Source organism: Pongo abelii, chromosome 16 (assembly GCF_028885655.2).
Source record: "Pongo abelii isolate AG06213 chromosome 16, NHGRI_mPonAbe1-v2.0_pri, whole genome shotgun sequence".
NCBI classification, from domain to species: Eukaryota; Metazoa; Chordata; class Mammalia; order Primates; family Hominidae; genus Pongo; species Pongo abelii.
Window position 1 is genome coordinate 54690596 of NC_072001.2, and position 272539 is coordinate 54963134.

Here is a 272539-nt window from a genome sequence, read left to right on the forward strand (position 1 = left end):
TGAATTTCTGTGTATCTATAAGCTTTCTCTCCTTTTATTTTTCTTGCAATTTATTTATTGAAGAATCAGTTGTTTGTCATGTAGAGCTTCCCATATTTTGGATTTTGCTGATTGCATCACTGTGGTATCATTTAACATGATCATGATTACATAGTACTTAGCTTTTAGATGTTTGCTGTCAATTATACTACACATACGATTTAATTCATAATTCATCAACATAGTCGCTGCTCCTTTAGTCTTTATCATCCACCATATCCTTTGAAGCATCCTTAACACAAATTATCTCAGTTAGTCTTTCTAATAACCCCATGTATAAGTATTATTATCCTCAGTTTAAGAGATGAAGAAGGCCGGGCACGGTGGCTCACTCCTGTGATCCCAGCACTTTGGGAGGCTGAGGCAGGTGGATCACAAGGTCAGGAGATCGAGACCATCCTGGTCAACATGGTGAAACCCCGTCTCTACTAAAAGACAAAGAATTAGCCGGGTGTGGTGGCAGCACCTGTAGTCCCAGCTACTGAGGAGGCTGAGGCAGGGGAATCACTTGAACCCAGAGGTTGCAGTGAGCCAAGATCACACCACTGCACTCCAGCCTGGTGACAGAACAAGACTCCGTCTCAAAAAAAAAAAAAAAAAAAAAAAAAAGATGAAGAAAATGAGGCTTAAGGGAGGTTACAGAAACCTGGCCATAGTCAATGTGCCAGTAAATATCTGGGTTCAAACTCTCTGATATTAAAACCCATGTTGTTATCTGTTATATGATAATATCCCATCACATTGCCTGTGGTTTGTGGTGTTGTTTTTAATCAACTCTAGGAAGCAGTCTTTCAGTCCATCCAAAGAACGTACTTTCACATTTCATCTTTAACACTTAGGATGCTTTCAGCTTCAAGTAACAGAAAACTCCATCTCAAATTGACTCAACAATAAGGTTATTTATTATCTCATGTAACAAGAAATCCAGAAGAAGGCAGCTCTGGGGCTGGTTGATGACTGACTCAACAACAACATGACTGACCCAGATTCATTGTATCTCTTTACAATGGCCAGAACTGGGGTCACATGTCCACTCCTAAACTCTTAGAGGCCAGTTAAGAGGATTCTATTCCTCTTGTCTATGATAGATTTGAGAGTGTACCTCCCAGAGGCTAATAGGGTCACCTTTCCTAATGTGTAAACACCCATATAGGCCTCTATAAAGAAGAAGAGGGTCGACTGAATGTTGAATAGACAACCAACAGTATCTACTACCTGTTCCTAATGAGGTGTGCTACATATTCCACTGTGAATAATTAAAATACTTCATTATAACTGCCACGTTGAACTTTTTTCCTTTCTGCCATTTGACAATTACAGTCAATATATCAGCTTCCTCATTTACAGGAAGAAATGGCTACACAAGATGATATGTAAGGTCCCTTCCAGCTCCAGGAGTTCTGTTTCAATTTTACATTTTCATCTTCTAAAAAGCAAGTAGAAAAGTTAAACTTACAAGATATGGTCCAGAAATGATAATGGGTTTCAACTGATAAGTCATAGGCATATTGACATCCTTTCTCCCTTAAGATAAGACATAGGCATTAGATTTAAAGAGCTAAACAGACTGGAACTGGTAATATCTTTCCATTAAGTTTTAACATTAGGTTAAATGTTCTACTTCCCTCACTCATCCATTAACACCTTACAGCTTCCAACACTCATCATACAGACAGTGACTGATCAGAAGTTTCTTTACACAACTCACTTTATTTTGGTGTCAGCATCCTCCTGGAACATGGCTCTGGGGCTGTAGGATAGCTCTTGTATCTCTGCTTCGACTGCCAAACATGACTTTAACTTAAATCATTCCCGTCTGCTTCCTTTCATGGCTGGTTTCTGAAGGAATACTCTATTCGTTTTATCACATGCAGCCATTTTCCTTGTGAGGAACCACGGGAAACCAAAGAGAAATACTGTACACTACTGAGCACCTTTGCTACTCTTTCTTCCAATGTGAATGAAATTGCTTTATTATTTTCAGCATATGCCTACTATCAGCTTTCTCTGGGAAAACTGCTGGCTCGATCTGTAAGCAGCCCTGTTCTTATTTAACAGAAGGCTATGACTGTAACAAATGTACAACATAAAAAAGTCAAAGGCATCCTGTCCGTTACACAGGACATTCGGAATAACAAATGTACAGGAAAACTTGGGAACATGACTTAAAGTAATTTGGTCACACCCCCATTTCATTTAACTCTTTCTGGCTCAGATTTGTCATTCTGACAGGAGGCCCAGGATATAGTCCATTACCACAATTGATCATAGAAAAGACACTGGTCTCTCAGTCAGCAGCCACTGCGTGCCAGTGTTCACCATGCTAGTTCCCAGAGTTTTAGAGGATTAACTTTACTTTCTGGTTCAACCCATCTGCTGGGGAAGGTATGGCCCTATTTTGAAATGTGCAAAGGGGAGACAGTGCTGGGGGTGCCCACAGTGGAAGGAGAGAAGACAGGCTTACTGACCACCCCTATGACCTTGAATAAGTCACATCACCTTTCTGTGCCTCTTATTAACTATCATTGGGGAAAAATACCCTCACTCTGCCTGTCTCACAAGGGTTCTTGTAAAAATCAAATGAGAACACGAATAGGAAAGCATTTTCATAAATGCAAACCAGTGTTATCATTTTCAGATATGAAATTTCCTCTGCAGCACTTTTTTTTGGCCACATGATTACTGCACACCTTGCGCCAGACAGACTATAAAGCTGTTTCACCTCTTTTCACATTTTGCATAAAATTTCCTATAGAGATTACACCAGCCATGCTGCATCCATCCCTTTAGTTCATTTTCCTCCACCACATCTCTGAATGCAAATCCCACCATCATGTGAAACACTGCATAGCTGCAACTTGCAAAACTCAATGAACCTTAGACTGCCAAGATAAGTCCCATAAGCAAAGGTTATGCTCAAAATATGCTGCAAAAGTTCAAGAAGGAGAGAGAGATCACATCTAATTAGAAAAGGCCTCTGGAAGGTAAATCTAAATGCCATGTATTTTCATAATGTTGGTCTTTGTCCTATGTCACCCCACTCTACTGTCATGCTTCAGAAACTTGACTTTATTTTCTCTATCTTTGGAGCTCTCAAGAACCTGGCAGAGAGAACATCTCAGGGTATATTCAGGGATGAAGTGAACGGGCTCAACGACTAACAAACCCAGTGGATTTTAACATTTACCCAGCCCAACGAGGTCCAACTATCTTTAGGTTACCACGACATATAGGACTTTCCCGGCCCAAGAACTCCCTCGGAACCCCCAAGGGAGGAACTTTCACTGAGTATGCACTAAGTGCCAGACCCTAAGTGCCATGGGTCGCTTAATCCTCACAACACTTTTTCAAGCTTGAAGCCTGTTTTACAGATGAGGACACGAAGGCTCAGACAGGCTAAGTTGTCCGGTCTCACCTCAGTGAAGCCACCACTGTGCTTGGGCTTTCCAGCCCCTCACGCCATCACCCTAGAGCCTTGCTAACCTCCACCTCGCTTACCTCCCTCCCTCCCTAGGCTGCCAACCCAACTACTCTCTCCTCCCACGCCCCCGCCCAGCCAGGAAAACCTGGGGCGGGCGGGGTCTGTACCTGAGACCGCTCTCAACGCGGCTTCCGTGTCAGGATGCTCGCTCACAGGAACGCTCATCACAAGCTTGAAAGCCTTTGCCACCCACGCTCTCCGGAGCCCCGAGCGTCTCCAAAGAGCCTGCCCAGGCTTCCCCCCGACCCAGGTGCTTCCTCCCCTGCAGAGCTGTGGCGGGGCTCAAACCCCGATTCCGGGAGGGGACACCTGTCGGGGAAGGGCGGGGCTGGGGGACTGCGGGGCCGCGGCGAGGCGCAGCCGGGAACTACGCTTCCCAGCCTGCTCCGCTGCAGCCGCGCGCCCCGGCGCCGCGCCCGGCCGGGAGCCGCCTGTTGATCGCCGCGCTCGCCCCGGCCACGGCGCCGCCCCTGTTCTCCCGGCCCCGCTCCACCGGGGCTGACGGACTGACGGCCAGCACAGCCGGCTCCGGGATGAGCGCACGGACGGGTGAGCGCCCCGGGGGGCGAGTGGGGCCTGTTCTGGCCAGCCAGTGTCTGCAGCCCCCGGGCCCGCAGCGCGGTGGCCACTGTGCCCTCCCTGCCCGCGGGAGGATGCTCCGCGACATGGGCGCTCGGCCGGGCGGACGCGCAGAGCCGGGCCGCCTCTCGCCTCTCGCCTCCCGGCCCGGTCGGCTGCGCGGGGAGACCAGGCGCTGCGCCGGGGCGGGAGGCGCCCGCCGGGGTGTGGGTCCCGCGCCCAGCCCGCTGGGCCGCAGCGGGGAGGGCGCGGTCTCCTGTCCTCCCGGGCTGCGGGGCTGTGTTCTTCCACTCCGGGCTTTGTTCCCCCACTTTTCCCCTTCCTGTGCATGTTTGGTGAGCTCCTGGAGCGGTATGCATCTCCCTGCCTCGTTCAGCAGGCGATGGGGAGGGTGGACTGGCCGGCGTCTTTCCTGAGATCGCTGGAGCTGTCACTCGCAGGGCGTTTCAGCCTCCCAGAAAGCGGCCTCGTGCGGATCCTCGAGAACCTTATTATTATTGTTATTACTTTTCTGGTTAAAGTAATGTTAGTATGTGCTCCCTTGAGGCTTCCTAAATTTTCCCTGTTGACCTGCGGAAATGAAGGTGGATTTTTAAAACAGTAATAAAAGGCTCCTAATGGGAATTTTTAGAGTATTCAGAGGTAGGAAGGTGATGCCGTCACAATGCAAATTAGCAGTGAAGGAAGCCGTGCTTGCTGCAGCCTCGTCTGTGCCCATTACATATCTGAATCACGAGGCATTTAGGACGGGAATGAAAAGAAGATCGGGGGAGGTGTTTTAAAAACCAGGTTCTCCTCTTAGCTTGACCATTCAGGAGCTGAGGGACCTAGGCAAGTCCCTCCACCTCTCTGGGCCTCTGCAAATAAAGGGGCGTTTGGGCTAAATGATTTGTAAACCTCTGTTCTTCCAAGATTCTCTCCTCTCAGGGAACTGAAAAGATGAGAGTGTTTCTGTTTAACAGCACTACAAAAAGCCTAATTGTGACAACAGGCGCCTCTGCCCTAGTGAGGAGGAATGATTTTTCAGAGCTTCAGCAATCTGATTTTTTTTTAAAGATAAAACTGATGTTCTCGATCTACTCTCTTCAGCCTAACCCAATAGATACGCATTGCAATCATTTTAATTTTTGTAAGGTACTGTACGTTGGTGGGCAACAAAATGATGGGGTTTGTTTTTGTCTTTAATTTGCTGAAGGTGAAGTGATGGAATCAGCAGATAAAGGATTAGTGGCTCCCTAGGGCTGGGCATGAGTGGTCAAATGTGGTCAGCATGGAGGTCGGAGAGGAAGCCCCAGCAAGAAGTACCCAGAATGTATATACACAGAAAAGAGAAGATGCGTACTGATGGATCATTGTTTGAAAAAGAAATACACAATAGAAGGAATGAGAGAATCAGGAACTGGGCGCTCTGCAAACCTAACATAACAGTTGAATAAGGCAAGGACTTACCAACTGGTCCAAAACCTTTGAGTGAAAGGTGGTTGGGGATAGGGTTTTCATATTATTTCAAAGTATCTCACCACAAGTTACTCTGGGAAAATTTGTCCTTACAATGGAGAAATTAGGTCACCACTGGAACCAAATGACCAAGTTTAGCGGCATCTACTGTGAGTTTCCCGTTGTGAAGCAATAAGGAGGCATAATTTTACCTCTGTAGTGTTCCTACAAAAAGACTTGGGGATGGGGCAGAGCAAATGGGAGCAACTATTGTAGGTTAAAATACTCAAGTGATACAACAGTGAATTGGGATGTGTGAACTTTGAATCCTAGCTGAGAAAAAAAAAAGCTATAAAAGACAATTTGGAGATAGTTGGGGATGTTTGAATATGGATTGCATGTTAGATGATATTATGGAATTGGTGTTAATTTTCTTAGGTGCAATAATGGTTCATTCTTGTGGTTACGTAAACCAGACAATCGTTATTCTTTGGAGATGTGGATATTGGAGGTGAAGTGTCATGATAATCTGCAACTTTCAGCTGTGTCAGAAAAAAAAAAAAAGTATAGGGGTAGCAGAACAAGTTCAGGAACGTAGCAAACGTGGCAGAATGATGACGGTTGGTGAATCAAGAAGAAAACAAATGTTTATTGTACTATTCTTTTAACTTTTCTATAGATTTGAACTTTAAGAAATGGGGGAAGTCAAATAAATAAGTAAATAAAGAGAAAGTGTTGTAGAAGACGGGGTGGTTTGTGACAAACAGCTGCAGTGAGTCTGTGGGGAATTTCTTGGCTTCACCTTCCCAAAATTGAAATCACCTATTGGAGGTGTGAGTGGGGGGAGGGTGGTGTTCCCATTTTTGGTTTATCTTGGCTACTCTCAATCATTTATGCTTAAGATACCCCATCCTCTAGCTTCAACTTCAAAGTATTAGTAATTCCCCATACCTAAGAAATTCTAGCCCTACCCAAGAACCATCCCGAAAGTGCTGTCCCTTTCCTCTCTATGTCCGAGATCTGTGTCAGTGAGTAACGAAGTTTGAGAACATAGGCAGTGGTTCATTTTATTTTGGGTTAGGGAAGTGTTGGGGGGAAAATGATTTAGCTTTGTGATAGGACAGAAGTTTTGGGGTTTCCTCTCATTCCCTTGTGTGTAAATCATATACAACCAAATGTTTTCCTTATAGACTTTAAGTGGTTCAAAGAGGTTCATAGAAGGCATGTGCAGAAGAGACTTCCTGTTACCAGACTACGAAAACAGAATCAACTCTTACGATACAACACTTAATCTCTTTCACGGAATCCCTTGCTGCAAAGATATTTTTGCTTTACCTGGATTGTGTATGTATATGTAGACATGAAAATACTAATTTAAAGTACACATATTTACTTGCATGAATGTCTGTGTGTACCTGTGAATCTCTCAGTCAGTATTCCCCAAAATACATAGAATGTTAATGGGTTACAAGAAAAAGAAATTGCCTAGCCAGATGTGGAAAACACTCAACAAAGCTGGACAAGTTGGTTTATTCTTGACTTTCCAGAGCCTTTCATGGGTTAATGATCATTGTATATGGGGATGTAAATGGGGTGGGAATATCCATAGGATGTGATATGTAATGTTTCCCAAACTGTGTGCAAAAATAAAAAATGAAAAATATCTTGAGGGGCTATCATTACATGGAACCACCTTTGAGAAACTGCCTTTAATGCATTTTTGAGTGAAAGGTCAGGACATATGATTAAATGTGTAAGTTGTAAGTATCTGTGCTTCACATTACCTACAGATTAGAATTCAAATTTCAGTTTCTGGTTTTAATGGATCATAACAGTTTGACCCCAGTCTACTTTTTCATCCTAAATTTCCCAACTTTCTTCCTATAAATTATCCTGCTTAGTCCTTTGTTCTATACTATGAACCATTTTTATTTTCAGCACACCAAAAAGTCAATTCTACATAACTTTAAGGCTTCGTGGTTGTGTAAAATGAGATGTGCTCTTCTGCTATGGCTCTTCCATGGACTGAGATAGCCACCTTTCCTCCCAAAGCCATTTTGAGCTCCTTGGCCTTGGTCCCATGTTTCAGCACAACCTTCCTTAAAGCTGTGATTTCTTGCTATTTCTGCTTTTATGATTTGCCATCCTGTTTTGGCATCAAGGCTGCCCCACTAATTACCTCTTTCACATGTGTCATCAGTATTCCTGGGTTCCCCTGGTGACAGCTAGGTAGGATGGGGATGAGAAGGTCAGCTCCAGGACTGTGAGGGGCAGTTGCTCACGAAACAGGGCCCAAGGCCAGCCATGCCAAGCCTGGACATGAGGAGAAAGGAGACAAGCTGGGGCACAAGCCCTAAGAAAGGACCAGGAGGTCCCTCATCAGAGTGGTTAGAGGAGTATGGAGTCCAGTGAGCTGGGCTGCTATTCAAGCAGTGTGCATGGGGACAACTGTCCTTATTGTTGATAAACAACCATTCTGACTGGGCAGTATCCATTCTATACCAGTTGCTAAATGTTTTGCACATCATCTAGGTAAGCACTCACAAGTCAGGGTGCACACAGCATCCATAAATCGTTACAAAGCCTGGATCAAAACCTAGCTGGTATAAAATGCCAAAGAAAGAGACAAGATGAGTGAGTCAAAGACCACATAAGCAAGCAGAAGAAAGGAGGGCACATGAATCAAAGGACAAAAAGCAGGAAACCCGGGGCCAATCAGGAAGTTAGAAGAAGCCCATAAGTTCCCAAAGGCAAGAGGAAGGACATGGTTAAAAGCAACAGGCAGTTAAAAACCAGAAAGGCACAGATCTCCAAGTGGAAGGCAAGGAGATAAATAGAGGTCAAGCAACAGGAACCCCTCTAAAAACAGAAAAGAAGGCCAAACACAGGGACAAGGCAACAGCAGGAAATAGGACACACCATGAGAATTAGAAACCAAGAGGCAGGCTGGTCAGACAGCAAGACTTTTTGGCTTTTTGACTACTTCCTGCCCAGGTGGAAATCTATCTAATAGCTTGGCCAGCTTACACTATGGTGGCTTTCTGCACCTGGCAACACTGACCCGCAGCTCTTACAGGTTCTGCCTCTTTATATTCCGCAGATCTTGATGGGGAAAACAGAGGAAAAGAACACCCAAAAAACGAGATTATTCCACAACCAAGGACGAAGGAAAAATAGCCTTGACTGAGGGCTTGCGCTTGCTAGACACTGTGCCTAATATGTACATGGTCACCTTAAGTGTCACCTCAGCCTTCTGAGATAAGCACTGTTCTTTGCTTGTTTTACTGAGGAAGGAACAGAGGTTTGGAGAGGTTGTCACTGCACGCATATCTGCACCATCAGACCTTGGGTTGGTTAACTCCAAGGCCCGTGCTTTTAGTCTTCTCTGTTCTTCTAACCTTGGACAGGAGCAGTCACTAGTGGGCACCTTGTTTTTCAAGTATGATTTAAGCTTTGGCAAGCTTGTGTTGTAAGATTGGGAAATACGAGCTCTGCATTCTAGTAAGATCTGTTCCTCTTTCCTCTTTCAGCTTGTTCATTCCCATTGCCATACCATATTTCTGACTGAGACTTCTCCTTATCCCGCCTCATTCTGTCCTTCATCCTCTGCAAGTATTTCCCAGAATATGTAGAAGCCTTTTAGTTGTTTTAAAATAAAGCAAACTTAACTGGCCCATCTTCAAATGGCTACATTACAAAACAGGCCATTGCTGTGTTATATTGCCCAGCAGCCAGAAATGAATTAAATATCTAGGATCAATTCATGTTTTGTTGGAGGATACATTGATATGCAGATTCTGTTCTAATTTACTAGTTTTAGAAAATGTGGATTTGGATCTGGTGAAAATCGGTGTACTAATTGTTTAAAATTATGAAATATTGAAGATATATTAAAAAGAATAAAGAGGGCTGAGTGTGGTGGCTCATGCCTGTAATCCCAGCACTTTGGGAGGCCGAGGCAGGTGGATCACCTGTGATCAGGAGCTCGAGACCAGCCTGGCCAACATGGTGAAACCCCATCTCTACTAAAAATACAAAAATTAGCCGGGCATGGTGGCGGGCGCCTGTAGTCCCAGCTAGTCTACTCGGGAGGCTGAGGCAGGAGAATGGAGTGGACCCGGGAGGCGGAGCTTGCAGTGAGCGAAGATCACACCACTGCACTCCAGCCTGGGCGACAGAGCGAGACTCCGTCTCAAAAAAAAAAAAAAAAAATCCATACTCCTTATTTTCCTTCCCAAGGCTTGTATATTTGGATAATAGGAAGAGTTATTTAAGGGCCCAAGTCATGCTTCCATCAGCTCAAGTCTTTAATCCTATTTTCCGTTTTCCTAACTGGCTCCTGTACTTGCCCACCAGGACTCCTGGAAGCCTTGTTAGGCATTTGCTTCACTCCAGCGTGTACATTAGCATCGTATTGCATGTTAAATGCTTGCCATGGGACAAACACACTGCTGGAGGGGAGGCTGTAGCAGTGCTTTTCTAACTTCCCACTGCAGCATTGCTAACAGGAAGGGAAGGCAAATGGGAGCCCTTGGGCAGCCTTGGTGGGGGCAAAAGCAGAACAGCCATGAGCTGGAAAAGCTTTGATTTGACTTTAAAAGCTATGAGAATGCTGCATTCTTCTCCACAGTATTTCTGTATTTGTTTTTTAAAAATACAGCCTGGGCAACGTAGCGAGACCCTATCTCTACAAAAAATTTAAAAACTAGCTGAGTATAGTGGCACACACCTGTAGTCTCAGCTGGGGTCAAGGGAGGTGGGGGGAGTATTGAGGCAAGAGGTTCACTTAAGCTCAGGAGTACAAGGCTGCAGTGAGCTATGATCACACCATTGCACTCCAGCCTGGGGAACAGAATGAGACCCTATTTCTAATAATAATAATAATAATAATAATAATAATAATAATAACAACTAGCTTTTCCCCAAATCTTCAAATCAAAGTTGTGCTCCAGGAGGCTGCAAGTTTTTTTTTTTTCTCCTCTGACTTTGGGACCCCCTGGTACATTGATACAACATAGGCAATTTGTTTTAACAGCTATGTTACATAGTATTAACATGTTATTTAAATTAATTAATGTATTTTCCCACTGAAGTATGACATGGCACTTGTCTTCTGGGAGTTCGTAGTGTAGCTGGAGAGAGAATCATACATGCAACATACATGAAAAGATAGCAAGATCCATCAAATTGGTGATGTAGGCATACAAATTTAAAGGAAGGAGCAACTTCTGTGGGCTTAGATGATCTCAGAAAGCTCCATCACAGGGAGAGGAAGCAGTGGATAGAGTGGAATGAGCTCTGGACCTGCGGGTTCATTTGAACTCATTTCTTTCACATGACATTTGTTACACAATATTTATTGGATACCTACTTCAGATCAAGAACTGTGCTGGGAGTCAGGATTTTATTGGTGAATAAAACTCATACAGTCCCCCTCCCTCACAGAGATTAGCGAGGAAAATAGAGATAAAGCAAGTAGTTGTAATAAAGCCAAGAACAGATGTGATTAAAGGGGTAGCATGGAGATGGGGAGTGACCCAGACCTTGTCTCGAGATCCAAACAAGGCTTCCCTGAAGAAGTGAAGCTTGCATGAGACCAGGGGATGAGTAGGATAGCAGTCAGCCAGAGGGGAGTGGTGTGAGAGTGTTCTGAGCAGAGAGAACAACATAAGGCATGATCCAGGCATTGGAAGTGAGCCAGGAGGCTGGAGCCAGGAGGAGATGGGGAGTGCAGCACAGGATGAGGCTGATGAGGATGACAGAAGACAGACTGAATTTGAACCTTATCCTCAAGGCAGCAGAAGCCACTGGAGGATTTTAAGTAACTAGAGAAGAGTTGTTTAACTCTGTGCTCACTTTGGCCATTTGTATGGCGAATGGATCAGAAGGGGATAGGCCTGAATGTGGGCAATGCAGATGAGTGAAGTAGGTGGATTCTCAACACGTTTAGGTAAGGACAAGATTTAGTGATTGATGGCTGGAAAAGAGACGAGGGAGAGAAGACGTCAAGGATGGCTCCCTGGTTTTTTGGCCAATTTCCTGAAATGGGGGATTCTGGAGGAGGAAAGATGATGAGAGCACTTCTGACATATTTGAGGTGTCTGAGGCAGTCAAGGAGAGATGTGGATTAGGCAGATGGAAATATAGGGGCCTAACCCTCAGGAACAAGGTCTAGGATGAAGATACAGATTTTGGAGTCTCCTGGATATGTATTATAATTAAAATTTTGGAGGCAGATGAGTTCCTCCAGAGAGAATATGTAGTATGGAAATAGAAGAATTTATAAGATGAGACCTTGAAGAATGCCAGTATTTAAGGTGGAGGAAGAAGAATTGCTAAAAGAGACCAAAAAGAAATGGTCAGAGAAATAGGAGAAAAACCATCTATGTTGCTGGATTGGGCAATCTTTAAGGCCTGTCTCAGCTCTGACATTCTGTGGTCGGGCAGAACTGGGATCTGAGCCAGGTCTCAAGAGCAGAGCGCATAGATAGGCCATGAGAATAAAGAACAGCATTCCAAGTAATATCATTATATCAGCCAGCATCCCGACAAGAAACAGGGGATACACTCAAACTGAGTAACTTGAGAAAAATTTAATAAAGAGGCTATTTACAAAGATGGGGGGAGGATTTAGGGAATCCATCAAGGCAGAACTCTGGCACCAGTTGCACAAGGACCCCTTACCACCCAAGGCCTGAGGCCAGCCAGGGGCAGGCAGCTGTATGGAGAGGGCTGCCTGTTGGGAGATGTGACCTTCTGGACCCAACCTCCCCCTCCCCTGCTCTCCAGTTTCCTGCTAGTGCCCCCTATGGGCCAAACAGAAGCCAGATAGGAAGGGAACCCATTGATACAGTCTAAATAGATCATCTTCCTGGAGCACAGAGCAGCAGGGGATTGGATGTGGAGGGGCAAACAGAAGACAGCCAGAACAATCATCCTGGAAAATGGAAGTATTTTGGTAAGAGGGTGTGTTCATTCCCTATTGCTGCTGTAACAAATTAGCATAAATCCAGTGGCTTAAAACAATACAAATTTATTCTTATTGTTGTGGAAGTTAGAAGTCTGAAACACATGTCACTGGGCTAAAATCAAGGTGTCACAAGACTGTATTCCTTTCTAAAGGCCCTAGGGGAGAATCCATGTCCTTTCCCTTCCCACCCTCCAGAGGCTGCCTACATCCCTTGGCTCATGGCCCCTTCCACCATCTTCAAAGCAAAAAAATTGCATGACACTGACTCTTCTGCCTTCCTCTTCCATCTTTTAAGAGTCCTTTGGATTACATTGGCACACCCAGATCTTCCAAAATGTCTTTCTATTTTTAAATCCTTAATCTGGGCTGGGCGTGGTGGCTCACGCCTGTAATCCCAGCACTTTGGGAGGCCGAGGTGGGTGGATCACTTGAGATCAGGTGCTCAAGATGAGCCTGGGCAACATGGTGAAACCCCATCTCTACTAAAAATACAAAAAATTAGCCAAGTGTGGTGGTGCATGCCTGTAATCACAGCTACTCTGGAGGCTGAGGCAGGAGAATTGCTTGAACCTGGGAGGCGGAGGTTGCAGTGAGCTGAGGTCGTGCCATTGCACTCCAGCCTGGGCAACAAGAACAAAACTCTGTCTCAAAAAAAGAAAAAAATCCTTAATCCTTAATCTAATCACAACTCATTTGTTTTGCCATGTAAAGTAGTAACATATAGATGTGAGGAATAGGAGGAGGACATATTTAGGTGGCCACGATTCTGCCTACCACAGAGAGCAAATAAGCCATTTTAGCTGAAGTGGGCTCCCCAGGAAAGTAATGAGAGAGAAAACAGGAAGTGCAGGTTAAAGCCAAATCATGGGAGCTTTGGAGCTAGATTGTCTGGATTTCATTCTGTAGACAAGAGGGAGCCATTGTAAGTTCTTAACCAGGGAAGTGGCTTGTTAGCAGTGTTGAGAAAAATGATCCAATTATAGTGTTCTGGATAGCTTACAGGGAAAAACAGAAATCTTTCAAAGATGCAATCAGAGTAGTCCAGGCATGAAGGAACAAAAGGCTGAAACAAGAGTGAAAAGAAGGGGTGGTGTGAAAAATGTTGTGCAATAAGGACCTGCAGGAGGTGCTGACCGGCTGGACTCAGAAAAAAGTGGGAGAATCTGAAGTTGGTCTGAGTGTTGGGAGTGTCTGACTGGTAGATTAATCTAGACAACAACTCTGTTTTAGAGAAAAATTAGGAGTTTAGGTTTAGTTACAGAATCCAGCAATAGAAATCCAAATAAGAGGCTGGGCACTGTGGCTCATGCCTGTAATTCCAGCACTTTGGGAGGCTGAGGCAGGAGGAGTGCTTGAGCCCAGGAATTCAAGACCAGCCTGGGCAATATAGCAAGACCTCATCTCTGCAGAAAAGAAAAAAAAATTTAATTAGCTGGGCATGGTGACATGCACCTGTAGACCCAGCTACTCGAGGGACTGAGGTAGGAAGATCATTTGAGCCCAGGAATTGGAGGCTGCAGTTAGCTATGATCAAGCCAGCCTGGGCAACAGAGTTGAGACCCTGTCTTTAAAAAAAAAAAAAATTCAAATAGAATCTTATAAACTCTAAGATACCATTGATTGTAAAACTCTCCAGTATTTTATGTATCACTAAGAAAAAAAGGCTGGCAATCAAAATATAACATGTTTTCTTAAAAATACAAATTTTTGGTCGGGCATGGTGGCTCATGCCTGTAATCCCAGCACTTTGGGAGGCCAAGACGGGCAGATCACGAGGTCAGGAGATCGAGACCATCCTGGCTAACACGGTGAAACCCTGTCTCCACTAAAAATACAAAAAAAAATTATCCGGGCGTGGTGGCAGGCACCTGTATTCCCAGCTACTCGAGAGGCTGAGGCAGGAGAATGGCATGAACCCGGGAGGCAGAGCTTGCAGTGAGCCGAGATTGCGCCACTGCACTCCAGCCTGGGTGAGAGTATGAGACTCCGTCTCAAAAAAAAAAAAAAAATACAAATTTTTGGCTGGGCACAGTGGCTCATACCTGTAATTCCAGCACTTCAGTAGGCCAAGCTGGGAGGATCGTTTGAACACAGGAGTTGGAGACCAGCCTGGACAACATAGTGAGATCCTGTATCTTCAAAAAATAAAAAAATAAAAATAGCCGGGCATGGTGGTGCACACCTGTAGTCCTAGCTACTCAGGAGACTGATGTGGGAGAATCGCTTAAGCCCAAGAGGTCAAGGCTGCAATGAGTTGTAATGACACACAACTGAACTCAAGCCTGGGCAACAGAGTGAGACCGTGTCTCAAAAAATAATAATAATTTTTCCTTTATTGAAAGAGCTGTTTTCGACTTCCACATAGGTTTTTTGAAATCTTTTTTACTGAAGTGTAAATGACATACAATAAAGTGCACATATTTCAAGTGTACAGTTTGATAAGGTTTGACGTACGCATGTATGTGTGAAAGCATCACCACAATCAAGGCAGTAAACATATGCAACATCCCCAAAAGGTTCCCCATGCCCCTATGTCATTCCTCTCATCAGCCCCTCCCACCTCTCTCCCATGCCTAAGCAACTCTGATTTCTTTCTGTCATATAAATTAGTTTACATGTTCTAAAATTTTAGATAAATGGAATCCTGCAGTATACATTCTTTTTGGTCTTCTTTCTCTCATTATAATTATTTTGAGGTTCATCCATGTTTTTGTGTACATCAGTAGTTCATTCCCTTTTATTGCTGAAAAGTATTCCATTATGTGGCTATATGACAATTTGTTTATTTTTATTTATTTATTTAGGGACAGGGTCTTACTCTGTTGCCCAGGCTGGAGTGCAGTGGTGCAATCATAGCTCACTGCAGCCTCGACCTCCTGGCTCAAGCAATTCTCCCACCCCAACCTCCCGAATAACTGGGACTACAGGCATGTGCCACCATGCCCAGCTAATTAAAAAAAAAAAATTTTAGAAATGGGATCTCACTGTGTTGCCCAGGCTGGTCTCAAATTCCTGGGCTCAAGAAATCCTCCTGCCTCAGCCTCCCAAAGCATTGGGACTACAGGCATGAGCCACTGCACCTGGTCACAATTTGTTTTTTATTCATTTACTATCATTCAGATTGTTTTCAATTTTTGGCAATTACAAATAAATGTGCTATGAATATACATGGATTTTTAAAATCATATATCTCTCCTGTGCATACATAAAAAGGGGAAATGTAAGTGAAATGCATTCATTAGTTGATATTCTTAAAACTTCTTCACACTCAGAGTCCAACATATTAGATCACTATTTTACTTATCCATATCTGGTTCTTTTCCACATAATAATTTCCTCTGTGTCATCGAGTGGTAATTTTAAAAATCTGTAAAAAAACAAAACTAAAACTGAAAGCCATTGAACTGGGCACTTAAACTCACTCTGTAATTATGTGGAACTATCCTAATCTGGACCTCTCTTTGGGAGTGCTGCTAAACATACCTGCATTGTCACCACCCCGCGATTGTCTGCTTTCTAAATTTTAGAAGAGTATTCCACAGTTGTCCCTGGGATTTCCTTCCAAGTCCTTTACATCCACTCTGCTAGTTTTGAAGCTGGTGCTTTTGATATTTAGGTATATACAAGCAATGACAAGTACATTTTTACTACTGCTGGGACAACAGTAATTGTAGGACACCATCAATTCTAAGACACATCTCAATTTCAGAATGTTAAATGTGGCAAAGTGTGCATTTTAGAATCCATTAAGTAGGGTGGTTCAACCACTTCATTTTATGGATAAGGGCCTGGAAGATGCCATCCTTGTCCTTTGTGATGCAGTAAGTTAGTGGTAGCTGGCACCAGAACAAAGTGTATAGGATCCAATTCGTTTCTCTGACTTTAGTAGGATTTTTGTTTGTTTGTTTACTAGAATATAGTCATTAAAGCTTTAAAAAAAAAAAAAAAAAAGGAGGGCTGGGAGACCTCATCTCTACCAAAAAAAAAAATTTAAAAATTAGCTAGGCTTCATGGCACATGCCTGTAGTCCCGGGTGTGGTGGTGCACACTTGTAATCCCAGCTACTCCAGAGGTTGAGGTGGGAGGATCACTTGAGCCCAGGAGGTGGAGGTTGCAGTGAGCCGAGATGGTACCAATGCATTCCAGCCTGGGCAACAGAGGGAGACCCTATCTCTAAATTAATAAATGAGAAGGTGAGCTAATGGAAAAGAGCGTTGCATTGCATGTGAAAGGGGTATCGACACAGAAACCACAAACCTGAACATTGTGAGCAGTTGAATTCACAAAGGAAAGGGAACACTATTCTAATAGCCCTTAAGAGGCCCACCTGCAGCCAGTCTCATTCCATGCCAACTCATTCTTCATTCTTATGATTTGAACTCATAAAAAAAGATTGGCATGCTCAGATCACTCCCCTACTTTAAGAAGCTGCGGTGGCTTGCCATTCCCAACAGAATAAAGTTCAGGTCCCTTAGCAAGGCGCAGAAGGAAGGCCCTTCACAGATGTCCCATCCTCGTCTTTAGTTCTTTCCTCTCCCTTCCTGCATGAATCCCCCTCTCTAGCCACGCCGCCTGCTCTACCAGCATATCATTTACTGTCTTATCCTGTACACCTTTGTGCTGTTCCCTTTTCCTAGAATGACACTTGCCCATTCATGTCCACCTTATGACCTCTTCCTTCAATACTCAAACCACAGCCTCTTTTTCACAGTTTCCCCTCAAACTTCCCCCACTTACTCAGTGATTATTTTCCCATGTGTTTTCAAACCTACTTTTTACATTATGTCTAATACTTATGGCATTATTGCTGTTTGTGTGAGAGTCTCACCAAGCTGTGATCTTGGGGAGAGGGGGCACTTTGATAAATATATATATATTTTTTGAGACAGAGTCTCACTCTGTCACCCAGGCTGGAGTGCAGTGATGCCATCTCAGCACTGCAACCTCTGCCTCCCGGGTTCAAGCAATTCTCCTGCCTCAGCCTCCAGAGTAGCTGGGACTACAGGCACATGCCACCACACCCAGCTAATTTTTGTATTTTTAGTAGAGATGGGGTTTCACCATATTGGTCAGGCTGGTCTCAAACTCCTGACCTCAGGTGATCCACCTGCCTCGGCCTCCCGAAGTGCTGGGATTACAGGCATGAGCCAACGTGCCCGGCCTCCTCATGTGTTTTTAAACCTACTTTATACATTATGTCTAATACTTAGGCCATTATTGCTATTTGTGTGCCTGTCTCACTAAGCTGTGATCCTCTTGGGGAAAGGGAGCATATCTTGTTTATCTTTGTATTTCTGTTTGCTGGAACTATGCCTGGCAAATAGTAGGTATATAACAAATATTTATTGGCCTGAAAGATGTGATTGGTGGTAATACCTCCTAAGGAGAAACACAGTCAGTGAAGTACATTACTGTTTCCTGAATGAGTGTTATCTTTCTAAGGAAGATCTGTAGAATCCTCTGCAAGGAGAAAGGGATTGAGTAAAAATCGCATTTTGGGTGAAAATTTAGAAGTGAGATGGTATAAAAAATAAAGGTTGAGAGAAGAATGGTCTGGGGGTATAAAGAATGAATAGGTAGAACAAAAGGGAAATGGGACTAGAAATAGAATGGAAAACAAAGCAAGGAGAAAAATAGAGAGAGTGATCATGTGGCCAGGATTTTAGAATCGCACTTAGTTTAATTGCAGGGGAGTTACTGGATAACGCTTTCTCACATAGATGTTCCAAACTCTCGTTCCTGAATGAATCCCATTTTGTATTCTTCACATCACTCTCTCCCTGAAAAGACACAAGTATGCGTCTTACAACTGCCTTACAATTAGTGCATTGTTCTCCCCTGTTTTTCTATGGAGAGCCAGGGAAGGCCGAGTAGTAGAATGGAAAAGCACCCACTACGCTGGGAATCAGAAGGCGGGGCTCACCCATCCCAGCTCTGTGACCTCGAGCAAGGCACTAGGCCACTTTCACCTCAGAACTGTCATCTATAAAATGGGAATGATAATATCGGCACGGGCTTCCTCACAGGATTGTTGTAAAGATCAAAATAAGTGAAATATGTGAAAACACTTTGTAAGCTGTCAGGTTGCTCTGCAAATGACGGGACTATTACCTTTTTGTTGAATTATTCGTTCAATACAGTAGGCTCCATTGGAGGCATACTTCTGTCTCCTGTTAATAAGTCCTGTTTACAGAATGGAGATTCTTTTTTATTGTGTTTCTTTTTTATTAACAGTATTCTGAAGTCTCAGGAAACTGGACCATTTAAATGTGCATGGCCCATGAGAAAGGCATATAAGAAGCCATGGCACTCCCCTTTCAAAAAGAGCTGGAGAAATACAAGAACATTGATGAAGATGAGCTTCTTGGCAAACTCTCAGAAGAGGAACTGAAACAGTTGGAAAATGTTCTAGATGACCTAGATCCCGAGGTTAGTGACATGGAACTGAAGCAGAGTGGTTAATGATAGTATGGATAAATGGCATGGCCTGGTCCTTAAACAGTGGTAGAAATCCCTTAGCTCTTAATGCACATTTTCTTTTCTTCTCTGATTGGTTCTGGGTCACCTGTGTTTACAAATTCATAGAGAACCTCATAGCCAAATACAGTGTGATACAGCAAATGTATTTCTCAAAAACCAGCCCAACGTAAATGGGGGGAAATATTTTCTGTTGGTTGAGAAAGGACTAGTCTAGTTTAAGGGAAAAAGAAGGAAAGAGGAAAAGAAAGCAAATCTTACTGAGTTTTTTCTGAGTCATATATTTCTCTGGGCACAGAAGCCCTTGAGGTAAAACTTTATTAACCCCTAGACATGGAGAGGTAATTTATATAAGATTCCACACTGGTAAGTGTCAGAGATGGTATTTAAACCAGGTTTTTAGCCCCAAATGCAGAATTTTTTTTTTTTTTTTTTTTTTTTTTTTTTGAGACAGTCTCACCTCTGTCACCCAGGCTGGAGTGCAGTGGCAAGATCTTGGCTCACTGCAACCTCTGCCTCCCAGATTCAAGCGATTCTCCTGCCTCAGCCTCCCAAGTAGCTGGGATTATAGACACACGCCACCATGCCTGGCTGATTTTTGTATTTTTAGTAGAGACGGTGTTTCACCAGGGTGGCCATGTTGGTCTCGAATTCCTGACCTCAGGTGATCGGCCCACCTCAGCCTCCCAAAGTACTGGGATTATAGGCCTAAGCCACCACACCCGGCCCCAAATGCAGATTTTTAAAAATATCTCATTTCTTTCAAATGCACAAATAATGTGAACTCTTTGATGAACTTATAACAATGAATAGATTAGACTGACTATAATCATAATACCAAGTTCATTTCAATGGAGTTTCTAATGTTTTTATGAGTTCTTGAAAAGCTAAGTTGCTTGTTATATTGTTTGATTAGCAAGCACTTTCTTCAGACCTGCTGGTATGACCTTAAACTTAGAATTAGCAGTACTTTTATAAAAAAAGATATGCTGGAAATTGCTCCGTGTAATTTTTTAAATAAAAAGTCAATTATGGTTAAAAAAAAAAAAAAAGAATTGGAGACATTCAAAATAGTGATTTTACCATAAATAAAAATATAACTAAAACGAAATTATGTACATGGTATTCTGATATGTCAGATACTTTGGATATGGTATTTACTTTTAAAAATACAGATATTCTGTTTTTTTTTTTTAACTTAAGGAAGGAATCTCAAAGTTTTATCAAGCAGACATTAACATCGTCATAGTATTTACTTATCAGCTTGGCCGCTTCTGCAGGAGAGGGGTTCCACATATCGGCTCCTTGTTAGAGTCTCATGTTTCTGCTTGGGAGCACCTTGGGTGCAGCCCTAGCCAAACCTAAGCATGATCTACAAGGAAAGAGGTCTTTTGCCTCCATGTTTTAGGAGGCAGCTTCAGAAGACTCAGAGGCTGCTCTAGCCATCTATGCGCTGCTTGAGCTCATTGGGAGCCCCCTTTCAGCACTGAACATTGTAACAAGTAGGGCCTCAGAGGCGTCCCAGAGCCCCCAGTCCTCAGCTCACACGCACATTCTGCGTAGGTATCCTTCCTGCTTCCCCAGCACATAGTGAGTGGGGGTGGAAGAGGAAGTAGCAAAGTACAGGTCGGCAGACATCTTCCTTCCTGCTCACACCTCTGTCTTGTCAGAGTGCCATGCTACCGGCTGGATTTCGACAGAAAGACCAGACACAGAAGGCAGCCACAGGCCCCTTTGACCGCGAGCACCTCCTCATGTACCTGGAGAAGGAGGCTTTGGAACAGAAAGACAGAGAGGACTTTGTGCCCTTCACTGGAGAAAAGAAAGGTAAGGACCACAGGCAGAGCATCTTGGAACAGAGGCACTCTTTTTTTTTTTTTTTGGAACGGAGGCACTCTTAATTAAGATTACGTCTTTTTATTTTATTGTCATGGAGGGTCAAGCAAGGGAACTGTCCCAGAAATGGGAAATAAGCCCATGAACTGGATTCAGTATTTATTTTATTGTCGTGGAGGATCAGGCAAGGGAACTGTCCCGGAAATGGGAAATAAGCCCATGAACTGGATTCAGTGTTAAAAAGAATCATGGCGGCTAGACACACGTCATTCTACATTGGGCCAAACCCATAGGATATGTAACACCAAGAGTGAACCCTAATGGAAACTGTGGACATTGGGTGATGATGATGTGTCCATGACAGTTCATCAGTTGTAATATATGTATCGCTATGGTATAGGATGCCATTAGTCGGGGGAGGATGAGTTGGGGAGAGTACATTGAAAGAAAAAAGAAACATGATCAAATATGTAGGCTAACTACTTATGGTGTGATGGTTCTCAAATTAGTGAAAAAATCTCGAACCCCAAAGAAAGTTTTGAAAATGTGAGGCGGTGTCATGCCTGAGAGTTTCCTAGGCACTGGTGTGTTTCTCTTAGCCTGGTGCTTTATCAACTTCAGAAGTCCCTCAAGGCCTTCTGCTCCATGTCCAGGATGGCTCTAGCACTGCACTCCTAACCTTAGAGGCTACCATTAAAGTCTAGTGCAGTCATTCATGCATCCATCATCTACTGAGTGCCTCCTCTGTGTAGAGCCTTGTGGCCAGATGCTAGAACCTCAGGCAAATAAGACCCTGCCCTGCCCTCAAGGAGCTTGTAGTCTAGTGAGAGAAACAGGATGACAGAGCTAGGAAGGCTGTGAGGAGCAAGGAGTTGTTTTTCCATGACAGGATTGAGCTCTGAGCCAAGAATAGGAAACCTTCCTCCTTAGCTCCCGACCCTGTGCTCCCCTTGGGAGGAAGAGTGACTATCAATAGCCTGTCCAGCTTCCTCAGCTATAGACAGTGACTTGAGCCCAAAGATTCTAATGGAATTATTGATAACCTCACAGCAACTACAATCTTTTTATAATACAAATCAGATCATGTCAGCTGGGTGCAGTGGCTCACACCTGTAATTTCTGCACTTTGGGAGGCTGAGGCAGGAGGATCACTTGAGCCCAGGAGTTCAAGACCAGCCTGGGAAACATGGCAAAACCCCATCTCTACAAAAAATACAAAAATTAGCCAAGCATGATGGCGCACCGGTGTTCCCAGTTACTTAGGAGCTGATATGGGAGGATCGCTTGAACCCAGGAGGTCAAAGCTGCAGTGAGCCGTGATCATGCCACTGTACTACAGCTTGGGCAACAGAGTAGAACCCTGTCTCAAAATAAACAAACAAACAAACCAAATCTTGGCATTTCCCTTCTTAAAGTCTCAAATCCTTACTGTGGTCTTTAAAGTAGACATAGCCTCCATCCAGCTCTCTACCTGCATCTGGCCTTCCCTTGCTAATCCTCAGCCCCCACTGTCTTCATTCCCTTCCCTGAAACTGCTGAGTTATTTTCCTCTCTCAGGCTGATCTTCTCATGGACTCTTCCTTCTGACTCATGTCCCCATTTTTCACATCCTAAGGGTCTCAGCTTAAATTTCAGGGCCTCGGGCTTTCTCTGACCTCTCTTCTTTCTATCATGACAGCTGCTTATGGCTTTCACAGCACTGTAACAATGTTCATCACTTTACTTACTTTTGTTTTTTGCATGTTTTCATGTGATAGGGTCTTTTTTTTTATCCTGGCACAGAAACTGGCATGGGAGGCACTTGATAAACATGGTTTCAAGTGAATGGCATCTCAGAAATCTGTACTGCAGCAGTGGGAGCAGGATCATCCAGCTCCTAGTTGGCATGAGGCAGAGTGCTACTGCCTTGTCTCACATAATGCCGAGGCTGCCCTTTGTATTGTGCACATTCAGTGGATCACGCACCATTGAGAATGTCATTAAGAAAGTAAAATTGGGCCACATGCAGTGGCTCACACCTGCAATCCCAGCACTTTGGGAGGCTGAGGTGGAAGGATCCCATGAACCCAGGAGTTCAGGATTGCCATGAGCTATGATCCTGCCACTGCACTCCAGCCTGGCTGATAAAGTGGATCCTGTCTCCAAAAAAATAATAAATAAATAAAGTAATAGTGAACAGTGACAAACCGGGCAAATAATCAAGGATTGCTGTGAAAATATGGATCTGTTTCTATAGCAGCATAGTTGCTATTGGACTAATTTAATTGTGAAAAAAATTATAATGTCGAATCTTCAATAAAGTCCCAATTAACATCAAGTAGTGACAGCATAACAAGAGGAAAGCTGTTATCTTTTGTTCTTAGTGTAGAGGTCTGAGGAGTGGCTATGGTAAATTATCTCATGATCAAGATTAATTTCCAGATGGTTGGTGGGGGAGTTAGGAACGTAGGAGCTGTCTGAGTAATAGAGATATAAAAGGGGTATACGGTTGCATAGTGTAGCTTAGGAGAAGGTTGAGAAGTAGCACAACTGAATAAAGTGAGCAGAGAGCAAGCTTTCTAATCAGAGCAGCAGAGCAGAGTGAAGAGTATGCAGGGGCCCCAGAAGGACCAGTGAGCCATCCAGGAGCAGCGGGAGGCTGCTATGAGGTCCTCAAGAGAGGCTGCACAACCACAGTTCTGAATACTATGTGCTGGCGCACCTCAGGTTCCTGGGCTACATTTTACTCTGGTGCAGAGTTTTGCTTAGAACTTGTTATTTGGTTGGACCTCCAGGAATGGATCTGCATCAGCGGTTCTCCTGAATACCAATAGCTGTGTACCTCGTGTTTAGTACCAGGAAAGAGGAACTTAGAAAATCCCATATTAGGTTGGGCATGCCTGTAATCCCAGCACTTTGGGAGGCCAAGGCAGAAGGATTGCTTGAGCCCAGAAGGTCAAGGTTACAGTGAGTTATGATTGCACCACTGCACTCCAGCCTGGGTGACGGAGTGAGACCCTGTCTTTAGAAAGAAAGAAAGAAAGAGAGAGAGAGAGAGAGAAATCTTATTTTGACTCTAGACCTAAGATCATCTTGGCCAGAAAGAAAATGTTTCAGGCCATAGACGCTAGGAATGTTAAATCTGAGATGAGCCCCAGTATTTGAGATGTTATTGATTAGTTGATTTCTTTTTCCATTTTCTATCTTCTGGCCATCCTCCTAATTTGTTTCCCAGTGTATTTTCCTTCTTTCTGAGAAATGCGGCAGCTAAAGTGATTCCAAGGCAGGAAGTAGGATGCATGTCAGTGATAACGACCTTGTTGCCAGGATGCCCCAGACTGACCACAAGCAGTGCCTTTCTTTCCTGTCTTTGGAGTGCCCAGCTCTGACACACTCCTGTTTGCTTATCCAGCCATTTAAAAATATGGTAAAACAGGAAATACACAGCCCTTGTAATCAGGGAAGTCTCCTGGAGAGTTCTCATGCAGGAGGGTTATTGATTTTGGGTTGGACCCTTTCCTTTCCCATAGGAGTGGGATAAACCAGGCTAGCCAAGGAGACCTGGAGAGAACTTGGGTCCCAATGGGCTGAAACTGGAGCGAGATGAGCCTTTAGGGAACTCTATAAATCAAAATGGAAGAGAACAATTTCAAAGATTATGCCCCAAAAGTCAGAGCAGCTTCAAAAAAGAGAGAAACCAAGAGTCAAAAGCTGGGAAGAATTAGAAAGGAATATGAATGCTCTGGGGTGTTTTGATCATGGCTCTAGAATGTCCCTGGTGCACGTGTGGGATGTGGATGTGTTGGCCTGGCTCGAAGTTAGGAGCAGGAACTGTGCCATCCTCCTGGGTATAGCGATGTTATTTCATCAGTCCAGAAGTTTGAGCTGGGAGTTAGGGAATAGATATCGGCATTTTCAGAAGTGAGTGCAGGACAAAATAAATGGAATCTGGCTGACAGGATGAAGTGGGAGATGGCAGCAGAGGATGCATCTGTGGGAAGCACAGAATGCCTTGCTGCTCACAGACCGCCACCATCTCCAAGTATAGTGACCCTGATTTTTCCTTACAATCATGCCTGCTTTGGAGACTCTAGAGAGGTGGCTATGTCCCCAGGTCACTACACTAGCCCACCTGACCCCAGATATGGCATGCTAGTTGTCTGCATTCCCAATTTAGAGGGAGCACTCCAGGGTATCGCCAGTTTGTTACTCAGGAACCCCTGGTGCTGTTTAGATGAACCTGCTCCTAATATTTGCAGGGTCCAAGGCAAGTATACAAATAGAAGCCCACATGCCACATTTTCCAAATATTTAAAAGCTAACAAACCATTAAAATATGTTGTATCCTCCTTTAGATATACCTAGAAGGCCAGTATTCTTGGACTTCCAAGAGTTCCATGCAGGGATATTGATCTGTCCCACACTGCCAGGGCCTCAAACACACATGTTGGACACCCAAGCCCACGTATCCAAGCTTCATCCAGGCTCCCCCACAAATAGCCTCCCCTTGACCTGGGGGTACACACCCCGCAGTGTGACCTGCCTTCTGGAGGATAGACATGGGAAGGGGCTTATGGAGGCCCTAGAGGTAGGCTCAGGGCTCTTTGGGCAAGGCATTCCAGGGTCCTAGGTACCTGAAGTGTGGTCTAGAAAGTGGCCTATATGCTGGATGGGAATATCCCTTTGGCCTCATGGTTCCTCCCCTGGAGGGGAGAGGTACAGCCACATGAAGACTAGTATGGGGTCCTCTAAAGTGCACGACTCAGGGCAGGGCCTCTCCTGCCCAGACCCAAGGGCAGTACTGCCAATAGGAGAGGGGTAGAAGCCACCATTTCCCTCTGTGTTTAAGGACTGTAGTCTCAGATCTCTGTGTGGCAGAATGCAGGATTCCTCCTCCAGTGTTCCTTCCCTCTGACAGTGACTTATTGATGTTGGTACCATCCTGACAATCCAGGCATCTCAGTTGGTTATGAACTGGCTTAATCATATGGGTCTCAATGGCCAGAACTGCATTCTCTGCTCAGTCTACTTACCCTACCAATAAGGCAGTAGTACTCAATATTTTTGTTTTTCTTCTTATTTAAAGGGAGAGTCTTTATCCCTAAAGAAAAGCCTATAGAAACTCGTAAAGAAGAAAAAGTGACCCTTGACCCAGAACTGGAAGAAGCTTTGGCCAGTGCCTCTGACACCGAACTCTATGATCTTGCAGGTTAGTCCTGAACTCTGGGAACTTTCCTGTCCGGCTCTATGACCTCCGAGCATGCACTGGCACCCATGGCAGCAGGCTTTGAGCTTCTCTTAGGTAGGAGAATGGCAGGTTGACACCAGGTATTATGGAGCTGTAAGTCTTGACGCAGGTGACTTAACCTCTCTGAGCAAATGTTATTTTGCTCTATTTCAGCTGCAAATAATACCCATCTCACAAAACTCAAGAGTTACTGTAAGAAATTAAAGCAAACAAGTATGAAGGAGTGTTGAGAATTTAAAGAATAAAACAACAGCTCTTTTGCTTTCTAAGGAGCTTTCACATTTGGCATTTTATTATCACAACATTTCTGTAAAGTTCTTGTTCTTCCCACAGTCATTGTTCCATTTTGATTCAGAAAACACTAAGAAGTCTGTTAGCCTTCTAGTCTTAACAATAGCAACATGATAATAATCATTATTATTTAAAATGCAGATAGAAAAAGGTCAGAGTACAAAAGAATGTGTAATGAAAAGTAAGTCTCTCGACCTTAATTACCTAGGCCCACTCCCATGTCTTGTACAGCCTTCAAGAAAGATTTTCTGCATCTACCAGTAGATTTATACATTAGATCTTCCTTCCACATACACAGGGTTATTAGATCACCACAGGATAGAGGTGCTTTAAAAACCAGTCCATAGCTTTAGCAAGAATTTTTATTCCATTGGAAGACATAGAATAATCACCTCTTTCCTCCCAGGAGAACCAGCCTTATTCTAATATGTACCAGCCACCCCAATTGCATTTTCATTCCTTCTATGATGACGTCAGGAAGTTCCCATGTTTGTGAACTTAATATTGACCATATTGACCACTGCAGGAGTTGAGGCGCTGGCGTCACCTGATAAAGAAGGTGTTTTGCACCCACTGGTCTTAGCCCTGGGGTTGCTGTGGAGGGATCCTGTTATGGCTACTGCTCCTCCCAGGGGTTGCCTCATGGTCTCTACCAGAATTGCCCAGAGGGAGAATGTGGGGCTGAACTTGAATTCCCAGGAAATGCCTTGAGAAAGGAAAAAGAGAAAAACACCAATTATTTGGAAGATACTAGATCCTGAAATTCATACAGTAAAACCAGAGAGAGAATCCAAATAGAAAACTGTCCTGGTTCATCCTTACTCAGCTTCCCTCCCTCGTCCTGTGTTCCCTAGGAATTCAGAAGGAAGCCTGGCTGGGGCTGTTGGCAGCATCTTCTCTAAGGTGGGCCCTTCTGGAAGATTGAAGGCAGCCCCATGGGCAGATGGGCTGGCAGCCATTGAGTTTTAGATAAGAAAGAGTGTCGGCATATTGCCCATGTTATTGAGGCAGATAGAGAGCAGACAGAAAGTTCTTCAAGGGAGTGGTAGTTGACCTGTAAAACAGCGCCTCTTAGACTGTCTGGGTGTCAGTGTGGTCACCATGCAGAGTCTAGTTCCCAGCCCTAAACTGTGGGAGCTCTGGACTGGAAATTGGATCTTATCAGTATATATAGAAGCAGTCAGATTGGAGCAAAGTGGTGGGAACTGATCCATTAGCCCAATTCACAGATAACAGATAAAAATGAAAACCTGGCAATGGGAGCCAAATTATAATTAGAAGTTACTTGGTGAGCATAGGGCCAGAGCAAGAACATATGTTTGTTGTACGGCCTCAGTGTTTATCAAATGGGACACCTTCTCCTTCTCCTGTCCCCTTCACAGAGACACAGTGACAAATTCTTTTTTTTTCTTTTTTTTTTTTGAGACAGAGTCTCACTCTGTCACCCAGGCTGGAGTACAGTGGCACAATCTCGGCTCACTGCAACCTCCGCCTCCCGAGTTCAAGCGATTCTCTTGCCTCAGCCTCCCAAGTAGCTGGAATTACAGGTGCCTGCCACCACGCCCAGCTAATTTTTGTATTTTTTGTAGAGACAGGGCTTCGCCATGTTGGCCAGGATGGTCTCGATTTCTTGACCTCGTGATCCGCCCACCTCTGCCTCCCAAAGTGCTGAGATTACAGGCATGAGCCATCGCGCCTGGCCCACAGTGACAAGTTCTTATTTATTTAACAAGAATTTGTAAAGCACTTAGAACAGTGCCTGAAACATAGAAAGTCATTTAGTCTTGGTAATAAAGTCTAATTATTATCCCTGTTTTACAGATGAGGAAACGGAGACCCGGGCATTTAACAATTTCCCAAGTCACACAGTTTAACGTGGTCAGAGTCAGGACTCTTGACTGCTCCCAAGTCCCCCTCTTCACCGGGTCCTCGCTAGCTCTGACCATTTGCCCTTCCTTGTGCTGTGCCAGCTGCCTCCCTCCTTCAATATGTAGCTTACAGTAGAGCTGATAAGCATCTCAGAGGCACTCCTCTGCCACCTGTCAACAGATTATTATCCCTTCTGGGATCCTTCTTCAGGTGGCCAGTATCACCTGGAATTTCATTAGCAAAGGGAAATCTGCGTAGCAGATGCAGGTTCAGTCAGCCCCGCATTCATTCTTCCCCAGTGTTGTTTGCTGCATTCTATGCTGCCTCCTGGTGCAAGTTCTGTGTAATACAGGAAGCTGAAAATCTCAGTACGCTTAGCTGACCTTTTCTTTGCTGATGTTGCTTTTTTTTCCCCACGCTGGAATGCTCTAGAGACAATTATATTTGGTACTAAGAGATGAGGAGGCTGACACTGAAAGAGGCCTCTGGAAAAATATATGCAGCAATCTATGTAATGTTAAATCTTAAAAACCCTTAGTCTCAGTTCTACCTTCTCATTTTACAGATGAGAAAACTGAAAGGTTGAGTCTATTTAACTAGGAGGTCTAGGCAGATTTTCAGTAAATTTGTGGCCATAACTAGGCCACCTCAGATCCTAAATGATTCTACATGTGGAGACGTAGAAAGACAGGAAGATTACTGGTGGTCTTGAAAGGAGGGTTTTTGTAAGTGTATTTAACACTATACATGTACCACACACTGTGCAAGGAAAGAGGACTCAGGGACTTATCTTTATGATGTAAAGAATTGTTCTTCAAGGGGCAAATTAACGATGTGGACATCCTAATGTGCTTCTCCAAACTTAATGCTCATTTGTTGACTATTTTTAGCTGTCCTTGGAGTACACAATTTGCTCAACAATCCAAAGTTCGATGAAGAAACAGCCAACAATAAAGGTGGCAAAGGACCTGTCAGAAGTAAGTTGATGTGCAATCTGTGGTTTTGTAAAGCTTTGGAGCCTCCAGGGTTGCTGGTTGGAGAGAGGCCTGTTGACTCTTGCAGGCTTTACACTCTGTCATTTCACTAGGATCACTGGGCTTTAAGCAATCAAACCAGAACAGAGCAGCTGACAATGAGAGCTCCATCTGGCGGTGAAACTAGTACAAATCAGTGTGTGTTGCCCAGAACACTTTCTTGGTAGGTCTGTTTAGTCAGAAGATGAAATTGTTGATATATGGGTCTGCATTAAATAGTATAATCCATATTCATGAAAAAAAAATTGCTGATATAAGACCGCTTGGTCATCACAAAATGCAGCGTTTCATGTTCCTAAAGATGTTTTAATCAACTATGGTAGCTTAAATAAGTTCCCTTCTCTATTTGAGTGTCTTTTTGTCTCAATAATAGATGCTTGTCATTAGAATTTGAATGCTCACTTCCCTCAGAGGGCATGAAAGACACGCTGGCATGGACTTACGTGCACGGGACATTCCACACCACCATCTTCAATGTCAACATTTCCTGTAGACGTGTACAATTAATTAGACTTTTTTATTCATTCATTCATCAGTCATCCACTAAATACCTACTATGTGTCAGGAATGTTCTAGGCTTAGGTACAAAGATGAAAATGGTCCCTGCCTGAGGGAATTTATCTGTCCGGGGTAAGGAAGGACAATAACCAGATCGTTTCAGTACAGTGTGATCCATGTGCTTTGAAAACTCATAGAAAATTACAGCTTTTTTTTTTTTTTTTTTCTTGAGATGGAGTCTTGCTCTGTCACCCAGGCTGGAGTGCAGTGGCACAATCTCGGCTCACTGCAACCTCCACCTCCTGGGTTCAAGCGATTCTCCTGCCTCAGCCTCCTGAGTCACTGGGACTATAGGCATATGCCACCACACCCAACTAATTTTTAGGATTACAGCTTTTCTTAGGTTAATTTTATTTTATTCACTTTAATAGAGACTTGGGAGATGCTTTCTAATATCAGTAGCATATATATGAAATATTATTTATAGTGGTAATTTAGACACACAATGAGCAATATTCCTTTTATTTTTTTGAGATAGAGGCTTGCTCTGTTGCCCAGGCTGGAGTGCAATGGTACAATCATAGCTTATTGCGGCCTCCAGCTCCTGGACTCAAGCAATCCTTCCACTCAGCCTTCTGAGTAGCTGGGACTACAGGTGCACGCCACCACACTCAGTTAATTATTTTTATTTTTATTTTGTAGAGACAGGATCTTGCTATGTTGCTTAGTCTGGCCTTTCTTGTTTCTTATGCATATGGATAAAAAATGCTCATCCTTTTTAGCTTCAGCATCAAAGGGTAACTTTCTGACAATGTTTGCTATTAACAATCTGGTGCATAACCTTCTGGAAGTTTATATGTACACATACAAATATTAACTTGTCTTCTAATTGTGGCCTCTTATCAGTACTTACAGGTTTCCTTCATTCTTTTAATGAGTAGATAACTTTTTTTTTTTTTTGAGATGGAGTCTCGCTCTGTTGCCCAGGCTGGAGTGCAGTGGCACCATCACAGCTCACTGCAAGCTCCACCTCCCGGGTTCATGCCACTCTTCTGCCTCAGCCTCCCCAGCAGCTGGGACTACAGGCACCTGCCACCACGCCCGGCTAATTTTTTTTTTGTATTTTTAGTAGAGACGGGATTTCATCGTGTTAGCCAGGATGGTCTCGATCTCCTGACCTTGTAATCCACCCGCCTCGGCCTCCCAAAATGAGTGGATAACTTTTTTAATGGATAGATAATGAAGATACTTTTTTTTTTTTGAGACAGGGTCTCATTCTGTTGCCCAGGCTGAAGTCCAATGTCACTACCAAGGCTCACTGCAGCCTCAAACTCCTGGGGTCAAGGGATTCTCCCACCTCAGTCCCCTGAGCAGCTAGGACTACAGGCATGCACCATTACACCTGGCTAATTTTTAAAATTTCTTGTAGAGGCAGGGTCTCACTATGTTGCCCAGCCCGGTCTCAAACTCCTGGCCTCAAGAAACTCTCCTGCTTTAGTCCCCCAAAGTGTTGGGATTATAGGTGTGAGCCACCATGCCTGGTTCCTGAATAGATTCTTTTAATGAATAGACAATGAGTTGTTACGTGATGATGCTATACTTTATTTACCCATTTTCATATTGATGGACATTTTGTTTATCATGTTTTGCTGTCACAAGTAATATATCAGGGAACAGGGAACACCCTTGAATATATATCTTTATGTATCTGTGTTATTTTTGTAGGTAAGACTTCTAGATATAGAATTGCTGGGTCATAGAACATGCATATCTTAAATTGTGATAGATAATGCCAAATTACTCTCCCAAAACATTTGCATCAGATCACATTCCCACTTATAGAGAAGTACGAAGATGCTTTTTTCTCTACATTTTTGCCAACTCCAAATGTTACCTCGTTTCACACTTGTTTGCTGATGAAATGGTATCTTATTTCTTTATTTTGGAGCTTAGTTACTTTTTATATTTTTTGGTTGAGTGACAGATTCTTCTGAGCGTATTATTGGTTCATTTTTAATTGGGTCACCTTATTGATTTGTAGGAGCTCTGTGTATATTGGGATATTAATCCTTTGTATCTCTGTTAACTATTTTTGAGAATTCTTCCATTCTTCTTTTTTATCCCTTTCTCTCCCCACACCTTCCTTAAAACTAAAGCTCCAGAATAGAACTCAGAGGAGGGTAAGGTATAATCAAGATGCCAAAGGGGTACTAAAGTTTGGGAAATGAAGACTTATTGTGGTGTCTGATTTGTATCTCAGATTCTGTAGTCTAGTTAGTATAGTCTGACAGATGTCCATATGGAGCAGCAATAACTGCCCATGGATATTTTGAAAGTTGGAGTTTGCTGCAGGGTCTCCTGAACTTTTGGGTCCATGCAGTGTTAGCCCCAGGGAATTCTCATTGCAGTTGAGAAACACCAGCCTTCCAAACTGTGACTCAGAGCTATACCACTCCAATGCTTGCTTAGCTGAGAATAAACCTACTGTCATTGCTATTAAAGTGTTATTGGAATCAGAGCATATGAAAGAAATGTCATTTTTTGGGAAGTAGCCACTGATTTTGATAGGAGAGACTTTGCATTTTTTAAAATGAAAACTTGTGTTTTAGATGTTGTCAAAGGTGAAAAAGTAAAGCCAATATTTGAGGAACCACCAAATCCGACAAATGTGGAAATAAGCCTGCAGCAGATGAAAGCCAATGATCCTAGCCTGCAAGAAGTCAACCTCAACAACATTAAGGTATTTCATTGTGATTATCATCAGTCGCTTAATTTATCATGAGGTCAGAAAACTTACCAGAGATGACTGATTGCTTGTTTTCACACCTGTTTGCAGTTCTTTGTAGTCACTGAGTTGGAGTCAAGGTATCCTATTCAAAAGAAGTGGGTTTTGGAAAGCAGTGATTTCTATAATTATTTGAAAAGAATCACCATACCTGAGTTAAGCATAGTACATTAGTTATATCTATTGCTGAGTAACAAATTACTCCAAAACTTAGAGGCTTCAAACAACAGACATTTATTATTTCACACACAATTTTTCAATGTCAGGAATCTGGTAGTGGCTAGCTGGATAGTGTGGCTCAGGGTCTCAAATGAGGTGGTAGTGAAGTTGTCATCCAGGGCTGCAGTACCAGACTTGCCTGGGACAGGAGGATCCAATTCCAAGATGGCAGATTCATGCGGCTGTTGGCAAGAGGCCTCCATTTCTCACCATGCGGCTCCCCAGAGCGAGTGATCCAAGACAGAAAGATGAAAAAGCAGGAAGCCACAATACCTGTTATGACCTGGTTTCTGAAGTCTCATGTTGTCACTTCCACTTTATTCAATTTGATAATAAGTCATGCCACTCTCAAAGGGAAAGAGTAGAAGAGAGAGAGAGTGAGAGAGAGAGAGAGAGTGTGTGTGTGTGTGTGTGTGTGTAAACATTACCTGAAGTCTCTTTTGTTTATTCTTTTTGGGCCAATTCTTAGCATTTAATAATAATCAACTTTTATTGAGTACTTACTATGTGCCATGTCCTTTACTAAATACTTGGAATTTATTATCTCATTTAATTATTAGTTGGACTTAAAGAGTTGTTAAGGTCATAGAGTTAGCCTATAGTGCAGCCAGGACTCTTCTCCACTTCTAACTGCACCCCATATTGTCTCCTTCCCCAGTGGTCATTACTGTGCTAAATGATCTAGAAAAAGGACTACAAAGATGAATAAGATTTATTCAGTCTTTACTCTGAAAACAATTATACTAGGAGAAAAACACTAAACAGATAATTATAACATGATGTGGTGAGCCACCAAATGTCACTGAATTGCAAGAAAGAAAAATTTTAATGCTACCTAGGAGATCCAGTAAACAAAGGAGATGATATTACATCTGAGTCTTGAAAGAGAAAAGGACAAAAGGAATTTCCAGGCTAAGGGGAAAGCATATATAAAGGTCTGAAAAAGAGAAAGACTGTGGTATATTAAAACAGTGGAAAATACGTCAGTCTGGCTAGAATACAGAGTGAAAAATAAAAAGAGGGAAGTATAGTATGTGCATACTTTCTTGGTTAGGGAAAACAGAAAGACAACACTCAGAGGTACCATAGCGGTAGATTAGATTCCCCTATTGGACACTAAGTGGTGCTATTGGATCAGGATAGCTTGGTTGCTGAAGGCTAGGTAATGACCCTCATTTAGAAGGGATATCATGTATTTATCTACACATATATGGTATTTAAAGGTTCTGGGTTCTTACATTGGCAAGAGTGTGCCATACAATGGTTCATCAACTAGCCATGTCTTCTCTGTCTTAGAACATTCCAATTCCAACCCTGAGGGAATTTGCAAAGGCTCTGGAGACCAACACTCACGTGAAGAAGTTCAGCCTGGCCGCAACTCGCAGCAATGACCCTGTGGCCATTGTGAGTAAAATTCTTAGAAATATAATATGAAGTTATTTAATTCACTGGAGGCTCTATTTACTTTGTTTCATTAGCTAACAATTTTTTAGATCTGGTAAACTTACATTCTACACAGTTAATGAGCAAAATTATAGTTACAATGCAATAGTTAAACTTCAGAACTGAACTGTCAGATGCTTTAAGTTATCTGGAATTTTGTCAGCATTACAATTTTCAGAGAAAGAAACAAGATAAGTTTGGCATTTAACTAACTGAACATTTACAGTTTGTTCTGTGCTTAGGATACATTTTCTAAAACTTTTGCATCTACAGTCATTGGATATTATGACTCTAAAGCCCTTCAGGAACTAGGCATCTATAGAAATATTGAAGTAGCTGGGCGTGGTGGCTCATGCCTGTAATCCCAGCACTTTGAGAGGCCCAGGTGGGTGGATCATGAGGTCAGGAGTTCGAGACCAGCCTGGCCAATATGGTGAAACCCCATCTCTACTAAAAATACAAGAACTAGCTGGGCATGGTGGCACGTGCCTGTAGTCCCAGCTACTCAGGAGACTGAGGCAGAAGAATCACTTGAACCCGGGAGGCGAAGGTTGCAGTGAGCCGAGATCACGCCACTGCACTCTAGCCTGGGCGACAGAGGGAGAATCTGTCTCAAAAAAAAAAAAAAAAAAAGAAATATTAAAGTATATTTTAACCTTTGAAATGGATTAATATGTGTCTAAAATATCTTAGACAACCAAATCATGAAACATTTTGTGTTTGACACCAGAATGTGAAAAAAATAGCCAGCCAGGTGTGGTAACATATACCTCTGGTCCCAGCTACTTAGGAGGCTGAGGTGAGACAATTGCTGGAGCCCAGGAGTTCTAGGCTGCAGTAAGCTATGTTTGCACCTCTGCACTCCAGTCTGGGCAATACAACGAGATGATAGATAGAGAGAGAGATAGAGAGAGAGAGAGAGAGAGAGAGATAAAAGAAAAATAGCCAACTAAAAGTTCTATTCTTCCTATGCATTTTAGATAATTTAGCCAAATAAGGAAGCCCCTTGACCCAGGTAAATACTTATACCATCACTATCATGATTTTTATTCTTCCTATCAATAGCCAATTAGTAACTCCTCCTATTAATAGCTACTTTATTGAGGAATTAGTAAATGCCAGCACTGATCTTTGTGCTTTCCATGCAGCATCTCATCCATTTGTCACTGTAATACTATGAGGTGTATACTATTATTAGTTCCAACTTTAACAAATGAGAAAACAGACTCAGAGAGGTTAAGTAAGCTATCCAAGGTAATACAACCAGTAAATGGCAAAGCCAGAATTCACTACCAAGTCTTTCTGGTTCTACAACCAGGAAGCTTAACCATCAAGCTATGCTAGATTTACACACAATGCCTGGCTGTCATACATTTGCTAAAATATGTCACTTATCAAAAGCCTGGGCATCAGCCTGTTGTTCTATGGCATTTAATGCTCAGCCCTTGAATCAAGTTAGAAAAACGAAAGTTGTCTGGACTTGATGGTTTGATTTAAAGTAACGTGTCTTTTGGAAGATCTAAAATAGCATTTAAAACAGATGACATGAAAGTAATGACTACCTATCATGGTCCTGGCACAGAATAGATGTTTGAAAAGTACTTGTTAAATAAACGAATGATCATAACCTCCAACCTCTAGCAATAGAGAATATTTCTATGGTGATCACAGCAAACTTGAAATAAGCACTCATGTAAAAGAGGAACCAGGCTACAAAAATCAGTGTTTTTACCAGCAGTTATTACATATCTAAATTTGTAGATTTAAAGCAGTTTTGAATTTGAAACCTATCGTTAAAATAGAAAGATGGCAGAACTAGATAATTGGTAAGGTGAAATGAGCAGTTTAAGGATTCTTATCTCTGTATGATTTTGTACTATTTCTGCCTTTTAGTAGATTTTTTTCAGTAAAGCAAAAATATTCACAATATACTTTGTATGTAAATGAATAAAGGGATAAAGAAATGATTTGTCACTTCTGTTTAATATATTATTTTGAGTAAAATTGCAGGGGTGGGGTTAGTTCACAATCAACTCTCAACACTACTGGTAAATAATCTAACTCCTATTCTAGACCAAATAGATAACTTACTAAGTGGATTAAATAAATTCCAAATAATAATCACTTTGATGCTGTTTTTAATGCAACAACTATGTGTTGAATGCCTATCATGTGAAAAGCAGTATGCTAGGAGCTGAATTTTTTTGGTAACACCTTTCAGGCAAATTTGACCTTTTGTAACTTGCTTTTTAAAGAATACTTTATTTGGTAACTAATGTTGGCAAAGGTGTGGAGAAAGGGGAACACTTGTATACTGGTGGTGGGAATGTAGAGTAGTACAGCCATTATGGGAAACAGTATGGAGGTTCCTCAAAAAACTGAAATTAGAACTACATATGATCCAGCAATCCCACTGCTGGGTATATATCCAAGAGAAAGGAAACCAGTATGTTGAAGAGATATCTGCCCTCCCGTGTTTACTGCAGCACTGTTGACAACAGTCAAGATATGGAATCGACCTAAATGTTCATCAACAGATAAATGGATGCTGGGTGTGGTGGCTCACGCCTGTAATCCCAGCACTTTGGGAGGCCGAGGTGGGTGGATCACAAGGTCAGGAGATCGAGACCATCCTGGCTAACACAGTGAAACCCCGTCTCTACTAAAAATACAAAAAATTAGCCGGGTGTGGTGGCAGGCACCTGTAGTCCCAGCTACTCGGGAGACTGAGGCAGGAGAATGGCGTGAACCCAGGAGGTGGAGCTTGCAGTGAGTGGAGATCGCGCCACTGCACTCCAGCCTGGGCAACAGTGAGACTCTGTCTCAAAAAAAACAAACAAAAAAAAGGATGAATGGATGAAGAAAATGTGGTGTATATATACACACTGAAATATTATTCAGCCATAAAAAATAATGAAATCCTGTCATTTTCAGCACCATGGATGGGTCTGGAGGTCATTGTGTTAAGTAAAACAAGCCAAGCACAAAAAAATAAATATAGCATGTTCTCACTTACATGTAGGAGCTAAAAAAAAAAGTGGTTCTCATGGAGGTAAAGAGTAGAATGATGGTTACTAAAGCCTGGGAAGGGAAGGAAGTAGGGACAAAGAGAAGTTGGTTAAGAGGTACAAAAATACAGTTAGTTAGAAGGAATAAGTTCTTGTATTCAATAATCTATTATAAATTTCAAAATAGCTAGAAGAGAAGAATTGTAATGTTCCCAACACAAAGATAAACCTTTGGGGTGATGGTTATTCCAATTACTCCAACTCGATCACTGCAAACACATTGTATAAAGGTATCAAAATATTACATATACCCCCAAAAATATGTACAACTATTATTTATAAATAAAACATTTTTAATTTAACATTTAATTTAAACATTTTTAATTTATTTGGTATAGTCATAGTACAGTCTATAAAAAATAGAGGGACCACAGGAAGATATACATATATATATATTCATTTATATGGATAAAGTTTTCAAAATATGATTTTGCTACTGTTTTCTGAAGAGCATCACTCCTAATAGAAATTTTTCTCTTGTCCTTCATTCCAATTCTAAGATGTGGTACACCGCCCTCCTCCCCTCCTCACTCCCCGAATCCTCCCTCCTCAAGGGTAAGCAGAGAAGAGAGAGGCAGAACAAAGGGAAAGAAGTGATGATTTTAGGAAAGGTTTTCTTCGTTGTCACTGTGCCTGGGTGACTGTTTTATTGGGAGTCCTGGCAGAAAGTCTCCATTTTTAGCATGCAAACATGAGGTGAAAAGGCGTTTCTTGGTGGATGACATTTGTGGACCTCAAACCTTATTCTGCTTTCATATTATAAATTATTATTCTGATATATTGTTAGAATCAGTGAAGCCCTGTGTGATTGGCATCCGTTTAGACATGTCCCCATTTAAGGCTGTTTTGCATTCAATCAGAAAACATATTTTGGGGTTTGTGGTGAACACAAGCCATTTTACAGATGAGGCAACTGAGACTCAAAGAAGTTGAATGCTGAACTAAGATTACACCACATGTGGCCAAGCCAGGATGCAAATGTAAGTCACCTGTGATTGAGTTTAGTTTACCATGCCCCAAGCACTTCCATATAACCACATCTATAGCAACTGAGCATTCAAATGGAATTTGTCCCCACTGAATGCCAATGAGAAGGCCCAAATGTATTTAAAATGCTACTGTTATTTACAATGAGGCCACATAAAAATCAAGAGTTTAGGACAGCACTGTTTATTGGAAATAAAACGTGAGAGGTCACTTCCAAGATGGCCGAATAGGAACAGCTCCGGTCTACAGCTCCCAGTGAGATCGACGCAGAAGATGGGTGATTTCTGCATTTCCAACTGAGGTACCTGGTTCATCTCACTGGGACTGGTTGGACAGTGGGTGCAGCCCATGGAGGGTGAGCTGAAGCAGGGCAGGGCATTATCTCACCCGGGAAGGGGGTGGGGTTGGGGGATTTCCCTTTCCTAGCCAAGAGAAGCCATGAGTGACTGTATCTGGAGGAGCAGTAAACTCCTGCCCAAATACCGCGCTTTTCCCACAGTCTTCGCAACCAGCGGACCAGGAGATTCCCTCCTGTGCCTGGCTTGGCATGTCCCACGCCCACAGAGCCTTGCTCACTGTTAGCACAGCAGTCTGAGATCCACCTGGGATGCTAGAGCTTGGTGGGGGGAGGGGCATCTGCCATTGCTGAGGCTTGAGTAGGCGGTTCTATGCTCACAGTGTAAACAAAGCGGCAGGGAAGCTCGAACTGGGCGGAGCCCACCACAGTTCAGGAAGGCCTACTGCCTCTCTAGATTCCACCTCTGGGGGCAGGGCATATCTGAACAAAAGGCAGCAGACAGCTTCTCCAGACTTAAACGTCCCTGCCTGACAGCCTGAAGAGAGCAGTGCTTCTCCCAGCATGGCGTTTGAGCTCCGATAATGGACAGACTGCCTCATCAAGTGGGTCCCTGACCCCCGTGTAGCCTGACTGGGAGACACCTCCCAGTAGGGGCCGACAGACACCTCATACAGGTGGGTGTCCCTCTGGGACAAAGCTTCCAGAGGAAGGATCAGACAGCAATATTTGCTCTTCTGCAGCCTCTGCTGGTGATACCCAGGAAAACAGGGTCTGGAGTGGACCTCCAGCAAACTCCAACAGACCTGCAGCTGAGGGGCCTGTCTGTTAGAAGGAAAACTAACAGAACAGAATAGCATCAACATCAACAATAAGCACATCCACACCAAAACCCCATCCATAGGTCACCAACATCAAAGACCAAAGGTAGCTAAAACCACAAAGATGGGAAGAAACCAGAGCAGAAAGGTGGAAAATTCCCAAAACCAGAATGCCGCTTCTCCAAAGGAACACAACTGCTCACCAGCAAGGGAACAAAACTGGACAGAGAATGAGTTTGACGAGTTGACAGAAGTAGGCTTCAGAAGGTCGGTAATAACAAACTTCTCCGAGCTAAAGGAGCATGTTCTAACCTGTTGCAAGGAAGCTAAAAACATTGAAAAAACGTTAGATGAATGGCTAAATAGAATAACCAGTGTAGAGAAGAGCTTAAATAACCTGATGGAGCTGAAAACCACAGTACAAGAACTTCGTAACTGAAAACCACAGTATAAGAACTTCGTAAAGCATACACAAGCTTCAGTAGCCGTTTGATCAAGTGGAAGAAAGGATATCAGTGATTGAAGTTCAAGTTAATGGAGTAAAGCAAGAAGACAAGATTAGAGAAAGAAAAGTGAAAAGAAACGAACAAAGCCTCCAAGAAATATGGTACTATGTGAAAAGACCAAATCTACATTTGATTGGTGTACCTGAAAGTGACAGGGAGAATGGAACCAAGTTAGAAAATACTCTTCAGGATATTATCCAAGAGAACTTCCATAACCTAGCAAGGCAGGCCAATTTTCAAATTCAGGAAATACAGAGAGCACCACAAAGATACTCCTCGAGAAGAGCAACCCCAAGACACATAATTGTCAGATTCACCAAGCTTGAAATGAAGGAAAAAATGTTAAGGGCAGCCAGAGAGAAAGGTTGGGTTAACCACAAAGGGAAGTCCATCAGACTAACAGCGGATCTCTCAAGCCAGAAGAGAGTGGGGGCCAATATTCAACATTCTTAAAGAAAAGAATTTTCAACCCAGAATTTCATATCCAGCCAAACTAAGCTTCATAAGTGGAGGAGAAATAAAATCCTTTACAGACAGGCAAATGCTGAGAGATTTTGTCACCACCAGGCCTGCCTTACAAGAGCTCCTGAAGGAAGCACTAAACATGGATAGGAACAACCAGTACCAGCCACTGCAAAAACATGCCAAATTGTAAATACCATCAACGCTATAAAGAAACTACATCAATTAATGGGCAAAATAGCCAGCTAGCATCATAATGACAGGATCGAATTCACATATAACAATATTAGCCTTAAATGTAAATGGGCTAAATGCCCCAATTAAAAGACACAGACTGGCAAATTGGATAAAGAGTCAAGACCCATCAGTGTGCTGTATCCAGGAGACCCATCTCACGTACAAAGACACACATAGGCTCAAAATAAAGGGATGGAGGAAGATCTACCAAGCAAATGGAAAGTAAAAAAAAGCAGGGGTTGCAATCCTGGTCTCTGATAAAACAGACTTTAAATCAACAAAGATCAAAAAGAGACAAAGAAGGGCATTACATAATGGTAAAGGGATCAATTCAACAAGAAGAGCTAACTATCCTAATTATATATGCACCCAATACAGGAGCACCCAGATTCATAAAGCAAGTTCTTAGAGACCTACAAAGAGACTTAGACTCCCACACGATAATAATGGGAGACTTTAACACCCCACTGTCAATATTAGACAGATCAATGAGACAGAAAATTAACAAGGATATCCAGGACTTGAACTCAGCTCTGGACCAAGTGGACCTTATATAGACATCTGCAGAACTCTCCACCCGAAATCAACAGAATATACATTCTTCTCAGCACCACATCACCCTTATTCTAAAATTGACCACATAATTGGAAGTAAAACACTCCTCAGCAAATGTAAAAGAACAGAAATCACAACAAACTGTCTCTCAGACCATAGTGCAACCAAATTAGAACTCAGGATTAAGAATTCACTCAAAACTGCACAACTATGTGGAAACTGAACAACCTGCTCCTGAATGACTACTGGGTAAATAACGAAATGAAGGCAGAAATAAAGATGTTCTTTGAAACCAATGAGAACAAAGACACAATGTACCAGAATCTCTGGGACACATTTAAAGCAGTGTGTAGAGGGAAATTTATAGCACTAAATGCCCACAAGAGAAAGCAAGAGAAATCTAAAATCGACACCCTAACATCACAATTAAAAGAACTAGAGAAGCAAGAGCAAACATATTCAAAAGCTAGCAGAAAACAAGAAATAACTAAGATCAGAGAAGAACTGAAGGAGATAGAGACACAAAAAACTCTTCAAAAAATCAATGAATCCCAGAGCTGGTTTTTTGAAAAGATCAACAAAATAGATAGACCACTAGCAAGACTAACAAAGAAGAAAAGAGAGAAAAATCAAATAGACACAATAAAAAATGATAAAGGGGATATCACCACTGATCCCACAGAAATACAAACTATCATCAGAGAATACTATAAACACCTCTACGCAAATAAACTAGAAAATCTAGATGAAATGGATAAATTCCTGGACACATACACCCTCCCAAGACTAAACCAGGAAGAAGTTGAATCTCTGAATAGACCAATAACAGGTCCTGAAATTGAGGTAATAATTAATAGCCTACCAACAAAAAAGAGTCCAGGACCAGACCGATTTACAGCCGAATTCTACCAGAGGTACAAAAAGGAGCTGGTATCATTCCTTCTGAAACTATTCCAATCAATAGAAAAAGATGGAATTCTCCCTAACTCATTTTATGAGGCCAGCATCATCCTGATACCAAAACCTGGCAGAGACACAACAGAAAAAGAGAATGTTTAAGCCAGTAATAATGAACATTGATGTCAAAATCCTCAATAAAATACTGGCAAACCGAATCCAGCAGCACATCAAAAAGCTTATCCACTATGATCAAGTCGCCTTCATCCCTGGGTTGCAAGGCTGGTTCAACATACGCAAATCAATAAACATAATCCATCACATAAACAGAACCAACTACAAAAACCACATGATTATCTCAATAGATGCAGAAAAGGCTTTCAACAAAATTCAACTGCCTTTCATGCTGAAAACTCTCAATCAATTAGGTATTGATGGAACGTATCTCAACATAATAAGAGCTATTTATGACAAACCCACAGCCAATATTATACTGAATGGGCAAAAACTGGAAGCATTCCCTTCGAAAACCGGCACAAGACAAGGATGCCCTCTCTCACCACTCCTATTCAACATACTATTGGAAGTTCTGGCCAGGACAATCAGGCAAGAGAAAGCAATAAAGGGTATTCAAATAGGAATAGAGGAAGTCAAATTGTCTCTGTTTGCAGATAACATGATTGTATATTTAGAAAACCCAATAGTCTCAGCCCAAAATCTCCTTAAGCTGATAAGCAACTTCAGCAAAGTCTCAGGATACAAAATCAATGTGCAAAAATCACAAACATTCCTATACACCAAGAACAAACAGACGGTCAAATCATGAGTGAACTCTCATTCACAATTGCTACAAAGAGAATAAAATACCTAGGAATAGAACTTACAAGGGATGTGAAGGACCTCTTCAAGGAGAGCTACAAACCACTGCTCAAGGAAATAAGAGAGAGCATACACAAACAAATGAAAAAACATTCCATGCTCATGGATAGGAAGAATCAATATCATGAAAATGGCCATACTGCCCAAAGTAATTTGTAGATTCAACACTATCCCCATCCAGCTACCGCTGACTTTCTTCACAGAATTGGAAAAAACTACTTTAAACTTCATATGGAACCAAAAAAGAGCCCACATAGCCAAGACAATCCTGGGCAAGAAGAACAAAGCTGGAGGCATCACGCTACCTGACTTCAAACTTTACTGTAAGGCTACAGTAACCAAAACAGCATGGTACTGGTACCAAAACAGATACATAGACCAACAGAACAGAACGGATGCCTCAGAAATAACACCACACATCTACAACCATCTGATCTTTGACAAACCTGACACACACAAGCAATGGGGAAAAGATTCCCTATTTAATAAATGCTGTTGGGAAAACTGGCTAGCCATATGCAGAAAACTGAAACTGGACCCCTTCCTTACAGCTTATACAAAAATAAACTCAAGATGGATCAAAGACTTAAACGTAAGACCTAGGACCACAAAAATCCTAGAGGAAAACCTGGGCAATACCATTCAGGACATAGGCATGGGCAAAGACTTCATGTCTAAAACACCAAAAGCAATGGCAACGCAACAAAAGCCAAAATTGATAAGTGGGATCTAATTAAACTGAAGCGGTTCTGCACAGCAAAAGAAATTATCATCAGCGTGAACAGGCACCCTACAGAATGGGAGAAAAAAATTTGCAATCTATCCATCTGACAAAGGGCTAATATCCAGAATCGACAAGGAACTTAAACAAATTTACAAGAAAAAAGCAAACAACCCCATCAAAAAATGGGCAAAGGATATGAACAGACACTTCTCAAAAGAAGACATTTAAGCAGCCAACAGACATATGAAAAAATGCTCATCATCACTGGTCATCAGAGAAATGCAAATCAAAACCACAATGAGATACCATCTCACACCAGTTAGAATGGCAATCATTAAAAAGTCAGGAAACAACAGATGCTGGAGAGGTTGTGGAAAAATAGGAACGCTTTTACACTGTTGGTGGGAGTGTAAATTAGTTCAACCATTGTGGAAGACAGTGTGGTGATTCCTCAAGGATCTAGAACTAGAAATACCATTTGACCTAGCAATCTAATTACTGGACATATACCCAAAGGATTATAAATCATTCTGCTATAAAGACACATGCACATATATGTTTATCGCAGCACTATTCACAATAGTAAAGACTTGGAACCAACCCAAATGCCCATCAATGATAGACTGGATAAAGAAAATGTAGCACATATACACCATGGAATACTATGCAGCCATAAAAAAGGATTAGTTCATATCCTTTGCAGGGACATGAATGAAGCTGGAAACCATCATTCTCAGCAAACTGTCACAAGATCAGAAAACCAAACACTGCATGTTCTCACTCATAAGTGGGAGTTGAACAATGAGAACACTTGGACACAGGGTGGGGAACATCACACACCGGGGCCTGTGGAGGGTGGGGGACTAGGGGAGGGATAACATCAGGAGAAATACCTAATGTAGGTGACGGGTTGATGGGTGCAGCAAACCACCATGGCACGTATATACCTATGTAACAAAACTGCACATTCTGCACATGTAACCCAGAACTTAAAAGTATAAAAAATAAATAAATAAATAAAACATGAGCCACAAATGGAAGCCCCATGTATACATTTAAATTTTTTAGTAGCCACATTTAAAAAAAATAAAAAGTAGACAAAATTAATTTTAGTAGTAAATAGATGCTCCTTGACTTACGATGGGGTTATGTCCAGATAAAGCTATTGTAAATTGAAAATCTTTATCTGAACATAGCCTCATCATAAGTCAAGGAGCATACTGAATGAGTATCACTTTCACATCATGGTAAATTCCAAAAATGGAAAGTGGAACCATCGTAAGTCAGGGACTCTCTGTATTGTATTTAAACCAGTATATCCAAAATGTAATTTGAAAATATAATGAGGTATTTTGCATTCTTTTTTTCATACTACATCTTTGAAATCCAGTGTGTTTTATGTTTGCAGCACATTTCAAATCAGACTAGCCAGTTTTCAAGGGCTCAATAGCCACATTTCTCATGGCTACCATTTGGCCAGTGCAGAAATTTACATTTCCATACAATCCTATAAAGTACAGACAGCAAACCCTTCTCTTTAAAGATATATTTCTACTCTACTTCAATGACATTTAAAACATCTAGTCTTTGTTTTACTAATGTTATTATTCCCAGCACATGTAATATGCTCAAATATTTGCTGAACTGAAGTGAACCTGGGCCTACAGCCCAGTATTGTGTTTGGCTGGCTCGCCCCTGTTTTGTTCAGCACAAGAAAGTGTTTTCTCAAGTTTAAAAGAAATTGGCAAGATCCTGGCAACTCGCCAGGAGGTCCTGCAACTTTCTGTAAAGGCCTAATTGCTCTGACATTTTGTTATTCTAATAATGAGAGTAAATCCCAAAGCTTGGAGAGTCCAAAAGGAAAGTCCTGATGTATCCCTCTCTGGTGATCAGATTAAAATGTATAGATTTAATTTTAATTAAGGACCTAGCACAGAATAAATGCACTTTAATTTACATGGTATGCGATAGTGTAAATCCAAATTCTTGAGCTTTCTTTGCAGTACAAGCAACTGCCTGACCAAGATACAGGATTATTCTTCTAGTCCAGTGGTTCTCAACCCAGGGCAATTTTGCCCTCCAGGGGACAATAGGCAGCATCTGGAGATATTTCTGGTTGTCATGATGGGGAGGAGTGCTATTGACATCTAGTGAGCCTCAGAGGCCAGAGATACTGCTAAATATCCTTTAATACACAGGACAGCCTCCCACAACAAAGATTTGGCCCCAAGCGTCAGTCATGCTGAGGTTAAATAACCCTGTTCTCATCCAATGTTGGGACTTCTCGTCTTCCTTCTTCCTGTCTTTTCCACTGTAAAAACAATTAAAATAGTTCAGAACTTTTTTGTTCTGCTCCCCAGAAGCAATCACTATTAGCAGTTTGTTTTTCATTCTTCTAGTTGTTGTCTTTATGACTTTAATTAAAGTGGTTACTGGCTCATGTGTGTAATCCCAGCACTTTGGGAGGCCGAGGCAAGAGGATCACTTAAAGCCAGGAGTTGGAGACCAGCCTGGGCAACATAGAGAGACCCTGTTTCTATACCAAAAAAGAAAAAAAAAAAGTGGTTGTCAATCCTAACTGCACATTATTCACCTGGAGAGCTCTTCAGAAATGCAGATGGCCATTCCACAGCCTCAGAGATTCCGATTTAATTCATCTGGGGTAAATTTTTTAAAGCTCCCAGGCCATTCTAATGTGTGGTCAATGTAGAAAACCACTAATATACAGAAATTTATATTTTTCATTTATCATCTTAGAAAATTTTTTATTCTCTATTATAAAAGATGAGGGTAGTTCTATACTTAATTTTCCATTCCTCCTTTCTCTTCCACTTCCAAACTGTAGATATTCCATTATTTTCACACATTTGAGCTTTATACATTTTATGTAATTATATTCTGTGTTTGTATATAGATTGATTCCAAAAATTAACCTATTAGCAGCATTTACAATTATATGACTTATATAAATATAAATCTCCATTCTCATGGGCCTTACAATCTAGTGACTAGTGCTGACCTGATTTTTGATCCTTTGCAGGTAACTTATTTTTCCTTGCTAGAAATTTTTAGTACTCTCTTTACCTTTGGAATTCTGAAATTTCACTTGTCTGTTCACTTAAGAGTCATTTTGGGCCGGGCGCAGTGGCTCACGCCTGTAATCCCAGCACTTTGGGAGGCCAGGGCAAGTGGATCACCTAAGGTCAGGAGTTCGAGACCAGCCTGGCTAACATGGTGAAACCCCGTCTCTGCTACAAGTATATAAAAAAAAATTAGCCAGGCATGGTGGCCCATGCCTGTAGTCCCAGCAGCTGGAGGCGGGGCAGGAGAATTGCTTGAACCAGGAGATGGAGGTTACAGTGAGCCGACACAGTGTCACTGCACTCCAGCCTGGGTGACATGTCAAGTGAGACTTTGTCTCAAAAAAAAAAAAGTTTTTTTTATTCATTCTGCTGAGTGTCTAGTGATTTCTTTCAGATAAAGATCCATAACTTTCTTCATCTCTGGGAAATTTATTTTTCCTCCTTAATTATTTGATAACTTCTTCCCTTCTGTTTTCTTTCTTTCTTTCTTTCTTTCTTTCTTTCTTTCTTTCTTATCCTTCTGGAACTCTTCTTAGATGAATGTTGAATCTCTACATCTTTCATCCACGTCTCTTAAGGTTTTCTCATAGTTTCTATTTTCATCTTTTTGCTGTATATCCTTGGAAATATCCTCAGTGTTATCTTCTAGGTCACCAACTTGGTCTTCAGCCATGCTTATTTTGTAATTCTAGATGTCTATTATTTTCTTTTATTTCAATGTAGTTTTTTTAAATGTTCAAAATGTTTTCTTTTCTCTGTCTCTCTCCCCCGCACCCCCCCCCCACTTATTCTCTCTTTCTTTCCTTTTCTTTTTCTTGTGGGGCAGGGAGGAAAATAATACATAATTCGAATTTTTAAATTTGTGTCTGTTTCTTCTATGGCATATTGACTTGCTTGGTCAACTTTATTCTTTCATGATGTTGGTTTTCCTAAAAACTCTGGCAATTATTGGCTCCCTGTTTATATTTTTGAGTGGAGAGCAAGGTTGGTTTGTATAAACCAGGATCATTTCTCCTGCAGTTGTATCTATCTGTTTTACCAACAGACCTCTCCCTTAAAAAGGAGGCCCCTTTATTTTTCTCCATTTGTCACCATCTGATAAGCTATATATTTTATTTATTAATTTATTGACTCTGCCCTCTTGCTCAAATATAAGCCTCTCTGAGGACAAGGATTTTTGTTTTCTCTTACTGCTAGAGCACAATAGAAGCCTGACAAATAGTCTTTTTTGAATGTATGAGTGAGAGCTTTTTTCAGCAGCAGGTGTGCTGACCTGCCACCTTCTCTGCAGTGTGTGTATAAGGAGCTCACAGGCAGCCTGAGAGTCCCCTGCAATCACTACAGTTAGGAGGACTTCATTCTGGGAGGGGCACCTTTCAATGTATAGTAGTCCCCTTATCTGCAGAGGTTTCCCTGGATACCTGAAACCACAGATAGTACCAAACCCGACACGTGCTATGTCTTTTCCTATACTACACACCTATAATAATGTTTAATTTTTAAACTAGGCACAGTAAGAGATTAACAACAATAACTAATAATAGAACAATTATAATAACAATATGCTGTTATAGAAGTTGTGTGAATATGGTCTCTCTCAAATATCTTACTGTACTATCCTCCTCCCTCTTGTGATGACATGAGATGGTAAAATGCCTGTGTGATGAGATGAAGTGAGGTGAATGACATAGGCAAGGGGACTGCGTTAGGCTACTGTTGCCCTTCTGACCATTTGTCAGAAGAAGGATCATCTGCCTCCGGTGATCCTGGCTCATCCAGCCAATGACGATGTCAATGGTTGGATGTCAAAAGCAGACAGTGTCATTGGTTCATAGGCAGGGACAGCACAGAGATGCTGGACAAAGAGATGTTTCATTTCCTGGGTGACATAGACCACAAGATTTCATCACACCACTCAGAACAGCATGCAATTTAAAACTTATGAATTGTTTATTTCTGGGGTTGTCCATTTAACATTTTCCCACTGCGGTTGACAGCAGGTAACTGAAACCGCAGATTGTGGGGAATACTGTACTTCATTCCTGGGAGAGCTGCCTTTCCCATTTTCCCCCCACACTGTACTGGTGTGAAGGTCTGGAGGCACCTCCATTTCCACACTGCTTCTCTCACAGGTCGCAGCACCTTCACCAGAGGCTCTTCCTGGGAGACTTCATTGATAGCTGTGCTGGCAGCTGCTCTTTTTCCTGGAAGGTGCTGGGAGGGATAGTATACTCTCCATCTGCCGTAGCTGTTCCATCTGTTCCTAAGGCGGTTCTTTAAGGAATTGCCCCAAATGGGACCTATCTCTAGCAGCTCAGGCAACAACTTGCTTGTGCTAATTTATCTGTCAATCTTTCTATTTTCTGTATTTCAGCAATTTCTCAAGATAATGGCCTTTTGTTTTGTTTTGTTTTCTTGCACTGTGAGAATTCCAGTCTCTTAAAAATTATATTATTTCTTCCTGGTGGTGGGAAACTTTGGGAGTAAAGAGAGCCGGCAGGTGCACATGCGCAGTCCGCTGTCTCAAACTGGAGTCTCCCACGGGTTTGCCACCCTCAGTGGTGATTTTGTTCCAAAAGTTATCTTTTAAAAATTCTGATTTATAGATGATCTGAAATAATATAACTAAATCACTAGTGTCCAAGTACTAGTCAATGGTAAAGTTTTTTTTTAAATCAATTCATAGTAAAAGGAAAAAAACTGGATTTTCTGGGGTTATGTCCTTTCTACCTTTTTTCTAATGTTAAAATGTGTTTTCTTAAAAAAAAAAACAGATAGTAGTGGTTTTTTTTTTTAATGTCTCTACTTAACAAAAAAATATCAGTAATCCTATGTCAGCATCTTTTTTAAAAAGAGTTTTTGCAAGTATGTGAAATTTATGTCTAGACTGCTGGACTGAAATATTTTCATTGTGGTTTTAAATTGTATCTTTGTTACTTGGAGGTGAAAGTATGATTTGATGAAGGTTTTCTTTAAGTGCTAGAAAACATCTGTATTTAATTTGGGAGTGAGGGGTTTAGTAAATTAATCTTTAGAAATTCTAACTTAATTCTAAGTTTTTTTCTTTTTGCATCATAAGGCTTTTGCAGACATGCTGAAAGTAAACAAGACCTTGACAAGTCTAAACATAGAATCCAATTTTATCACTGGAACTGGGATCCTGGCCCTGGTAGAGGCACTGAAAGAAAATGACACCTTGACAGAGATCAAGATTGACAACCAGGTAAGGAAGGCCAGAGAACAGGCAAAGCCAACTCACAGGGTGTGCAGTGAGTGGGGGAAATGCCACAAGGAATGAGTTAAAAGACACAGTTCTGTATGTGACTCAATTTGATGTACCGGATTTCCTGTAAGTTTTAGAACCATTTCTGGCCCATGGAGGATGTACAGAAGAGCATGTTACTAATCAAACAATGTACAGTGGGGCAGCCTGGGACATAAAGAGCCATCTACCCCACAACCCTAGGCTAGTTAGGCTCCAGAAGAGAAAGCGAGGAGGTGGTGGCAGAGGTGTTGACAGCTGCTTTATTCAGTCTCATCATTGTTGACTTTTGGCATGTATCTCTGCCCTGTCCTATCCCAGCCTTACTTTTGTTTCTCACTGGGACTGTTGCTAACAGAGAAAGCAGGGTGGCCGTGGCCAAAGATTCAGATTTCTTTTCCTTGGCTGAAGACTTCTAGAACCAAAAGAGCAGATGCAGGCTCCTGCAGTCTGATGCTGGCTTCAGAGAGCCTATTTAAAGGAATCAGGGTTCTAGAAGATGGTCTGGCTTAGAGTAGCAGGCCACACCCATGAGATTGTGGTCTGATCACAATCTCATTGATCATGACCGCAGCATTTCTCAGGTTCCCATCTGCAGCCAAAGCAAGGTGCTTTTCCCTAGAGCCACCTCTTCTTGCCTGGCGACCTCTTTTTCCCAGCATCAGCCTGCAGTGCCTTCCGAGTTGCTTTGCTGCCTTCAGCTGACTCCTGCCCACAGACAGCAACTCTCAGTGATCAGCCATGATGCAGAGCCCTGTTCCTCTGGCCACAGGGAAGGGTCTGTGATGGGGTTCCAGACACTATATCTTGAAAAGAACGGGTCTTGGAAAGGAGAGACCAAGGAGACTTGTGGTATGAGCGTTCGTTCCCCTGTAGGGTGGTGGGAGAGACAGTTGGGGAAGTGACTGCTCAGAGCATCCTTTGCATGTCTGGGGGCCATCTCTGGGAAATTTCCTGGTCCAGACCCTCCAAGATCTGATAAAGCTGCAGAGTGCCGTCCAGGACTGTTGCCTAACCCTGGAAACCCCCAACAGTTCCCATGGAGGCTCTGTTCTCTGTCTTTGCTAACGAGGACAAGCAGACTGTTTTCAGTGCAGGCCCTCTGGCCCTGGACTTCTGATGTTTGTTGCCAGGGGAACACAGAAAGCCCACTAGGAGAGAGGAGCTTTTACATTCTCATCCTGCCAGAAGGAATGTGCCACCAAAACAGCTTTCCCAGACACAGAGATGTGGAGGCAGCACCCCAGGGGATGTGCCACACAGGGCCCCACACACTCAGGAAGTTCGATGCTATGTATCCTAGCATATGTCCAGCTGCTAGTAAATTAGAAAGTGGCATCAGGGTGTGGGGGAGTAAGGAAACAAGCCAGAGAGAAATATGAAGGGAGAGAACAGAAGTGATCACTCAGGGATATTTGTTGAATAGACTCATATCAGGAAGAAGCTAAGTGGGCACTTAGTAAATATTTCCAGGGAAACTAACACAGAAGTGGATACCCTGTTCCAAAGTATATTTAACTTTTTTTACAGATTTAGGCCATTGTGAAACCCCATATCTGAAATGATATCACACACTCTGTCCCTAGTTCCTTACAAGATAACCACCTAGCTAAGGTTGCCACATAAAATACAGTTAAATTTGGCTTTCAGATAAATGATGTATAAATTTTAGCATGTGTCATCAAATATATGGGATACCTTGTACTATACTAAAAAAATTATTTGTTGTTTATCAGAAAGTCAAACTTAACTGGGTGTCCTGTATTTTTATTTGCTAAACCTGGCAACTCTATGCCTAGTATTGAGTTAGAATTAGCCTAGAATGAGCTAGAATTGTGAAAATTTAGAATAGAGCAGCTTTTGGCAATGCATGTAAAGAAGACCCTGAAGTACAGCCTGTAATCCCAGCACTTTGGGAGGCCGAGGCGGGCAGATCACCTGAGGTCAGGAATTTGAGACCAGCCTGGCCAACATGATGAAACCCCATTTCTGCCAAAAAATGCAAAAATTACCCAGTCCTGGTGGCACACGCCTATAATCCCAGCTACTGGGGAGGCTGAGGCATGAGAATCACTTGAACCCAGGAGGCAGAGATTGCAGTCAGCCAAGATCATGCCACTGCACTCCAGCCTGGGTGACAGAGCAAGACCGTGTCTCAAAAAAAAAAAACCCTGAAGTACAAAGAACTTGCTCCCTAAAATCCCCTCTAAATCAACCTCATCACCCCTCCTCAGCCATCTAGGAATGGATTTGTGTAGTTTTTCAACTTTAGTCTTTCATTTTGCTTCTAAAATGGCTTCTCTTTATTTCCTTTTTTGTTTTTTGTTTGTTTGTTTGTTTGTTTGTTTGTTTTGAGACAAAGTCTCACTCTATGGCCCAGGCTAGAGTACAATGACGCAATCTGGCCTCACTGCAATCTCCACCTCTCTGGCTCAAGTGATCCTCCCACTTCAGCCTTCTGAGTAACTGGGACTACAGGCACACACTACCATGCCCAGCTAATTTTTAAATTTTTTGTAGAGACAGGGTCTCACTATATTTCCCAGGTTGGTCTCAAACTCCTGGACTCAAGCCATCCTCCTGCCTCAGCCTCCCCAAGTGCTGGGATTACAGGCATGAGCCCCACCACGCCCAGCCTGGCTTGTCTTTATTTGTATATGACAAGGAGGATTAAGATTTTCTAGAGAGGCTGGGTGTGTTGGCTCACACCTGTAATCCCAATGCATTGTGAGAATGAGACAGGAGGATCACCTGAGCCCAGGAGTTCCAGGTTGCAGTCAGTTATGGATGTGTCATTGCATTCCACCTTGGACAACAGAGCTAGACCCTGTCTATTCATTCTCTCTCTCTCTGTCTCACACACACACACACACACACCCTGTCTGTCTCTTTAAGAAAAGATTTTCTAGAGGAATTGGAAAAAATTATTTGCTTTACTTGAGAAATCAGGAAATTCGGGGTCAAAACTTGTCTTATGTCCAAATTGTGTTCTTTGACTCACAGACTGTTAGAAGTAACCTCAGTTTCCTTATCTATCTAATGAGGGGTTTGAAATAAAATAATCTGTAAGACAGTTTCCTCAGGCAGAACCAGAAGCCAAGACCAATTTAACAGCACAGCAATGGGCAGCTGCACCAAAATGAAGGCCTGCTGAGAATCCACCACTGGGGGCAGGCTGCTGTGGCTAGGCTCCAGGTCAATATGCAGTGATTTAATCAGGTGCCCCCATGGGAAGAACAATCAGTGATGCATATTAGAGAAACAGATGGGGAACTGCTAAATAAATTTAAGCAGATAAAGGAGGTCACTTAGAAAAACACAGAAGGCAATTTGAAGATATGCTTAAACATTTGTTTCTATTTTTCCCCCTTTGTGTTTGGTGACTTAAAATATAAAAAGAGCCTGGGCCTCTAGTCCCAGCTACTTAGGAGGCTAAGGTAGGAGAATCTCTTGAGCCCAGGAGTTCGAGTCCAGCCTGGGCAACATAGCAAGACCTCATCTTTAAAATATATATATATAATATAATATAACATAACATAATAAAAGTTATATAATTTAATATACTACATACTTAGATAGTTTAAGTATATATAAAGACTGTATATCCAAATTATAAGAAATTTTGATACCCATCTATTGTCCTGGGTTTATGTAAGACCTCAAATCCAAAAAAAGATGCAGGCTGAGGAAGAAACATAGTGTATGTTACATTAATTCCTCCCCTTTTTTATATGCCCCCAATATAATTTTCTTCAGCTTCTAAGTCTTTTATGTAGCTATTAGCATCTCCTTCCTCCGCCTCAAAAAAACAAAAATAAAGCTGTTATTCTATTATTAATATTTCCAATTTTTGGTTCCAGATTATATTAATGGTTTAAGTTAACATAAAAGCAGAGTTGGTGTTTCTGTTTCACTAGCTTTGCTAGAATGTCATCCAAGATTCATTACAAAATAGAGAAAACCCTAAAGAAATTACAGTTAATGTCTATATAAATAGAACATTCAAATCAAAGACGAGTAAGTGTGGATTTGCCTTTTATTGCAAAACAAAGCAGCTGTAAGGATGCTGAGCAGAATTTAAACTACTAGGAAAATAGCCAGCTACTTGGAGAGGAGGGACTCAGATACTTGGGAATATAGGTGATTTGGGGTAACTTTTGACCACTGCATTAACACTGCAAGTTACCCAAGTCCAGGACTCAAATGCTCCAGGGGCACAAGCCATAGTAGTGGCAGCCCTAACCTTAGCTCAGGGCTCATCCCTTGATACGGTCCCACTCTTCTAAACTATGTCATTTGCTAAAGTTGCTCATGAAACTCTGAGGTCAGCATCTCTTACTTTTTTGCTGCCACTCCCTCCCATTTACTCATAATGCTTAGAGCGTTAATCTCTACCATAATTATTATTAACTGGAAATATCACATCGTGTTAAGTTCTCGAGGAGAGACTTGTTTGAGGGGTTGCTGGATAACAAGAAAGAGAGAAGCAAAGAGATAAGCCCTAAACTTGCTTGGGACACAAGAGTTCCTCCATAAACTTTTCTTCTTCATCCACTCCATACTTAAATTTTCCAAATTTAAAAGGTATATGTTTTTAACTTATTACAAAGTAATCAAGATTGTATGGTACTGGCACAAAAATATACTGGCAGAGCAATAAAGCAGATTCAAATCAGGGAAGAATGAAACAAAAGATGGTAGGATAATTTGCTAGCATTTTGGAACAAAATTAAATTGGGTCTCTGTATCTTCATTGTTTTTTTTTGTTGTTTTTTTTGTTTGTTTGTTTCTTTTTGAGATGGAGTTTCACTCCTGTCACCCAGGCTGGAGTGCAATGGTGCCATCTCGGCTCACTGCAACCTCTGCCTCCTGAGTTCAAGCGATTCTCCTGCCTCAGCCTCCCGAGCAGCTGGGATTACAGGCGCGTGCCACCATCCCCTGCTAATTTGTTTATTTTTAGTAGAGACGGAATTTCACCATGTTCACCAGGTTGGTCTCGAACTCCTGACCTTAAGTGATCCACCTGCCTCTGCCTCCCAAGTGCTGGGATTATAGGCCTGAGCCACCATGCCTGGCCCTATCTTCATTCTTATATTAAAATTCATTCCAGATGAAATGAAGATTTAAACATTAAAATATATTAAATCATAAACCAAATGGAATAAATCAGGAAGAGTAGAGAGGCTTCCTAAACATGATATCTAGAAGACTGATAAATTTGACCATATGAAAATGAAGAAAATTCCTGATAGTGATCAAAAAGAAAGTCAAAAGACAAACAGAGCAAAATGTTTTTAGCACATTTGACAAAGGGCTAATTTCCTAACATACAAGAAACCTACAAATCAAGTTAAAAAACACAAAATACAGGAACTGTAAGCTGGTAGAAAAATGGGCAAATGGCATGGATTGGTAATTCCTGAGAAGAAAGAAATATAAACCCGTAAGAAAATTCATTGTTCTCATTCATCATTTGACAAATGCAAATTAAGGCAGTAAATAAATATAAAAGAAATATAAATTTTCACCAACTGTATAGACAAAGATTAAAAAGGTTAGTAGTATCTTATTTGGCTAGGGTAGGGAAAGCAGTAACACTCGTACAGTTAGCAAGAATAAAAGCTGTCATAACCTTTGACAGTAAGTCAATAATATATCAGAATTCAAAACATGCTTGCCCCTGACCCAGCTATAATTTGTCCTACAGGCATATTTGCAGAAATGCCCCAAGATGCACTGTGGGGAGGGAAGCTCACTGCAGTTTTGTTTGGAATAGTGGAAATAGAATGTGATGTAACAGTAAGTCAGTAAGGCCTGGCTAAATTACACTATGACCCATCACTGCAATGGGGTGTGGCACAGTTCTTTATATGGATGAGGGAAATGTATATTTACCAACATGAAAATATATCCTTAATGTTAGATGAAAAATAAAAACATACTTCAAAACAATATGCTAGTATAATCCATTAATGTGAAAAAAAGCATAGATGTACAAGTGATTGTGTAGATATGTGAATGCATAGAAAATGTTTAGAACACTACATACTGCATGCCAGTCTGGCTTTCTCTGTGGGGAATGGGAATGTTGGAGTAAGGAAACTTGTATATTTTATATACATTTTAATTTGAGTTTTCTAAACAAGCCTGTATTTATTTATTTATTTTTTTTTTTTTTTGAGATGGAGTCTACTCTGTCACCCAGGCTGGAGTGCAGTGGAACAATCTTGGCTCACTGCAACCTCCGCCTCCCAGGTTCAAGCAATTCTCCTGCCTCAGTCTCCTGAGTAGCTGGGACTACAGGTGCCTGCCACCACACCCAGCTAGTTTTTGTACTTTTAGTAGAGGCAGGGTTTTGCCATATTGGCCAGGCTGGTTTCAAACACCTGACCTCATGATCCGCCCATCTCAGCCTTCCAAAGTGCTGGAATTACAGGCATGTGAGCCACTGCGCCCAGCCTTATTTTTTAAAATGTGATGACTATGTTACGAAAAAATATACTTTGTCCCTTAAATTAAATTTTAAATTCCCATATTTACATGCCCCTATTTGTTTTTGTTTTTTGAGACAGGGTCTCACTCTGTCACCCAGGCTGGAGTGCAGTGGCACGACCTTGGTCCACTGCAACCTCTGCCTCCTAGATTCTAGTGATTCTCCTGCCTCAGCCTCCCGAGTAGCTGGGACTACAGGTGCATGTCACCATGCCCAGCATATTTTTTGTATTTTTAGTAGAAACGGGGTTTCACCATGTTGCCCGGGCTGGTCTCCACCTCTTGACCTCAAGTGATCCATCTGCCTCGGCCTCCCAAAGTGCTGGGATTGCAGGTGGGAGCCATGGTGCCTGGCCTCCCTATAAAAAAAAATAAATTAATTAAAAAAACTCTATTTTTTATTTTTTCATTAGTTTATGTCTCAAACAAAAAAACCTTTTCCCACCAACTTAAACAAGTTGGAGATTTTTTTGTAGTCCAGTAACCCCCTTCAGAGTTTGCTGATTTCATCCAAACGTGTACATGGTTCAAACCACAATAAAGCTGCTCAGAATCACCTAGTGAGATTCTGCTGAGAGACAACAGCCCATAGGTTGAGATCTTTAATTATCATTGGATATGGATCCCAGAATTAAAAAATTATATTTGATAGCACAAATATAATGTGTGCACAACACAGTGACAATAGAGTGACTATAGTCAACAATAACTTATTGTGCATTTTAAAATAAAAAAGTAGAATTTGATTGATTGTAACACAAAGAAAAGATAAATGCTTGAAGTGATGGATACCCCATTTACCCTGATGTGATTATTATGCATTGTATGTCTGGGTGATAATATCTCATGTACCGCATAAATATTATATACCTGTGTATCCACAAAAGTCAAAAATAAAAACATTTTATAAAAAAGAAGAAAAAGTATTGGAAATGAATAAAGGTAATGGTTGTACAATATTGTGATTGTACTATATGGCACTGAATTGTGCACTTATAATGGCAAAATTTTATGTATATTTTACCACAATAAGTAAATAAGAATTCCCAAGGTAAAAAGTAAAAAATAAATAAAAATTTAGTAATTGGATTGTCTGCTACAAAATAGTTTCATTATTTTTAAAACACCCTTTGTTTAAACCACAGATACTGGGATGAATTCAAAACACCGAATATTAGTTTTGCTTTCATTTTAATTCTGGAATTATCCTTTCCTTCATAAACAATTTGCTTAGTTTTTTTCAGCTGCAGGACACCAGTGAACTCAGCTGTCTGTTGGATTTTGCTTCTAGACAAGGAGCGGGACTCAGATGACTATGAGAGAAAACATCTCAAGTGACACTGTCCCTTTCAGTTTGAGACCTTTGCCTCTTTGCCTGTTTGTCCAGCAAGTAGCCTTGTCTTTTTCCTGTGCAAGTAACTGTTTCCTCTTCCTTCTTGGTCATCCTGTGCATGTGTCTGCACCTGCAACCAGAGGCAGCAGTTGGGAACAGCTGTAGAGATGGAAATTGCCCAGATGCTGGAGGAGAATTCAAGGATCCTCAAGTTTGGATACCAGTTTACCAAGCAAGGGCCACGAACAAGGGTGGCAGCTGCCATCACAAAGAATAATGACCTGGGTAATTCAGCCATAATATGTGCTGTTAACAATTAGAAGAGCATGAGCATTCACTTCTCCACTTCAGATGCAACATCTCACAGACACCATTCCATTGGCCTCTGATGTCACTCACTTCTTCATATAAGACACATTATTATAATACATGGTCATAGGAGTCTTTGTGGTCCTCGCAGTGTTGTGTCATCATAGCATTTTCTCAAAAAAGAAGTTTGTTCTGTTTTCCAGGCAGTCTTTGATTTTTGCTTGATTTCTTTTGTGTATTTGTTTCTCTTTTACTTACATGTAACCACCTTCTGTTTTTATCTGCACCAGAAAATGGGCACAAGGACACTGAGATTCCAAATTATGTTTGACTTCTGACTGCTTTGGTACTTAGTTCTAAATAGGGATATGTCTGATACTTTGGCAATTTACATGTGATATAAACATGGAGCTACATTATTATGTTTAAACTCGCAGGTCGCCTTTTCAGTTAGCCCCTTCAGTTTTTCGTGTGGCCACTTGTTGCTGAGGATCCCTGGCATTTCTTCTGTTAGGATGAGGTGGGGCATGTCCTGATCAACCATAGCAAAGAAGAATGGAACTGGGAAAGCTTGGTCTGAGGATATCCCAGCCACCTGGAGCAGCCTGGCAAAAGGACACCCAGGAGCAGACATCCATTTGGCAAGTGGTCAGTCAGTCAACAGCAGGCTTCAATCCCCAGTTTGAGGTTCAGGGACAGAATGCCAGATCTTGGATGTAGGAACTGGGCAAGGTGTTCCACCAGATACAGTGCTGGCCTCAAGGAGGACTCAGATAGCGGGCAAGATAGAAGCTAAAGGTTAGAACGGGAAGGGGCAAATAAAGGTTAGTGTCCAATTCCTTGTCCAGACAGGCTTTGCCAAGACCCTGAGGCCTAGGCAAGGTGCAGTGTGTGGCATCAGGAAGCTGGCTGGACATGTGACAGTGGTTACCTGCGGGGTGCACAGGGTGAGGCCAAGGGTCCAGACAGGCAAATAGGGATTTGGGGAAGAGTGGAAGCAGCAGTCAGAAGGCACCTAGGAAAAGCACATTGGGTCCACAACCAAACAACATAGAGACCAAAGGAAAATAGGCAAAACGAGAGGTCTGAAGAAAATAGACAGGGCAGCCTACGTCCAAGAAGCAGCAACTGTGGGCAAGAGCCTAGGCAGGAGCTAGGCTATTTTAAGTGGAGAGTTAGAGCAAGACCACAGCAAGGGCACCTTTTTGCCAAATCCAAGAAAGTTCAAATAGCCCTCCTCCCAGTGACCAGGAGAGCCTGCAGTTGGGAAAGTGAAAGGTGGAAGAAGAGGGTTGCAGGAACTGGGAAACGGCTGTCTGGGCAACTTCTTTGATCCTAAACATCAGGTTAAAAGAACATTAATCTCTGAGTTTGCTTGCCAACTGAATCACACCTTCCTGTAGGTTGATATTTAGAAGTTTTTATTTAGAAGAGTTTTAGAAACTTTGAACTATTTGCAGCTCCTTCCAGACTTCATCCCATAATCAGAATTAAAAGATTGTGATTGTGTTCACCTGAAGAGTTAGTTAAAGCCCATTGGTGACAGAGTTGCAAGTGCTGTGGATAAACGGCCATGAAAATAGTCAAAGTGCACTGTTTCACGGGTCTCTTCCGGAATTTCTATCCCATAGAAATGAGAAGGTTCTAAAACTTGAGTAGCCAGCTATCAGACATATCTGTATTTAAATGTAAATTCCACCAGACACTGGATGATTTTATCATTTCCATTGATTGTCATGGTTAAGTATTAAAATTTAAGATAACTGTCCTTAAGTGTGTGAGATTGTCATCTTATGTGATTAATGTTGTTTATCTGGAATTTAAGGAATATCCCTTCAATTTGTCTTTTTGTTCCTTTCTTTCTTACCTAGTTCGTAAGAAGAGAGTTGAAGCAGACCGAAGGTAAACTTCCTCGGGGAGAAGTGAAGTTTCACTGTGGTGTGGCCGTTGAAAAACAAAAACTCTTCTTCTTCCTCATCAGGACCATTTTATCAAAGTTCGTTCATTTCCGTTAACCACGTAACTAATAATTTAATTGTTATTCTTTTTTAGCACTACTTGTTTATCTTGGATTTTGTAATATATACAATTGTTTTATTTGCTCATGGGCACTTCTGGCAACTTGACAAATGGACCGATACAGATTTTAGAGAGTGACGACGTGGAAAATGAATTTAACCACTTTCTTATTGGGTTGTCTTGCTTTCTTACATGAACTTTTTTTTTAATCACTGAAAGGAATTTAGTGTATAATATGTGTTTGTAACTGTGAATATGATAGAGGCCTATCTCTGTTTACATGCGTAGCTTTGAGTTAGGCTAAATACATCAGAAGTGTTCCACTGACCACATAAGAAGTTAGTATTGCCAATCTTTCACTGCATGTGAAAATGTGACCAATTTAGCACAAATTCTCTCTTAGTTCCAGAAAAATCAGTAAATGCACATGCCCTGTTGATTGGAGATCAGTAGTGTCATCTTCATAAAGCAAGACAACATTATGACACTTTAAAACAGTAGCAAAGAAGTCTATTTATTAACCCACAAATGTAGCATCAAGCCAGACTCACAGGTAGCAAAATGAATTACATACCTACTTTTACTGACTATTCAACATAAATTGAATCTTTAACGTGACTTTAAAGGCTATTTACAAAGCTATTTTAAAGTTTTTCAAACGTGATAGAAATTTTCTAAGTTTTAGTAAGAGAGAAGCTTTTAAAACAGTACATTCCCGAATAAAACAACAATATTGTATCTTAATCAAGGCTGTCTGATGCACATGATTGCATTTTTTGGCAAATTTTAGAAGCATTTATTGCTTTGTCTTTAGTGTAACAAGATCACAGGATTAAATATAAACATTCAGGTTAATTATCTAGATTTTTGTCCACAGTACATGATCCATCCAGACATTTGCAAACGTCAAGAGAAAAATGTGAATTATGTATCCAGATGCGTGTCATCTCAAGGACAAAGCCTGTGAAAGTACAACTGAGATGGTTGCATTGTAGTATGCATTAATCTTTTGATATAGTGGTGTAAAAATGCAATGCTAAACTAAGGAAGCAGGTGACTGCAGCCTTTGGCTCAAGCTCACCACTCTGATAACTGTCAGTGCCTGAGGTTGCGATTGGTGACATTCTGACACTGCCCAAGGCAACTCACCCTCTATTCCTCCTTTCTCCCCTCCCTTTCTTCCAATTCATTGTCTTTTGTTTTCTCTTTTCTCTGTAATTTGTTACTAAACAAGTGAATAGGAAAATAATTAATATATTATTCTATTTGGCTTGTACAACACATGGAATCTGTTTAAAATAGCCCTTGTAAAATTGAACATTTACCTGTATTGTAAGTACCCACATCTGTGTCTCTGAAGTCCTTTGAAACATCTCATTTTCTTGAAATTTTTTTAATGTTTGAGAACACAATAAGCAGAATATTCTAACACCTTTGGCCCCTAAAAATCCTTTAATTAGTTTATGGCTTCATCTCCTTATCTATTTAAAAAACATAGTAAATACTGTTTTATGGTTTTCAGTCTGATTTTTCCTTCCCTCTCACCCATTTAGATGTGATGTGTTGGAGTCAACTAGTACAGGCTTGCCAATTGTTATATTTTCAAGAATTTTTGCAAACTGGTTGTTCAATACAGCCGTTATTTAAAATTAAATGATGTGCACTTACAATTGAATGAATTATATTAAGGACAGAAGTAACAAATACTATACTCAAAAATCTTACGTTTTGCTATTTTCTAACCTCTTAGATTATTTACATCTAGTAGGTATGTATGTAGAAATATTACCAAATAGTACGCTACTGAACGTATCCTCTCAACTCCATGTTCACTACCTTCTTGTTGCTACAGTGGCTTGAAATCGGCCATGGGAGAAATATTTACACCACAGAAATGAGCAATATGTAAGAAATTGGGGCTTTCTCCCCCTCCAGATTGCTGGTTGATAAACATTCATCAGCACACCACTGGGTGAAATTATACATTTTTTTTAATACATATGTTTTGCTTATCATGTGGCCAAAGGGAAGAACATTTCTCTTAGATGTCTTTTCTCCTCTTTGGATTTGTTAGAAACCTGTTTAAGTGCTGAGTCCCTGACCTGCCTCTCCAAGTAAGCCTTTTTCCTTTTTTTTTTTCTTACTCTCATTCTTGCCTTGACTCTTAAAATCCTGGACCCTATAGAGCATTCCTTGCAGCCCCACAGTGCTGTGGGCTGGGGGCTAAAGCAGTTCTTGGCAAACTCTGGCAGAAAGCAAGAAAAAGAATCAGAATTCAATCATGGCTGTTTCTTTTGTACAAGCAGTTGTTGATAGTATTAAAGCAAGATAATGGGACATTATCAAAAATATAGCACTGTTTTTACCTTATAAAATAGTTGGGTTGCATGCAACAGAGTCTATGAAATCAAATGTTTATTACTAATCAGTTTGTTTTATTATTACCTGTGTTTTTAAAGTGGCTTGAAAGGTGGCATTTCCATGAGTATGCACATATTGATGATAACCCTTAGAAAAACATACACTTGAGGAGCCTATCCATCATTTAATTAGCCTAGGACTTCATCTCCCTCTCTGCCCAAAGTGTGGAAGTGGTAGCTCTTTCATGATGATGGGCACAGTTAATCCTTTGCTATCCATTGTGATGGGGCATAATGTATATAAAATATTTTTCTATGTATTTGTTTTGCCAGATACTGTGTTGAGATATTTGGCAATACCTGGATAACTGATTGAAGGGAGATAACTTCTCCCCAGGCCTATCTCCCTCCCCCTTTTAGAGTTGTGCAGGTCCACTTTAAGTGTAAAATCACTCACCTGGACTTGTGGGCTTGTATCACCAACATCTATTATGGCATATGTAGATGACATTTAGGAGAAAAACCTTAGAAGTCTAGAAATCATATGATTAGTTCAGCACTGCATCTCCCCATCTGCTTATAGTATATAACTGGAAGCTCTTTCATCCTCATCAGCATGATTAAATGACTTAGTTTCTTTCATCTTTGGAGGGTATAATGTAAATAAGTGTCGTGTGTGTATGTGTGTGCGTACTGTCAGATATCTAATTAGGTATTTGGCTACATCTGGACAACTGATTGAAGGGAGATGCTCTCTCCCCAGTCCTCTTCCCTTATCCTTTTTAGAATTGCTGCAGGCCCAGGTTAAATATGAAATTACTCCCTAGAGTTTGCAGTTTATGTTACCAACCACCACATTTTATAGCTATGTAGAGGATGACTCTTGGGAAATAAATATTAGAAGCATAGAAATCATTTAGTTGTTCTAGTACCAAATCCATCCATTTGCCTAATGTATTTAACATTCCATCATCAACATGATGAAGCCCCTTTCTTCCATCTTTGTAGAGCACATTGTATATAAATATTTTGTACATAAAGATCATCAAATACCATAATGAGGTATTTGGCTTCATCTGGAAAATTGACTGGAGGGAGATGCTGTCTCCCAGCCCTGCTTCCCTCGTCCCTGTCCAAGTTGCTGCAGGCCCAGGTTAGAAGATTACCAACCTGGAGGGGCATGCAGTTCATCTTACAATAAAAGCCCATTCATTTAAAAACTCAGAAATCATCCCAGTGCCTGTACTCCTCAAACTAATTTCCCTAAGGGAAGACTGGCACACCAGCCCAAAGAACAGGTGCTTCTCTTCCAACAGAAACATGGCCCCTGACAGGGCACCAGCATTAGGGAAACCAATGTCCTCTGAATAGCTGCCATGAGAACATTTCAGACGCTCAAACTGAAAACTCTTAAAACCAATATTAAGCATCAGCATGCTTTAAGTGTAAGATAGCCCTTTGGAATTTACAAACACATGTGCAGCTATTTCCTTGTTCACAGATATGATGTACTCAGCCCCCTCCTAGGCACTATCAAGAAGACAGAGGAAGCATAAAAATTCTGGACTAACATAATTTTATATGTGTTTCTGAGATTGGGGAGTAGACTGAGTGCCTTTTTTACAAAGAAGATCCCATATTTAATTCAAGTATTTATAGCATCAGCAAAAATGGGCAGAGGGCGGGAAGTTGAGAACACTAGGTTCTGTGCTGTGTTACCTGTATTCAGTAGAACTGTTTCTGGAGTCAGGTTTTAAGTCATGATCCTGAAGCTTCCTTCCTCTCTTCCACTAATGATGGAATAATAGCTGTTTTCATTTTAATGAGCAGAGAACTAAGAGGAAAGGTCCTAGCTCTGCCTTCCACTCGCAGCTTCCCTTTACCTCCTCTTATTGCTTTCATCTCAAATATCCCTGCTACTCAACCAATCCTAAAGCTAAAGTACTGAGACGCACACAAAGGAAAGGTATGAGTGCTTGGAAGCATCCAGCTGAGCCCACTGGATGAAAATCAGACGATAGGCCCTCCTGTTGTAATATACTGGCCAGAGAAAAGCGCCAAGAACTTCAGGGATATTATTCACTGCTTTCTTGCTCCCTAGACCTAGATCAGATTGGATTTTACTTTGTGGTTCAGGAGTTAAGAAGTCAAATTGCTGACCGAGGTGGGGAAGGATGATGGAAATTGAAGGTTTACATTTGTTTAATGGCAGAACTGAGATTTGCTCAGCTTATCCCTTTCCCATCTGTCTGTAATAGCAATGACTGAATAATCAGTAGACCAATGGAAGAGGAGTTGCAAGTTTAAATTTGTAACCTGACTCTGGGTTCTGTTCTAGGAATAGTACATGTTTTAGAGGCTTTGCCAGTTGGGATACACTGTTGACTTGGAGGAGGATGAAGGAGAGAACTGATGACCTAGACATAGAAAAGAATAATTAACTAACTAGATGTTCTTCTGATCTCTTCCATGGTAGACATTCTGAGCACATTGGCCCAGTTAGTTGGTATGGTGAAGGGGCACCGTACTAACAGATTTGGAGACTGAAACCTAATCCCATCACCAACACTTAGCAGGTATATGATCATGGGCAATTCATTCAATTGCCTGCCAATTATAGACTATATAGGGGGAAGAGCACTGGATTTGGAGTCAAGAAACCTGGACACTTGGCTCCACACTTCCTTAGCTGGGTAACTTTGGGAAAACCACTTGGTCTCTCAAGCCTAAGGTTCTTCAGCTATAAAATGGGAATAATACTTCACTAACTACCTCACAGAGTTGTGGTAAGAATTTAATCAGATAACTGGATAAAAACACTATATAAACTGGAAAGTGCTGTACAAATGTGAGAGATCAGTTTTATTATCAAATCACTGTTTTCCACTGCCTCTTGAATCGGTTTTATTCTAACCAACCATTACATCTTCCTCATCTTTTGGAGTATGGGTAATTGAGGCTTGGGTGTGTCATCAGGGACTGGAGTCATTTCAGCTCCCACGTAGAGGTGGGAGAGGTGGTTGATGGGGCGGTGGAAGTTAGATACCAGCGATGTATATGGTAGGACGTTTTCCTGGTACTTTGAGAGTACCTTGGGAAATTGTCAGAATCCTTGCAGAGGGCCTAGGCTGGGCACAAGGGAGAAAGCGAACAGTTGACTAAGAATTGAGGGGAGGGTCTGGAGCGCTACTGCCCTCCTGTCCTTGCTGAGGGTGGGAGAGGCTAAGACTTCGGGTTTGACTAGAGGCCTAGGAGAGAAAAGTGTCCTTAGGGTTTCAAGAATTTTAATGCCTAGCAGCTGAGTAACAGGCATTAGTTCTGATAGATAGTGAAGGGCAGAAAGTGCCACCTGTTGTGAGATCACCTCTCCAGGGCAGCAACTGCCTTGTTATCACCAGCAACCTTAGCCCTGGTCAGTAATATTTCTGCTAAGAAAGGTTTCGAAGCATGGCCTCCAACGACTTTCATAAGCCCTTGGAGGCAGGACTGTGTGTCATCCATGTTTGTATCTTCAGTACCATCTTGTAAGGTGCCTTGTACATAGTAGGTGCTTAATGAACAAGTGTTGCTTGAATTTAGCTGTCGTCCAGCCCCACAGAGTTATGCTCCATTTGCCACCGTGTGATATTTTTGAGAAACAATAGTGATTTGGATGCCAGCTTTATGTGACTTTGGGCAAGACTCTCCATCTATCTTGTCTTCATTTCATCTGTAAAATGAAGTGAGTAGATTCAATGCTCCCTAAGGTCCCTTCCAGCTCCAATACTTGACAAGCCTGTGATTCTAAATCGTTTCCATTGCCTCTGAACATGGGTGAGTAATGCCTCCACTGCAGCTCTGTTTCTCTCCAGGAGGCTTTGTTCAGAGGAGGTCTGACTATTGCACAGCCAGTTTTTTCTTCCTCTTCAGCAATTCTTTACTGTCTTCAGAATAGTTCTGGAAGAGCGGCCTTTTCTGAAAGGATATTTAAAAATATATACTATTTAGGCTGGGCCCAGTGGCTCATGCCTGTAATCCCAGCACTTTGGGAGGCCAAGGTGGGTGGATCACCTGAGGTCAGGAGTTCAAGACCAGCCTGGCCAACATGGTGAAACCCCGTCTCTACTAAAAATACAAAAATTAGCTGGGCCCGGTGGCAAGAGCCTGTAATCCCAGCTACTGGGGAGGCTGAGGCAGGAAAATCGCTTGAACCCGGGAGGTGGAGGTTGTAGTGACCCGAGATCACACCACTGCACTCCAGCCTGGGTGACAAGAACGAAACTCCATCTCAAAAAATAAAATAAAATAAAATATATACTATCTTGCTCCTCAGAACCAGTGGGGAAGGAGAAGAGGGAAGGCAAAGAAAGAAACTGAGCATAGTAAACACAGCATTTTTTTGTAGGCTCTTATTTAAAATGTGTGTGTGTGTGTGTGTGTGTGTGTGTTTCTAAGTATTGACTGGGAAAAAGAGAGAAGCCAATCAAAAGTATACTGTGCAACTGAGAGAGGCTGGCCCAGGATTTAAAACTTCCTGTGGATAATCTAACTGTGAGTAGATAGGAATCGGCCATATGGTGAAATGAGATCAATAGGAAATGTGCTTTTTGAGGAAATTTTATTTTAGTACCAAATGTTGCCAGTGACAATCTTCAGTTAAGAAGTAAGTTATTCTGACCTAAAATTCTTATCTCTGCCACTTTGGTTTAAAAACAAAAACCCTTATATACATGGAATAATTATATTTTAATTAAGCGTTTATCTTAGTTGTTTTCATCTATTCAATCAAAATGAATAAGCAGCATTTTTCATTGCACTTAAAAATGTAAAATACCTGCATGCCACTAATCTGTAACATTTTACCAGTTCAGATGCCTGTAATGTGTGACTTTATGTGTATCTGTGTTGTTTTGAAGAGAATAAAGGAAATAATACTTTGCAAACTGTTTAAACAAGTGTTTAAACTTCTATTGGCAACATTTATTGGGCTAAGCAGTTATTGAAAACTCCGCATAGTTTTATTTTCCATTTGAAACTTTAATCAAATCAAGACTATTATATTCATTAGGGAATTAAAGACTAATTTGCTTTTTAAATGTGAAGTTGAACACTGTGGAAAGTAAATGAGTGATAAAGCAAAATGTATAAAGTATGAAATATTATACTTTTACCCTGGATAATTATTCAGGACCCCAGTTGGCCCAAATAGGTGCAATTTTTAATCCTTTGAAATTAGCCAGCCAGACCTAATGCTAAGGTAAATGTAAACTGTTTTAATTAATTAAGATCTTTCTGCTTTCAAAGACATAATGTATTTATTTCTGTCAGGAATGATATTTCCAAATGAAAATGTAAAGAACATTGGGAATTAATAAACTTTCCTTTCAAAGTAAAAGTAAAGACTGGTTTTATATGGCTAATTTTTAGACAGTGTTTCTTTAAAACAAATGGTTGGCATCATGTTCTTAGATGAGCACATTTGTAGAAAACTATTAAATGCCCTTATTATGAAGAAACAAGACAACTACAAGTAGCCATAACAGAGAGAAATAACTTATCAAACAAAAATGTACACATTTGGCTAAATAGTTAAAAATTGGTTAGAATGAATGGGAACAGGAATACAGAAAGCCCAGACAGGTTAACTATTTTACCCTGAATTTTTTACACTAACTTTGGATTTACATTATTCTTTTTAAAGCTCTTCTGGTAATTTGTAATACTGAACACTAAAAATGATGAAGTTATGTTGTAAAGGTTTGACCCTGGAAAAACAGGAAAAACTCTTCTTCCTGCCCTTCTGCTGAACTGTGTCCCAACTCTTTGACCCTTGGATTTCAGTTTAGACTGAGAAGGTTCAACTGAGAAACCTAAAGGGCCAGTGTCTAATTTCTATATTTGCTGTTTCACACCTTCTCTTGGACAAGAAAGTATAGTAATTATTTTGTTTAAAAGATTCTCCCTTTCAGCCTATTGGGTTATAATGAATAGAGTGGTTACAAGTGTGCACCCTGGGGTCACACCTGCCTGGTTCAGATCTCACTTCCATTAGTTATACGAATTTGTGCAAATTACCAAGCCCCAGCTTCATCTGTAAAGTAGTAACAATTACAGCATTTTTCACAGTAGTACTATTATGCAGATTAATGTGTAAAAACACTTAGAACAGTGTCCGAGATAAAGAAGGCACTTAGAATTTTTAAATTCTAACCTAAATAAATATCTATGTGAAACAGGAAATGTTCTCTTGTCCCCCTTGCAGGGCATGCGACAGGGGGAGTCGCTTGCTTCTTCAGTGCCCCGCTGCTCAAACGTCTAGGGGAGCATACAGATGGGCAGGCTGTGGGGCTCTGACCCCACGGCAGCGTCTAGGGGTGAATGTTTACAGCTGAAGCCCCAGTGGGCACGTTACAGGGTGCTCTCTTAGTTTGCCGTCTATAGGCAGCTTGTGTTAACCACTCAATTAGAACTTATTACCTTGCCTCAAGGACAGAGGGCTTTCTGTATCCTGGGTTCTTGCCTTGGTGTGCTAGAAGAATTGGATCACACGTGGGCTTGGAGAATGAGTGCAAACTTTTATTGAGTGGAAGTAGCTCTCCACAGATGGGGGAGCCAGAGGGAGTTGGTTTTCCCTTGTAGTTCTGGCCGCTCGGCCGGTTGTCCTCCGACTGCCCTGGCCAAACTCCGCCTCATCCCACTGGTGGATGGCCGCATGGCCTGCCGCATGCATCTGTCGGTGTATTCCTCCACCAACGTGCTCTCCTCAGTGCCCTATCTACAGCCAGCCATTTGTATCTTCTTCCACCGACCCTCTCCGAAGTCCGGCCGCCTGTGTCTCCACCTTGCCAGTGTCTCGGGTTTTTATAGGCCCAGGATGGGGGCGTGGCGGGCCAGGGTGGTCTTGGGAAATGCAACATTTGGGCGGGAAGGCAGGAGTGCCTGTCCTCACCTAGGTCCGTGGGGGTGGAGCCCTAGCCAGAGACCACACCGCCCTCTGCCCAGCGCTTCCCTAACCCCGTTCCGTATCATTTAAAGGGACTACACTCTCTCCTTCCCAGCACTCACGTATCACATGGGTATTAACGCCAACAAAGCTCTCCATTTTATGCCAACAATGTCAAGAATTTAAGCAGGATTGAGTGAATCTTACTCATTTTTAAATTTCTACTGATCATTCCCTTCTAGCACACAGGCCCTCCCCCATCACTCCAAGAACTGAATACAAATAAGAGAACTGATGCAGGCATTACTCCTGACCCACCTTCTCATTAGCTCAGCCCTTGTGATTTCCCTCATGTTTCCCTTGTTTAGGCTTGCTCTGCCTTGTGGGTATCCTCTTTTGGATTTGCCCATTTGGCTTCTGGAGTGACTCCTTGAATTTCACATCTGTTTTGTGTTAGACTTGACTTTGTTATGGACCAACCTCTCTCAGCTTGATAACTCAGCCTTTTTTTATGGCTTTCAGAAGTAGTGGCCTGTGTCCCCTCTTCTCTGGTTATCAACCCACTGCCTGCCTACTCCCAGCAGTCGGGGAGCACAATCAGATACCATGGCCTCTGGCAAATGTCCCACACATCCAAAGACCTCACTAGAACTAGATGTTTGTGTGCTTGCATGAGATTGGGCTATGCTTCAGGCCCCACCAACCTAAGAAGAGAGATTATGTAGGAAAGTCAGGCAGGCGTATGACTCAAAATGTGTGGTGGTGGGGAGGAGATTCTACAAACCGTTGACCACTGGACATATAAATCCAGAGCAAAATTTTAGAAAAGTGTATTCTCCACTTTAGTGGTTTGTAAGCAGTTGGAAGTGAAGCAGTGACCTCTAAAAGCCAGCACAGATTCACTTAAAATAATTGATAGGAAATCTTGAGAGCAAAGTCAAAAAAACACACTGGGTTTGGATTACAGTAAGACATTTGACAAAGCCTCACAGCAACCTTGAGAAATACGGGCTACATAACAGAGAGTTGCTAACTAGTTTTGTTTTTTTGTTTTTATTTTGTTTTTTTTTTTAGATGGAGTCTGGTTTACACCTGTTTTATTGGCATCTCTTCTGGTTTACTGGTTATCTTGAATTTTTTTTTTTTGAGGCGGAGTTTCACTCTGGCACCCAGGCTGGAGTGCAGTGGCGCCATCTCGGCTCACTGCAACCTCCGCCTCCTGGGTTCAAGAGATTCTCCTGCCTCGGCCTCCTGAGTAGCTAGGATTACCGGCACCCGCCACCATGCCCGTCTAATTTTTGTATTTTTAGTAGAGATGAGGTTTCACCATGTAGGCCAGGCTGGTCTCAAACTCCTGACTTTAGGTGATCCGCCCATCTTGGCATCCCAAGGTGCTGGGATTACAGGCGTGAGCCACCACACCTGGCCCAATGTGGCTAACTAGTTAAATGACTGGTTTAGACAATTGATCATAAGTAAATGCTAATGGATGGATTAATTTCAACCAGGTTTTAGTAGCCACCACAAGGCTCTTTCCTAGACACGTCTTGTTTAGCAGTTGATCGGTGTGTGATACTGATAGAACGCTGATGAGGTATTCAGCTGATAGGCACTGGGAGGGACAAGGAATACTTTGATAGGTTCAAAAATATATGGACAGGCCAAAGTATAAGTCTGTATCTAATTGGATAAAATTTAATAGATGTAATAGTATGTTTTTTTACTTTTAATTTTAAAAATCAACTTACAAAATAGCATGAGGAGAATATAACTCAACTGCCATCTGTGTGAAGAAAGACTTTGATGTTTTAGTTTATTAAAAGCTTAATGTGGATACACACAAAAACACACACACACACGGAGCAATAAATTAAATCATGCCACCAGAGAAAATCACCTTCACTGAAAGGAAGACAGGAAGGAAAGAAAGAAGGAAGAGAAGACCATAAAGTAACTAGAAAACAACAAAATGGCAGGAGTAAGTCCTTACTTAGCAGTAATAACATTGAATATAAATGGACTAAACTCCCCAGTAAAAAGACATACTATCTTTTTATTGGGCTGAATAACATTTTTAAAAAAGACTGACTGATCTGTTGCATACAGGTAACGCTTTACCGTTAAAGATACACGTAGGCTGAAAATGAAGGGATGGAAAAAGATATTTCATGCTAATGGAAACCAAAAAAGAACAGAAGTCATTATACTTATATCAGACAAAACAGAGTTCATGACAAAACTGTAAGAAGAGACAAAGAAGGTCATTATGTAATGATAAAGGGGTCAATTCAGCAAGAGGATATAACAATTTTAAATACATGTGCCCCCAAATATTATTAGAACTAAAGAGAAAGAGAGAGAGAGAGACCTCAATGCAATAATAGCTGGAGACTTCAACACCCCACTTTCAGCATTGGACCCATCTTCCAGAGAGAAAATCAACAAAGAAACATTGGACTTAATCTGCTCTATAGGCCAAATGGACCTAAGGGATATTTACAGAACATCTTATCCAAGAACTGCAGAATACACATTCTTTGCAGCATATGGATCATTCTCAGGTATAGATGCTTTGTCACAAAACAAGTCTTAATATATTTTTAAAAATTGTGATAATATCAGGCATCTTCTCTGACCACAATGGAATAAAACTTAAAATCAATAGCAATAGGAATTTTAGAAACTATACAAATACACAGAAATTAAACAATATGCTCCTGAACGACCAGTGGGTCAATAAAGAAATCAGAAAGAAAATTGAAAAATTTTCTTGAAACAAATGATGATGGAAACAACATACCAAAACCTATGGGATACAGTGAAAGCATTACCAAGAAGGAAGTTTATAGTGTCTACATCAAAAAAAGAAGACAAACTTCAAATAAATAATGAGGCATCTTAAAGGACTAGAAAAGCAAGAGCAAGCCAAACCCGAAATTAGTAGAAGAAAAGAAATAATAAAGATCAGAGCACAAATAAATGAAACTGAAATGAAGAAAATAACATAAAAGATCAATGAAACAAAAAGTTGGTGTTTTGAAAAGATTAGGAAAATTGACAAACCATTACTCAGACTAAGAAAAAAAAAAAGAAGACCCAAATAAATAAAATCAGAAATGGGAAGGGAGACACTACAACTTATACTACAAAAATTCAAAGGATCATTAGTAGCTACTATGAGCAACTATATGCAAATAAATTGGGAACCTAGAGGAAATGAATAAATTCCTAGACACATAAACCTATCAAGATTGTACCATGAAGAAATCCAAAGTGTGACCAGACCAACAACAAGTAACGAGATTGAAGACATAACAAAAAGTCTCCCAGTAAAGAAAAGCCCAAGACCTGATGGCTTTACTGCTGAATTCCACCAAACATTTAAAGAAGAACTAATACCAATTCTACTCAAACTGCTCCAAAAAAATAGAAGAGAAGGGAAGACAAACTCATTCTGCAAGTCCAGTATTACCCTGAGACCAAAACTAGACAAAGACAAATCAAAAAAAGAAAATTACAGACCAATGTCTCTGATGAATATTGATGCGAAAATCCTCAACAAAATACTAGCAAATTGCATTCAACAAGATGCATTTAAAAGATCATTCTTCATGACCAAGTAGAATTTATCCCTGGAATGCAAGGATGGTTCAACATACATAAATCAGGCCAAGAGTGGTGGCTCACGCCTGTAATCCCAGCACTTTGGGAGCCTGGACAACAAGGTGAAACCCTGTCTCTACCAAAAAACAAAAAATTAGCCACGCATGGTGGTATGAGCCCATGGTCTCAGCTATTAAGGAGGCTGAGGTGAAAGAATCGCTTGAGCCTAGGAGGTAGAAGTTCCAATGAGCCAAGATTGTGGTACCGCATTCCAACCTGGGTGACTGAGCAAGAACCTCACTCAAACAAAAAAAAAAACAAAAAAAACCCACCAGAAATCAATCAATGTGACACACCATATCAACAGAGTGAAGGACATAAACCATATGATCATTTCAATTGATGCTAAAAAAAATTGATAAAATTCAATGTCCCTCCATAATAAAAACCCTCAAAAAACTGGGTATACTTTGGGAGGCCAAGGTGGGCGGATCATGAGGTCAGGAGATTGAGACCATCCTGGCTAACACAGTGAAACCCCATCTCTACTAAAAAATACAAAAAAATTAGCCGGGTGTGGTGGCAGGCACCTGTAGTCCCAGCTACTCAGGAGGCTGAGGCAGGAGAATGGTGTGAACCTGGGAGGCAGAGCTTGCAGTGAGCTGAGATCGCACCACTGTACTCCAGCCTGGGCGACAGAGCGAGACTCCATATCAAAAAAAAAACAAAACTGGGTATAAAAGGAACATACCTCAACATAATAAAAACCATAAGTGACAGACCCACGATAGTTTCATACTGAATGGGAAAAAATTAACTCTTTCCTCTAAGATCTGGAACAAGACAAAGATGCCCACTTTCACCACTGTTATTCAACATAGTACTGGAAGTTCTAGCAAGAGCAATCAAACGAGAAATAAATAAAGAGCATCCAAATTAGAACAGAAGAAATCAAACTATCCTTGTTTGCAGATGACATAATCTTACATTTGGAAACACCTAAAGATGCCACCAAACAACTATTAGAACTGATTTAAAAAATTCCATAAAGTTGCAGGAAACAAAGTCAACATATAAAAATCAGTAGCATTTCTATATGCCAACAGTGAACAACCTGAAAAAGAAATTTAAAAAGTAATCCCCTGATGGTGCTTTTCATGTTCTAGTAATGCACACATTTTGGCCCTGGCTCCTGATACCACAAGTTTCTTTTATGTACTTAGGCTCATTTATGGATGCATCACTTTAAAAGCCAGGAATTTAGGAAAGGTTCATAATATTTTTATAGAACCTTAAGCTTTTTGAAGGGTAAACACTTGTAAAACTTCTCTAAGAACTGGTCGGGTGCAATGGCTCAAACACGTAATCCTAGCACTTTGGGAGGTCATGGTGGGTGGATCACTTGAAGTCAGTAGTTTGAGATCAGCCTGACCAACATGGTGAAACCCTGTGTCTACTAAAAATACAAAAAAATTAGCTGGGTGTGATGGTGCATGCCTGTAGTCCCAGCTACTCAGAAGGCTGAGGCAGGAGAATCACTTGAACCCGGGAGGCACAGGTTGCAGTGAGCCAAGATCGCGCCACTGCACTCCAGCCTGGGCAATAGAGCAAGATTTCATCTAAAAACAAACAAACAAACAATCAAAAATTAAAAACTTAAGGACGGCAAAAATGAAGAGAGTTTAGTTAATGGGTACAAAAATACACTTGGAATAAGTTTGAGTGGTTCAACAGCACAGTAGGGTGACTGTAGTTGTCAATAATGTATTGCATATTTCAAAATAGCTGGAAGAGATTTGAAATGTTCTCAACACAAAGAAATAATCAATGTTTGAGATGATGACCAATTACCCTGGTTTGATTATTACACATTGTATCAGGTATCAAAATATCACGTGTACTCCCATGCATATGTACAATTATAATGTATCAATAAGAATTTAGTAAAAGACAAAAAGAAACAATTATTTAAGACTTTCAAGCAAATAGGAAAATAAGCTGACAATTACTGCAAATATCAAGAAGGAATCCATTGGCTAGATAACCTAGAAAAAACAATATATTGTTTTCAAGCCAATAAATGTTTATAAAAAATTTAAATAATACAAGGAGGCCAGGCGCGGTGGCTCACACCTGTAATCCCAGCACTTTGGGAGGCCGAGGCTGGAGGATCACTTGAGGTCAGGAGTTTGAGATCAGCCTGGCCAACATGGTGAAACTCCGTCTCTACTAAAAATACAAAAATAAGTCAGGTGTGGTGGTGCATGTCTGCAGTCCCAGCTACTCAGGAGACTGAGGCAGGAGAATCGCTTGAACCCAGGAGGTGGAGGTTGCAGTGAGCTGAGATCGTGCCATTGCACTCCAGCCTGGGTGACAGAGTGAGCCTCTGTCTCAAAAACAAATAATAATAATAAATAAAAACAAGGAAAAGTAAGCAGAAGTTACATCATATCACAACTCTGGTCTTGGTAGAAGGGTTTGGGTTATCTAGCATTTATCATTTAAAGACCTGAATTTAATTCTTATTTAATTCCATTTATGACAGGGATCATATTCATTCACTCGCCTGAGCTGAAATTTGGCTTTCTGTAGTGACTGTAGGAGAGTCTAACAATGGACAGCACTGGGAAATTATTGCTTCTATAGTAAATGTTAAACTGAACAGTTTTAGCACTAACATTTTTAATATTATTAAAATAATATTAAAATTTGGGGATAATATTTTAGGTTTATGTGTATATCCCAGAAGTTTATTCTTTAATAGTGGTGTTTGTCATCAACTTCGGCTGCAGCTGAAGAGTGACTTATTTTTTGGCCCTTTTGGCATTTGGCTGAAATGTGTATTCAGTGCACTTCTAATGGAGGCATAATGGGGTATGAAAATATGGGAAAGGCAAAATTAATTCCAGCTGATGGCATTAGTGAAGGTTGAGTGGGGAACAGACATTTGAGATGGACAATGAAACATGAGGAGACTTCTAACAGGCAGAGATGGGTGATAGAAAAAGGGCATTTGAGGCCAAAAAGTGTGCTTGAATCTTTCCTGTAAAACTGTATGCACACAGGTGTGGTGGCTCACGCCTATAATCCCAGCACTTTGGGAGGTCAAGGTGGGCAGATCACCTGAGGTCAGGAGTTTGAGACCAGCCTGGCCAACGTGGTGAAACCCCGTCTCTACTAAAAATACAAAAATTAGCCAGGCATGGTTGTGCACACCTGGAATCCCAGCTACTCGGGAGGCTGAGGCAGGAGAATGGTGTGAACCCGGGAGGCGGAGCTTGCAGTGAGCCAAGATCATGCCACTGCACTCCAGCCTGGGTGACAGAGAGAGACTCCATCTCAAAAAAAAAAAAAAAAAAAAACCCAGTATGCACCCAGCCATGATGTTTGTCTTCTGTGATTCCTACCTCCCACTGCTTCCATAGGATTCCTACCTCCAAGCTTCTATCATGAAATCCTTACCTTTTCGTTTCAAATTTATGTCTTTAGTTTTTCTCAGCTCTCCTATAAATACACGTTTTTACATACACACAAAATATGCTTACATATACCAAAGTAACTATTTCCTAAAGGAACTCTTTGATAACAAGAAAAGTGCTACTGTTATTAATTAGCATATGATGATTCAGTCTGACATGCTTTCTGAGTCACTCTGGCTGGAAGTTTAGAGATAACACTAATTAGAGCTTGTAATATTAACACGTAAAGTAGAGTTGGAGTGTCATTTTATCAATCACTTTCACTCTAACCAAACCCTGAACACTAATGGGAACCATACTGTGTCCCTTGTTCAAATATTTTACCCGAAGGCCTCAGATTTGTTCTCTGTAGTGTGTTAGCGTGTTGAACTTCAACTGTTTTCCATTACTTGAAGTGGGTTAAATGCAGAAGGTTGGGGGTGCCATACCACTTCTAGTTCAGATCATCATGTTTCTTTGATTAGGCACTGTAGTAGTCAGCTTTTGCTAAGTAAGTCTATAGTAACAAACGAAAGTAAACCTCAGTTTCCTCTTTGCTCACATTATATATTATGTCAGCTAGTGGCTGAGGCTCTGATCCATGTAATTTCTTATTCTAGAACCCAGGCAGAAGGACCAGCCTCTATTCAGAACTTGCCTTTCTCTTGGTGGAGGGAAAGAGCAGGCACACTAGTAGAGAAAGGCAGTGACTCTTAAAGCTTCCACCCAGAACTGTCGGATTGTCCCTTCCGCTTATATTTTATTGACCAAAGCAAGATTCATGTTTCTAAACTTTGTGATTACAATATGACATTTAACCGAAGAGAGTAGGAAAATCCCATCATGGGATCATAGCCAAGCCTGGAATGCCTACGGGGCAGCACTGGAAGTCACACAGTAGTGGGCAAGCCTGTCTGTTCCTCTAAAGGAGAGCAAATATTTGGGAACAATATTTCAATCTACCACAGGCATTTAGTGGACTTACCTTTTCACTTATTTATGTAAATATAATTTCCATGTTTTTCCTGTTTGTTTACCTTCAAGAATTATGTTTCCAACTCTAAGGGAATAGTGGCAACCCTAAATTATGGCCTTTTTAAAAGAGAGCTCTGTCTCTATTTCAGGACTTTCACAGGATCTTATTCTCTTGTGTAGTCAACCCTCCTGCAGCTGGTGTTTACATCTGAATCAGGTCACTGGCTGGCATTTACAGGTGAACCTTCTGGTTCTGTGTCCCAAGAGGAGAGTAGGAGAGAGAGGGAAGAACCCAACATTCATTTATTTACAAATATTTATTGAATAATTTCTGTGTGCAGGCAGTATTGTAGATGCTAGGGATGGAGGAGTAAACAAAGCAAAGTTTGTTGAGCTTCCACTAAGGAAACAAGCAATATGATGCTATGTGGTAAAAGTGCTATGACGACAAGTAAAGAAAGGAGAGAATGACAGGGTAAGGTGATAAGAGAATGACAGGGTAAGAATGACAGTGTAAGGAAGACTTTCAGAGGTAACATTTGAGCAGAACCTTCATTAAAATGAGGGCATGAGCTAGAAGCATCTGGGAGGAAAATCATTCTCCTGCACAGCGTAAAGACTCTGAGATGGGGAGAAACTAGGCAGGATTAAGAAACCTCAGAGAGGCCAGTATGACTACAGCAGCGTCAGGGAGAATATGTTGTAGGAAACAAAACAGTTATATACAGATTTGTAGAGGTGTTAATTTTGGATTTTATTCTAAATGTGATGGAAGCCATGAATGGTTTGGAGCAAGATGGTGATATGATCTGATTTGTTTTTAAAAGATCATTCTGGGCTGGGAGTGGTGGCTCACGTGTGTAATCCCAGCACTTTGGGAGACCAAAGTGGGCAGATCACCTGAGGTCAGGAGTTCAAGACCAGCCTAGCCAACATGGCGAAACCCCGTCTCTACTAAAAAAATACAAAAATTAGCTAGGTGTGGTGGGGTGGGGGGCCTGTAATCTCAGCTACTAGGGAGGCTGAGGCAGGCAGAACTGCTTGAACCCTGGAGGCAGAGGTTGCAGTGAGCAGAGATCATGCCACTGCACTCCAGCCTGGGCAACAGACAGAGACTCCGTCTCAAAAAAAAAAAAAGTCATTCTGGCTGCTAATATAGAGAATGTGTTATAGCAAAGGAGTGGAAGAAGTGAGGAAGGTTCTACCTCTTCAGTGCTATCCAGTACTAAGGTATTATTCTTAACATCTCCGGCCCCATATGTGGCATTTAATGTACACGGATTTAAGAGATTCATGTTTATAAGCTTTGTGATTAAAATACGATAATGTATGCCTGAAGAAAGGAAAAAATCCACCATCAAATTGCATTATTTTAGAAAAAGGAACTAAAATAAGATGTATACATTCGTTAGGAAAAATTTGAAATGAATAGCGAAAATATATCTAATATTTGCCTAACAGCCCATATTGGAAGGTGAGAGAGGAAAAGTGTAATAAATTAAGTCAGTCAGACACTGAATTAAAAAGTCTCTCTGACCAAAGCAAAATAAGCCATATTGCAGAGGAAAGTCCTTCTTAAAATAAACCATATCAGCTGGGTATGGTGTTGCATGTCTATAATTTCAGTACTTTGGGAGGCCACGGTGGGAGGGTCCCTTGAGCCCAGGAGTTCAAGACCAGCCTGGGCAACATAGGGAGACCCTGTCTCTACAAAAAATAAATTTAAAAAAATTAGCTGGGTGTGGTGGCATATGCTTGTAGTCCCAGCTGCTCAGGCTGCTCAGGAGGCTGAGGCTGGAGGATTGCTTGAGCCCAGGAGGTCAAGGCTGCAGCAAGCCATGATAGCGCCACTTCACTACAGCCTGGGTGACAGAATGAGATTGTCTCAAAAAACAAAAAATGGATGAGATTTAGGAGACACATCAGTCCCATCAGCAGTGGAAAGCACATTAGAACTTGACTCAAGAGAACTGTGTCTCATCTCTGGATCTCCAATTACTGGCTGTGGGACCTTATACAAATTACTTAACTTTTCTGAGTCTTCATTTGCTTATCTATAGAAATGGAGGATACCAGTTTATTCTTTACAGAGTTTTGAGGACTAGATTAGTTTTGAGGATTAGATGAGATATTACAAATGAAGTGCTGGCCCAGTGGTTGGTATGTATTATAAGTATAAACATTCTTATGAACCCGAATTCTGTAGGAAATTGCTCTCGGAAAGCTGTTATCTCCAAGAGATTGACCCAAAGATGGTATAGGAAATAAAATGCAATGGCCACAAGATTGAATGTTGACTGTCCTCTAAGTATTTGCAATTGAGAAGGGTTTTTTCCTGGCCAGGCACGGTGGCTCACACCTGTAATCCCAGCACTTTGGGAGGCCAAGGTGGGCAGATCACGAGGTCAAGAGTTCAAGACCAGAATGGCCAACGTGTGAAAACCTGTCTCTACTAGGACTACAAAAATTAGCCAGGTGTGGTGGCGCATGCCTGTAATCCCAGCTACTCAGGAGGCTGAGACAAGAGAATCACTTAAACCCGGGAGGCAGAGGTTGCAGTGAGCCGAGATCACACCACTACACTTTAGCCTGGGCAGCAGAACAAGACTCTGTCTTGGAAAAAAAAAAAAGAAGAGTTTTTTTCCCTTAAAAACCTAAACCATCAGTGATCTCCATTGCTGAAATTAGTGGGTGCCAGTTGCATGAAATTCCAGGATGTTTATCTAACCTAGGGTGCTCCCTCCTCTGAGGCGAAGAAGTAGATGCCAGGAGAGGTTTAAACCATTAAGTGGCTCGCACACTGGGTGTAGCTGGAATGTACCTCAAGCAGGCACGTCAGTCCACTTCTTTGGCTGCATTTTTGAAAGGTGTGTCAAAGTTTAGCATTACTCCTGGGGATGGTCTACTCCTGAAGAGCAGGCCAGGAAAATTCCCAGTAAGTGACTAAATGAATAAATGGAAAAATGTCGCAGTTCCCTTTCCTCAGAGCCTCGCACAATAGGTAGCCATTACATAAGGCACTGTCAAACAGTCCTCTGAGAGATTCCCACACTCTTCCTCTTCCCTCTAGACTACCCATCTGCCCCAATCCCCCCCTTGAGCAGCCTCTTCTGTTTTTTCTCCCACTACAGCAGCCAGCCCCACCGCCTGGTGCAGAGCTTGAAGATGGAATGGGAAGATAGGATGGGCAGAAACTGCCCTGCAATAGCTACGTCATCCCCGGTTGCATACCTAAGAAAACCACCAAGGTCACCACACTCTGGAGGTGACATTCGCATGAATTATGCCTCTCTTGGGCTTTAGATTTTATTCCTTTACTTTTCTATAACTCTGTCATGACCAGTTTAAAGGCCCCAATGTCGGGTCCTCGCATTAACAACCAAGGCTACAATGCAAGCCCTGCCGTGTGCGCTTCTTTACAAAAGGTCAAAGTAAAAAGGAAATCTATACCAAAGAGCCTCTAGATACTATTTCCAGCTTCGGAGAAGTCCATAGTAGGTACTTCCAGGGGTAGAGAACATTGTCTTAGACTGGGATAAGGGTTGGTATTCGCAGTCCCCTTCCTACGTTCTGCCCATTATAAAGACCAGGGTCAGCGTTGAGCCGCGCCCTTCTTGCTAGAACTACAACTCCCAGGAGGCCCCGCGGCACGGGAGTGCGCACGCGCGTCGGAGGCGAAGGAGGAACCCGCAGCACCGACAGGGCGGTCGAGTGAGGGAGCTGCTGGCGGGTGGGTCAGGCAACTCCTTGGGAGGCCGACGCGGGCGGACCGGCGGGTGCTGGGAACCGAGCCTCGGCTTGCGGCCGGCAGTTTCCGTGGGTCTGTGAAGAGGTCGGCGGCCCCTGCGGGCGCCAGTCAGGTAAGCCCAGCCCGGTGCTTTCCAGGAAGTCCGTCTGCGGGCGCGGGTAGGGAGTCGCACCGGCCATGGTGGCTGAGGAGGGAGAGGTTGCTGCCCGCCGGCCGCCCGACTCCAGGCTCCTTCCCGACGGGTCCGTCTCGGGGAGCAGGGGTGCGCGGGGGCTGCTTCTGCGCGAACGGGCCGGGCGGGGGACGTGGGGCGCGCTGGGCGTCGCCCGCCGGTCGAGGCGCGCGAACCCGGCGTTCCCGGTGAATCACCCGCGGCCCGGGCGCCCGGGTTCGGGACCGGCCCCCTCCCCTCCCGCTGAGCCGCGGCCCAGCTGGGTCCCTGCATCCCACCCGGCATCGCCGGGACACGATCGCACCGAGATGGCACCGAGCCTCCTTCAAAGGCTTCGGCTCGTTGAAAGTGGGGCGGCGGAGTGAGGGAGCCAAAACTTAGGGCACACCCTTTTTGTGATTGAAATGTGGCTGCCCTTGCATTCACCGGTTTGATCTGTCTGCTCTTAGAATTAAGTTCCTAGCTCCCAGGCAGCACAGCTGGATCCGGCTGGGAAGTTTGTGTGTTAGTTTGTTTTGAGGACGTGACTGGGTCGTTATATTTTTGCTTGCGGGGGGTGGTGTGTTTCCTCCGCAAGCCTGCATTCTGATTACAAACAGAAATGGGAAACAGCCACAGTTTCTTTCTTTCTTTTTAATGTTTAGTTAAGAATCGCATTTCCAACTTGCCTTTGGCCTCTGTTAAAACCAAAAGTCATCTGGCAATGAACACTGCAGTAAAACTTACCCCAGGAGGCCATACTTCAACAGGAAATAAGCCTGTGGAGATTTAAGTTAGTTATGTGCAACCTCCCTTGGTTTGTAACATTTTCATGCAGCTCATGTCTCCTCTCCTTTTCTGAGAAACCTTCAGATTAATTTTTTTGGAAGATTAAATTGATTAATTGGCCCGTCAAAAATATATTAGGCTTGGAAAAATAGCTTTGCCAAGTCTCATTTACTCTTGCTAGTTTCTTCTTCCTAGGCACCTTTTCACCTTTAAGAGTCAGCAATCATAATAGTTACAGTCCTCTTTCTTACACATTCCTACGAAAGGAACAAAACGAATTAAAATGTCCCAATATATTTTAATTCTTGGAGCTTTCTTTGCTTTTGCAATTCTCAGAAATTGTAGTTTGCTAATCTTTAAAATTAGGTTGTTGGACCAGATGACCCCCAAGATTATTCCGCCCCTAAATATCTCTGGTTTTTTACAAGTTCATTTATTTTGCTCATTCAGGAAACACTGGCGATATGAATTCCAAGTCCTATGCTAGACATGAGAAAGAGCAAACATGAGTTCTTGAGAATGCTGTAGACCTACTGCTCAATTTTATTTAATCATATTTTTTATGACTAATTCCTAAATTTTGTGGTATATCCAATATGCCAACCTACATTGTAATTAATAACTTCATCTGAAGTTAAATAGGTACAGGTCAAATCCCATTCAAAGATTTTTCATGTCTTAATTACTGGCCCATTGAAACAAAACAGGTTTGGTACAACAGAAAGGCCCTGAATGGTGGAGGGCAGTCTTTTCAAACACTTTAGCATGCATAATTCATTCAAGATATTGTAGATTTGAAGTAGAGCCCAAAGTCTATATGTCTGATAGGTGATGCTGTCAGAGACCACACTTTGAATGTCAAGTGTGGGGAGGTAATTTTAGAGGTATTTTCAGGTATTTTTAATGGCAATTTAAATACTGGTACTGATAACTGATATCAGATACATAATTGATGGCTTTTTCAACTCTCAGTTTTTTAAAATACTGTAGTCCTATTAACTCTAACAAGAACAATTGTCTTCATAAGTTTTTCTCTTTCCTTTTCCTTTCTCTTTGCTAGTTTTTCTTTTTTCTCTTTGCTTTTTTTTTTTTCTCTCCTCCTCTTCCTTCCTTAATTGTTTTCATTCACATTTATTTGGCAATTCATGAATTCAAGTATGTGTCTTGCCCCATTCTGTACAAAGCAATGTTTCAGGCTCCTGGTGAATATGTATAAGACATGAGGCCAGGGCCGGGCCTGGTGGCTCACACCTGTAATCCTAGCACTTTGGGAGGCCAAGGTAGGAGGCTTGCTTGAACCCAGGTGTTTGAAATCAGCCTGGGCAACATAGCAAGACCCTGTTTCTACAAAATAAAATAAATTAGCCAGGTATAGTGGTGGTGCCTGTAATCCTAGCTACTCAGGAGGCTGAAGCAAGAGGATTGCTTGAGCCCAGGAGTTTGAGGTTACAGTGAGAGACAATGATTGTGCCACTGCACTCCAGCCTGCGTGACAGAGTAAGACCCTGTCTCTCTAAAAAGAGAAAAAAATTATATATATATATATATATATATATATATATATATATATATATATATGAATGACATGGTTCCTGTCTAGGACCTTATTCTCTTTGGGATTAGGCAGATATACTTATGTATAGTCCACAGCACTTGTAAGAGCCACCTATAGGGAATAAAAACGTGGTAGATATTCAGGAGAGATCTTTTCCAGTTGCAGGAGTGGGGAACAACTAAAGTCAATATTTTTTTGCATTCACTGGTCATCTCTTTCCCCAGGCTATACTGTCTATACTGAGTGTATGTGACATATCTACATAGAGTATAGTGCAATTCTGTAAATTTATTTTATTTGGAACCTGAAATGAGCCAGATACATGAACATAATTAGAACCAGATGTGGTGGCACGCTTCTGTAGTACCAGCCACTTGGGAGGCTGAGGCAGGAGTATCACTTGAGCCCAAAAGTTCCAGGACAGCCTGGGCAACATAGCAAGACCCTGTCTCAAAAACTAAAACAAAAGAGAAAATCAATTATATCTGAGCAATATCATAGGGAGGATGAGAGGCTTTGCGGATAAAAATATACCTGGATAGAGGGAGGGAGAAAGATAAAGAGGAGGATCCAGTAAACAGTAGAGGAAAAAAAGGCTTTTAGTAAGATTTTCTGGTGTCAGTCTGATGTATACTGCTGATATTTAGGCTGTGTTGTAGCTGGCAAACTATTCTTCACGCTTTTCAGTTGCTCTTAAATTTAATATGCATGTTGTAGCTGGCAGACTATTCTTCATGCTTTTCAGTTGCTCTTAAATTTAATACGCATGAGCTCTCTCGATTAGAATAGATGAGGAGGGCATTATTCTCTAGGCCGTATGGCTAAAGCGCTATCATCCCTTGGTCATTGATAGTCCTTGCTGACGTTTGATTTACATGCAGTTTTATGTCAGATCCTTTAAAGTCACAAATATATGGAGAGAAAAATGGTATAGACAGTAGAAAATTCTACTGGGCCTGTAACTGGTCCATTAAGTGCTTATTTAAATTGTAAACAATCAAATTTAATTTGGTGTTTATAAAAAATTATGTATGTGAACATACATTCTTGTATCTATATGTGTCTGTAATCCATTAGCTTATTTACAATGATCAAAGACTAGAAGTGTGAATAAATCAGAATGGCACATGATTGAAAATGCTGTGTTACTGAACATGCATTTGTGTAGTCTTGAGGAATTTCATTTGAAACAAAATTGTTAGTCTATATCTTGAGGCACAATGCTACTTTGTATTTTTATTGATGTATAATTAACATTCAGTAAAATGCACATAATATCCAGTTCAAGGAGTTCTGACAATTGTATACATTGTAACTTCTACCAAAATCAGATAGAAAACATTTTTTTTAAGTCACCCTAGAAAGTTCCCTCACTCACTTTCCTCCAAAGGCAATCACTTCCTGACTCCATAGATTTCTGACACTACAGAGTGTTTTTGACTGGTCTTGGACTTCACATAAATGGAGTCATACAGCATGTGCTTTTTTTGTGTTTGGCTTCTTTCATGTAAGAAAGATTCATCTATGTTGTTGGCAAGTATCAGTGGGTTTGTCCTTTTAAGTTGTTGAATAGTATTCCATTGTACGAATATACCCCAATTTATATTTTCTCCTTGATGGATTTTTGGAATAAGGTTGTTATGAACATTCTTTTACAGGTTTCTTGATAAATACCTAGGAGCAGAGTTACTGAGTCAGGGTATGTGTATGTTTAACTTTATTAAAAATCTGTCAAACAGTTCTCCAAAGTGGTTTATACCGAGTTCTACTTGCTCCATATTTTTAGTGTTGCCAATGTTTAGTGTTGTCAGCCTTTTCAATTTTAGTCACACTACAGGATGTACGGTTGTACCTCATTATGGTTTTAATTTACATTTTTCTGATGATTAAGAATGTTGAGTGCTTTATCATATGTTAATTGGCTATGCAGTATCTTTTTTTGTGAATTGTTTGTTGAAGTCTTACCTAGTCTTTCATTGGGTCATTCATCTTTTTATTGTTTGTAGGAGCTCTTTATATAATCAAGGTACAAGTTCTTTGTTACATACATAGATAGATGTGTTGACAGTTTTTTTTTTTTTACCTAGTCTGTCCCTTGTCTACTTTCTCAATGATATTGTGATGAGCAGAAATTTTTAATTTTTATAAAGTCTGTTTTATCAATTTTTTGTATTATGGCTAATGTTTTTTCTCCTGACCAATAAATTTTTACCAGTGCCCAGTATTGCAAAGAAAGTTTTTTCTTCTAGAAACTTTATTTTTCTAAGTTTTTCATTTGGGTCTGTGATTGATCTCAAAGTAATTGTTATTGTGTTATGATATAAGATAGGAGTTTGGGTTCATTTTCCCCCTATATAGATATCTAGTTGTTCCAGCAACATAGGTTTAAGAAAAACTTTCTTTCTCGGCCAGGCACAGTGGCTCACACCTGTAATCCCAGCACTTTGGGAGACTAAGGCAGGCAGATCATTTGAGCCCAGGAGTTTGAGACCAGTCTGGGCAACATGACAAAACCACATTTCTACTAAAAATACAAAAATTAGCCGGAAGTACTGGCATGCACCTATAGTCCCAGCTACCTGGGGGGCTGAGGCAGGAGGATCATCTGAGGGAGGTGGAGGCTGCAGTGAGCTGTTATCGCGCCACTGCACTCCAGCCTGAGTGACAGAGTAAGACCCTGTCTCAAGACAAAACAGAACACACCTGTTTTTTGTTTGTTTTTCTCCATTAGATTGACTTGGCCTCTTAGTGCGTCAGCTGAGCTACTTTGCATTTTAGTTGTGCTTATATTGTCAGTTTCTTAAGCACGGACCCTGACCTTAAAAATAAAATGTTTATGCTCCTCTTCCAGATTGGGACTTGACTGAGATTGATCCAGGGCTAGTTACCATGTATTTCCTGATGGAAGAATGTTAAGTATGAATTAGAATTTTAAATGGCTTTTCTGTGGGTCGAGTTAATGGAGACAACCTCATTTTAGAAGCACTTGCATCTTCCTTATAAAATAGGCAGATGTTTAGAATGAAGGAGATGTAAGCCCAGAAAGATCACCTAGGACTCCAACATAGCAAGCTATGGGGAGCTTAATATTTTCTTGTTTATTGGCTTGATCTAAATAGATGCAATTATATATAAGCCATGTGTTTTGGTTTCCATCTTTTTCTGTTTTGTTTTGTTTTGAGACAAGGTCTCAATTTGTCACCCAGTTTGGAGTGCAGTAGTGTGATCTTGGCTCACTGCAGCCTCGACCTCCTGGGCTCAAGCAATCCGTCAGCCTCAGCCTCCCAAGTATTAATAGCTGGGACTACAGGCATGCACCACCATAACTGGCTAATTTTTGTATGTTTAGTAGAGATGGAGTTTCATCATGTTTCCCAGGCTGTCCTTGAACTCCTGAGCTCAAGCAATCTGCTCACCTTGGCCTCCCAAAGTGCTGGGATTACAGGCGTGAGCCACCACACCCAGCCTTAGTTTCCATGTTTCTACTCCATTGTCTATTCCAATCCTTTGTGATGCAATTTCTGAATTTGCCTTGGAACAATGTTTAGGGAGACAGTTTGGTTTTTTTTTCCTCTAAGTTTATTTGCTGATAATACAATAGTTGATAACATTATTTTAAAAAGAATGTCACCCCAACCTCATTATTCTTATGTAGCTATTTTTACTTTTCCTCATTTATTTCCAGGCCTGATTCATCCTCATACATATTTTTATGTGATTGTAATCATAGTGTGCATGTTGTTTTTTGTTCAGAGATTGAGTTGTAACTAGTGAATGCTGTCTCCCTTAGGTAGATCACCCTTGTTAGTAAAGACAAAGATTAGAGATGGAGAAAAGACAACTGGGGACTTACCAGTGAGGAGTCTTGAATCCTAAAGCTTAACTAAAATAGAAGTAGAAAAAAGCTAAGATTTTCAAAGACAGGATTACCTTTCTGTGGAAATGCAGGACAACTTTGGTTTCCTTATTCATTCCTTCCCCCTTTCTCTAATATATTAACAGCTTTAGTAAGATATAATTCACACACCATACAATATACCCATTTAAAGTGTACAATTCAGTGGATTTTGCTACATTCAGAATTGTAGAACCATCACCACCATTTTAGAACATTTTCATCACACCAGAAATAAACCCCTTACCATTAACCATTACTACCTAATTCCTCCCAATTCCCGCCTGGTCTCCCCCACCCAGCCCTAGGCAACCACTAATCTACTCTCTCTTAAGATTTGCCTATTCTAGACATCTCAAATGGATATATATGAGATGGAATCATATAATATGTTGTATTTTATACATGGAATCATATAACATGTTTGGATTTTGTGACTGGCTTCTTTCACCGTTATACTACTCTTAAGAATTCGTTTTCACGCCTATGATCCCAGCACCTTGGGAGGCTGAGGTGGGTGGATCATGAGGTCAGGAGATCGAGACCATCCTGGCCAACATGGTGAAACCCCGTCTCTACTAAAAATACAAAAATTAGCCTGGCATGTTGGCACACACCTGTAGTCCCAGCTACCTGTGAGGCTGAGGCAGGAGAATCGCTTGAACGTGGGAGGTGGAGGTTGCAGTGAGCCGAGATCACGCCACTGCACTCCAGCCTGGTGACAGTGATACTCCATCTCAAAAAAAGAAAAAAGAAAAATGCTGAAATCCAGTCAAGGTTCCTCCTCAGATGTGCACCCTTTTTGAGCTATAAAGATATCCACTCCCTCGGGTATATATGTTCAACACCTGCACCCACTCACTAAGGAAGGAACACAAACACACTAAGACAAACTTACAAACTAAGGTAACATATACAGTGATGATAACCCGCTACAAATAAACAGTTTCATATCTGGGCATAACTAAGCATCAACATCATGATAAGTACATACAAGTGAACACAGTTCCTGAAGTGTCTGTGAGAAAGTGAATAAAAATATGGTAAACTAGAAGAAAATGAGGGCTGGGTGTGATATATATATATGTGTATATATATATATATATATATATATATATATATAGACTTGTAGGTAAGAAGATTGTTGTATTTCCTTAACCATAGCATAGCAATTCTTCTGAGCAGGATATTATTAGTAATACTTATACAGTAGGGGATTTCCATCCATGTGGAAAATTACAACCAACAGAATATTTTCATTCCCTGGGTGTGGTGTTAAAACTTTGATGAGGATATGGAATATTCAGAAGAAGCCCCTCAAATGTATATGAGTCTGGCTTATATTCAGGCAGCCCTTACCCTGAGGCAAATGTGACAAGATATGATACAACCCCCAAGATTTATTTTCATTCATGGTGGGCTATAATTAACCCAGGTTAATACTCTTAGGGAACTATACTTTTTTTTTTTTTTTTTCCTCTTTAATATGCCCACTTGAGTGCTAGACCAGCTGAGGAGTTGGGGGTCTAATTTCACTGGAAATACCAATAAATATGTGATGATTTCAAAGTCACTCCCACCCACCTTTTGTTTTTCTCCTGTTGTCCCTAAGATTTACAGTTTCTTGGTGAAAAATTACAGAACTCTACACAGAAATGGACCAAGGCAGATGTGTAGGATTTCACCTCTGGAAGGCCTTCGGGGCAGGTGGGCTCTTCTGTTAGTCCTCGGCACACCCGCTGTGCTTGCCTTTCCTCTGCCACTTTTCTTGAATCCCCATTATTATTCCTTGTCAAGTCATCTCACTTTCTGCTTTCCTTAGACATTGGCCAGCATTCCAAGTGATATAGTGTGCCCTCCACCAGAGAATAGCTGGCACTGCTTTAAGCCCCTTAGCCTTCCCTCCTACCTCAGAAGAAACTGTTTCCTCTTTTCTTCTCCCACTGCCTGAATCTGGTCTAGCACACAAGGGGAGCCTCTGCAGAAATGTTACTTGAACTGGTCCCTGAAAGATGTGAAAGGATTTGAACATGAGAAAGAGTGCAAAAGGACATTTCCTGTGTAATGAACCGTGTGATGTAAGGGCTGCAGGCGGAAGAGCATGGAGGCGTACTTCTGTGTAACACAGGGTGTGTGAAGATCGCTCCTTTCCCTTTACTTTTCTTCTTCTTGCCCTGGCTTCCCTCCTAGCTCCAACCTTTTTCAGCCTGTGCTTTGATCTGTTTGCTTAGTATATACTTCTCCACCCCTCTCTGTCTAACTAATTCCGTCCCTCCCTGACCACTCACAGTGGTCTCTGAATTTCTGTACACTAATAGCCAGTACCATTCTTTTGGCAGTGAATTATATATTTTCTTGAAAAAAAAAAAGCCCTTTATGTGCGTATCTCATTTTCCCAAATAGAGTATATTAGTCAAGGTGTTTAGGTCTCAGGGAACACAAACCCACTTAAGGTATCTTGCTAGATGGTATGGTGGCAGAGCTGGGAGTTGTACTGCATTACTATTGTAAGGCCGCTGAGGTCCCTGAAATGACCTGCAGCTGGAACCCAGAGCAGATGCTTTGAAAGTCTCTGTCCTCTCTCTGCTTGTAGGGCTCTCTTTGGCTTCTTTCTGTGCCTCTGCTCCATTTAAGACATTAATTTTGATTTTTAAAAAATAGTGTGCATTACTGTGTAATTTATCTTGATTGCTGAGGTTTTTTGCACCCTATTAAATCCTGAGGCACCCTGAGGCAGGTGCCTCCTTTCCTTCTTCCCTCTAGCCCCAGCCCTGCTTCATTCTCTTCCCTGCAGACTGACCTTCTGTGCTTTCCCCTTAGCTTCAGCTTCAAGGTGACTGGCTTGTTATGGTAGTGCCTCCAGACTTGGTGATACCTTATGTCTCAACTTGAGTTTTGTCTCCCAGCTTTCCAGATTTCTGGAGAAGAATTGACTTTGATCCGTCCTGGTTAGATTGAGAGTGGTGACCCCTGTACCAAACAGCTGTGAAAGATGGGGCATTGTTATGTTGTTTCTTTGGCTGTATATTTCACAGGGACTGGAGTAAGGGGTGGGTCCCCCCACACAAGGAGGTTTGGGGTTGTTCATCTCAAAACATGCTTATTTTGATGTCAGAAGGAAGTGACCATACCTTCTCTTTTTTGGTATATTCCCTGCATCTGGCAGAATGACAGCTAAGAAATAGGTGTATCTCTCTTTTTTTTTTTTTTCATTTTGTTTGAGACTGGGTCTCACTCTATTGCCTAGGCTGGAGTGCAGGTGTGATCATAGCTCCCTGCAACCTCCGCCTCCCAGGCTCAAGCAATCCTCCCACCTTAGCTCCCCAAGTAGCTGGAACTAAAGGCACGTGCCACCATGCCTGGCTAATTTTTTGTATTTTTTATAGAGATGGGGTCTCTTTATGTTGCCCAGGCTGGTCTCAAACTCCTGGGCTCAAGCAGTCCTCCTGCCTTGGCCTCCCATATTGTTGGGATTACAGAGGTGAGCCACCACACTCAGTCTTCTCTTATTTGGTGTCTGTTTATTCCTATGACTTGCCATTTGACCATTAGGATTAACTTTTAGGTATAATAGTCAATTCAGAGCAATTTTTTTTTTTCGAGATAGGCTTTTGCTGTCATCCAGGCTGGAGTGCAGGTGTGATCATAGCTCACTGCAGCCTTGAACTCCTGAGCTCAAACGATCCTCCTGCCTCAGTCTCCCAAGTAGCTGGGACTACAATTTGTACACCACCACACCTGGCTAATTTTTCTAGTGAGCAATATTTTTAATACTTAAAATGAATAACTAAAATTTGTGTTATCATTTGGAAATTTTCTAATTTTATAGCAGATTAAATATTTTTTAAACATTTCTTTTTGAAATTTGTTTCTCAGTTCAGAAAGAATAGGGGAGTAGAATATTGATAATCAAAGAGTGACAGTACAGTACAACTTTACTGACTCTGCTCCCAGCCCCATTAGGATATGGTAAAACCAAGTTCTCATATCATTGATCTCAATGCTTACTGAGTCCCCTTATATTACTTTATTTTATGTTAATTTAGTGTCTACCATGTTGCAGGCACTATATTAGGGGCTGATAATGTAAAAATAGGTCCTTGCCCTCAAAGTGCTCACAATCTATGGTGGAGATAGATTGTGGTCTGTCTCTGTCAGAGACATGGAGACTGATTATGGTCTGGTGAGATAAATGTTGATAGAAGTGTGGGCAAAGTGGCGGGCTAGCACCTCTCTTCTATTGTTTTCTTTGTATACATCGATCTCTCACTCTTCTGTATTCTCTTTAGTCTCCAACTCTCTCATTTAGTCTCTGCACTTAATTGCTTATATTATGTGGATCACAGTATAGTATGAATAATATCTCATTTACTTAATGTGAACTAATGAAGTGTTCCTTAAAAATGAAGATAATATTTAATGAAGATAATGACTATTAGCTAACATTGATCACATGCTCTGTATTAGGTACTACTGTTCTAAGTGATGTATATATGTTATCCTCATTTAACGAATTAACATCAATCCCGTGAGATGGTTACTCTTATTATTCTCATTTTACGGATGAGAAAACAGAGGGACAAAACAATAGTTCAATATCTTGCCCAAGGTTATAAAGTTAGCAAGAAGTTGAAATCTTTTTTGTAAGTTATTTTAAATGTCATTTTTAAAATAAGATGTATTATAATAATTTCTCCTGCCTGTCTTAAATGGAGTCGCTGATGCTTAATTTAGCCAAAACGATGTGGGAAATATCGACTTTAGAATTCATTTTTTTGCATCATTTATTGTACCATGCTATTGAATTGCCTTCTGAGATTGTTGACATTTATAGGCTCTTAGAAACTGCATTAAATTGTCCCACACTTTTGTGTTTTGGTTACTTGGTAGCTTTTCCTTTTCTTTTATCTCCAGCTGTGGCTTCTTGCTATCACCTAATATCACTTAATTTGCTTCTGTTAATGTGTAGTGTCTAGTATCATAAAACTAAAACATGGCAAAAATTGAGTATTTTTTAGAGGAAGTGTGATATTGTGTAAAACATATGGCTTTTAGGGTCAGGTTCAAATCTCACATCCACTACTGAAAAGTATATATCCTTGAGCAGACTCTTAGCCTTTCTGAGCCTCAGTTTCTTCATCTGTAAATTGGAGATAGAACTATTTTGCAAGGTTATTATGAGGGGATGTGTATGATACAGTGCCTGGCATATAACAGGTATACAAAGAAAAATTGATTCCTTTCTTTTTCACTTCATTATAATATGATATGGGACATGATCCCTTTATTCGGAGAGACTAAAAAATGAAAGAAATTTTTTCCTATGATGTAATTAAGATATAACCAGTTTTATTCTATCACTAAAGGTAATAATTGATAGTTGTTGTCGTAAATGTTAATTTCAGATATATTATCCTGAACTCCTGTTTTGGGTCCTTCTAAGCTCTCAGCAACCTCCTCTCTTTTCCTGCATTATTTTCTTTTACTTGTATGTGGCTCCCTTGATTTCCCTCATTTGATATTAAAGGAAAAATGTCCTTTAGCTCCCTTCTAAAGAACCTATCCCAAAGCAGACCTTATGTCCTGGAGACTGTGAACCAAGCTTCTTGGCCAATAGCAATGATTTCTAAGACTTCCCTTCTTTCATCAGTTCTGCTTTCTTCAGTTATCACCAGTCTTAAGTATTAATTTGTTTTTCTTTCTGCCTCCACCCCCTCCCATTTCTCCTTTCTCTGAAACTATCCCCAATCCCCACTAGCTGTATGGTTCTCATTATTTCAGTAGTTTTTTATGGTTTGGAGTTTTTTTAATTATTATTTTGAGATGGAGTCTCATTCTATCACACAGGCTGGAGTGTGGTGGCACGATCTTGGCTCACTGCAACCTCCACCTCCTGTGTTCAAGCGATTCTCCTACCCCAGCTTCCCGAGTTGCTGGGATTACAGGCATGGGCCACCACGCCTGGCTAATTTTTTTTTATGTACTTGTAGTAGAGATGGGGTTTCACCATGTTGGCCAGGCTGGTCTCGAACTCCTGACCTCAAGTGATTCACCCACCTTGGCCTCCCAAAGTGCTGGGATTACAGGCGTGAGCCACTGTGCCTGGCCTGGTTTGGCTTTTTATTATATGTTTGTGTTTATTTTTCAAAAGCTATATTGTGGTAGTTCTTATCATTTATAGTGAACTCTCCTGTCTTAACATCATGAGGCATTTCTGCTTCTGTGCCAGAGGTTTTGTGCCTGCTATCTTGAAACTGCCAATGAAAACCTAGTGAATACCCCTCTCCCCTCACTTTACTGGACTGCATGCTGCTTCTCCATAGGCAAATACCCTAGCTCATGTCACCAGATTACTTTTTTAAAAAACAATTTTATCAAGGCATAATTTATATACCGTCAACTTTACGTATACAGCTTGATGATACCAAATTACTTTTCCTAGCAAGCCCTCTTCAGTGCTGTCTGTGATGTGTAAGTCATCTTGCCCTTTCTCTTTGTGTTCCAAAAATTGCTTATGGTGGGTTGTGTGGATGTTGATTGTGGCTGCTATGTGGTTACTTACAAGTGCCCTGTCTGTTGGTTATTTTTCAGCTATTCATTCTGAATATCATAGTACTTCATTAGGCATGAGGTTTTCCACATTTAGGGCCTAAGGTCAAGGTAGTGGGGCAGTGTCATTTTCTTGAAGAATTGACTCTCTTTTGCCCTACTATTGACTGAGTTCATGCTTTTATCCCACCTCGTGAGAATTATACCCTAACTCCAGGAGTTACCAAATCTCTTTTTGAGTGGTATTATATTCCCCACCTCTCTCATGAAGTACAAAATACATTATGCAAATTTTAGGCTTGTGCCTCTTGAAAAACCTATTGTAACTACTACTCCCTTTCAATCTGAAAATTAATTGTGATAATAAAGCTTGATGTATCTCCAGGCCCCTGACGTTGATTAGAGTAATACCAGTGGTATCTCTAAGTCAGAAGTGTGCCGTGTCTCTGAAGGTGCATATGAATGCCTTCACCATGTAAGAGTGAGGCATGGTCCATTGAGGAGCATTCATTCTTACCAGCTGGGGCACCGTACTCATGACTCAGTGGTGAGCAATGGGGCTAGATGGTATGCCACACCTGGAGCACTGCTGACCTTGAGAGGAGGAAAAAGAGTAGTCAGAGTTGGAAGAGCTAGAAAGGCTTTGGAGAGGACAGACTTCAGCTTGTCTTTGAATTGTGCAGCGTGTGGATAAGATAGAGAGGTGAAATTCGGGCCTGGGGTAAAAAGGATTGTTTAAGAAGAGTGACATCATTGTGGGAAACAAATGAGGTGGCCAGCTGAAGATGAACTTTGGATATCTGTGAGGCCCTGAGGAATCTAACCTGATTAAAGCAGAGGATTCCTAGTGATTCTTAGAGCAAGTAGGAAGGGGGGTTTTATCAAAATTACCCGAGAAACTGTCAAACTACAAACACCTAACAAGAAACATTTCTAAGTAAAGGAGTAAAATGTTAAAAGCAGTGTTTTAGGTGACTATAGGCAAGATGCAGATGTTAGAGCAGGAAAATAGGAGCTTAGAGTCAGTTTGCTTGTCTAGAGCCTGGTCTGACAGAGGGCTTAGTAAAGCAGTATTTTTTACTTCCTCTCTTTATGAGGTTCCAGAAATTTCTCTAGGTCCTAGAACCTTTCCTGGGAAGGGGCAGGGCTCAGAGACATAGGGCTTTGAAGAGCCTGCATAGGACTTTAGAAAGTTGTTTCTCTTGATGTTTCCTTCGGGAAAAGGTTTTGAGAAAACATACCCCGAAACTGGCCTCAATCCCAGTTTCAGGATTTCAATTAAATAGGGCCTTTGGTCCAAAGCTGTGGACTTGGGAAAATATATAATTACATATTCCTTAAAATGAGCTTTGCTATTGGTTTCGCAGATTGCTAGTTTTTTTTTTTTTTTTTTAATAGCATTCTGAAATTCTAATAGGACTGTATGATGGCCGATGGTTCTTATTTTGTTTTTTCTACCAAAGCACTTCTTGCTGTTACCTGAGTGTGGCATGCATAATTCTAAAGTCAGGGATAATATTTGTTATTTTTTCATACACAGCATCAAAATGCAACAAATGATTGAATTGTCCTTTAAATTAAAAATAAAATTAACAAATGCACATGGTACAAAACTCCTGGGGTCCTCCTGGATATATAGCAAACACTAAGTGAACCCTCTCCCTTGTATCCTCAGCTAACTAGTTTATCTCTGGTTCTTGTGGATCCTTCCAGAGTTATTCTCAAGCACTTATTTTTAAAAGTTGGTTGTTTAGATTTGGAAGGACCTTGGATGTCTTTTGTTGACCAGTAGACTTTCTTGAGGTACTAGAAAAAAGTGGGTCACAGTTGAGGAATAGATGTAAATGAATGATGGGGGGAGGAGAACCCTCTGAAACTCCTTAAAATATCACCTTCTGTGGTTAAAGCCTTTATGAAACTGTTTCCCAAAGGCCTCTTTCCTAAATTCCAAGTCCATTTTTCTAACCTATTTTTTTCTTATTCTGATTCTGATTCTTATTCTTATTTTCTTATTCTTATTCTGTTTTTCTTATTCTGTTTCTTATTCTGTTTTGCTTATTCTGATTTTCTTATTCTGTTCTCCTCTTGAGAGTCTTGGTTATAAAATTTAATTAAAATAAAGAGAGGCAGTAGTTAAATACTTTTAAATTTATTTTAATAAGAGGAAAGGAAATAAAGACCAAGGCAGAAATGAATGTGCTACTTTAGTATTCTTACTACATTGACAGAATTTATATTTAATTTTGTGATTGAAACTTTTTTGCATTAATTCCTATGATTTATGATTTGTAGGGAATTCATGTTTTCATGGAAACATGTCTTAACTTTATTATGGAAATCAGTGTGAAAATAGAAAATTAGCTGTATAAGTTTGCTTTATTTGGTGAGTTTTCAGGAAAGCATTTATTAATATGGTCATACTACTGTAACTTTTTTTTCACTCTACTACTTAACAACATTGGTTCATGCTTGACTTCATTATTTACTTTGTTGATTTTTTAAGTCTATCTGGTTCTGGTTTTTCAAGTCACTTTCCTGAAGTATTTCAGCTTTTGTATGTACATATCTAGCATGATTCCGCTTTCATATTTTTCCTTTTTACTTATACATTGTTCACCTTGGCAGTGATGAGGGCAAGTCAGTATTTTTTTCCCCCAAGATTGGGTTAAATGGTGTTTCCTTAAAATCATAGACAATTAGAAGAGACCTGAGTCCATGAGGCGCAGGGATGAAATGACTAGGTTTCAACCTTTGCCAAGTCTCATCTACTGGTAGTAGCTGTCTAAGGACTGAGGGAGGATCTGTGCTCAGTGAAAAAAAGGCTGTTTGATTTGCCGTGTTTGTCATGGACGTGGAAGAGCCACCTGTCAGAACCAGGACTATATTTTAGCTATTCTTCATCTAGCCCAGGAAACTAAGAAGAGATTAAAGTCAGAACACCTAAATCCATAGATCTGCTCACCCTCAGTCTGATGCTAGGAGCTAACTAAGTGCTAGACTTTTTCTCCTGAAGAATTTTGGTTCCAGCCAGGCACAGTGGCCCACATGTGTAATTCCGTACTTTGGGAGGCTGAGGTGGGAGCATCGCTTGAGCTCAGGATTTTAGACCAGCCTGGGCAACATAGACCTCATCTCCACAAAAAATTTAAAAATTAGCTGGGCATGGTTGGCACACACTTGTTGTCCCAGCTACTCAGTAAGCTGAGGTGGGAGAATCGCTTGAGCCCAGAAGGTCGAGGCTGCAGTGAGCTGTCATCACTCCAGCCTGGGTGACAGTGGGAGACTGTCTCAAAAAATAAAACAAGAAAAGAATTTTGGTTTCCTCTGGGTTTTGTTTGTTTTTCCTCCTCTGGTGATAATTGAATCCTATTAATTACATAGGTTTGTCACAGTTTGTTATAGAGCTTGGAGAAGGACTTCGGAGTAATCAATCAAGGAGTCAGAAGGTACAGAAAATTCTCCTTATTCTAGCAAAGAAAGGGAGCTTCTGTTATATAATCTAGCTAAAATTGAAAACTTTTAAAAATCTATTTTTAAGACTGAAGATGTTTCCATTAAAATTTAAAAGTGCACTACTGACTGAGCGCAGTGGCTCACACCTGTTATCCCAGCACTTTGGGAGGCCGAGGCAGATGGATTACTTGAGCCCAGGAGTTTGAGACCAGCCTGGGCAACATGGTAAAACTCCATTTCTACAAAAAAAAAAAAATATACAAAAATAAAAATTAGCCAGACATAGTGGCACGCACCTATTGTCCCAGCTACTCGAGAGGCTGAAGTGGGAGGATTGCTTGAGCCTGGGAGTTTGAGGCTGCCATGAGCCATGATCGTGCCACTACACTTTAGCCTGGGTAACAGGCTCAAGAAAAAACAAAAAAAAAACAAAACAACAACAACAAAAAACAAATCTAGTTTGAAGCCCGGGAAATTTGGAAGGATTGAAACTGAGGAAAAATAATACCTTTTGTTCACTGCGTAACATTCAACTTGCTCTCAGCATGATTTCTTTTAGACCTGGCCTAGTTTATTTTAGGTTTTATGTGTTCTTCAATGCTTACTAACTTGGTGGATTAAGAAAATTCTTGCAAGAGGAAGAATGAGTCATGGTGATACTTCCCTTTGGGGGAGAGAAAGAAAACTCTCAGATTAATCTCACCATTATGCACTTGGCATGGATTCAGCATTTTGATTGATGGCCGAGCATTGATAAATCTTTCCCTGTAAGCCACTTCATATCATATTTGGTTTTGTTCACAGTAGGACTGGTAGAAGTCTCTTTTTCAGTTAACCAGCAGAGATAAAGAACTCTGTAACCTTATTACCATTGGAGACTTGTTCATATGATGTCACTTCTTTTTAAAGATATTTTGAGTTTGCAACAACTGGGAAAAAACATTTCCCAGTCTACCCAGTCTATTAAACAAACAAACCAAAAAATTAAAAACTGAAAAACATTTGGTGCTGAAAAACTGGGTATGCTAAGGGTGTGGCTATTTTGGCATCCATCTGTGGTATGCACAGAGTGGGTTCCTCTTTGACCTTGCCCTGTGTCTCTGATGCTGCAGCTCCGCTAAGAAGAAGAAAAAGGGGAGGTGGGACAGAACTGGGAGCTGGTTTGCTACTATTCGTCAGAAAAGGAAGTGGGGCACCTACAAGAGAGCCACAAAGTCTCTCAGCAGGGTCTTGTTGAAAGATTGTTTTTGAAGTGGTATGAATAACCTATCAATTATTTTCTTGTAATAATCACAGAACTGATCTGGCTACTTTCTACTTTAAGGTAGTCCTCCGTGATCTGCTTCTAATTACCTCTCTTCTTTATTCTAGCCCTAACAAGTTTTTCTGCACTGCCTTCAGATTTCAAACTATTTTCTCTGCGATCTATAAATTTCATTTTTTAAAATGCAAGATGGCATTGGTAGCAATGGCAAGAAAGACAGGGCTACTTAGGTTGATTAGTTTCCATGGGACTTTTACACAGAATAATCAACCACTATTTTTTCAAACTACTGTGTGCAAAGCAGCTATCTCACTGAGCTCTGCTAATATCTGAGTCAACAAACCATAGCATCCCCAAAACGCCACAAAAATTATTAAAATACTGTCTTTTAAGCTTCATTATATAGAAGAGTCAGTGAACCAAACAAAAGGATAAATTTAGCATCCAGTGTATTTCCTTTAAAAAAGTCTTAGCCAGGCGTGGTGGCTCACGTTTATAATTCCAGCACTTTGAGGGTGTGAAGCAGGAGGATCACTTGAAGCCAGGAGACCAGTCTGGGCAAAGCAAGACCCCATCTCTATCCTCCTCCATTTACTATCAAAGTAATATACGTTATATACAACTAAAATAAAATGGGCATTTTTTAGAAGGTAAATATGCGTGCCAATACAGTGCTTTGAGCGTGGTGGGCATTGCTACGGTTTGAATGTCTGTACCTTCCTAAAATTCATATGCTGAAACCTAATCACCAATATGATGGTATTAGGAGGTGGGGCCTTTGAGAGGTGAGTAGGTCGTGAGGATAGAGCCTTCATGAGTAGGATTTGTGCCATTATAAAAGAGGCCCTAGAGAGCTGCCTTGCATTTCCATCATTTCAGGACACAGCTCCATCTGTGAATCAGAAAGTGGGCTCGCACTTAACTCTGAATCTGCTGGTGTCTTATTGGACTTCTCAGCCTCTGGAAATTGTGAGAAATAAATTGCTGTGGTTTACAAGCTACCTAGTTTATGGTATTTTGTTATAGCAGCCTAAATGGGCTAAGACAGACACTGAATATATTCTTTGTTTATAATTAGTGTTATTTAGAATTATAAGCTTATAAAAAGGAAATGACCTTATGAGAGTCTTGAAACTCCCTTGCCTTTGAGGAATCTGCCACATTGTCCCTGACAGATAATCATACTCAACCTCAACAATCCCAAGAATACATAGATGACTGTCTTTACCTTAGCCTTCTCCATCAAAGAGAATGTTCCTCAAACCAGCAGAGATGAAACTCAACCTTAACATTAAATAGAAGAGTATTTTGATGTTTTGAATGTTAAAATCTCCAGCCAGAGATAACTTATTGTTACATTATTTCCAGATTAATTTTGAACCATGTCCAAACAAAAAAGAAAAGGGAATGTCAATTTGAATTTTTTTTATTGAAGTAAATTGAAGCAGATACTTGGGAAATTGTTGGCTAATGAACCGTATCTACTTCAAAAGATTACATGGATATTCATCCAAAGGGAATATTTTGATCCTAACTACTATTATCTAATATGTGTCAATACTGAAATAGTTTTGTTTAAAAGTAAACGTATATAATCACCAAAAGTTTTCTTCAGCATGAAAGGATATGACTGCCAGTCAATATCTGAAACAAAGGCAAAGCTGAATTTAGTGCTTACTATAATAAGGGAGAGCAATGCTGGCTAGACACAGTTTCTCTAAGAAGAGCAGGCCAATTTCTTATTTTGGGGAATTGTGGAATTCAGGGATTGGCAAACTTTCTGAGGCCGTAATGGGTTAACATAATCTGTAGAAGTATGACTATGATTGGCTGGCACTCAGAGGAGTGTTTATTGGAGTATGTTCCCGATCAGCTGCTTTCAGAAGTTGGGAAGCTATTGCAACAGCCCAGATAAGAGGAGATAATGGCTTGGACCAGAGTGGAAGGAAGCAGTGGAGATGGTAAAGACATGACTTTTAAAGGTAAAACCAGCAAGATTTGCTGGGTGGATCATGTGTGGAGTGCGAGAGAAATCAAAGTTGACTACGAGATCTTTGGCCTGAGCAACTAAAGAATGGTGTTGCTGTTTATTACATGGGGAAAACATGGCAAGAGCAGGTATGGGGGAGAAAATTAGGAGTCTGTTTTGTATGTTTACATTTGAGAAACCTGTTAGCCATCCAAATGGAGATTTTACATGGATAGTTATTTGCAAGTATGGAATTCAGGAGAGAGGTCCAGATTGGAGATATCAATTTAAAAGTTATCAGTATATGAAATCACCAAGGCAGTGAGTATAGAAAGAGAAACTGTCCAAGGAACTAAGTACTGGGGGCACTCCAACATTGGAAGATGAGGAAGATGAGGAGGAACCAGTGGAGGAGAATGAGATGGGGCAGTCAGGGAGGAAGGACCAAGAAAAAATCATGTCCCCAAAGCCAAGTGAGGAAAGTGTTTTATGGCCAGATACTGTGTGTAATCGGTCTCGTAAGATGTGGACTAAGGTGTCTCCTGCCTGTAATCCCAGCACTTTGGGAGGCCAAGGCAGGTGGATCACCTGAGGTCAGGAGTTCAAGGCCAGCCTGGCCAACATGGTGAAACCTCATCTCTTCCAAAAATACAAAAAAAATTAGCCAGGCATGGTGGCTCACACCTGTAATCCCAGCTACTCGGGAGGCTGAAGAAGGAAAATCGCTCGAATTCAGGAGGCGGAGGTTGCAGTGAGCCGAGATCACACCGCTGCATGTCAGCCTGGGAGACAGAACGAGACTCTGTCTCAAAAAAAAAAAAAAAAAAAGATGAGGACTAAAAATTGACAGTTGGATTTAGCACTGTGCTGGCAAGATCAGTTTGGGTGGAGTGAGTGGTGGGGATGAAAGCCAGATGGGAGAATATTTGAGACAATAAGAGGGAGAGACTCGGGGTACCAAATATAGACAATTCTTTTAAGTTTGGCTGTAAAGCGGAGCCAAGAAGTAGGGTAGTGTCTGGAGAGGGATGTGAAGTAGAAGGAGAGTTTATATGTTTTTTATTTGAGGTATGTATTACAGTCTGTGTGCTAATGGGCATGGTCCAGTATAAATGTATACTGGAACCCTTGTATAAATGAGCAGGGATGGGATCTGGTTCCAAGAGGCAGGATTGGCCTTAGGTAAGAGACTGGACAGTTTATCCATAACAGCAAGAGGGAAGGTAGAGTGTATGGGTACAGGTGTGGTAGGTTTGTCGATATGATGGGAACTCAGATGTCATTTTATGATTGCTTCTATATTCTCAGTGAAATATTAAGGTAAGGTCATCAGAGAGTGAGGGGTAGGCAGTATTGAAGGTCTGAGAAAAAAGAAGTAGAAAAAAGTCATCTAAGAGAGTAGGAGAGTGACTGGACAAGGATTTGAAATACTAGAATATTAAAATTATTAGGCAGTACTCTTTGACATTAGTGGTGATACATTTTAAATGTAGCCAGTCAGTTGATGTGTTTTTTCTCCAGCTTCATCTGCCACCCTGGTGCTGGTGAGGAGTAGGAAGAGTTAGGTTTTTTGTTTGTTTGTTTGTTTGAGACGGAGTGTCGCTCTGTCACCCAGGCTGGAGTGCAGTGGCACAATCTCGGCTCACTGTAACCTCTGCCTCCTGGGTTCAAGCGATTCTCCTGCCTCAGCCTCCTCAGCTGGGATTATAGGCACACGCCACCACGCTCAGCTAATTTTTGTATTTTTAGGAGAGACAGGGGTTTCACCATGTTGGTCAAGCTGGTCTCGAACTCTTGACCTCGTAATTCGCCAACTTTGGCCTCCCAAAGTGTACAGGCATGAGCCACCGCACCCGGCCGGAAGAGTTAGTTTTAACCAGATGTGGAGTTTTGCCAGAGGAGTTCCAGAGAGACAGGGTCAAAGATGTTGAGAGTTATGGAGGGGCACACTTATTGGTAAGGATAAGGACTGCTGGGGGGTGATAACCATGGGGATGTGGAGCTGAGGTAAGCTGAGGACTGGGCTGTGAGAAGAAAGAAGATCAGGGAACTCAGAGTAAGGGGGATCATCACTACGGTTCTTGGGTGCCAGATTCATGACTCTTCAGCAGTTTGACCAGTAAGCATTGAAAATATTGGAAAGAAAATAAGAAACAGCAATTGTGTAAAATTTTTTTTAAGGCATGACAAGTTATTTGCTTGTTTCACTTTTTAGACTCAATCTTTTGCAGAAAATGATACCAGAAATAGCATTAACAAAAAGACATGTTCTTTGGTTTAGACTGCGAATATTTTTAAGGACAGCCAGCAAATGTTTTATTTAGTAACTTTTGATTGGTTGATTTTGTTTAGTTAGTTGATTATCATTATTATGGGTTTGTTCATAAACTGTCATATTAGGACCATTCACAATGTGGATCTCAAAACAGATTACGATGAAAATATCAACCAAGAAACTCTTTTTAAAGCAGGCTTAGAAATACAGGTGGCATACGGCAATGTTCAGCTCCTCAGGAAAAAAAAATAGGTGTGGAATAAGAAATATTATTAAATACTAACTGAAATTGACTTAGAAGTCATCCTTCGTGCAGCTCGTGTTTTTATCCCCTACAGCCAACCGCTGTGTTTCCAAAACATGTCACGTTTATCTACTTCTCTCCATCTCCACAGCCACAACTCTAGGCAAAGCTGCCATCATTTCTCATCTAGATTGCAGCTGTTAGCATAGTCCTAGGCTGAGAGCTGCTTAGAGACCTTAGGTCCTAGCTCAAAAGTCATCTTTCAGAACAGTCTTTCTGAACCACTGAAGTTAGCCTTCCTGATCCTCCCCACCTCCTTTGCTTTAAGTTTTCTTCCTTATAGTACTTATTGCTGTCTCATATTACCTTCTTCCTTTATTAATTGGTTTTTGTCTGTATGCCACTTTTAAAATAGGGCAGGGAACTTGTCTGTCTTGTATACTGCTTATGCCTGTTGTCTAGAACAAGTAATTCATGGCGTAGGAAATGTTCAAAAATATATGTCAAAAGAACAGTAAGTATATTGAAAAACAAATATTCATCTGGGAATCTTGAGATCAAAAAAATTCTCTGATCTGGTGGGTTGTGGAGATTCAGCACCCAGGGATCCTAGGAGAAGCCAGTGAGGAAAAGACAACAACATAACAGTCTTAAGCCTAGCGCAACTGAAGAGAAGGCCTCCAGCACCTGAAGTGGAGTTAATCTGAGGCCTGGTGTCTCCTGAAGATGAAACTCATTTGGTTACCTAAAAAAAAAAAAAAAATCAAATTTTCATTTAATTTCAGAGATGACTGATGATCAGATATTTTTGTTTTGTTTTTAACTGGGGGAGATTAGACAGCAGAGAACTCTGAATACTAAGCTCAAATGAGTTGATAGGGAAGAAAAGGTGAAGAAGGGGCTGCAAAGGATCAACAGAAAGTATCAAAAACTCATTTTCAGCCGCCCTCTTTAGTTGTGATAAGGGGATTAGAGTTTGGGAGAAAGAGGATACTAGGTAGCTGGAGGAGAAAGAGGGAACTACCAAAGAAGGGAAAGCAGAGATTGATGTGTGATCCAAGTATATCAAATTTGTGTTAGCTATGTACTGTACCTGGCGATGGCAACCCAGTGAGGAATGAGATCTGGGAGAGATTCTCTGCTCTTCAAGAGCTTTACGGTGTCTAGTGAGAGAGACAGGTGAAAGACTAACTCCAATACAGTATAATTGTTGGTTTGAAGTAAGTATGAGGGGTGTCTTTATGGAGTAGCTGGCCAGCCAGCTCTGGGATAGGATTTCAGGTGATGGCCCACAGCTTTATCTTTACAGAGACACAATTTCAATCAACTGGTAGGTGTCTAATCTCTTAAAAACTGGCATGTAGCAACCATACTCATAAAAAAAAAACTTATACATAAGCCAAAATATCAATTTATTAATATCTAGTGAGGAAAGCTACATGAATAGCTGAATTTTAATTAGAAGATATCTTGGTGAACATTGAGAAGAATAAGAGGAAATAATTGGATGATGAAATATTGCCTTCTTTATTGTTTATTTATTTTTAAGACAGAGTCTCACTCTGTCACCCAGGCTGGAGTGCAGTGGTGCAATCATGGCTGACTGCAGCCTGGACCTCTTGGGTTCAAGTGATCCTCCCACCTCAGCCTCCTACTAGCTGGGCCTACAGACGTGGGCCATCATGCCCGGCTAGTTTTTTATATTTTGTAGAGATGGGGGCCTCACTATGTTGCCCAGGCTCGTCTCAAACTCCTGGACTTAAGCGATCCTCCCTCCTTGGCCTCCCAAAGTGCTGGGATGACAGGCGTGAGCCACTGCACCTGGACTTTCTTTAGTTGTGGTACTGTCATTTTATATATCTGATTTTCTGGGAAACACTCTTAGCATTTTATGTCAGTATTTTCAGTTACACCCTTAAGTTTTGAAGTTAGCAATGTACAATACAACCTGTGGTTATAATGGATGTATATATAAAGATAATAGCAACAACTGTTTGGGCACGATGTCTTATGCCTGTAGTCTTACCTACTCAGGAGGCTGAGGAGGAGGGATCACTTGAACCTAAGAGTTTGAGGCTATGCCACTGCACTCTGGCCTGACAGAGCAAGTCACTGTCTCTTAAAAAAAAAAAAAAAAAAAAAAGAGAGATAATGGCAACATCATTAAGGAAATCATTAATTTTGCCTGGGTGTGAGAATGGAGACCAGGGAAATTTTCAGGGAAGATAGGACATTTTCAGCTAGGTCTTGAAGAATATATGAGGTTCAGTTGAGGATAGAGGTAGATGGGTATGAATGCATTTTTTCTAGAGAGAGGGAACATAATAAGCAAAGGAATAGAGAGGCCTAAAGTTTGTGGCCTGTTTGGAGTATAGGCTATGTGATGGGGAGCAGTCCGAGATAATATAGGAAAGCTAGCTAGTCAGGACCAGCTTCTGAACTGTGTATCTTATGCTGAGGAGATTGGACTTTCTCTTGTAGGTCAGGGATGGGCAAACTTTTTCTGTAAAGGGCCAAATAGTAAATATTTTAGCTTTGCAAGCCATCTGGTCTCTGTTGCAATCAGTCAGCTCTGTCATTGTAGCACAAAAGCAACCATAGGCAATACATAAATGAATGAACGTGAATGTGTTCAAATAAAACATTTACAAAGACAGGCAGCAGGCCGAATTTGGCCCCCTGTAGTTTGCCTAACCCTGTTGTGGGTAATATGAGTTATATAAGGCTTTTGGACCAGAGAACAATATGATCACATGTATGTATTAAAGAGAGAACGGATAAGAATCTGAAAACTCTGAGCCCGCCCTATGGAAATGGTGGTGAAATGGAGGTTAACAACTCATAGAGTATCTCTCTGAATCATATGATTCTACATTTTAACAAATATAGTCAGTGTCAATACCTTACTCCCTTTACAAATATAAAGCTTGAAGAAAATAAGTGGAAATTGGTTGAACAGAGTAGAACATTGCTTCTCAAACTTATATATAGATCCCTTTTAAAGGAAAAAAGCTGTCGGGCCTCCTAGTGTTAATTGACGATCAAAACAAAGCAGTTCTCCCAGGTGCTGGTGCAATGATAAATATAAATGTAAATATGGCAACTGAAATCCCACAGCATTGCTTCTTTTTAAGTGATCCAAAAGATCTAGAATATGACTATTAATTTTTAGAAATTATTCTTATAGAAAGCTAAAATTTAAAACTCTTAGCAAAATGAGATTGCTGAGATTCCATTAAAAAATTAGCATGGTCTTGGAAGTCCAGTGTGAAAAATAAAGATTCTAGAAATAAGTGATAAATGAAAAGGAAGATGGTAAATGGAAGAAGACTTGGCCAAAAATATACCAGGAGTTTCTTGATGTCCTTAAGTATAGCCTCCACTAGCTGAAGTTCAGTGAAGCAGTGGGTGAGTGGAAAGAAGAAAAGCAACAGCACCCATAGACTTTGGGGAATATTTAAACAAAGTTCTTCAGCCTTCGAAGAATCTTGAGTTAAACAAAATACACTCTGCCACACAGTATGAGATGTAGTTGTCAGAACTGATGAGGGGAGCACCTCTAGAGCAGTAGATCTCAAAGTATAGTTCCTGACCAGCAGCATCAGCACCACCTGGCAGCTTATTAGAAATGCAGATTATCTGCCCACCCTAGACCTACTCAATCAAGAAACACTGGGGGTGGGCCCAGGAATCTGTGTTTTAGCAAGCCCACCAGGAGATTATGATGCACTCAAAAGCAGGAGAAACACTGCTGTAAAAAGTGAGTTAAGAAGGAAAATAGTCTGAACATACCAGAATTCCAAATTAAAAATTCTTAAGCTTTGCCTAACTTACCTGGCAGAACTTGCTTATTTACAAAAAGTTGTGTTTTTCTTAAATGATCATGAGAATGTTATGCTTTGAAAACCAATTCCCATATTCTTGTACAATGCAAATTGTTTTTTACTTTTATATGAAATACATTTTACATTAGCTTAGAGATTAAAAGAAAAGTTTCTGTAGACAAAGTGTAGATTTAGAGTACTTTTCTAGCACACTGGTTTCACCTCTTCATCATTCAGAATTTGTTCCTCTTCTAGAAGAGAGATGTCAAAGGACAAGTAAGAGAGACATGTCATCCCAGAACAGAAAGAAAAGCAAAGCACTCCTTCCAAAACTTCCCTTCCTAAGCAGTTTCTGAGCTCCTGCTGGCACTTGGAATATTGTCAGTATACAAATGTTCCTCAATAAAGGATGAGAGTTGAGAGGGAAGGTGAAATCAAGTTAGAGAATCTGATAATGGGAACATCTGAGGAAAGAATGCTAGTAGTGGCCAGGTGTGGTGGGTAGCTCATGCCTGTAATCCCAGCACTTTAGGAGGTCGAGGCAGGCAGATCACTTGATTCTAGGAGTTTAAGACCAGCCTGGGTGACATGGTGAAACACTGTCTCTACAAAAAATACAAAAATTAGTTGGGTGTGGTGGCACATGCCTGCAGTCCCAGCTACCTGGTAGGCTGAGGTGGGAGGATAGCTTGAGCCCAGGAGGCAGAGGCTGCAGTGAGCCGTCATTGCACCACTGTACTCCAGCCTGGGTAACGGAATGAGACCTTGTCTTAAAAAACAAAAACAAACAAACAAACAAAAAGTGATAAGTTTTGAGCGTCATTAGATAGGATGAGCAACCGTTATTTGCTTTTTATTGAAGCAGAATTGAAACTTTGAACTTTGGTGTATTACCCAGAAGTTCTTGCCTCATGGCAAAATTCTATAATCTGAATCTGAAGGAAATTCATTTTCCATTGCTTTGGAAAGGAAAACCTAGCTAAAGAAGTAAACTTTTTTAAAAATGAAAAATACTTAGAAATGTTTTCCCCTAGGATATACCATGATAAACTTGATTAGACTTGAAAAAAAAATGGAAGAGATTTGTTACATATAACCAACAAAGAATATATTAAGGGCATTTTTTTTTAATGGGCAAAAGATTCTTCACACAATAAGGAACACATTGGCCAATGAACATATGAAAAGATGCTCAACCTCATCATAATTCAGCAGAATGCAAATTAAAACCACAGTGAAATACCACCAGAATGGCCAAAAATAAATACTCTGATAATACCAACAATGAGCAAGGATGAGGAGCAATGTGAATTGTCTTGTGCCGAATCTGCTGGGAACGTTAATTCATGTAATCACTTTGAAAATAGTTTGGGATTACCTAATCAAGTTCAGTATAAGCATACCCTTTTCCCAGCAATTCCTTCCTAGATTTGAACATCAGAGAAACTCTCTCACACATGTGTACCAGGAAATAGGTAACAAGATTGTTTATAGCAGAGAAATAGAGGGGAGAGACTATAAGCAACTTAAATGTTCATTTATACGATAGAATACTATATAGAAATGAAAAGAAAGTAGTATAGGTTTAAGCATCAACTCAAAACAATGAACAACATTAAATGAAAAAAGCAAGTCACAGAAGGGTGCATACTCTGCGAGTCTGTTTACATAACATGCAAGAAAAGGGGCAGATCTAAAACTGTTGAGGGTATGTACAAATAAGGCAGAACTCTGAAGGAAAGCGAGAGAATGATTAATTCAAAATCTGGTAGAGTGGCTACTTTTGGAGGAGGAGATGCAACTAGAGAAGTGAATATGAGGGTATTAGTAATGTTTTCTCTTTTATGCTGGGCAGGGTGTTCATGGTTGTTCATTTTATTCTTTAAGCAATACTGTAAACAAGCTTTGTGTAGCAGATTTTACTTTGGGAATAGGAGAAGCAATGTATTGGAGTAAGCTATTTAGTCTCTCCGTAGAATGTAGAATGTCATGTTCCAACTTTACAGAACCTGGGTGGCATATAGCATTGCCTGCCTTTGCCCCTGATATCTCATTCCTGTCGTACTGCCTATTAGAGTGCCCTGTTAGAATGATCATTGAATTTATGACCCATACTAGGACATTCTTGAAAGTAAAGTAAGGGATGCATAAAATAATTAAACTTATATCTATGTATATTTTAAAATATTCATTGAGAAAATTGGCTTATATACTGAAAATTTCAAAAATATATTAAAGCACATTAAAAACTTTTAAAGTAATAATTATCCAAACATTTAAAAAAAAGCATGAACTAAATTATTCTTGGTACATATTTATATATTTTTATCAGTTTCTTCCCCTTATCTGTCTGAAGTACCGTGTCATTGGTATTTTTATAAAGGGAAAATTTTTTTAAGTGGTGTTATTTTTAATTTTTGTCCCTTAAAATTTTTACCTTCTTCAAAATTACATTTTATGGCTAATATATTGGAAAGTGATGATATCTTCCATTGAATCTTATCTGAAGACTGTATTATTTTTAATGGAGAAAATATACTGTAAATATACTTGTAAGCTTGCTCATTTATTTATTTATTTATTTATTTTTAGAGATAGGATCTCACCTTGTTGCCCAGGCTGGAGTGCAGTGACACAACCATAGCTCACTGCAGCCTCAAACTCCTGGGCTCAAGCGATCCTCCTACTTCACCCTCCCAAGTAGCTAGGGCTACAGGTGTGTGCCGCCATGCCCAGCTATTTTTTTAAAGTTTATATAGAGATGAGGTCTCACTATGTTGCCCAGGCTAGTTTCAAACTCCTGGGCTCAAGTGATCCTCCTACCTCAGCCTCCCAAAGTGTTGGGATTACAGGCATGAGCCACTGTGCCTGGCCAAACTTGCTATCTTAAAGTTGGAAGTACAAAATGGAGGCTTAACAAACAGTAATGACAATGATAATAATTTGCTAAAAAAAAAAAATTCAAGATAACCGGTAAACCAGAAGAGGTGCCAATAAAACAGGTATAAACCAGACCTGTCTTGGGCAGTTACACAAGTTGCTTGCAGTGTAGTATCTGCATAAGCAAATTCTGTTCATTTGCTTTTTTTTTTTTCCTATGATTACAGGATGTTTTTATTTTTTTCGACACAGTATTCTGTTTCCTCCATGTTTTCCAGAACAAATGCATACCATGTGTCTTTTACAATGAGAATAAACCAACAAAACTGTACTTTCTCCTTCATTTTAACTGGCTCCTAGCTAGATTAGAGATACTCATACTTGAACTGGGATAATAAGTAAAACCCAGTCGTGTGCTTTCCATGTATTCTGGAAAACATTTAGGACCTATGGTAGGTCCGGCCTCAACATCTCAACATTAAATCAGCAGTTCTCTTTCCTGGAGTTAGAGATTCGTGCATCAAGCTGAGCATGGTGTCCTGTACCTATAATCCCAGCTACTCGGGAGTCTGAGGCGGGAGGGTCACTTGAATCCAGGAGTTCAAGACCAGCCAGGACAAGACCCTGTCTCAATCATAAAATCTTTTTTTTAATTTTTTTAAAAATTAACAAGTTAATATAAAATTAAAGTGTGTCTTGAAATCAGACAGCCATCTTGTCTGCCATTGCTGAACAAATTACAAAAATGGACTCATAATACATATTTGCCCACAGGGCTTGCAATACTGTTTCACAAAGATGGCTGTATTCTTCCTCTTCACAAACGGCCAGTCTGATGCATAGCATGTTTAGCTACAGATGCCTCTGCTGACTCTCCCTGCAACATTTTCATTGCTCGCCAGTAGATCTGTCTGCAGTTTTCAGGTCTACCAAGGGGGTGGTTCAATGGTTCCTTGATACAATCCACCCAAAGATCAGAATCTACAGATCCAAACTCTCTCAAAGCCCTCTCATAATATTCTCTTATGTTCACCATCTTGCAGGATTCTTGCTGTTTTCAAACTGAATCATTTTCCTGAAAAGTCAACTGAAAATGGATGGCTGTTCTGTAAACCTGTATACACAGCTCTGGCTTTTTTATAGCCACCATGTTGATAAGCCCAATCCAGGTACTTATCCTTCAGGGTTACTGAGTTGGCACCTGTGACAGCTAAGAGAGCTTTCTTAAAGATTGCCTCGGTGTCCAATCATTAAAAAGTCAGGAAACAACAGGTGCTGGAGAGGATGTGGAGAAATAGGAACACTTTTACACTGTTGGTGGGACTGTGAACTAATTCAACCCTTGTGGAAGTCAGTGTGGCGATTCCTCAGGGATCTAGAACTAGAAATTCCATTCAACCCAGCCATCCCATTACTGGGTATATACCCAAAGGACTATAAATCATGCTGCTATAAAGACACATGCACACGTATGTTTATTGCGGCATTATTCACAGTAGCAAAGACTTGGAACCAACCCAAATGTCCAACAATGATAGACTGGATTAAGAAAATGTGGCACATCTACACCATGGAATACTATGCAGCCATAAGAAATGATGAGTTCATGTCCTTTGTAGGGACATGGATGAAATTGGAAATCATCATTCTCAGTAAACTATCGCAAGAACAAAAAACCAAACACCGCATATTCTCACTCATAGGTGGGAATTGAACAATGAGAACACATGCACACAGGAAGGGGATCATCACACTTCGGGGACTGTTGTGGGGTGGGGGGAGGGGAGAGGGATAGCATTGGGAGATATACCTAATGCTAGATGACGAGTTAGTGGGTGCAGCACACCAGCATGGCACATGTATACATATGTAACTTACCTGCACATTGCACACATGTACCATAAAACCTAAAGTATAATAATATTAAAAAAAAAAAAGATTGCCTCGGTGTCTTCTTGGCTTTTGGCATCTTCACTCCACTCTGCCAGGAAGTCCACAATGGTAGACAAACCTGGAGTTTCAGGTGCACAGAGTCTTCCTCAAAAAGCATGGCTATGTCAGGGCTCTTTGAGTCAATCAGCACATGCGCCTTCATCTGCCACATTGTCCCAGAGTCTCTATAAACAATTCGGTCCCAGATACTGCCATCTCTAGAGCTTTCCTCAGGAAGTTATGGCACAGCAACAACTCAAGTCAACTGCTTGTATTGGAATTCTGGCAGAAGCTTGAGTTCATGTGCCCTTCTGAATTCAGTCATGGTTCTTTCCAACCTCTTCCCTCTGAGGAACCCACTGTTTGTCTTCTTAGTAAATCTTTCCAAGCAAAAGGTGATATAACACTTCCACATGGCCTCCCTTGGCAGAGTCTTCACTGCCTCTTCATATACAGCACAGCATCTCTCCTCCTTCTGGCCCTCCTCTGCTTTGTCTTATTTCATTGTAGGCTGTAGACTGCTCTTCTCCCGTCTGTGACTCGATCTCTAATTCTCACCTTGCCGCATAATCCCAAGTGAGAAGATCATCTGTGTGTAGAGCCTGAGGGTCATCATAAATTTCTTTTTGTAGACCTTTGGCAAAGTCAAATCACTGTGCAGTTGAAAGCAGTGACACATGAAATTCTGCACCTTTAATTATGCTTACAGAATTTTCGTAGATGATCCGTGCCAATTTGCCCTTAAGGATTTCTTCAGAATAATCAGGATTCTCCACATCCATGTTGGCTTTTTCAAATTCTTGCTTTTCCTTCCTCAGTTTTTCAGCATGCGTCAGCCCCATCCTAAAGTAGTCTTGATAAAGTTTTGGGCCCTCTGGATGAAAGTGCAGTTCCCAAAGAAATAGTTGCCTTGCGCTTTCTGAAGACAAGCAGTCTTCCATTTCCCATTTGGCTGCCATAATCCATAAAGCTGGCTTGTTGGAATGAATGGCCAACATGGCAGAGAATACCTTGCTAAGTTGAGTTTTAGTAGCCCATTTCTTACAAAAAACTACATAGGAAGCCAGGCGCGGTGGCTCATGCCTGTAATCCCAGCACTTTGGGAGGCCGAGGCAGGTGGATCACCTGAGGTCAGGAGTTGGAGACCAGCCTGACCAACAAGGTGAAACCCCGTCTCTACTAAAAATACAAAAATTAGCCGGGCCTGGTGGCGGGCGCCTGTAGTCCCAGCCACTCAGGAGGCTGAGACAGGAGAATTGCTTGAACCCAGGAAGCAGAGGTTGCAGTGAGCCGAGGTCATGCCACTGCAATCCAGCCTAGGCGACGGAGCATGACTCCGTCTCAAAAAACAAACAAAAAACTACATAGGAGAGCCAAAGTTGAACATCATCTTTCCTCTTTGCTGAGGCACTTCGGAAAACACCTTGTACCTGGTGTACGATAGAATTCTCAATCTCATCCTTCTTAAATGAATATCCATTGCGTGTTCTTCTCTGGATCTGTTTGAAAAGATTAATTTCATGTTGAACATAATTGATAAAGTCGTCCTTGAAAAGGGCTCTTCCCTGGATTCTGTACTCTAGATCAGAAGCCTTCTTAATGATAGCCTTAATCTCTGCATGACTGAACAGTCCAATGTGCTCCAGCTGTTCCAATTCAGGGAGCTGATCTTCTTTGTGTTCCTGAATTATCTCTGCCATGAGGTCTGAACTCTACAACCCCATGGTAGCTTCTCAACCGCGAACACGTGCAGGAAGCTCCCCCATTTGCTTGTTGTTGGACCTAAGGTGGTTGCTAGTCAAGTTGCTGTCAGATTCCTGTGGTGAGCCTGCCTTTCTAAACAGTTTGAACATTTCCATTCATGGGAGATGGAAACACATCAAAGGAGCCTTAAAATGTTACTGGTTTGCAGAAAAAACATACTAAAATATTAAGGTGAGAAAACTTGAGGGAAGGGGTAGTAAAGGAAATATATCAAACTGAAGTACTGAGCATTTTGCAGTCAAGAAAAACTTAACCAAATCACTAAGTCTAAAGTGTATTTATTTCCATAGGTACTAGGTACTTTTTTTTTTTTTTTTTTAGACAAGGTCTTGCTATGTCACCCAGGCTAGAGTATAAAGGCACGATCTTGGCTCACTGCAACCTCTGCCTCCTGGGCTGAAGCCATCCTCCATTCTCAGCCTCCTGAGTAGCTGGGACCACAGGTGTATACCACCACACCTGGCTGATGTTTTGTATTTTTCACCATGTTGCCCAGGCTGCTCTTAAACTCCTGAGCTCAAGCGAGTCACCTGCCTCAGCCTCCCAACGTTCTGGGATTACAGATGTGAGCCACTGCATCTGGCCCAGTACTAGGTATATTTTATGAGACACACAGTTCGTACATATGGCTGGAATATACAGAAATCCTTGGTTTCGCCTTTCCTATAGAACAATCCTGCCGAATCAGCAGATGATTAGCTCTTTGATATATGCCAACTTCTGTGTCTCTAGAGCTACTATTAACCTGCTTGTTGATTAACCTCATGGCTGCCTGGGAGAGATCACACAGTAAGGAAATGATGATGGTCCCTTCCCACAGTCAGACCCTCTCACCAACCTTGTCAGTCAGTGGATGACATATCCCAGCATGATTTTGAGTATTTTACTCAATCTCAGAATGCTATATTTTTTTCCTTTAAAAACACCTCAGAAAAATATTTTCAAATGCATCTTTTCAAAAGAATATTTTTCCTAGTGGCAAGAGACCACTCCTGTCATGTGGAATGTATTGATATCCCCCCACATTAATATTGAGTCATAGTGTTCTCCTAAACAATATATAGTAAAACAAATGTGCCTTAAACATATTGTGCTGAAGCAAAGTACTCTGGTAAAATAATTTGAAAGCCATTGATGGAAAATCTTTTATTTTGGCACATAATTTCTTTCCCCCTAAAATTTAATTATTAGAAATTGTAAATTCTATCAAGTGGCTGCCTTAATGGATTTGAATTTTGTTTTATCTTTTCCCTCTTTTTTCCTGGTTGATTTTTTTTTCTCAACACAAGGCAAAAGGCATTGAGTGATTCATAAACAAGAATAGTATGTGATATATGATCAAAGAATATATGACACATGGAAATTACATTTCACTTAACCTGAGAATTAGATCTAAGTAGGTGGAGATGACTTACTATTTAAAATGTATTTGTTTCTTCTCTCCATAGCTTTAAGAAAAAGTAGAGATCACTTCTGACTGTACTGAACAGCAAAAATTAAGTGACTTGCTGCTACACTGCACATCATGGCACTGCCATTCCGTAAGGACTTAGAAAAGTACAAAGACCTTGATGAAGATGAGCTCCTTGGGAATCTGTCAGAAACAGAACTGAAACAACTGGAAACTGTTTTGGATGATCTTGACCCCGAGGTAGGTGCTAGCTGATGAAGAGAAATGAAATAACTTTTCAAATTCTTTGAAACTCAGTAGCTGCCTTTGAGCTTTTTCATGACTTTTCTCTGGCACCTTCCACCCTCTCCTCCTCTTTATCCAAATCAGGTTGCTTTTGGCTTCCTCTCCAGTTCCCCACTTCTGCCTCCATATGTTTAATGACATGACTGTCCTAAACTACTTCAGTATCCTTATTTTCAAACATCTCCTGAAATTTTTTCCTCTTCTAAGAAATTTTTCTCTTCTGTGCAGGAAGGGATATTTTTAGTACAATGCAGCGGATGATTACCTTTTTGATACACGCCAACCTCTGTCTCTTCAGAGCTTCTGTGCCAGGTGGCTCCAGTGTAGAATGCCTCTAAAAGATTCTTCATGACCCTAAATCTAATTGTTCCCTTTCTGAAAGATGCTGACCAAATTGATTACATTTCCAGTCATTGGTAGAATAGATCTAAGTAACTTCTTGGCAATACAGCAGTCCACTGTGGGGCAGACATGAATATATGTATGTAAGCTTTAACTTGCAAGGTGGATGTTGTTTGTCTTATAAATTACACAAGGCTAAGATAGACACCCATGACCCTTGAATTGTTATTCCCTGATGTGTTGGGGGATAGGCAGTGAGGGAAGAGCCTGAAGGTCCTGAAGGTAATGGTTGTTTGCTAGGCTGCTTTTCTTTACCACATTTCTTTATGCCAAGATGTTGATTTTAAGTATCCTCTAAGGACTGAGGTGGAGTTCATTTTATAACATTGTTCTTGTTACTGGATGATGTATCTACACCATAGATCAAATCCCTTAACCATAATTACTATTATAAGGAAAAGTTCCCGGTACATCTAATTGGAGGGGGATTATTCAGGATAACAATGCTGTTTTTATCACATCACAGCAATATCTTCTGTAGGCAGTTCAATCTGTTAGACCTATTTGAATCAAATGGTTTTAAAATTGGAAAAAGTGGCTGGGTGCTCACGCCTATAATTGCGGCACTTTGGGAGGCCGAGGCGGGTGGATCACTTGAGGCCAGGAGTTCGAGACCAGCCTGGCCAACATAGTGAACCCCGTCTCTACTAAATATACAAAAATTAGCTGGGCATGGTGGTGCGCGCATGTAGCCCCAGGCTACTTGGGGAGTGGAGGTATGAGAATTGCTTGAGCCAGAGAGGTGGAAGTTGCAGTGAGCCAAAATTGCACCACTGTACTCCAGCTTGGGTGACAGAGCAAGACTATCTCAAAAAAAAAGAACTGGAAAAAGCATAAGACTTTATCTAGTCCCTAGGCCAGGTTTCTCAATCTTGACAGTATTTACTTTTGAGGTTGGATAATTTGTTGTAGGGGGGCCATCCTGTGCCTTGGAGGGATGTTTAACAACATCCCTGACCAGTAGCACACTCCTCCTGTTTTAAAATGTTCCTAGGATGTTGTTTTAATCAGGTTTGGTAATGGATGACAGACACTGAAACTACTGCCTTGAAAGAAGAGTTTATTACTTACAGTTCCAAGAGTAGGAGGCACACCATGCCACACAGAGGCACATGGGGAAGCACCTAGATTGGTCAGGAGGCAAAAGGATCAAGGAACAAGCATGGTCCAGAGCCTTTATTGTGGTTCAATGGGAATGAATGGGTGAGTCAGGATAGGCAAGTTTGAACAAGTTTAGGACTAGATAGTTTGAATAATTTGAACAGGCTCAGGGCTATGTAACTAGTCTCTAGTTGTCCAGTATCTGGCTCTGGGTGATTTAGCGGGAGGGGAAATACTGGCTTGGTAAGTGAGTGTTAGATAAAAAAGAGGTGGTTAGGAGAATTGGTTGGTTTGCGTATGAAAGGTGTGCTCCGGGGCAGGTTGGTGGGGAGTAGTGCGCTCTCTAGCTAGCCCTGGAAGGAGTGGTCTCTCTAGGATTAGCAAGGCCCCAAGATCTCAAGGCATCATAAAACTCAGAAAATAAAAAACATGAATTTTTTTAGAACCCAGTTCTCACTCTGTTCCTCAGGCAAGAGTGAAGTGGTGCAATGATAGCTCACTGCAGCCTCGAACTTCTGGGCTCAAGCGATCCTCCCACCTCAGCCTCCTATGTAGCTAGGACTACAGGCAAGCACCACTATACCCAGCTAATTACTTTTTAAAATTTTTTATAGAGAAAGGGTCTCGTTATGTTACCCAGACTGAAAAACATAATACCCTCCCCCTGAGTTGACAACCAAAAATGTCTCCAGACATTGTCAAATGTCCTCTAGGGGACAAAAACACTACTGGTTCAGAAACATTGATCTAGTTCATGCCCTCTGTTTTACAGATGGAAAACAGAAATTAGGTAACTTGCCTCAGTTATTACAATTAGGAAAAGAGCTGGGACTAGATCCCTCACTGCCTGATTGATACCTGGCAGTCTAGCAATCTTTCTGTTAAACCACATTGAGTCTCCTCCCAACTCATGCACTATGGTATCAGTCTGAAATCTGATGGCTAATTTTTTATTTGTAAATCCATGGCCTGCTTCTTGTGTGGGGAGGCTTGAGTAACCTCTGAATGTATTTTGCAAACTCCCCAACCCCAGTCGTAACTCCCCTAACCTCAATACTGTTAGTTGAGACTAGGAGAACAGTGATGTTTATTGACAACATCTGTTTGTTGGGTGACATGTCTTTGGAAAGCGTTCTGGTAAAGAACCAGGTAAGAAAAGAGGTCAAGGGTAGTAGCAGCTACTTCAGCCAAAGAAACACCACTGTAACTTACAAAGTCTCAGGAAGTAGGTTGAAGGTGTGTGTGGTACCTTATTATATTTTGGAGGACTGTTTTACTGTCCTTCTGCTGTATTCAGTGTACATGTTTGCTAACTCACTGAGTTTTTGCCAAAAAAAAAAATATATATATATATATATCTCTCCAGAAGACAGCCAGCCTAGGAAAAGCTTTTTTCCCCCCCAATGCTAGGAATATATTTTACAGCAAAATTGCACTGCAAGAGAGAAACGTGTCGTTTTTAGTGACAATCATATTAAAGAAAAATTTTATCTGAAAAGTAATTATGATCTATTAGCTTACTTGATTAGAATATATTTCTAATGAAGGTTGGTTCATGGATTTATAGTCTCTAAAACCAGCTAATTTCATTTAGATTGTGGTTAGACTGTTTTTGGCCGGGTATAGTGGCTCACACCTGTAATCCTAGCATTTTGGGAGGCCAAGGAAGGAGATTTGCTTAAGAGTAGGAGTTCCAGACCATCCTGGGCAACATAGCAAGACCTTGCCTCTACAAAAAATTTTAAAAATTAGCCGGGGGCATGGTGGTGCACACCTGTAGTTCCAGTTACTCCAGAGGCCTAGGCAGGAAGATTGCTTAAGCCCAGGAGTTCAAGGTTGCAGCAAGCTATGATCACACCACTGTACTCCAGCCTGAGCAATAGAGCAAGACCCTGTCTCCCCCCCAAAAAAAAGAAAGAAAAAAAAGGCTTTCTAAGGAGCCAGACCAAAAAAAAACAAAAATAAAGAATAAAAAGGCTTTCTAGGGAGCCAGGATTTCAGCTATCATATTTAAGACTGTGTGTGTCACATGGGCTTGAGCAGGCAGGTAGAGTAGTGCAAATTCCATTACCACCACCATGAAATCGCAGTAGATACCTCTATGCATTATTGTTGGAGAAGGAAAGTAACTTTTTATTAATTTGCCTGAATGAGAATCTTCAAAAGCATTCTAACACCTTTATTCAGTAAATATTTGGGGGCAACTTGTAGATCCCAGCTACTATGCTAGGCTTAGGAATACAAGAATGAGCAAAACAAATGTGGTCTTTGCCCTCGTGACGCAGGCTGGTAGGAATAAGAGCAGTTCGACATTAATCAAATAATCATACCATATTAAAAGAATGGTAAGTGCTATACACTGTAAGAGCTTGTGATGAGAGGTTAAGAAAAGCTTCCCTGGGGGAATGGAGCTACAATCTGAAAAATGAGTTGCAAAAAGGGATAGGCAGAGCATTCCAGGGAAGGGAGACCACACACATAGAGGCCTGGTGGTAGAAGGAAGTATATGGCAAGTACAAGAGAGAAAAAAAGTCCAGTGTGACTGGAATGGAGAGGGTGTGTGAGATGAGGCTAGGGTGACAGACTGAGGGGCTGGTGGTGAAGGATAAAAAATATCAGGCAGCTGATCCAGTTGGGAAGCTAATGTAACAGTCTCAGCAAGCTTGGATCATAGTTTCGACCAAAGTAATAATGTTGGAGATGGGAAAAACATGAATGAGTTCTTCAGGAAGTAAAAATGAGTAGGATTTGCAGGTCAATTGGAAATGGATTCTTCATGTGTAGTTCCTCTCTTGATTTCTAAGTCTAAAGGTAGAAATCTTATGTTTCTTTTTTATGTTTCCATAAACAATTTTGTATTACAGAAACATACTTGGTACAAAGTTAGGAATGTTTCGTCTTTACAGTTCAGCTTTCTGTGTAGTAGGTACCATGTAGTAGGTACCATTACATAAAGGGTAATACAGAGGTGAATTTTATGAAAATTATTATGTATCTCAACAAATGACCACAGTTGAAGTGCTGTATTTCCTAGTTACAAATTGAATATTCTCTATTACTATTACCCATATAAGATTACCCTTTATAATGAAAAATTGTCTTATACCACCCATGAAATTCAGCGTCACTGCCAATATTGGGAGGTTTTGCAAAAGAGAGCTGGCCCTTTTGTGTGATTTCTCTGGCTGCCTCCCATTTTCAAAGCAAAGATATACCCAGAAATATGAGACAAGGCAGTATCACTTCTTTGGCTTTTGACAAGCAAAAGGATGGTGCTCACTTTGTCTAGTCAGCCCTTGTGTTTACTGGGCTTAGTGAAAATTAAGGGACTACAGGAGACAACTTTAATCCATCACCTTCCACTCCACCTCCCTCAACTTTAAGTCAGTCCATGCGCTCAAAAAGGCTGTACCCATGTGGAAACCCAGGAACATAACTCTTGCTATGAGTATGTCAGGGGTCCCTTGGGGCATGTGAAACAATGATAGTGATTGTTGCAAGTACATCCTAGTGGTCATGTATATACATATGCATACACACACAAGTGGAACATCTCACATTATGTTTAAACTGAAGTAAAATTAATCTGATATGCTACTGTATGGTATATATGTTTTAATCATGAAAAAGTCTGTACAATGAAATGGAAGTCATGAAGGAATATAATGTATAGAGTCATTTAAAACTCTTGTAATAGAATTATTTTCTGTACATATATATACACTGAGCAGTTATTAAGCATTAATAAAACTTTTTAAAAAAACTTTTTAAGTTCAGGGATACATGTGCAGGTTTCATTACGTAGGTAAACTTGTGTCATGGGGGTTTGTTGTACAGATTATTTCATCACTAATACCTGGTAGTTATTTTTCCTGATCCTCTACCTCCTCCCACCCTCCACCCTCCTCTGTGCTCCAGTGTGTGTGCTTTATATGTCCGTGTGTTCTCATCACTTAGCTCTATGTGTGTGCTCTATATGTCCGTGTGTTCTCATCATTAACTCCCACTTATGTAAGTAAGAAGATGTGGTATGTGGTTAATAAAACTTTTTTATTAGTATCCCAGAACACTTAAAAACTAAAACTCTTTAGTTTTCTACTAGTTTTCTACTAGTTTCCTGCTAGTAGAATCCTCTCTGAAGAAAATGTTCTATTAGAAAACGTATGCCGGGCGCAGTGGCTCACACCTGTAATCCCAACACTTTGGGAGGCTGAGGAGGGCAGTTCATCTGAAGTCAGGAATTCTAGACTAGCCTGGCCAACATGGCAAAACCCCGTCTCTACCCAAAACGCAAAAATTAGCTGGGCGTGGTGGCAGGCGCCTGTAATCCCAGCTACTTCGGAGTCTGAGGCATGATAATCGCTTGAACCCAGGAGGCAGAGGTTGCGGTGAGCTGAGATCGTGCCACTGCTCTCCAGCTTTGGGGATAGAAGGAGACTGTCTCCAAAAAGAAAGGAAACTGTACTAATGTATGTGCCTATTTTAATAATAATGTAAGTGAATTCTACCTAATAAAAAAGAAGTTTCATGTTTGGAGCAATTGTACATTGCTGTCCTAAAGTCCTGCAATGACATGTTTAGTGCCTGTATCACATTCCAGTCTATAATTATTTTTTATATGGGTAATCTTCAGAAGCATATAGCATTAGCATTCTTATTGGTCCTACTGGCTGATTCATTCTCTCTGGCAGAATGCCCTTCTGCCTGCAGGGTTCCGGCAGAAGAACCAGACATCAAAGTCCACCACAGGGCCATTTGATAGAGAGCATCTCCTTTCATATCTGGAGAAAGAAGCATTGGAGCATAAAGACAGGGAAGACTATGTGCCCTACACTGGAGAAAAAAAAGGTAAGCCCCAGAATTTTAAAGTCATTATGTGGTAACACGTGATTTTTCGTTTTATAGGTGGGTATGGAGAAAATCATATTTTTAGAGGTACATCATTGGTAGCCTTAAATATATGATACTGTTGACTTAGACATTTATTAGTTTAGATACTTTACTTAAATTTTTCATCAACTTGGTCAATAAGTTTCTTCTTAGTGATGTTAGTGAGGTTTTATTACACAATGATTTTGAATAACATTCTTTAATTCTCTACTATAACAGATCTAAAAGTGTATTGAAGGAAACTTAAAATTCAGTGGTAGATTACAGAGTACAAATGATGTTAAGGCATCTATTCTAACTGCATTCTTTAAAGTGGAATGCCATAAAACAATTCATGCCATATTTTTAAAGACCCTTTTAAAAAGCTATTCTATAGCCATCATTATTAATTCATGGTTATGATTGCTAAAGCTTCGTAATCAGTAGTTTTAGAAAATTTTTCTAGTCCAAGTCTCCCCCATTTAAGTGTTTGAGCTTATGTATCCTCAGTGGAGCCTGAGTACAGCTGTGGTTGTTTTTTTGTTTGTTTGTTTGTTTGTTTGAGATGGAGTCTTGCTCTGTTGCCCAGGCAGGAGTGCAGTGGTGCAACCTCGCCTCACTGCAACCTCTGCCTCCTGGGTTCAAGTGATTCTCCTGCCTCAGCCTCCTGAGTAGCTGGGATTACAGGTGCGCATCACCACGTCTGGCTAATTTTTGTATTTTTAGTAGAGATGGGGTTTCACGGTGTTGGCCAGGCTGGTCTCGAACTCCTGACCTCAAGTGATCCACCCACCTTGGCCTCCTAAAGTGCTGGGATTACAGGCATGAGCCGCTGCACCCAGCCACAGCTGTGTTTTTAAAAGTTCTATATATAATAATACTTAAATGAAACAGGATAAGTTTTTCAGCTTTCCAAACAAGTCAGAATACAGGTTGGCCTAAAAAGCCAAATTCTACGTTCACTCTTATTTGGAATACTGTGTATAGAATACTGGGAAATGGTGGCAGCAGTAGCAGAGCTGAAGATCAGCTCTTGCAGGCACAATTTTTATGTCTGAATTCATATTAGTCCAGGCAGGAAGAATGGGACTTGGGCTTTTTATTTGAGAAATAGGCCCTTCTCAATCATTTTGGCCAGAACTGTGTCACATGGCTACCCCTTAGCTGCAAGGGAAGCAAGAAAGTTCATTTTAGCACTCCAGCTTCTATAGTAGAGGAAGGCTTGTGAATGGCTATTGAGTAGGTAAGCCGTAAGCTCTGCACTGACTTTTCCAAAATTATCCATCACCCTAGCCCCTGTGCTTTTTCTTTAGAGTCCTCTTCCCCTTCATCTCTTGTTAAGGATCACTATCTTTGTTATTTGAATTAGTCAGGGTTCTCCAGAGAGACAGAACCAACAGGATGTGAGGGGAGAGAAAAGTTTATTTTAAGGAGGTTTTTTAAATTCAAAATCTAGCAGGCTGGAGACCCAGGGAAGATTTACTATTCTTGTCCAAAGGCAGTCTAGTGGCAGAATTTCTTCCTACTTTGGGGAGATAAATCTTTGTTCTTTTAAGGCCTTCAACTGATTAAATGAGGCCCACCCACATTATGGAGGTTAATTGGCTTTACTTAGATTCCACTGATTTAAATTTTAATCTCATCCAAAAAAAAAAAAACCTTCATGAAATCTCATCCAAAAAAACAAAACCAAGCAAGAAACAAAAGACCTTCATGAAAACATTTAGAACAATGTTTGAGAAAATAGCTGGGCACCACAGTCCAGCCAAATTGACACATAAAACTAACCATCCCACTACTGTTACAGGTGGGAATGTCATGTCCCTCAGGTATTTGGGGCCAGAAAGAGTTGAAAACCAATGCAGAGTTTTGAAGTGTGGAGAATCATAAAGACAGGCAGAGGCATCTCTTCCTTTTTATTTGTCAAAGAAAACTACTGGTTATATTTTCTCTGTGCAGCCATACATATGTCAGTGTTTATGGCTTTAATCCTGCTTAAATAGAAGAACATAATTTTATGAGAAAAAATACTGGTTGATCACCTTCTGTTATTCTGCGTGTTTCAGGTGGACCCTGGGGGTATAATTCGGAAAGGAATGGAGGTAGAAACAAAGGGAGAGATGTGAGAAAAAGAGATGTCAGAAAAAAACTATGGAATTTGAGGATAAGAAGGAGAAAAAATAAGAGACCTGAAAGATAGCTGCATTTGTCCCAGGCTAACCCAGGAAGCTTCCTAATATGCCCTTGTTTCATAATCTCCAGTTACCTAGGAAAATATCTTGGAGGATTAGAGGAAATAGGAAAGAAAGCAGAGAAGAATTATGGAAAATAAGAAAATACAAGAGGGGGAAAAGGATAGAGGTGAGGAATATGGGTGACATAGGAAAAAGTGCTATATCCTCACTTTGTCCTCCTATGTATCTTTTAAAATTTTTACTTCTTACTTTAGGTTTTAGATGGATAAGAATAAATGGAAGTAGTTGAACAAGTAATTTTACATTCGCAGTCAGTGGTTTCTCTTTATAATACATTCAGTATTTTTACTGCCTCTTTTAGCTACATATGTCTATTAAATATTGTTTATGGGCAGCTCTGATGCAGTGATTAAGATGATAGCATTTTTTTAAATAATGAACTTTTTGTTACTCACAGAAAATGCACAGATCATCTGTATGTAGCTCAGTGAATTATAAAATAAACATACCATGTAATTACCACTCAGGTAACGATAACATCAGCAGCCGGACACGGTAGCTCAACGCCTGTAATCCCGGCATTTTGGGAGGCCGAGGCAGGCGGATCTCCTGAGGTCAGGAGCTCGAGACCAGCCTGGCCAACATGGTGAAACCCCGTTTCTACTAAAAATACAAAATAGCTGGGCGTAGTGGCACGCGCCTGTAATCCCAGCTACTCAGGAGGCTGAGGTAGGGGAATCCCTTGAACTCAGGAGGCAGAGGTTGCAGTGAGCTGAGATTGCTCTACTACACTCCAGCCTGGGCGACAGAGTCGAGACCCTGTCTCAAAAAAAAAAAAGATAACATCAGCACCCACTGAAGGCCCTATCATGCTCCTTCCCAGTCACTTTTCCCTTTCTTCTGAAAGGTAATCACCAACATAGTGTCTAATACAATAGTTAGTTCTGTCTGTTTTGAACTTTATATCGATGGAAACATACATTCCAGGCATCTGGCATGCCTATGTCATACATTTTTTGTGAGGACCAAATTTGTTTTTGTTTTTTTTTGGTTTGGTTTTTAGAGATGAGGACTCACTCTCTTGTTGCCCAGGCTGGAATGCAGTGGCACTGCAACCTGGGACTCCTGGGCTCAAGCAATTCTTCCACCTTAGCCTCTAGAGTAGCTAGGACTACAGGCACATGCCCCCACACCCAGCTGAGGACCAAATTTGTTAATGGATACACTGAAATCACTGTAAAGGATCATATGGGAGATGATTGCCGAACAAGAGATTTTCATTCTCTGTCATGGAGGAGTGGTCCAGAACAACCATGGGATGAATTTGTGAGTTTCATTAATCTATCTGATGGAAGCACATACTATCAGATGTGGTAGAATCAAGCCTTATAAGCCATGTCACAGTACCGTGGACCTGAAGGAGAGCAAATTCCTGTTCAACAATCAAGCAACTTTGGCTGTAAAGCTCTGCTTTGAAATATAGCAAAAAGCCACCTCTAGTGTTCTGAAATCCACCCTAGACTCTCATCTTTAAAGCAGTTAGCCTTAGTTATCCTTAGTCACGAATATGCCTTCCTTTCTCTTCATCTCATCTCCAGGATCCTGATCACATTCCAGAAGGTCCTCAGGGAAATTCATCTATGTCTTATTAGAATACTTCCCATCAACCTAAATGTTAATCTCCTCTATGGCTCCAAAAATCCAGAAGCTTGTTTTTTAAAGATAGCTCTCCTATGACTCTGCCCTGAACACCTGGGTTGAGTCTCTCAGATTTTTTACTTAATAGCTTATTTTAGTGGAGATAGACTTTCAGATTGAGGATGCTTTCCCAGGCAATAGAGGTTTTCCTGGTTCTTCATAAAAGTTTGCAAACCTACCTCTATTGAGAAACAAAGGCATTTTACTTTTTTGGTACATTTAGATTAGTTAGAATCCATAAGATGTTCTCTTGGTCTCTAATAAATGATTTTTTCATTCAAAGATGACTGGCCTCAGGGTGCAGTACCTAATGGCAATATTAGCCTTCTGACCAGAGAATGTTGTAGCAGTGTCATTCAGTTCCTTGAACTCTTTCCAAGTTATATGCCAAAATCACAGTGAGCTCTCATCATAAATTAATTATTTTAAAGGATCTATCAGATGATTGCTTAATTTTTTTTTTTGGAGATGGAATCTCACTCTGTTACCCAGGCCGGAGTGCAGTGGCCTGCCACCACACCTGGCTAATTTTTGTATTTTTAGTAGAGACAGGGTTTCGCCATGTTGGTCAGGCTGGTCTCGAACTCCTGACCTCAGGTGATCTGCCTGCCTTGGCCTCCCAAAGTGCTGGGATTACAGGCGTGAGCCACTGCACCTGGCCGACTGCTTAATTTTTTTAAAAGCAAAAACTTGGGAACCACTAAAAGGATTACTTACCTAGTCATTAGACTATTTTCTCATATTCTGAGACTGACAATTAATTATACTTCTTATTTTTTTACTTAAAGGCAGACTCTGTTTCTGGAGCCAGAGTTACACATAACTGGCCAGGACAGGAGGGAATCCTCATAAAACTAAAAATTTCACATTTTAGGGTTTTTCCTTTTGACCAATATAAAAGTAAATATTCATGCCAAATTTTATTTTCTAGATTGCTAAAAAATGTTTTTTAGAAACCTGATAGACTAAGGACACTTAAGAGTTATTATATGTAAATCTATTAATAATTTCACCTCGTGATTTGTGAAATGATTATTTATATGTTTTACAGAATTGAAAGCATATGTCAATATATGAGAAGAAGAAAGTAATCCTAATTAAGTGAAGCTCAAGGCCTTATGTCTTACATGCATTTGGGGGAATATTTTGTCCTATACTGGTGAATGTTTTCCTTTTTTACCTCTTCCTCCTTAAAATTTTACAGAATATATAACTGAAACCTAGGCCAGCACAAGAGTGAAAGAGAGTATTCATCCAGCTCGTTCTCGTTTGGAGAATGGTGAAAATTCTCAGTGCTGCTCATTAGTTCCCATCACATTTTTACATAGCATGCATATTCTGTCTCAAAGATAGATATGGCATAGAACCTTGCCATGAATTTATCACTTGGAGAAATACTGTGTCCCAGTCTTCAGTATTTTTTACTACCTGTCATTTTGTTTTGTTTTGCTGGGGATTCCTCCTCTCTATTGCTGGTAATCATGCTCCGCCCTTACCTAGACTAAGATTTTTTTTTCCCTGTGTTATTTCACGGATGGACCAGAGCCATGGCTGCACCTTATATCCTATACAGAGATGTGCATTCTGATTCTGTTTGAGCTGCTGACTCACCCGGTATGGGCTCCTCCCTGTCTTGCACCGCACTCCTTTTCTTCCTGCTGGGCCTTGGGATACAGCCATTTATGCTTTTTGGTTGTTGTTTTCTCTTTTCCTATCCTGAGAATGGAATGCCCTTGTGTTCTTTCCCAAGAATTCCACATGCCCCTCCCTGCTTTTCTAAAGGTAAATTTAACCCAGTTGCCTTAAACTAAGGACTTCCCATATGCAGTCCAAGTTATTTATTCACAGTTATGTTAGCTTTCCAGAAAACCTCCTCTTTCTCACCTTTCTGAGTATGTGATTTCTTTGGAGGAAAGACAGACCTGATCCCTTAGTAAACCAGAAAGATCATGGTTATAAACCTGCCTACATCAAGAGGATTACATAACCACCACCGGGCAATTGGTTTCCGCTAAGTCCAAAGATAAAAACTGACTCTTATTTTTGTAATCATATTGTATGAATCCTAAATGTCCCTTGTAGACCTCTGAAAAGTGGTCTTCCCAGGCACTGAAGCTGATATTTGAAATGGGCTATTTACATTAGTCATGCAGATGCTGGCATCTCCTTTTCAGACCAGTCATGCAATATCATTTGAATGATTCACTGTTAACTCCTTTGGGGTGAGGAGTTAGCCAGATGGATGGTTTGTTACTCATGTTAACTGGTTTCATGGAGAACATTTCCTGGATAACTACACCCACTCTGGATAGTTCCTTTCCTCCAGCATTTCTCCATATGATTTACATACCATAAAGTACTGCCTTTTTTTTTTTTTTTTTCTGAGACAGAGTCTTGCTCTGTCGCCCAGGCTGGAGTGCAGTGGCATGATCTCGGTTCACTGCAAGTTCCACCTCCTGGGTTCACACCATTCACCTGCCTCAGCCTCCCAAGTAACTGGGACTACAGGCACCTGCCACCATGCCCGGCTAATTTTTTTTTTGTATTTAGTAGAGACGGGGTTTCACCGTGTTAGCCATGATGTTCTCCATCTCCTGACCTCGTGATCCACCCACCTCGGCCTCCCAAAGTGCTGGGATTACAGGTGTGAGCCACCGTGCCCAGCCTAAAGTACTGCTTTTAGTTGTTTCAGAATCTTGTACTATGAGGCTTTGTTGCTACTTGTTTTTAGGATTGTTATGTCCCCTTGATGAATTGTTCCTTTTGTTATAATGAAATGACCTTTATCTCTGGTAATATTGTTGTTACTTGTTTTTAGGATTGTTATGTCCCCTTGATGAATTGTCCCTTTTGTTATAATGAAATGACCTTTATCTCTGGTAATATTCTTTGCTATAAAACCTACTTTGCCTGATGTTAATAGAGCCTATCTTTCTTTCTTTTGATTAGTTGTCATGGTATATCTTTTCTATTTGTCCTGTCTGTTCTTTGATATTGTTGTTGTTGTTGTTTGTAAGAGACAGGGTCTTGCTCTGTTGCCCAGACTGGAGAGCGGTGGTGTGATCACAGCTCACTGCAGCCTCAAACTCTTAGGCTCAAGTGATCCTTCTGCCTTACCCTCCTAAGTAGTTGAGACTACAGGCATGTGCTACCACACCAGGCTAATTTTTAAAATTCTTTTTAGAGGCGAGTCTTGCTATGCTTGGCCTCAAGCAATCCTCCCACCCACCTCAGCCTCCTGAGTAGCTGGGATTACAGGTGTGAGACAGTGCACCCAGCACTTTTTTTTTTTTTTTTTTTTTCTGAGATGGAGTCTCGCTCTGTTTCCCAGGCTGGAGTGCAGTGGCGTGATCTCGGCTCACTGCAGCCTTCACCCCCGGGTTCACGCCATTCTTCTGCCTCAGCCTCCCGAGTAGCTGGGACTACAGGCACCCGCCACCTCGCCCGGCTAATTTTTTGTTTTTAGTAGAGACGGGGTTTCACCATGTTAGCCAGGATGGTCTCGATCTCCTGACCTCGTGATCCACCTGCCTCAGCCTCCCAAAGTGCTGGGATTACAGGCGTGAGCCACCGTGCCTGGCCCCAGTGCTTTTTAAAAAAAAAAAATCTTCTGGCCAGGCATGATGGCTCACACCTGTAATTGCAGCACTGCGGGAGGATCACTTGAGGTCAGGAGTTGCAGACCAGCTTGGGCAACACAGTGAGACCGTGCCTCTACTAAAAATGAAAAAAGTTAGCTGGATGCGGTGGTGTGTGCCTGTAGTTCCAGTTACTCCGGAGGCTGAGGTGGGAGGATGGCTTGAGCCTAGGAGTTCAGTGCTGCAGTGATCCATGCTCATGCCACTGTGCTCCACCCTGGGCAACAGAGCGAGACTCTGTCTCAAAAAAAATAAAGAAAAAGTCTTCTATGCCTCTACTTCACTTTTTGAACATATATAATATAATTATAGTAACTTTTAATGTCCTTACTTGCCAATTTTATCATCTATCATTAAGTCAATTTTGATAGACTGATTTTTTTTCTTCTTCTGGATCAAATTTTCCTGTTTTTTTGCATGTTTGTAATTGTTTATTGGGTATCAAACATATTAACTTTCCAGTGCTGGATGTATTGATATACCTATAAATATTCTTGAGTTTCATTCTGGGGTGCAATTAAGTTATTTGGAAACGGTTTGATTCTTTAGAGTCTTGCTTTTAAGATTTGTTAGGTGGGCCAGGCGCGGTGGCTCACGCCTGTAATCCCAACACTTTGGGAGGCCGAGGCAGGTGGATCACGAGGTCAGCAGTTCGAGACCAGCCTGACCAACATGGTGAAACCCCATCTCTACTAAAAATACAAAAAAATTAGCTGGGTGTGGTGGCGGGCGCCTGTAATCCCAGCTACTAGGGAGGCTGAGACAGGAGAACCTCTTGAAACCGGAAGGCGGAGGTTGCAGTGAGCCGAGATTGCACCACTGAACTCTAGCCTGGGCAACGAGAGCAAAACTCTGTCTTAAAAAAAAAAAAAGATTTGTTAGGTGGGACTAGAGCAGTGTTCAGTCTACGGCTAATTATTTCCCCAATACTGAGGCAAGACCCTTCTGAGTTCCCTACCCAATTGTGAGCCTTGTGAATTGTGAGCTTTTCCAGTCTGGCTGGTGGGAACAGGTTCTATTCCCAGCTCTGCGTGAACATGGGCATTATTACCTCTAAGCTTTCAGAAGTTTTTTTTTTCCCTTGGCTCAAGGTAGTTCCTCACATACACGTACCAATGGGTGCTCTGCTGCACATTCAGTGCGACCCACTGCACAACTCCTGGGCTCCCTCTCTGTGCAGCTCCCTCCTTTCTGGTTCCCTGTCCTTCAAACACTGGCTGCCTTGGTTTTTCTGGACCTCAGCTGTGTCTCCAGCTCATCATTCACCAGGCTCTTCCTGAATTTCTGCTCCCTAATCTGCAGCCTGGAACCTTTCTCCAGATAATAAGCTAGGTAATCACAGGGCTCACCTCTTTTTTTCCCATATCATAGGGATCACTGTCCTTTGTTGCCTGATGGCCAGTGTCTTGAAAACTGTTGTTTCTGGCCAGGTATGGTAACTCATGCCTGTAATCCTAGCCCTTTGGGAGGCTGAGGCAGGAGGATTGCTTGAGGCCAAAGAGTTCAAGACCAACCTGGCCAACATAACAAGACCCATCTCTTAAAAAAATATATATGTGTGTGTGTGTGTGTGTGTGTGTGTGTGTGTGTGTGTGTGTGTATAAAACTTGTTTCATATATTTTGTCCATTTTAATTGTTTCAGGCATGTGGGTAAATTCTGTCCTTATTACCCCATCTTGACATAGGAACCTCCAGAATAGGATTCAGTTGCTATTCTATTTCCCTGTTAGAGTATTAACTCCCCAAAGTGAAGGATCTCTTGTTTTGTTTTCCTTATGGTGTCTTTCTAGTTCATTGTCTAGTATATACAAATTCACTAAACATTTGTTGACTAAGCATTTATTGGTGACCATATTGCAGCATCAAACAGGTGTTGTGTGTATCATTGGATCAAAACAAAAACGTCTCTCTAGGCTCTGTCCCCTCATCCTTTAGTTTGATTGGTTTGAGGTTTTTGTGCTGCTTGTCAAACAACATATTGCAAAGCCTCTTGGAGATTATAGTGGAGTAGTGTCCTTCAATCTTTTCTGGAACAAGGAAGTTTATAAACAAACAGTAAAGTTAGCTAGGGCCTTTCAGCTCTGTAGGAATGAAGTAACCAAGAGCCATCTCTGTTTCTTATTATATTTTTTATATACTCAGCAAGGGTGGGAGCTATGACTAAGATAATTCTTAACATTTGTTGCAGCTGTAACTTGGTATCAGAGCAAAAGAGATGAGGACTAGTAAAGAAAGGTCCTGGCAATGGAATTGTTAACATGGATCACAGTATTTCTTACTGATTTTGTGACAATAACAAGGATCTTGGCACAGGATATTTCTTTTTTCTTGGAACACACATGGGTTTGGATAAGTGCCATACATTTAAATTACTGTTATATGAATTCTTATCTTAATGTCTTCCATTTCCTTAGCTGCTGTTGTAGTTGCAGAAACATTGCTAAACTGTTTCAACACTCTTAGCAACCAAGGGTCAGCCTTATTTTTGTTTGTTTTGTGTAACTTGGGGGTGAGGGATGTATCATTTCATACTTATCTGAGAGTTTTTTTTCCTGATCTAATCATTGTTTATTTTTATAGTTTCCTACTAGGTAAAGAATTATAATTTCAATTTTTAAAAATTTGAGTTTTGGATTTTGCTATCTTAAATAAGGAAATTACAGTCATTTAGATAGAATGCTATCTACTGAAAGGTAAAAATGTTTTCTCAGACATTATGTTATTTTAAAAAATGGAAGTAGTAAAAGTCATAAATCTGGATTTTTTATTTTTGACCATATTTCAAGCAGAAGAAAAAATTAGATCAACTCAGGATAACTCATCTTCATCTTTTAGGGACTGATATTATACAGATTAGTGGTTACCAACCTAAATGAGTAAGAATTAGAATCACCTCTGGAGCTTTTTCAAAAATACTCATGACTAACCAGTCTTCATTCTCTGAGTTTAAGAAACACTGACAGAGATACTTCGGACTATGTGGTCTTTAGTCTTCCTAGGTTGCTAGTTTGTTTTGGCAATCTCTTTCTCTCTCTCTCTCTCTCACACACACAACGCAGAAGAAATTCTAGGAGCAACAAGAATAAGGAATGAACGTGTGTCTATTATGTTTCTCATCCTGCAAAGACATTGAGAGCACAAACCAAACTAACCATTATAAGGGAGATCTATTGAATTTATCAACATCTCATAGTCACTAAGATTTTAAAATCTAATTGATATTGATATAAGACTAATTTAAATTAATACATGTTTAGAAAGGTATTTTATGTCATATGAAATTATTCCAGCAGTTTGCTAGTTACATGTTTCTCAGGAAACAGCTGATTTTGATTAAGAAGTACAGATATACTGTATCTGGCTCAATTTGTCTCAGAAAATTATCTTTTTTTAATCTTCACATTTCAGGGAACCAAATATAAATTTACTGAAGACCAAAAAACCCATACTGATAAGTCAGCTCCTTAGTGGTTTTTGTAAACATCTTTATTAGTAAAGGTGATATAATTCCCATATCATAAAATTTATCAATTTAAGGCATATAATTCAATATTCATTAGTACATTGATAGAATTATGCAACCATCACCACAATCTTAAGTTTAGAACATTTTCGGAACCCCAGAAAGAAACCCTGTGCACATTAGCAGTAAGCCTCCATCCCCATTCCATTCCCTAGCCCTAGACAACCACTAAGCAACTTTCTTTCTTTCTGGATTTGCCTAGTCTGGATATTTCTTATAAACAGAATCATACAATATGTATTTGTGGCTGGCTTCTTTCACTTAGCATAAAGTTTTGGAGTTTCATCTTGTTACAGTGTGTGTCAATACTTCATTATTTTTTATGGCTGAATAATATTTTATTGTATGGATACCACATTTTTGTTTGTTTCTCAGTTAATGGACATTTGGGTTGTTGCCACTTTTTAGCTGTTGTGCATGTGCTGCTATGAACATTTTTATACAAGTTGTTATATACACATATGTTTTTATTTCTCTTGGGTATGTGCCTGATAGAATTGCTGGATCATAAGGTAACTATTTTTTAACAAATTGAGAAACTGCCAAACTGTTTTCCAAAGTGGCTGCAGTATTTTACCTTCTCACCAGTAGTGTACCAGGGTTGAAATTTCTCCACATGCTTGCCAACACATGTCTGTTTTATTGTAGCCATCTTAGTGGGTGTGAAGTAATATCACATTGTGGTTTTGATTTGCATTTCCCTAATAACTAATGATACTAAGTATTTTTTCATGTATTGTTAGACTACTGTATATTTGTTTGCTTTTTGGAAATGGAGTCTTGCTATGTAGCCCAGGCTGGACTTGAACTTCTGGGCTCAAACAATCCTCCTACCTCAACCGACCGAGTAGCTGAGATTACAAATGTGCACCACCATGCCCAGCTATACATATTCTTTGTAAAAATGTCTCTTCAAATCTTCGCTTACTTTTAAACTGGGTTGTCCTTTTATTATTGATTGGCAAGCATTCCTTATATATTCTGGATAAAGATTTCTTGCCAGATATATGGCTTAAAAATGTTTCTCCTATTCAGCAGATTGTCTTTTCACTTTCTTGATGGTATAATTTGTCCCACAAAACTTTTTAATTTTGATGTAGTACAATTTATCTGTTTCTTTTGTTACTTATGCTTTTGGTGTCATATCTAAAAACCATTGCCTAACTCAAGGTCACAGAGATATAATCTTTCTTTCTTTTTTTTTTTTTTTGAGACAGAGTTTTACCCTTGTTGCCCGGGCTGGAGTGCAATGGCACAATCTCGGCTCACTGCAACCTCCGCCTCCTGGGTTCAAGCAATTCTCCTGCCTCAGCCTCCCGAGTAGCTGGGATTACAGGCATGCACCACCATGCCCGGCTAATTTTTTTGTATTTCTGGTAGAGACGGGGTTTCTCCATTTTGGTCAGGCTGGCCTTGAACTCCTGACCTTAGGTGATCCGCCCACCTTGGCCTCCCAAGATGATATAATCTTATGTTTTTTCCTAAGAGTTTTATAGTTTAGCCCTTACATTTAGGTTTTTGTTTTTATTTTACTTATTTATTTTGAGATGGAGTCTTGCTCTGTCGCCCAGGCTGGAGTACAATGGCGCAATCTCGGCTCACTGCCACCTCCGCCTCCCAGGTTCAAGCGATTCTCCTGCCTCAGCCTCCAGAGTAGCTGGGATTACGGGCATGTGCCACCACACCTGGCTAATTTTTGTATTTTTAGTAGAGGCGTGGTGTCACCTTGTTGGCCAGGCTGGTCTTGATCTCCTAACCTCAAGTGATCCATCCGTCTCCACCTCCTGACGTGCTGGGATTACAGGCGTGAGTCACCATGCCCAGCCCATTTAGGTTTATAATCTATTTTGAGTATGATGTGAGGTAAGGATTCAGCTTTGCATATGAGGGCCAGGAGTGGTGGCTCATGCCTGTAATCCCAGCACTTTGGGAGGCCGAGGCAGGTGGATCACTTGAGGTCAGGAGTTTAAGACCAGCCTGACCAACATGGCAAAACCCCTTCTACTAGTAGTCCCAGCTACTTGGGAGGCTGAGGTACGAGAATCGCTTGAACCCAGGAGGCAGAGGTTGCATGGAGCTGAGATTGTACCACTGCACTCCAGCCTGGGTGACCAAGTGAGAGACTGTCTCAAAAGAAAAAAACCAAAAACAAAAAACTTTGCATGTGACTGTGCAGTTGTCTTAGCACCATTTGTTGAAACACTGTTCTTTCTCCATTGAATTGTTTTGGTATTCCTGTAGAAAATCAGTTGACCATAAGTATAAGGGTTTATTTCTGGATTTTTGGTTATATTCTATTGATCTAAATGTCTTTCTAGTACACCAACACGGTTTTGATTATAGTAGCTTTGCATTAAATTTTAACATTGGGAAGTGTAAGTCTTACAACTGTGTTCTTGGCTATTCTGAGTTTCCATATGAATTTTAGGATCAGCTTGTCTGTCACTTTCTATTAAAAAAAAAACAACTGAGATTTTGAAAGGGATTGTATAAATCTATAAATTAAATTTGCTGAGAGCCCCTTAAGTTTTGTATACGTAATGCTAAACTTAGGTCCTTCCTAGTTTATCCTTTCTTACAAAATTAATTTCTTTACTTCCACTTTTCTATAACTAAGCTTTGTATATATGCATTAAAAGATAACTTATTACAGTGTATTAGTGTTCAACTAACCTGGAAGAAAATATGAAGTAATTACTTTTTGTATTTTAAAAAACACAATATTGTACAAGCTAAATATCTCTATAGCAAAAATCTCTACGTACAGAAAAATTATATAAAGAGGAGTGCCAGAAGAGGTGCCAAGCTATGTCAGAACTCTGTGAAATCAAGCAAAATTCTATATGACAGAAAAATTTTTCTAGGTCCTTGGGAGTTTTGTTTTGCCTTATTGATTTTTCTGCTGAGATTCATTTTGTATTTGTAAGCATTAGCAAAAACTTACATATGGGGGGAAATTAGATATGAATAATGCCTCTTAAGGAATGTGGATAAGGATTATAAAAAATAAGCATCTTAGATTTTTATCATGCTTTAGATTCCATCGGTCCCTCAAAGAAGACATGGGCAGCTATTTGATAGCTTGTTTAGTTTTTTTTTTAGTTAGCAAGTAAAAATTGTGTTGTTTATAGTGTGTAACTTTTTTTTACATGTACACATTGTGGAATAGCTTAATTAAATTTGACATACATATTAGCTCACATACTGATCATTTTTTGTGGCAAGTAGCTTGTATAGTTTTGTTTAGTCAGTGAATACCATAATCCAGTTGCTGTCAACCTTGGCTGCTATGCATCAAAATCCCTGGAGAGCTTTAAAAAATGCAGCTGCCCATGCAGCATACAAGATTAACTAAACCAGCATCTCTGGAGTGGGGCTTGGACATGAGAATTTTTTAAAGCTCTCACAGTGAAGCCACTGTGCATATAACATTTAGAACTACTGCCATACACAGTTGAAAATACTGGTAGATTGAGCTCAGGAAAATGTAATTATCCTGAAATGGCAATTAAAATTATGCCCCCCTGAAATATATACCACTTTAATTGTAATCTCAACCACTATGAAAAGTATGGAATTATCAGGACATAATGATTTGGATTTCTCTTTACCTGTGAACCAATAATAAAAGATTAATCACCAGAATTCCAAAATTTGTTACTAAGATCGGTGGGCATTTGTTTGGGGAAAGAAGTCTGTTGCTAAAAAAATCAAGTTTGTAAGCCACCAGTTAATTGGAAAAAACACTGAAGCCCTGGCCTTAAGAGTTTGGCAACCTGTGTTCTAGTATTAGCTCTGCTGTGTGACTTTGAGCCCATGTATTTAAATTACACTTTATGAAATGGGGCCATTGGACTGAAGGTGATCACCAAATTGTTTATTCAGCAAATTGGATTGCCTGTTGTGTTCTAGGCAAGGATGCAGGGATGAACAGAACATAGAGCATCCCCTTGAAAAGCATGCAAAAGGCAAACACATGTGCAGAATGTCTAAGTGTAGCTATAGTGAAATGTTCAGGGAATTAAGGGAATGCAGAAGTACTTTATTTGGTTTCAGTTTGGGACAGACACTATAGTTGCCCATTGAACAACCATTCACAGATGCTTGCTTTCCTAGCCACCCTTGCCACTGGGGCATAGACCAGAGGAAAAATCTGCAGGGCAGGATTTCTTGTAAAAGTTGACAATTGAGGCTGGTCCAAGTGCAGTGGTGTTTACAGCTAATTGATCACAACCAGTTACAGATTTCTTTGTTCCATCTCTTCTCCCACTGCTTCACTTGACTAGCCTTAAAAAAAAAAAAAAGTTGGCAATTGAGAAAGTACTCCTTCCTGTTCTGGCTTTATTGTGTGGGGACATAATACTTGGTGCTATAAAGGTCATCTCGAGACTGTGAAGGCCTAAGAACAAAGGCCTCCACACTGAGAATGGCCAAAGAGAAAAACAAAGGAACCTGGATCCTTGATGTCAACAGTGAGCTGCTAAACCAACCCTAGAACCACCTTCCTGTGGGCTTATTAAGTGAGATAATAAAACTTCATGTTGTTTGAACTCTTATTGCTTTAAGAGCGGTCTGTGGATCAGCATCATCTGGAAGTCTGGTTAGAAATGCAGAAACTCAGACCCCAGTCAGACCTGCTGCATCAGCATCTACACTTTAATAAGATCCCCTGGTGACTAACATGCACATCAGAGCTTTTGAAGCACCAGTTTAAACCAACTTTAATTGGGTATTCTGTTCTATGCAAGCTCAGTAACCCAAGTTGTGTGAATACATCTTGTTTGGTCAGCTAGTGCAGCAGTTATAATTATTATCATTTTTCCATTCCTTTCATATTTTCAATCTTGCATGGAACATATGGTCATAAACATGATTTTCATACGATAAAGTCTTTAGGTTTCTAGAGTAACTAGTTTCTTAACAGCTAACCTTGTTTGTGTACATTGAGGCTTAGAAGAATAATGACCAAAAATTTCAGAATACCACGCAGGACACAGAAATTTGTTTGCAATCAGAATTTGAATTTCTAGAATCATAATTGTCTCTGCTATCCCCCATGTGACAATAACAGTTTGTTGCTTAATAAGAAATTGGGGCCAGGTGCAGTGGCTCACATCTGTAATCCTAGCACTTTGGGAGGCCAAGGCGGGTGGATCACCTCAGGTCAGGAGTTTGAGACCAGCCTGGCCAACATGGCAAAACCCTGTCTCTACTAAAAATACAAAAATTAGCTGGGTGTGGTGGTGCACGCCTGTAGTCCCAGCTACTCAGGAGGCTGAGAGGCAGAAGAATCACTTGAACCCGGGAGGTGGAGGTTGCAATGAGCCGAGATCACGCCACTACACTCCAGCCTGGGCAACAGAGTGAGACTCCATCTCAAAAAAAACAGGAAATTGGATTCTGGTTTTTTTTTCAATCTCTTTAAAGTTTTATAGGTTTTTTGTTTATTCCTTCATTTATTGATTGATTCAGTATTTGTAAAGCAACTCGCAATTACTCTAAAAAGAGCCATTTTTATTTCCACAGATGAAAAATTTCTCAGTTGACCTTTTCTTTCCAACTTTTACAGCCAAAATATTACACTGGAAACTTAAAAATCTATGTCAGAGATAAAACAAAATTACTGTTGATGTTAATCTTTTCCTTCAGGTTCAGTTGTACATGCTTTGGTTACAAGGGTAAAATGGTAATGAGTTAATAGCAGTAGTAGTGGAATTAACAAAGTGCTTTATTTTACAGGGAAAATATTTATCCCCAAACAGAAACCTGTACAGACTTTTACAGAAGAAAAAGTGTCTCTTGATCCAGAATTAGAAGAAGCTTTGACAAGTGCTTCTGATACAGAATTGTGTGACCTCGCAGGTATCACCTAAAACAAGTTAATTTGTGAATACGTGTGGGGTGGAGTGGGAAATACCAGCACATACCTATATACATTATACAAATGTTTGCTTTACCTAGCAAGTACTGTTGAATCAGTAACCACATATTTGGCTTTATATTTTACACGATAAAGCTGACATAAAGAGTTTCATTTCTCTAAATACTCTCAATAGCGAAATGTTTATATTAAGAGAATGTATTGTATTGTTCAACATCCTTTCCCATGTTGTCATATTTGAAAGTCTTTCTAAAAATCTTTCATCAGCTGGTGCTCAGCTAGAAGCTGTCCCACCTGAACACCGAAAAAGAGTCTTCATGGTCAACTGCTGACCTACTTTATCAGAAGACCGAGAGATGAGTAACTAGAAAGTAGATTGAAACAGTCAGTCCTGAGCTATACTCACCACCTTCCCAACTTTTCTGAAGTGTATAGGAAACACTCCAAACGTCTCTATTATTTTCATTATTGCCAATTTCTTATCTAGACCAGTATCTTCCCCTCCCTACCCATGTACAATCTACTTTCCTAGATAGAAAAGTGTGATGCATGGGGAGTTCTTCAAACCAAATAACCCCAAGAACTAATAAATTTGAATGTAGCACTGATGGTTCTTTGGGAAGGACCTTGGAAACGGACAAGTCAAGGTGTGATGCCACAGCCAGAGCAGTAATCTTATGGGTTGAGGGACTGAAGACTGACAGATCTGTAAACAGTACATTCATCAGAGTGGAATGAGCCAAGGACATCCTCTGACTTTGTGCAAAAGGGCATCAAAAACTAAAACCAAATTTATTTTTCCTCCTAAGTGTCATTTTTGAAGGGTGTTCATATTCTTACATACGAGAACCTAATACTTTAGTATTCTACTCTTAACTACAGTCCAAATGTAAATTAATGACATGAGATTAACACACATTAAAATATGAAGGTTAAGTTGAAAATCTGCTTTTTGTCATATTGTGTTCCTAGAAACCTTGTGAAATTAATGAACGGCAAAAATAGATCATTTCCATTTTCTGTCTTAGCCACTAGATGGAGCTAAGCATAGCTTTATGTTCAGGATTAGGCTGCCTCCAACTCTGAATTTGGAAATGTGGAGAAATGTAAATTTAGAAATGTGGGGGAAAATAATAAGAGTATTGAGGAGAATGAGATTATAGGTGATTTTTAATCATTTTGTTCTTCTGTGTGGGTGTGTGATCTGTAATTTATAGGAAAAGGTCCAGAGAATATTAAAATTATTGATAGTTGTAAAACTCTTCATGTTTAAAACAATAAAAACTTTCTTTTTCTATATTTATAGCAATTCTTGGGATGCACAATTTGATAACGAATACACAGTTCTGTAATATAATGGGAAGTAGTAATGGTGTTGACCAAGAACATTTTTCAAGTGAGTACTTAAAATGCTTTGTGAATTCTAATCCTTTATTAAATATATTTTGTTTTCGCCTTGTGTCAGCTTAAGTGTTCACATACTGCATGTTATATATATGTACTTGAAACCTGACATTTCAGTTTGGTGGTATTAACCAAGAAAGCCATTGAAAATAGAGTATTAAATATTTTGTGCTTAAATGGGTCAGCAAATGTAATAAGAACCACTGTACCTCACTAAATAATGCTAAACAGTATAAAAGCTAGTCAAACTTGATTTTATTATCACTACTACTAATTTTCAAGAAATACATAACAATACTTACAAAGAAATTACATTATAAAATCAGATTCAGGAGATACCACAAAACTATTCAGCCCCTAAACCTTTCAGTCTGATGTGAAGTATTATATAGCCTAAAGCAAAGCTTTTCAGAAATTCATTTATAGGGGCCAGGTGTGGTGGGTCATGCCTGTAATTTCATTTTCTGAGGCTGAGGCAGGCGGATCGCTTGAGTCCAGGAGTTCAAGACCAGCATTGGAAATGTAGACCCCCATCTCTAAAAAATTTTTAGAATTAGCTGGGCATGGTGGCACATGTCTCTAGTCTCAGCTACTTGGGAGGCTGAAGGGAGGATGGCTTGAGCCCAGGAGCTTGAGGCTGCAGTGCGCTGTGATCACACTACTGCACTCGAGCCTGGGCAACAGTGCAAGACCCTATCTCAAAAAATAAATTCATGTATAGGGTGTTCTTAAATTAGCAAGGTGATACATGCCTTTGTAGCACATTTAAACAGTACATAAATATTTATGGGAAGAGGTAAAAGTGTCTCTGTCTCCAGCCGTCACGCCCTCTACTTCCCCAAACACCACCCACCCTGTTAACAATTTTGTATATACCCTTCCAGACTTTGCACTGTTTATACTAATGTATACATATTATACATAGTTTCTTGTTTTTTACAAAAAATGGGATTGTACTGTAAATATTTATTGCAACTTAATTTTTCAATAATAATTCTATTAGCTAATTTTTTTTTTTTTTTTTTAGAAACAGAGTCTTGTTCTGTCACCCAGGCTGGAGTGCAGTGGCACCATCTTGGCTCACTGCAACCTCTGCCTCTCAGGTTCAAGCGCTTCTCCTGCCTTAGCCACCTGAGTATCTAGGATTACAGGTGCACGTCACCTTGTCCAGCTAATTTTTTTTTTTTTTTAGTAGGGATGGGGTTTTGCCATGTTGGCCAGGCTGGTCTCGAACTCCTGACCTCAGGTGATCTGCCCACCTCAGCCTTCCAAAGTGCTGGGATTACAGGCGTGAGCCACTGTGCCTGGCCAACTGTTTTTGAATGCTTACTGTGGGCCATGTTGTGTGCACAGCTCTTGGATGTGGAGTACTCTCATTAGCCCTCACAACAGTTCTATGAAATAGATATTATTATTTTTAATTTGCATGTGAGAAAGCTGACATTTTAAAATAATTGAGTAACCTCAATATTTTACGCAAAGTCAGTGGTAAGGATTTTAACCCGTGTTATATAGTGTATCACTTAGCAATGGACCATGTTTTCTCGTTAATATGTATACATCTACATCATTCAGACATGTATATAACATTCCTTTCTATGATGTTTTGTAATTTGACCATCCCCCTTCTCATTTTTAAGTTTTTATTGTAGAAGTGTTCAAACACACATAAAAGAAGAGAGAATAATATATTCATTACCCAGCTTCAGCTGTTTTTAACATTTGCCAGCCTTGTTTTATTCATCTTCTATCTCCCTTCCTAACCCTTCTACTTTTTTTCCTGAAGTATTTTAAAGCAAACCCTGTTCATTTGTATTACGTCACCTATAAATATTTCCATATGTGTGTCTCACAAATAAAGGCTTTTCTTTTAATGTAATCATGATGCCATCATCAAACTTAAAAATTAACAGTATTTTCTTCATATCATGTAATACCCAGTCTGTGTCCAGATTTCCTCTGTTCTCTCCAAAATGTTTCATGATTGGCTCAAAAAAGGTTACACGCTGCATTTGGTTGTCTGTCTTTTTAGTCTCCCTTAATTTCTTAACAGTTCTCCTCCCCAACGTCTTTCCTTTTTTTTTTTTTTTTTCTGTGCCATTTATTTTTTAAGAAACTGGGTTATTTTTCGTAGAATTTTCCACATTCTGGATTTGGCTGATTTCAACCATATGGTATCATTTTATGTTTTTCTATCACCTATGTTTCTGTAAACTGTTAGTTCTAGTGGCTTGATGAGATGCAGGTGCAGGTCCCTTTTGGCAAGAATGCTTCATGGGTGGTGACTGAATCATATTAAGAAGCTTATGAAGTCTAATCCTTCCTCTTTGGGGGAATGAGATTGATCACAGGGTTCAAATGTAGGCAGCCTGATCCATCCTTTTTAAGTTTCCCATGAACCTTTTGCTTAATAATTCCTGCATCCCATTGACTGGATTCATTATTTCATTAAGGGGCAAGGCTCTTAAGATTTCTCTCCCCATTCCATCTTTCCCCACTCCACAGGATGTGTGGAACGGGGAAAGAAATCTTTTGGTTTTATAAAATTAGAACTATTCAATTTTCCATTCAATGAGGAGGTTCTTCCCTAGCTATCTTGAAGACTACCTTGCTGAACTTAAGTGAGAGGGAGCCCACTCTCTGTTGTTTAGCAGAGCTCCATTAGGAAGCTTTTCCTTGTCTTGAACCAAGTTCTGCTTCTTGGCAATCTATACTTGTTCTAACCCAGACTTTCAGAACAGCACTAAATTTGTCTCTTCTCACCTTCTACAGGATAAATCTGAAAACAGCTAGCATAACTTCTTTTAATAGGTACTTCTTCAGACTAAATATATTCAGGTTTTTCACCTGACCTCAGGAAAGTAATTTTCAAACCTTCATCTAAATTGATCTCCTCAAGATGCTGTGTGTGTGTGTGTGTGTGTGTGTGTGATATTTGAAAGTAACAAGATACTCTTAGATGGAATTTATTGGATAATCAGTGCACCCTGTCTCAAGATGAGTTTGCTCCTAAAATCTAGAGGAAGGCAGGAAGGATAAAAGCCAGATATAGTCCATTTTGAACCCGGTCAGTCTTTCCATGTCAATTGCTCTTACTCTTTTGTGCTCATTCATTAGTTTGTGAGCCTTTTGTGGTCTTTGACTTGAATTACACAAAAAAGTGAATGTTTTCCCCATTCACTTTTTTGTGAATTACACAAAAAAGTAATGTTTTCCCCAGAAAATGTATCCATAAAAGTTTACCTATTATAGGTGTTCATAGACCTCCACACACATGCATCAGAGCACAGTGATCTCTTTAAAGGGCTCAAGGATTTCAGGTCCTCTGTTGTTCACATCTGAAGCATCATATTCCTGTCGTCTGTGGGTAGCTGAGGTAAAGGTTAGGGAGTGAGAGTGAGGGAGGGCAGTAAATTTTGGAGCCTCTGTCTCAGTAGCTCTTCTGTGTACCTTTACCTCCTCTCCCTCTCTGCTCCTTATTCCTACCCTCCTTCCTATTCCTTCTTTCTCGCAGAAAGTTCTCCCCACTTTCCCACTGCAGAGTACTCCTCATGGGAGGAAGAGGTAATGTGCCCTCCCATCACCTTATTCTTCTCATTTAGGCTATATTTCTTTAAGTCTGTGATTCTTACTGCCTTTATGCCAATTATCAGTCAAATTTCAGAGAAACGATGAGATGCTAGATTTTATCATACTATTATTTTATCTTAAATTTTGCCAAAAACAAATGGCATCATCAACTTGTGCTATCAAATATATCTGAGTGGTAAAAATATCTTGTAATATACTAAGACAATGAAAATATTCATTTTTGAAGACTGATACATGGCAAACAAATTAAATGTTAAATATGTTTGGTATTTATATTCAGTAAAATTTTATCTGGGTGCTTTAAATATGTGTCAAGGCCCTGCAGGCGCAGTGGCTCATGCCTGTAATCCCAGCACTTTGGGAGGCCAAGGCAGGCGGAGCACTTGAGGCCAGGAGTTCAAGACCAGCCTGGCCAACATGATGAAACCCATCTCTACTAAAAATACAAAAATTAGCCAGGCATGGTGACACATGCCTGTAGTCCCAGCTACTTGGGAGGCTGAGGCAGGAGAGTTGCTTGAACGTGGGAGGAGGAGGTCGCAGTGAGCCAAGATCGTGCCACTGCACTCCAGCCTGGGTGACAGAGTGAGACTCCATCTCAAAAAAAAAAAAAAATTAATTAAATAAATAAATATGTGTCAACACATAAAGAATCTTTTTGGAATTGTGGGGATGGAACTTTTAAATCTCTCCCCTTGAATAAATATGCGTGTATGAGAGAGAGAGAGAGAGAGAAAGAGATGTTACCAAGTCAATTGTCTGCATCCACTGTAATAGTATCAACTCCAGGCTGGGCGCGGTGGCTCATGCCTGTAATCCCAGCACTTTGGGAGGCTGAGGCGGGTGGATCACGAGGTCAGGAGATAAGAGACGATCCTGGCTAACACGGTGAAACCCCGTCTCTACTAAAAATACAAAAAAATTAGCTGGGCGTGGTGGCGGGCGCCTGTAGTCCCAGCTACTCAGGAGGCTGAGGCAGGAGAATGGCGTGAACCCGGGAGGCGGAGCTTGCAGTGAGCCGAGATTGTGCCACTGCACTCCGGCCTGGGCGAAAGTGCGAGACTCCGTCTCAAAAAAAAAAAATGGTATCAACTCCTGCTCTTTTCATTTATCACTGCAGATGTGGTCAAAGGTGAAAAGATTCTTCCGGTATTTGATGAGCCACCAAATCCAACCAACGTAGAAGAGAGTTTGAAGAGAATTAAAGAAAATGATGCTCATCTTGTTGAAGTTAATTTGAATAATATAAAGGCAAGTGTGCTGATCAGAGTGGTTTTGCATTGCTTTGAGTCAGTTGAACCTAGGATGAGAGCTGGGCAGTTGATAAAGTAGTCTAATTCTTTCTACTTTAAGCTAAAGTTTTTGCTCTTACCAGTATGCTAACATAGGTTTCTTCATATTTTAGATATTGAAGTATTGTGGTATAGTATTTTCTAACTTGCTTTTTGAAGAATTTATCATCTAAAAATGTAAACCCTACAAACTGTCAGAATAAATCTCTCAGGTTTTCTAAACACTGCCCACTTCTAAGAACATTTAGCCTCTTGGGTTTTGCTTTTTTAAAATTCGGTTCCTTAGCCAGGTATGGTGGTGCATGCCTGTAATCCCAGCTACTTGGGAGACTGAGGCTGGAGGATGGCTTGAGCCCAAAAGTTTGAGACCAGCCTGGGCAACATAGTGAGACCTGCCACTGTCCCATCTCAAAAAATAAAATAAAACCTGTTTTTTTGAGGTAAAATTTAAATATGGTAAAATTCTCCCTTTTAGTGTCCAGTTCTATGAATTTTGACAGGTGCATACAATTTTGTACAACCACCATTACACTCAAGATATAGAATATATCTGTCACTGCAAAAGTTCTCTCATACCCCTTTGTAGTCATTCTCTGACCCCCAGCTCTAGCCCCTGACAACCACTGACTTGTTTTCTTTCCCTATTATTTTGCCTTCTCCAGAATGTCATATAAATGGAACCCTATAGTATGTAGCCTTTTGGGTCTGGCTTCTTAGCATAATACATTTGAGATTCATTGATGGTGAATGTGTCAGATACGCTGCAGTTTGTTTATCTGTTCATCAGTTGGAAGACATATGGGTTCCTTCCAGTTTGGGATGTTTATTAATACAGCCACTACATACTTTCACACACAGGTTTTTGTGTCAACATGTTTTAAATTCTCTTGAGTAAACACCTAGGAATAGGCTTTCTGGGATCTTATTTTGAGTTTTAAACAATGCACCTCTTCCTTGGAGTAAGGAAAGAAGAAATTAGGAGGGCATGGGGTAATTAATTACCAAAAAATAAACTCAAATTATCTAGATATTAGCCATTGTGTAATGGCTTCATTATAAATTCCTCATTTTAAAACTTGATTTTTTTGAAGTCGAGGACAAGCGGAGGAGAGCATCTGAAATCTTGAGCCTAGGGAAGGAAGCTTCTGTGCTCCTCTAGGGAGTGATCCTTCCTGTGAGTAGAGGAAGGAAAGCCTCAGAGAAAGCTTATATTCATAGTTGATTACTAACTTTTTTTTTTTTTTTTTGAGACAGAGTCTCGCTCTGTTGCCCAGGCTGGAGTGCAGTGGTGTGATCTTGGCTCACTGCAACCTCTGCCCCGCCCTAGGTTCAAGCAATTCTTGTGTCTCAGCCTCCTGAATACCTGGGATTACAGGCACCCACCACCACACCTGGCTAATTTTTGTATTTTTAGTAGAGATGGGGTTTCACCATGTTGGCCAGGTTGGTTTTGAACTCCTGACCTCAAGTGATTCGCCCACCTTGGCCTCCCAAAGTGCTGGGATTACAGGTGTGAGCCACTGTGCCCGGCCTATTTTTATTTTTTTGATTTGGTCCCTGTGTATCCCTTTCTCTAAATAAACAGTAATCATCTGAAAATAACCAGGCTAGGGGGAATTGAAGTCTCAAGATACTACTGAGAGAAACCAGCATCTTCAATTTATTTTCTCTCCTTCAAGTAGTATAGGGTTAATCTCTTAGTGCTTTGTAGCTTAAACTAAGTGACTAAGAACAGTCTGTCTGCCTCAGGAATCGTACTCATCAGAGATGGACTCCTTCATTTCTTTCCTTGTAGAAAAGTAAATCCATTTTTATTTTCATATAAAAAGAATAATGAAGGCTGGGTGTGGTGACTCACGCCTGTAATCCCAGCACTTTGGGAGGCCGAGGAAGGTGGATCACTTGAGGTCAGGAGTTCGGGACCAGCCTGACCAACATGATGAAACCCCATCTCTCCTAAAAATACAAAATTAGCCAGACCTGGTGGCGCATGCCTGTAATCTCAGCTACTTGGGAGGCTGAGGCAGCAGGATTGCTTAAACCCGGGAGATAGAGGTTGCAGTGAGCTGAGATTGCGCTGTTGCACTCCAACCTGGGCAACAAGAGCGAAACTCTGTCTCAAAATAAATAAATAAATAAAAAGAATAATGAAAGGTGAGAATAGTGAGAATTTTTTTTAACCTAAGTGCTAGAGAAATGGTGATATGTGCTCTGCTCTGAGTCAGTAGTTTGTGCAAATGCTCCATCATAGATAAGTCAGATAATTATGGAGGAAGCTGCATTATTTGTTTTCATTTGTACACTAATTCTTAGGTGTTTGTATAATTTCTGAATACATTTTAAAGCAAAAAAATATATATTTGATTAATGGAAACTAAATATAATGAAAATTGAAATGTAATGATGTTTTATATTATTGTCTTTCAAGAATATCCCAATTCCAACCCTAAAAGATTTTGCAAAGGCTTTGGAAACCAACACACATGTGAAATGTTTCAGTCTTGCAGCCACCCGGAGTAATGACCCTGTTGCTACTGTAAGTAAGCTACTTGAGAATATCAAAATTATGACATACCCAGGGTGTGTTACAGTGGTGATTTTTATGAACAAGATTTACCCCTTTTTTATAGTTAATGTTTCAGCTCACTATTAGGCAGTATATTACTTACCAGCTTTTTGTGTTTATTTTTTCCTGTATTTCCTTCCTATGAATTTTTTCCCCTTCCCAGCTTCCCCCTCCTTCCTATGAATTTTTTAAAACATAAATGGAATCATGTAGTATATGCTGTTCTGCAACTTGATTTTTCACTCTGCAGTTTATCTTTAAAGTTTTGTTGTATCAATACATAGAGATCTACCACATGATTTTAACATCTTCAGAGGATTCCATTTATGGATCCTTAGTAGTGGATTTTTGTTAAATGCTTTTGCTGTGTCTCTTGAGATGCTTATATGGTTTTTGTCCTTTATTCTGTCAGTGTGGTGTATTGATTGATTTTATATGTTGAACCAACCTTTCATTCCTGAGATAAATCCCACTTAATCATGGTATAAACCTTTTGTTTCATTGGCTTTGAGAATATCACTCACTCCCTTGGGGGCTCCCCTTACCTCAGTGGACATTCCTTCTCAAAGCCCTGTACTGGTTTTTCCATATCCCTTCAACTTCTAAATATTGGAATGGCCCAGAACATGGTCCTTCTTTTCTCAGTCTACCCTGACTTTCTGGGTAATCTCAGAAATATATATATTATCTTCATATACTTGCTGATGACTCCCAGGGTTATTATGTACAGTTTGTATCTCTCTCCTGAACTCCGTATTCATGTCCAGCTACCTCCTCAGCAGCTTTACGTGGATGTCTAATGGACATCTTACATGTAAGTCCTCAAACTCCTGACTTCCATCCTGTGCCTGCTTTTCTCTGCTGTTTTCTATCTTACTAAATGCAATTTCAATCTTTCATTGCTCAGGCAAACAAAAAAAATTTTTTTTTTTTTTTTTTTTTTTTTTGAGACAGCATCTCACTCTGTTGCCCCGGCTAGAGTGCAGTGGCGCAACCTCCGCCTCCCGGGTTCAAGCGATTCTCCTGCCTCAGCCTCCTGAGTAGCTGGGACTACAGGCACGCGCCACCACGCCCAGCTGATTTTTGTATTCATAGTAGAGATGTGGTTTCACCATATTGGCCAGGGTGGTCTTGAGCTCCTGACCTTGTGATCCGCCCACCTCGGCCTCCCAAAGTGCTGGGATTACAGGCATGAGCCACCGCGCCCAGCAAAAAAAAAAAAAAAAAAAAAAAAAATTTAATGGAATCATTCTCGACATCCCTTTCTTGCAACTTAAACATACCTTTGGCCCTATCTTCAAAATATTTCAGAATCCAACCACTTCTCACCATTTTCACAACTACCACCTTGACCCAAGCCACCATCTTTTCCCACCTGGATTATTGCAACAGCCTCCTAATTGGGTTACCTTCATCTATTTTACCTACCCCAAAGTCAGCTCTTTACATAGCACCAAGAGTGATTCTTTTAAAACTTAAGTTAAATGATCTCTTTCCTATTTGGAGAACCCTCTAGCAGCTTCCCATCTCATTAAGAGTAAAAATCAAAATCTTTCAGTGGCCTTATAAGGCTTCACATGAGTGGACCTCATCTCATTTACTTGCCCTTTCTTTCATTCTACTCTAGCCATACAGCCTTCTTCAGCATGCCATGTGGACTCCCAAATCAGGGCCTGCACATTGTTCCTTCTGCCTTGAACTTTCTTCCTAAAATAATCCACTTAGCTTCGTCTTATCACTTTGACTCTTTGCTCAAATATCACCTTCTAGGTGAGGCTTTTCCTGACCATGCTATATAAAATACCAACCCCATTGCCACCCCCAGTATTCCCCATCTACCCTATTGTGTCTTTTTTCTTTTTACCCTCTAACATTGCACTTTGCTTACTTTTATTATCTGTGTCCCTCCCCAGCTAGAATGAACATTCTGCCAGGCAGGGACCAATATATTTTATCTCTGAATCTCTGGAACAGTGCTAATCAAATAATAGACCATCAGTAATATTTAAATACATGTATGGATAAGGGATTTGTTCCGGGTCACATAGCTAGTTGTTGCTAATAGAAAGGACAAGTATGTAGATATCAGCCACAGTTTTTTTAGTATCTCTACCCCCATTGCCTTTCCTTTAACTTTAAGCTTGGTCTTACCCATATTTTCTGTAGTTTAACCTTGCTTTTGATCCCTCTAAGGGGCTGTTTTATATAAACTCATGATCATTCTTTTTTCTCTCTTTTTCCTTCCCCTCCTTTCTTCCCTTCTTCTCTCTTCCTACCTCTGTCTCTCTTTCCTTCCTTCCCAGTCTCCCTCCTCTTTCTTTTTTCACTTGTAGGCTTCTGTTAATTAATCAATATGGTACTTATTAAGCACTGAGTCAAATGTCTAACACTGTACTGTATCCTATGAGAAATGAAACAGAAGCAGATTGAAGACATACCATTACTTGAGGAATTTAGTATTTTATTAGCCCCTTCTTCTCAATGGCCTTTGTGCTCTTCTGGTTCTGGTTTACTGTATTCTTTTCTGGCCTTCTGCCTTGACCATTTCTTTTGGCCCCTGCCTTGGAAATTAGTACATAATTTACCCTCATTTTGGCTTCACATGATCTGGCTACAGCAAGACCCAAATAAGAAAAGATGTTCCAGGGACATTGATGAAGTTGGTCTAACACAGAAACTGAAAGAGTGAGAGAGACAGAAGAAAGAAGCATGAAGTAGGAAATGAGGAGTAGAGAATGTCACCAACGGGGAATTACATGTGACCAAAAAATCTAAAGATTATGACAGGGTACATATGAAAAATAGGTACAGGCCAGGTGTAGTGGCTCAAATCTGTAATCCCAGCACTTTGGTAAGCCGAGGTGGGTGGATTGCTTGAGCCCAGGAGTTTGAGACCAGCCTGGGCAACATGGTGAAACCCCATCTCTACAAAAAACACAAAAATTAGCCGGGCATGGTGGCACACAACTGTAGTCTCAGCTACTCAGGAAGCTGAGGTGGGAGGATCAATTGAGTCCAAGAGGTAGAGGTTGCAGTGAGCTGTGATCATGCCACTGCACTCCAGCCTGGGTGACCGGGCGAGACCCTGTCTCAAAAAAAAAAAAGAAAGAAAGAAAAGTAGATACAGTCATCCATGGGTTCAACCAACTTCAGATCAAAAATATTTGGAAAAAAATTCTATGAATTTCCAAAAGCAAAATCTGAATTTGCTGTATGCCAGGTACTATGTTGAATCCACAAAAATGAAGTGATGTGTAGGCATTGTATTAGGTATATTAAGTAACCTAGAGATAATGAAAAGTATACAGGAGGATGTGTGCAGGTTATATGCAAATACTATGCCATTTTATATAAGGCACTTGAGCATCTGAAGATTTTGGTATCTGCAGATGGTCCTGGAACCAACCCCCAACAAATACTGAGGGACAACTGTACATGTGAGAGCTATGGGCTACTGTGTCAAACTGAAACAACTAATGACAAACATTAAGGCAGTTATGTTAATTAATGTATTTATTTATGGCATGTACAATATGTAGTAGGTACTGTATCAAATTTTAATCTCTTAATATTTTCTCTAATTTCTAGGCTTTTGCAGAAATGCTGAAAGTGAACAAAACTTTGAAGAGCTTAAATGTGGAGTCCAACTTTATCACAGGAGTTGGGATTCTGGCACTGATTGATGCGTTAAGAGATAATGAAACCCTGGCAGAGCTCAAGATTGACAATCAGGTCAATGTTCTACAATAATAACGTCGAGGAAGCTACAGCCCACACTGCTGTGTAGGGCTTGGCGACTCAGGATGGGGATGGGAGGAGGGCTGTCAGGGATCCCTGTTGGAAGATGCTGGGCTGAAAAGAGCTGACATTTGGGGTATCTAGAATATTAACTTAATGTATATAACAGTGTATACAATGTAAAGGTGTATACTCTCCCTAGATCATTTTAAGAGAATTTAGATGGCTATCTAGTTTGAACTGAGAGGACTCTTACATGTGACCTAGTCCACCTTCCAGTTTTTCAGCTCTGTGCTGGCAAGGTCCACATTGTAGGGTTTTTGTAAAAGGCAGAGAGATACATGTTAGAAATGTTTCCATCCAGAGTAGCTATTAATTTTTTTATTTGAAAAAATAACTCCAGTTATTTGAAAAAATATTTGTTAAATGTCTCCTTCAGTCCTTCAAAGTAAATACATTTTATAAACTATGAAGGTAGAAAAGAGGATTATGTCTTAAAATTTAACCCAGTGCTTCTTAATCCATGTTTTTAATTTTTTTGAGATATAATTACATACAGTAAAATTCATTTTCTTAAAGTGTACAGCTAAATGGTTTTTAGTATATTTGTAGAGTTTTGCAGCCATTACCACTAATTCCAGAACATTTTCATTACCCCAAAAAGAAACCCCATACCCATTATCAGTCACTCCCCATTCACCCCTCTCACCAGGCTCTGGCAATCACTCATCCACTTTCTGTTAGGATTTGCCTATTCTGGACAGCTTATATCTGTGGAATCAAACAATATGTGATCTTTTTGTGACTGGCTTCTTTCACCTTGCATAATGTTCTGGAGGTTCATCTGTATTGTAGCATACATCAGGACCTCATTCTTTTATGGCTGAATAATATTCTATTCCATTTGGGGTGTGTCCATATATGGGCCACTAGAAATAATACTGCTGTGAACATTCATTACAAACTCTTACATGGACATAGATTTTCATTTCTCTTCAGTATATAGCTAGGAGTGTAATTGCTGGGTCACATGGTAACTCTATGTTTAACTTTTTGAGCAGCAGCCAAACAGTTTTCCACAGTAACTGTACCATTTTACATTCCTCCCAGCAATGTCCCCATTTTTCCACATTCTTGCCAACACTTGTTATTATCTATCTTTTTTATTATACTTATCCTAGTGGGTATGAAGTGATATCTCATTATAGTAATTCACACTTTTTTGATGTCTATATGATCATATTACTGAACTTTAAAAAGTTTAGTGTGTGTGTGTTTGTAAAGTTCCAATGAGGCTGTGGTGATGATTGGGTCAATGGGTAAAATCACCTTCCTGTGACAAACATTTCATAGCTTTAAGTGACCAGTTTTCTGCAACAAACAATTTGTTCTCCGTTACAAATCAGTCCTTGGAACTACTGAACTATGTATATGTTGTAGGAATTGGGAACATTTAAAGAGATCAAAGAATCAGCATGTGCCTGAATGTCTTAATTTACCTTGAAAAGTATTTTGATCTAGTTTATTAATATTGTTCTTTTTTTCTAATTACTCCAGAGGCAGCAGTTGGGGACAGCTGTAGAATTGGAAATGGCCAAGATGCTTGAGGAAAATACAAATATCCTTAAATTTGGATATCAGTTTACACAGCAGGGACCACGAACCAGGGCAGCTAATGCTATAACAAAAAACAATGACTTAGGTAAGACATAGACAGTATCGATCAAGTTTCTGAGTTCTATCACAAACTAACGTATTGGGGGAACTTCTTTCCCTCTTAAGAATAAATTCTAACAGAGAAGTTATTTGGCCTTTGTTTCTAAAATCTGCGTGGTCCTTTATATACTGATTGAATTCAAGTTCAATTAAAGTGAGGTTGTTGTGATGATTGGGTCAATGGGTAAAATCAGCTTCCTGTGACAAGCGTATTTCATAGTTTTAAGTGACCAGTTTTCTACAACAAACAATTTGTTCTCAGTTACAGATTAGTCCTTGGAACTATTGAAACAAAGATTTCAACATTACCGCAAAGTTTTTTGCCCTTTTAATCAAACAAACCCAGATAGAAATTCAATTTTATATGATAGAATATGGAATATAGAAATATATAAAATAGAGAATAATTATATTTCTCACCCAGGTTTTTTGTTGTTGATGTTGTTTTATTTTATTTTTTTTGAGACAGAGCCTCGCTCTGTTGCGAGGCAGGAGTGCAGTGGCGCCATCTCAGCTCACTGCAACCTCCACCTCCCAGGTTCAAGTGATTCTCCTCCCTCAGCCTCCCGAGTAGCTGGGACTACAGGTGTGCGCACCGTGCCCAGCTAATTTTTTTTTTTTTTTTTGAGAAAGAGTCTTGCTCAGTTGCCCAGGCTGGAGTGCAGTGGTGCGATCTCGGCTCCCTGCAAGCTCCGCCTCCCGGGTTCACGCCATTCTCCTGCCTCAGCCTCCTGAGTAGCTGGGACTACAGGCGCCCACCACCTCGCCCGGCTAATTTTTTTTGTATTTCTAGTAGAGACAGGGTTTCACCGTGTTAGCCAGGATGGTCTCGATCTCCTGACCTCGTGATCCACCCGCCTCGGCCTCCCAAAGTGCTGGGATTACAAGCGTGAGCCGCCGCGCCCGGCCAATTTTTGTATTTTTAGTAGAAATGGGGTTTCACCATGTTAGCCAGGATGGTCTCAATCTCTTGACCTCACGATCCGCCCGCCTTGGCCTCCCAAAGTGCTGGGATTACAGGCATGAGCCACCACACCTGGGCCCTCACCCAGGTTTTATAGTCTGGTATGTAGGTGTTTGCTCGTCTTCCTAAAAGGACTGTTGTGGAACTGTCTTCTCACTGCATACATCTAGGTCAGTAATCTCTCATTCTCCTATGGTTCCTATTTAATTGCTTGAGGCTTGTGACTTCTGTTTGAAATAGACTTTCCAGCCAAGGCTCAATTAAAGAATATGGTACTTAGAATTTTATTTCTACATGTTTCCAAAGGTTGACTCTTTTAAATTAAGATGTTTGCCCTGAAGTATTTTTAAAGATGCCTCTTAGACAAGAAGTAAAACAAGACTTCTCAAAAGGAGTGACATTTCAACGTGTTGCCATTCTCTTAAGCTTCAGCCATATTTGAGTTTGCATTCTGTAAAAGTTTCTGGAGCAGGAAAAAATAGCACTTCATTTCTTTAATCCAGATCACTGTGGAAAATATTAGCTCAAACTCTTTCTGTCCTTTGTATGACTGTGGTTTCCCAGAGGAGATGTTAGCTGCTTGCTTTTGAAAATAGAAAATTGGTGTGTTTTGGTGTATTGTTGATTCCAAATGTAGTTTGCAAAGTCATGCTAATTGTTTTAGTATTGCTTCACTAGTTAGCTTCTATTTTTTCCTTCAGGCATTTAATTTTGCTTCTTAGAGCAGTGTTTTAAGAGAACTTCATAAAGAAGTTCTAGCTGGACTTCATAAATAATTGGAAAGCTTTAAAAACACATAGATTATTGGCTTAAAATGGCTTTCTTCACCCCAGAAAGATGGTTGACCAGGGCCTCACGACCATCACATAACCCTACTTTGATGGATAATGAAGCCAAGTGCTCTATTGAATGTTTACTATGTTCTCATTAGTGCACTACGCAGCCACGAGGTACAAATACTGTTGTTCTCCTGTTATGCAGGATAAGTTGAGGCTCAAAGAAGTTAACTAACTTGCCAAAAAACACACTACAGAAAAGTGACAGAGCGAGTTTTCTTAGAGGTTCTGATTTAGTCTATGATGGGATTTGGGTTGTAGGCATTTCACACTCAGAAACCCTGACTTGTTTCTCCAGTGTTGAGTGGATATTTGAGTTTCTGAGTTCATCATTGTTATACATCTTAAGCAGGTGTGCCCCATATGTCCTCTACTTATCACAGCATTTGTCCTATTTTTTAAATTGCCTTTTACTCAGAAAACTAATTATATGTAATAGTCTGACTTCCAAAGACTATATGCTTTTTGAGGGCAGGGACTATGTTGTTGGCAGGGGCCATGTCCAACTATTGAATCCCAACTCTTCTAAAACCATGCCTGACACACAATAGGTACTTAAGAAAACTGGATTAAGTGAATAAATAAGTGGTAGATTTTGAACTCTCTCAAAGTTACAATTTTCTGGTACCTAAACAGCCATAAACTAAGCCAGAAGTATCCTCCATTTTTCCTTTCCTTGGAAACTATCTTAACAAGCCCCAACCAGCTCTGTTACTTACCTCCCTCCAGAAGGCAGGTGATTCCAGCAGCTGTCCCTCCAGGAGCTGTACAGTGAATGTGTATAAACGTCACGGCAGGGGCGCTGACCTTTGCAAAGCTTCAGCAGTTGTGTTTTTTTGTGAAGCCTGTTTTGGTAGACACTTTGCCTGCATTTCTGTAAGAAAAGAAATGTCCAGTGTTAGAGTGAGGGAGATTTGGGCAAATGCAAGATGGGGGATGGGGGGTGCAAATGAAAACCATTTCCTAGGCTGCTTTATGTTGTCTCTGAGCAGTTGAATAGCTGTGCACAGTGGTGTGTTATAGAGGAAGAGAAGGCCATGTTGAAGAAGCTGTGTTCTGACCCAAAGCAGAATCGAGAGAAAGCAAGCAGCTTTGTGCCAGGAACTCTCTAGACTCCCACTTACACTGTTTCATTCTGATCCAAACTAGATTTTCAAACGTGGGTCTCATGCATGAAATGACAATAAGCCCATTCCTGGATAGGGCAATTATAGATAAAAGCTCAAATTTGAGATCAAGCAAGTTATTTATATGCTGATGGCAGCCTGTGGATTTTAAGAACTGACTCATATCATGATGCTGGCTCCAGAATAAACTTTCAATGAGTACTTGTTGTTTAAAGCTAACATTTTAAAAGCGATATCAGCAGATTGAGGCCGGGTGCGGTGGCTCACGCCTGTAATCCAAGCACTTTGAGAGACCCAGGTGGGTGGATCACCTGAGGTCAGGGGTTTGAGGCAGCCTGGCCAACACGGTGAAACTAAAAATACAAAAATTAGCCAGGTGTGGTGGCAGGTGCCTGTAATCCTAGCTACTCAGGAGGGTGAGGCATGAGAATTGCTTGAACCCAGGAGACGGAGGTTGCAGTGAGCCGAGATTGCACCACTGTACTCCAGCCTGGGCGACAGAGTGAGACTTTGTCTAAAAAAAAAAAAAAAAAGTGATGTCCATAGATTTAAGAGGCAGTGTTGGTAGAATACACTGAAATTCCATGGTTAAAGAACTTTGGTTTATTTGGATTTTATGCAGAAGGCATTAGAGAGCCATTAGAGGCCACTGAATACATGATTAAGATTCTTCAAAAACAAAAACTGCCCTTATTGCTCTTTTAGAGTTAGAAAATGAGGTTAGTTAGGACATTCGCAATTAACTAATGGTGGCGTATTGACAACTTATATCAGTGGAGTGTGTTTTGGTAAGAAATTGGACCAGATCCAAAGAATTGTTAATAGTGCAAAATTTATAAGCCTGTCATCTAGAGGATGAGCTGAGGAATTGCTGAAAGGTAGTAACAAGTGAGCACCAGGTGACAAAGAGGAGTCAGAAATGGCCCGTTGCCCCGTTGTCCTCTGTTGTGCACACAGCGGCAGCAACCTCTCATTCTTCCGCTCAGCTTAACTTTTTTTCAGCTATATACTCTGACCTCTGCCTAATAGATAAAGATGGAAAGCCTGAAGACCATGTTTTCTGACATACTGGTCTCAGCAGCCTTATATGTACTAATTCAAAAGAGATAATCAAAGAACAAGACTTGAAACTTGTACAGAATCTCCTGGGCATATAGTTCTTTTTCACCTTGTAGATGGGGCTTTATCAGATCTTTGAGTTCTGATTTTGATAACATCGTTCCCTCTCTCATTGTTTTCTTAGTCTCAGCTATTCATTGAAATAATTCTACCTACTCTCCATCTCTCCAGCTAAGAAGTGTCACAGCTGTAACAGCAAAGAGGTTCTATGGTATACATGCAATATTCTATTTACCTTTGAGTCTCACATTACTATCTTTACACTAGTTAACTGCATATTCCATTTTCTAGACCTTTTTTGTTTGCTGCACTCTGTCCTGTAGATCTTTTCTATAACATGCATTTTAGCATCTGAAGTGGTATGCCAGTAACATCCAAACCCTGCTGCAATTCAAAATTTTCTTTGAAATGTTCTACCCTAAAGAAATCTGGGCTGGGCGCGGTGGCTCATGCCTGTAATCCCAGCACTTTGGGAGGCGGAGGCGGGTGGATCATCTGAGGTCGGGAGTTTGAGACCAGCCTCAACATGGAGAAACCCCGTCTCTACTTAAAAAAATACAAAATTAGCCAGGTGTGGTGGTGCATGCCTGTAATCCCAGCTACTCGGGAGGCTGAGGCAGGAGAATTGCTTGAACCTGGGAGGTGGAGGTTGCGGTGAGCCGAGATCGCACCATTGCACTCCAGCCTGGGCAACAAGAGCAAAACTCCGTCTCAAAAAAAAAAAAAAAAAAAAAATTATCTGAAGTTTGCCTTTCAGACATTTCTATATTTTTCAGAGATCTATATACATGATTTGATATTTGAGGGCTCAAGTCTCCATTTAATTTTTTTTTCTTAATACGTCAGTGAACACATGAAACTTGTCTTTGTTAGCGTGGATTAAAATTAGAGTCGGTTGCTTGCTTTAACAGCACATACACTAAAATTGGAATGATACAGAGAAGATGAGCATGGCCCCTTGCAAGGATGACACACACATTCATGAAGCAATCCCTATTCTTATTGAGTTCTGGCAAAAAATAAATAAAATAAACTTAAGAGTCAGGCGAACTTAATTAGATAAGTATAAAAATGTTCATGGGAACCTGATACTTTCGTCCTTCTGCTTTTATTTTCAAGCAAGCACCCAGCCTATTGCTGAACAAGATTTTATATATGTCATCCGAACGTATGGTCTTATCTATTAAAGGCTGACAAACAGAAGCCAGCAGTCAGAATAGCACAAGAGCAGAGTGTCTATGGCCTGGCCAGGACACCAGGTGCACCTGTTGGCTTCTAGTTCCTCTGTCAAACAGCCAATTTAGGCCAAAATGCACACTACAGAAGTGACAGAGCCATGATTTACTCTATTTGTCACCAACTCTGGAACCTGTGGTTTTTGTCCTCTCTAGGACCCGGCCACAATGCTGAGAGCCCTGAATTGGTGGCACTCAGTGAATGCTCTCTAGTGGCTGATAGGTGAGAGTGCAGGTAGCAAGATCTGAAGTTGAAGACTTTGTTCTGCTACTAGAGAACACCCCTGAGTAGTTTGGCATCACCAGTCCAGGAAGAGGCTGGTAGTCTCAGATACATACATGTACTGTTCTTTGCTACAAAAGCTGAGCTAGTTGACTGGCCACTTAGGCAGCCAAAGTTTGTGGTAGTCAGAAGTGACCGCACCATATTACCAGGGTCTGAGATTTTCATTACTTTGCATTTGTTGTTTTATCAGACCCTGAACTGGTTTATTTTACAGGAGACAAGGAAAATTCAGAAAGCAGTAGCAAATCACTTACCTATAAAAATGACAAAAATGTTTTTGGTATATTCTTTTACAGCCTAAGGAAATACATTGTAGTGTCTGATCAGGAGAGCATGCAAATAGTTACTTTTAATATGTTCTAACCCCAGCTGCCTGAATGTCACTTCAAAATTTAACACACTAATTTATTAGCTGTTTTTTAAAACCTGAGTATGTACTTTTTCAGTAAACAAATGACTTGGGCTGGGCGCAGTGGCTCACACCTGTAATCCCAGCACTTTCGGATGCTGAAATGGGCAGATCACTTGAGCCCAGGAGTCTGAGACCAACCTAGGCAAGATAGTGAGACCTAATCTGTTTTATTAATAAATTACAAAGTTAAAAATAAACAAAAACAAATGACTTGTAGATGATTGCTGACCATTCTGTTTTAGGTTTCTAGTGCTGCTGCTGTGTAAGCACAGCTATGAGTCATTGAGCTTAGGGCATGTAGTTTTTCTTTTGTTGAAGCCCCTTGGTTCTCAACAAGTAAATGACAGTGGTGAATGATGGGAAGTAGGGTTTTTTTTGTTTTTTTTTTTAATTAGTGGTCATGTGAACTGGAAATGGACATTTCAATTTTTGTAAAACTTATAACTGGATTATGCAGAAACTTGCTTGTTATAAGCAAGTTACCATTGTAAAAACTAATAGGGATTTCTAACATAGTTTCTTTTATTTTTCTCATAGTGCGTAAGAGACGAGTTGAAGGAGATCACCAGTAAGTCTGCCAAGGTGTAATCTTTGGAAGACTTCAGAAGATCACCAAGGGCTCATGTTGGTGACATCATGTAAAATTTTCCTGGGTAGAAGGGAAAAGACTGGAAAAATTTTTTTAGTGACATGCATTTTTTTTTTTTTTTTTTTAGTTTAAGTTGTTATCAAATTGTAAAATCAGTAATGTGATATTTTATATTCTGAAACATTTCTACTTTCTGCTAAAATCAATTTTAATTTAGTTTAATTGAATGATTTATGATGAATCTTGGGCAAAAAAATACAATTGTAAAAAATTTCACAGGTCATTTGTGTAGAATAATTTGAACATTGTGAGGACCAATCTTTTTTAAATCAAAAGGGATATTGCTGGTGTCAGAATTATTATTGCTTCATTTAGACATAAAACCCTTAAGTGTTTTCTTCACTCCGTGACCTGGAGAGTTTTCCATTTTTTAAAACACATGAACTTGGCAAGGGTGTGATTTTTCTTTATCAAGAGAACAAAATGCCAGAATGTTAAAACAGTTAACTTAATATCTGGTCATCTGTGTAGGAGCTAAAGCAGGTCTCCAGGGAGAGAGGGTGGTCGTCTGTGCATTCCAAGTTACTGCACTTGTCTGATGTGACGTAGCAACACCCAGGTTTTCTTAAAACAAAGTCATCAGCTTTGCCAGGTTACATACTTTATTTAAAAGTATAGTGAGGTCGAAGTTCATTCCAGTGTTTCATTTTAATAATGTGGGCATTATTAAATTTTTGTGGAAGCTAATAGTAAAAAATAAAAGCTGTTTTCACCACCTCCCTCCCCGCCCCCCAAAAAAGGCATACAGCCAACTCTTAGTTATTTAGGGTAAGAGAAAAAAGAAAACTGTTGAACAATGAAATCAAAGATAATAAATATGATACAGTTCCAGTATGAGGCACTTGCAAAACAGTCGTTTAAACTGATGGTTACTGTAAGTCAGTTGGAAGCTGGCATGTATGTAAATTACTTGGTGTTACACCATATCCTAAGAAGTTCCTATGTGCAGTGCAGAATTGCATAAACAGTATTTAATCACTGCTACAAATCTTCCAATCAAGAAGGAAAACTGCTATTCCTCATAAATCTGATTTTTAATATATGCTTCCTTTCATCTTATACTTTTATCCATATTTATAAAAGTCATTTCTATAATAAAAGCAGTCTTTCTTGCTCAAAGTATTAAAGTGAACAATTGAATAGAGTACTGTGGTCGGGAGACTGATTTGAGACTGCAGAGCTGATGCTGGGTAGAGGGTCTGGACTTGTATTCATGTTCTGTCTCAGGGCAGCCCCTGGAGCAGGAGATGGCAGAGGCATTTACAGCTGCAGAAAACAGGGAGGAATGGAATCTGAGGTAACCCTGGCCTCAAAATTCAGGCCTGGCTGTATCATTTACAGAGATTTTTCTGAAGGGAAAAGTCTCATTTCTGAGGAAGGCAAGGTGGCTAATCATTATTAATTTTTTTTAAACTTTTTGGGCCGGGCACAGTGGCTCACGCCTGTAATCCCAGCACTTTGGGAAGCCAAAGTGGGTGGGTCACTTAAGGTCAGGAGTTCAAGACCAGCCTGGCCAAAATGGTGAAACCCTGTCTCTACTAAAAATCAAAAAATTAGCCGGGTGTGGTGGTGCACACCTGTAATCCTAGCTACTCGGGAGGCTGAGGCAGGAGAATTGCTTGAACCCGGGAGATGGAGATTGCAGTGAGCCGAGATCGTACCACTGCACTGCAGTCTGGGTGACAAAGCAAGACTCTGTCTCAAACAAAAAAACTTTTTGAAATTGAATTGCAATATGTCTGCTACTTTGGCTTGGGCTGGACAGTTTATCTAATAAGCAAGGCAGCTTCTTGTGTACCATGGTAATAAGCCTTCTTAACAGGCTAAGCTTCTCTCGTAAGAACTGTGGTGTTTCTTTGTTTTTTTTTGTTTTAGTTTTTTGGTTTTGTTTTGTTTTGTTTTTTAAATCAGTATCCAATGTTTTATAGGGGCCAAAGATTAACTTTGCACTATTCCCTGTCAGTTAAAGGCCACTGATACTTTTCTAAGTTAGCAAGGCTCACTTGCTTGCTTTCTTGCCTCCCTTGCCTCCATCCCTCTCCCTTCCTACCTTTTCTATTTCCCTATTTCTCTCCCTCCCTCTCTTCTCCTCTTTTTTTTTCCCCCGCATATGCAGCTTTTTGATTGTACTTGATTTTATAGAGAGTGCACAATTCCAGCAAGATTGGGAGTCAGGCATGGAGCAGGCATCTCAGGCTACCAGAAAGAATTGGTCACCTAGACTTTCAGTCAGGCATCCACGTTTGCATTGTCCTGTAAGTCAATCAGTTGATAAATAGTTCCCCCTTCATCCCTTAAGTTTTGTTTTTGTTTTTGTTTTTAATATAGGTAAGTGGGACTCTACCTAGAATTTTGCATCATACTTATGGGTAATATCTTTTTCATGTATTATTTATCAAAGTATGAAGTTGAGTATTTTGCTTGTACCATTTCAATTCTGCATTATAATAGTTCATTGTATAACTGAAAGAAATGATTTCTTCATAAGTGACATTATATGAACATTCATCTAATGGAATTTAGAAAATCTTTCCAAAATTATAAGGGAGAAAAATCGGGTTTACTTCAGTCTTTAAAAATCTGGCACCTCTTAGTAACTTTCAGTATTTCTAAATTGCTCTAAAATTTTATAATAAATAGATTAGGGTTTTGCAATAGTGTTAATTTTTAAGCCAAAGGTTTTCTGAGACCTTAGGTTTTGTAGTCTAACCAGCTTAGATGGTTATTTAAAAGAATATTCTTTGTGTTTTTAAATTGCTATTTTTAAAAAAGCTTTTTATTACCCATTTTATAAAATGTTATACTCATATTTGTCTGAATTTTTCCAGTATTCCTACATGAAATTGTATGTATTAAAAACTCAATATTAGTGGCGAATATTAATACTATTAAAATGGATTTTGGTGCTATATTCTTGTAGCTAAAGCCTAGTAGAATTCTCAAGAATAGGTGAAATACACTTTCAAAGGTTGCCTGTCATTTAAAAGACCAGATAAGCATTTTGTATTAAATAAATTAGCAGATGGTTAGAGACTTCGAGGAGAGTTAGCTTGGTCATTTAATTGCGACTTCATGTTATTTGAATGAAATAACCCACATCCTTGCTTTGTATAAGAGATGCACTCTGGAGAAGTTACATGTAAATAGAACTCTATAAATTGTTTGCCAGTTGACCAAGTATCTGTTGTGTTTTCATTTAAAAAGAGGATTCCATGACATAATAAAAATTATTTTAAAAAATGTTTTGGGCCAGGTGCGGTGGCCCGCGCCTGTAATCCTAGCACTTTGGGAGGCCGAGGCAGGCGGATCACCTGAGGTCAGGAGTTCGAGACCAGCCTGACCAACGTGGAGAAACCCTTCTCTACTAAAAATACAAAATTAGCCAGGCATGGTGGTGCACACCTGTGATCTCAGCTACTCGGGAGGTTGAGGCAGAAGAATCGCTAGAACCCGGGAGGCGGAGGTTGCAGTTAGCTGAGGTCGCGCCACTGCACTCCAGCATGGGCAACAAGAATGAAACTCCATCTCAAAAAAAAAAAATTTTTTTTGATAAAATGTTACTCATATCATATTGTACATTATATTTAACTCTTGCTGTCATTAAAATAAGATGACAACATTTATGGAGTTTTATAAAATCTTACATTTTAGGGTCTGTGTTCCCAGGGCTGCCTCACTTTTTCCCTAAAAAACCAGGAACCACTGTTAACCTCCCAGCAGAGGCAAGGATCATGCTTTCTCTGGAGTCCTTAGTCACTTCCATTCTTTGCAAGTTTAGTACTGCCCAAATTTACTCATTCTACAGTGTTACTACACTTTGAATGTATTGACCCATGTCACCCAAGAGAAGCGAACATAAGGATGCACCAGAGACAACTCGGGTTGCTGCTCTCAGTTAAGGGCCGTGAGTTCTTGGGGTCTAAGTATCTGCAAAATTATCCTCTCCATCAGCTCTCACTGATCATTAATGTTTCTGGATATTTCTTACCCTAAGATTTGCTTACCAACAAATCAAAGAAACTCTTCACTAATTATTTTTAAATTGAGAAAATAGTATTCAGAGGCAAAGATTTTTATATTCTTTTTTGAGACCGAGTCTCACTCTGTCACCCAGGCTGGAGTACAGTGGCGCGATCTCGGCTCACTGCAGCTTCCACCTCCCAGATTCAAGTGATTCTCCTGCCTCAGCCTCCCAAGTAGCTGGGATTACAGGCGTCTGCCACCACGCCCGGATAATTTTTTGTATTTTTAGTAGAGACGGGGTTTCACCATGTTGGCCGGGCTGTTCTCAAACTGACCTCAGGTGATCCACTCGCCTCGGCCTCCCAAAGTGCTGGGATTACAGGCTTGAGCCACCACACTCAGCTTTATTCTTATATTTTAATTTGGTCATTCTTTCTTAGATCTACAGATTGAATATCCCTAATTGAAAACTTTTTGAGTGCTAACATAGTGCTCAAAGGAAATGCTTATTGGAGTATTTAGAATTTCAGATTTTCAGATTAGGGATGCTGAACTGGTGTAAGGCCCAGTATTCCAAAATCCAGAATAATTTGAAATCTGAAACACTTAATGGTCCCAGCATGTTGGATAAGGGATACTCAACCTGTATTGATTTTTCTCCACTATATTTCAGTTCTATAAGTTCTTCCCTATAAAAAATGAATGAATTAGAAATTTGATAATAGAACATATTTTATTAATTTTAAACTCTGTCTTGCAGTTTAAAATTATAAAATTGGAATTTTAATAATTGGAATTCTGATAATTCAGAAAGGTCAACCTAGAAAAAAGACGTGGCTAAGTAAACTACTGTAAGCCATAACTAAGTATTTTGGAAAGCCTTCATTAACACATAAAGAATTTTGGCCAAGCACTGTGGCTTATGCCTGTAATCCTAGCACTTTGGAAAGCCGAGGCCGACGGATTACTTGAGCTCAGGAGTTTGAGACCAACCTGGGTAACGTGGTGAAACCCCATATCTACAAAAAGTACAAAAATTAGCTGGGTGCGGTGGCGCATGCCTGTAGTCCCATCTACTTGGAAGACTGAGGCAGCAGAACCACTTGAGCCTGGGAGGTGGAGGTTGCAATAAGATGAGATCATGCTGCTGTACTCCAGCCTGGGCGATGAGAGTGAAACTCTATCTCAAAAAAAAAAAAAAAAAAAAGAGCTGTACTCCTAGTACTTTGGGAGACCAAGCAGGGAGGATTACTTGAGCCCAGGAGTTTGAGACCACCATGGGCAACATAGCAAGACCCCATCTTTACAAAAAATTTAAAGATTAGCCAGACACCTATAGTACCAGCTACTTAGGAGTCTAAAGTGGGAGAATTGCTTGAGCCTGGGAGGTTGAAGCTGAAGTGAGCTTTGATCATGCCACTGCATTCCAGCCTGGGTAACAGAGTGAGACTGTCTCAAAAAACAAAACAAAACAAAACCAAAATTTGTCTTTTACTTAGGACACCTACTCTAGAGGCTAGATAAAAACAGATTGTAATGGCCAGGTGCAGTGGCTCACACTTGTAATCCCAGCACTGTGGAGGCTGAGGTGGGTGGATCACTGGAGGTCAGAAGTTCGAGACCAGTCTGGCCAACATGGCGAAACCCCATCTCTACTAAAAATACAAAAAATTAGTTGGGCGTGGTGGTGCGCACCTGTAATTCTAGCTACTCAGGAACCTAAGGCAGGAGAATCGCTTGAACCTGAGATGGAGAGGTTGCAGTGAGCCGAGATCGTGACATTGCACTCCAGCCTGGGTGACAGAGTGAGACTCCATCTCAAAAAAAATATGTATTAAGAAATACCACCAGCAGTGTTTTGCTAACATAGCTGTAACAAATTATTACATTCTTTTTTTTTTTTTTTTTTTTTAAGATGGAGTTTCACTCTTGTTGCCCAGGCTGGAGTGCAATGGTGCAATCTCGGCTCACTGCAACCTCCGCCTCCTGGGTTCAAATGATTCTCCTGCCTCAGCCTCCTGGGTAGCTGGGACTAGAGGTGCCCACCACCATGTCCGACTAATTTTTGTATTTTCAGTAGAGACGGAGTTTCACCATCTTGGCCAGGCTGGTCTCGAACTCCTGACCTCATAATCCACCTGCCTCGGCCTCCCAAAGTGCTGGGATTACAGGTGTTTGCCACCGTGCCCAGCCCAAATTATTATATTCTTAAGACAGACACCTCTTAGAGTCTATATATATGAGGTTTTACTCCCTTTTCTACACTCAGTATGTTTTAATTGATGCAAAGCAATTAATTGGACTAAAACGTTTCAAATATTATAGTCTATACATTCAGAGAGTAAGGTTTAAGAATGAATTATTGGTGCTTCTTGGTGGGTGTATATAGCAGTTTTTAGAAGTTTAAATTTCACCTCTACTCAGAAAGATAAGCTTTTGATTCAGTGGTTTCAAATTTTTAGATCAATCCATTTAAGAATTGTTTTTTCAAATGTATATACACGTATAACAAAAATTTTTGTAATTTCAAATGTATTTTTTTCAGTTTTTTGGATGAATTATTATATTTGGTGTTAGTTATATTTAAAAACTTGAAAATTACCTTTGTAGCAATCATTTGAATATCATTCATTGTCACATGAAATCAGGTATTTACATTTTTTTCTAATGCTAAAATATCCAACATTGTAATTGCCTTATTTTTCCATTTTTATAAGTATAAAAGCAATGAATTTTAACACTGGTATTTAAATAATACAAAATATTATCCAAATTCATAACAGCACAGTGAAGTTTCTTTTGAAGACTATGTACTAGAAGCATTTAGAACTTACCAATATATACTGGGATAAATTGTTTCAATAAAGTTTATCAAATATTCTGTAAACTTGGACTTTTTGAAAAAGCACATAATCCCTTTAGTTCCTAAGTTCTAAAATTCATTCCTTACATCCTTCTTCAAGAAAAAGTTTATCAGTTTCCCTGAGTTATTCAGTCCTACCTGTTATGGACTGAATGTTTGTATCCACACCCGACCCCCCACCCCAAATTCACATGTTGAAGCCCTAACCTCCAATGTGATGGTATTTGGAGATGGGGCCTTTGGAAGGTAATTAAGGCTAGATAGGATCACAAGGTTGGTCCCCTTATGATGGCATTTGTGTTCTTATACAAAGAGACAGGAGACTCTGTCCATCATGTGAAGATACAGCAAAACAGCAGCTGTCTGCAAGCCGGGAAGGGAACCCTCACCAGGAACCAAACCATGATCTCGGACTTCCCAGCCTCTAGGAACGTAAGCAATAAATTTCTGTTATTTAAGCCACCCAGTCTATGGTATCTTGTTAGGACAATCTGACCTGACTAAATACCACCATATTAAGTTGAATCACGTAAAATTAGTTATAATAGTTGAACACTTTTACTCATAAAAATAGTAATTTCCTAAGGTTCAACCTAATATCATCAGTACTAGGCCCTGTCTGTTCATAAAATTGAATTGAGTTGACAAATACGAAAGAGCGGGGTCGGATAGGTGTGGTGGCTCATGCCTGTAATCCCAGCACTTTGGGAGGCTGAGGCAGACGGATCACCTGAGGTGAGGAGTTCAAGACCAGCCTGGCCAACATGGTGAAACTCTGTCTCTACTAAAAATACAAAAATTAGCCAGGCATGGTGGCGCATGCCTGTAGTCCCAGCTACTCAGGAGGTTGAAGCGGGAAAATAGCTTGAACCCAGGAGGTGAAGGTTGCAGTGAGCCGAAATCGCACCACTGCACTCCAGCCTGGGCAACAGAGACCCTGTCTCAAAAAAAAAAAAAAAAAAAAAAAAACAGCAGGGTCCTGTGATACAGTACACTACTCTGAACCTGATGGGAACCAGTCCTTCTAATAAACTAGAGATGGTTTTTACAGTAAAGCAAAGACATCTCTTATCAATCACCTATATCCATGAATCAAAAGAGAAAACCAGGTCAGGCATGATGGCTCACACCTGTTATCACAGCATTTTGGGAGGCTGAGGTGGGCAGATCACCTGAGGTCAGGAATTTGAGACCAGCCTGGCCAACATGGCAAAACCCCATCTCTAATAAAAATACAAAAATTAGCCGGGTGTGATGGCACACACTTGTAATCCCAGCTACTCAGGAGGCTGAGGCACGAGAATTGCTTAAACCCGGGAGGCAGAGGCTTCAATGAACTGAGATCACCACTGTACTCCAGCCTGGGCAACAGAGCAAGACTCCTTCTCAAAAAAAAAAAAAAAAAAAAAAAAAAAGGCTGGGCGCAGAGGCTCACGCCTGTAATTCCAACAGTTTGGGAGGCCAAGGTGGGTGGATCACCTGAGGTCAGGAGTTCAAGACCAGCCTGGCCAACATGGCGAAACCCCATCTCTACTAAAACTACAAAAATTAGGTGCATTGGCGGGTGTCCATAATTCCAGCTATTCAGGAGGCTGAGACAGGAGAATCGCTTGAGCCCAGGAGGCAGAGGTTGCAGTGAGCTGAGATCGCACCACTGTACTCCAGCCTAGGTGACAGGGTGAGACTCCGTCTCAAAAAAAAAGAGAAAACCAGGGAAACGTGTAATGGGTTTGAGGAAACTTAAGGATAAAGGTTAAATAATTTAAAGTTTTCAGAGTTTTCCTAACTTAGGGGAATAAAGAAATTGACTTGGAATCTTCAATGTCATTCTGCCTTCTAAGAATGGCTGTTGAGTACAGGAAGCCTCAATGCATATTCCCTTTGGTGAGTCAGGGAGACTCAGGTGCTTGAGTTGTGAGCTGCTCCCCTGAGTTCAAGAGGACTTGAGTGCCAGGGACTGGCTGTGAGGCAACAGCGCCTTCACCATGTCCTCCAAAGCAGTCCAACTAAAAATGCTCAGCCTGGTGCTACCACTGCTCTTATAGGTACCAAATAGTGGGAGTGGCTTGAAAATTTGTGAGTCCAAAATTTCCAAACATTTTTTTCCTTCAACTCTAAGCTTTCCTGCATGGTCTGCAAAAGTTGAGGGCTTGTAGATCCCAACCCAGTCCCCCAGCTTCTGTCCTGTTCACAGACATACCAGATCCTCAAGGCCAGCCCCTTAGAAAGAATACCTGATGTTACAATTAACTTGTGCTAGTACCCTTCATTATTCTCAATGAGTCTCTCAATTCTCCTTTAGAAGCTAGTGCTAATTATGAATGTGTTTAATATACAAGCACGAAATTATGCTGTAAAAGTATAAAAGGGAAGGAAATAGAATTGTAAAATGGGGTTTGCGGCATGGTGAAATGGGCTATTTTTTTTCCCTTTGATCATTTCTACTTAACAAAACATTTTAAAATATTTATCTAGTATCCAACTCTCAGAGGTAGAGAAATATAAACATTGAATTGAAGGATTTGTGTGGTCAAATCTAAAGCCCACCTAGTTCAAGAAACTGATGTCAGAGAAGGGACTGCCCAACATAACAGCATTTGTTTGTTCATTCAGTAAATAGTTTTTAGGTTCTGTTATATTCCAGCTATTGTAGCAATCACAAAACTAGAAATCAGGTCCGGTATCTTGTTTCCCATTGCCCTTTTCCCTAAACCTAATGGTGTCTGTTTATCTCAGGTAGGTATTTTGGGTATCTGTCTCCATAAGGTCACTAAAGTATTAGCCCAGCATTGTGATCACTGTGCATGGAAGATCCTAACCCTTGTCTCAGAAAAGCTTACTTGTTTACTTAAGTAAAAGCTTCGTACAGAGGTCTTAAGCTCTTTAAACCTCAGCTTCCACATCTGTAAAAGGGGTATAACAGCACCTGCCCTAAGGATTAGAAGTGGTCAGGCCCACACAGCTCTAGTTAAGTACCAGGTATCCAGTGAGCTCTCCCTGCTGTACCTGCTCTTCCAAGAGCACAGTGCCATATGGGAAATGGAATTAATGCCATACTAAGGGGACTACAGAGCACAGAAAGGCCCCAAACCCAGCTAGGCAGGCCAGAGGACATCCTGGAGGAGGCCACAACTAAGCCAAACTTAACAACAGGAATGCACTAAAACCTAAGATCCACCCACAGTAAACAGTTAACAAAATCCTCCTCTTTGGGAAAAAATGGATTTTCTAACGTCGTGGACTTGCTTTTGAAAACTTTTTATTCACAACTAGGATTATGCAAAAGCAACTCAATTTCAATTAATACAAGTCATTTCATAATTGTTTTAAAACAAACTATTGAATACAATGAGTGCACATTTTAGGGCTTTATATCATCTTCTTCCTCTTCATGCTCTGCTTTCCTCTTTCTGGAAGGTTTACCTGAATAAATATGAGAGGTAAGACATAAAATTCAATATAAAATGTTTCTGGAAATTTTATCTAAAATGGTTCTGACCTGACAGTGAGGGAGCCAGCCCTTCACGTTAGAGCTCAGTTTCTCCACCCTTGGTAGCCAATGTGTGTCCCCACAGACACTGTCTAGATCAGGCAACTGAACCTAGGTTTCCCCTGGGCAGTGGTCAGGGCTGAAGAGACACTTACTTTTTTTTTTTTTTTTTTTTGAGACAGAGTTTTGCTCATTTCCCAGATTGGAGTGCAGTGGCGCGATCTCAGCTCATTGCAACCTCGGCTTACTGCAACCTCCATGTCCTGGGTTCAAGCAGTTCTCCTGCCTCAGCCTCCCAAATAGCTGGGATTCTAGGCATGCACCACCATGCCCGGCTAATTTTTGTATTTTTAGTAGAGATGGGTTTTCACCATGTTGGCCAGGCTGGTCTCGAACTCCTGACCTCAGGTGATCCGCCCACCTCAGCCTCCCAAAGTGCTGGGATTACAGGCATGAACCACTGCACCCGGCCTACATAGCATTTATATTGTATTATAAGTAATCTAGAGTTTTTTTTGTTTTCAGACAGGGTCTTGCTCTGTTGTCCATGCTGGAATGCAGTGGCATGATTACGGCTCACCGCAGCCTCGAACTCCTGGGTTCCACTGATCCTCCTGGCTAAGCTTCCTAAGTAGCTGGGACTACCTGTGCTCAGCTGATTTTTTATTTATTTTATTTTATTTTTTTTGTTGTAGAGATGGGGGTCTAATCTTGGTCTCAGGCTGGGCGCAAACGATCCGCCCTCCTCAGCCTCCCAAAATGCTGGGCTCCCAAGGCACCCAGCCTACGGATGATTTAAAGCATAGCTTATATGCAAATGTTAAACTATCTTATATAAGCAATTTGAGCACTTGTGGATTTTGGTATCCTCTGAGTCCTGGAACCAATCTACCATGGATACTGGGGGACAACTGTGTGTTGTGTAGAGAGAGGAAAAAATAACACACAGTGACCAATGTTGTCACTGCAGTGTTTTTCCTGTCTGTAACTCCAGAACCTAGAACACAGCATGTGTTCAGAAAACACTGAATGAATTAATATGGCCAATGGGCAATACCATAGTGGTTCTCTTATATAATTAATACTTAAGGCCAGCCACGGTGGCTCATGCCTGTAATCCCCATACTTTGGGAGGCCGAGACAGGCAGATCACTTGAGGTCCAGGAGTTCGAGACCAGCCTGGCCAACATGGCAAAACCCCATCTCTACTAAAGATACAAAAAAAAAAAAAAATTAGCCAGGCATGGCGGTGCATGCCTGTCATTTCAGTTACTCAAGTGGTTGAGGCACAAGAATTGCTTGAACCTGGAAGGTGGAGGTTGCAGTGAGCCAAGACTGTGCCACTGACTCTAGCCTGGGCAACATAGCAAGACTGTCTCAAAATAAAATAAAATAAAATAAAATAAATAAATAAATAAATAAATAAATAACGTAAAATTTATTTGTACCTGTGATCTTATAAAAGGAAAAGAAAACAATTAAAGGAAAATATTTTTACACAAAATGAGATAACCCCTCAACTATTACATTGAAATAAAGACACCCAGTTTTAAGCCAGGCACCATAGCTCACGCCTGTAATCACAGCACTTTGGGACTCCAAGGTGGAAGGATTGCTAGAGGCCAGGAGTTCGAGACCAGCCTGAGCAACATAGTGAGACCCCTATCTCTACAAACCATTTTAAAAATTAGCCAACCATGGTGGTGCACGCCTGTCGTTACAGCTACTCAGAAGGCTTTGGCAGGAGGATCACTTGAACCCATGAGATCGAGGCTGCAGTGAGCCATGATCATGCCACTGCATTCCAGCCTGGGCAACAGAGCAAGACCCTGTCTTAAAAATAAAATAAAATAAAAGGCTGGGCGTGGTGGTGTCTCATGCCTGTAATCCCAGTACTTTGGGAGGCTGAAGCGGGAGGATCACTTGAGGTCAGGAGTTCGAGACCAGCCCGGCCAACATGGTGAAACCCCATTGCTATTAAAAAATACCAAAATTAGCCAGCCTTGGTGGCAGGTGCCTGTAATCCCAGCTACTTGGGAGGCTGAGGCAGGAGAATCACATGAACCTGGAAGGTGGAGGTTGCAGTGAGCCGAGATTGTGCCACTGTACTCCACCCTGGGCAACAGAGTGAGACTCCATCTCAAAAAAAATAAATAAATTTTAAAAGACACCCAGTTTCCCACAATGAACATGGTAGACCACCCCTTGCTCTACCCACATGAAGCAATTTGTAGTTCTGTAGCCGAGACTTGATATCTCAGGCCCTGCACCTTTCTTTATAGGCCTTTCCATCTTCCTAGAGTGCCTAACCTGGCCTGTGTGCTTGCAAGCTTCTGCTCATTCTTCAATACCCAGCAGAGACTTCCTCCTCCATGCAGCCTTCCAAGACCCACCCGAGTACAGGTATCAGACCTTTGGGCCACTCCTAGTCCTACTGCTGCATTTATCTCACTGGATTTCAGTCAAGTGTGTAGACAGCTAATTTGTGCATGCCTGGTCTGTGAGCTCTGTTCCCAGCAGTTGGCTCCTGAGTACAGGGTAAACTCAGAATTGAAAACATTTGGTCTTACTTCATCATTACTGAGTTTTTTTGCTCTCACTAATCTTTGAATCTTATCTTCTGACCCCTGATCAGTGTCTGAGGAATAGAAGCTGGCTTGTTCCTCTGAAAGCAAAGGAATTTTAGACGTGGGATTCACCTTCAAAGATGGTTTATTCCTCAATGTTTCTTCTGCCAAATATTGTTACTTCCCACTGTACATTTTTCCTGAAGGAGTCAACTTTCTTTAAAAGTTTCAGTGGGAAGGTACATAGAACCTTCAGACATGCTGAAGTGACTAGATTTGAGAGATTTTGTTCTCAGGTTATTTGATCACTTTTAAATACGCACACATCAGTTTTAAGAACTGTGAAGCTTAAATATTGGGTCTTTAATTATACAAGCAGAGGAACTGCCTTATATACATTTCCCTCGACAAGAACATAAATTGTTTAATTGATTTTATTTGGAGGATGCCATGTTTTCCTTTTTCTTTCTTTTTTTTTTTTTTGAGACGAAGTTTGCTCTTGTTGCCCAGGTTAGAGTGCAGTGGTGCAACCTTGGCCCACTGCAACCTCCACCTCCTGGGTACAAGCGATTGTCCTGTCTCAGCCTCCCGAGTAGCTGGAATTACAGGGGTCCACCACCATGCCTGGCTACTTTTTGTGTTTTTAGTAGAGACGGGGTTTCACCATGTTGGCCAGGCTGGTCTTGAGCTCCTGACCTCAGGTGATCCGCCTGCCTCGGCCTCCCAAAGTGCTGGGATTACAGGCATGAGCCACTGTGCCCGGCCAGATGCCATATTTTCACAGCTAATCTTTTCTGTGGGAGAGTAGCCCTAAGAAAAACAAAAAGCAAAAGGCCTTCATACTTTTGTCCTCAGTAAATAGTAGAAGAAGGAGTAAAAGCTCGCCAGAGCAAAAGCAGGCACTGCCACCCTGAAATGATGAAATGTGATCTCCATACCTGACTCACCTTGGAGTTCACCTTGATAATAGTTTTTAATAGCAGCCAGGCTGAAGGTGTCCTTGCCTTCCTCCTCTGCACTGTCACTGCCAGGATCCTGGTAGGAGACACTTGGCCCCTCCTGGTAGCGCTTCTCCCACAGATGGATTGCCTGAGACTCCCGATGAGTGGAAGCCCTCAAGCGTTCTTCTTTCTGTAAAAAAGCAAATAACCTCTTCAGCCTAAAACAGAAACTTGTGCCCTCTTGCATCTACTTTTACCATAAAGAACACATAATGCCTAGTCCAGGATAACAGCTGTCCCATGTGTCTTTGGGGTACCATCTTCCCCATCACACCTCTGTTACTCCACATGGATCCTTTGGTTTGCAGGTGTGAAGGCAATGCAAGGGTGAAGAGGCAGAAGGGGCCAGGTGTGGTGGCTCACGCCTGTAATCCCAGCACTCTGGGAGGCCAAGGCGGGCAGATCACTTGAGGTCAGGAGTTCGAGACCAGCCTGGGCAACATAGCAAAACCCCGTCTCCACCAAAAAATGCAAAAAATTAGACGGAGGTGGTGGCGCACGCCTGTAGTCCTCAGCGACTCGGGTGGCTGAGGCAGGAGAATCACTTGAACTTGGGAGGCAGAGGTTGCAGTGAGCCAGGATTATGCCGCTGTAGTCCAGCCTGGGCAACAGAGCGAGACTCAGTCTCAAAAGCAGAAGGGTGCCCTGACACCAACCGGCTCAATTGGCATTGGCACAGGCCTGTCCTCCAGAGCTGTGCTGCTGTTCTGTGCTGCCACTCAGCCCAGAGAGAAGCGACCCACCCAAATTGACCTCCTGGAGCAGCAGAGGCTGTTTCTGTTCATCCCTGAGCCGCAACCACCTGACCTGCCCAGGCTCCACCAAACTCCCATGGCTCCCAGATATTCCTGTCCTGACCCCTCAACCCAGAGCTCCCCATAGCTCCAATGACAAAATGGGGAGGCCTTACTAGGGGACAATTCTTGAGCCACAAGGTAGACTTCATTTTTTTAAATCTGCCTGGCATTTCACACATTGGGGTTCACAATGTATGTTTGTGAAAGGTTACATTTTTTTAAATCAACAGTTTTCTAGATTTCAGAGTCCTTTGTTTGGTAGTCTTACCAGCAGCCATTGAAATTACTGTGGTTAACTACACACTTAGAAGGTTAAGCTGGTTCCCTGATAACTGCAAGAAATAAAACAGCAGTGGCAATAAGAAATGGTGAATTAATGTTCTGGAAAACATAGGTCTTACTACCCCAAATGTCCCAGGATAAAGCTTAGCAAACATACCTTCTTCATCACTTCCATGTGTTGGCCTTCTGGATCACGACCCGCCATTGGTAAGATTCTAATTTTCTGTGTCTTTGAACTTCTATTAGCAAGTGGCAGGGTCATCTTTCTGTATGTGGCACTGTCTCTAGAGTGAGGTCTGCCAGGAAGTGGACAAAAATGTCTCACTGGTTACTAAGAACATTTGGAGGCAAGCATACCGATAGCAAAAACACCCGGGGACAAGGACCTCACACTCAGCAGATAGAGGAGGCAGGATCACAATTCTTCCTTCTCCAGCCTCCTGAGAAGCTCCTCCCTCTGCCCCACCTCCTGGGGAAAGCTGACTGGGCTAAAGTGGGAATGCAGTGGAAGTGAAGAGAGGCAGGTGGCAACGTCCAAGTCTTTTACAAAGAATATCCCCGATTGCAGTCAGAGAGAGAAGAGAAGGAATATGAAATCTCAGTTTCCAGAGAGAGATGCAGATGCCAGAAGGGACAATTAGAGAACTAACAATGAGTTTCTCCATCTGGAAAAAGTTGGAAGTCAAAGCAAGGAGGCAGGTCACAGTAGCAGCAGGGGCCTTATAACAGCCCAGGGGGATAATACAGCTAGACCAGGAGTCCTGGGGCGGAAAGAAATGTCTTCCTGACTACAGGAAGGCAGCTTTTAATTACGTCTATCAGAGGGAAGGAGAATGATCCTTAGGGGAGCCTCTGGAAGAGAGAGCATGGCTACAGAGAGATGGGACGTCCAGAATGAGATGGTGCCAGGCAGTCAAATATTATCGCAGTGTGGAGTACAGGGGACAGTGAAAAAAAGCAAGCTCAGAACCACGCGTCTTTTAGGATGCTATTCTAGGAGAGATGATTAAGAGACTGGATTGAGCACCACTCACCACTTGTGCCAGGTCTCTGTGTGATGTTCTGTGTGTTATTTGAATTCATTGGTACAACATCTGTGTGCAGTAGATGTTATTGCCATTTTATAGATAAGGAAGCTGGAAATTAGTGCGATTGCAAACCTTCCTCAAGATTACATAACCTCAGAGCTGTCCCTATTTATAGTCTATAAAAAGACCAACAGATTTACTGAATATGATTTACATACTATAACATCCATTCATTTAAATATACAACTAAACAGTTTTATAACCATGACCCCTATCTGATTTTAGAAAACTTCCATGTCCCCCAAAAGAGCGCTTGTCTTTTAAGTACTCCACCTCTGGAGGAAACCCTACTCCTAATCAACAGTACTGTGTCCTTCAGAGGGAAGGCATGGAGAAGGGGCCACAATGGTGAGCTTAGCTGGCCCCAGTATCTGACTGCTTAGGCACAGGCTGCAGCAGCCTCAGGCGAGGGGAGAGCCCAGCCTGCCGGGTCTGTTGCCGGCAGACACCAACACCATTCTGATGATGGCCTAGTTTCCCAGGTCAGTTTCACTCCAGGGAAAGGACCTGCTGAGCAGCAGAGCTGCAGGTACAAATCCTGCAGGCTTCTTACCAAGTATACTGATCAATGTGGATTAACATACCTACATTCTGGGTTATAATCACTCTCCTGGGAATTCTGATAGGATGAACTGGCTCCCTGACAAACAACAGCTTAGAGTAAACTTGAAAAAGGTGTATGAGAACCAGACCATGGTCCAGGGGTGAGTTGTCCTATCTCTACTTTGTTGCTCCTTAAATGCAAGTAATCGTCTCGGTGTGAATAGTTACCTAAAGGTAAGTTTGGATTTAAAGACGGCTTGTCCCTGTAGACCAGTGTCTTCTCTTATAAACAGGTGGATGTAATTGCCCAGCAGCGGGGCTTTGTACACATCAAACACTTCATTGCCTAAATGCAGGGACATGCTGGAAATGAGAAACAGTTCAAATATTAGGGTGGATATTTAATGAGTCCCACAGCTTCCATTCTGCCCTGTGAGCTTTGCTTAAAATAGTGTGGAACTGCCAGCATAGCCAACATGATGAAACCCCGTCTCTACTGAAAATACAAAAATTAGCTGGGCATGGTGGCACATGCCTGTAATCCCAGCTACTCATGAGGCTGAGGCAGAATAATTGCTTGAGCCCAGGAGACAGAGGTTGCGGTGAGCCAAGATTGCGCCACTGCACTCTAGCACTCCAGCCTGACAGAGCAAGATTCTGTCTCAAAAAAAAAAAAAAAAGAAAAGAAAAGAAAATGACCCCAAAAGAAGTTTCTACAAAGAAAACCTCACTCATCCCAGGCCTCCCTCTTGGTATGTCAGTATTTTTCAGGCATTTTATGCTCACCTTCTATCTGACCACTTGACCATCCGAGCATTGCTTTCTTTAATTTTATTTCCTTCTTTATCCCGGCGTATCCTCCATCTTATAGTATTTTCTACCTGGTTAAAAACCCAGAGGCATTGGTTAGTTAAACCAGTTTAGCTAACTAAATGTTCTTCTTTCTTCAAGTGATTTATAATCATGTGTAAAGACTTGATAGGTAAGGATAGAAGAAGCTTACAAAAACTAACTGATTCAGCAAAACTGAAACCTGCCTGCTACAAATACCTAGAGATGTTAAACTAACCAGACATTTTCTTTAAATCTTTTCTGAGCTCCAGTTCATAGCAGTGGAAGCAGGAGCTAAGTAAGACGCAGGCCAGAGGTGTTATCAAACAAAACACATGAAGAACTCCAAAGGAGAAAGCATGAGGCTTAGGGTCCCCATGAGGTAGAGAGTTTAAAATGAGACCTCTGCCTATGGCAGGGCCACTTGAAGATGAACCCAATGAAAGAAGGGCTAAAAAGTGCCCCATTCACCTAGTGAGACAGGGAAGCTCTGGGCATGAAATTACAGTTTTTTAAAAAGAATAAACAACTAATTAACAAAAAATTAAAACATGAGATTGGTGGTTTGCCCTGTTTTTGAGTCTAAATTTATTCTACCCATATGGTGAACTCCAAGTCGCGAAAGTAACAACAACAACAACAATTTCCCCTGCCCAATGATACCACTGGGGCCCCTGGTAGAAACTCATAGGAAATCCTGTAGCCAGGTGTGGTGGTGTGCACCTGTAGTCCCAGCTACTCAGGAGGCTGAGGTGGGAAGATCACTTGAGCCCAGGAGTTTGAGACCATTCTGGGCAAAACAGCGAGGCCCATCTCAAAAAAACAAAAAAAAAACCAAAAGTTTTAAATTTAAAAAAAAATTGTTTTAAAGGAAACCCCCTTAAGGAAGAACAACATGCCTGTGAAGCAGTTGGTAGTGCTTTGCCGTCCCCGGCCTTCAAGAGGGAACCACCTAATGACAAGGTCTCTTTTGTGCATAGTTTGAATATCCATGAAGAGTCGAGACATTTCTGTTGTGGGAAATTGCCAGGATCTACCCACTGTAAAATGTGGAGGCAATTCCATATACCTTATTATCATTTATCCTGAAGGAAGTAGCTAACAATTTTCAAAAATTTTTATCTTTACTTATGTCAAAAAAAAGCATAACTGCAACCAAAAGAAGAAAGTGACAATTCTACAGGGATAAAAAAGGGCACATACCTCCTCCCATAAAAATATTCTGAAAACGTGTTTAATTCCTAGGTCTAAAGACCTATTGAACAAGAAACATAAGAGGATTTCCCAAGCTCAAGTCTCAAGTTGTCATCCCTGCTTTACTTTATAAAAGGAAAAACTTAAAGGAATAAAGTGTGGGATGGTACCTTTAATTTTAACCTGATTCTGTCTTCCTCGTCAAGCACTTTCTCATCTTCAAATTCATCTTCATAAAACTGAGGATCAAAAGGTCTAAAAGTTGTGTTTTTAACATCATGTTAGCCATATTTAGTAAGGAATATGATTAATATTATATTTAATCATCCCTACAATGTGCCCTCATGTGTTTCCAAAAATCACAGTAGACAAATAACTTCATGTAAACCTTCAAAGAAGTATGCAAATTAGCATGCTTTCTGAAATTTGTTTCTAAAACATATTGCCTGAAATGAAATTCAAATGCAACTAACAATTCAAAATGTTATTTGATGAAATATGTTTTCCAAAGTATAGGCAACACATGGTCTTCCCTTATTTTTTAAGAAAATGTGTTAAGCACAAGAGCTTGCATGCATGTACCTTAGTGAATCATACCCACTGACACTATTTTGTAGTACAAAATAATTGTCTTTTCTAGATTCTCAATGGCTTTTGCATTAAACATTTGTAATTTTTTTTTTTTTTTTTTTTTTTAGACAGTCTCACTCTGTTACCCAGGCTGGAGTGCAGTGGCACAATCTCGGCTCACTGCAACCTCCATCTGCTGGATTTAAGAGATTCTCACGCCTCAGCCTCCCAAGTAGTTGGGATTACAGGCATGCACCACCACGCCTGGCTAATTTTTGTATTTTTAGTAGAGACGGAGTTTCACCATTTTGCCCAGGCTGGTCTCAAACTTCTGACCTCAAGTGATCTGCCCGCCTCAGCCTCCCAAAGTGGTGGGATTACAGGCGTGAGCCACCGCACCTGGCCAGAACATTTGTGATTTCTCTAGCAGACTTTCTCACTCTTATTTTCTGATTTGTCAGCTTTATACTAGTGAAAAACACCTTCATCCATTGTGATCTGTTTATGTAAAAGAACGTGCCAAAATGCTAGAAAAATTATTAGCATTAAAATTCTCTCTCACCAGTGATTCATTTTTCTACCACAGCACATCCTAGATTTATTTTTTTCAAAGTTATATGAGAAATCTCCCATCTTTGTGATTAGTCACCTCATGAAAATAAGAAAAAATATTTATTCTATGCATTTTCTTTAATATCTTGAAAATTTTCATCAGTCCTCTTACTTGGGTTCTATACTGAGAAACTTGGGTAGTTTAACAAAATACAATTCATTTCCTAAATCAGAGTTGATACTGGGAATTTCTTCTTCTATTATGGTTTCAGAAATTGGCTCTTCCTCCTGCTGGTCCTGAGGCACTCCATGTTCATCCTAAGAAAGGTATCAGAATGTGAGAGCTTGAAGACATTAGAAATGTGCTAGCTTTACTCATCCTACACTAGGCAGATGCAGGTTTGACAGGAAGTAAATTTTTTTTTTTTTTTTTGATACGGAGTTTTCACTCTGTCGCCCAGGCTGGAGTGCAGTGGCATGATCTTGGCTCGCTGCAACCTCCATCTCCTAGGTTCAAACGATTCTCCTGCCTCAGCCTCCTGAGTAGCTGGGATTACAGGCCCGTGCCACCACGCCTGGCTAATTTTTGTATTTTTAGTAGAGACGGGGTTTCACCATGTTAGTCAAGCTGGTCTCGAACTCCTGACCTCAGGTGATGTGCCCACCTTGGCCTCCCAAAGTGCTGGGATTATAGGCGTGAGCTACCGCGCCTGGCCAGGAAGTAAATTTACTCTCCACTTTAGGGATAAAACAGTCAGCAGCTCTTCCAAGCTTCTCCCTAAAACCTCACCTCATGCCTACAAAAAAGCAAAACAGGCTGGGCGCGATGGCTCACGCCTGTCATCTTTAAGACTTCGTCTCAAAAAAAAAAAAAATAGGAAGACAAAACAAAACAGAAATAAAACACAGGAAAACAAGATCTGTTATCCAACATTAGTAGAAAAAAGTATCTTTTATTGACTTTTTTTGCATAATATATTCAGCAACAGAAGTATGAAATTATTCACCCCATCAATACTAGGCAACTATTAAAATCAGAGAATATCAGCATAGCTCATGCTTCTTGTCATAGGCTTGAATAAGAAAAACCTTTAAATCAAAGGTTTTTATATTATATATTAATTATATTATATTTTTATATTATTTTATATTAGTCTAGCCCCTAAAGTTTGGCATCACCCTTATTCTGAGTAGTTCCTTCTGTGCCTTCTTATATCCAGAAATTCCCAGTATAGCTAAGAAAGTCACCTATTCATCAGATGTTCAGCTATCCATGTCCTCTCTCAACATGAGAGACAGACTCATCAGCCTCTGAAGCTTTCTTTTTTAGCTGTGAATAATGGGATTGGTTGATATTGGTGATTGTACTTACAACCAGCTGTCCTGGAATAGGTGGTTGATTGCCCTCATCACTCTCAGAAGAAATGTCGTCTATATCTCCAAACAGATCCATGGTCCCACTAGGATCTTCGGTGTTGGGGGAAAATGCACAGTATTAATTTTTCCAGCTAAAGTTCTTTACACAGTTAGTTCTTGGTCCACCACTTCAACACAGTCCAAAGATTCATAAGCCAAATCTCCATTAAACCAACCTCAAACTGGCTAAGCCAGGTTCTCAGAAGCTTAACTAACTAGTGTGTCTTTGGAGAAAGGAGGAGGCAGAGTTGGTGGGTGAAAGGTAATCACTGTGGCAGCCAGCTTTGAAGGTTCCTGCCCATCCTAGTGATTCCTGCCTCTGGTTTCCATGCCCTTGTGTGGTCTCTTCCAACAGTGTGTCATGATTGATCTATGTGATCAATAGAATACAACCTCTATTCGAGATGAGGCTATGAAAGACACTGGCTTTTCTGTCTTGCTCTGTCTTAGGTCACTCGCTTTGGGGAAAGCCACCTGCCATGCTGTGAGGACATTCAAACTGCCTATGGAGAGGTCCATATAGTGAAAAACTAAGGCCCCTGCCAAAACCCATGTGAGCCATCTTGGAAACAGATCCTTCAGCCCTAGGCAAGCCGTTAGATAATGTAGTGCCAGCCAACATCTTGACAGCAGCCTGCAAGAGACTCTGAGTTAGAAACACCCAGCAAAGCCATTCCTGAATTCCTGATACTCAGAATCAGCATGATAATAGTAAATGCTTATTGTAAGTGCTGAGTTTGAGAGTGATTTGTTTTTATGGGTTTTTTTTTTTGTTTTTTTTTTTTGAGACAGAGTCTCACTCTGTCAACCAGGCTAAAGTACAATGGTGCGATCTCGGCTCACTGAAACCTCCGCCTCCCAGGTTCAAGCAATTCTTCTGCCTCAGCCTCCCGAGTAGCTGGGACTATAGGCACACACCACCATGCCCGGCTAATTTTTGAATTTTTAGTAGAGACAGGGTTTCACCATGTTGGTCAGGCTGATCTCAAACTACTGATTTCAAGTGATCCACCCGCCATGGCCTCCCAAAGTGCTGGGATTACAGGTTTGAGCCACCATGCCCGACCAGTTCTTTAGAGAAGTTTTACTAGTGTTTACCCTTTAAAGAGCTTAAGGTTCTATAAAAATGTTACGAACCTTTCCTAAATTCCTGGCTTTTAAAAGTGATGCATCCATAAGTGAGCCTAAGTACACAAAAGAAACTTGTGGTATCAGGAGCCAGGGCCGAAATGTGTGCATTACTAGAACATGAAAAGCACCATTGCTTAGGGCTATCTTCCTAGTTACAATGTCTGAGTCATGGCCAGATGTGGTGGCTCATGCCTGTAATCCCAGCACTCTGGGAGGCTGAAGCGGGTGGATCACCTGAGGTCAGGAGTTGAGACCGGGCTGGTCAACATGGCAAAACCCTATCTTTACGAAACTTACAAAAATTAGGCAGGCGTAGTGGCACATGCCTGTAATCCCAGCTACTCAGGAGGCTGAGGCACGAGAATTGCTTGAACCCAGGAGGTGGAGGTTGCAGTGAGCCAAGATGCAGAGTGAGACTCCATCTCAAAAAAAAAAAAAAAAGAAATTGCAAGTCAGTAAGTTAGTGAATAGCTAGATGCATAATTTGTACAATCTTATAAAGTTTAAGAAAAAGACATTTGCAATGGAGTTATGCTGACTCTTTTCCCTTGTTTTAATCCCCCAAGCTGTCACAAAGTATATTTGATGGTAGCTTTGATTGTGATTGTGGCTCTCTAACAAAGATATCTGTTAACCAACACCTGCCAGGGCTCCTGGCTGAAATATGTAGCAATAAAGGAGCAAAATTCTGAACCAAAACAGAAAGAGTGCTTAACAGCATTTGACAACAGTGCTGCTCAGGACCAGCCCAACACTGAATGTATCTGCACTGTGCAAGAATGTTTATAGAAGCCTATGTTGTCCATATTTATCCACATTTGTGTCAAATCTTTTTTTTTTTTTTTTTTTTTTTTTGAGATGGTGTCTCACTCTGTTGCCCAGGCTGGAGTGCAGTGGCACGATCTTGGCTCACTGCAAGCTCCACCTCCTGGGTTCAAGCGATTCTCTCGCCTCAGCCTCCGTAGCAGCTGGGATTACAGGCACCTGCCATCACACCCAGCTAATTTTTGTGTTTTTAGTAGAGACGGGGTTTCACCATGTTGGCCAGGCTGGTCCTGAACTGCTGGCCTCAAGTAATCTGCCTTCCTCGGCCTCCCAAAGTGCTGGGATTACAGGTGTGAGCCACCACACCCAGCCTAATTTGTGTCAAATCTTAAATCATTTGGCAAAGTACACATGAGCACATAGTATTTCATTCAGTTGGGAGTTTCTTGGGTGTTTTCTTTAAGGTATTTGCAGTTGCTGCCCCTTTCTTGAACTCTGAGTACTAGAATCTTTTTAATTCTCAATATGAGTAGAGTTTTTTGAGCTATAAATTAAATGGGAACTTGGCCTACATAGCCACTGTGTATGGCCCAGAGCTGAGCAGATAGCCATAGTCATTTTATTATTTGCATACTGGGGACTAAACAAATGAGTAAATAAATTGAGGATATTTGAAACCAGGCTTTTTGCTTTTGGAGAAGGAGACAGAAGAGGCAATTCAGTAGGAGTCTGTATTAAGGGAGCCTGAGCCACCTAAACAAGAAACCTTCTCATGCCTTCTCACCTCATTGGGCCAAGATGATAGATTGGTAAAAGACTGCCATACATATGCCCAATCTTACAGCTTCCTGGGACAGAAAATGCCCAGTTCATTCTGAGAAGCTCAGCCTGTGTAGTTACTTGATGTTCCATGATTAAGTGTTAAAAGGGCCTGTCTAGGCCGGTGCGGTGGCTCACACCTGTAATCCCAGCACTTTGGGAGGCCGAGGTGGGTGGATCACAAGGTCAGGAGATTGAGACCATCCTGGCTAACATGGTGAAACCCCATCTCTACTAAAAAAATACAAAAAAATTAGCCGGGCGTGGTGGTGGGCGCCTGTAGTCCCAGCTACTCGGCAGGCTGAGGCAGAAGAATGGCGTGAACCCGGGAGGCAGAGCTTGCAGTGAGCCGAGATTGCACCACTGCACTCCAGCCTGGGGGATAGAGCAAGACTCCATCTCAAAAAAAAAAAAAAAAAAAAAAAAAAGGGACTGTCTACAAAAGAGGACATGGATATGTTTCAAATCCCTAGAGACCTGTACTCAGTTCTCTTGCTGATTCTAACCACAGGGTTCAGACAGCAGTGATATTTGCCACAGACACACTGAGCATTATCAGATATGCTGGGTTATTAGGCCAAAGTGGAAGAGCAGTTTGCCCTGTAGCCTGGAATTACTGCAGAATAGTCTCTTATTCTGGTCCTCACTTAAAACAGGTAGCATCTCTGCCTTACTTGGCAAAAGGTCAAAGTAGCATAATGAAATAAAGTGTACGTTGGCTCCTAAATCCAGAAAGATCCACCAAGCATTCTTTTGCACTGGTAGGTGGTTTAAGGTACAACACCTTATCCTTCATTTTGGAGGGGCTATCCAGACATGCTCCAGACCATTAGTCCCCCAGAAACTTCACTGAGGTGGCATGCCCCTAAATTTTGATGGGGATTATCTCCCACTCTCTGGTTTGCACGCTGATTACTAAGGCATCTAAAGTACAGTTATTTCCTACTCATCAGATCAGATACCATCAGCATAATGTCATCGATGCAGTGGACCAATGTGACATGGGGAACATAAAGATGGTCACGATTTTTGCAGACTCCATATGCAAAGTATCATAGGTAAGTCCATGTAGCTGTGAGGCAAGATTGTTGCCTCAGACCAAAGGGGCTTCATTGGTCTAATAAGGGGTACCATTGGTCTAATGAGGGGTGCCATTGGTCTAAAAAGTAAAAGCAAACTGTTTATATTTGTCCTTACATATTAATATGGAGGGGAAAAAAGCATTTGCCCAGGCTTGTCTTGAACTCCTGACTTCAGGTGATCCACCCACCTCGGCCTCCCAAAGGGCCACCACACCTGGCCTTGCCTACAGCTTTTGAAGGATACATGTCCTCCTCTGCTTAATATATTTCTCACAATCCTAGTGACCCACCCTGGGTGACAGAGTGAGACTGTCTCAAAAAAAAAAAAAAAAAAGCAGCTGCTAGTATAGTCATTATTTGATTCAGTGTAAGATAACCAGTCATTTCCAAGATCAATCCGCCAATAGGCCATACAGGTGAGCTAAATTAGGGATGTGGCCCGGTGCGGTGGCTCATGCCTGTAATCCCAGCACTTTGGGAGGCTGAGGCAGGCAAATCACCTGAGGTCAGGAGTTCTAGAGCAGCTTGGCCAGCATGGTGAAACCCTATCTCTACCAAAAATATTAAAAAAACTAGCCAGGCATGGTGGCCGTGCGTCTGTAATCCCAGCTACTCAGGAAGCTGAGCCAGGAGAATGACTTGAACCTGGGAGGCGGAAGTTGCAGTGGGCTGAGATCGCACCACTGCACTCCAGGTTTGGCGATGGAGCGAGACTCCGTCTCAAAAATAAGTAAATAAGGAGCGAGACCCTGTCTCATAAATAAATAAATAAATAAAATAAAATAATGAATAAATAAATGGGGGATGTAAGAGGTAACATCACCTCTGCTTCTTTCAACTCTTTGATGGTATCATTCATCTTTGCAGTTCCCCCAAGCATGCAGTGTTGTTTTTGCTTTATTATCCTGGTGAGAAAAATAAGTTCCAGGGACTTCCACTTGGTCCTTTCTACTTTAATGGTGCTTCATAGATCAGAAGACAATGTGGGGAATCTCTCAGTTGACAAAATATATCTACTCCAATCATATATTTAAGAACTGGGGAAACAACCACAAGGTGGGTCAGTAAATCTGGAGGGCATACTGTGAGTTGAACTTGGGCTAAAACTCCATCTATCACCTGACCACTGTCAGTCTCCACTTTGTATTTAGTGGAGTGTTTTAGGTTCTAGGAGTGAGCATCAACTGAGCCAGTATCTAGTAATCCCCCAATTCTGGGTATTTCCTTTCCCCAGTTTGTAGTCTACTCTAGTAAATAAGATAATCTGACTCACTGTGATACCAATGGACACCATGGGCTACCAGCATCCCCCTTCTCATTGGTGGGGAGTTCAGAACTGCACTCAAACCCACACCAACCCCTAAACTCCATCTTTGAGGATTTGTTTCCTTGACCACCTAGTCAGGTTCTAGTCAGGAAACAGAAAACACACCAGTTGTCTGTACAGAAAGAATATTTTAAAGTTGCAATTGAGTTTAAAGTTGTGGACTACGTTACTGAAAGAAGAACTCTACGGGTTCACAGAGATAGCATATGCAAAGAACAGCTTCCACCTGTGGGGCTGAGGGAACATAGGGACGAGGGGGGATTATAAAAACTTACTTACATAAAGGGCCTCCTGGAGCTTAACTCATACCTGAGGAAAAGCTGCTGCCCAACTGGTCCAGATGTCTCTCAGGGGAGAAAATGAAGTTGGCTCTCCAAGTGCTGGCAAAACTACAAACTGGACTCCGCAGCTGCAGAAAGGCTCTGCCTCTGCTGAGGTGAAGAAGTGTTGGTGGGTCCTCTCACAGAAAATGCAAGTTAACAGGAAGCCCCCAGAAAGTTCCATAAGCAAACAGGAAGGAGCAATCCCTTCTTAGTTCTCCAGGCTTCCAGTCTTCCTTTGGCGCCCCCTAATAGGGGGCAGCTGGCGAAGCTCAAATCTGGTTTGTGGACTCCTGGTCCCAGCACCACCATGCCAGGTACAGAAGAGTAGGTTTGGAGACGAGACAAGAGCTTAACTGACACAGGTGTCTACTGGTAAAATGTTTAACACAAACACACAAAATTGTGTTGCCTTGGAGAGACTGGAGTCAGAATGAAGGCTCTTAAAAACCAGGTAGAGGAGTTTCCATTTGATAAGACAGGAAATAGCTGGCACTGAAGATTTCTGAGTTAGGAAAGTGACATGATGATGACTTAGGCCTCCCCTCTCTTGATGTCACTTTTCTTTCTCTATAACCAGGCTTCAGGGTAAGCCTCCCACAACTACCACTCCCAGTTTGGACTAATAGCACCAGGAAGAAAGAAGAATAAAAGTAGAGGCTGTCAGTAAGGACAAGATTAGTGTATGTAGAAGAGCTCCACAGAGAAGGCAAATATGTGTGTGGTGGATTTCAAACATACCTGCAAATCCTTTGCCATTCTTCCCATCAAGAGGAATCAAATTGCCCTCCCTTTGTATTTTTTGTTTGTTTTTTAAGACAGAGTCTCACTCTTGTCACCCAGGCTGGAGTGCAGTGGCAGGATCTCAGCTCACTGCAACCTCCGCCTCCCAGGTTCAAACAATTCTCCTGCCTCAGCCTCCCAAGTAGCTAGGATTACAGCCACGCGCCACCATGCCTGGCTAATTTTGTATTTTTAGTAGAGACAGGGTTTCACTGTGTTAGCCAGGATGGTCTCGATCTACTGACCTCAGGTGATGTCCACCTTGGCATCCCAAAGTGCTAGGATTACAGGCATGAGCCACCGTGCCCGGCCCAGATCCCGTCTTTATTTAAAATTTTGACATTTTGTTCATCATGGATTTTTTGACATTAATTTTGAATACCATATTTTAAAAATTATATTACAACAATATTTATCATGGTTATCATTGTGGATCAAATAGTGACCTACCCCCCCCCACCCCCTGCCGAATCCACGTCCACCCACAATTTCAGTATGTGACCTTATTTGGAAACAGAGAATTTTACACATGTAATTAGTTAAGATGATATCACATGAGATTAGAGTTGGGCCTAAATCCAATGAATGGTGTCCTTATGAACAGAGGGAGATCTGGAGATACTGAGACCCAGAACAGAGACACAAGGAAGGTCATATGAAGACAGAGGCAGAGACTGAAGTCATACTGTCAAAAGCTACAGATTACCAGGAACTACCAGAAACTGAGAGGCAAGGAAGGATCCCTGCCAAGAATCTTCAGAGGCAGCATGGCCCTCCCACACCTTGATTTTGGACTCCAAGTCTCCAGAATTGTGAGAGAATCTCAGCCTGGCCCAGAAGGCTTCTTTGTGGGGAATGAGAGGAAGGGGGTTGAGAGATCAGCAGGAATTCACTGAGACCTAAGACTTTGTGTAAAGCATTAACAAAATCAGTTTGCTTTGAGAAAAGTAGATTTTTTTTTTTTTGAGACAGAGTCTTGCTGTATCGCCAGGCTGGAGTGCAGTGGTGCGATCTCGGCTAACTGCAACCTCTGCCTCCCAGGTTCAAGCAATTCCCCCGCCTCAGCCTCCCGAGTAGCTGCGACTACAGGCGCCCACCACCACGACCTTGTGATCCACCCGCCTCGGCCTCCCAAAGTGCTGGGATTACAGGCATGAGCCACCGCGCCCAGCCGGAAAAGTAGATTTCTTAAACACAGAGACTTGCTTTTAAATTGTTTTATTACAATTAAAATTACACAAAAGCAAATTGATTCATTTCAATCAAAATAACTCATGTTTACATATTTATAACTGTACAATAAAATATATAAAATGTTTTCATATTTCATACTTCAATCATCTTCTTCTTCCTCTTCATCACTGATCACATACTTCTTATGCTTTTTATTTGCTTTATCATCATCTTCTGCTTTTCTTTTTCCAGAAGGTTCACCTTCCTAAACAGATACAATGTTTACACATCTACAAGTCAATAAAGAACATTTTTAGGATGGTTTATCAAAAGTAGCTATGAGCTGAATGACCCTCTGACAACTCAAAGTAACGGTTCTTGCAGATTGTGAGGGAGATTGTGAGATGTCAGCAACTGTGAGCTAATCTCTGACAGGGAAATCTTTGAACACAGAGCAGGATGTGCAGGAAACTGGAGACAGGATTTGCCACAGAAGGGGCGGGGCTCTCCCGAGCCCCTGCCTGTCTAACCACTGGTCCTGTCAGGATATTTTTACCATGATCAGGTAATTTCTCAAATTTTTTTTCTCTGCCTCCTCAGCATTTCACTTCTTTTCATTATCTAAAATTCAGTATTTTAAAGACAGTTGATTTGGTTTTTTTGGAACAATTTGTTTCAATGCATTAAAAACTCACATCATAAAGGTTTTTAAGAAAATATTTGATGTAAACATTAAAGGGCATCTATAAACAAGTTTCCTCTGTTTAAAATCATTCTGTACAAACATTCTAACAGAAACAAATAATTTAGGAAGTTATCTAAAAAACATTTTTTACAGATAGAATTTGAACATGTCAGTATCTAAATATCAAATACTGATTAAAACAAACTGACACTAAATGGGATGGGCCAGGCATGATGATGGCTTATGCCTGTAATCCCAGCACTTTGGGAGGCCAAAGGGGGTGGATCACCTGAGGTCAGGAGTTTGAGACCAGACTGGCCAACATGGCAAAACTCCATCTCTATTAAAAATACAAAAATTAGCCAGGTGTGGTGGTGTGCGCCTGCAATCCCAGCTACTCGAGAGACTGAGGCAGGAGAATCGCTTAACCCGGGAGGCAAAGGTTGCAATAAGCTGAGATCGCACCACTATACTCCAGCCTGGGCAACAGAGCAAGCAAGACTCCGTCTCAAAAATAAATAAATAAATAAAAATTAAAAATTAAATGGGATGAACAAATGGTTTGAAGGTTGAAGTTAGGGAAAGCCAGACACTTGCTGCTGTGACCACAGGCTGCTAGATGGAGAATGCAACCTGGTATGCCCACTTTTTTCTGATGGTTCTCATGGCTGGCCCTCTGACAGACAAGATAGCATCTCACACTTGTTTCCTGCCTTATTATCCCAAATACATTCCCACAGACCTGAAAGGCCATAGAATTCAAAGGGGGAAAGTTATGAATCCACAGTAAGAGATTTAGAGAAGTCTCCTCCATTTACTTCCCAGCTGGCAGCAGTGAAATTACCTAAACAGCAATACTGAAAGATGGACCCTGCCCCCAAGAAGGGACAAGAGCCCCTCCTTTCTACTCCGCAGGCTAGAGCAAACCCAAATACTTCTCTCCCAGCCCCACAGGCAAAGAGCACATTCAATCACACTACTTGTCTTTTAATTTCCAAAGGAAAAATCTTAAACATTTTACATGCAATCACTATTTTTTGGTAACCTTCCAAAAGTGAGCCTTGGTGTGTTTGTCTTTTCAGCTCTAAAATCCTTTAATGAGATGAAATTTGAATCACTAAAAGAACTAGCATGGTAATTCTAAAAGATGGTACAGCCTGTCCTAAAGGCCCCTGGACAGCAGCAGCCAGGAGATGGCCAGGGCTCTCCCAAAGAAGTCTCACTGGCACCAGTCCTAATCCATCCTCTGGAGTAAGAAGCTGTGAAATTCTGCTTTAGAAAGCCTGCCAAGGACCAGCCGGGCGCAATGGCTCACGCCTGTAATCCCAGCACTTTGGGAGCCCAAGGCGGGAGGATCATGAGGTCAGGAGTTTGAACCCAGCCTGACCAAGATGGTGAAACCCCATCTCTACTAAAAATACAAAAAACTAGCCAGGTGTGGTGGCGCATGCCTGTAATCCCAGCTACTCAGGAGGCTGAGGCAGGAGAATCAGTTGAACCCGGGAGGTGGAGGTTGCAGTAAGCTGAGATCGCGGCACTGCACTCCAGTCTGGGCAACAGAGCAAGACTTCATCTCAAACAAACAAACAAATAAATAAATAAGCAAGCCAGCCAGCCAGCCAGCCATCACACAGAGCAAAGGTGTATAGTTCCTCAGACTGCCAGGACTTAGAAAGGTGAGAGAATCCTTCAGGATGACTTCATTTTGTGAAATTACACATGTGGGATGCTGCCTTACTGAACATAACTGCAACGGATCCCAGTGTCATATATAAATGCAGTAAATGACAAAAATATTTTTATTAAGTCTAAAAGAAAGCTTGCTAATACAGTCATGAATGCAGGTCCCTGTAGATACAGAAAAAGACAGTCCACAGTTATGAAGATAAGGCAGGGTTGTCAAAGGGGAAATGGAGTCTCAAGAGGGAGAGCTGGAGAAAGAGACACAGAGGGGAGGCTGCCTGGCACCACATTCTGACTAATCCTTCACAGAAGGTACCTCTTTTGTCTAAGAAAGCCGCGGGTTGGCCTTGATACCTCTCCTTTCCACTGTCTCCATGTTTCTTTCAGCTTGGGTCTTTCCCTTTTCCCAGGCTCCTGGAGAACAGAGTACCAGCACACACTTTCTCCCCCTACCTATTTATCTAGATCTTTGAGGTAATTTAGATTGTGTAAAGTTTTAACTACTTAAAAAAATGAGGGAGAATAAAAAGCTCTCCTTTACATTTTTCTTCTTTTTGGTAACTTAGACTCTGTTGGAAAAGGGAAAATAGTATTTCTTGTTCAGCTACTACATATTGTGTTACTTTCAAATCTGTTGTTTATTAATACTGTAACGCAACATTTTTACAAGACAGCGAGTATAAACTCCATTGATCAGATGAGGAAATAGAAATATGAGATGACTGGCCCAAGGCCATACAAGTGGGAAAGGATAGCACCAAAATCGATGCAGTTCACTCTAATATAGACTGGCCCTTGCCCCCATTTCAAGGCATGCTATGATGATAATGGTGTTCTCTGGACTGGGGACCTGGGGTCTGAAAACTCCCCTTAATCTCAGAGGCATACCCAGGTGTTTGGGTGGGCCTTAGTGTGCAAAGCACAGAGAGGAACTTAGAACAGGAATGCTCCCATTCCTTATTCCATTGTAACCCATGACCAGGACTCAAACTAGGGTAACATGAAGAGGCAGTGGCAGGGGTTGAGAGGTCCAGATGGAAGTAAAATTTTTGTTGTCAGGGAAGGAAAGGGAAGAGTGCAGGAAGACCTGAAAGAGAGTATTTGGGTAAGGGAGGTACAGGGTGGTTCCTGTAACAGCTAGGTGGCCATTCCCAAGAGGCATTTTTAAGTCAGTCAGTATAGGTTTACAACTGCCCAGCCTAGCAGAAGGCTATGTGATGGATCACTTAAAAAAAAAAAATCACTTCTGAGAATACTAGGAATAAACAAACAGAAGTCCCATGACACTTCTCAATTTTCATTCACAGTTTCTACTTGCCAAGAAAAAAGTAGCATCTGCTTAGATGAGGACTCACGTTTGCCAACAGTTCAGCACTGTAAATGCATCATTAAGATGTTGCCTCATCTAATTTAAAACAAATATGTTGCAGAACAATGAAACAAATTTTGGCCAGGTGCATTGGCTCATGCCTGTAATCCCAGCACTTTGACAGGGCGAGGCGGGTGGATCACCTGATGTCAGGAGTTCAAGACCAGCCTGACTAACATGGCAAAACCCTGTCTCTACTAAAAATACAAAAATTAGCTGGGCGTGGTGGCAGGTGCCTATAATCCCAACTACTAGGAAGGCTGAGGCAGGAGAACTGCTTGAACCCAGGAGGTGGAGCTTGCAGTGAACCAAGATGGCACCACTGCAATCCAGGCTGGGCAACAGAATGAGACTTTGTCTCAAAAAAAAAAAAAAAAAAAGACCAACAAACAAATTTTGTCTAGTGCCAGGCACAGTGGCTCACGCCTGTAATCCCAGCACTTTGGGTGGTCGAGGTGGGAGGATCCCTTGAGCTCAGAGTTTGAGACCAGCTTGGGCAACAAAGTGAAACCCTCTGTATATAAAAAATAGGCTGGGCGCAGTGGCTCACGCCTGTAATCTCAGCACTTTGGGAGACCAATGCGGGCAGATCACAAGGTCAGGAGTTTGAGACCAGCCTGGCCAACATAGTGAAACCCATGTCTACTAAAAATACAAAAAATTAGCCGGGCATAGTGGCGGGCACCTGTAATCCCAGCTACTCGGGAGGCTGAGGCAGGAGAATCGCTTGAACTCGGGAGGCGGACGTTGCAGTGAGCCAAGATCGCGCCACTGCACTCCAGCCTGGGCGACCGTGCGAAAATCCATCTCAAAAATAAATAAATAAATAAAATAAAATAAATTTAAAAATAGGCTAGGCACGGTGGCTCATGCCTGTAATCCCAGCACTTTGGGAGGCCAAGGCGGGTGAATCACAAGGTCAGGAGTTCGAGACCAGCCTGGCCAACATGGTAAAACCCCGTCTTTATTAAAAGTACAAAAACTAGCCAGGCATGGTGGCATGCACCTGTAATCCCAGCTACTTGGGAGGCTGAGGCAGGAGAATCACTTAAACCTGGGAGGTGGAGGTGGCAGTGAGCCGAGATCGCACCACCGCACCCCTGCCTGGGCAACAGAGTGAGACCCTGTCTCAAAAAAAAAAAGAAAGAAAAGCATTATAACAATGTATTATCAAGAGAGAATATCAATAAAATGACAGAAATGATTTAAAAAAAAAAAGGGACCAAATGGGAATTCTTACACTGAAAGGGTAACTGAAATGAAATGTGACCAGAACGGCACAATAGTAGATTTGAACTAGGATCAGCAGACTTGATAATGGATCGACAGAGATTACGCAATCTGAAGAATGGAGAAGACAGAATGAAGAAAAATGAATAGAGTCCCAAAGAAATGCGAGACACCACTAAACACACCAACATACACCTAATAGGAACAGCAGGAGAGGACGGAAAACAGCAGAAAAAATATTAAATGAAACAATGACTGAAAACTTCCCAGATTTGTTGAAAAACATTACCCTACACATCCAAGAAGCTCAACAAATTGCAAGTAGAATAAATGCAAAGAGAACCACATGCAGACACATCACAGTAAAAATGCTGAAAGACAGAAAACTTCCTGAAAGCAGCTAGAGAAAAATGACTTGTCACATACAAGGGAATCTCAAGACGATAAAGAGCTGGCTTCTCATCAGAACAATGGAGGGCAGAAGGCAGAGGATGGCATATTCAAAGTGCCAAAAGAAATCACCATTAGAAAGCTCATTTTTCAGTAATAATAATAATGGAAGCCAAAAATCTCCTGAAAGAAAATTGCCCTAAAATTGCACAACCACTGAAAATGTTTCAAGAGGGTAAAATATATTTCAGATAAAGATACCAAAGAAGAAAATAGGAATTTCAGCTACATAGCTTTTTACAAAGGTACCAGTTAGGGTAAAGGATAGAAATAAGAATTTTTTAAAAATTAGTTATAATTTTTAATTGCTAATAATCATGCTGTCTGGTACATTACTGATTTATTCCTGAATGATACTTAAGGGAAGTCCTTATCTTAGAGAGTTTAGGCATACTTGTCAGAGAACAAACTGAAATGGTCAACAATCTGTTTCCATGTGCCTTTTAAAAATTCCAATTTCATCACATTTTGAAATAGTAATGATATCTTCATAATATAAATATATATTTATATTATATACTTTTCATATATACTATGTGTAATAAAACTTTATATTTATACACATGATATTAAATTTTAATTTTACAGCAACGCTGAGAGAAAAATGAGGTTCAGAAAAGCCAGACATTTAAGATAAAAGATTTCAGCGGTAGAAGCAGGATTCCAACCTAGGTAGTCTTTTAAGACTCCAAAGCCTCTACTCTCTCAGCTCTGTTGTGCTACCTTGATCTATAGATACCTGGGAAACAGGTAAGGCCATTATTTCACAGGCACAATCAAGATACTCTCAACAAAGCAGTCAGTGATCCTACTAAGAGTTAAATCATATCTTCTCTCCTCTGCTGAAAACTTCCAATGAAAACCACTCAGAATAAAAAACCAAAATAAAACAGTCCATCACGGTGGCTTATGCCTGTAATTCCAGCACTTTGGGAAGTTGAGGCAGGCACACTGCTTGAGCCCAGGAATTCGGGACCAGCCTGAGCAACATGCTGAAACCCCGTCTCTACAAAAAATACAAAAAAAAAAAAAGCCTTACAAATGGTGTGAGGCCCTAGGTGATCTGGCCCTATCATATTTCTGCCCTCTTCCTCTCACTCACAAGGCTCCAGCCTCTGTGCTTTCTTCACACATGCCAGGCAGGTTCCCACCTCAGGGCCTTTGCACTTCCTAATTCTGCATGCAACACTCTCCAGAGAGCTGAACAGTTCACTGTCACTACCTTCAGACGTTTACTCAAAGATCACCATTCCAGTGAAAGCTTCCCTGAACAGCATTTCTAAAAGCATAACATCCCAACTCCCAAGACCCCCAGAGCATTCTCTATATCGCTTTCCTGCATAATTTGTCTCCTTATCACTTTTCACCATCTGTTATACCATACATAGTATTTTACTTTATATGGTATTTCACTGGTATAATGAAAACTTTAAATTTCTCAGCATCTCCACATCACCCAGTGAGGTGTTAAATACTCACTGGGGTGTTAAGAAAAAGAGGCCAGGTGCGGTGGCTCACGCCTGTAATCCCAGCACTTTGGGAGGCTGAGGCAGGCAGATCACAAGGTCAGGAGATCAAGACCATCCTAGCTAACACGGTGAAACCCCATCTCTACTAAAAATACAACAAATTAGCCGGGCATGGTAGCGGGCGCCTGTAGTCCCAGCTACTCGAGAGGCTGAGGCAGAAGAATGGCATGAACCCAGGAGGCGGAGCTTGCAGTGAACTGAGATCACGCCACTGCACGTCAGCCTGGGCAAGAGTGAGACTCTGTTTTAAAAAAAAGAAAAAGAAAAAGAAAAATTCTCAGGGCCTATTCTCTTATAATATGAAAAGGATGCTGTTTAAAAATAAGATAAAATATTTTTAAATTATCTTGAAATAATTTATGTCAATAATAAATGAAAATGTATTTCAATTTATTAAATTACTCAATACAATTTCAAATACTTTTTGAGATGGAGTTTTACTCCTGTTGCCCAGGCTGGAGCACAATGGCGCGATCTCGGCTCACTGCAATTTCCACCTCCCAGGTTCAGGCAATTCTCCTGCCTCAGTCTCCCGAGGCTGAGAGTAGTTGGGATTACAGGCATGCACCACCAGGCCCTGCTAATTTGTATTTTTAGTAGATACGAGGTTTCTCCAGGTTGGTCAGGCTAGTCTCGAACTCCCAACCTCAGGTGATCCACCCACCTCAGCCTCCCAAAGTGCTGGGATTACAGGCGTGAGCCACCATGCCCAGCCAAATACTGTTTCATGTAAATAAAAAGAAAATAGGTTTTCCCAACATAAGAATGAATTATTTTCTTTTTTTTTTTTTTTTTTGAGACAGGGTCTCACTCTGTTGCCTAAGCTGGAGTGCAGTGGTGCAATCATGCCTCACTGCAGCCTCAAGCAATCCTCCCACCTCAAGACTCTCGTAGCTGAGACTACAGGCACGCACCACTACATCCAGCTAATTTTTGTATTTTTTTGGAGAGATGGGGTCTCCCTATGTTGCCCAGTCTAGTCTCAAACTCCTGAGCTCAAGCAATCTGCTTGCCTAGGCCTCCCAAAATACTGGGATTACAGGCATGAGCCACTGCATCCAACCAAGAATGAATTATTTTCCTAATTAAAAAAAAAAATACTGAGAATTTTTACAAAAAGGAGATACACCCTCTGGTCTGCCACACTGAATGATCTGTCATTCTCTCTTGGATTAGCCTTGGTATGTCAGGGACCTGCACCTTTTCTTCCAGGCCTTTCCATCTATCCGGAGTGACCTACCAGAGACAGGACAGTTTGACCAGCAAGCTTCTGATCACTCTTCAACACCCAGCAAGAAGTCTTATCCTCCATGCAGCCTTCTAAGACCTCTCTAAGCACAGGTATCAGACCCTCCTCTGGATCACTCTGTCTTGTTACTGCATTTATCTCACTGGATTTCAGTGAAGTGTGTAGACAACTAATTTGTGCCTGTCTGATCTGTGAGCTCTTCATTCAAAGCAGTTGGCTCCTGAGTACAGGATAAACCCCTAGAATTGAATAAATTTGGTCTTACCTCATCACTGGTAAGTTTCTTTGCTTTGAGTAATCTTTGAGCTTTATCTTCTTCTGATCCCTCATCACTGTCTGATGAATAGATTCTGGCTCGTTCCTCTGAAAGCAAAAGTATAGATTGTGAGTCACCTTTTTTTTTTTCTGAGACAGGGTCTTGCTTTGAGGCCCAGGCTGGAGTGCAGTGGCACAATCATGGCTCACTGCAGCCTTGACCTCCTGGGCTTAGGTGATCCTCCTGCCTCAGCCTCCCAAGTAGGTGGGACCACAGGTGTGCACTACCTACCCATGCCCAGCTGATTTTTTTTTCCTTTTAGTGGAGATGAAGTCTTGCCATGTTGCCCAGGCTGGTCTTGAACTCCTAGAATCAAGCAATCCTCCTTCTTCAGCCTCCTAAAGTGCTGGGATTATAGGCGTGAGCCACTGTGTCCAACGGTGAGTAACTTTCAAAGACAGTGACCTATTCATTCTTAAATGTTTTCTTCTGATAAATATCTTTAGTTCCCTCTGTATATTTCCTCCCAGGGGAACCAAATAATTTTACAGTTTTTGATTTAAAGATAAGTATAAATTTTAGATATGTTGAAATGAAGCAGACTTACCCTCTCAAAATACAAAAACCTGACCACTTTTAAAGATCAAAAAGGCTTGTGTGCAAGTTGTCTAAAGAGGCAAGATATCCTACTCTTCTGAAGTCAACTATGAAAGCCTGAGACATTCTTCCACCAGTAACAGTTAATTCCAAAATGAGTTTGAAGGTAAAGCAAGAAAGTGGTTTCCTGGTCCTGTAAAGACCGTTTGTTGCCAGGCAGACCTTTCAAAGAGAGATGCAGAGGGGTGCCCATCTGCTCCACTGCCTAAGCCCAGGTGAACCTCTGGGTGGAATAAGAGCCGAGGACTTTAGACCAAGCCCCTCCCCTCAAAACCCAAAGCCTTCCCTTTGTCCCCACTCCTTGCCTATCTGATTACTGTATGGAACTGAGCACTACTAGACTCGTGTGCTAGATTTTTAATCTCTGATGACCTGAATGTTACATACCTCTCTCTCTTAAAGCATCCTTGGATTTTTAAAATTTTTATTTAATTTTTGTGTGGTTTATTTCCACACAATTGAATCTTTTTCTATGGGAAATCAGCATTGACAAAAAAGAAAGGGTCTCTGTACTGTGGTCCCCAAATAAATACTAGGTAGGTAATATGTAACAGGTCACCAGACCAAATGCAGTCACTATAAGAAAAGGAGAAATGAGTTTCATGGGACAGTGAGAGAAAAATAAATTTGGGTGTTTAAAAAATTTACTTGTTATATGCCAGGCTCTGGGCTAAGTACTTTAAATGTATTACATTATGTAATCTTCAAAACAACCTTATGTTCTAACTACCATTATTAATAGGTTGTTTTTGTCACAATTAGGTAACAGAAGTTAAGGGAGACTATGTAACTCTTCAAAAGTTATACAACTAAAAAGCAGCAGGACTCAGATGAGAGCGGGCAGGGTCAGGAGGCCAGCCAGGTCTTCTTAGTTCGCTTTTCAGCATGTCGTCTTGCTACTGGCTTGGGGGAACCCCTGGGTAAGAACCAGGTGGATGCAGAGTCACGGCTGGGACAGATGTCTCAGAAGTCAGATGACCTTGGTTTAAGAACTGACCAGTTAGCCACTACGTGCCTTTGGGCAAGTTAGTCAACCTCTCAAAGTCTCAGTTTCCTCAATAAGAACAAGGAAATAAGAGCAACTAGATCATAACGTTGTTATGAGGATCAAATAGGATGCATGTCAAGTGTTGAGCATTTGCCTGAAATTCAGTATGTGTGGAAAAAACGTTAACCATCAGAAATCAGTGATACTTACGAAAGGAGGAAATATGAAAAGAAAATCTAAGAGAAATGTAGAAGAAGAATGAAAGAAAATATCCCATAATTTCTGAATAGTTTAATTTCTTGATTCCCAATTAGGTAATAAAAAAGGTTGACAAAAGTTCCAATATAACTGGCAAATTCTCAAGTCAGAAAGCAAAAGTTCAAGGGATAAAACCCAAAGTAGGAACAACAGCAGTTCCTACCTTTCAAGCTCACCTGAATGAACTAGGTCACTCATGACAACTGGTTCTTTAAAAATAAAATGTCGGGGCCAGGCACAGTGGCTCACACCTGTAATCCCAGTACTTTGGGAGGCCAAGGCGGGCAGATCACTTGAGGTCAGGAGTTTGAGACCAGCCTGGCCAACATAGTGAAACCCCGTCTCTACTAAAAATACAAAAATTAGCCGGGTGTGGTGGCGCACACCTGTAATCCCAGCTACTCGGGAGGCTGAGGCAGGAGAATCACTCAAACCTGGGAGGCAGAGGTTGCAGTGAGCCAAGATCACACCACTGCATTCCAGCCTGGGTGACAGAGCGAGACTCCATCTCAAAAAAAAAAAAAAAAAAGTCCGGTGACTTGGCAGTCGGATTACATCCAATGCCAAGATGAAGTCCAGAATCCCGAAATGATGAAATGTAATTTCCATACACGACTCACCTCGAATGCCCCCTTTATATCGGTTTTTAATGGCAGCCAAGCTGATGGACTCCTCGCCTTCCTCCTCCTCATCGTATCGATCAGGTTCCAGGTAACTGGCACTCAGCCCCCGCTGATGCTGTTTCTCTCTCATTCGGCGCTGCTGAGATTCCCTACGTATGGAAGCCCTCAAACGTTCTTCTTCTTTCTGTAAAGAAGCAAATAACCTCTTTAACCTAAAAAGGAGCTACTTTTGTGCCCACTTGAACCCACTTTTATTACAAATAGCATGTAATGTCTGGTCCAGATAATGTCTGCTCCAGCTGTGCCGTGTGTGTTCCCCATCACACCTCTGTGGCTCCACATGGACCCTCTGGTTTGGTTTGCAGCAGCGAAGGCAACACAAGGGTAAAGCGGCAGAAGGGAGCCCTGACACTAACCGGCCCAACTGGCGTTGGCACAGGTGTGTCCTCAGGAGCCGTGCTGGTGTTCTGTGCTGCCACTTAACCCAGAGAGAAGCAACCCGCCTGAGAAACCCCATTCATGCCTAGAAGAAACCTAAACTGACTCCCTGGAGCAGCAGTGGCTGTTCCTGTTCATCCCTGAACCACAGACAACTGATCTGCCCCAGCTCTACCAAACTCCCATAGTTCCCAGATATTCTGGTCCCAGCCCCTCAGCCCCTTAACCCACAGTGCTCCTCACGGCTCCTGATGACAGGTTGAGGAGCGTGCTAGAGCCACAAGGTAGACCTTTCATTTCCTTTGCACTGCCTGGCATTCTGCACCTTGATGTTAAACCAGGTTGGGGGTAAGGGTGGTGTTGGAGTAGGTTTCAGGGATATTCTGGGATTTCTTTGAAGGTCTTCCTCATCCAGTTGCTCTGTATTATCATATACAACTCCAATTATATTGCTAGAAATTCCATGGAACAGATTGTTTTAATAGTATGTGGCTGTACGGAGGTTAGAGTAAAAATCACTGTCAGTAGTACAGGAACTAAGAACAACCCAGCTGACTCCTTGTCTACATTTTCACAGGAGCTGGGGACATGAAGGAGGGTGTGGGGAGATGCTCAAAGTAGTTCAAGAGCTTCTCCAATAATGCTAAGACTGGAATCTGCAGGTTCCTCCAGCTCCCTTAGCCTGTACAGAAAAGGTAGGGAAATGGAACAAGCCCAGCTCCAAAGCAAATGCCCCTATATACCACTAGGTTAGGTACTGCTATTAGATCTGGTTTAATCTGTCTCCATGAATAAATACAGGATGGAGGAAAAAGCAAGGGCTCAGAGCCAAACCTTCAGCAGAGCCTGACCATAAGATTTGTAAGAAAGGCCCTGAGGCAACTGGACTGTCTTAGCCTCACCATGCTCTGCTTCACTAAACAACGTAATCACAAGAGGCAGGGTGGGCAAAGGCCAAAATCTAGTAGGGATTAGAGAAGATGGGGAGGAGAAATGATGAGCCTGTACCACTGCATATGGCTTCTCAAATCAAGTGCTGCAGGAAAGGCCAATGGCCAATACGAGCACATGCTCTATCGATTAGGTACAATGCCCCAAATAAACTTGTGCCTAATTAACAGCTGGGTCAAATTTGAAAATATACGAGGTAGAATGTTACAAATTGACCTTAAAAACTCATCAGCTCGTCTTATTCTTTACCAGAGTCTACTTTAGGCACTCTCTCATTCAAACTTCTGGTCTATTCTCTATTTTACACTACTCTCTAGTATCTCCACTGACTTCTGACATGGATTCTAAACCACACATAGATGACTTAATGATCTTTGAACTTATACATGAAAATTCAGATATTTCAATCACCGGTTTGTTGCTGAACTCTCAGGGCCTGGTGAAGAGAGAACCTGAGCCCTGTGTCTGTTTTACTATCATTGCCACGTCGCCCATTGTTTGGCAAATGCTGAGGAAATGAATCCAGCTCCCTATTCATGTCAGTTGGAAGAGGAAAAGGTGGGCCAATAAGAGATGATGAACAAGCATTTTGGGAAATACTTGCCTAATATACCAAAGAATCCCAGGATAAGGCTTAGCAAACATACCTTAATCATTTCTGTGCGCTGGCATTCGGGATCACGACCAGCCATTGGCAAGATTCTAATCTTCTGTGTCTTTGAACACCTATCTGCAAGCGACAGAGTCATCTTTCTATGTGTGGCACTGTCCGTAGAGTGAGGTCTGCCAGGAAATAAACGAAGAGCATCTCACTGTTTACCAAATACATTTGTGAGCCAGTGATACCCACATCACAGAAGTAAGAGCCCAGTGACCATTTCCTAGTCACCTGAAAAAATAGGCAGAGACAACTAACTGAATATACCAAGGTGGAAGATTGTGAGTTTTCTTCATTCTGTGGCTCACTGAGACATTCTTATTCCACAAATGAAACACAGAAGGCTGGAGTAAAAAAGACTGTATGGCATGATCACCTTCTAGAAGCAATAAATGGATACGCTCAAGCAGCATTAATTAGATACTACAGGTTGGTGCAAAAGTAATTGCGGTTTTTGCCATTACTTTTAATTAATATTAATATATTAATATTACTAATATAATTATCCTATTTTATAGATTTAGGAAACTGAGGCAAAAAGAGGTTAAGAAAGTGGCACAAGGTCATACAAATGGAAATGGAATTCAAATATGAGTCTAACTGATTCCAAAGCCTATATGTTGACCTTTATAATTTCAAAAAGCTAAATCATAACCAACATTATTGTGCCCCCTGTAAAGATAAGCATTACCCAAAGAGGATGGTCTGCTTATAATCAAGAAAGAGAAGCATGAACATCTCAGTGCAGCACCTACTCAGTCTAGAGAAGGAAAGTGCCCTCACCAGCTGAGTATTCCGGTCCTCTTGGGGGACACACTTCTGCAGTGGTATTAGATGCCGGGGCCTACAGCACTGAGATGGCCTGTCTCACACTGACCAACTCACTGGCTTTCCTTCGATTGCATGCACAACAACAACCTCTAGTTATTAGTCTCCCAGGTCAATTTTACTAAAAACAAAGGACACACTGGCTAGCAGACACACATATTTTAGGCCTCTTGGCAGTTATAATAACCACTGGAATTAAATACATTGACATTCTGGTTTACCTAACAGTCTCTTGTAAGTCTGGTTAGCATGACCTGGTTCCCTAAGAAACAGCAACTTTTAGTGTATTTGACAAAATAACCTTTGAACCTTGAGAACTATGCACAAGATCTTGGTTCTTGCTGAATCATACCATGGGGTTACATCAATCAGGTGGCAGGCATTACAGAAACATCTATGTTTCACTGCTTTTACCATAAGAAATAATACATAATAATAATAACAGTTACCTGAAGGTGAGTTTCGTTTTAAAGACTGCTTGTCCCTGTAGACCAGTACCTTGTCTTATAAAAAGATGATTGTGGTCACCCTGCAGTGGGGCTTTGTACACATCAAACACTTCATTGCCTAAATGCAGGGACATGCTGGAAAGAGAAACATTTCATATACTAAAGTCATAAAGCTTTCACTCTACCATCTTACTTCACTTAAAGGTGATTCAGGCTGGGCACAGTGGCCCACACGTGTAATCCCAGCACTTTGGGAGACCGAGGCAGGCGGATCACGAGGTCAGGAGTTTGAGACAAGCTGGCCAACATGGTGAAACCCCATCTCTAGTAAAAATACAAAAATCAGCTAGGCATGGAGGCGCACCCCTGTAGTCCCAGCTCTCGGGAGGCTGAGACAGGATAACTGCTTGAACCCGGGAAGTGGAAGTTGCAGTGAGCCAAGATCCTGCCACTGCACTCCAGCCTGGGTGACAGGACAAGACTCCATTTCAAGGAAAAAACAAAACAAAACAAAACAGGTGATTCCACTGCTGCTCTCTCTTTTTACATAGAATTCAGAAGGAATGAAAATAAGAAGTCATAATGAGAAAAACTGACAGACTACAAAGTAACACATGCTGGGACGTTTACCAGGCTCTACTACATTCCCAGTGAAGGGCAATTTTTTTAAAATGTCAATTTGTGGCTGGGCAGAGTGGTTGATGCCTGTAATCCCAACACTTTGGGAGGTGGGAGGATCGCTTGAGCCCAGAAGTTCAAGACCAGCCTAAGCAATATATGGAGAACTGTGTCTATGAAATTTTTTCTTTTTTTTTTTTTTTTTGAGACCGTATCTAGTTCTGTTGCCCAGGCTGGAGTGCAGTGGTGCGATCTCGGCTCACTGCAACCTCCACCTCCTGGGTTCAAGGAATTCTCTGCCTCAGCCTCCTGAGTAGCTGGGATTACAGGCATCCGCCACCACACCTGGCTAATTTTCAGTAAAGACAGGGTTTCACCATCTTGGCCAGGCTGGTCTTGAACTCCTGACCTCATGATCCACCCACCTCGGCCTCCCAAAACGCTGGGATGACAGGCGTGAGCCACCGTGCCCGGCCCTTTTTTTTTTTTTTTTAATAATCCATGCAGGGTGGTGCACACCAAGTAGTCCCAGCTACTTGGGAGATGGGAGGATCACTTAGGACTAGGAGTTTGAGGCTCCACTGAGCTATTATCATGTCACTACACTCCAACATGGGCAACAGAGTGAGACCCCATTTCTAAAACTAATAATAATAAATTTTAAAATAAAAAGTATTTCAAAACTTGATCCCTCTGACCCATTCTGGGTATGTCAATACCCTTCAGGCGTTTTGTGCTCACCTTCCATCTGACCACTTGACTATCCGAGCATTGCTTTCTTTAATTTCATTTCCTTCTTCATCTCGGCGTATCCTCCATCTTATAGTATTTTCTACCTGTTTCACAACACAAATACTTTAGAAAATTATAGCTTAAATGACTCTATGCATCTTGTTTTTCCTCAAGAGGCACATAATCACAGAATAAGCATACAGAGGTGACAGATGTATGTGTGGCAGGAGAATGAACAACACTGAAACCCTCTTTAATCACCTAGAGATGCTGGATAAATTAAAAGCAGGGGAAAAAATATGCTTAAGTGAATTTCTGAGCTCCTAGAATCATAATCATAGAGAAAGCTTAGAGCATTTGAGCAGATGGCAGATACTAAATGTACACTAACCCCGAGATGTGTTAAGACAGTAAGAATTACAAGGGACAGGCGATAAAACTTGAGTCCATGTGAGGCAGAAATTTTTTTTTTTTTTTTTTTTTTTTGAGACGGAGTCTTGCTCTGTCGCCCAGGCTGGAGTGCAGTGGCGCAGTCTTGGCTCACTGCAAGCTCCGCCTCCCGGGTTCACGCCATTCTCCTGCCTCAGCCTCCTCAGTAGCTGGGATTACAGGCGCCCACCTCCAAGCCCGGCTAATTTTTTCGTATTTTTTAGTAGAGACAGGGTTTCACCATGTTAGCCAGGATGGTCTCGATCTCCTGACCTCATGATCCGCCTGCCTGGGCCTCCCAAAGTGCTGGGATTACAGGCATGAGCCACTATGCCCGGCCGGGGCAGAAATTTTGACGTGAAACCCTGTATAAAGCAAGTTCTCTCACAGAGCTAAAAACTCCATAAAAATGAGACCAAAAACTCTGCCTATTGGCACAGAGAGATAAACTTCCCATATATGAATAAGGATAAATAAGTGCCCTATGAAAATGAAAACCCCAGATTTCAATAGGTTTAGAGCCTAACTATCTTACCTGCATGGTGGGGAAACACCAGACAGAGTTGGCAAATGAAAATCACTGTTACTGAAATTAAAGTCAGTGGGACCTCCAGGAAAACATGGCATGCTAAACGCATGCAGTTTATCACTGCTGCCTCCTGGAAACCCACTAAAATGACAATGAAGAGTAAAAACAGGACATACAAGGATAGAAAGAATGAGAATGAAGCTGGCAACAGACAGAAGCCAACAATGTGAAAACTGCCAATGCCAAGACCATGCTTCCCTCTCCCTGTTCCCCCAGTGTCAATCCTAAACACAGCTGCTCCCAGTCCCACGGAGATCGTCTGGATCTCCACTCCATTAGTTGCAAATGTCTGTGCAACTGGGTCCTAATGATTCCCCCTTCCAGTTTTTCCCCTTTCCCTATTTATTCCTCACAAATAGCTATAAAGTATGCTGACTGAATCACTCCATCACATTCATGACTTAAACATGATGTCACACCTGAAATTTGTTTCAGAATAGTCTGGGGAAGCTGGGGTGGGGAATATGTAGATGACAAAAGATTGTTAACTTGACAACTGTTGAAGTGGGCCATGGGCACATGAAGGAGTTCATTATATTGTTTTTAATACATTGGTGTATGTTTGAAATTTTCAGATTGAAAACAAAACAATCTGTCACTATTCCTGTCTTCCCTCTCATAGAATAGGTTGGCCACATATAAATACACAAATATGCCGGGCGCGGGGCTCACACCTGTAATCCCAGCACTTTGGGAGGCTGAGGCAGATGGATCACCTGAGGTTAGGAGTTCAAGACCTACCTGGCCAACACAGCGAAACCCCATCTCTGCTAAAAATATACAAAAATTACCCAGGCACGGTGGCATGTGCCTGTAATTCCAGCTACTCGGGAGGCTGAGGTTGGAGAATTGCTTGAACCCGGGAGGCAGAGGTTGCAGTGAGCCGAGATTGCGCCACTGCATTCCAGCCTGGGCGACGACAGAGCAAGACTCCATCTCAAAAAAAAAAAAAAAAAAAAAAAAAAAAAACACAAATAGGCCATTATTAATTGAGAAGCCATTCTAAAAAATGCTTTCTATTATATAAAATTCAAATAGTAATGATGCTATAATAGGACACATTGCTAGGTCTTAACCTATCAGGATGAAGGACCCATAATAGCATTTCTGAAGACAGGGAACCTCAGAGAGGTACATAAGCTGTACCTGGTTCCCTGGTTCCTTGTTCTTAAAGAATTAAGTACACTATGCTTTAAGACTGGTCAGCGTAGTCTTAAACATCACTCAAGAAAATAAGGGTCCAGGGTTATTTCCTATCACACACCAAGGTTTTAAGACAACAGTTTATGTTAAACACCAACGTTTTGTAGTCTGATGCACTGAAATTTTAGGGTAAAATACATATTTATAAATTTTTTTTTTTTTTGGGAGACAGGGTCTCGCTGTGCTGCACAGGCTGGAGTGCAATGGCATAATCACAGCTCACTGTGGCCTCAAACTCCTGGGCTCAAGCAATCCTCCCGCCTCAGCCTCCTGGAGTAGCTGTGACTACGGGCATGCGCCATCTCTGCTGGCTAATTTTTTTTAATTTTTAGTAGAGACAGGGTCTTGCTCTGTTGCTCAGGCTGGTCTGAAACTCCTGGCCAGTCTTCTCACCTCGGCCTCCCAAGGTACTGGGATTACAGGTATGAGGCACCATGCCTGGCCTTTGAAGTTTGATACCCATACTAGAATCTGGTATCACATGGTCTAAAATATAATAGATATATTGATACTAGCTGTAGCATCATGACAGAAAGAAAGAAAAAGGAAAAAGACAAAATTAAATAAATTGATAAAAAGTGAATAAATAAGGAACTACTATATTAGTTTATATGTATATGACAGGAAACAATGAAAAGTAGTAGAATTAAAGCCAGAGGCACTAAAACAACCAGGAAAATTCATACTGCTAAGCCTAAATCAATACATCCACATGTCCCAAGGAAATAATATTAACAGATGGGCTAATAAACAGATGAGTAGATGGGTGGTGGAGGGAGGACAGAAAAAAAAAAAAAACAGTGTAAGCACTGTATCTGTTGACTGTGTGATCTTGAACAAATTATTAGCATCTGTTTATCTCAGTTTTCTTATTTGATTTGCATTTCCATTAAGAGGAGTAGTGAAGTCTCACTGAAAAGCTTTTGGATAGAAACCATCTTATATCAAGGTTATTTAGGTGGTTGTTAATACACCACATTGAAGAGATGGTACTATTAAAAATATAAAAATTCAGTGCCTAAAAAATGCCAGACTATCCCTTTCTAACAATTTAATAAGGTACCGAGGCCAGGCACGGTGGCTCACACCTGTAATCCCAGCTCTTTGGGAGGCCGAGGTGGGTGGATCACCTGAGGTCAGGAGTTCGAGACCAACCCGGCCAACATCGTGAAACCCTGTCTCCACTAAAAATACGAAAATTAGCTGGGCATGGTGGTGCGCGCCTGTAGTCTCAGCTACTTGGGAGGCTGAGGCAGGAGAATCACTTGAACTCAGGAGGCAGAGGTTGCAGTGAGCTGAGATCATGCCACTGCCCTCCAGCGTGGACGACAGAGGATGCTCCTTCTCAAAAAAATATATACATACCCACTAGAAAATAAGAAATTTACAGGAAATCCTTCGGATTTAAGAATTGAAAATGCATAATTCCAGTTTCAGTATCATGCATTCAACCACCTCTTGTTCCCTTGTACAACTCAATTCTAAAATGTCTACTTGGCCAAGTGCAGTAGCAATCACGCCTGTAATCCCAGCAATTTGGGAGGTCAAGGCGGGAGGATCACTTGAGCTCAGAAGTTCAAGATCAACCTGGGCAACACAGCAAGACCTCATCTCTACAGAAAAAAAAAAAAAAGAAAAAAAAAAGGCTGGGCATGGTGGCATGTTTTCTGTAGTCCCAGCTACTCAGGAGGCTGAGATGGGAAGATCACTTGAACCCAGGAAATTGAGGCTGCCAAGAGCTGTGTTTGTGCTGCTGTACTCCAGCCTGAACGACAGAGCAAGACTGTGTCTCAAAATAAAAAGATGAAACTTCTGCTTAACCTACGTCCTCCTTACTTAAAAGATTAGAGGCCCTCCTTCAATAGCGTGACCAGATGGTATAAGGTATCAAAGAGAAGCATTAATGGGAATTTAGTACAATAAAATTCTCTCCTAATAGTCAACAAAAGCAATCAAAAGAACACAGCCATATAGTGAAGTGTTAGGTAAAAAAATCACTTTCAAAAGTTCAAGTTTCAAGTTAGTATCTCCAGGTTTTACTTTATAAAAGAAAAAAAAGGAAAAAGCATGAAATGGTACCTTTAATTTTAACCTGGTTCTACCTTCTTCATCCAGCATTTCTTCATCTTCAAATTCATCTTCATAATACTGAGGATCAAAAGGTCTACAAATTGTTTTCCAAATAAACTATTAATCATATTTTATAAAGAATATTACTGCTATGTAATAACATCTCTATTAATAAACACCATTATATCAAAAAATCATAATGATCAATATCTTCATGCTTAATTTCAAGGAAGTAGTAATTGTGCTTTTTTTTTTTTTTTTTTTTTTTTTTGAGACCAAGCTTTGCTCTTGTTGCCCACGCTGGAGTGCAATGGCACGATCTCGGCTCACCACAACCTCCGCCTCCCGGGTTCAAGCGATTCTCCTGCCTCAGCCTCCCGAGTAGCTGGGGTTACAGGAATGCGCCACCATGCCTGGCTAATTTTGTATTTTTAGTAGAGACAGGGTGTTTCTCCATGTTGGTCAGGCTGGTCTCAGACTCCTGACCTCAGGTGATCCGCCCAAAGTGCTGGGATTATAGGTGTGAACCATCACACCCGGCCAGTAATTTTACTTCTTAAAATTTGTTGTTAATACATATTGCTTGAAATAAAGTACAAGCAAGGGTAAATATTCAAAATATCCTTTCTTCCTCTTATGTAACTCTGCTAAAGAATAGGCAACATATGCTCTAGCTTTCCACATCATTGTGCCTGTGGAAAAAAAATTTTTAAAGCACAAGAGCTTGAGTAAACTTAGTAAATAATACCCATCAAACACTGTCTAATTGTCCAAAACCATTACCTTTTCTAGACCAACAATAGCTGCTACAGTGGACACTGGCATTTCTCTAGCAAATTTCATCACTTTCAATTTCAGCCTTTTCAGGGTTGTACTAATTAAAAAAATACCTTGAAGACTTGTGGTGTCTGTTAATTCATAAGAAAGTATCAAACTGCTAAAAACAATCATAGCATTAAAAGCCTCCCTTACCAATACATATTTTTTCTATCTCAGGATGTGCTTGACTAATTTTTTCAGAGATACACGATCAATTTTCCATTTTTGTGATTTGTCAACTCAATGCGAAATAAGAAAAATAAACATTCTATGTATTTCTGTTCAACATCCTGAAAAAATTTTAATTGATTTCCTTACCTGGGCTCTACACTGAGAAAGTTGGGCAGTTTAACAAAATATAAGTCGTTTCCTAAATCAGTGTTTACTTTGGGTATTTCTACTTCTATTCTGGTCTCAGGAATTGGCTCCTCTTCCTGTTGATCCTGAGGCAATCCATTTTCATCCTAGTGAAAGAATCGGAAGTTTGGAGCTTGACAGGACCTTAGAAATGGCTTCCTTCAACCTCCATACTTTAATTACTCTGGGGTGCAAGAAACATAATTAGATATCACTTTAGGACTAAAGAAGTCCCCAGTACCCATCCCAACCTACCCACACAGAAAATGGGAAACGATCAGTTTGGATACCTCAGTACAAGAAACTATCTCCTTTATGATAAATCTGTCTTCCAAATACTCATCAACAAAAGTGTGAAATTAACACTTCAATAGGAAGTCACTCTATCAATTAAAACCAGAGAAGATTATCAACATAGCAGACACTTCTTGGCATGAGCAAGAAAAACATTCAAGTCAATGGTTCTCAAATCACAAGTCCTCACAGTTCAGTCCCCTAAGGCATGACACCAACCTCATGTTTGGCAGTTATTTCCACTCCCCCTTATAACCAAGAGTTCCCTACATAATGAAGAAATTCATCTGTTCATGGTATTTTCATACTAGAATTCAGTTATCAACTTCCTTTCCTGGAATAAGGGAGACTCTTCACCTTTGAAACTTTATGCTTGGCCTTGAATAAGTTCATGTTAGTAACTGACTTACAACAGGCTGTCCTGGAGTAGGTGGTTTGTCTTCTCCATCACTCCCTGAAGAGATATCATCTGCACCTCCAAATAAATCCATGGTTCCACTATTATCTTCAATGCAGAAGGAAAAAGGCATTAGTGTTACTATCTGTAACTAAGGTTCTTCACAGCTGATCACTTCAACACATTCCCAAGGTTTCTGGACCAGCATCAGAAAACCACCCAAAACATAATGCTGAGCCTGGCTCTCAAAGACCCAACCAGAGAGTGTCGGGAGAGGGAAGGGGGCAAATCTAGTGAAAGGTAAGCTGCACAGGAGGCACTTATTTCTCCTTTCATTTTCACCATCCTTGTTCTCCCACTTTCCTTTATTCCCCAGGAGCCCAAATGTTTCCTACAGTCTAGATGCTCAAAGTTGGGGCTGAAGCACTCCACAGACACCTATTTTCCATAAGTCTATCCCAGATTCGAAATTACAGTCCAGGCACAGTGGTTCATGCCTGTAATCCCAGCACTTTGGGAGGCCAAGGTGAGTGGATCACTTAAGGTCAGGAGTTTGACACCAGCCTGACCAACATGGTGAAACCCCGTCTCTACTAAAAATACAAAAATTAGCCGGGCTTGGTGACGGGTGCCTGTAATCCCAGCTACTTGGGAGGCTGAGGCAGGAGAAAGGAAGCTGCCACACCTGGCTGGTAGAACTCCTTTCATCCTTCCAACTTATAATACCAGGTGGTGGTGGTGGTGGTGGTGGTTGCTGCTGTTGTTGTTGTTTTGAGACAGAGTCTCACTGTTATTGCTCAGGCTGGAGTGCAGTGGTACGACCTTGGCTCACTGCAACCTCTGCCTCCCGAGCACAAGCGATTCTTGTGCCTCAGCCTCCCGAGTAGCTGGGACTACAGATGCACACCACCTCGCCCCACTAATGTTTTGTATTTTTAGTACAGACAGGGCTTCACCATGTTGGCCAAGCTGTTCTTGAACTCCTGGCCTCAAGTGATCCACCCATCTTGGCCTCCCAAAGTGCTGGGATTACAGGCGTGAGCCACCGCACCCAGCCAACACTGGGTTTTTATGAGCTCTTCATCTAACTCACAGCTCAAAGAATCAGTTTCTTCATCTGTTAAGAACTTAGGAACAAAACACCGAGACTGTCATTATTCAAACTGAAGAATGGACATTATAACCTCCATCCCAATAAGAAGGTCAGCCCCCTAATAATGAATTCACTCTAACTATAAACAGACTGGGCGCAGTGATTCACGCCTGTAATCCCAGCACTTTGGGAGGCTGAGGTGGGCGGAACACTTGAGATCAGGAGTTCAAGACCAACCTGGCCCAACATAGTGAAACCCCACCTCTACTAAAAATACAAAAAATTTAGCCAGGCATGGTGGTACGTTCCTGTAATTCCAGCTACTCAGGAGGCTGAGGGAGGAGAATTGCTTGAACCCAGGAGGCAGCAGTTGCAATAAGCTGAGCTTGCACCACTGCACTCCAGCATGGGTGACAGAGCGAGACTCTGTCTCTTAAAAAAAAAAAAAAAAAACTATAAAGAGGCAGGTTCTTCTTCAACTAATTAAGCATGAGCAGCTTCTCATAGCTATATAACTTCTCTGAGTACACTGAGTGTATCCACACTCTTATTCTGTGGGTCTTGCGATCTGGGGTAAACACACTCAGGGTTAGAAATGCACTACAGTTAAATACAGAAAGAGGTATGGAAATATACATATATATATAATAACAGGGGTACCTTTTGGCACCTCAGTGTCGCTATCCGCTTCTGAATCAGATGCAATGGCATTCTTGCGTTTCATTCGTAAAACTTCATCTTCACTATCACTGCCTCTTGCAGATTCTATAAGGGTAGAATTAGAAGTTCTGCATAATCAGTCGCATTAGTTGAATTTTGTGTTTTAAAAGCAATATTGGAGATTAACAAATTGTGATACAATGGACTACTACTCAGCAATAAACAGGAATGAACTACTGATACATGTAACCAATTGGATGAATCAAAAATGCTATATGCCAAGTTAAAGAGGCCAATCTGAAAAACTACATACTTACTGTATGACTCTATTTATATGCCATTTCCAAAAAGCCAAAAGTTTAATGACAGAAAAGACCAGTAGGTGCCAGGGTTTAGGGGTAGCAGAAAGATAGGACTCAAAAGGGATAGCATAAGGGAGTTTTTCAGTGTGACAGCGATTCTGCATCCTGAGTGTGGTGGTGGTTACACAAATCTATAGATATGTTAACATGAATAAAGCTGTACATGCAGAACGCCCCCCCACCAAAAAAATTAACTCTAGTGTGTGTTAATTTAAAAAACAGAATTCTTAAAATAAATACTGGTGCCAGGTGTGGTGGCTCATGCCTATAATCCCAGCACTTTGGGAGGACGAGGTGGTTGGATCACTTGAGGTCAGGAATTCAAGACCAGCCTGGCCAACATGGTGAAACCCATCTCTACTACAAATACAAAAATTAGCCGGGTGTGGTGGCGCGCACCTGTAGTCCCAGCTACTTAGGAAGCTGAGGCAAGAGAATCACTTGAACCTGGGAAGCAGATGTTGCAGTGAGCTGAGATCGCACCACTGCACTCCAGCCTGGGTGACAGAGCGAGACTGTCTCAAATAAATAAATATACTGGCTTTGCAAGTACAAAAACTTGGTAGAAATGAGAAAAGTAGCACTAAAACTTATTATCAAATTTACATAAGACAAATTTCAGGGAAAAAAAAGGTAAAAAGATTAGGAAGGAACTGACAAATATATCATTATTTCTAGAAGGGCCAATTATTTACGTAAAAACGTCACAAAAATTGCCGGGCGCGGTGGCTCACGCCTGTAATCCCAGCACTTTGGGAGGCCGAGGCGGGCGGATCACGAGGTCAGGAGATCGAGACCATCCTGGCTAACACGGTGAAACCCCGTCTCTACTAAAAATACAAAAAATTAGCCGGGCGTGGTGGCGGGCGCCTGTAGTCCCAGCTACTCGGGAGGCTGAGGCAGGAGAATGGCGTGAACCCGGGAGGCGGAGCTTGCAGTGAGCCGAGAACACGCCACTGCACTCTAGCCTGGGCGACAGAGCAAGACTCCGTCTCAAAAAAAAAAAAAAAAAATCAACAGAACCACTGTTAAACTAGTAAGAGATAAGCAGGATGACCAGCTACAAGGTTCCCTACTATGACCCTGCCCTTGACTTGGTCTGCTAGTATTTGGGATGTAGTACATGAGCCTTAAAGATTCTTTCTGGTAACAGTAAAAACAGCCCTACTTTCGGCCAGGCATGGTGGCTCTTGCCTGTAATCCCAGCATTTTGGGAGGCCAAGGTGGGCAGATCACCTGAGATCAGGAGTTCAAGACCAGCCAGGCCAACATGGGGAAACTTCCTCTCTACTACAAATACAAAAATTAGCTGGGTGTGGTGGTGCACACCGTTAATCCCAGCTATTCAGGAGGCTGAGGCAGAATTGCTTGAACCCAGGAGGTGGAGGTTGCAGTGAGCCAAGATCGTGTCACTGCACTCCAGCCTGGGTGACAGAGACTCCGTCTCAAAAAAAAAAAAAAAAAAAAGGATGAATGGCCAGGCGCGGTGGCTCACACCTGTAATCCCAGCACTTTGGGAGGCCGAAGCAGGCAGATCACAAGGTCAGGAGATCGAGACGATCCTGGCTAACACAGTGAAACCCCGTCTCTACTAAAAATACAAAAAATTAGCCGGGCGTGGTGGCGGGCGCCTGTAGTCCCAGCTTCTCGGGAGGCTGAGGCAGGAGAATGGTGTGAACCCAGGAGGCGGAGCTTGCAGTGAGCCGAGATTGCGCCACTGCACTCCAGCCTGGGTGACAGAGCGAGACTCCGTCTCAAAAAAAAAAAAGGATGAGTTCATGTCCTTTGCAGGAACATGAGGGACATGGATGAAGCTGGAAACCATCATTCTCAGCAAACTATCACAAGGACAGAAAACCAAACACTGCATGTTCTCACTCATAGGTGGGAAATGAGTAATGAAAACACTTGGACACAGGACAGGGAACATCACACACCGGGGCCTGTCATGGGGTGGGGGGAGGGGGGAGGGAAAGCATTAGGAGAAATGCCTAATGTAAATGACGAGTTGATGGGTGCAGCAAACCAACATGGCACATGTATACCTATGTAACAAACCTGCACGTTGTGCACATGTACCCTAGAACTTAAAGTATTAAAAAAAAAAAAAAACTCTGAATTAGTTATTGAAAACTTACTGCAGTCCCATAGTCTACACAGATCTATATTCATCTCTGGAAATATGCTGCCCTCCTCTTCTAATAACACCAAGATGTGGTTTCTGAATCCTGTCCTGTAAGGTGTGTGTTAGATGCCTTCATATTTAAGCTAAGAAGATAGGATCAAAATATAATTAACATAATCAATCACCTATGGAAATGAAGCAATCCAGGTATCACTTCAGGAAGGCTTCAACCAAATTAAGGTAACTTTTATATAATACAAAGAAATATGATCTCTAATTTTTTATACGTTCTATATGAAGAATGTGTTAACTTGAGCAGAATAGTCTAAATGGCAATGATAAAAGCAGGGTCCAGGAACCAAAGTTCAGGTGTATGCCTCCTGTAGTCTTTAGGGAATGAGTGCTCTAACCCAAGCTCATCTCTGTAGGGTGAGGATACACACATCAATCTGTCTTGGCTCAGTAACACTGTCCATTGAGATCACCCAGCCATGTTTGCACTTTCTACATATTATACTCCCTGGGCAACCTCCTGATTATTATAATTTGGCATCCACTCTAGATTTGCCCCCGGGGAAACATATGATGATAAGGGAGAAATAACTGATCCTCTTGAAACAATTTTGCAATTCAATTTTATACATTAATGTCTTGTAAATTTGACTAGTTTGAGTAAACTCCTTAGACCTTGACCATCTCTGGATGATCAAATTTTGGATCTCAAAAAGCTGAGCTGCAGCAATGGTGCCCACATCTCAGTATAGCTGCTCTGTGGGGACATTTCAATGGTATTGTTTTTTCCCCAGGCTAATCTATTCTCTCACATGAGGCATGCTCTTCAGTTATCCACAGAAATGGAACCAACTTAACTCATTATCAGCTCTTATTACACCATATCCCTCTCTCTAAGACTCAATTTTAAGTCCTCTTTAAATTGTTTTCCCCCCGGAGCTATAATTAACAAATGGAAGGGAAAGCAGTAAGAAAAAATAAGTGGGTTAGAAAGATTTAAAAGAAGCAAAATGTATTCTAGAGTTAGAAAAGTTTGAAAGGGAGGGACAGAAGAGAAAAAACAGGGTAATAAAGATGGGAATGACAGGAGACTAAATGGGTCCCTGCTGTATCTGAATGCTTCTTTCTGAGCCATTCTGGTTCTCATAAATGTATTACCTGATTTATGGTCCTGTTCCTCTTCATCATCTGAATGCCTGTGTTCTTCATCTGAGGCCTGTGGCCTTTCATCATCAGAATTTTGCATTTTCTCTTCATCAGACAGCTGTGGTTGTTCTTCATCATCAGAATTCTGTTTCTCATCATCATTATCAGAAGCTACCGGCCGTTCATCATCAGAATTAGCCTTTTCCTCCTCAGATAGCTGTTGTCTCTCATCATCGGAAAGCTGAGGCCTCTCCTCATCATCTGTGTTCTGCATTTTCTCATCATCGTCAGAATTCTGCAGCTTATCTTCATCAGATCCTTGTGCCCTCTCCTCATCATCAGAATTTTGTATCTTTTCATCATCTGACTGGTCACTTTTATCTTCTCTGCCCCATTTTTCATCATCTGAATGTACTTTTTCAGAACCTTCTGCTTCTGAATGATGGCTCCCTCCATCCGATCTATGACCTTCGTCTTCATCATCATTAGGGGCTTCTGATCCACTGTGCTGATCTACATCTGAGGGGTCATTGTCCTCGTGGTCAGAACGCTCAGAAGCTTCTGATCTATTGTCTGATCTTTCAGAGTGATTATCACTACCACTATGATGTGAAGCTCCCTCGTCCTCACTGTCATCTCCAAACAGTTCCTTATTACTTGGTTGTCCTGAATCACCTCTTTCATCCTGATCACTTTCACTTCCAGAGGCATTACTGCCAGAGGCAGCATTCTCTTGATCAGAATCTGAGTCAGATCCAGAATCAGAATCTATGGGATCATATAAACATAGGATAACATCAGCAAAAAAAGGCAGAGTAAGGCAGTCCCAAAGTCCATCCCAACATAAAAGCAATGAAGAAAGTGGCAAAAACTGTTAGAATTAACGTTCTAACGCCGGGTGCGGTGGCTCACGCCTGTAATCCCAGCACTTTGGGAGGCTGAGGCAGGCAGATCACCTGAGGTCAGGAGTTCGAGACTAGCCTGACAAATATGGCGAAACCCTGTCTCTACTAAAAATACAAAAATTAGCCAGGCATGGTTGCGGCAAGCCTGTAATCCCAGCTACTCAGGAGGCTGAGACAGGAGAATCACTTGAACCCGGGAGGCAGAAGTTGCAGTGAGCGGAGATCAAGCCACTGCACTCCAGCCTGGGCGACAGAGTGAGACTCTGTCTCAAAAAAAAAAAGAAAAAGAAAAAGAAAAATACATTTACTAAAATCAAAGAGTCACTAGAGGGGCTCAACCAAAGATTTGAGCAGGAAAAAGAAAGAATCAGTAAACTTGAAGATACGTCAATTCGACGGTCCAGTCTGAGAAACAGAAAGAGAAAAGAATAAAGAGAAATGAACAGAGCCTAGAAGATTTATGGGACACCTTAAGTTATACCAATGTATGCATAATGGAGTCTCAGAAGAAGAGAAATGAGCAGAAAAAAATTCTTAAATAAATAATAGCTGAGGCCAGGCATGGTGGCTCCCACCTGTAATCCCAGCACTTTGGGAGGCCAACACGGGCAGATCACTTGAGGTCAGGAGTTCGAGACCAGCCTGGCCAACATGGCAAAACCCCATCTCTACTAAAAATACAAAAGTTAGCCGGGTATGGTGGCGCAAGCCTGTAATCCCAGCTACTTGAGAGGCTGAAACAGGAAAATTGCTTGAATCCGGGATGTGGAGGTTGCAGTGAGCCAAGACCACACCACTGTACTCCAGCCTGAGTGACAAGAGCGAGACTCTGTCTCAAAAAAATAAAAAAATGATAGCTGAAAAACTCCCAAATTTATGAACAATATAGATCTACACATCCAACAAGTTCAACAAATGACAAGTAGGATAAACTTAAAGAGGTTCACACCTAGATACATTGTTATCAAACTGTCAAAGACAAAGAAACAATTCCAAAAGCGGCAAAAGAGAAGCAGTTCATCCCACATGAGGAACCCTCAATAAGAGTAACAGCTGATTTTTCATCAGAAACCAAGGAATCCCAGAGCCATCCATAAGAGGACACATTCTAAGTGCTAAAAAGAAAGACTGTCAACCAAGAATTTTATATTCAATAAAATTATGCTTCAAAAACTAAGGCGATATAAAAGACAAAAGAAAACATAAATTGGACTTCCACAAAATGAAAAACTTTTGTGCAGCAAAGGACATTATTAAGAAAGTAGGCCCGGCACAGTGGCTCACGCCTGTAATCCCAACACTTTGGGAGGCCAAGGTGGCCAGATCACCTGAGGTCAGGAGTTTGAGATCAGCCTGGCCAACATGGTGAAACCCCATCTCTACTAAAAATACAAAAATTAGCCAGGCATGGTGGCTTACGCCTGTAAGCCCACTACTTGGGAGGCTGAGGCAGGAGAATCGCTTGAACCCAGGAGGTGGAGGTTACAGTGAGCCAAGATCGTAGCACTGCACTTCAGTCTGGGCAACAGACCAAGACTCCATCTCAAATAAATAAACAAATAAATAATATTGCTAAGTTAAGTTCAAAACTGGTTAATGTCTTAGAGGACAATAAAATCTTTTGGCTGGGTGCAGTGGCTCATGCCTGTAATCTCAGCACACTGGGAGACCAAGGTGGGAAGATCACCTGAGGTCAGGAGTTCGAGACCAGCCTGACCAACATGGTGAAACCCCGTCTCTACTAAAAATACAAAAATTAGCTGGGCATGGGGGCACACGCCTGTAATCCCAGCTATTGGGAATAATGAGGCATGAGAATCCCTTAAACCTAGGAAGTGGAGGTTGCAGTGAGCCGAGATTGTGCCACTGAATGAAAGGGGAGACTCTGTCTCAAAAAAAAAAAAAAAAGTAAGTGAAGGCTGGGCGCAGTGGCTCACGCCTGTAATCCCAGCACTTTGGAAGGCTGAGATGGGCGGATCACGAGGTTAGGAGTTTGAGAACAGCCTGGCCAATATGGTGAAACCCCATCTCTACTAAAAATACAAAAATTAGCCAGGCGTGGTGGTGTGCACCTGTAATCCCAGCTACAAGGGAGGCTGAGGCAGAAGAATCACTTGAACCTGGAAGGCAGAGGTTGCAGTAAGCCAAGATTGCGCCACCACACTCCAGCCTGGGAGACAGAGGGAGACTCCGTCTCAAAAAAAAAAAAAAAAAAAAAAGGAAAGTGAAAAAAACAACCTACAGAATGGAAGAAAATATTTGTAAACCATGTATCTGATAAGTGTCTACTACCCAAAATATACAAAGAACATTTATAACTCAACAATAAAACCAATTTTTTTGTGTTTTTTGTTCGTTTTTTTTTTGGAGGCAGAGTCTCGCTCTATCCTTCAGGCTGGAGTACAGTGGTGCGATCTTGGCTCACTGCAACCTCTGCCTCCCTCCAACGATTCTCCTATCTCAGCCTCCCGAGTTTATGGGCGCACGCCACCACACCTGGCTAATTTTTTTGTATTTTTAGTAGAGATGGGGTTTCACCATGTTGGCCAGGCTGGTCTCGAACCCTGACCTCAGGGGATCTACCCACCTTAGCCTCCCAAAGTGCTGGGATTACAGGCGTGAGCCACCGCACCCAGCCTAAAACCAATTTTTTTAAAACAGACAGAGGACTTGAATAGACATTTCTCCAAACAAAGTTACACAAATGGCCAATAAGTACATGAAAAGATGTTCAACAGCTGAGCGCAGTGGCTCACACCTGTAATCCCAGCACTGTGAGAAGCCGAGGCAGGCGGATCACCTGAGGTCAGGAGTTTGAGACCAGGCTGGCCAAAATGGCAAAACCTCATGTCTACTAAAAATACAAAAATTAGCAGGGTGTGGTGGCAGGTGCCTGTAATCCCAGCTATTTGGGAGGCTAAGGGAGGAGAATCGCTTGAACCCAGGAGGCTAAGGCAGGAGAATCGCTTGAACCTAGCACTTCGAGAGGCCGAGGCAGGCGGATCACCTGAGGTCAGGAGTTTGGGACCAGCCTGGCCAACATGACAAAACCTCATCTCTACTTAAAATACAAAAATTAGCAGGGTATGGTGGTGGGTGCCTGTAATCACAGCTACTCGGGAGGCTAAGGCCGGAGAATTGCTTGAACCCAAAGGCGGAGGTTGCAGTGAGCCAAGATTGTACCACTGCACTGCAGCCTGGGCGACAGACTGAGACTCCGTCAAAAAAAAAAAAAAAAAAAGATGTTCAACATCATTAGCCTTTAGGAAAGTGTAAACTGAAACCACAATGAGACACCACTTGATAACATCAAGGATGGCTATTTTAGAAAGAAATAAAAACTTAAAATAACTGTTGGCAAAGATATGGGGAAAGGGAACCCTGCTGCATTGCTGGTGGTAATGTAAAATGGCTCAACCACTACGGAAAACAGTTTGGCTGCTCCTCAAAATATTAAAGAATTACCATATGACTCTGCACTCCTACATAATACCCTCCTCCCAAAATTAAAAACAGGCACCCAAACATGTACATGAATTTATTTATTTTTTTGGAGACAGAGTCTCACTTTATCACCTAGGTTGAAGTGACGCAATCTCAGCTCACTTCCAACCTCTGTCTCCCGGGTTCAAGTGATTCTCATGCCTCAGCCTCCTGAGTACTTGGGACTACAGGCATGCACCACCACACCTGGCTAACGGTTTGTATTTTTAGTAGAGACAGGGTTTCGCCATGTTGCCCAGGCTGGTCTTCAACTCCTGAGCTCAGGCAAATCTGCCTGCCTGAACCAGGAATGTTTACAGTAGCACTATTCAGACAACCCAGTGTCCATCAACAGATAAATGGATTAACAAATTTAGGATATACGCATTCAATGGAATATTATTAAGTCATTAAAAATGAATGAAGTACTGATACATGCTACAATGCCTTGAAGACATTATGCTAAGTAAAAGAAGCCAGACACAAAAGACCACAATGCATGATTCAATTTATATGAAATTCCCAGAACAGATAAGTACAGAAACAATAGCAGACAGGGGTTGGAGGAAGGTGCATATGGGGAGTAAGTGCTTTATGAACACAGTGTTTTATTTGGGGGTGATGAAAATAACAACTAGATATATGTTGTCTACAAGAGACTCACTTTAGAACCAAATATACAAACCAGTTAAAAGCAAAAGGATAGAAAGATATTACATTAAACAGCAACCAAAAGAGAGCTGTAGTAGGTATACTAATATTGCACAAAACAGATTTTATAACAAAAATTGTTATAAGAGACAAAGGATCATTAAATCCATCATAAAGATATAAATAATTATAAACACATATGCACCTAGAAACAAAACCAAGAGAATTGAAGGGAAACATAGACAGTTCAACATAATAGAGACTTCAATAATGGATAGAACTGGCCAGGCACGGTGGCTTACGTCTGTAATCCCAGCACTTTGGGAGGCCAAGATGGGCAGATCACTTGAGGTTAGGAGTTCAAGATTAGCCTGGCCAACATGATGAAACCTCGTCTCTACTAAAAATACAAAAAATTAGCCAGGTGTGGTGGCACGCACCTATTGTAATCCCAGCTACTAGGGAGGCTGAGGCAGGAGAATCGCTTGAACCTGGGAGGCGGAGGTTGCAGTGAGCCAAGATCACACCACTGCACTCCAGCCTGGGTGACAGAGAAGATCCTGTCTCAAAAAAATAAAATAAAATAAAATAATGGATAGAACTGCTAGATTAAAGATCAATAAACACAGGACTTGAGCAACACTATAAACCAATTAGACATAACAGACAATCAATAGCATGCTGCATCCAACAATAGCATCTTCCCAAGTGCATATGGAACATTCCTCAGGATAGTCCATGCTAGGATACAAAACAAGTCTCAAACATTTTAAAAAACTGAAATCATACAAAATACGTTCTCTGACCACAAGTGAATTAAAATTAGAAATCAATAACAAAAAGAAATCTGAAAAATTCATAAACTTGGGGAAATTAAACAACACACTTTAAAACAATCCAGGACTCATAGAAATCACAAGGAAAGCCGGGTGCAGTGGCTCACACCTGTAATCTCAGCACTTTGGGAGGCCGAAGGGGGCAGAGTGCCTGAGTCTAGCAGTTTGAGACCAGCCTGGGCAAAATGGCAACACCCCATCTTTACTAAAAATACCAAAAAAAGGAAAAAGAAAAAACATAGCCAGGCATAGTAGTGTGCACTTGTAGTCCTAGCTACTCAGGAGGCTGAAGTGGGAGAATTATCTAAGCCAGGGAGGTTGAGGCTTCAGTGTGCCAAGAGATCGCACCACTGCACTCCAGCCTGGGCAACCGGAGACAGACTCTGTCTCAAAAAATAAAAAAATAAATTGCAAAGAAAATTAGGAAATATTTTGAGACAAATAAAAATGAAAACACAGGCCAGGCGTGGTGGCTCATGCCTGTAATCTCAGCACTTTGGGAGGCCGAGACGGGCAGATCACATGAGGTCAGGAGTTTGAGACCAGCATGGCCAGCATGGTGAAGCCCCAGTTTCTACTATAAAACAAAAAAACTAGCCGAGTGTGGTGGCACGTGCCTGTGGTCCCAGCTACTCAGGAGGCTGAGGCATGAGAATCGCTTGAACCTGGGAGACAGAGGTTGCAGTGAGCCAAGATCGTGCCATAGCACTCCAGCCTGGGGGACAAGAGCGAGACTTCGTCTCCAAAAAAAAGAAAACACAACATACCAATACTACTTAAGGAAACATGTTCTGTGCTCCCACATGTGGGGAAGAAAAAACTTAAGAATACAATGAAGACAGTCCTCAAGGTACTCAAAAAAATTAAGCTGGGCGTGGTGGCTCATGCCTGTAATCCCAGCACTTTGGGAGGCCAAGATGGGTGGATCACAAGGTCAGGAGTCTGGGACCAGCCTGGCCAACATAGTGAAATCCCGTCTCTACGAAAAATACAAAAATTAGCCGGGTGTGGTGGCACATGCCTGTAGTCCCAGCTACTCAGTAGGCTGAGGCGGGAGAATCGCTTGAACCCGGGAGGCAGGGGTGGCAGTGAGCCGAGACCACACCATTGCACTCCAGCCTGGGTGACAGACTGAAACTCTGTCTCAAAAAAAAAATTTAAAAAAAAATTAGACCAGTGATAAATGAAACAGAGAATGGAAAAACAATGAAGAAAATTAATGAAACCAAAAGTTTGTTCTTTGAAAACATCAAAAAACAGACAAGGCTTTGGCTAGACCAAGAAAAAGAAAGAGAAAACTAAAATTACTAAAATCAGGAATCAAAGTAGGGACATTACTACCAACTTTACAGGAATAATAAGGATTATAAGAGAATACTATAAACTACGGTATACTAACAAATTAGATAACTTAGATGAAACTGATCAATTCCTAGAAACACACAAATTATCAAAACTGATTCAACATGGAATAGAAAATCTGAATAGACCTATAACCAAGAGTTTGAATCAGTAATGGGAAATTTTCCACCAAAGAAAAGCCCAAGACCAGATGCCTTCACTGGTAAATCCTACTGAATGTTTTTAAAAGATTTAACACCTATCCTTCTCAAAGTGCCAAACAATTGAAGTGAGGGAACACTTCCTAACTCATTCTATGAGGCCAATATTACTCTTCTACCAAAGCCAGACCAAGACATCACAAGAAAACTACAGACGAATTATCCACCAAAATAGAGATGAAAAAAACACTTAAAAAAAATACTACCAAATCAAACCCTAAAGCATATTAAAAGAATACATACCAAGCTGGGTGAGGTGGCTCACACCTGTAATCCCAGCACTTTGGAAAGCTGAGGTGGGCAGATCACTTGAGCCCAGAAGTTCAAGACCAGTGTGGCCAACATAGCAACATCCCATCTCCACTAAAATTATAAAAATTAGGTGGGTGTGGTGGCATGTGCCTGTAGTCCCAGCTACTCGGAAGGCTGAGGTATGAGGAGGGCTTGAGTCCCAGAGGTAGAGGGTGCAGTGAGCCAAGGTTGCGCCACTGCACTCCAGCCTGGGCAACAGAGCAAGATCCTGTCTCAAAAAAAGAAAAAAATCAAAAAACAAAAAAACGGAACATACATCATGACCAAGTGGGATTTATCCTAGTATTACAAGGGTAGTTCAACATCTAAAAATCAATCAAAGCGAAACACCATATAAAGAATAAAGAAAAAATCATGTGATCATCAACCCAGAAAAAGCATCTGATAAAATCCAACACCTTCTCATGATGCCATTCAACAAACTAGGAAGAGGAGCGAACTTCCTCAACCTGATCAAAAGCATCTACAAAAAAAACCCCACAGATAACATCATATACAATAGTGAAACCCTAGATGGTTTCTTCCTAAGATCAGAGACAACACAATGATGTCTATTGTCACCACTCCCATTCAGTATTTTACAAAAAGTTCTAGCTGTGGCAATTAGGCAAGAAAAAGAAATTAGAAGCATACCAATTGGAAAGGAAGTAAAAATGTCTCTTTCATAGATATGTTTTTTTTTTTGAGACAGGGTCTTCCTCTTTCACCCAGACTGGAGTGCAGTGGTGTGATCTCAGCTCACTGCAACCTCTGCCTCCGCGGTTAAAGTGATTCTTGTGCCTCAACCTCCCAAGTAGCTGGGATGACAGGCGTGTGCCATCACACCTGGCTAACTTTTGTATTTTTAGTAGAGATGGGATTTCGTCATGTTGGCCAGGATGGTCTCAAACTCCTGGTCTCAAGTGATCCACCCACCTCGACCTCCCAAGATTTTTTTTGAAGAGACAGGGTCTTGCTCTGTTGCTGAGGCAGGAATGTAGTGGTATAATCATAGCTCACTGCAGCCTTGAACTCCTGGTTCAAGTAGTCTTCCTGTCCTGGCCTCCCAAAGTGCTGGGATTACAGGTGTGAGCCACTGCACCCAGCCAACATGATCTTACATGTAGAAAATCCTAAAGAATCCACACACACACAAAAAATGATTACAGCTAATACATTCAGCAAGGTTGCAGAATACAAGATCAACATACAAAAATCAGTTGTATTTCTATACACTAGCAATAAATAATTCAAAATGAGATTAAGAAAACCATTCCACTTGCAGCCAGGCGCGGTTGCTCACACCTGTAATCCCAGCACTTCGGGAGGCCGAGGAGGGTGGATCACCTGAGGTGGGGAGTTCAAGACCAGCCTGACCAACATGGAGAAACCCTGTCTCTATTAGAAATACAAAATTAGCCAGGCGTGGTGGCGCATGCCTGTAATCCCAGCTACTCGGGAGGCTGAGGCAAGAGAATCGCTTGAACCCAGGGGTCAGAGGTTGCAGTGAGCGGAGATCGAGCCATTGCACTCCAGCCTGGGCAAGAAGCGAAACTCTGTCTCAAAAAAAAAAAAAAAGAAAGAGAGAAAAAGAAAACCATTCCACTTCCAATAGTATCCAGTAGAATAAAATACTTAGTAATAAATTTAACCTAAGAAGTGCAGGACTTATACAATGAAAATTACAAAACATTGTTGAAAGAAATTAAGAACTGGCATATTTACACATGAAAGCAGCATGCCTAGGTAGAGGTTCTATTCATTGTTAAAATAAGAGTTATCAGCTGTAGTCCGGGCACAGTGGCTCACGCCTGTAATCCCAGCACTCTGGGAGGCCGAGGCAGACAGATCACAAGGTCAGGAGATCGAGACTATCCTGGCTAACACGGTGAAAACCCATCTCTACTAAAAATACAAAAAAAAAAAAATTAACCAGGTGTGGTGGCGGGCGCCTGTAGTCCCAGCTACTCGGGAGGCTGAGGCAGGAGAATGGCATGAACCCAGGAGGCAGAGCTTGCAGTGGGCCAAGATCGGGCCACTGCACCCCAGCCTGGGCGACAGAGCAAGACTCCGTCTAAAAAAAAAGAGTTATCGGATGTAGCTATTTTCCACAACTCTCACAGACCAGGGAAATAATGAAATATGCTAGGCATAAAAGGAATCATATCCATACAATCTTCAGGACCAACAGCAATCTTCAAGGATAGCATATCAGATTTAGAAGTAAATCCTGGAAGAAAGTCTCAATGGACTTACAAGAAGGTAAAACACGAAGCCCAGAGAAGCAACCAGCTCCACTAGTCACCTGCCTATACACTGAGTTTGCAAGGCGACAGCACTGCAGGGTACACCTTATGAAACTGTTGTTTCTACCCATCCAATCAATCAATTATGCATTAAGCACTGATGTAAGCTCAGAGGTAAGGAGATCATCTTTTCATCATTATATCCCCAAAATCTAGCAAAACAGCTGGAACACGATAGGGGATCAATACTTATCAAATTAATTAATAACTTCATGGAAATGAGCCATGGGAGGGTTCACATAGAACTGTGCCTTGAAGGGTGAATGGGATATACACAAGTGAAAATGAGGAAAAAATGAAAACATGAGCAAAGGTAGTGGAACAAGAGTTAATATACGGAGCGCTATACTTCCACACTACGCTGACTAGCATCTCCTGGATACCCATCCCTGTAGAGCCTTCACACTAGAATTTAGTTCTCTGTACCTCCACCTGGTGCTACCTTCACTACACTCTAGAAATTATGAATAAACTGGAGTTGGAGAAAATGGAGGAGAAAAAAAAAGAACCACCAAACAATGCATTTTACTAAGGAAAAAATGTACACAGATACACTACTTGGAGCCTAGAGGGTTGCAAGAATTCTGAACTTGGTCTTGGGTTCTTTCTCTCACTTCAAATAGCTCCTATTCATATTTCAAGTGCCCGTAGTCTCAACTACTTGGAGGCTGAGGCGGAAGGGTGGCTTGAGCCCAGAAGTTCAAGGCCAGCCTGAGCAACACAGTGAGACCCTGTCTGTAAAAAAGTAAACTTTAAAAAAACACCCACAATCCTGTGCCAGAAATACTTCCAAGCACCATGCACATACACTAATTCATTCATTTCATCAACAAATCCTTCATTCCTCCTCTCTGCACACAGACCCCATGCACTCCCCAATCTAACATCACAGACTCCGGAAATTCTGGAGTTTCTGCACAAGCTCTTAGAGAACACATTCTCTCCAATGTGAAACATCTATCTGTAACCCCATCCCATTATCCGTCCCAGACATCTCAAGCTCCCTGTCACACCATGCTCTGGTTTCATTCAAGAAGGCATTCTGAGACCCTCTGTAAATTCGCCCACCCCATCCCGTATTCCTGCATTCATTTCCATTCATTCACCAACAGCCCTTATTCTGCGCTGGCCTGTGCAAGGCAAGGCGGAACAGGACTCCAACGTTCCTGCCCGCGCTGCGCAGGCTCGCCTGCACCTCCACCCATGCCCCGCGCCCGCTTCGCTCCACAAGCTCCCAGGAACCGTCTGCTCCATCGACACCCAGAGCTTCGAGGCGCATACTGTGTCTGACTCTCCATCCCGCCCGCCGGAGGAGGATGGCACCTCCGGGAGTGCAGGGGGCGCTGAGGCAGGAGTGGAGGAAACGCCACCTCTTTCCCGCGGCGCCGGAGCCTCCACGGTTGTCCGGCTCCCACAGCGGAAGGCCTGCCACGCACCCATCCGCCGAAGACCAGCGAACCCACCTTTACGCTCAGCCTCGCTGTCGGCGTCGCTCCCGAAGAGATCCTCCATATCCGCCATTATCGCTCACGTCCGCTGCTGCCTCGGCTAGGGGCAGCTCCCGGCCTCTCTTTACGGCACGGAACCACTGAAACACGACAGTGTCGCAAAGATTCGCCGAAGACACACCTTTCCTTCTGTGACCTAGTTTTCGCTCGTCCAGTGAACCTATCCCTCTCCTGGGTCTGTATGGTATACAAGCCCGGCCATTTCGTTATTTTGGCCATTTCTGTTATTTGCCATGATTCTTACCAGGGGGCTGGGCGTCCTGCGTTCGAGTGCGGGTGCGGATGGGGTGGGCGGTGACTGGCACTCCCTGGGGCAGGGCCTCTGGCTGGATTAAACCTATCGCGAGTCAGGACTGAAGCCCTTTGTTTCTTACTAAGCAGCTATTCTCCAGTTATTTCATCCGAAACCTCTTTACCCTCTTAAAGATTGTTGAGGACGCGAAAGAGCTTTTGTTTACGTGGGGTACAGGTAGTGATATTTACTGTATTCTTACTAATACGGTAATAAATTTTTAAGTTACTAATTCATTTAAAAATAATATACATGTTAACAAACAGCTTTTTTAAGCTTTAAGTGACCATTTTTTTGGCCGGGCGCGGTGGCTCACGCCTGTAATCCCAGCACTTTGGGAGGCCGAGGCGGGCGGATTGCCTGAGCTCTTGAGTTTGCGACCAGCCTGGGCAACACGGTGAAACCCCGTCTCTACTAAAATACAAAACATTAGCCGGGTGTGGTGGCGGGCGCCTGTAGTCCCAGCTACTCGGGAGGCTGAGGCAGGAGAATTGCTTGAACCCGGACAGTGGAAGTTGCTGTGGGCCGAGATCGCGCCACTGCACTCCAGCCTGGGCGACTGAGCGAGACTCCATCTCAAAAAATAAAAATAAATAAATAAATAAAAAGACCATTATTTTCTAAATATTGAGGCCAGGCGCGGTGGCTCACTCCTGTGATCCCAGCTCTTTGGGAGACCGAGGCGGGCAGATCACCTGAGGTCAGGAGTTCGAGACCAGCCTGGCCAACAAGGTGAAACCCTGTCTCTACTAAAAATACAAAATTTAGCCGGGCGTGGTGGCCACATGACTGGAATCCCAGCTACTCGGGAGGCTGAGGCAGGAGAATCACTTGAAACCTGGGAGGTAGAGCTTGCAGTGAGCCGAGATCGTGCCATTGCACTCCAGCCTGGAGACAGAGTGAAACTGCAGCTCAAAAAAAAAAAATTTTAGAAGAGTGGAATTGTTTTAGTTTTGAAAATATCTTTAATGCCTAGCTTAAAAGAAGACATCTGAATTCTCATACCTGTTTCTACAATCTGTTGAGAAATGTAGTTGAAGCACACGAAGAAAATCTGGTCTTGCACAAATACATTTGTAATTGGAAAAGGGAGGCTCTCTCAGGGCTCTCTCAGATCCGCTGAAAGAGTCTCCATCCACCCACAGCTTTGGAGCAGTGATTCTCAAACATCATAGATTTTCCTTCCTACTTTGGTTTGAATGTCCTCTCCAAAACTCATGTTGAAATTTAATTGCCATCGTGAAGGTATTAAGAGGTGGGACTTTTAGGAGGTGATTAGGTCATGAGGGGTCTGCCCTCCCATGTGGATTAATGCCATTATCACAAGAGTGAGTTAGTTATTGCAGGAGTGGTCTCCTAACAAAAGAATAAATTTGGGCCGGGCGCGGTAGCTCACGCTTGTAATCCCAGCGCTTTGGGAGGCAGAGGCGGGTAGATCACGAGGTCAGGAGATCGAGACCATGCTGGCTAACATGGTGAAACCCCGTCTCTACTAAAATACAAAAAATTAGCCGAGTGTGGTGGTGGGCGCCTGTAGTCCCAGGTACTCGGGAGGATGAGGCAGGAGAATGGCGTGAACCCAGGAGGCGGAGCTTGCAGTGAGCCGAGATCGCGCTACTGCACTCCAGCCTGGGGACGAGACTCCATCTCAAAAAAATAATAATAATAAAATAAAATAATTAAAAATAAAAACATCAGCCAGGCATGATGGCATGCATTTGTAGTCCTAGCTACTCAGGAAACAGAAGGGAGGATCACTTGAGCCCAGGAGTTGGAGGCTGCAGTGAGCTATGATCACGCCACTTGACTCTAGCCTGAGTGACAGAGTAAGGCTCTGTTTCTTAGAAGAAAAAGTGAGAAAAAAGTACATCCTGTGTTACATTACCTAATTAGGCCATTATGAGGGTTTTGGTCTTGGACAAGCAACAATGAATATTTAGTGTGGAGATTATATGATGTATATTTTTGTAGTAAACTTCAATGCTTAACAGGGTCCAAATGGGTGGGACTGGGTATGTAATCATCAGTCCGCGCCCAGCCTTGTTTTGGCTACACTTTATGCTGACCATTGCTCTTCTACTCATTATCTTTCTTCATAAAGATTTCTTCATGAGATTGGACTTAAGGTAAATCAATCACAATCATTTTGCAGTATTTCTTGCCTGAGGTTATCACTTTGATTGAAGTTTATTTTATTTTTCTTTTTTAAAAACTTAAAAAAAAATAGAAACAAGGTCTATGTTGCCTAGACTGGTCTTGAATTCCTGGCCTCAAGTGATCCTCGTGTCTTGGCCTCCAAAAGTGTTGGAATTACAGGTGTAAGCCACTACACCCAGTTTGATTAAAGTTTACAGTGCTAAATAACTTCACTTACCCCCAGAGATGGAGAATTTAATCCTATTTGGTTTGTATTCAACTAATTTAACTTTGAATGTTAAGATGATCTTGACAGGCTGGGCGCAGTGGCTCACGCCTGTAATCCCAGCACTTTGGGAGGCCGAGGTGAGCGGATCACGAGGTCAGGAGATCGAGACCATCCTGGCTAACATAGTGACCCCGTCTCTACTAAAAGTATTTAAAAAAAAAATTAGCCGGGCGTGGTGGCGGGCGCCTGTAGTCCCAGCTACTGGGGAGGCAGGAGAATCGCGTGAACCCGGGAGGCGGAGCTTGCAGTGAACCGAGATCGCACCACTGCACTCCAGCCTGGGAGACAGAGCGAGACTCCGTCTCAAAAAAAAAAAAAAAGATGATCTTGACATTTGTTCAGGAATGGAGAATTTTTTTTTACCCCCAAGACAGTCTTGCTCTGTCACCCAGGCTGGAGTGCCGTGGCATGACCTTGGCTCACTGCAACCTCTGCCTCCCAGCTTCAAGCGATTCTCTTGTCTCAGCCTCCCAAGTAGCTAGGACTACAGGCATGTACCACCACGCCCAGCTAATTTTTGTATTTTTAATAAAGACAGGGTTTCACCATGTTGGCCAGGCTGGTCTTGAATTCCTGACCTCAGCTGATCCATCCACCTCAACCTCCCAAAGTGCTGGGATTACTGGCGTGAGCCACCGCACCGGGCCTGAGAATTTCATCTATTAGGTGTGTGATTAAATAAAACAACTCCAGAGTGGCTTTATCTTCGTTCTTTCAGTTTTTGAAAGGTCGTCTCTTTTGCCCCATGTTCTGCTTTCATAAGGTGAAGCTAGATCCTCAGAATAATATATTTTTAGACACTGTAGAACCCAAAGAACAAAGATTCAATGAGGTTGAGTACATAACACAATACAGTTAATGTATCATCACAAACATTTTTACAAGGTAATCAAAAAAATACTCAACAGGCCGGGCGCGGTGGCTCACGCCTGTAATCCCAGCACTTTGAGAGGCCAAGGCAGGTGGATCACGAGGTCAAGAGATCAAGACCATCCTGGCCAACATGGTGAAACCTCATCTCTACTAAAAATACAAAAATTAGCTGAGTGGGGTGGCATGCACCTGTAGTCCCAGCTACTCAGGAGGCTGAGGCAGGAGAATCGCTTGAATCCAGGAGGTGGAGGTTGCAGTGAGCCAAGATCGCGCCACTGCACTCAAGCCTGGAGACAGAGCAAGACTCCGTCTCAAAAAAAAAAAAAAGTATAAACTATATACTTACACCAAATCACACAAAAAGGAATATATGTTTAAATTTGCATAACACCTTAACAACTTAGAGGAAAAATAACAGATTGATTAAACAGAATATATTCATTGAAAATTCACTCCATTTATGGTAACCTGCCACTCCACAGGAGGATCATGTGGCTTTTCTGAGCACTTTGTGGAAGGAGTTGGCCTTTAGAAGGGAACAGGCTGATCTGAATTAAAGAGAGCAAGAGAGGAACCTTGTAGTTTCTCTCTATAGCAGTAAGTAAATACTCAGCTGATTTCTTGGAAGACACATGATATTCACTAACAGTCTGCCTTTACCGGATTCCTTACTGAATTACTGAATTAGGTTCCCACAATGGGTGCTATAGGGATATAAAAATAATAACAAACATATTTCTTCATATAAAAGAGTTTGGGGGGCTGGACGCGGTGGCTCACGCTTGTAATCCCAGCACTTCGGGAGGCCGAGGCGGGCGGATCACGGGGTCAGGAGAGCAAGACCATCCTGGCTAACACGGTGAAACCCCATCTCTACTAAAAATACAAAAAATTAGCCGGGCGTGGTGGCACATGCCTGTAGTCCCAGCTACTCGGGAGGCTGAGGCAGGAGAATCGCTTGAACCCGGGAGGCAGAAGTTGCAGTGAGCCGAGATCGTGCCACTGCACTCCAGCCTGGGTGACAGAGCGAGACTCCGTCTCAAAAAAAAAAAAGAAGTTAATTATAAACTATGTAGAGGTACTAAAAATTGAAAGCCAGAAAATGATCAGTGAAGATGGGGGTTAGTCAGGAAAGGTTTCTTAGGATGATTCAAACTATATTAATGAAGTAACCAGAGGGAACCCAGTTACTGAGACACAAAATTGAGCAGAACCTAAAACTCAAACAAGCAACGTTGACCAGCTTATCAAATTCATTCCCTGATTCACTATAAAATTTCAGAACACTGGGGATTAAAAAAAAAAATTCTAAAAGTTTCTAGAGAGAAAAATCTGCTGGCATATGAAGAATCTGGAATTAAAATGTTGTCAGATTTCTAAACAATTCTGAAAGTTAGAACTATGTGGAATTGTCTTTAAAATCCTGAAGGAGGCCGGGTGTGGTGGCTCACACCTGTAATCTCAGCACGTTGGGAGGCCGAGGCAGGCGGATCATGAAGTCAGGAGTTCAAGACCAGCCTGAAAATGGTGAAACCCCATCTCTACTAAAAATACAAAAATTAGCCGGGCTTGGCGGTCGCACTCCTGTAATCTCAACTACTCAGGAAGCTGAAGCAGGAGAATTGCTTCAACCCGGGAGGCGGAGGATGCAGGAGCCTAGATTGCGCCACTGCTCTCCAGCCTGGGAGATAGAGCGAGACTCTGTCTCAAAAAAATAAATTAATAAAATAAAATTCTGAAGGAAAATTATCCAACCTAGAATTATTATTTTTTGGGGGAGGGAGACGGAGTCTCTCTCTGTTACCCAGGCTGGAGTACAGTGGTACGATCTTGGCTCACTGCACCCTCTGCCTCCCGGGTTCTACAGTTCTCCTGCCTCAGCCTCCCAAATAGCTGGGATTACAGGTGCACACTGCCACGCCCAACTAATTTTTTGTATTTTGGTAGAGACGGGGTTTCACCATATTGTCCAGGCTGGTCTCAAACTCCTGAGCTCAGGCAATCCACCCACCTTGGCCTCACTAAGTGCTAGGATTACAGATGTGAGCCACTGCGCCCGGCCAATCCATCTTAGAATTCTGTACTCACCAAACTATCATTAAATAAAGGAAGGAGTAATGGTATCCGAAGGAAACTAGCCTCTATGTATGCAGTGCAACTATCCTGAGGCTCCATGCTGTGAAAAAGCCCAAAGGAGGCCACACAGGGAGACCAAATGAAGAGAGATGCCAGGCCAACCCCCATCTGTTATCGCCCTCCTACAGTTCCTACTCCAGCCTCCATTTATTTTGTTGTTGTTTTGTTTTGTTTGAGACAAAGTCTCCCTCTGTCACCCAGGCTGGAGTTCAAGTGGTGTGACTACAGCTCACTGCAGCCTTGAACTCCTGGGCTCAACTGATCCTCCCACCTCAGCCTCCTGAGTAGCTGGGATTACAGGCATGTACCACTGCACCTGGCTAACTTTTAATTTTTTGTAGAGACAGGGTCTCACTATGTTGCTCAGAATGACCTCGAACTCCTGGCCTCAAGTGATCCTCCCACCTTGGCCTCCCAAAGTACTGGGATTACAGGAACAAGACACCATACCTGGCCCCAGCCACCATTTGGATGCCACCTCAGTGAAGGAGCCCAGGCCACAAGTGCCCAGTTGAGCCTTTCCTCAATTGTCTCAGAGTAACCAGGAGACCATAAATGGGTGCTGTGGCATAGTACACTAAGTTTTGAAGTATTTTGTTATGCAGCCTTAGCAACTGGAAAGGTTGCTCAAATATTTTACAGTCTATGACTTGTCCACCAAAATGAGGTGGTCCACTAAACCAAGGAAGAGAAAAGCTGTAGAGATAGGAAAACCAACAATGGAAAGAAGCAAAAGGAATTACTGATGACAGTTAATTTTTTTTTTTTTTTTTGAAATGGAGTCCTGCTCTGTCACCCAAGCTGGAGTACAGTGGTATAATCTCAGCTCACTGCAGCCTCCGTCTCCTGGGTTCAAGTGATTCTCCTGCCTCAGCCTCCCGACTAGCTGGGATTACAGGCACACACCACCATACCCAGCTAATTTTTTGTATTTTTAGTAGAGACAGGGTTTTGGGATGTTGGCCAGGCTGGTCTCAAACTCCTGACCTCAGGTGATCTACCCGCCTTGGCCTCCCAGTATGCTGGGATTCCAGGCGTGAGCCACAATGCCCAGATTTCAAAAAGGTAATACAGTATCTAAACTCTATTACCACATCCAGCAGGGGCTGACCAGCGTCCTATAATCAAAATTAAATTTCTATAGTAAAATGTATGAAAATTCAAACTAAGAGTGATAAACTTTAAATAGGTTTAGATCAGTTTGGGTCAGCATTTGCCACCAAAATGAGTTATGAAAGAACTCTCAATTTCAGAGATTTTTTTGGGGGGTTACCTTGTAACCCCATTAAAAAAAACAAAACAAGAAAAAAACTTTTAAAAGAAAACAATTTCAGAGATTTTTGGATTTCAGAATTTTGAAAAAGGGATTGTGGACTAGAACTAACTTATTCCATTTTCACAACAACCCTAAAACATAGATTACATTACATTCGTCCCATTTTACGTGTCAAGAATTTGAAGGGGCCAGGCATGGTGGTTCACACCCATAACCCCAACACTTTGGGAGGCTAAGGTGGGCAGATCGTTTGAGTCCAGGAGTTCAAGACCAGCCTGGGCAACATAGTGAGACCTGGTCACAAAAAAATTAGTCAGGAATAGTGGCTAACCCCTGTAGTCCCAGCTACTTGGGAGGCTGAGGCATGAGGATCATTTGAGGCTGGGAAGTCAAGACTGCAGTGAGCCATGATCATGCCACTGTACCCCAGCCGGGGTGACAGAGTGAGACCTTGAAAAAAAAAAAGAGAGAGAGAGAAAGAAAGGAAGGAAGAGAGGGAGGGAAGGAAGAGAAGGAAGGAAGGAAGAAGGAAAGAAGAAAGAAAGAAAGAAGGAAGAAAGAAAGAGAGAGAAGGAAGAACAGAGAAGCTAAGAAACTTTGCCCTAAGCTACACAGGTAAGAAGACTTGCTCAGACATAATAACATAAACATATTTTCAGTTAAGTAGGATTATTTGACATATGTTAAAACATAACACCACACACTAATAATTTTAGTAAAGAATATTTTATTTCCAAGATACATGGTAAGGAGGAGGAAAAAACATTCTGAATAGTATTTATATAAAGCTACCATTAAAATTTAAATATAGGCTGGGCATGGTGGCTCATGCCTGTAATCCTAGCACTTTGGGAGGCCAAGGTGGGCAGATTACTTGAGCTTAGGAGTTTGAGACCAACTTGGGAAATAAGGCGAAACCCCATCACTACGAAAAATACTAAAATTAACTGGATGTGGTGACATGTGCCTGTAGTCCCAGCTACTTGGAAGACTGAGATGGCAGGATCACTTGAGCCTGGGAGGTCGAGAGTGTAGTGAGCAGAGATTGCGCCACTGCACTCCAGCCTGGGTGACAAAGTGAGACCCTGTCTCCAAAAAATAAAAGTAAAAAAATGTGAATATGTGTGTGTGTCTAGCATGTAAACAGAGAGACTATCTCTAGAAGACTGCATCAGAAACTGGACCCAGTGCTTGCCTCCAAGAGAAGGAGCTAGAAAACTGGAGGAGAGAGGAGAAACATTACTTTTCACTCTGTACCTTTTGAATTTTGTACCAAATGAGCATATTCAAAATTAAAATTAGAAGTAGAAGGGCCGGGCACAGTGGCTCACACCTGTAATCCCAGCACTTTGGGAGGCTGAGGTGGGCAGATCACCTGAGGTCAGGAGTTCAAGGCTAACCCGGCCAACATGGTGAAACCCCATCTCTACTAAAAATACAAAAATTAGCTGGGTGTGGTGGCAGGCACCTGTGATCCCAGCTACTTGGGAGGCTGAGGCAGGAGAATCGCTTGAACCTGGGAGGCAGATGTTGCGGTGAGCCGAGACCACTCCATTGCACTCCAGCCTGGGCGACAAGAACAAAACTGTCTTAAAAAAAAAGAAAGAAAATGTGGACAGCAAAATGTCAGTAGTGTTTAGTTAACTCTGGATGCTGAGATTTTATTTTTTTGTTCATTTTAATATTTTCTAGGGTTTCCACATGAACATGTATTTGTTTTAGAATAAGCAGGAAAAAACCTTTGTTTAGGTAGCATATCCTTTGTTGAACTACAATTTTCCTACCAGTTTGGTATCTAGGATGTATAATACATCATAAACTGGGCATCACATTAGTTGCCTCAAGTATTTTGTGTGTGTTTGGAGCTATTTACCCAGTTGGAATTACAGAAGCTATTTTTTTTAGACAGAGTCTTGCTCTGTTGCCCAGACTGGAGTGCAGTGGCAGAATCTTGGCTCACTGCAACTTCCACCTCCTGGGTTCAAGCGACTCTCCTGCCTCAGCCTCCCGAGTAGCTGGGACTACAGGCACACACCACCACGCCCAGCTAAATTTTATATTTTTTAGTAGAGATGGGGTTTCACCATGTTGGCCAGGTTAGCCTTGAACTCCTGACCTCAGGTGATCTGCCCACCTCAGCCTCCCAGAGTTTTGGGATTACAGGCATGAGCCACCGCACCCAGCCACAAAAGCTATTTCAATGTAGAGCTGATTACCTCATGGAAGCATTTGCAGGGTATCCAGAAAAAGACAGAAAACTTACTTCCCATAATTAAATGTAAGCTGTTTTCTAAAATGATAGCAAACCCCTTTCCTGAACCTCTTTCCTCCACCACCATTAATCTAACTTGCTTTTATAAGATTCAAGTGTCATCTCCAAAGCACTAGTATGTAAATTACTCCCTATACAAATGAGAGTTTGGACATGCAAATATAAGCTTGGAAAAGGTTCCAATATGCTTCCTATGAAAATTCAGACTTATCGGCCAGGCGTGGTGGCTCATGCCTGTAATCCCAGCACTTTGGGAGGCCGAGGCCAGCGGATCACGAGGTCAGGAGATCAAGACCGTCTTGGCTAACACGGTGAAACCCCGTCTCTACTAAAAACACAAAAAATTAGCCGGGCGTGGTGGCGGGCGCCTGTAGTCCCAGCTACTCCGGAAGCTGAGGCAGGAGAATGGCGTGAACAGGAGGCCGGAGCTTGCAGTGAGCCGAGATCGCGCCACTGCACTCCAGCCTGGGCAACAGAGCAAGACTCCGTCTCAAACAAAAAGAAAAAGAAAAAAAAGAAAATTCAGACTTATGTGAAGAAAAAAAGAACAGAATAAAGGTAATGAGTCAGAAATTATTTCTTAGGACAGAAGCAAAGTTTGTCCTTTTGGAACCTTTTAAATATAGGGTTGGGTTTAGGAACCCGCTTCCTGGAATAGATAGACTTTAGACTCCTTCCTGAAGCTTGAGGGTTACCAGAGAGCTATGTCCTGAAAAGACCTTTGCAGCAGGCAGGATGAGGTCAGCGTACTCAACACCAGAGCAGGAACAACTACTGGAGGAAAGAATCAGAAGGAACAAAGAAAGGAGGACGGGGTGCGGAGGGTGCTGTGGGTGTTAGTGGAGGAAGCTGAATAAGAAAAATGATATGCAGAAAAGATATCAAAGAAACTGAAAATGAGAAGTATAAGGAAGGAAAGAAAGGATGGAAAAAATAGATTAAGAAGACAAAGGGAAAGGAGAGAAGGGGATGGAAAAATAATTTTTTAAGGCACATAATAAAATAGTACTGAGGTGGGGAAATATTGAAACAAAAATGTGAAAACATCCCAACTGCACAAACATAGAGACAGAGAGAAACATCAGGAAATGTAGACTTCCCTGCCAACCAAAATTTTACAAATAGAAAGGAACCACTAAAACAGATCCGGCTCAAACACAAAGCAAAACTAAAAATTTCACTTTACAGCAAAACTGCTCTGATTAGATCTTTCACTGGATTTCCTTATTCAACTGGCTGTTTTAGAATCGTGTGAGAACACAGCATAACTGCAGAGATACTATCTCGTTGGCGGGTGGGGACCGCTGGCACGCAGGCTGCATCTGGCCCTCAGTATATTTCATCTCACCCACAGAGGACTACCAAGAGGAGATAATGCTGAATTTCATGCTTGCAATGGCAAAAAAGCATTGCAGTATTAACATCTTTAACAGTAATATGGCAAAAGGCCACAAGATGGTGATGGTATACCCTAAGGAGATCTCAATCATATGTAAAATGAGGTACACACACATACACACTCACACATACACCATACACTTACTAATTTTTCTTTAGCAAGAAATTGTCATGTGTGGTGGTGGTGAAGGAGGTCTTAAAGAGAGAAGAGGAGATTTGAAGAATGCTGCCTTTAGATAGCAATCAAAACACTTCTTATGATAAAATGAGGCAGTGTTTTTTCGTGTTTTTCCCAAGTAAAAAAAAAAAAAAAAAAAAAAAAAAAAAGTATTTTTCAGACTAGAAAACACTAAGAAAATATTTTTCAACTATAGGCACTCTGATTTGTATGCATCTGCTGATAAAGTAACTCATTTATGTAAAGTAACTGTTACCTTTTAAGGAAATTTTTAAATTTTTTCTTGGGCTCCATAAGATGAAATTTCCCTAAAGAGTCCAGTGAATATTTTACTTCCTTGACTGCAGTTTATTTCCTTACTCACTGAGGAAATGACAGGCAGGATTAATTCGTTTCTTTAAATGGGTGTGACATTTTAGGTTAATCATGATTCATAGTGATGTATGGATGAGTTTAACTTTCAGATGTGCAAACACACATGTACACACTTTTTATCTGCTACTTAACACAGAATCAAAATTTGGGTAGGGAAATAGGTTAGAATCCTGGGCCTAAAATGTCAGAAAGAAGTAACTAATAGGAAAACAGCCAAAAAATATCCCAGGGTCATAAATTTCTATTTGCAAAAACAATATTAACCTTTAGAATTTTTTTTTTAGGATGGGCGCGGTGCCTCATGCCTGTAATCCCAGCACTTTGGGAGGCCAAGGCGGGCAGATCACCTGAGGTCAGGAGTTCGAGACCAGCCTGACCAACATGGAGAAACCCCGTATCTACTAAAAATACAAAATTAGCTGCAAGTGGTGGCTCATGCCTGTAATCCCAGCTACTCAGAGGCTGAGGCAGGAGAATCACTTGGACCCAGAAGGCGGAGGTTGCAGTGAGCGGAGATCACGCCATTGCACTCCAGCCTGGGCAACAACAGCGAAACTCCGTCTCAAAAAAAAAAAAAACACACACACAAAAAAACAAACAAAGAAAACAGGACAACAGGGCTGACGTGGTGGCTCTTGCTTGGAATCCCAGCACTTTGGGAGGCCTAGGTGGGTGGATTGCTTGAGCCCAGCAGTTGGAGACCAGCCTGGTCAACATACCAAGATACTGTCTCTATAAAAAAAATTAAAAATTAGCTGGCATGGCACATGCCTGTAGTCCCAGCTACTTTGGAGGCTGAGGTGGGAGGATCACTTGAGCCTGGGAGGTTGAGGATGCAGTGAGCCATGATCATGCCACTGCACTCCAGCTTAGGTGACAGAGCAAGATTTTAATAATTATTATTATTAAAATAATAACAATAAGACAGCCTTTTGAGAGGGCAATTTGGTATTATCTATCTAAACTGTAAATGGCCATACTCTTTGATTAAATATTTGTGTGTCTAAGTTCAAGGCTGCAGTGAACTATGATTATGCCACTTCACTCTCGTCTGGGTGAAAGAGCAAGATACTGTCTCGTTAAAAAAAAAAAAAATCCAGTCTAGAAATTGATCTTAAAAAAGTAATTTGACAGATGTGCAAATATATGAAAAAAAATCACCAGAACTTTGTTTATAATAGCCAGAAATTGGAACCCATCAAAACATCCATCAATAGAGAATTGTTCAAATAAATTATAATGATGCAGTTACACAGTGGAATACTAAGTAGCAAATAAAAAGGATTAGGTTGATGAATGTGTATTGAAGAAAGGAGCATCATATATTGTTGAATCACCAAAGCCAGTTAGGAAACTGGATGTTTTCTATGTTTTCAGAAACAAATTTTTTTTCTGAGATGGAGTCTCGCTCTGTGGCCCAGGCTGGAGTGCAGTGGCACAATCTCGGCTCACTGCAAGCTCCGCCTCCCGGGTTCACGTGATTCTCCTGCCTCAGCCGCCTGAGTCGCTGGGACTACAGGCGCCCACCACCACGCCCGGCTAATTTTTTTTTTTTTTTTGTATTTTTAGTACAGACAGGGTTTCACCGTGTTAGCCAGGATGGTCTTGATCTCCTGACCTCGTGATCTGCCCGCCTCAGCCTCCCAAAGTGCTGGGATTACAGGCATGAGCTACCGCGCCCGGCCAGAAACAAATATTTAAATATGCAGTAAATGTCTAGGAGGATGTGTACAGTGATGTGCTAGTAAAAGCTTAACAACCAGTTCTCCAGGGGGGGAAAAAAAGCCCTGATATGTGGTGTTTGCTAATTTCATGGTGCAAATATTCCTGCCATGGCTGATTTCAACCTGTCAATGTATAGTTATTGTACACACTTGGGAAGAGATCTACACAATCAGCTTAAATGGGCCAGTGCAGGCAGGATGCAGCACAGCTCTATATCTCTGGGAGGTAAGATTATGGGAAGACTGTCATGTTCCACTTTATATACTTCTGTGAGTTTGTTTTGTTTTTTGTTTTGCACTTTTGCAACGAAATGTTATCACTACTATAATCAACAAGAAGAATAAAAATATTAACTTAAAAACCAAAGATTTTTAAAAGACTGTTCAAAGTCATGGGAAGATGCTTATAACATATTGCCAGGCAAAAATTGTTGGCTGGGTGTGGTGGCTCACAACTTTGGAAGGATGAGGTGGGAGGATCACTTGAGGCCAGGAGTTCTAGACCACACTGGGGAACATAGTGAGACCCAATCTCTACAAAAAATTTTTTAAATTAGCTGGGTGTGGTGGCATGCACCTGTAGTCCCACCTACTCATGAGGCTGAGGCAAGAGGAGTGCTTTAGTCCAGGAGTTCCAGGCTACCATGAGCCACAATCACACAACTGCACTCCACCCTGGGTGACAGAGTAAGACCCCATCTTTAATAAATAAAATAAAATATTGTATATCATGGTCAGGCACGGTGGCTCACATCTACAATCCCAACACTTTGGGAGGCCAAGGTGGGCAGATCACTTGAGGTCAGAAGTTTGAGACCAGCCTGACCAACATGGCGAAACCCCATCTCTACTAAAAATACAAAAATTAGCTGGGTGTGGTGGTGCATGCCTGTAATCCCAGCTACTCAGGAGGCTGAGGCAGGAGAATTTCTTGCACCTGGGAGGTGGAGGTTGCAGTGAGCTGAGATTGCACCATTGCACTCCAGCCTGGGTGACAGAGCGAGACTCTGTCTCAAAAAAAAAAAAATCCAGCCAGGCGCGGTGTCTCATGCCTGTAATCCTAACACTTTGGTAGGCCGAGGCGGGCAGATCACAAGGTCAGGACATCAAGACCATCCTGGCTAACACGGTGAAACCCCGTCTTTACTAAAAATACAAAAAATTAGCCCGGCATGGTGGTGGGCGCCTGTAGTCCCAGCTACTCAGGAGGCTGAGGCAGGAGAATAGCGTGAACCCGGGAGGCGGAGCTTGCAGTGAGCCGAGATCGCCCCACTGCACTCAAGCCTGGGCGACAGAGTGAGACTCTGTCTCAAAAAAAAAACAAAACAAAAAACAACAAAAAAATTGTATGTCACTGTATTAGTCTGTTCTCACACTATTATAAAGAACTACCCAAGACTGGGTAATTTATGAAGAAAAGAGGTTTAATTGACTCACAGTTCTGCAGGCTGTACAGGAAGCATGGCTGAGAGGCCTCAGGAAACTTACAATCATGATGGAGAAGCAGAAAAAGTGAAGGGAGAAGTGCTACATACCTTTAAACAACCAGATTTCATGAGAACTTACTAATTGTCATGAGAACAGCAAGAAGAAAATCCACTGCCATGATCCAATCACCTCCTATCAGGTCCCCACCAACATTGGGGATTACAATTCAACGTGAGATTTGAGTGGGGACACAGAACCAAACCATATCAGTCACAAAGCAGTATTTTGGATTATCCCAATTTCATTTTTTTTAAAGTATATGTATGTTCATACAGTTGCACAAGAAAATGTCTGAAAGGAAATAAGCCAAAATGTACATGGTGTTTGCAGCTGAATGACAGAATTTTGGGTGATTTTTATTTTTTGTTTTACTTTTCAATATTTTCCATGTTTTCTACAAATGCTTTTACAATTATGTAATGCTTTTGTAATCAAAAAAGACATCATTATATTCAAAATACTGTTTTAGCCCCACTGTCACTGCTTAGGAAGCAATTTCTTCCCTTTTCAGCCACTAGTACCACAATTAGAGTATATGACTATCTTAAAATGTGGATGAATTCACTCTTTTATATTTTCCCCTCTCAAAGGTAAAAGAGCAAATTCTGTTTTCATTTATGTGGCCCAAGATCTTGAAATAATAGAAAAAAGTTCTCAATCCCCAATTCCATCAGCTGCTGCCATAGTCCCTACCCGTATTTTTGCCCAGACTATTATGACAGCCCTTTACTCCCTCTGTTGCCATTTCTCCCCTCAGTACAGCTCAAAATGAATTAGAAAGGATTAGGGACATCTATGTGCATATTGCCAAAAGATAATCTTCTTAAAATATGGCTTCTATTTCATTTTGCTCAAAGTCTTTAATGGCAGTTTGCAAAAAAAGTATTTACAGCATGATTCCACTGCTGTAATATTTATAAAAACGTATTACCATATGCACAGAAAAAATCTGGACTATTTCAAATTGTTAGCAAAGCTTCTCTCTGGGAGTACTGGAGATTATGGGAGAATTTTGCATTCTAATTTTTATGTTTCTGAAATGTTTTAAGAAAAGTCTAGATTACTTTTATAATGCAAAAAGAAATCGAACTGAGGAGGGAATTCTTAACCAAATTTCCACTGCCCCAAGAATAAAATCTAAAGTCCTCTCCGTTTGTTCAGATGCCTACCTTTAAAACCTGCCTATTCAGGCTGGGCACCATGGCTCCCGCCTGTAATCCCAGCACTTTGGGAGGCCAAGGCGGCAGATCACTTGAGGTCAGGAGTTCAAGACCAGCCTGGCCAACATGGTGAAACGTCGTCTCTACTAAAAATACAAAAATTAACCGGGCATGGTGGCATGTGCCTGTAGTCCCACCTACTTGGGAGGCTGAGGTGGGAGAATTGCTTGAACCTAGTGTGGGGTCGGTGGGGAGCAGAGGTTATAGTGAGCTGAGACTGCACCACTGCATTCCAGCCTGGGCGATAGAGTGAGACTCTGCCTCAAAAAAAATAAAATCTACATACTCAGTAAAACCAACCCAGTACCCTCCAGTCCTCTCACAGATTATCCACTTTCCTGAATTTTTACTGCTCTTCTTGACTTTGGCACTTACTTGCACATTTGATCACACATTAGTTCATAGTTTGTTTTTTTTTTTTTTTTTTTTTTGAGACAGAGTTTCGCTCTCACCACCCAGGCTGGAGTGCAATAGTGCGATCTTGGCTCACTGCAACCGTCTCCTCCTGGGTTCAAGTGATTCTCCTGCCTCAGCTTCTGGAATGGGTGGGATTACAGGCGCACGCCACCACACCTGGCTAATTTTTGTATTTTTAGTAGAGACAGAGTTTCCTCATGTTGGCCAGGCTGTTCTTGAACTCCTGACCTCAGGTGATCTGCCCGCCTTGGCCTCCCAAAGTGCTAGGATTACAGGCTTTTGGCTTATAGTACTATGTAAACTGTTTCCCAGATAATTTACAGATGTGTAAGGATGAAGTTTATGTTTATTTTTTATGTTTCTCCAAGGTACCTAAACAATTTCAGACCCATAGCTGATGGCCACTAAATGTTTATTAAATTGGTTTGAAATCCAACATCTAAGGAAACTGAAAAGAATATGAAAGGTTATTTTCTCAGAGATACCCACAGAAAAAACCTATTAGGAAAAAAAGAAAGAATAAAATGGGAGTTTTAATACATATATAGGCTAAAAAAGGAAAGGAGAAAAAGAAAAGATAGAAACATTTGAGAAATGAGATACTGTATTAGTTTCCTGTATTTGTTATATAAGCCACCATAACAAATTACTGCAAACTTGGTGGCTTTAAAGCAACAGAAATGAGCCAGGAGTGGTGGCTCATGCTTGTAATCCCAGCACTTTGGGAGGCCACGGCGAGTGGGTCACAAGGGCAGGAGTTCAAGACCAGCCTGGCCAACATGGTGAAACCCTGTCTCTACTAAAAATACATTAGCCGGGTGTGGTGGCATGTGCCTGTAGTCCCAGCTACTCGGGAGGCTGAGGCAGGGATATTGCTTGAACCTGGGAGGCAGAGGTTGCAATGAGCCGAGGCCACACCATTGCACTCCAGCTTGGGCAACAGAGTGAGACTCTGGCAAAAAAAAAAAAAAAAAAAAAAAACACACATACACACACACACACAAAAACCCAGAAATGTATTTCTTTGCATTTCTAGAGGCCAGGAGTTAGTTCATCAGTATCACTGGGTCAAATAAAGGTATCAGCAGGGCTGTAATCCCTCCAGAGGCTCTAGAATAAGTTAATTGCCTCCTTCAGCTTCTGGTGGCTGCTGGGCACTCCCTGGCTTGTGGCCACATTGCTCAAATCCCTGCATCTATGGTCACATTGCCTTCTCCTCATCTATCAAATTTCCCTTTGCCTCCGTCTTCTAAGGACATATGTAATTCCAGTTAGGGCCCACCAAATAATACAGGATAATCACTCCATCTCAAAATCCATAATTTTTTTTTTTTGAGATGGAGTCTCTCTCTGTTGCCTAGGCTGGAGTACAATGGCATGATCTTGGCTCACTGTAACCTCTGCTTTCCGGGTTCAAGCAATTCTCCCACCTCAGCCTCCCAAGTAGCTGGGATTATAGGCACCCGCCATCATGCCCTGCTAATTTTTGTATTTTTTAGAGACCAGATTTCAACATGTTAGCCAGGCTGGTCTTGAACTCCTGACATCAGTTGATTCACCTGCCTCAGCTTCCCAAAGTGCTGAGATTACAGGCACCCGGCCTCAAAATCCACAATGTAACATCCATTTTTGCCATGCATGGTAACAGTCACAGATTCCAGGGATTAAGACATGGATAGCTTTTGGGGGGATATAAATAGCCTACCACAGGCAATTGCCAGTAAGAGTTTCTGTTAATACACAGGACAGCTTCTTCATGGTCCCCAGCCCTTCTTTCTTCACTCAGTTCTTTCTATTTCAAGGCCCCTTATATGAACAGAAGCTTAAAATATTTATTATTTTTTATTTTTTAGAGACAGGATCTCGCTCTGTTGCCCAGGCTGGAGTGCAATGGGTCAATCACTACTCACTGTAACCTCAACCCCCTGGGCTCAAGAAGTCCTTCTGCCTCAGCCTCCCAAGTAGCTAGGACTACGGGCATGTGCCACCATACCTGGCTAATTTTTATTTTTTATTTTTGTAGAGAAAGGGTCTCTCTATGTTGCCCAGGCTGGTCTCAAATGCTTGGCCTCAAGCGATCCTCCCACCTCAGCTTCCTGAATTGGTGGGATTACAGGTATGAGCCATCACACCCAGTTTAAAATTATTTAAACTGCCAACTTGAATAATTTGTCTAGCAATGTCTAGCAGGCTACTAGGGACAAATACAAGTCTAAAAGTAGTAGAATCAAGCATGAGGAAAAGAACACCAAAAGTCCATTGTTTTGGCTACTAAACACAGCAAGATTAATAGGAACGGCGTAAACAAGTGAAGCACTCTAAAACTAATTTGGTGAAATCATTCATTGCACATCTATGGTGTGCTGTTATCCTAAGACTTGTGAGAAGGATACAAAGAAGTTAGAAGACACCTCTGAGTCAAAGTGTTTACTGCCTAATGATTCCTTTTGCACTAAAGAGTTAATAGGGAAAAAAAATACAACAAAGTAGCCTAGATTTTCGATAATGCCTAACTTTGGAACAGATTATGCAAATCCATGCTAAGACCAACACAAAAGAAGCAGGTTGATCTCCTGCTGTAGTTACATAATTGCTATGGGCAGTGAGAAATTGGGGCCATCTCTCTGCAGATAAAAATATGATTGCATTCAATATGCAAAGTAGTGCATATATTGTAGCGAAAAAGATAAAATGTCGATATTTCATAACTTTAAAAGTTAGAATGGTATATGATTTGGGCAGGATAAAAATATGGGCTGATGGCCGGGCGCAGTGGCTCATGCCTGTAATCCTAGAGCTTTCGAAGGCCGAGGCAGGCGGATCACCTGAGGTTGGGAGTTCAAGACCAGCCTGACCAACATGGAGAAACTCTGTCTCTACTAAAAATACAAAATTAGGCCAGGCGCAGTGGCTCACGCCTATAATCCCAGCATTTTGGGAGGCCAAGGCAGGTGGATCACGAGGTCAGGAGATCGAGACCATTCTGGCTAACACAGTGAAATCCCATCTCTACTAAAAATACAAAAACAAAATTAGCTGGTCGTGGTGGCAGGCGCCTGTAGTCCCAGCTACTCACGAGGCTGAGGTGGGAGAATGGCATGAACTCAGGAGGCGGAGCTTGCAGTGAGCCGAGATCGGGCCACTCCACTGCAGCCTGGGCGACAGAGCGAGACTCTGTCTCAAAACAAACAAACAAACAAACAAAATTAGCTGGGTGTGAGGGCACATGCCTGTAATCCCAGCTACTCAGGAGGCTGAGGTAGGAGAATCACTTGAACCCGGGAGGAGGAGGTTGCTGTGACCCGACATTGCACCACTGCACTCCAGCCTGGGCAACAAGATCGAAATTCCATCTCAAAAAGAAATATATATATATATATATATACACACACACACACACATATATATGTATATGTATATATGTACATATGTATATATGTATATGTATATATGTATATATGTATATGTATATATGTACATATGTATATATATGTGTACATATGTATGTATATATAGGCTTACATAGGCAAATATGAATTATGTTGAGACTAGATTTTATCTCTTGGTACTAACATAACCCAAGGCATCATGTTGGCAAAAAGACAAACACCTTCACTTTGCTGTCCTTCAGATGAGAAAAGTAAACACCTTTCTCTTCTATGAGACGGAAAATTTAGGTCTCATGCCAGAAAGGACTACTAGGAAGTTGAATTGTTCTGGAAAGTGTATCACATAAAGAGAAATTAATACAAAGTATATAAACTTTTATTACATAACTCAACAAATGTATTTAGAGCCTCTACTGTGTGCAAGGCCTCCAGGGAGTGAAGACATGAAAAAGAAATGGTACCAGTCTCCAGGGAACTAGTTTCTAGTTTCCTAGGAATGGTAATTAGAATATAAATCAGAAAAGGCTATGTCATAGGTACATACACAGTTCTCTGAGGGTCTAGGGCAAAGGCTTGAGGTAGGACACAGCATGTGAAGTGTGACTTGAATGATATGTAGGTCAAAGGACCTTGGGAAAGGCAGTGGGAGGATGGACCAGGTAGAAGAATCTGGCACAGAGCTTGGAGAACAGCTTGGAGCACATTTGAGGAAAAGTGAATAATCCATTCTTACTGAGATCTGGGTTTATATAGCTTTAGGACATTTGAAGTATCTTTGTATAGGAAAAAGTCTAGGAGAAAATTTGAGGCAACTAAGTATTTATTTATTTATTATTTTTTGGAGACTAGGTCTCGCTCTGTCACCCAGGCTGGAGTGCAGTGGCTTGATCACAGTTCACTGCAGCCTCGACATCCCAGGCTCCAGTGATCCTCCCACCTCAGACTCCTGAGTAGCTGGGGCTATAAGCACACCACCACGCTTGGCTCGTTGTTTGTATTTTTTGTAGAGACAGTGTTTTGCCATGTTGCCCAGGCTGGTCTTGAACTCCTGGGCTCAGGTGATCTGCCTATCTCAGCCTCCCAAAGTGGTGGGCTTAGAGGTGTGAGCCACCGCACCTGGCTGTCCCCAATTTATATATATATATACGTGTGTGTGTGTGTATATATATATATATATATATATATATATGTATATACATATACTTTTTTTTTTTTTTTTTTTGAGACAGAGTCTCGCACTCTAGCCCAGGCTGGAGTGCAGTGGTACGATCTCGGCTCACTGCAAGCTCTGCCTCCCGGTTTCACGCCATTCTCCTGCCTCAGCCTCCTGAGTAGCTGGGACTACAGGTGCCCGCCACCACATCCGGCTAATTTTTTGTATTTTTTTAGTAGAGACGGGGTTTCACCGTGTTAGCCAGGATGGTAGCAATCTTCTGACCTTGTGATCCGCTCGCCTCGGCCTCCCAAAGAGCTGGGATTACAGGCGTGAGCCACCACGTGCAGCCAAGCTGTCCCCCATTTTAGATGCCAATCACAAGTCCCAGGTTCTGACCTGTACTTCTGACCCACCAGCTATAAAGTGGGGTTCCCATGACTCTCTCCTTGGGTTCAATTAGTTTGCTAGAGTGGCTCAAAGACTCAGGGAAATGCTTTTTACTTATGTTTACCCATTTATCGCCTAAAGAATATTACAAAGGATATGGATGGATGAACAGTCGGATGGAGGAGATGCATAGGGCAAGGTATGGAAGAAGGGGTGTAGGACTTCCATGCCGCCTCTGGGAGCACCTCCCTCCAGGAACCTCCACGTGTTCAGTTATCTGGAAGCTCTCCAAATCCTGTCCCTTTGGGTTTTTATGGGGGCTTCATTATGTAGGCATGACTGATTAGATCATCCGTCTTTGCTGGTCACTCAACCTTCAGCCCCTCTCCCCTCCCTGGAGGTCTATGGTTGGTGGGGGAGTAAAATTTCTAACCCTCCAATCACATGGTTGGTTCCGCTGGCAACCAGCCCCCATTCTGAGGCTATTCAGGAGTGTACCAAAAGTTACCTCATTAGAAAAAGATGCACCAATCACAGGAATTTCCAAGGAACTTTAGGAGCTCTGTATCATATGCGTCTGTCACTCAGGAAATTACACAAGTCTTGGGATCCCGTCAGGAACCAAGGTCAAAGACCAAATATTAGAACAAAAGATCCTCCTAGCACCACTATTGCTCGGAAATTAGAAGGGTTTTAGGAGCGCTACATCAGGAGCTGCAAATGAAGATCAAAATATATACCTTACAATGTCACAGACAGACACAGGAGATTGTTTACAAATGGAAGGATTGATTAAATAAGCCATCATATTAAGGACAACAGGAATCAAGTTTCTCACTGGCAGAAATGGAGTTACACATATGGAAAGTGAAAAAACCAGAAGAACTATTTCGTGTTGGATTAGAAAGGTATTAGTGTAAATTCATAATTTTAAATATACATAGATGGATGTAGAAATAAATATAGATGTAAATGTGTGTATATGTAAAAGTTCATATATATAAATGCTCACATATATGTACACACATACATATATTTCATATATTCCCTAGCTCTGCGAACAAAAAGGGCCTGAGAACAGTGACACCTAACAGCAATGCTTACACATAATGCCCAAATCTTGGTTTCTCTTTTCTTTTTTCTTTCTTTCTTTTTTTTTGTTTTTGAAATGAGGTCTCACTATATTGCTCAGGCTAGTCTCAAACTCCTGGACTGAAGAATCCTCTGCCCCTGTTTCCCAAGTAGCTGGGATTACCAGAACACACCACCATGCCCAGCTTAGCTCTTGGTTTCTTTTTATTTATTTATTTATACTTTTTTTGAGACAGAGTTTCGCTCTTGTCACCCAGGCTGGAGTGCAACGGTGCGATCTTGGCTCACCAAAACCTCCGCCTCCTGGGTTCAAGCGATTCTCCTGCCTCAGCCTCCCGAATAGCTGGGATTACAGGCATTCGCCAACACACCCAGCTAATTTTGTATTTTTAGTAGAGACGGGGTTTCTCTATGTTGGTCAGGCTGGTCTCGAACTCCCAACCTCAGGTGATCTGCCTGTGTCAGCCTCCTAAAGTGCTGGGATTACAGGTGTGAGCCACCGCGCCTGGCCAGCTCTTGGTTTCTAAATACCATTCTCCACCAAAAGGAACCAGGGCCCCTTGGAGAATGGCTGATTCCCGGGCTGAGGCAGATGCTGGAGAATGGCTGATTCCCGGGCTGAGGCAGATGCTGGGCATGGTGGCTCATACCAGAGGCTGAGACAGAGGATTGCTTGAACCCAGGAATTTCAGACTAGATTACAGGCCATTTATTTTTATAGAATGTCTTTCAATTTAGGTTTGTCTGAGGTTTCATCATGATTATCACTGTGGTGAGCAATGATCGTGCCAGTGTACTCCAGCCTGGGCAACAGAGCAAGACCCAGTATCTAAAAAAAAGATTTTTTTAAAACTGGAAGTTTGATGAGGATGGAATATTTACATAGCTTCAAGGTATTCCTCACAAAATACTTAAGTACAAAGAGAAAAATAGTAACTTTACAGTGGAAAAGTCTGGAAGACACCATCTTATTCAAGTGATCAAAATCAGCCACATCAGTGATGAGACAAATTGACATCATGCTATTGGAAGAACACAGCGTCGCTTCTCTGATTGTTCTGCCAAAGGTGCATGAATCTAATCTTGATAAAACCTCAGACAAGCCTACATGGAAAGACATTCTATAAAAATAAATGGCCTGTAATCTAGAAAAGTATCAAAGTCATAGAAGTAAAAGAGTCTAAGGAACCGTTCAAGATTGAAGAAGATGGAAGACCTATAATAACTAAATACAACTATCATTTCTGAACATTGCTGATTGTGATGATTGTGCTGGAGGAATATGCTTATTAGTAAGAAATACTAAAGTATTTGGGCATGATGGGGCATTTTCACAGTTTAAGCTTTGCAAGAAGTCTCTGAGTCAGAGTTTAATGTCCAGGATGTTTGCTAGGGAGTGTCTTTGGGATCGACACCTGTGCCAGGGCAGAGGAGGAAGCAGGCTTAGATAGAAGGAAAAGTAAACTGTATGTAAGGAAGGCCCAGCAACCTCAGCTACCTCATGAGGAGCTCTGGAGCTACAGCGACCCTTGGGCATTGTCCCAAACCAGCCTGAAAGGGCTAGACTTTCAAATTATACCTTGATCAGCCGCTGGATGCAGACTGTTCCCAAAAGGGCATGAGCTTGGGTGAGGTTGCTTTCTGCAGCTGTAGGAGTTGATGACTGATTGCTGTCTGCTGACAGTACTCCAAGTAGAAGGGACAAGAAGTCCTTCCATAAAGGGAAGCTCAGTGGCTTCATCTCCGTGTTCATTCTTGTGCTGCTTTCACATCCACTTCTTCATATATGTTTGAGTAGTAACTCCTGCAAGATTTCTGATAGGCCTCTCTCCCTGGGGAAACTTAGAAAAGGAAGACTTGTAGGACAAACTATAGCTGCCTCCGCTATAGCTGGTCCTGGGGCCACAATCAAAACTTACAGGCTTTCTAGGCCGGGTGCAGTGGCTCATGCCTGTAATCCCAGCACTGTGGGAGGCCGAGGTGAGCGGATCACTTGAGGTCAGGAATTTGAGAACATCCTGGCCAACATGGTGAAACCATGTCTCTACTAAAAATACAAAAATTAGCCAGGCATGGTGGCACACGCCTATAGTCCCAGCTACTCAGGAGGCTGAGGCAGGAGAATTGCTTAAACCCGGGAGGCAGAGGTGGCAGTGAGCTGAGATCACAGCACTACACTCCAGCCTGGGCTACAGAGCGAGATTCTGTTTCAAAAAAGAAAGAAGGAAAGAAGGAAAGAAGAAAAGAAAGAAAGAAACAAACAAACAAACAACTTACAGGCTTTCTAAATTCCTCTCATCCTCAGCGACCACTGCTTTCAGCCTTGGTAACTTACCTGGGGAGGCGATTTAGATTCCCATCTCAGAGAGGTCTGAGTTCCTCGTCACCAGGCCTTTCTAAGGACAGAGTTGCTGTATTATCCGTTTACCTTCACAACAAGGCAAGGGAATAACAACAAGAGGCATTCAAGCAGATCCTCAGAGCACTGAAACATTTTTCCTTCACCTTATTGTATGACAGAAGAAGACCTAACCCCTTCTGATGACCAGGGGCAATACCCCCGCCAAAATTGTTGGTCTACTTCTAGCCTGCTTGTCTCTGGATTCTAGGAGTTTTCAATTCCCAGATGGCAACTTTTGCTAGTAATTCAGAGACTTTGGCTGTGTCCCCTGGTGGAAATATTCCCCTTTTATTTATTTATTTATTTATTTATTTATTTATTTATTATTTTTTTGAGACAGAGTCTTGCTCTGTCACCCAGGCTGGAGTGCAGTGGCGCAATCTTGGCTCACTGCAACCTCCACCTCTTGGATTCAAGCGATTCTCCTGCCTCAGCCTCCTGAATAGCTGGAATTACAGGCATGTGCCACCATGCCCAGCTAATTTTTGTATTTTTAGTGTAAATGGGGTTTCACCATATTGGCCAGGATAGTCTCGAGCTCCTGGCCTCAAGCAATCCGCCTGTCTGGGCCTCCCAAAGCGCTAGGACTACAAGCATGAGCCATGGCGCCTGGCTTCCTTCTCCTTCTTGACGAAGTATCATTCTGTTTCCCAGGCTGGAGTGCAATGGCACGAGCATAGATCACTGCAGCCTGCAACTCCTGGGCTCAAATGATCCTCCTGCCTCAGCCTCCCAAGTAGCTAGGACTATAGGTATGTGCCACTGCACCCAACTAAGATTTTTTAGTTTCTTATAGTGACATAGTCTCCCTATGGTCTGGAACTCTTAACCTCAAGTGATCCTCCTGCCTTAGCCTCCCAGAGTGCTGGGATTACAGGTGTGAATAACCATGCCAGGAAATTTTTTTTTTTTTTTGAGACGAAGTCTCACTCTATCACCCAGGCTGGAGTGCAGTGGCACCATCTCAGCTCACTGCAACCTCCGCCTCCCAGGTTCAAGCAATTCTCCTGCCTCAGCCTCCTGAGTAGCTGGGATTACAGGCGCCTGCCACTACACCCAGCTAGTTTTCTTGTATTTTTAGTAGAGACTGGGTTTCACCACGTTGGCCAGGCTGGTCTTGAACTCTTGACCACGTGATTCACCTCGGCCTCCCAAAGTGCTGGGATTACAGTGAGCCACTGTCCCAGCAATTTATTTTTTTTTTTGAGACAAAGTCTGGCTTTGTCACCTAGGATGGAGTGCAGTGGCATAATCTTGGCTCACTGCAACCTCTGCCTCCCGGGTTCAAATGATTCTCCTGCCTCAGCCTCCTAAGTAGCTGGGATTATAGGCATGCGCCACGACACCCAGCTAATTTGTGTATTTTTAATAGAGACAAGGTTTCACCACGGTGGCCAGGCTGGTCTCGAATTCCTGACCTCAAGTGATCTACCCGCCTTGGCCTCCCAGAGTGCTAGAATTATAGGCATGAGCCACCTTGCCTGGCCCAGGCAAATTTTTAAAGTTCTTTTCTTTTCTTTTTTTTTTTTGAGACGGAGTTTCGCTCTTGTTGCCCAGGCTGGAGTGCAATGGCGTGATCTCGGCTCACTGCAACCTCTGCCTCCCGGGTTCGAGCGATTCTCCTGCCTCAGCCTCTTGAGTAGCTGGTATTACAGGTGCCCGCCACCACACCCAGCTAATTTTTTGTATTTTTAGTAGAGACAGGGTTTCTCCATGTTGCCTAGGCTGGTCTCAAACTCCTGACCTCTGGCGATCCACCCACGTCAGCCTCCCAAAGTGCTGGGATTACAGGTGTGAGCCACCATGCCCGACCTTTAAAGTTATTTTCCTTCTTTCTTTCTTTCTTGCTTTCTTTCTTTCTTTCTCTTTCTTTTTTCTTTCTTTCTTTCTTGCTTTCTTGCTTTCTTTTTCTTTCTTTCTTTTTCTTTTTTTTTTAGACAACGTCTCACTCTGTCACCAGGCTGGAGTGCAGTGGCATGATCTCAGCTCACTGCAACTTCCACCTCCTGTGTTCAAGCAATTCTCCTGCCTCAGCCTCCCCAGTAGCTGGGACTACAGGCACCCGCCACTACGCCCGGCTAATTTTTTTTTTTTTTTTTGTATTTTTAGTAGAGACGGGGTTTCACCATGTTGGCCAGGATGGTCTCGATCTCCTGACCTCGTAATCCACCCGCCTCGGACTCCCAAAGTGCTGAGATTACAGGCGTGAGCCACTGCGCCCAGCCTAAAGTTATTTTCTTAGTGGTGGCGCAATCTCGGCTCACTGCAACCCCCACCTCCTGAGTTCAAGTGATTTTTGTGCCTCAGCCTCCCAAGTACCTGGGATTACAGGCACCCACCACCACAGCTGGCTAATTTTTGTATTTTTAGTAGAGACAGGGTTTCACCATGTTGGCCAGGCTGGTCTTGAACTCCTGACCTCAGGTGATCCGCCCGCCTCAGCCTCCTAAAGTGCTGGGATTACAGGCATGAGCCACCGCAACTGGCCTTTTTTTTTTTTTTCCCCCCTTTCTCTTTTTTTTGAGGCAGAGTCTCACTCTATTGCCCAGGCTGGAATGTAGTGGTGTGATCTCAGCTCACTGCAACCTCTGCCTCCAGGTTCAAGAGATTCTCCTGCCTTGGCCTCCCAAGAAGCTGGGATTACAGGCGTGAGCCACCATGCCTGGTTAATTTTTTTTTAAATTTTTTTTTTTTGAGACGGAGTCTCGCTCTGCCTCCCAGGCTGGAGTGCAGTGGCGCGATCTTGGCTCACTGCAAGCTCCGCCTCCCGGGTTCAAGCCATTCTCCTGCCTCAGCCGCCGGAGTAGCTGGGACTACAGGCGCCTGCCACCATGCCTGTCTAATTTTTTGTATTTTGGTAGAGACGGGGTTTCACCGTGTTAGTCAGGATGGTCTTGATCTCTTGACCTCGTGATCTGCCCGCCTCGGCCTCCCAAAGTGCTGGGATTACAGGCATGAGCCACCGCGCCCGGCCTTTTTTTTTTTTTTAAGACGGAGTCTCACTCTGTCTCCCAGGCTGGAGTGCAGTGGCACCACCTCGGCTCACTGCAGCCTCTACCTCCCAGGTTCAAGCGATTCTCCTGCCTCAGCCTCCAGAGTAGCTGAGACTACAGGTGGGCCCCACCACGCCCGGCTAATTTTTTTGTGTTTTTGGTAGAGACCGGGTTTCGCCATGTTGGCCAGGCTGGTCTTGAGCACCTGACCTCAAGTGGTCCACCCGCCCTCAGCCTCCCAAAGTGCTGGGATTATAGGTGTGAGCCACTGCGCCCAGCCTCCATTTTTAACATTATAACCATTTAAGTGGGTATAAAGTGGTATCTCACTGTAGGTTTGATTTACGTTTCCTTAATGACCAATCATGGTGATCATCTTTTCATGTGCTTATTTTCCATTTGTATATCTTCTTTGGAGAAATGTCTATCAAATCCTTTGCCTATTGTAAAAATGAGTTATTTATTTTACTATTATTGAGTGAAGAGTTTTTTATATATTCTGGCTAGTAGACTCTTATCAGATATATTATTTGCAAATATTTTCTCCCACGCTTTGGGTTGTTTTTTAACTTTCCTTTTTTAAGGTTTCCTTTTTATTTTAGTTTCCCTCTTTTTATTTTATAAATTTATTTATGTATTTATTTTATTTTATTTTTGAGACAGGGTCTGGCTCTGTCGTCCAGGCTGGAATGCAGTGGTGCGAACACAGCTCACTTCAACCTCCACCTCCTGGGCTTAAGCCAGCCTCCCATCTCAGCCTCGTGAGTAGCTGGGACTACAGGTGCATGCCACCATGCCTGGCTAATTTTTGTATTTTCTGTAGAGACAGGGTTTCACCATGTTGCCCAGGCTGGTTTTGAACTCCTGAGCTCAGGTAATCTGCCTGTCTTGGCCTCCTAAAGTGCTGCGATTACAGGTGATTACACCATGCCTGACCTCTATTTATTTATTGAGATGAGATCTCACCCTGTTGCCAGGCTGGAGTGCAGTGCTGCAGTCATAGCTTGCTGCAGTCATAGCTTACTGCAGCCCGGAGTTCCCAGCTCAAGTGATCCTCCTGCTTTCACCTCCCCTGTAGCTGGGACCACAAGGGCGTGCCACCGTACCTGGCGAATTTTTTTTTTTTTTTAAGAGATTGGGTCTCTCTGTGTTGCCCAGGGTTGTCTCAAGCTCTTGGGCTCAAGCTATCCTCCTGCCTCGGCCGCCCAAAGTATTGGCACTACAGGCGTGAGCCACTGTACCTGGCCTCGTTTTCACTTTCTTGATGGGGTCTTCTGAAGCACAAAAGTTTTTCATTTATATGAAGTCCAAGTTACCTATTTTTCTTTGGTTGCCTGTGCTGTTGGTGTCGTATCTAAGAACCCATTGCCTAATTTAAGTTTTCTTCTAGGAGTTTTGTAGTATTAGCCCTTGCATTGACCCGTTTTGTGTTAAATTTTAGTGTACTATATGAGATAAGGTCCAATTTCATTTTTTTGCATGTGGCTATTCTTTTCTCATATAATTGTTTTGGCATTTTACAAAACTTTTCAATAACTGGGCATAGTGGTTCACGCCTGTAATCCCAGCACTTTGGGAGGCTGAGGCAGGCAGATCGCAACTTCAGGAGTTTGAGACCAGCCTGGCCAATATGGTGAAACTCATCTCTACTGAAAATACAAAAATTAGCCGGGCATGGTGGCATATGCCTGTAGTCCCAGCTACTTGGGAGGCTGAGGAAGGAGAATCTCTTGAACCCAGAAGGCAGAGGTTGCAGTGAGCCGAGATCACGCCACTGCACTCCAGCTTTGGTGACAGAGGGAGACTCCATTTCAAAAAAAAAAAAAAAAAATTCAATAGCTTTAGGGGTACAGTTGTTTTTTGGTTATATGGATGAATTATATAGTGGTGAAGTTTGGGCTTTTAGTGTACCTATCACACTAGTAGCATACATTGTCCCCAATGGGTGATCTTTTATCCCTCACCCCCCTACCACCCTCCCTGTTTTGGCACTCTTGTTGAAAATCCATTGCCCATTGGTATGACTTGAGTGTGTCTTCTCCAAAATTCAGGTGTTGCCAATGTGATAGCATTAAGAAGTGGGGACTGTAAGAGGTGATTGAGGCTACAAGGGGTCCTTTCTTGTGAATGGGGTTAAGGCCCTTATGAAAAACGTTTCATGCAGTGTTCAGTCTCTTGCCTTCCACTTTCTGTCATGTGAAGACATAGCATTCCTCCTCTCCAGAGGATGCAGCCCTCACCAAACAGCCAAACCTACCAGCACATTGAGCTTGGACTTCTCAGCCTCCAGAACTACAAGAAAAAAAGTTTCTGTTCTTTATAAATTACCTAGTCTCAAGTATTTTGTTATAGCACACAAGCAAATTAAGACACCCATAGATATACACGTTTATTTCTAGACTCTCAATTCTACTCTATTGGTCTGTATGTCTATCCTTTTGCTAGTACCACACTTTTCATTACCATAGTTTTGTAGTAAGTTTCGAAATTGGGAATTGAATGGTATACCTTTGTCCTTTTTCTTTCTTTCTTTTTTTTTTTTTTTTGAGATGGAGTCCCACTCTGTCACCCAGTCTGGGATGTGGTGGTACAGTCTCGGCTCACTGCAACCTCCGCCTGCTGGGTTCAAGCGATTCTCCTGCCTCAGCCTCCTGAGTAGCTAGGACTACAGGCACGAGCCACCATACCTGGCTAATTTTTGTATTTTTAGTAGAGACAGGGTTTCACCAATTTGGCCAGGCTGGTCTCAAACTTCTGGCCTCAAATGATCTGCCCACCTCTACCTCCCAAAGTGGTGGGATTACAGGCGTGATCCGCCACTCCTGGCCACATGTAGCCCTTAATAGGGAAGAATGACTCAATTCTGTAGGCTCAGAGGGTCAAGAGGAATCTGGGAATTCAAGATTTTGGGGGGCATCAACCCAGATGTCTCTGTCCCATGTGTCAGAGTCTCACTCTTTCCCAACCAGAGCCCTGACCTAATTTGGTTGGTAGTTTAATCTTCTTTGGAGTTTAGCTACACTGATGATTTAGTCTGGGTCTTGTCCTTAGCATTCTCTGCCTTCCCACCTTAGGTCACGAAAGTCTCTTTACATGCTACCAGAGACCCTCTGGCGAAAGCTTTCATTTGGCTTTCAGTTACCTGGTGTTTACTCTCTCGGCCTTTTGGTTTCTTTTCCTAGAGCTTCAACAGAGGTAAGCAATAACCATATAATCCCATTGTCCTTAGAATTACTATTTCTGCTATATATTGCTTGAGCTAATACATTCTCTTCCATTGGTATACAATCCCAGTTCACCACTGGTGAAAGTTTTAATACCTGGCCGCCACCTTGTGCCAGGGGTTATCTGGGTTCCATCTATTACCAGTAACGGGGTCTTCCCTACCAGCTAGGTGGATGAGTGACCCAGTTCCAAAACTCCATCTTATCTGTGCTTTCTCAGACCTCTCCTGGCTCTGACTGTGGTAGTTTGGGTTTTCCAGGAAGCAGATCCTGAGACGGACTTCAGTGTACAGGATATTTATTAGGGAGGGCCCTTGGGATCAACATCTGTGAATGGGAGGGAGAGGAAATAAGATTGGGCAGAGGGTGAAGTCGATCTGAGATGCAGGCTGATAGCCTCGATTAACCCCACATAGGAATCTCTCCAGAGGAAATGGATCATCAGCGTTGTTCTGACAGGACAAAATAGCTAGGCCTTTTGATTAGTGTGTTTTCACACTGCTATAAAGAAATACCTGAGACTGGGTAATGTATAAAGAAAAGAGGTTTAACTGACTCAACAGTTCCGCATGGCTGGGGAGGCCTCAGGAGACTTACAATCATGGCAGAAGAGGAAGCAAGTACATCTTAGGTTGCAGCAGGTGAGACAGAGAGAGAGTGTGTGTGAAGGAGGAACTGTCAAACACTTATAAAACCATCAGATCGCCGGGCGCGGTGGCTCGTGCCTGTAATCCCAGCACTTTGGGAGGCTGAGGTGGGCAAATCACGAGGTCAGGAGTTCGAGACCAGCCTGACCAACATGGTGAAACCCCGTCTCTACTAAAAATGTAATAATTAGCAGGGTGTGGTGGCGCGTGCCTGTAATCCCAGCTACTCAGGAGGCTGAGGCAGGAGAATTGCTTGAACTCAGGAGGCAGAGGTTGCAGTGAGCTGAGATTGCACCATTGCACTCCAGCCTGGGCAATAAGAGCAAAACTCCGTCTCAAAAAAAAAAAAAAAAAAAAAAACCCAAAAAACAAACAAAAAAACCATGATCAGATCTCGTGAGAACTCATTCACTATCGAGAACAGCATGGGGGAAACCCGCCTCCATCATCCAATCACCCCCCACCAGGTCCCTCCCTCGACACATGGTGATTATGGGGATTACAATTTGAAATGAGATTTGGTTGGGGACACAGAGCCAAACCATATCAACTTTCTACTTCTGCCTTGATCAGTCATCAGATTTGGGCAACCCAGAAAAAGCACATCTTCTTGGGCAAGGTAGCTCTCTGCACATGAGGCAAACCTGGAAGGAAACAGTAGCTGACAGCTGTGTGCTGAGCACAGTCCCCGCAGCAGGGCAGCAAGTCTTTCCTTGGAGGGGGATCTGGTCAAAGCATCTCAACATCCGCCACAGGTATCATGTCAGCAATTGACTCTCAAATTGTTCAGGTAAAAATTCATTATGCTATGTGCGCAACTTTTCTGTTAGTTTGAAAAACTTTAAAAATAAAATGCTTTTAAAACAAATGGACAGACTTACACAAATTAAATGCGACTGAAAAAAGGTCAAGAGCCTCCTGTTGCTGATGCAAAGAAAGGAGCATGATGTTGAAGAGATGAAAATTCATTTGAATGAGTAAAATATGGATGGCCAGAAAAATTAGTGAGAGATAAGAGTGAAACAGTAAATTGAAGTTTCATCTTTGCTGATGCAATATAATTCCAAGACTTCAGAATAGGGCAAGAATGCAGAATGCTTATTGCCTCACATTTACACTGGCCTTTAATTTCACCTCACCTCTTCTGAGTAGGTGAAGTCTCTTCTAGACTACCTTTAGTAGTTCCTGTTCCCTATCTCCCTCTTCCTTTTGTTCCTTTCCTCCCCACGACCATCATGAAAATTGGTCTGTGGAGATGTGAGTCTTTCCTAAGCGTCTCATACTGGGATGAAGATTATTTTTAGGATTAATCTGAGTCACGGAGGGAGGAGGGAAAGAACCATTTTAATCTTTTCCTTTTCACTCCTTCATAACCTGCAGTACAGCTAAATCATTTTACAAATACATCTTTCCTCCTTTTCCCTAGGAATGCTTTGCCTTTTATCTTTCCTTTGGAAGCAGTATCCATAAGCCTTCATCAGAAGCTTCTAAAAGTGGAAGGAATTTTTCTTTGTTAGAATGGACCACGGGCTAAATTAAAGGAGATTGCTATAAGCTGCTTTCATGTAAGTAGATCCATTTATTATTATAGCGGTTGTTGGGATCTGAGGGGTTATATGGTTGCCCCGTTTCCCTTTCTCACTGGCCCCCTCAGCTATACCCATGTCTGAGTCTGTTTTGTGCTTTTTAAAACAGAATACCTGAGATTGAATAATTTATAAAGGAAAAAAATTATTTGGCTCACAGTTGTGGAGGCTGGGAAGTCTAAGAGGGGACGGTATCTAATGAGGTCCTTCTTGCCGCATCATCTCATGGTAGAAGGTGGAAGGGCAAGAGCGATCTCAAGAGGGCAAGAACGATCTCCAGAGGGCAAGACATTGAACTCGAAGCTTCCAGCTTTATTATAATCAGCATTATTCAATTCATGAGAGTGGAGCCCCCATGACCTAAACATCTCCAATTAGGCCCTGCCTCCCAACACTGCTGCATTGGGGATTAAGTTGCCAACATACACTTTTTGGGGAACACGTTCAAATCATAGCAACCCCACTCTGGATTTTCCCTTCTGTCGCTCCGAGGCTGAGCGTGGAAGGCACTCCTGCTTTCTGTGGAGAGATGCAGGTAGAGACTGTGTTTGAACTTCTTCCTTTGCAGCAACATGCTTGAGCATGCCTCATGTTTCACTGTTGGACCACATTTCTTTGAGGGGTAAATAAGCATGTGAACGCTACAATTTAAAAAACATCTCTACCAATTTACACATTAAACACTGAGGAAACAAAGAAGAACAAACAAAACCCCCCAAATAAGTTACCCCAAAAGGTGGGAGAAAGTTCTGTCTTGGATAAAATAGGCACTCAAAGGCTATCTGTTGAACGACTTGAATGAACGAAGAGAGATCTGGGCCAGGTGCGGTGGCTCATGCCTGTAATCCCAGCACTTTGGGAGACTGAGGAGGGCAGATCACCTGAGGTCAGGAGTTCAAGACTATCCTGACCAACATGGCAAAACCCTGTCGCTACTAAAAAAGTACAAAACGTAGCCAGGCATGGTGGCGGGTGCCTGTAATCCTAGCTACTCAGGAGGCTGAGGCAGGAGAATTGCTTGAACTTGGGAGGTGGAGGTTGCAGTGAGCCGAGATTGCACCACTGCACTCCAGCCTGGGCAACAAGAGTGACATTCTATCTCAAAAAAAAAAAAAAAGAGAGAGAGATCTGGCTTAACTTAGGTGAATGATAGTTTAAACAGGCAAGCTTCTGGCTGAAGATACTAACAACACCCCTTATTTAGAGTAGGTTAGCATTTTAGGAGTGCTTCCACCACATTATCTCATGTATTCCTTGGACAGGACCCCGCCCTGCGAGGGAGGGGAGGCAGGTGCTATTTATACCATTTTAAAGTTGAGATTAAATGACTTGCCTGGAATCAAACAACTAAGTGGCAGAACCGGGGCTTACACCTAGGTCTGCTGACTACCGCTGGTGCCAAGACATCAGAGAGATTCTTCTGGTTTCAGAGTGGAGCCCCCAAGGATTACTGCTGGGGGACTTGTCTTACTTAAAACTGTCATAGACTGTGTGGAAGTAGGCCCATGTAGGAAATGGCCTTAAGCTCTCCAGAGTAGTAACTACCAAGCAGATGGATCTAAATTGAAAAGATAAGCTTCACACAGCTTATGTGAGTGGACAAAAATATGGCAAATGGGTTTCATTCTGTACTGAATTGGAATAATGCATTTAGTATTGTTAGTCTAAAGTCACTTAAAAGAAGATGAGTTTGGAGCTGTGTTTTATTCTAAGAAAGAGACCCATGAGTTATTGTTGACTGTTTCCTAAAGTCATGTAACAATATGCTAGGCCTGTTTGCTAAGAACGTGGAAAACAGAACTGAAAGCTTTATTTTGTCTTACATTTGAAAAAATGGTAATGAAGTTATACCTGGAATCATGCATTTAATTCTCCCTGGAAACCGTAAAAAAAGAGTCTAGTATTTAATAGATATACCAGGTCATAGAAAGAGGTAACTAAAATGACCAAATAGATTTCCTAAGAAGAAAGTTGCTTTAAAAGTAGAATTAAATAAGGGGAAATTTGAAGGAAACCCCTATTCACCTTTCGTTTTCAACTAACTTTTTTTTTGAGAAACCACTACATTCAGACACTGTGCTCAACACTAGAGTTTACAATGACTAAAACACAGAAGTTCACAATCATTGTGTGAGAATATCAGCTGGGATGAATCATGAGTCCAACTCAGCACAGCTATTCTTGTGTGCTTAATGGATTGGCAGCTAGTTTAGGGTACAATCTCTTGAACTTGGTTGGTATGTGTTGGTTGCCAGGGGCCAATTAACCCTAGTAAACCTGCAATCAAGTTCTTCAAGCAGCAAATCTGAAGAACTGGACCCTTCATATCAACCAGAGCATAAAGTGAAGTTATGACTTATTAATAGCGTCATTAACATTTAGTTGTTTACCTGGGTCTGACAAATACCATCCTTCTCTGTGGTCTCAGCATTTCTAAGCTAGGAAGGTACAGACAGTTCCTGCTTGTGACTGAGTTATGTTCCCAGAAGTTGATTTCTAACTTGGTTGTTTGAAACTGAAAATGTATTTTCCCCAGAGAATCAATGTTAGAAATACTGGTTCTGTTCTCAGGCCAACTCTTAGAAGGCCATTGAGCCCATATGCAGCTTGACTTTGAGACTATGGAACTGTGACCTACGACATTGTTTCTATGGGAAAATGTGCCCCAGAAGGAACAAGGTCTTCCTTCCTACCCCACTTCCTACCTCCCTGTGTAATGAAGCCTGTGTGTTTACTACAGGAAGTGCTGCTCCCAAGTGTGGGTGGCTGGGCTTTGAGGCAGCCTTGGAGACTTATCCCCAAGGGCAGAGATATTCTCACTTCTCCTGCCCCAGCTCTGGCAGGGAGGGGAGTGGGAGCCGGTGGGGAGTCTGTCCCTGACCCACCTTCTTCAGGGCTATCTTCTGGGGGGTGGGGTTCTAGCAAGACTGGCTACATAATTTCTGGGGCCCTTTTGTTCAAAAGGCAGAAACATAAAAATGCTGCTAAGCTAGTGAAGAAGAAAACTTTTTTTCCTTTCTTCTGCTCTCTCTCTCGACTTGTTATAGTGTTTTAAATATGTGATTTAATGTTATTCTACATAAGAAAAAAGAAAAATTTAAATTATTAGCATGAATGTTATAATTCATTTTTATACTGTGCAAAGCCAGTTTTAAATACAAATATAAGATCATTTAACTCCTGAGGCAGGAGGATTTGCTTGAGTCCAGGAGGCCAAGGCTGTAGTGAGCTGTGTTTGCACCAATGTGCTCCAGCCTGGGCAACAGAGCTAGAGCTCTATCTCAAAAAAAAAAAAAAAAAAAAAATTAACTCTTTGTGGACTCACCAAAATGACATAATTTCTATTTTTTAGCTCTTATATATATATATATAGTTGGTTATTACCAGAACAGTAGAAAAACTATACAAAACTACCTCGACTGTTATTTCACTTCTTTTTTTTTGAGATGGAGTTTCACTCCATCGCCCAGGCTGGAGAGCAATGGTGTGATCTTGGCTCACTGCAACCTCCACCTCCCAGGTTTAAGTGATTCTCCTGCCTCAGCCTCCCATGTAGCTGGAATTACAGGCGCCTGTCACCACGCCCGGCTAATTTTTGTATTTTTAGTAGAGACGGGGTTTCACCATGTTGGGCAAGCTGGTCTCAAACTCCTGACCTCAAGTGATCCACCGGCCTCAGCCTCCCAAAGTGCCGGGATTACAGGTGTGAGCCACTGTGCCCAGCCCTTATTTCACTTCTTGGTGCACATACATTGTACTAATACTCCACCTTTGACTTACTGAGGAGTAAGAAAGTACTGAAAGGCAAAGGAAATGTCCTCAGCACAAGCAGTCAGCTAACACAGGGAAGTGACACAAGAAAGAAAAGATATGATAGGGTACCATGGTCTTTTATGTCTTAGAATGCCATTGCCTTCTTTCTGTTTGAAGTTCTGGTTCCAGTGGAAAGCATGACTTCTCAGAACTATCAGGACCCCCACTTACTCAGCCGTAGACAAAACAGGCTTACCTTGTATTAATACTTATTTGCTTTGTCTCGCTGAATTCTGATGCACCGTGGGCTCACCAGAATCCTGTGCACATGGGTCATGGAGTACGCTATATATGAACAGGGTGGCGAGAAATAGTGAACATACTTATTGCATCTATCTCCTGTGCTCACCTGCATGCTCCACTGCCACATCTGACTTCACTACACAACATGAGTTCAAAGATAAAATCATCAGGAATGTCAAGATGGTCATAGCAGAGCATTAAACCAAGCATGGGGTCCTTTTGCATGCAGGGCCCTGTGTAATGCCCTGGTTGTGGGAGGGAATGGGATGGGCACACATAGGTTTAGAGTGAGGCCAGGATGGGCAGATGAATCTTAGGCCTCTTGAGCCCCTGGCCGTTTTTCTTCCAGGACACCAGACCTAGGGGACTGCCAAAGGCAATGATGAGTGCAGATAAAGACTCCAGAGGTGGTTATCAGTTTCTGGGGATTATGACATCTTCTGGGAAGGGAGTTCCAGTGGTAGTAATTATCAAGTGGCAAACGGGGGGTGAGAGGCGGGATTGTGGAAGGCAGACCTACTAAGCCTACCATATTATATACTAATTGATAAATGGAGCACTCAGAATGACCAGTGAAAGCAAATATTGGGTACAGGTTTAGTGAGAGGAAGTGATTACCTTCTTCCTCAAAGGACAGGATAGCTTGACCACTGAAGTGCAAAGGGGAGGAGCATGACCTTGTGATTCGAAAGCTGCTTTGTCTCCACAACTCAAAATATTTATCATTCCCTGTACATGAGCTGACAAACATCATGTCTATTCTTTCCTTTTATTTACTCTGGTCATGTGGCAGAGACCCAGGTTGTTCTCAAAATCTGAGACTAGTTATAGAAGGCTTTGTGGTCTCAAGAGGTTCAAGTTGGACACTGTCTCCAGAAATTAGGAGTATCTGTTCTCCTCAAGGTATTGGGCCTCTCAAGATAGAATGAAGGACAGAATGCAAATAAGAAAACCTTTAGACTAAATTTCCCTAAAGCCAGAAAGTGTCATTCTCTCTATGCTTCTCTTAAAAAGTGTGTGTTGGGGGAGGCTGTAAGTTTTGTATTACTAGTTTAATTGTACCATTTCTACAAATTTGCCGTGCTTCCAGAAAATACTGACTTCCAAAGCAGATAAATTAGAGGGGCTCTTTGGATTATTTATTTGGTTTTATAAAATTATCCCAATAGATATTTCCCAGTACATTTAAATGTTTAATTATATAACCATTATTAAAAAAGTAAATTTATAGTTTTTGTCTCAGAAATTGATTTTATTACAAGGAAAGCCAGGTTTTGTCTAAAATATTTAAGTAATTTTTTTTTCTTTTTTTTTGAGACACAGTCTTGCTCTGTCGCCCAGGCTAGAGTGCAGTGGCGTGATCTCAGCTCACTGCAACCACTGCCTCCTGGGTTCAAGTGATACTCCTGCTTCAGCCTCCCGAGTAGCTGGGATTACAGGCGCCCGCCACCATGCCCGGCTACTTTTTGTATTTTTAGTAGAGACACGGTTTCACCATCTTGGCCAGGCTGATCTCAAACTCCTGACCTTGTGATCCACCTGCCTCAGCCTCCCAAAGTGCTGGGATTACAGGCGTAAGACACCGTGCCCGGCCTTAAGTAATTTCTTACAGATTTTCAATGAAATCCCATTTGTCATAGTCTGAGAAAATGATAGAACGTTTGTAAAGTGTTTACCTGAAACGGGCTACTTGGTAGGAACTTGATAAATGATTGCTATTACCATTCTCCTGAAGGATAAGTTTTTTTTTTTTTTTTTGAGACAGAGTTTTGTTTTTGTTGCCCAGGCTGGAGTGCAATGGCATGATCTTGGCTCACTGCAACCTCTGCCTCCTGGGTTCAAGTGATTCTCCTGCCTCAGCCTCCCGAGTAGCTGAGATTACAGGCTCTACCACATCCAGCTAATTTTTGTATTTTTAGTAGAGACAGGGTTTCTCCATGTTGATCAGGCTGGTCTTGAACTCCTGACCTCAGCTGATCCACCCGACTCGGCCTTCCAAAGTGCTGGGATTACAGGCATGAGCCATTATGCCCAGCCTTTTTTTTTTTTTTTTTTGAGACAGAGTTTCACTCTGTTGCCCAGGCTGGAGTGTAGTGGCACGATCTTGGCTCACTACAACCTCCATCTCCTGGGTTCAAGCGATTCTCCTGCCTCAGCCTCCTGAGTAGCTGGGACTACAGGCACACGTCACCAGGCCAGGCTATTTTTTGTATTTTTAGTAGAGATGGGATTTCACCATGTTGGCTAGGCTGGTCTCGAACTCCTGACCTCAAGTGATCCACTCACCTTGGCCTCCCAAAGTGCTGGGATTATGGGCGTGAGCCACCGCGCCTGGCGGAGGGGATACTCTTGTTGCCCCATCCAGTTAAATGTGGGATCCTAGTTTTGTTTGCAGGTAGTCTTCCATTTCCAAAAATCATTCATGTGATCTGCCTCTCATCAAACTTTATGTACAGGTTTGATGGGTTTTGACTGAAAACATTCTCTCCATAATCTTAAACTATAGCCAGTCCTCATTATTCACAGATTCTGTTTGCAAATTTGCCTATTGCTGAAACTTATTTGTAACCCCGAAGTAGTCATAGCACCTTTGTAGTCACTTTTGAACATGCACAGTAACGAGATATTTGAGTCACCCTACGTGAACGTTGCCAGCTGAGGCTAAACAAGACAAGATTCTGCCTTCTTGTTTCAACTCTCATACTGTAAACAAGTGTCCTTTCCATGGTCTATTTGGTGCCATGATTTTTTTGTTTTTAGAAACAGGATCTCTCTATGTTGCCCAGGCTGGACTCAAACTCCTGGGCTCAAGTGACCCTCCTGTCTCAGCCTCCTGAGTAGCTGGGACTATAGGCACATGCCACTGTGCCGAGCCATCACATTTTTTGCTTTCTGTTGGTGATTTTGCTGTTTAAAGTGGCCCCAAAATGTATTGCTGAAGTGCTGTATAGAGTTCCCAAGCACAGAAGGCTGTGAAGTGCCCTACAGAGAAAATACATGTTAGATAAGCTTTATTCAGGCATGAGTTACAGTGCTTTTGGCAGCGAGTTCAGTGCTAATGAATCAACAATAAGTATTTAAAAAGGTGTCTTTAAACAGAAATACACATGAAACAAGATTATATATTCACTGGCTGATGAGAATGTTGTGCCAGAAGTTTGCAGGAACCTAGCCTTGTATTTCCCCTAGGAGCAGGGTTCAGTTTTCACTAATTTACTGTTCATGATGACTTTACAGAACATAAGTACCACAAACAATGAGAATCCACTGTGAGGATGAACTGTATTTGGCAATGAATTTCTTCAGTGGAAGGCTGTTTCGTTTATTTACAAATCAAATTACAACGTGTACTTCTATAAACCGTGTCTAGGAGAGCAGTCATTTTAAATTAAGAGTAGAAACAGACACACAGAAGCTTCAAGTTGGAGACCATGGAAGTTATCAGCTGGCTGTAGGCCCCTCCTCTCCTCCGCAGTTCCTTTTAGACCCTCCTTGACAGGTGGCCATTGTTTTCTGATTGAATGCTTCCAGTGATGTGGCATTCACTTCACCAGGGAAGTCCTGTCCACTGTGGCTCAGTTCCAATATCCAAAACAGTCCTTTCTTACGCTGAGCCAATGCCTCTAGGTAATAGCCCTCTCAGTGATTTTAGATCTGAAATCCAGAGCAACCATTCTCTCCTCTGCACACAACAATCCTTTAGCAAATCTCTTCTGCAGGTTAATCAGACCCAATTCTCACATCTTTTCTTCAGAGAACATGGTTTCCACACCCTGCCTGAATGTCTCCTAATGAATTACTCTAATTTGCTATGTGTGGTAGCTTTTGTAAATGTGGTGTCTGTATTTGAACACATAAGTTGAGAAATCTTGAGCTGAATAGCATAGGTGTGGTACCCCCTGGGACTTGGACACTGTTTCCTATTCACACATTTTGTTCTATTTTGTTACATTTTTTTGGCATCTGATCACACTGCATTTTACCCTTATTGTCACATTACCAGGTTAAGCCAAGTCTCCCAAATCCTGGCCCTTTTCAAATGATTTTTCTGAACAAAGACATTGTACTTTATTGCAGTCAAATGTCATCTTTTTAAAAAGATTCTTTGCAACCTATGGAAATGATTTTGAGTAATCATCCTGTAATCCATCACACTCTATGTTTTATATCTCCCTTAAGTTTAATAAGTACCTTAACTCAAAACATTGATAAAAATATTACTCAGCCAGGCACGATGGCTTACACCTGTAATCCCAGCACTTTGGGAGGCCGAGGTGGGTGGATCACAAGGTCAGGAGTTCGAGAACAGCCTGGCCAATATGGTGAAACCTCGTCTCTACTAAAAATACAAAAATTAGCCGGGCGTGGTGGGGGGTGCCTGTAGTCCCAGCTACTAGGGAGGATGAGGCACGAGAATGCCTAGAACCCGGGAGGCGGAGGTTGCAGTGAGACAAGATTGTGCCACTATACTCCAGCCTGGGCGACAGAGTGAGACTCCATCTGAAAAAAAAAAAAAATATATATATATATATATATTACACAAGACTAAAGAGGGGGAAATCTGTATTGCTTTTCTAGAGAACTCTCTCAAGATTCCTTGTCATGCACTCTTTGAATCAACCTTTCTCTGCTATAATCTAAACCCACATCACTCCATCTTATCCACAAAGGTGTCTTGCCTTCCTGAAATGACCAACCTCTTGGTTAAGTAATGTAATAATCCTATCAAGAAAGGAAGTGGTATTTCTTTGTAATGACTCACTTGAAGAGAAGTCATGATGACCTCTTACATTTTCCCTAACATACTGTTTTTAATGATTTATATCAGACATTTTCTAGGGTTTACCATCAAATGTAGTAGTTTGTATTGCTAAACTCTATTTTCCATCCATTTTTAAAATCAAGGTATTTGGTAGTTTGTCTTCATAGGGTAACTTAACTGGAAAAAGATAAAACAAGAAGCCTAAAGAGGGAACTTAAAGAGGTAATGTGGGAGCAACTGGGTGACTTAAGACACATCTCTGACTCATCTAAGCATTCACCAAGTCCACTTTACCCAATAATCTTTCTTGTATTATCATCTCCTTCCTCACCTAGTAAAGGTACAATAACCATCTAAATATATTCTGTCTCTCTCATGAGATACAGTGGTTTGGCTTTTCTGTTACTTGCAACAGAAAACATTTTTACTTACACAGGAAGGGGAGGCTCCTTAGAGGACGTGGGAGTATTGTTACCAGAAGACTGTACATTGGATACAGGGCAGAAAAAACAATGGATTCTTCTACCTGCTCCAGGTCTCCAATCTCTTGCTCAATCTACCCTTCCTATTAATGCCAGTGTTATATTCTAAAATACTAGTTGTATCCTTTACGTTCCTCTCCTACTCTCTTTAGTGTAAAATCCAAAAGTTTTGGCCTTGTAATCAAGGCCTTCTCAATCTCGTCCTAACTTGTCTTCATTCTCCCAGGTCTGTCAGACTTCTCCCATTTTCCAAAGTGTGCCCTACATGCTCACGTCTTTGTACCTTCTTTCATCTGGGATGTTTTTTTTTTTTCCAGATACTACCCGATGGAATCAAGCCCAGCTCAAATACTCTCTCTCCCTGATGTCCCCGGTTCTTACCAATTGTTCCTTCCATTATAGTCCAACAACAGCAAGTAATTTGCGTCTCTGCTCAGGAAGCACTCATCTATCTCACGCTGTACTTATTTTTTCTCTCCTGCATTCCTCCACTATGGCAGTGACTTTCAAACTTTTAGCAATAGCATAGCTCACAGCAATAATTAGCAATAAATAGAAATACATTTTACATTATGACCCAATAGACACATTCATATAAACTATATATTTCATTTTGAGCACTTCCTCCATTTTAATGCCTGAAATCAGGATTTAGCCCAGGTGCGGTGGCTCATCCCTGTAATCCCAGCACTTTGGGAGGCCTGAGGCAGGAGGATCACTTGAGCTTAGGAGTTGGAGACCAGCCTGGGCAACATAGTGAGACCTCATCTCTACAAAAAATAATTAGCCAGGTGTGGTGGTGCACGCCTGTAGTCCCAACTACTCAGGGACCTGAGGCAAGAAGATTGCTTGAGCCCGAGAGATTGAGGCTACAGTGAGCCATGATCACACCACTGCACTCCAGCCTGGGCGACAAAGTGAGATTCTCTAAAAAAAAAAAAAAAAAAAGGATGTAGCAATGAGGTTTCATATTTTGAGGAGAATTTTCACTTTCTTAATAGTACATAAAATAATGGCATGTTTCATAATGAATGACATTTTTAGATCTGTTGAAATATGTTACATAACCAAGACAAAAGTTGCACAAAACAATGTTTGCCCTTTCTTCTGGGCAATGCTCTCTTATTTAGTTTTTTGCTCTATTAAGACAAAATGCAAATTGTAATCCACTAAAATCATTTCACTACTCACTAATGGATCATAATCTGCAGCTTGAAAAAATGCTGAGAATTGAAACTTTTTTTGTTTTGTTGAGGCGGAGTTTCACTCTTGTTGCCCAGGCTGGAGTGCAGTGGTGTGATCTCGGCTCACTGCAAGCTCCGCCTCCCGGGTTCAAGCAATTCTCCTGCCTCAGCCTCCCGAGTAGCTGGGATTACAGGCTTGCACCACCAGGCCCGGCTAATTTTTGTATTTTTAGTAGAGATGGGGTTTCACCATGTTGGTCAGGCTGGTCTCAAACTCCTAACCTCAAGTGATCCACCCACCTCAACTTCCCAAAGTGCTGGGATTACAGGTATGAGCCACCGCACCCGGCCTACACCTGGCTAATTTTTGTATTTTTAGTAGAGACGGGGTTTCACCATGTTGGTCAGGCTGGTCCCGAACTACTGACCTCAGGTGATCCACCTGCCTCGGCCTCCCAGAGTGCTGGGATTACAGGCCTGAGCCACCGCACCTGGCCAAGCATTGAAACTTTTTATAACCACAGAATGGGAATTTTTTTTTTTTTTTTTTTTTTTTTTGAGAGGGAGTCTCGCTCTGTCACCCAGACTGGAGTGCAGTGGCGTGATCTCGGCTCACTGCAGCCTCCGCCTCCCGGGTTCAAGCAATTCTCCTGCCTCAACCTCCTAAGTAGCTGGGTGGCGCACGCCACCATGCCCGGCTAATTTTTTTTTGTATTTTTTAGTAGAGATGGGGTTTTACCCTGTTGATCAGGCTGGTCTCGAACTCCTGACCTCAGGTGATCCGCCCTCCTCAGCCTCCCAAAGTGCTGGGATTACAGGCGTGAGCCATGCCCCTAAAACTGGGCTGGGCGTGGTGGCTCATGCCTGCAATTCCAGCACTTTGGGAGGCTGAGGTGGGCAGATCACTTGAGGTCAGGAGTTCGAGACCAGCCTGGCCAACATGGTGAAACCCCCTCTCTACTAAAAATGCAAAAATTAGTTGGGCGTGGTGGCGCACGCCTGTCATCCCAGCTACTGGAAGGCTGAGACAGGAGAATAGCTTGAACCTGGGAGGGAGAGCTTGCAGTGAGCCGAGATCACACCACTGCACTCCAGCCTGGGCCACAGAGCCAGACTCCATTGCACAAAACAAACAAACAAACAAACAAAAAAACATAAAAAACCACTATAACTGGCCGGGCATGGTGGCTCACTCCTGTAATCCCAGCACTTTGGGAGGCCAAGGCGGGTGGTCAGGAGTTTGAGACCAGCCTGCCCAACATGGTGAAACCCCGTCTCTACTAAAAATACTAAAATTAGCTGGGCATGTGGTGCACGCCTGTAATCCCAGCTACTCAGGAGGCTGAGACAGGAGAATTGCTTGAATCCGGGAGGCGGAGGTTGCAGTGAGCCGAGATCGTGCCACTGCACTCCAGCCTGGATGACAAAAGCGAAACTCCACCTCAAAAAAAAAAAAAAAAAAAAAAAAAAAAAAAAAAAAAAAAACCAAAAAAACTAAAACCAACTACATTGACATGACTTTACAATTCAACTATCTGCAATAAATATAACTTGAATTCCAAGAAACTCTTGCCTAAAAAGGTGGAGTTGCAAATAACTTGATTGTGGTTTCAGGAACTTCCTAAAATCCATTTATCTCATTAAGTTAGTCACAGAATTTGCCTTCGTCAGGGTAAACAGCCCTCTGCTCTACTGAGTTTAACAACTATTTATCCCTTTAGGCTCTCTTCAAAACTCTCCCCCTCCTCTGCCCACCCATCTTAAACTATTATATCACAAATTTGTCCCAAACCCAATCAGGACCCCTCACTGAAAAACCAGTCTTAAACCAGATCCCTGGGCCAGGTGTGATGGCTCACGCCTGTAATCCCAGCAGTTTCGGAGGGCAAGGCTGGTGGATCACCAGGTCAGGAGATCGAGACCATCCTGGTCAACATGGTAAAATCTCGTCTCTACTAAAAATACAAAAATTAGCTGGGTGTGCTGGCGCGCACCTGTAGTCCCAGCTACTCGGGAGGCTGAGGCAGGGGAATCGCTTGAGCAGAGGTTGCAGTGAGCCGAGATTGCGCCCCTGCACTCCAGTCTGGCGACAGACCGAGACTCTGTCTCAAAAAAAAAAAAAAAAAACACACACACA

At 41.7% G+C, this 272539-nt stretch overlaps 4 protein-coding genes, 1 long non-coding RNA gene, 1 other non-coding gene and 1 pseudogene across 16 annotated transcripts; 4 read left to right on the forward strand and 3 right to left on the reverse strand.

Moving 5' to 3' along the window:
- Nucleotides 1–3906: 3906 nt before the first annotated feature.
- Nucleotides 3907–67405, forward strand: TMOD2 (tropomodulin 2). Of its 4 annotated transcripts, XM_054531482.2 has the most exons (12): nucleotides 3917–4069; nucleotides 5295–5536; nucleotides 6727–6880; nucleotides 18741–18935; nucleotides 20654–20810; nucleotides 25885–26007; nucleotides 29097–29183; nucleotides 32348–32478; nucleotides 34039–34146; nucleotides 49779–49922; nucleotides 57927–58071; nucleotides 59967–67405. In XM_054531482.2, exons 4-12 carry the CDS (start codon nucleotides 18810–18812, stop codon nucleotides 59999–60001), a joined length of 1056 nt encoding a protein of 351 aa, XP_054387457.1. In that variant the 5' UTR covers nucleotides 3917–4069; nucleotides 5295–5536; nucleotides 6727–6880; nucleotides 18741–18809; the 3' UTR covers nucleotides 60002–67405. The 4 variants fall into 4 exon arrangements, with proteins under 4 accessions (XP_024088387.1, XP_054387457.1, XP_054387458.1 ...); XM_054531483.2 differs by having other exon boundaries at nucleotides 5295–6880; XM_024232619.3 differs by lacking the exons at nucleotides 5295–5536; nucleotides 6727–6880 and having other exon boundaries at nucleotides 3907–4069.
- Nucleotides 67406–80767: 13362 nt separating this feature from the next.
- TMOD3 (tropomodulin 3) lies at nucleotides 80768–162836 on the forward strand. The gene is made up of 10 exons (XM_002825463.6): nucleotides 80768–81292; nucleotides 115173–115375; nucleotides 121615–121771; nucleotides 138587–138709; nucleotides 140035–140124; nucleotides 144844–144974; nucleotides 147444–147551; nucleotides 151170–151313; nucleotides 152877–153021; nucleotides 159552–162836. Exons 2-10 carry the CDS (start codon nucleotides 115250–115252, stop codon nucleotides 159584–159586), a joined length of 1059 nt encoding a protein of 352 aa, XP_002825509.1. The 5' UTR covers nucleotides 80768–81292; nucleotides 115173–115249; the 3' UTR covers nucleotides 159587–162836.
- Nucleotides 110757–113850, reverse strand: LOC103892518 (U3 small nucleolar RNA-associated protein 6 homolog; annotated as a pseudogene).
- LOC112129327 (U6 spliceosomal RNA) lies at nucleotides 157981–158082 on the forward strand. Its single transcript, XR_002911729.1, has one exon. It is a non-coding gene; the product is annotated as a U6 spliceosomal RNA (small nuclear RNA).
- Nucleotides 162837–167912: 5076 nt separating the features above from the next.
- On the reverse strand, nucleotides 167913–186314 carry LOC100938952 (RNA polymerase-associated protein LEO1-like). Of its 4 annotated transcripts, XM_063716155.1 has the most exons (9): nucleotides 182249–183932; nucleotides 180777–180871; nucleotides 179577–179722; nucleotides 178453–178537; nucleotides 177044–177138; nucleotides 176486–176620; nucleotides 174784–174922; nucleotides 173494–173677; nucleotides 167913–169912 (listed from the first exon to the last, which is right to left on the reverse strand). In XM_063716155.1, the coding sequence occupies exons 2-9, from the start codon at nucleotides 180855–180857 to the stop codon at nucleotides 169851–169853; spliced, it is 927 nt and encodes a 308-aa protein (XP_063572225.1). In that variant the 5' UTR covers nucleotides 180858–180871; nucleotides 182249–183932; the 3' UTR covers nucleotides 167913–169850. The 4 variants fall into 4 exon arrangements, with proteins under 4 accessions (XP_063572225.1, XP_024088183.2, XP_054387460.1 ...); XM_024232415.3 differs by lacking the exons at nucleotides 167913–169912; nucleotides 182249–183932 and adding an exon at nucleotides 186224–186314 and having other exon boundaries at nucleotides 171952–173677; XM_054531485.2 differs by lacking the exons at nucleotides 167913–169912; nucleotides 182249–183932 and adding an exon at nucleotides 185441–186217 and having other exon boundaries at nucleotides 171952–173677.
- Nucleotides 183960–196684, forward strand: LOC129050112 (uncharacterized). Its single transcript, XR_008513590.1, has 2 exons — nucleotides 183960–184593; nucleotides 196379–196684. It is a non-coding gene; the product is annotated as an uncharacterized LOC129050112 (long non-coding RNA).
- LEO1 (LEO1 homolog, Paf1/RNA polymerase II complex component) lies at nucleotides 186264–227205 on the reverse strand. 5 transcript variants are annotated; one of them, XM_024232222.3, is made up of 13 exons: nucleotides 226925–227205; nucleotides 215440–216195; nucleotides 211783–211887; nucleotides 210043–210137; nucleotides 209300–209445; nucleotides 208172–208256; nucleotides 203881–203975; nucleotides 202522–202656; nucleotides 201234–201369; nucleotides 199195–199381; nucleotides 196681–196778; nucleotides 190905–191002; nucleotides 188413–188485 (listed from the first exon to the last, which is right to left on the reverse strand). In XM_024232222.3, exons 1-13 carry the CDS (start codon nucleotides 226980–226982, stop codon nucleotides 188413–188415), a joined length of 2067 nt encoding a protein of 688 aa, XP_024087990.1. In that variant the 5' UTR covers nucleotides 226983–227205.
- Between the last annotated feature and the right edge of the window lie 45334 nt (nucleotides 227206–272539).

What these genes read in the sequence shown, in the direction of transcription:
- TMOD2 (XM_024232619.3), top strand. Translation starts at nt 18,810, where the DNA reads ATGGCACTCCCCTTTCAAAAAGAGCTGGAGAAATACAAGAACATTGAT. An exon ending in TAGATGACCTAGATCCCGAG is followed by an intron (nt 18,936 to 20,653) that starts GTTAGTGACATG and finishes CTGTCTTGTCAG; the next exon opens with AGTGCCATGCTACCGGCTGG. An exon ending in CGAACTCTATGATCTTGCAG is followed by an intron (nt 26,008 to 29,096) that starts GTTAGTCCTGAA and finishes GACTATTTTTAG; the next exon opens with CTGTCCTTGGAGTACACAAT.
- TMOD3 (XM_002825463.6), top strand. Translation starts at nt 115,250, where the DNA reads ATGGCACTGCCATTCCGTAAGGACTTAGAAAAGTACAAAGACCTTGAT. An exon ending in TGGATGATCTTGACCCCGAG is followed by an intron (nt 115,376 to 121,614) that starts GTAGGTGCTAGC and finishes TCTCTCTGGCAG; the next exon opens with AATGCCCTTCTGCCTGCAGG. An exon ending in AGAATTGTGTGACCTCGCAG is followed by an intron (nt 138,710 to 140,034) that starts GTATCACCTAAA and finishes CTATATTTATAG; the next exon opens with CAATTCTTGGGATGCACAAT.
- LOC100938952 (XM_024232415.3), bottom strand. Translation starts at nt 180,857, where the DNA reads ATGGATCTGTTTGGAGATATAGACGACATTTCTTCTGAGAGTGATGAG. An exon ending in CTATTCCAGGACAGCTGGTT is followed by an intron (nt 179,723 to 180,776) that starts GTAAGTACAATC and finishes TACCTTTCTTAG; the next exon opens with GATGAACATGGAGTGCCTCA. An exon ending in AAATCCAAACTTACCTTTAG is followed by an intron (nt 174,923 to 176,485) that starts GTAACTATTCAC and finishes ACTTCCTGGCAG; the next exon opens with ACCTCACTCTAGAGACAGTG.
- LEO1 (XM_024232222.3), bottom strand. Translation starts at nt 226,982, where the DNA reads ATGGCGGATATGGAGGATCTCTTCGGGAGCGACGCCGACAGCGAGGCT. An exon ending in CGACACTGAGGTGCCAAAAG is followed by an intron (nt 210,138 to 211,782) that starts GTACCCCTGTTA and finishes TCTGCATTGAAG; the next exon opens with ATAATAGTGGAACCATGGAT. An exon ending in GAACCAGGTTAAAATTAAAG is followed by an intron (nt 203,976 to 208,171) that starts GTACCATTTCAT and finishes GTTGTGAAACAG; the next exon opens with GTAGAAAATACTATAAGATG.